Source organism: Lissotriton helveticus, chromosome 1_2, assembly GCF_964261635.1.
Source record: "Lissotriton helveticus chromosome 1_2, aLisHel1.1, whole genome shotgun sequence".
Taxonomy (NCBI): Eukaryota; Metazoa; Chordata; class Amphibia; order Caudata; family Salamandridae; genus Lissotriton; species Lissotriton helveticus.
In genome coordinates, this window is record NC_136058.1 from 454,892,785 (window position 1) to 455,181,142 (window position 288,358).

General features: G+C 50.3%; 1 protein-coding gene across 1 annotated transcript; it reads left to right on the plus strand.

Annotated features, from left to right (window-relative positions):
- Positions 1 to 16,665: 16,665 nt before the first annotated feature.
- CCDC24 (coiled-coil domain containing 24) lies at positions 16,666 to 224,749 on the plus strand. The gene is made up of 8 exons (XM_078673382.1): positions 16,666 to 16,913; positions 128,808 to 128,986; positions 130,122 to 130,301; positions 141,265 to 141,369; positions 189,273 to 189,327; positions 205,846 to 205,915; positions 210,023 to 210,137; positions 218,121 to 224,749. Exons 1-8 carry the CDS (start codon positions 16,746 to 16,748, stop codon positions 218,776 to 218,778), a joined length of 1,530 nt encoding a protein of 509 aa, XP_078529508.1. The 5' UTR covers positions 16,666 to 16,745; the 3' UTR covers positions 218,779 to 224,749.
- Positions 224,750 to 288,358: the final 63,609 nt, after the last annotated feature.

Here is a 288,358-nt window from a genome sequence, read left to right on the forward strand (position 1 = left end):
GGGGTCACCTGAGGGGGGGGCTCTGAGCACTGCTGGGGTCACCTGAGGGGGGGCTCTGAGCACTGCTGGGGTCACCTGAGGGGGGGGGCTCTGAGCACTGCTGGGGTCACCTGAGGGGGGGGCTCTGAGCACTGCTGGGGTCACCTGAGGGGGGGGCTCTGAGCACTGCTGGGGTCACCTGAGGGGGGGGCTCTGAGCACTGCTGGGGTCACCTGAGGGGGGGCTCTGAGCACTGCTGGGGTCACCTGAGGGGGGGCTCTGAGCACTGCTGGGGTCACCTGAGGGGGGGGCTCTGAGCACTGCTGGGGTCACCTGAGGGGGGGGGCTCTGAGCACTGCTGGGGTCACCTGAGGGGGGCTCTGAGCACTGCTGGGGTCACCTGAGGGGGGGCTCTGAGCACTGCTGGGGTCACCTGAGGGGGGGCTCTGAGCACTGCTGGGGTCACCTGAGGGGGAGGGGCTCTGAGCACTGCTGGGGTCACCTGAGGGGGGGGCTCTGAGCACTGCTGGGGTCACCTGAGGGGGGAGGGGCTCTGAGCACTGCTGGGGTCACCTGAGGGGGGGGGCTCTGAGCACTGCTGGGGTCACCTGAGGGGGGGCTCTGAGCACTGCTGGGGTCACCTGAGGGGGGGCTCTGAGCACTGCTGGGGTCACCTGAGGGGGGGCTCTGAGCACTGCTGGGGTCACCTGAGGGGGGGGGCTCTGAGCACTGCTGGGGTCACCTGAGGGGGGGCTCTGAGCACTGCTGGGGTCACCTGAGGGGGGGGGGCTCTGAGCACTGCTGGGGTCACCTGAGGGGGGGGGCTCTGAGCACTGCTGGGGTCACCTGAGGGGGGGCTCTGAGCACTGCTGGGGTCACCTGAGGGGGGGGGGCTCTGAGCACTGCTGGGGTCACCTGAGGGGGGGCTCTGAGCACTGCTGGGGTCACCTGAGAGGGGGGGGCTCTGAGCACTGCTGGGGTCACCTGAGGGGGGGCTCTGAGCACTGCTGGGGTCACCTGAGGGGGGGCTCTGAGCACTGCTGGGGTCACCTGAGGGGGGGGCTCTGAGCTCTGCTGGGGTCACCTGAGGGGGGGCTCTGAGCACTGCTGGGGTCACCTGAGGGGGGGGGCTCTGAGCACTGCTGGGGTCACCTGAGGGGGGGGGCTCTGAGCACTGCTGGGGTCACCTGAGGGGGGGCTCTGAGCACTGCTGGGGTCACCTGAGGGGGGGCTCTGAGCACTGCTGGGGTCACCTGAGGGGGGGCTCTGAGCACTGCTGGGGTCACCTGAGGGGGGGGCTCTGAGCACTGCTGGGGTCACCTGAGGGGGGGGCTCTGAGCACTGCTGGGGTCACCTGAGGGGGGGCTCTGAGCACTGCTGGGGTCACCTGAGGGGGGGGGGCTCTGAGCACTGCTGGGGTCACCTGAGGGGGGGGGCTCTGAGCACTGCTGGGGTCACCTGAGGGGGGGGCTCTGAGCACTGCTGGGGTCACCTGAGGGGGGGGCTCTGAGCACTGCTGGGGTCACCTGAGGGGGGGCTCTGAGCACTGCTGGGGTCACCTGAGGGGGGGGCTCTGAGCACTGCTGGGGTCACCTGAGGGGGGGGCTCTGAGCACTGCTGGGGTCACCTGAGGGGGGGCTCTGAGCACTGCTGGGGTCACCTGAGGGGGGGGGGGCTCTGAGCACTGCTGGGGTCACCTGAGGGGGGGGCTCTGAGCACTGCTGGGGTCACCTGAGGGGGGGCTCTGAGCACTGCTGGGGTCACCTGAGGGGGGGGGCTCTGAGCACTGCTGGGGTCACCTGAGGGGGGGGGGGGCTCTGAGCACTGCTGGGGTCACCTGAGGGGGGGCTCTGAGCACTGCTGGGGTCACCTGAGGGGGGGCTCTGAGCTCTGCTGGGGTCACCTGAGGGGGGGCTCTGAGCACTGCTGGGGTCACCTGAGGGGGGAGGGCTCTGAGCACTGCTGGGGTCACCTGAGGGGGGGGCTCTGAGCACTGCTGGGGTCACCTGAGGGGGGAGGGGCTCTGAGCACTGCTGGGGTCACCTGAGGGGGGGGGGACTCTGAGCACTGCTGGGGTCACCTGAGGGGGGGGGCTCTGAGCACTGCTGGGGTCACCTGAGGGGGGGGACTCTGAGCACTGCTGGGGTCACCTGAGGGGGGGGGCTCTGAGCACTGCTGGGGTCACCTGAGGGGGGGGCTCTGAGCTCTGCTGGGGTCACCTGAGGGGGGGCTCTGAGCACTGCTGGGGTCACCTGAGGGGGGGCTCTGAGCACTGCTGGGGTCACCTGAGGGGGGGGGCTCTGAGCACTGCTGGGGTCACCTGAGGGGGGGCTCTGAGCACTGCTGGGGTCACCTGAGGGGGGGCTCTGAGCACTGCTGGGGTCACCTGAGGGGGGGCTCTGAGCACTGCTGGGGTCACCTGAGGGGGGGCTCTGAGCACTGCTGGGGTCACCTGAGGGGGGGGCTCTGAGCACTGCTGGGGTCACCTGAGGGGGGGCTCTGAGCACTGCTGGGGTCACCTGAGGGGGGGCTCTGAGCTCTGCTGGGGTCACCTGAGGGGGGGCTCTGAGCTCTGCTGGGGTCACCTGAGGGGGGGCTCTGAGCACTGCTGGGGTCACCTGAGGGGGGGCTCTGAGCTCTGCTGGGGTCACCTGAGGGGGGGCTCTGAGCTCTGCTGGGGTCACCTGAGGGGGGGCTCTGAGCTCTGCTGGGGTCACCTGAGGGGGGGCTCTGAGCTCTGCTGGGGTCACCTGAGGGGGGGCTCTGAGCACTGCTGGGGTCACCTGAGGGGGGGCTCTGAGCTCTGCTGGGGTCACCTGAGGGGGGGCTCTGAGCACTGCTGGGGTCACCTGAGGGGGGGCTCTGAGCTCTGCTGGGGTCACCTGAGGGGGGGGGGGGCTCTGAGCACTGCTGGGGTCACCTGAGGGGGGGGGGCTCTGAGCACTGCTGGGGTCACCTGAGGGGGGGGGGGCTCTGAGCACTGCTGGGGTCACCTGAGGGGGGGCTCTGAGCTCTGCTGGGGTCACCTGAGGGGGGGGGCTCTGAGCACTGCTGGGGTCACCTGAGGGGGGGGCTGGCGGGCTGGGGTCACCTGAGGGGGGCTCTGAGCACTGCTGGGGTCACCTGAGGGGGGGCTCTGAGCACTGCTGGGGTCACCTGAGGGGGGGGCTCTGAGCACTGCTGGGGTCACCTGAGGGGGGGGCTCTGAGCTCTGCTGGGGTCACCTGAGGGGGGGGCTCTGAGCACTGCTGGGGTCACCTGAGGGGGGGGCTCTGAGCACTGCTGGGGTCACCTGAGGGGGGGCTCTGAGCTCTGCTGGGCTCACCTGAGGGGGGGCTCTGAGCTCTGCTGGGGTCACCTGAGGGGGGGGGCTCTGAGCACTGCTGGGGTCACCTGAGGGGGGGGGCTCTGAGCACTGCTGGGGTCACCTGAGGGGGGGCTCTGAGCACTGCTGGGGTCACCTGAGGGGGGGCTCTGAGCTCTGCTGGGGTCACCTGAGGGGGGGGGGGCTCTGAGCACTGCTGGGGTCACCTGAGGGGGGGCTCTGAGCACTGCTGGGGTCACCTGAGGGGGGGGCTCTGAGCACTGCTGGGGTCACCTGAGGGGGGGCTCTGAGCACTGCTGGGGTCACCTGAGGGGGGGCTCTGAGCTCTGCTGGGGTCACCTGAGGGGGGGCTCTGAGCTCTGCTGGGGTCACCTGAGGGGGGGGCTCTGAGCACTGCTGGGGTCACCTGAGGGGGAGGGGCTCTGAGCTCTGCTGGGGTCAACTGAGGGGGGCTCTGAGCACTGCTGGGGTCACCTGAGGGGGGGGGCTCTGAGCACTGCTGGGGTCACCTGAGGGGGGGGGGCTCTGAGCTCTGCTGGGGTCACCTGAGGGGGGCTCTGAGCACTGCTGGGGTCACCTGAGGGGGGGGGCTCTGAGCACTGCTGGGGTCACCTGAGGGGGGGGGGGGCTCTGAGCTCTGCTGGGGTCACCTGAGGGGGGCTCTGAGCACTGCTGGGGTCCCCTGAGGGGGGGGGCTCTGAGCACTGCTGGGGTCACCTGAGGGGGGGGGGGCTCTGAGCTCTGCTGGGGTCACCTGAGGGGGGCTCTGAGCACTGCTGGGGTCACCTGAGGGGGGGCTCTGAGCACTGCTGGGGTCACCTGAGGGGGGGCTCTGAGCACTGCTGGGGTCACCTGAGGGGGGGGCTCTGAGCACTGCTGGGGTCACCTGAGGGGGGGGGGGCTCTGAGCACTGCTGGGGTCACCTGAGGGGGGGGCTCTGAGCACTGCTGGGGTCACCTGAGGGGGGGGGGGCTCTGAGCACTGCTGGGGTCACCTGAGGGGGGGGCTCTGAGCACTGCTGGGGTCACCTGAGGGGGGGCTCTGAGCACTGCTGGGGTCACCTGAGGGGGGGCTCTGAGCACTGCTGGGGTCACCTGAGGGGGGGGGCTCTGAGCACTGCTGGGGTCACCTGAGGGGGGGCTCTGAGCACTGCTGGGGTCACCTGAGGGGGGGGCTCTGAGCACTGCTGGGGTCACCTGAGGGGGGGCTCTGAGCACTGCTGGGGTCACCTGAGGGGGGGGGCTCTGAGCACTGCTGGGGTCACCTGAGGGGGGGCTCTGAGCACTGCTGGGGTCACCTGAGGGGGGGGGGCTCTGAGCACTGCTGGGGTCACCTGAGGGGGGGGGCTCTGAGCTCTGCTGGGGTCACCTGAGAGGGGGGGCTCTGGGCACTGCTGGGGTCACCTGAGGGGGGGCTCTGAGCTCTGCTGGTGTCACCTGAGGGGGGGGGGGCTCTGAGCACTGCTGGGGTCACCTGAGGGGGGGGGGGGGCTTTGAGCACTGCTAGGGTCACCTGAGGGGGGCTCTGAGCACTGCTGGGGTCACCTGAGGGGGGGGGGCTCTGAGCACTGCTGGGGTCACCCGAGGGGGGGGCTCTGAGCACTGCTGGGGTCACCTGAGGGGGGCTCTGAGCACTGCTGGGGTCACCTGAGGGGGGCTCTGAGCACTGCTGGGGTCACCTGAGGGGGGGGGGGGCTCTGAGCACTGCTGGGGTCACCTGAGGGGGGGGCTCTGAGCACTGCTGGGGTCACCTGAGGGGGGGGGGCTCTGAGCACTGCTGGGGTCACCTGAGGGGGGGCTCTGAGCACTGCTGGGGTCACCTGAGGTGGGGGGCTCTGAGCACTGCTGGGGTCACCTGAGGGGGCTCTGAGCACTGCTGGGGTCACCTGAGGGGCGCTCTAAGCACTGCTGGGGTCACCTGAGGGGGGGGGGCTCTGAGCACTGCTGGGGTCACCTGAGGGGGGGCTCTGAGCACTGCTGGGGTCACCTGAGGGGGGGCTCTGAGCACTGCTGGGGTCACCTGAGGGGGGGGGGCTCTGAGCACTGCTGGGGTCACCTGAGGGGGGGGGCTCTGAGCACTGCTGGGGTCACCTGAGGGGGCTCTGAGCACTGCTGGGGTCACCTGAGGGGGCTCTGAGCACTGCTGGGGTCACCTGAGGGGGGGGGCTCTGAGCACTGCTGGGGTCACCTGAGGGGGGGCTCTGAGCACTGCTGGGGTCACCTGAGGGGGGGCTCTGAGCTCTGCTGGGGTCACCTGAGGGGAGGGGCTCTGAGCACTGCTGGGGTCACCTGAGGGGCGCTCTAAGCACTGCTGGGGTCACCTGAGGGGGGGGGCTCTGAGCACTGCTGGGGTCACCTGAGGGGGGGCTCTGAGCACTGCTGGGGTCACCTGAGGGGGGGCTCTGAGCACTGCTGGGGTCACCTGAGGGGGGGCTCTGAGCACTGCTGGGGTCACCTGAGGGGGGGGCTCTGAGCTCTGCTGGGGTCACTTGAGGGGGGGCTCTGAGCTCGCTGGGGTCACCTGAGGGGGGCTCTGAGCACTGCTGGGGTCACCTGAGGGGGGGGGCTCTGAGCACTGCTGGGGTCACCTGAGGGGGGGGCTCTGAGCTCTGCTGGGGTCACCTGAGGGGGGCTCTGAGCACTGCTGGGGTCCCCTGAGGGGGGGGGGCTCTGAGCACTGCTGGGGTCACCTGAGGGGGGCTCTGAGCACTGCTGGGGTCACCTGAGGGGGGCTCTGAGCACTGCTGGGGTCACCTGAGGGGGGGCTCTGAGCACTGCTGGGGTCACCTGAGGGGGGGGGCTCTGAGCTCTGCTGGGGTCACCTGAGGGGGGCTCTGAGCACTGCTGGGGTCACCTGAGGGGGGGCTCTGAGCACTGCTGGGGTCACCTGAGGGGGGGGGCTCTGAGCTCTGCTGGGGTCACCTGAGGGGGGGCTCTGAGCACTGCTGGGGTCACCTGAGGGGGGGGGGCTCTGAGCTCTGCTGGGGTCACCTGAGGGGGGGGGGGCTCTGAGCACTGCTGGGGTCACCTGAGGGGGGGGCTCTGAGCACTGCTGGGGTCACCTGAGGGGGGGCTCTGAGCACTGCTGGGGTCACCTGAGGGGGGGGCTCTGAGCTCTGCTGGGGTCACCTGAGGGGGGCTCTGAGCTCTGCTGGGGTCACTTGAGGGGGGGCTCTGAGCACTTCTGGGGTCACCTGAGGGGGGGCTCTGAGCACTGCTGGGGTCACCTGAGGGGGGGGGGCTCTGAGCACTGCTGGGGTCACCTGAGGGGGGGCTCTGAGCACTGCTGGGGTCATCTGAGGGGGGGCTCTGAGCACTGCTGGGGTCACCTGAGGGGGGGGGCTCTGAGCACTGCTGGGGTCACCTGAGGGGGGGCTCTGAGCACTGCTGGGGTCACCTGAGGGGGGGGGGCTCTGAGCACTGCTGGGGTCACCTGAGGGGGGGCTCTGAGCACTGCTGGGGTCACCTGAGGGGGGGCTCTGAGCACTGCTGGGGTCACCTGAGGGGGGGCTCTGAGCACTGCTGGGGTCACCTGAGGGGGGGCTCTGAGCTCTGCTGGGGTCACCTGAGGGGGAGGGGCTCTGAGCACTGTTGGGGTCACCTGAGGGGGGGCTCTGAGCACTGCTGGGGTCACCTGAGGGGGGGGCTCTGAGCTCTGCTGGGGTCACCTGAGGGGGGCTCTGAGCTCTGCTGGGGTCACCTGAGGGGGGGCTCTGAGCACTGCTGGGGTCACCTGAGGGGGGGCTCTGAGCACTGCTGGGGTCACCTGAGGGGGGGCTCTGAGCACTGCTGGGGTCACCTGAGGGGGGGGCTCTGAGCACTGCTGGGGTCACCTGAGGGAGGGGGCTCTGAGCACTGCTGCGGTCACCTGAGGGGGGGGCTCTGAGCACTGCTGGGGTCACCTGAGGGGGGGGGCTCTGAGCACTGCTGGGGTCACCTGAGGGGGGGGGCTCTGAGCACTGCTGGGGTCACCTGAGGGGGGGCTCTGAGCACTGCTGGGGTCACCTGAGGGGGGGGGCTCTGAGCACTGCTGGGGTCACCTGAGGGGGGCTCTGAGCACTGCTGGGGTCACCTGAGGGGGGGGGGGGCTCTGAGCACTGCTGGGGTCACCTGAGGGGGGGCTCTGAGCACTGCTGGGGTCACCTGAGGGGGGGGGGCTCTGAGCACTGCTGGGGTCACCTGAGGGGGGGGCTCTGAGCACTGCTGGGGTCACCTGAGGGGGGGCTCTGAGCACTGCTGGAGTCACCTGAGGGGGGGGGGCTCTGAGCACTGCTGGGGTCACCTGAGGGGGGGGGCTCTGAGCTCTGCTGGGGTCACCTGAGAGGGGGGGCTCTGAGCACTGCTGGGGTCACCTGAGGGGGGGCTCTGAGCTCTGCTGGGGTCACCTGAGGGGGGGGGGCTCTGAGCACTGCTGGGGTCACCTGAGGGGGGGGGGGCTTTGAGCACTGCTAGGGTCACCTGAGGGGGGCTCTGAGCACTGCTGGGGTCACCCGAGGGGGGGGCTCTGAGCACTGCTGGGGTCACCTGAGGGGGGCTCTGAGCACTGCTGGGGTCACCCGAGGGGGGGGCTCTGAGCACTGCTGGGGTCACCTGAGGGGGGAGGGGCTCTGAGCTCTGCTGGGGTCACCTGAGGGGGGCTCTGAGCACTGCTGGGGTCACCTGAGGGGGGGGGGGCTCTGAGCACTGCTGGGGTCACCTGAGGGGGGGGGGGCTCTGAGCACTGCTGGGGTCACCTGAGGGGGGGGGGGGCTCTGAGCACTGCTGGGGTCACCTGAGGGGGGGCTCTGAGCACTGCTGGGGTCACCTGAGGTGGGGGGCTCTGAGCACTGCTGGGGTCACCTGAGGGGGGGCTCTGAGCACTGCTGGGGTCACCTGAGGGGGGGGCTCTGAGCTCTGCTGGGGTCACTTGAGGGGGGGCTCTGAGCTCGCTGGGGTCACCTGAGGGGGGCTCTGAGCACTGCTGGGGTCACCTGAGGGGGGGGGGCTCTGAGCACTGCTGGGGTCACCTGAGGGGGGGGCTCTGAGCACTGCTGGGGTCACCTGAGGGAGGCTCTGAGCACTGCTGGGGTCACCTGAGGGGGGGCTCTGAGCACTGCTGGGGTCACCTGAGGGGGGGCTCTGAGCTCTGCTGGGGTCACCTGAGGGGGGGCTCTGAGCACTGCTGGGGTCACCTGAGGGGGGGGGCTCTGAGCACTGCTGGGGTCACCTGAGGGGGGGGCTCTGAGCACTGCTGGGGTCACCTGAGGGGGGGGGCTCTGAGCACAGCTGGGGTCACCTGAGGGGGGGGGGGGCTCTGAACACTGCTGGGGTCACCTGAGGGGGGGGGCTCTGAGCCCTGCTGGGGTCACCTGAGGGAGGGGCTCTGAGCACTGCTGGGGTCACCTGAGGGGGGGGGGGCTCTGAGCACTGCTGGGGTCACCTGAGGGGGGGCTCTGAGCTCTGCTGGGGTCACCTGAGGGAGGGGCTCTGAGCACTGCTGGGGTCACCTGAGGGGGGGGCTCTGAGCACTGCTGGGGTCACCTGAGGGGGGGGCTCTGAGCTCTGCTGGGGTCACCTGAGGGAGGGGCTCTGAGCACTGCTGGGGTCACCTGAGGGGGGGGGCTCTGAGCACTGCTGGGGTCACCTGAGGGGGGGGCTTTGAGCACTGCTGGGGTCACCTGAGGGGGGGGCTTTGAGCACTGCTGGGGTCACCTGAGGGGGGGGCTCTGAGCACTGCTGGGGTCACCTGAGGGGGGGGGCTCTGAGCACTGCTGGGGTCACCTGAGGGGGGGGGGCTCTGAGCACTGCTGGGGTCACCTGAGGGGGGGGCTCTGAGCACTGCTGGGCTCACCTGAGGGAGGGGCTCTGAGCACTGCTGGGGTCACCTGAGGGGGGGGGGCTCTGAGCACTGCTGGGGTCACCTGAGGGGGGGGGGCTCTGAGCACTGCTGGGGTCACCTGAGGGGGGGCTCTGAGCACTGCTGGGGTCACCTGAGGGGGGGGCTCTGAGCACTGCTGGGGTCACCTGAGGGGGGCTTTGAGCACTGCTGGGGTCACCTGAGGGGGGGCTCTGAGCACTGCTGGGGTCACCTGAGGGGGGGGAGGGGCTCTGAGCACCTTTGGGGTCACCTTGAGTTAATTGATTTGGGGGCCTTTTTTCAGTATCCTAGCACACATAAATCAAATGTCATATTTTTTATCACAATATCTATAACAAAGCAACAGTCAGTGTTCCTTCTTTTTCATGTTCAGTAAACCAATTGTTCATGCACTCTGTATAGTAAGTCACGCATCAGGAAAATATGTGATTGTTGGACCTAGAGTTGTCAGGTCACCTAGGGTAAGACAGTCACTAATAGAGGCACATGTGTAAAGGTTGCACACCACCCAGCGGTAACTCAATGCTCTTCCACACAAAAATTGTATGAAAATACGTGCTGCTGTATAAAAATAATACTTTGTGGGATTGATGACTTTTTATCGGGCTTCAATACATCACATATTTTCACATGTCATTATTACTTTTCTTTCCTTAATCAAAACTTTGCAATCACTTTGGGTTAAGCTTCTAAGGTTTTGAAAGATTTTTTTACACACACAAGCGCTAGTTCGAGTTTCTGTAATTAACAAGCACTTCCCATTGGTCTGTGTTACATACATTCAAAAAGGTTTTAACATTTTATTGTCTTATGTTTTATATTAGAAGAGCTCCCTCCAATGACTAGTTCTCAAGACTCTCATACAGCGCTAATGATACTAAGCAGTCAGCCTGTATACTCTCAATCCTTCTCTACCCTGCTACTGTTCTGTAAACCACGGTTGATGCCTTGACTGACTGGGTCAGTCCCCTCGCAGGCCCTTATCTGTAGCTCGAGTACAAGAGGAGATCTAATCAGTGTGGCTCCAGGAACTGGACAAGGCAAGGTCTTTTAAGCAGGTATTATCCAGTCCTCAGACCTCAGATTACCCGGTTTGTTTCTTACTTGGACTGTCCCCTGTTACTGGGTGGGGTTCTGGAGAATTTCCCCTGACCCCCGTCACCTCTTCCCTCAGGGCTGACAGTTGGTTAGTGAACACCCAGCTGGGCGATTCCCTTCAGACCCCCCCCCCCCCCCACTTTCCCGGCTTACTTGTGAGAGAGTGCGCAAGTGTAAACACCCCCTTTCTGCCGCCGGAAGCCTCCGAACACTTCTCAGCCTCCCGGGGGGGGGGAGGGGCTTTGGGGAAGGGGGAAAGGTGGGGAAATAAGGCAGGCCGTAACCCGCCCTCCGCGGCAGTGTCACCTCCGCTATGGTTCCGCCCAAGCCAGGGGATGGAACAGAACCTCTCTTCGCTCGTCAGCGAGCCCTTGATCTCAGCGTGGTGCGCACCGAGGAAAGACCAGACGCTCCTCACTCTCGATCCGCGGCGCTGAGGAAACACTATCGCTCAGCCTCTCTCTCCATGGAGCATGCGCGGAAGTAAATCCACTTCAGCACTGCGCCGCCCACCACCAGGGAGGAACTCCTCACCAGCTTCCTGGCCTGCGCACTCGGCGGGACACTTCTCCGGCACACTCTCCTCACCAGCAGGTCGCAGTGGTATATCAGGACTCTTTGGATCGGCTGGGGCCACAATTCCTCCAGCGAGGGCAACCGCTTCTGGGCTCAACAACGGGGTGGGTCCCTACCTTCACAGAAGCCCCAAAGACGCTGGTAAGTGAAGGAGGGTCGCCCCTGCACAGCGCTCTTGCCGAACCGGACGTCGTGGGTGAGCAAGGGAGGGGAATACCTCAGCCCCCTTTCCTCCTCCTGCACCACCAGACCAAGTCCACAGAATGCGCTCACTGCTGTCGTTTTCCCTGGTGTTCTAACTTGGCAAATTACCACAAGGAAGATTCCCTCAGCTGGGCCAGATCGACTGTAAGGGAGGCAGATTCTCAGCTCGGGCAGCAGACCAAAATGGGCTATCAACCCTGACAGGATCTCCCTTCTCTTAATTTAATTTAATTTAATTTAATAGCGATTTCTAAAGCGCCTGGTGACCCAAGGGTATCCCCGCGCTGTGAATTTGCAATCCTGTTGAGGGGAAAGGGGGGGGGAGAGGTACTCGTCTGGGGACACTATTTAGGGAAGAGGTGTGTTTTAAGTTTCTTGCGGAAGGCCAGGTAGTCAGGTTCAAGTCTGAGGGTCCGTGGAAGGGCATTCCATCCGGCAGCCGCCTGTACGGAGAATTGCCGTCCTCCTGTGCGGGTCTTTTTAAATCTAGGTATGTTGGCCAGGTTTGAGATCGAAGAGATCTGGTTGTTGTGTAGGGGGTAATAATTTTTCTGAGAATCTCGGGGCCAGTACCGTTGATCAGCTTATGTGTTGTGCACATCGCTTTGAATTGCACCCTTTGGCGCACAGGGAGCCAGTGCAGAGCTTTGAGGGCCGGCTTGGCGGACACTCTGGAGGGGAGGTTGGTGAGCAGGCGTGCCGCTGCGTTCTGTGTCCGCTGAAGTTTTGTTAGGGTGGCCTCAGGGGCTCCTAGGTAGACCATATTACTGTAGTCCAGGCGGGACAATACCAGTCCCTGGATGAGTAGTTTCCTAGAGTTGGGTGGCAGTAGGGGGAGGATCTTGCGGGTTGTGCGTAGGAGCCCGAAGCAGGTGCCTGAAGTTTTCGTTGCCTGTGTCTTCATGGACAACTCTGGTTCGAGCCACACGCCGAGTGTTTTAATTTCGCGTTTTGGTGGTGGAATTTCCCCGAATACGTCAGGCCAGAGTGCTGGGGGGATGGTCTTCCATTGTTTCCCTAGGAGCATGACCTCCGTCTTTGACCCATTGAGTTTTAATGATGAATTATTCATCCAGTTATGAATTCCTGTAAGACAGTTGGCCAGATTTTCTGGGTGGTCTATCAGTTGGGACAGGGAGACGACCAGCTGAGTGTCGTCGGCATAACTTACCATTTTTATATTAAATGGTGTCACCACGTCCTCAAGGGGGGCCATATACGCGTTGAAAAGCGTCGGACTCAGGGAGGAGCCCTGAGGGACACCGCTTGTGAGAGGAAGGATGGCTGAGTGGTGATTGTTGTCCCATACTTGGAATGTGCGCCCTGTCAGGAATGACTCCATCCAACTGTGTGCCGTCCCGGTTAGTCCTGCATCCGCCAGTCTATGAAGAAGGACACGATGGTTGACTGTGTCGAAGGCTGCGCTTAGATCCAGGAGGATCACTGCCACTGATCCTCCTGAATCCAGTATGCGCCTTGCTTCTTCAATGACGGCGAGGAGTGCGGTGTCTGTCCCATGGCCCGGGCGAAATCCAGTTTGGGATTGCCTAAGTATTTTGTTAGTCTCAAAGAACTGAGATAACTGAGCATTTACCAGTTTCTCAGCTACTTTGCTGCTACTTTTATCCGCAGTAGTCTGTGCTCCAACCAGACCTCAGGGTTTCTTTACTACCAAGCATCAACTAAAATGGCTGCCCAACATTCCGCCTTATATAGGCTGACCCTCAAAGGTCCAGAAGGGGCCAGAAGGTTCTGGAATGCCCTGTTCTTTCCTATGGGTCAGGTCTCAGGTGTGACAGTTGTGACAGTTGAAAACCACCATTTTGTAGATCTGGGTGAATTCTAGTCAGAAAAAGGCACCTAGGCCTGAGGTGAAAAACTATGGGGGCAAAAGAGCATCTATCCCCCAGGCCAGCACCATAAAAATCTAGTGGACACAAAAAAAGATAAAAAGAAGGTATGAGGGGCAAAAAGGGGACAAAATAAATAATTAATAGGTGGGGCTACGCAAAAGGCCAGACAGGTCTAACAGTGATCCTAACGGAAGAATATATGAATAGCCGTTCAATCTTAGAATTTCATTGCAGATTTGAAAGCGCCAAAATCCCGGCTCTCCAATCCAATCGTGTTTACCCCGATCTCGCCATTAGGAGATCCATGCTGCAGTTAATGAATTATATTTCGAGACATCGGTACTTATAATGCACCTGCAATCCTTAATTCGAATCCAGCTGCTCTCCGTATGGCCAGGCCTTGCTAGGATCTGACTGATGGGATGAGGATGATAACCGCCTCCCTAAGCACCATAACATACGATATATAGAGTAACAATAAAACCGGCACCACAATCACTAGATATCCCCAATCATCCCTTAAGTATACAATGATCTGGGGGCCTGTTTGCACTCAGCGCTGCTATAGTTCTCACAGTAACAGGGGTCTAAGGCCAGCCCCGTTAGCCTTCCATTACTTGAACAGAGGGCTGAGCCTGCATCTCTCAGAAAGCTAAACTTTGAACATTGTGAGAAGTTGGCCTGATAGGTGATGTTTCCAATTCTGGAACCACCTATTATCAGACCAAACAATCCCTTATGGTGTCTGGTTGTAAGTCAACCTTATTAGACAAGCTATCCTAGGGGTAGCATGGACTAAGCAGCCTAAAGGCTTAACTTAAGAGGTCGTGTTAAGCGAGCTGTTTTACCACATACAATCCTGTAATATCAAATGAAAGGACACCACACAAGTATATATTATAAAAATATATGTGTTTATTACTAAAAACAATCCCCAGTATTCTTTATGAATAAAGGGGCACAAGCGTTAAATCAAAAGCACAGTTTAAACATACAAAGTTGCACAATTATGGATGAGGGCGGGTGGCCACTCAAACCATATACTAAACAAGTGGTATAAGAGATACCAATCGAGCAGTGGTTAGGCCTAGGGCCTAGGGAATCGCTGGGAGCAGTCAGGACAAGCAATGCTGAAGTCGGGAATGGCCCTCGGGATTCGGGTGCAGTGCGGAAAGCGCACGCACGCACCAATGTTAACCAATGGTGCGTAAAAAGTGTAAAGTTAGAGTTTAAGGACACTTCCGCTGAACCTAGAGGAACAAAACTTAACACACAGACCCTAGAGATGTACACCAGTGTGGGAACACCGGCGGAGCAAAGTTACCTCACCCACAGGAAGTGGGTGCACAGGGTCGAAGTGGCGTCGGGTTTCGTCACGCAGGCTCTTGGTGCTTGAAGCTGAAAGGGCTGCAGGCAGGTTGAAGATGAAGTGTCCGGTGGAGTCCAAGGGTGGACTCAAGTCGAAGGGTACCTGAAAGCAGAGGGGACAGAGTCTGGATCACTCAGCAGTGACCAGGGTGGAACCAGGACGGAACCAGGCAATGTCGGGCGCAATCAGGTGGTCGTCGAGGAGCTTCTTTCCGCTGTCACGTGGGCTCTGGGGCATCTGCGACGTCCAGGAGCCGGTCACGATCTGTCCCACGCAGGCTCTCACCGTCGGCGCTGTCGGCTTCAAGTTTGGAGCAAACAACACTTGGCAAGAGCAATCCACGCGGGACCGGGAGATTGCTTCTCACTCGAACCAGGAAGGTCAGAGTGGGGGCTCCTTTTCAGGGGAGCTGGTGTGGATCTGGAGCAACCAGATTCACGAGTTTTCTTTGTAGTTTCGTCGGCACAGGGACCACTAGCCGGCTGGCAAGTGACCGGGCCAACGCGTTGAGCCAAATGGAGCAGAAGGGCCCCACGCAGCACTCGTCGAGTGTGGAGGGCTGAACTTCGGCTCAAGAGTAGCTCAGGGTGGGGGCTTCTCAAACCCCGGTGCACAGCTTCGAGGGTCACTCGTGGGCTGCACGGTCAGCGTCTCGTGGTCAATTCAAGATGGCGTGCCCCACGCTTCCGGTCGCCTCCACGGGTCTCAGCTCTGCAGGGACTGTGGATCGGGCTGTTGGAAGGCAGGCAAGCTTGATCTCGTCGATCTCAGTCGCTCGAGTTCCGGCGGGAACTGCAACTAAGTAGACGTCGAGGGCTGGATGGTGCCTGCTGCTGCAGGGTGGTCACTCCTTGACCACAAGGGAGATTCTTCGGGCTTCCACGTTGAGATGGAGGTCCAAGGGTCCAGAGTTTTGTTTCTAATGTTTCTTCCAGGAAATCTGAAGTGCATTGGCACTGCTCCCACTCTTATTCGAATCTGGGGGGCGTGATTACCTGCTAGGTCCCTCCCTATGGGTGGGACCCAGGAAGGGGGTGGATACACCCCTTTCCTTTGATCCAGGCCGCCCTGGCACGAGGGCTGGAGTGCCCCAGAACCGGTTTGGCCGGATTATGCAAGGGGCAGCCTTGTGCGCCCCAGGCAGTGTCTGGTTTCTTTCAGACCTCCCTGCTACAATCCACTATCTCCTGTCTGGAGGGTGGTGACACCCTCCTGCGACAGGAAACCCTTTGTCCAGGCCCCATCTGCTGAGTTTCGGTCAGCTGCAGGGGTCCAGACTCTTGTCTGTGGCAGAGGCATCCATTTTGTGGATCTAAGGCCCTTTTAGAAATTAACCGCATTAAAGTAAAGTAACATGTCTTACCCCTCTAGAGGGGTGGAATGCTATCCCCGTCGCCAGAACTGGCGAGGGGATAGTATTCCAAATCGTATGACACCTTACACGACATGTTTTGATAAAGCCAAACCAAAGTTGCTATATAACCGCGAGGATTATAAGGCACTTAAGAGTATATGGTATGGCATTATCCTGAAACAGCTTAGGGAGTTGTTCCCGACGGCTGCAGACAGGCTCAGCTCATGCTAGAGCTCCATCTCACATGAAACCACGCACTCTGCCTCCAGGATTGATGAGGCCTTCCATAGGAGTGGCTCACAGGTTTATATGTGTCCAGATATAGGTTTAGATATAGGTATACTATATCTAAGCAAGGGGTGATTACACCACCTTACCCCAGCTGAGTGATCAGCCAGTTGTGTCAATTTAAGAACCAGCCAGGGGTGGCAAAAGATATGCTGCAGCCCCTGGTAGGCCTTGGTGGCCCCTATGCCCTGGGCACCTATAGTGCATTATACAGGGGCTGACAAGGAGTCCATTTCCAATTGTGGTATGTACCTAGGGTACAGGGAATCCATTTTACAGAGAGAGCAGATGGCCTGGGGCCCTGATTAGCAGGGAACCAGGTCAACTAAGTCAAAAAACCAGCTAAACACAGGCAAAAAATCTGGGGTAACCATAGTCAGGTAGCCACCTTCCTACAAACATATTTTTGGCTGCTTTACGCAGGTGGTGGGCTTGTTTAGGGTGGTGTCAGGGTAGGAGGTTTGGTGCAGGTCTCCAGTCCTGTTTCCCACGCTGATTGTGGGCAGCATTATTCATTGATGGGTTGTTTTGGGCTACTATATGTGACACATCTCACTTTCAGGTGTTTAGAGATTAACCTGTGCATCGCTATACTTCTGTAGAATCCATTACAGGGCGGAGCTTTAGCACTCGAATCTGGACACGGTCGCTCTTCTGTGCATGTTTCTTTGCTTATCTTTTAGGTGGCAGATTTTTTTTATTTTTTACTATATTTAAGCTCATCTCTTGTTAACTTTTCCTTCTCCTGTGATTTCCTATTGGCAGACTGCAGTCCAGGGTATTCCTTCAGATGTGAAGGGCTGAGGCCCTGTGTCGTGGCGGAAGCATAGATGGTCCCGCGCCATGAGTCGACATGCCGATGACCGCGACAGTGGGTTTGGGGAGGTTCTGGAGCCACCGCCCTCCCTCTGGCGCCTCGTGGAAGAGTATGTGCCGCAGAGCGAGAGGCCGGAGGTCAAGACGATCCTTGGAGAGGCCGCCGTGGACTTCAGCCTGGAGCTGCACGCAGAGGTGAGCTGCCCGACTTATCGTTAATGCGCGAAGTGCAGCGGTTGTAAACGTAAATTGATACTTGTATAGCACACTACTCACCGCAAGGGTCTCAAGGCGCTTGTACGAATACCGCTGTGGAACCCATCCTGGCTTTCCCTGTGAGGTGTCCACTCCTGGGCACCCCCAAGGTGGAGGCCAGGCATCCTTAGCGTTGTGGGGCCGTTGTGGAGATTAAGCAAGCTATTGCCCAGAGTTGCAGAGTGGGACTCATGATTAGAATAGGCACCGAGGCGAGGATTATTAGGTCCGTGGAATTTTTGAGCCCAAGAACCGCCGAGGTGGGGAATTGAACCCTGGTCCCGGGCTAGACCTCTGCATCAGGGTCTGCCGCTCTAACCACTGAGCCACACTTCTCCAAAATTCTTCTTGTAAAATTAGGAGATTGCGTGTCTGTCCTGCGCAGTCTAAGAAACTCATTTCTTCCACCTGTACTTCATAGTCCCTTCACCACATACCTTAGCGTTACGTTTCCCGGTAGCTATCTATCATAGATACCATTTTTCTGCTTCTTTCCTGGGGTGGTTGATTTGTGTGTCTTATTCTTTGTCTCTCTGCCGAGGGTACAACAGCTGTGCCCACCAGCCCCCCAGAAGCAAGTCTTGGATTAGCACAGAGCAGCAGTGCAGAGAGCCAGGCGACTGCTCATTGTTTTCACTTGTAAACTGAAGCTAACGTTGCTGCTGCTACAGTGATCTGCTTGTGCCTGCCCCGTCTGCATTAAAGCTTCAGAATGACACCAGCTGCCTTTGAAGAGCACGCGCCCTGTTTCCATTAATGCACAGCTTGAAAAAGCTTCTGCAAGGTTTCCACCCAGCAGTCTGTATTTTGTGTTCAAAGGGAGGTTATTTCCAAGGGATTTTGCCACCTCCTTTGCTGAGAAGCAGTTTTCATTTCCATAGCGGGCCTGTCATCTGCATTGGTTCTCAAGGTCTCGAAGACTATTGTTATCAAACCCACTTTTCTTCCTTCTGAGCGTCATTCTGGAAACGAGGGACCCAGCTGACCTGAGAAATATTGACTCTAGGATGGCTGTTCTGTGTGATGTGCTACAAGAAACCACCCTCCAGAAACATTAGGTGTAAACATTCTGTGCCACCTTGTTGAACTTGGCCCTTTTCGCAGGGTCATCCCTGAACTTTTTGCCTTCCTCCTGTATTTTGTCTGACCTGTTTTTTGTTGGCTTTATTGCTCTAGGCACTTTACCACTGCTGATCAGTGCTAAAGTGCATATGCTCCCTATTGTAAATTAGACTGGATTACTGACTCGCTTGACGTCGTTCTCCCTAAAAAGGAAATTACGCTCAAACGTTCACACAAAACAGCCCCATGGTACACAGATGTTCTTAGAGATAAGAAGCGTCTCTGCAGGAAATCAGAAAGGCATTGGCGCTCTGATTATTCCGCAGACAAAAAAACCCTGTATCGCGAAACTATCAGTGAATATAAATCCCTGATAAAAGCAGCCCAGGCCACATATTTCTCTGAGAAAATCCTGCATGCCAAATCTAAACCTAAAGAAATTTTCCAGATCATTAAACAATTATCCAAACAATCGCCATGTCTGCAGGCGGATAAGACATCCACCCATTGTAACAATGTTGCTGAATTCTTCCATCAGAAAATCAGCTCCATTTATTCTGCTTTTTCCTCGGAAAACTCCACTTCCTCAGTCACTCCTCCTCTCTCCACAGTTTCCCCGCCCAACCCACACCTACCTACACTAAGCCATTTCCCCCTTCTGGACCTAGCATCTCTCGAACCCTTAGCACGGAAAGTAAAATCCGGCTCCCCGAATGACCCAGCCCCTCCAGATATAATAATGGACACACACACACACACACACACACACACACACGACTCTCCCCATCATAAGGGAGGTCTTAAATGCTTCCATCTCCTCCGGCATGGTCCCAATAGCATGGAAGCAGGCTATGGTCAGAGCCCTGCTGAAAAAGCCCAACTTGGACTCCACTGACTTGAGCAATTATCGCCCCATATCCCTGCTCCCATGGATAAGTAAGATCCTGGAGAAACATATAAACCAACAACTAATAAACTTCCTAGAAGTTCACCACCTACTGGACCCAACACAGACGGGCTTTAGACCAAAACACGGGACCGAGACCGCTCTCCTCATGGTCACCGAGGAAGCCAGACAAATTCTGGATCAGGGAGGATCAGTGGCAGTGATCCTCCTTGATCTCAGCGCGGCCTTCGATACGGTCAGCCATGACACCCTGCTGAACCGTATGTCCCAGGTCGGCATTAAGGACAAAGCCTGGTCCTGGTTCCAGTCATTCTTAGAGGATAGGTCCTTCCGCGTGTTTGACGGCGAGTCTGTCTCCACTAGCAGACCTCTGAAATGTGGAGTCCCCCAGGGTTCCTCTCTAAGCCCTGCACTTTTTAACCTGTACATGAGACCACTAGCGGATGTCGTCCGTCCTTTTGGGATTAAGATCATCTCCTACGCGGACGACACGCAGCTAGTGGTCTCCCTGACGCAGGTTGCTAATCCATCAGCACAGGGCGGGCTTAGAGAGTGCCTAGAGGAAGTGAAAACCTGGATGTCCCTTTCATCTTTAAAATTGAATGGCGACAAAACCGAGCTGATGCTCCTTGGGCCCCCAGACCTCAGTCTCCCCACCTCCATGTGGCCACCTAGTCTGGGCCCTCCACCTACCGCCAAAAACAGTATCAAGAGCCTCGGAGTCTGGCTCGACAGATCGCTGTCCTTCAGTACGCAAGCCACAAAACTTTCAGCAACATGCTTCGGCATCATGAGGATGCTAAGGAGAATCCTCCCCCTCCTTCCTATGGAGGCCAGACAAGCAGCTGTCCAAGGTCTAATCCAGTCACGCCTCGATTTTAATAATGTACTTTACCTCGGGGCTCCGGAATACACTCTGAGTAGGCTTCAGACGGCCCAGAACTGCGCAGCCCGCATCTTACTCGACATTCCCCGCAGACAGTCAGCCAGGGCCGGACTGATAACCCTCCACTGGCTACCAGTGCGTCAGAGAGTTATGTTCAAGGCCATGTGCATAGCTCATCAGGCCTTCTGGAACACTGGTCCCAGTATCACTCAAGATCTAATAACCCACTACATGCCCAATAGAAGTCTACGCTCGAGTCAGACCTTCCTGGCAACAGTTCCCAGAATAAAGAGATCCAGATCCGGAGGCAGGTCTTTCTCACATAACGCGGCCAGGGCCTGGAACGCCCTGCCGCTGCATCTTAGAGCTAACCCTAACCTCCTAGCCTTCCGCAAACAGCTGAAAACCTTTTTATTTCACCCAATCTAACCTACTCCTCCTTCTCCCCACGGGGCCACAGCTTGGGCTTACGGTATTCTTAGCGCTTGGACGCCTCCGGGCAGCAATTCGCGCTTTACAAATACACATCCAATCCAATCCAATGTATGAATTAGGGAGTCCATGATTGGCTGGTTTGGTTTACTGTCAGACCCTAGTCTAGTGCACTAGGAGTGCCCAGGGCTTGTAAACCAAATGCTGCTGGTGGGCTTGCAGCACTGGTTGTGCCACCCACAGAAGCAGCCTTGTAAAATGTGTCTAAGTTCTGCCATTGCAGAGCCTGTGTGCAGTCTGGAACTGCCATGTTGACTGATCACATGCACCTACTTGCCAGCCCCTAAACCTTCCCTTTTCTTCATATCAGACACCTTTATAGTAGGCCCAAGGGCAGGGTGCATTGTAAGTATAAGGTAGGACATGCCCTCATGTGTGTGGCATGTCCTAATAGTTTTTCCCTATTGCAAGGCTACCTGTTCTCCATAGCCCAGAATGGGCAGTTAGATTATTACATCTTATAATCCGAACGGACTCTGGGAACATGGTAGAAATTCGAGTTTACTATGCCTGAACTCAGAATGATAAAATACATCTTTTAGTGAAGTTGGTTTTAACATTCTGTGTTTGAAAACACCACTTTTAGAAAGTAGGTATTTGCTTGTCTAACTATGCAAGCCTGCCTCTGCTAGGTTGTGTATTCCTTTGCCTGGTTTTGTGAGTGACAGGGCTGGGGGATTCCAGGAGACAGTATGAGTCAGCCCAGTGATGAATTGAGAGATATGCATCTAGATGGGATGGAGGAGTTGCACCTGGGACCTGAATAAGGCTGTGCCGGCCTTCCACAATGCTGGCTCCACCTCCTGTGGTGCATCTGATGTCTCTGCCTTGCACTGTGAAAGAAGAGAAGGAGTCATGTTAACAGAGTGCCCCAGGGCTGTGCCTTCCCTCCACAATGCTGACTCCACCTCCTGTGGGGCGTCTGATGTTTCTGCCTTGCACTGTGAAAGGAAGGAAGGAGTCTGTAGGTTTGCTTCTACCTTTATGGTTATTGCAGAGGCTGACTGCAGCTTTGCTTCTGCCTTCATGGTTATTGCTGGGCTGGGCTGCAGCTTTGCTTCTACCTTCATGGTTATTGCCAGGACTGGCTGCAGCTTTGCTTCTGCCTTCATGGTTATTGCTGGGCTGGCTGCAGCCTTGCTTCTACCTTCATGGTTATTGCCAGGGCTGGGCTGCAGCTTTGCTTCTGCCTTCATGGTTATTGCTGGGCTGGCTGCAGCTTTGCTTCTACCTTTATGGTTATTGCTGGGCTGGCTGCAGCTTTGCTTCTGCCTTCATGGTTATTGCTGGGCTGGCTGCAGCTTTGCTTCTACCTTCATGGTTATTGCTGGGCTGGCTGCAGCTTTGCTTCTGCCTTTATGGTTATTCCCAGGGCTGGCTGCAGCTTTGCTTCTACCTTTATGGTTATTGCTGGGCTGGCTGCAGCTTTGCTTCTGCCTTTATGGTTATTCCCAGGGCTGGCTGCAGCTTTGCTTCTACCTTTATGGTTATTGCTGGGCTGGCTGCAGCCTTGCTTCTACCTTCATGGTTATTGCCAGGGCTGGCTGCAGCTTTGCTTCTACCTTCATGGTTATTGCTGGGCCTGGCTGCAGCTTTGCTTCTACCTTCATGGTTATTGCCAGGACTGGCTGCAGCTTTGCTTCTGCCTTCATGGTTATTGCTGGGCTGGCTGCAGCCTTGCTTCTACCTTCATGGTTATTGCCAGGGCTGGGCTGCAGCTTTGCTTCTGCCTTCATGGTTATTGCTGGGCTGGCTGCAGCTTTGCTTCTACCTTTATGGTTATTGCTGGGCTGGCTGCAGCTTTGCTTCTGCCTTCATGGTTATTGCTGGGCTGGCTGCAGCTTTGCTTCTACCTTCATGGTTATTGCTGGGCTGGCTGCAGCTTTGCTTCTGCCTTTATGGTTATTCCCAGGGCTGGCTGCAGCTTTGCTTCTACCTTTATGGTTATTGCTGGGCTGGCTGCAGCTTTGCTTCTGCCTTTATGGTTATTCCCAGGGCTGGCTGCAGCTTTGCTTCTACCTTTATGGTTATTGCTGGGCTGGCTGCAGCCTTGCTTCTACCTTCATGGTTATTGCCAGGGCTGGCTGCAGCTTTGCTTCTACCTTCATGGTTATTGCTGGGCTGGCTGCAGCTTTGCTTCTACCTTCATGGTTATTGCCGGGGCTGAGCTGCAGCTTTGCTTCTACCTTCATGGGTATTGCTGGGCCTGGCTGCAGCTTTGCTTCTACCTTCATGGTTATTGCCGGGCTGGCTACAGCTTTGCTTCTCCCTTCATGGGTATTGCCGGGTCTGAGCTGCAGCTTTGCTTCTACCTTCATGGTTATTGCTGGGCTGGCTGCAGCTTGGCTTCTACCTTCATGGTTATTGCTGGGCTGGCTGCAGCTTTGCTTCTGCCTTCATGGTTATTGCTGGGCCTGGCTGCAGCTTTGCTTCTACCTTTATGGGTATTGCTGGGCTGGCTGCAGCTTTGCTTCTACCTTTATGGTTATTGCTGGGCTGGCTGCAGCTTTGCTTCTGCCTTCATGGTTATTGCTGGGCTGGCTGCAGCTTGGCTTCTACCTTTATGGTTATTGCTGGGCTGGCTGCAGCTTTGCTTCTGCCTTCATGGTTATTGCTGGGCCTGGCTGCAGCTTTGCTTCTACCTTTATGGGTATTGCTGGGCTGGCTGCAGCTTTGCTTCTACCTTTATGGTTATTGCTGGGCTGGCTGCAGCTTTGCTTCTGCCTTCATGGTTATTGCTGGGCTGGCTGCAGCTTGGCTTCTACCTTTATGGTTATTGCTGGGCTGGCTGCAGCTTTGCTTCTGCCTTCATGGTTATTGCTGGGCCTGGCTGCAGCTTTGCTTCTGCCTTCATGGTTATTGCTGGGCTGGCTGCAGCTTTGCTTCTGCCTTCATGGTTATTGCTGGGCCTGGCTGCAGCTTTGCTTCTGCCTTCATGGTTATTGCTGGGCTGGCTGCAGCTTTGCTTCTGCCTTTATGGCTATTGCTGGGCTGGCTGCAGCTTTGCTTCTGCCTTTATGGCTATTGCCAGGGCTGGCTGCAGCTTTGCTTCTCCCTTCATGGTTATTGCCAGGGCTGGCTGCAGCTTTGCTTCTCCCTTCATGGTTATTGCTGGCCTGGCTGCAGCTTTGCTTCTACCTTCATGGTTATTGCCGGGGTTGGCTGCAGCTTTGCTTCTGCCTTTATGGTTATTGCTGGGCTGACTGCAGCTTTGCTTCTGCCTTTATGGTTATTGCCAGGGTTGGCTGCAGCTTTGCTTCTGCCTTCATGGTTATTGCTGGGCTGGCTGCAGCTTTGCTTCTGCCTTTATGGTTATTACTGGGCTGGCTGCAGCTTTGCTTCTACCTTCATGGTTATTGCTGGGCTGGCTGCAGCTTTGCTTCTGCCTTTATGGTTATTGCCAGGGTTGGCTGCAGCTTTGCTTCTACCTTCATGGTTATTGCTGGCCTGGCTGCAGCTTTGCTTCTACCTTCATGGTTATTGCCGGGGTTGGCTGCAGCTTTGCTTCTGCCTTTATGGTTATTGCTGGGCTGGTTGCAGCTTTGCTTCTGCCTTTATGGTTATTGCCAGGGTTGGCTGCAGCTTTGCTTCTGCCTTCATGGTTATTGCTGGGCTGGCTGCAGCTTTGCTTCTGCCTTTATGGTTATTGCTGGGCTGGCTGCAGCTTTGCTTCTGCCTTCATGGTTATTGCTGGGCTGGCTGCAGCTTTGCTTCTACCTTCATGGTTATTGCTGGCCTGGCTGCAGGTTTGCTTCTACCTTCATGGTTATTGCTGGGCTGGGCTGGCTGCAGCTTTGCTTCTGCCTTCATGGTTATTGCCAGGGCTGGCTGCAGCTTTGCTTCTACCTTCATGGGTATTGCCAGGGCTGGCTGCAGCTTTGCTTCTGCCTTCATGGTTATTGCTGGGCTGGCTGCAGCTTTGCTTCTGCCTTTATGGCTATTGCTGGGCTGGCTGCAGCTTTGCTTCTGCCTTTATGGCTATTGCCAGGGCTGGCTGCAGCTTTGCTTCTCCCTTCATGGTTATTGCTGGCCTGGCTGCAGCTTTGCTTCTACCTTCATGGTTATTGCCGGGGTTGGCTGCAGCTTTGCTTCTGACTTCATGGTTATTGCTGGGCTGGCTGCAGCTTTGCTTCTGCCTTTATGGCTATTGCCGGGGCTGGCTGCAGCCTTGCTTCTACCTTCATGGTTATTGCCAGGGCTGGCTGCAGCTTTGCTTCTACCTTCATGGTTATTGCTGGGCTGGCTGCAGCTTTGCTTCTACCTTCATGGTTATTGCCGGGGCTGAGCTGCAGCTTTGCTTCTACCTTCATGGGTATTGCTGGGCCTGGCTGCAGCTTTGCTTCTACCTTCATGGTTATTGCCGGGCTGGCTACAGCTTTGCTTCTCCCTTCATGGGTATTGCCGGGGCTGAGCTGCAGCTTTGCTTCTACCTTCATGGTTATTGCTGGGCTGGCTGCAGCTTGGCTTCTACCTTCATGGTTATTGCTGGGCTGGCTGCAGCTTTGCTTCTGCCTTCATGGTTATTGCTGGGCCTGGCTGCAGCTTTGCTTCTACCTTTATGGGTATTGCTGGGCTGGCTGCAGCTTTGCTTCTACCTTTATGGTTATTGCTGGGCTGGCTGCAGCTTTGCTTCTGCCTTCATGGGTATTGCTGGGCTGGCTGCAGCTTGGCTTCTACCTTTATGGTTATTGCTGGGCTGGCTGCAGCTTTGCTTCTGCCTTCATGGTTATTGCTGGGCCTGGCTGCAGCTTTGCTTCTACCTTTATGGGTATTGCTGGGCTGGCTGCAGCTTTGCTTCTACCTTTATGGTTATTGCTGGGCTGGCTGCAGCTTGGCTTCTACCTTTATGGTTATTGCTGGGCTGGCTGCAGCTTTGCTTCTGCCTTCATGGTTATTGCTGGGCCTGGCTGCAGCTTTGCTTCTGCCTTCATGGTTATTGCTGGGCTGGCTGCAGCTTTGCTTCTGCCTTCATGGTTATTGCTGGGCCTGGCTGCAGCTTTGCTTCTGCCTTCATGGTTATTGCTGGGCTGGCTGCAGCTTTGCTTCTGCCTTTATGGCTATTGCTGGGCTGGCTGCAGCTTTGCTTCTGCCTTTATGGCTATTGTCAGGGCTGGCTGCAGCTTTGCTTCTCCCTTCATGGTTATTGCTGGCCTGGCTGCAGCTTTGCTTCTACCTTCATGGTTATTGCCGGGGTTGGCTGCAGCTTTGCTTCTGACTTCATGGTTATTGCTGGGCTGGCTGCAGCTTTGCTTCTGCCTTTATGGCTATTGCCGGGGCTGGCTGCAGCTTTGCTTCTGCCTTCATGGTTATTGCCAGGGCTGGCTGCAGCTTTGCTTCTCCCTTCATGGTTATTGCTGGCCTGGCTGCAGCTTTGCTTCTACCTTCATGGTTATTGCCGGGGTTGGCTGCAGCTTTGCTTCTGCCTTTATGGTTATTGCTGGGCTGGCTGCAGCTTTGCTTCTGCCTTTATGGTTATTGCCAGGGTTGGCTGCAGCTTTGCTTCTGCCTTCATGGTTATTGCTGGGCTGGCTGCAGCTTTGCTTCTGCCTTTATGGTTATTGCTGGGCTGGCTGCAGCTTTGCTTCTACCTTCATGGTTATTGCTGGGCTGGCTGCAGCTTTGCTTCTGCCTTTATGGTTATTGCCAGGGTTGGCTGCAGCTTTGCTTCTACCTTCATGGTTATTGCTGGCCTGGCTGCAGCTTTGCTTCTACCTTCATGGTTATTGCCGGGGTTGGCTGCAGCTTTGCTTCTGCCTTTATGGTTATTGCTGGGCTGGCTGCAGCTTTGCTTCTGCCTTTATGGTTATTGCCAGGGTTTGCTGCAGCTTTGCTTCTGCCTTCATGGTTATTGCTGGGCTGGCTGCAGCTTTGCTTCTGCCTTTATGGTTATTGCTGGGCTGGCTGCAGCTTTGCTTCTGCCTTCATGGTTATTGCTGGGCTGGCTGCAGCTTTGCTTCTACCTTCATGGTTATTGCTGGCCTGGCTGCAGCTTTGCTTCTACCTTCATGGTTATTGCTGGGCTGGGCTGGCTGCAGCTTTGCTTCTGCCTTCATGGTTATTGCCAGGGCTGGCTGCGGCTTTGATTCTACCTTCATGGGTATTGCCAGGGCTGGCTGCAGCTTTGCTTCTGCCTTCATGGTTATTGCCAGGGCTGACTGCAGCTTTGCTTCTGCCTTTATGGTTATTGCCGGGGCTGGGCTGCAGCTTTGCTTCTGCCTTTATGGTTATTGCCAGGGTTGGCTGCAGCTTTGCTTCTGCCTTCATGGTTATTGCCAGGGCTGGCTGCAGCTTTGCTTCTACCTTCATGGTTATTGCCGGGGCTGGCTGCAGCTTTGCTTCTACCTTCATGGTTATTGCTGGGCTGGCTGCAGCTTTGCTTCTGCCTTTATGGTTATTGCCGGGGCTGGCTGCAGCTTTGCTTCTACCTTCATGGTTATCGCCAGGGCTGGGCAGCAGCTTTGCTCCTGCCTTTATGGTTATTGCTGGGCTGGCTGCAGCTTTTCTTCTGCCTTTATGGTTATTGCCAGGGCTGGGCAGCAGCTTTGCTTCTGCCTTTATGGTTATTGCTGGGCTGGCTGCAGCTTTGCTTCTGCCTTTATGGGTATTGCCAGGGCTGGGCTGCAGCTTTGCTTCTGCCTTTATGGTTATTGCCAGGGCTGGGCTGCAGCTTTTCTTCTGCCTTTATGGTTATTGCCAGGGCTGGGCTGCAGCTTTTCTTCTGCCTTTATGGGTATTGCCAGGGCTGGGCTGCAGCTTTGCTTCTACCTTCATGATTATTGCCAGGGCTGGCTGCAGCTTTGCTTCTGCCTTCATGGTTATTGCCAGGGCTGGGCTGCAGCTTTGCTTCTACCTTCATGGTTATTGCTGGGGCTGGGCTGCAGCTTTGCTTCTACCTTCATGGTTATTGCCAGGGCTGGCTGCAGCTTTGCTTCTACCTTCATGGTTATTGCCAGGGCTGGCTGCAGCTTTGCTTCTACTGTAGTGTAGTTCCTATCTTCCCAATAGGCTCTGCGCATTGGAATAATACCTACAGCAGTAAAGGCCTAGGCCAGACGTTAACTAGGTCTACTACTGTCGATACTAGACTTAAAGTTTTGGGTTTGCCAGCTTAGCTCAGAGTTCACTAGAAACTTTCTCGAATGTTCAAGGAGGACTTAACTTCCCTGATTAGACAAGAAGGGATTTAGTTTCTGACAACCATAGAACATGACAACTTTGCTCTCCCCTAATCAAGAGTCAATCTCGAGAGTCGTGTGAACAAAAGGCAAATTATTTTACTCAGTCAGTACGTGCATTCTTAGTCTCATCAGAATGTAGAGAAAAGGAAGAGACGGGCGTGTTCAATAAAAAGGTGTTATTTATTGATCAGTCTCTTTTCTCATACAAGAGAAATGGATCGATATTATTGCAATACTTATAGTTAAGTAAAGTGCATACATTATAAGCAATAGTATAAAATAATACTGTAAAAACATTGATATGGTTTCTAAGCCATAAGATGTTTAAAATGAATAAAATATATTACATACACATATACATTTGACTAAACGTACTCAACTGGTGTTTCTAGATACGCCTACCCCGTGTACCTGACCTAAGTCTAATACGAGGGCGGGAATAGATAGTTACAGTTTAAGTTAAGTTTGTTTTTGCCAAGTGAATAACTAAAGAATTCTCTGTGAGGGGTTATTCAGTTCTGTACCTGGAAGTTAGGATGAATGAGGAATGGTATCTCTCTCTCTGGTGTTGATATTCCAGGCTGCCTGCGAGGGCTACCCAGAAGCGCCGGTGCTGGATTCTCGGCAGGAGAAAGCAGCGCGTCTCTCAGCGCGTCAGGAAGGCGGGGCTGCTGCCAGCGGGGTCTGCTCTTGGCTTCGGCAAGTATGGCTGCTCCTTCGCGTCACCACGCGTGTGTTTGCATATGGCAAGATCGGTAATATTTATACCTTTAAGGTGCCGAGATTGACGTAAGGATGGACATAGATACGTCAATAAAGATGTCATACGATTTGCTCGTTAGCACATTCTTTTACTAAAGTTCTCGGTGAAATCAAAACAATGGCCGCAGGGTTTTGCCCAGGTTGTCATAGGTTTGATTTGTTATGAGAACTCCGTATGCCTTATCAGGGGCTGGAGGAATATCGCTTGTCTAATTAGATCGCAAGCGTTATGACCTAATCAGATAACACGTTCCTGTGCCGTAGTGTGACTGCGTCAGATAACGGTATCTGCATCATGGGGGTTTTCTGCCTCATGGGCTGACTGCTAGTTAACTTGTTGGTTTGTTTAACTAGAATAGGGTCAGGAATAGGGGGATCGATTCAGGACCTATAGGAATACATGACACTACCTTTATGGTTATTGCCTGGGCTGGCTGCAGCTTTGCTTCTGCCTTTATGGTTATTGCCAGGGCTGGCTGCAGCTTTGCTTCTACCTTCATGATTATTGCCTGGGCTGGCTGCAGCTTTGCTTCTGCCTTTATGGTTATTGCCAGGGCTGGCTGCCGCTTTGTTTCTGCCTTTATGGTTATTGCCAGGGCTGGCTGCAGCTTTGCTTCTACCTTCATGATTATTGCCTGGGCTGGCTGCAGCTTTGCTTCTGCCTTTATGGTTATTGCCAGGGCTGGCTGCAGCTTTGCTTCTGCCTTTATGGTTATTGCCAGGGCTGGCTGCAGCTTTGCTTCCACCTTCATGATTATTGCCAGGGCTGGCTGCAGCTTTGCTTCTACCTTTATGGTTATTGCTGGGCTGGCTGCAGCTTTGCTTCTGCCTTTATGGTTATTGCCAGGGCTGGCTGCAGCTTTGCTTCTACCTTTATGGTTATTGCCTGGGCTGGCTGTAGCTTTGCTTCTGCCTTTATGGTTATTGCCAGGGCTGGCTGCAGCTTTGCTTCTACCTTCATGATTATTGCCAGGGCTGGCTGCAGCTTTGCTTCTACCTTCATGATTATTGCCAGGGCTGGCTGCAGCTTTGCTTCTACCGTCATGATTATTGCCAGGGCTGGCTGCAGCTTTGCTTCTGCCTTCATGGTTATTGCCAGGACTGGCTGCAGCTTTGCTTCTGACTTCATGGTTATCGCCAGGGCTGGGCTGCAGCTTTGCTTCTGCCTTTATGGTTATTGCCAGGGCTGGGCTGCAGCTTTTCTTCTGCCTTTATGGTTATTGCCAGGGCTGGGCTGCAGCTTTGCTTCTGCCTTTATGGTTATTGCCAGGGCTGGGCAGCCGCTTTGCTTCTGCCTTTATGGTTATTGCCAGGGCTGGCAGCCGCTTTGCTTCTGCCTTTATGGTTATTGCCAGGACTGGCTGCAGCTTTGCTTCTGCCTTTATGGTTATTGCCAGGACTGGCTGCAGCTTTGCTTCTGCCTTTATGGTTATTGCCAGGGCTGGGCTGCAGCTTTGCTTCTGCCTTTATGGTTATTGCCAGGGCTGGGCTGCAGCTTTGCTTCTGCCTTTATGGTTATTGCCAGGGCTGGGCTGCAGCTTTTCTTCTGCCTTTATGGTTATTGCCAGGGCTGGGCTGCAGCTTTTCTTCTGCCTTTATGGTTATTGCTGGGCTGGCTGCCGCTTTGCTTCTGCCTTTATGGCTATTGTCAGGGCTGGCTGCAGCTTTGCTTCTCCCTTCATGGTTATTGCTGGCCTGGCTGCAGCTTTGCTTCTACCTTCATGGTTATTGCCGGGGTTGGCTGCAGCTTTGCTTCTGACTTCATGGTTATTGCTGGGCTGGCTGCAGCTTTGCTTCTGCCTTTATGGCTATTGCCGGGGCTGGCTGCAGCTTTGCTTCTGCCTTCATGGTTATTGCCAGGGCTGGCTGCAGCTTTGCTTCTCCCTTCATGGTTATTGCTGGCCTGGCTGCAGCTTTGCTTCTACCTTCATGGTTATTGCCGGGGTTGGCTGCAGCTTTGCTTCTGCCTTTATGGTTATTGCTGGGCTGGCTGCAGCTTTGCTTCTGCCTTTATGGTTATTGCCAGGGTTGGCTGCAGCTTTGCTTCTGCCTTCATGGTTATTGCTGGGCTGGCTGCAGCTTTGCTTCTGCCTTTATGGTTATTGCTGGGCTGGCTGCAGCTTTGCTTCTACCTTCATGGTTATTGCTGGGCTGGCTGCAGCTTTGCTTCTGCCTTTATGGTTATTGCCAGGGTTGGCTGCAGCTTTGCTTCTGCCTTTATGGTTATTGCCAGGGCTGGGCTGCAGCTTTGCTTCTGCCTTTATGGTTATTGCCGGGGCTGGCTGCAGCTTTGCTTCTACCTTTATGGTTATTGCCTGGGCTGGCTGCAGCTTTGCTTCTACCTTCATGGTTATTGCTGGCCTGGCTGCAGCTTTGCTTCTACCTTCATGGTTATTGCCGGGGTTGGCTGCAGCTTTGCTTCTGCCTTTATGGTTATTGCTGGGCTGGCTGCAGCTTTGCTTCTGCCTTTATGGTTATTGCCAGGGTTTGCTGCAGCTTTGCTTCTGCCTTCATGGTTATTGCTGGGCTGGCTGCAGCTTTGCTTCTGCCTTTATGGTTATTGCTGGGCTGGCTGCAGCTTTGCTTCTGCCTTCATGGTTATTGCTGGGCTGGCTGCAGCTTTGCTTCTACCTTCATGGTTATTGCTGGCCTGGCTGCAGCTTTGCTTCTACCTTCATGGTTATTGCTGGGCTGGGCTGGCTGCAGCTTTGCTTCTGCCTTCATGGTTATTGCCAGGGCTGGCTGCAGCTTTGATTCTACCTTCATGGGTATTGCCAGGGCTGGCTGCAGCTTTGCTTCTGCCTTCATGGTTATTGCCAGGGCTGACTGCAGCTTTGCTTCTGCCTTTATGGTTATTGCCGGGGCTGGGCTGCAGCTTTGCTTCTGCCTTTATGGTTATTGCCAGGGTTGGCTGCAGCTTTGCTTCTGCCTTCATGGTTATTGCCAGGGCTGGCTGCAGCTTTGCTTCTACCTTCATGGTTATTGCCGGGGCTGGCTGCAGCTTTGCTTCTACCTTCATGGTTATTGCTGGGCTGGCTGCAGCTTTGCTTCTGCCTTTATGGTTATTGCCGGGGCTGGCTGCAGCTTTGCTTCTACCTTCATGGTTATCGCCAGGGCTGGGCAGCAGCTTTGCTCCTGCCTTTATGGTTATTGCTGGGCTGGCTGCAGCTTTTCTTCTGCCTTTATGGTTATTGCCAGGGCTGGGCAGCAGCTTTGCTTCTGCCTTTATGGTTATTGCTGGGCTGGCTGCAGCTTTGCTTCTGCCTTTATGGGTATTGCCAGGGCTGGGCTGCAGCTTTGCTTCTGCCTTTATGGTTATTGCCAGGGCTGGGCTGCAGCTTTTCTTCTGCCTTTATGGTTATTGCCAGGGCTGGGCTGCAGCTTTTCTTCTGCCTTTATGGGTATTGCCAGGGCTGGGCTGCAGCTTTGCTTCTACCTTCATGATTATTGCCAGGGCTGGCTGCAGCTTTGCTTCTGCCTTCATGGTTATTGCCAGGGCTGGGCTGCAGCTTTGCTTCTACCTTCATGGTTATTGCTGGGGCTGGGCTGCAGCTTTGCTTCTACCTTCATGGTTATTGCCAGGGCTGGCTGCAGCTTTGCTTCTACCTTCATGGTTATTGCCAGGGCTGGCTGCAGCTTTGCTTCTACTGTAGTGTAGTTCCTATCTTCCCAATAGGCTCTGCGCATTGGAATAATACCTACAGCAGTAAAGGCCTAGGCCAGACGTTAACTAGGTCTACTACTGTCGATACTAGACTTAAAGTTTTGGGTTTGCCAGCTTAGCTCAGAGTTCACTAGAAACTTTCTCGAATGTTCAAGGAGGACTTAACTTCCCTGATTAGACAAGAAGGGATTTAGTTTCTGACAACCATAGAACATGACAACTTTGCTCTCCCCTAATCAAGAGTCAATCTCGAGAGTCGTGTGAACAAAAGGCAAATTATTTTACTCAGTCAGTACGTGCATTCTTAGTCTCATCAGAATGTAGAGAAAAGGAAGAGACGGGCGTGTTCAATAAAAAGGTGTTATTTATTGATCAGTCTCTTTTCTCATACAAGAGAAATGGATCGATATTATTGCAATACTTATAGTTAAGTAAAGTGCATACATTATAAGCAATAGTATAAAATAATACTGTAAAAACATTGATATGGTTTCTAAGCCATAAGATGTTTAAAATGAATAAAATATATTACATACACATATACATTTGACTAAACGTACTCAACTGGTGTTTCTAGATACGCCTACCCCGTGTACCTGACCTAAGTCTAATACGAGGGCGGGAATAGATAGTTACAGTTTAAGTTAAGTTTGTTTTTGCCAAGTGAATAACTAAAGAATTCTCTGTGGGGTTATTCAGTTCTGTACCTGGAAGTTAGGATGAATGAGGAATGGTATCTCTCTCTCTGGTGTTGATATTCCAGGCTGCCTGCGAGGGCTACCCAGAAGCGCCGGTGCTGGATTCTCGGCAGGAGAAAGCAGCGCGTCTCTCAGCGCGTCAGGAAGGCGGGGCTGCTGCCAGCGGGGTCTGCTCTTGGCTTCGGCAAGTATGGCTGCTCCTTCGCGTCACCACGCGTGTGTTTGCATATGGCAAGATCGGTAATATTTATACCTTTAAGGTGCCGAGATTGACGTAAGGATGGACATAGATACGTCAATAAAGATGTCATACGATTTGCTCGTTAGCACATTCTTTTACTAAAGTTCTCGGTGAAATCAAAACAATGGCCGCAGGGTTTTGCCCAGGTTGTCATAGGTTTGATTTGTTATGAGAACTCCGTATGCCTTATCAGGGGCTGGAGGAATATCGCTTGTCTAATTAGATCGCAAGCGTTATGACCTAATCAGATAACACGTTCCTGTGCCGTAGTGTGACTGCGTCAGATAACGGTATCTGCATCATGGGGGTTTTCTGCCTCATGGGCTGACTGCTAGTTAACTTGTTGGTTTGTTTAACTAGAATAGGGTCAGGAATAGGGGGATCGATTCAGGACCTATAGGAATACATGACACTACCTTTATGGTTATTGCCTGGGCTGGCTGCAGCTTTGCTTCTGCCTTTATGGTTATTGCCAGGGCTGGCTGCAGCTTTGCTTCTACCTTCATGATTATTGCCTGGGCTGGCTGCAGCTTTGCTTCTGCCTTTATGGTTATTGCCAGGGCTGGCTGCCGCTTTGTTTCTGCCTTTATGGTTATTGCCAGGGCTGGCTGCAGCTTTGCTTCTACCTTCATGATTATTGCCTGGGCTGGCTGCAGCTTTGCTTCTGCCTTTATGGTTATTGCCAGGGCTGGCTGCAGCTTTGCTTCTGCCTTTATGGTTATTGCCAGGGCTGGCTGCAGCTTTGCTTCCACCTTCATGATTATTGCCAGGGCTGGCTGCAGCTTTGCTTCTACCTTTATGGTTATTGCTGGGCTGGCTGCAGCTTTGCTTCTGCCTTTATGGTTATTGCCAGGGCTGGCTGCAGCTTTGCTTCTACCTTTATGGTTATTGCCTGGGCTGGCTGTAGCTTTGCTTCTGCCTTTATGGTTATTGCCAGGGCTGGCTGCAGCTTTGCTTCTACCTTCATGATTATTGCCAGGGCTGGCTGCAGCTTTGCTTCTACCTTCATGATTATTGCCAGGGCTGGCTGCAGCTTTGCTTCTACCGTCATGATTATTGCCAGGGCTGGCTGCAGCTTTGCTTCTGCCTTCATGGTTATTGCCAGGACTGGGCTGCAGCTTTGCTTCTACCTTCATGATTATTGCCAGGGCTGGCTGCAGCTTTGCTTCTACCTTCATGATTATTGCCAGGGCTGGCTGCAGCTTTGCTTCTACCGTCATGATTATTGCCAGGGCTGGCTGCAGCTTTGCTTATGCCTTCATGGTTATTGCCAGGACTGGCTGCAGCTTTGCTTCTGCCTTTATGGTTATTGCCAGGGCTGGGCTGCAGCTTTGCTTCTGACTTCATGGTTATCGCCAGGGCTGGGCTGCAGCTTTGCTTCTGCCTTTATGGTTATTGCCAGGGCTGGGCTGCAGCTTTTCTTCTGCCTTTATGGTTATTGCCAGGGCTGGGCTGCAGCTTTGCTTCTGCCTTTATGGTTATTGCCAGGGCTGGGCAGCCGCTTTGCTTCTGCCTTTATGGTTATTGCCAGGGCTGGCAGCCGCTTTGCTTCTGCCTTTATGGTTATTGCCAGGACTGGCTGCAGCTTTGCTTCTGCCTTTATGGTTATTGCCAGGACTGGCTGCAGCTTTGCTTCTGCCTTTATGGTTATTGCCAGGGCTGGGCTGCAGCTTTGCTTCTGCCTTTATGGTTATTGCCAGGGCTGGGCTGCAGCTTTGCTTCTGCCTTTATGGTTATTGCCAGGGCTGGGCTGCAGCTTTTCTTCTGCCTTTATGGTTATTGCCAGGGCTGGGCTGCAGCTTTTCTTCTGCCTTTATGGTTATTGCTGGGCTGGCTGCCGCTTTGCTTCTGCCTTTATGGTTATTGCCAGGGCTGGGCTGCAGCTTTGCTTCTGCCTTTATGGTTATTGCCAGGGCTGGGCTGCAGCTTTGCTTCTGCCTTTATGGTTATTGCCAGGGCTGGGCTGCAGCTTTTCTTCTGCCTTTATGGTTATTGCAGAGGCTGGCTGCAGCTTTTCTTCTGCCTTCATGGTTATTGCCAGGGCTGGGCTGCAGCTTTGCTTCTGCCTTTATGGTTATCGCCAGGGCTGGGCTGCAGCTTTTCTTCTGCCTTCATGGTTATTGCCAGGGCTGGCTGCAGCTTTGCTTCTGCCTTTATGGTTATTGCCAGGGCTGGGCAGCCGCTTTGCTTCTGCCTTTATGGTTATTGCCAGGGCTGGGCTGCAGCTTTTCTTCTGCCTTTATGGTTATTGCCAGGGCTGGGCTGCAGCTTTGCTTCTGCCTTTATGGTTATTGCCAGGGCTGGGCAGCCGCTTTGCTTCTGCCTTTATGGTTATTGCCAGGGCTGGCAGCCGCTTTGCTTCTGCCTTTATGGTTATTGCCAGGGCTGGCTGCAGCTTTGCTTCTGCCTTTATGGTTATTGCCAGGTCTGGCTGCAGCTTTGCTTCTGCCTTCATGGTTATTGCTGGGCTGGGCAGCCGCTTTGCTTCTGCCTTTATGGTTATTGCCAGGGCTGGCTGCAGCTTTGCTTCTGCCTTTATGGTTATTGCCAGGGCTGGCTGCAGCTTTGCTTCTACCTTTATGGTTATTGCCAGGACTGGCTGCAGCTTTGCTTCTACCTTGATGGTTATTGCCAGGGCTGGGCTGCCGCTTTGCTTCTGCCTTCATGGTTATTGCCAGGACTGGCTGCAGCTTTGCTTCTGCCTTTATGGTTATTGCCAGGGCTGGGCTGCAGCTTTGCTTCTGCCTTTATGGTTATTGCTGGGCTGGCTGCAGCTTTGCTTCTACCTTTATGGTTATTGCCAGGACTGGCTGCAGCTTTGCTTCTACCTTTATGGTTATTGCCAGGACTGGCTGCAGCTTTGCTTCTACCTTTATGGTTATTGCCGGGGCTGGGCTGCAGCTTTGCTTCTGCCTTTATGGTTATTGCCGGGGCTGGGCTGCAGCTTTGTTTCTGCCTTTATGGTTATTGCCAGGGCTGGCTGCAGCTTTGCTTCTACCTTTATGGTTATTGCCAGGACTGGCTGCAGCTTTGCTTCTACCTTTATGGTTATTGCCAGGGCTGGGCTGCCGCTTTGCTTCTGCCTTCATGGTCATTGCCAGGACTGGCTGCAGCTTTGCTTCTGCCTTTATGGTTATTGCCAGGGCTGGGCTGCAGCTTTGCTTCTGCCTTTATGGTTATTGCTGGGCTGGCTGCAGCTTTGCTTCTACCTTTATGGTTATTGCCAGGACTGGCTGCAGCTTTGCCTTTACCTTTATGGTTATTGCCGGGGCTGACTGCAGCTTTGCTTCTACCTTTATGGTTATTGCAGAGGCTGACTGCAGCTTTGCTTCTACCTTCATGAGTATTGCCAGGGCTGGCTGCAGCTTTGCTTCTACCTTTATGGTTATTGCCAGGGCTGGGCTGCAGCTTTGCTTCTACCTTCATGATTATTGCAGGGTCGGCTGCCGCTTTGCTTCTACCTTCATGGTTATTGCCAGGGCTGGCTGCCGCTTTGCTTCTGCCTTTATGGTTATTGCCAGGGCTGGCTGCAGCTTTGCTTCTACCTTTATGGTTATTGCCTGGGCTGGCTGCAGCTTTGCTTCTGCCTTTATGGTTATTGCCAGGGCTGGCTGCAGCTTTGCTTCTACCTTCATGATTATTGCCAGGGCTGGCTGCAGCTTTGCTTCTACCTTCATGATTATTGCCAGGTCTGGGCAGCAGCTTTGCTCCTGCCTTCATGGTTATTGCCAGGGCTGGCTGCAGCTTTGCTTCTACCTTCATGGGTATTGCCAGGACTGGCTGCAGCTTTGCTTCTACCTTTATGGTTATTGCCAGGGCTGGGCTGCAGCTTTGCTTCTGACTTCGTGGTTATTGCCAGGGCTGGCTGCAGCTTTGCTTCTGCCTTCATGGTTATTGCAGGGGCTGGACTGCAGCTTTGCTTCTGCCTTTATGGTTATTGCCAGGGCTGGGCTGCAGCTTTTCTTCTGCCTTTATGGTTATTGCTGGGCTGGCTGCCGCTTTGCTTCTGCCTTTATGGTTATTGCCAGGGCTGGCAGCCGCTTTGCTTCTGCCTTTATGGTTATTGCCAGGGCTGGGCTGCAGCTTTTCTTCTGCCTTTATGGTTATTGCTGGGCTGGCTGCCGCTTTGCTTCTGCCTTTATGGTTATTGCCAGGGCTGGCAGCCGCTTTGCTTCTGCCTTTATGGTTATTGCCAGGGCTGGCTGCAGCTTTGCTTCTGCCTTTATGGTTATTGCCAGGGCTGGCTGCAGCTTTGCTTCTGCCTTTATGGTTATTGCCAGGGCTGGCTGCAGCTTTGCTTCTGCCTTTATGGTTATTGCCAGGACTGGCTGCAGCTTTGCTTCTACCTTTATGGTTATTGCCAGGGCTGGGCTGCCGCTTTGCTTCTGCCTTCATGGTTATTGCCAGGACTGGCTGCAGCTTTGCTTCTGCCTTTATGGTTATTGCCAGGGCTGGGCTGCAGCTTTGCTTCTGCCTTTATGGTTATTGCTGGGCTGGCTGCAGCTTTGCTTCTACCTTTATGGTTATTGCCAGGACTGGCTGCAGCTTTGCTTCTACCTTTATGGTTATTGCCAGGACTGGCTGCAGCTTTGCTTCTACCTTTATGGTTATTGCCGGGGCTGGGCTGCAGCTTTGCTTCTGCCTTTATGGTTATTGCCGGGGCTGGGCTGCAGCTTTGTTTCTGCCTTTATGGTTATTGCCAGGGCTGGCTGCAGCTTTGCTTCTACCTTTATGGTTATTGCCAGGACTGGCTGCAGCTTTGCTTCTACCTTTATGGTTATTGCCAGGGCTGGGCTGCCGCTTTGCTTCTGCCTTCATGGTTATTGCCAGGACTGGCTGCAGCTTTGCTTCTGCCTTTATGGTTATTGCCAGGGCTGGGCTGCAGCTTTGCTTCTGCCTTTATGGTTATTGCTGGGCTGGCTGCAGCTTTGCTTCTACCTTTATGGTTATTGCCAGGACTGGCTGCAGCTTTGCTTCTACCTTTATGGTTATTGCCGGGGCTGACTGCAGCTTTGCTTCTACCTTTATGGTGATTGCAGAGGCTGACTGCAGCTTTGCTTCTACCTTCATGATTATTGCCAGGGCTGGCTGCAGCTTTGCTTCTACCTTTATGGTTATTGCCAGGGCTGGGCTGCAGCTTTGCTTCTACCTTCATGATTATTGCAGGGTCGGCTGCCGCTTTGCTTCTACCTTCATGGTTATTGCCAGGGCTGGCTGCCACTTTGCTTCTGCCTTTATGGTTATTGCCAGGGCTGGCTGCAGCTTTGCTTCTACCTTTATGGTTATTGCCTGGGCTGGCTGCAGCTTTGCTTCTGCCTTTATGTTTATTGCCAGGGCTGGCTGCAGCTTTGCTTCTACCTTCATGATTATTGCCAGGGCTGGCTGCAGCTTTGCTTCTACCTTTATGGTTATTGCCGGGGCTGGGCTGCAGCTTTGCTTCTACCTTTATGGTTATTGCTGGGCTGGCTGCAGCTTTGCTTCTACCTTCATGATTATTGCCAGGACTGGCTGCAGCTTTGCTTCTACCTTCATGATTATTGCCAGGGCTGGCTGCAGCTTTGCTTCTACCTTTATGGTTATTGCCAGGACTGGCTGCAGCTTTGCTTCTACCTTCATGGTTATTGCCAGGGCTGGCTGCAGCTTTGCTTCTACCTTCATGATTATTGCCAGGTCTGGGCAGCAGCTTTGCTCCTGCCTTCATGGTTATTGCCAGGGCTGGCTGCAGCTTTGCTTCTACCTTCATGGGTATTGCCAGGACTGGCTGCAGCTTTGCTTCTACCTTTATGGTTATTGCCAGGGCTGGGCTGCAGCTTTGCTTCTGACTTCGTGGTTATTGCCAGGGCTGGCTGCAGCTTTGCTTCTGCCTTCATGGTTATTGCAGGGGCTGGACTGCAGCTTTGCTTCTGCCTTTATGGTTATTGCCAGGGCTGGGCTGCAGCTTTGCTCCTGCCTTTATGGTTATTGCTGGGCTGGCTGCAGCTTTGCTCCTGCCTTTATGGTTATTGCTGGGCTGGCTGCAGCTTTGCTTCTTCCTTTATGGTTATTGCCGGGGCTGGCTGCAGCTTTGCTTCTGCCTTTATGGTTATTGCCAGGGCTGGCTGCCGCTTTGTTTCTGCCTTTATGGTTATTGCCAGGGCTGGCTGCCGCTTTGCTTCTGCCTTTATGGTTATTGCCAGGGCTGTTCTGCTGCTTTGCTTCTACATTCATGGTTATTGCCGGGGCTGGGCTGCAGCTTTGCTTCTGCCTTTATGGTTATTGCCGGGGCTGGCTGCAGCTTTGTCTCTGCCTTTATGGTTATTGCCAGGGCTGGCTGCAGCTTTGCTTCTACATTCATGGTTATTGCCAGGGGTGTTCTGCAGCTTTGTCTCTGCCTTTATGGTTATTGCCAGGGCTGGCTGCAGCTTTGCTTCTGACTTCGTGGTTATTGCCAGGGCTGGCTGCAGCTTTGCTTCTGACTTCATGGTTATTGCCAGGGCTGGCTGCAGCTTTGCTTCTGCCTTTATGGTTATTGCCAGGGCTGGCTGCAGCTTTGCTTCTGCCTTTATGGTTATTGCCAGAGGTGTTCTGCAGCTTTGCTTCTACCTTCATGATTATTGCCAGGGCTGGCTGCAGCTTTGCTTCTGCCTTTATGGTTATTGCCAGGGCTGGGCTGCAGCTTTGCTTCTGCCTTTATGGTTATTGCCAGGGCAGGGCTGCAGCTTTGCTTCTGCCTTTATGGTTATTGCCAGGGCTGGCTGCCGCTTTGCTTCTGCCTTTATGGTTATTGCCAGGGCTGTTCTGCTGCTTTGCTTCTACCTTTATGGTTATTGCCGGGGCTGACTGCAGCTTTGCTTCTACCTTTATGGTTATTGCAGAGGCTGACTGCAGCTTTGCTTCTACCTTCATGATTATTGCCAGGGCTGTTGTGCTGCTTTGCTTCTACCTTTATGGTTATTGCCAGGGCTGGCTGCCGCTTTGCTTCTGCCTTTATGGTTATTGCCAGGGCTGTTCTGCTGCTTTGCTTCTACATTCATGGTTATTGCCGGGGCTGGGCTGCAGCTTTGCTTCTGCCTTTATGGTTATTGCCAGGGCTGGCTGCAGCTTTGCTTCTGCCTTTATGGTTATTGCCAGAGGTGTTCTGCAGCTTTGCTTCTACATTCATGGTTATTGCCAGGGGTGTTCTGCAGCTTTGTCTCTGCCTTTATGGTTATTGCCACGGCTGGGCTGCAGCTTTGTTTCTGCCTTTATGGTTATTGCCAGGGCAGGGCTGCAGCTTTGCTTCTGCCTTTATGGTTATTGCCAGGGCTGGCTGCCGCTTTGCTTCTGCCTTTATGGTTATTGCCAGGGCTGTTCTGCTGCTTTGCTTCTACATTCATGGTTATTGCCGGGGCTGGGCTGCAGCTTTGCTTCTGCCTTTATGGTTATTGCCAGGGCTGGCTGCAGCTTTGCTTCTGCCTTTATGGTTATTGCCAGGGCTGGCTGCAGCTTTGCTTCTGCCTTTATGGTTATTGCCAGGGCTGGCTGCAGCTTTGCTCCTGCCTTCATGGTTATGGCCAGGGCTGGCTGCAGCTTTGCTCCTGCCTTCATGGTTATTGCCAGGGCTGGGCAGCAGCTTTGCTTCTGCCTTTATGGTTATTGCCTGGGCTGGCTGCTGCTTTGCTTCTGCCTTTATGGTTATTGCCAGGGCTGGGCTGCAGCTTTGCTTCTGCCTTTATGGTTATTGCCGGGGCTGGGCTGCAGCTTTGTTTCTGCCTTTATGGTTATTGCTGGGCTGGCTGCAGCTTTGCTTCTACCTTCATGATTATTGCCAGGACTGGCTGCAGCTTTGCTTCTATCTTTATGGTTATTGCCAGGGCTGGGCTGCAGCTTTGCTTCTGCCTTTATGGTTATTGCCGGGTCTGGGCTGCAGCTTTGTTTCTACCTTTATGGTTATTGCTGGGCTGGCTGCAGCTTTGCTTCTACCTTTATGGTTATTGCTGGGCTGGCTGCAGCTTTGCTTCTACCTTCATGATTATTGCCAGGACTGGCTGCAGCTTTGCTTCTACCTTCATGATTATTGCCAGGGCTGGCTGCAGCTTTGCTTCTACCTTTATGGTTATTGCCTGGGCTGGCTGCAGCTTTGCTTCTGCCTTTATGGTTATTGCCAGGGCTGGCTGCAGCTTTGCTTCTACCTTCATGATTATTGCCTGGGCTGGCTGCAGCTTTGCTTCTGCCTTTATGGTTATTGCCAGGGCTGGCTGCAGCTTTGCTTCTGCCTTTATGGTTATTGCCAGGGCTGGCTGCAGCTTTGCTTCTACCTTCATGATTATTGCCAGGGCTGGCTGCAGCTTTGATTCTACCTTTATGGTTATTGCTGGGCTGGCTGCAGCTTTGCTTCTGCCTTTATGGTTATTGCCAGGGCTGGCTGCAGCTTTGCTTCTACCTTTATGGTTATTGCCTGGGCTGGCTGCAGCTTTGCTTCTGCCTTTATGGTTATTGCAGAGGCTGACTGCAGCTTTGCTTCTGCCTTTATGGTTATTGCCAGGGCTGGCTGCAGCTTTGCTTCTGCCTTTATGGTTATTGCCAGGGCTGGCTGCAGCTTTGCTTCTGCCTTTATGGTTATTGCCAGGGCTGGCTGCAGCTTTGCTCCTGCCTTCATGGTTATGGCCAGGGCTGGCTGCAGCTTTGCTCCTTCCTTCATGGTTATTGCCAGGGCTGGGCAGCAGCTTTGCTTCTGCCTTTATGGTTATTGCCTGGGCTGGGCTGCAGCTTTGCTTCTGCCTTTATGGTTATTGCTGGGCTGGCTGCAGCTTTGCTTCTACCTTCATGATTATTGCCAGGACTGGCTGCAGCTTTGCTTCTACCTTTATGGTTATTGCTGGGCTGGCTGCCGCTTTGCTTCTGCCTTTATGGTTATTGCCAGGGCTGGCAGCCGCTTTGCTTCTGCCTTTATGGTTATTGCCAGGGCTGGCTGCAGCTTTGCTTCTGCCTTTATGGTTATTGCCAGGGCTGGCTGCAGCTTTGCTTCTGCCTTTATGGTTATTGCCAGGGCTGGCTGCAGCTTTGCTTCTGCCTTTATGGTTATTGCCAGGACTGGCTGCAGCTTTGCTTCTACCTTTATGGTTATTGCCAGGGCTGGGCTGCCGCTTTGCTTCTGCCTTCATGGTTATTGCCAGGACTGGCTGCAGCTTTGCTTCTGCCTTTATGGTTATTGCCAGGGCTGGGCTGCAGCTTTGCTTCTGCCTTTATGGTTATTGCTGGGCTGGCTGCAGCTTTGCTTCTACCTTTATGGTTATTGCCAGGACTGGCTGCAGCTTTGCTTCTACCTTTATGGTTATTGCCAGGACTGGCTGCAGCTTTGCTTCTACCTTTATGGTTATTGCCGGGGCTGGGCTGCAGCTTTGCTTCTGCCTTTATGGTTATTGCCGGGGCTGGGCTGCAGCTTTGTTTCTGCCTTTATGGTTATTGCCAGGGCTGGCTGCAGCTTTGCTTCTACCTTTATGGTTATTGCCAGGACTGGCTGCAGCTTTGCTTCTACCTTTATGGTTATTGCCAGGGCTGGGCTGCCGCTTTGCTTCTGCCTTCATGGTTATTGCCAGGACTGGCTGCAGCTTTGCTTCTGCCTTTATGGTTATTGCCAGGGCTGGGCTGCAGCTTTGCTTCTGCCTTTATGGTTATTGCTGGGCTGGCTGCAGCTTTGCTTCTACCTTTATGGTTATTGCCAGGACTGGCTGCAGCTTTGCTTCTACCTTTATGGTTATTGCCGGGGCTGACTGCAGCTTTGCTTCTACCTTTATGGTGATTGCAGAGGCTGACTGCAGCTTTGCTTCTACCTTCATGATTATTGCCAGGGCTGGCTGCAGCTTTGCTTCTACCTTTATGGTTATTGCCAGGGCTGGGCTGCAGCTTTGCTTCTACCTTCATGATTATTGCAGGGTCGGCTGCCGCTTTGCTTCTACCTTCATGGTTATTGCCAGGGCTGGCTGCCACTTTGCTTCTGCCTTTATGGTTATTGCCAGGGCTGGCTGCAGCTTTGCTTCTACCTTTATGGTTATTGCCTGGGCTGGCTGCAGCTTTGCTTCTGCCTTTATGGTTATTGCCAGGGCTGGCTGCAGCTTTGCTTCTACCTTCATGATTATTGCCAGGGCTGGCTGCAGCTTTGCTTCTACCTTTATGGTTATTGCCGGGGCTGGGCTGCAGCTTTGCTTCTACCTTTATGGTTATTGCTGGGCTGGCTGCAGCTTTGCTTCTACCTTCATGATTATTGCCAGGACTGGCTGCAGCTTTGCTTCTACCTTCATGATTATTGCCAGGGCTGGCTGCAGCTTTGCTTCTACCTTTATGGTTATTGCCAGGACTGGCTGCAGCTTTGCTTCTACCTTCATGGTTATTGCCAGGGCTGGCTGCAGCTTTGCTTCTACCTTCATGATTATTGCCAGGTCTGGGCAGCAGCTTTGCTCCTGCCTTCATGGTTATTGCCAGGGCTGGCTGCAGCTTTGCTTCTACCTTCATGGGTATTGCCAGGACTGGCTGCAGCTTTGCTTCTACCTTTATGGTTATTGCCAGGGCTGGGCTGCAGCTTTGCTTCTGACTTCGTGGTTATTGCCAGGGCTGGCTGCAGCTTTGCTTCTGCCTTCATGGTTATTGCAGGGGCTGGACTGCAGCTTTGCTTCTGCCTTTATGGTTATTGCCAGGGCTGGGCTGCAGCTTTGCTCCTGCCTTTATGGTTATTGCTGGGCTGGCTGCAGCTTTGCTCCTGCCTTTATGGTTATTGCTGGGCTGGCTGCAGCTTTGCTTCTTCCTTTATGGTTATTGCCGGGGCTGGCTGCAGCTTTGCTTCTGCCTTTATGGTTATTGCCAGGGCTGGCTGCCGCTTTGTTTCTGCCTTTATGGTTATTGCCAGGGCTGGCTGCCGCTTTGCTTCTGCCTTTATGGTTATTGCCAGGGCTGTTCTGCTGCTTTGCTTCTACATTCATGGTTATTGCCGGGGCTGGGCTGCAGCTTTGCTTCTGCCTTTATGGTTATTGCCGGGGCTGGCTGCAGCTTTGTCTCTGCCTTTATGGTTATTGCCAGGGCTGGCTGCAGCTTTGCTTCTACATTCATGGTTATTGCCAGGGGTGTTCTGCAGCTTTGTCTCTGCCTTTATGGTTATTGCCAGGGCTGGCTGCAGCTTTGCTTCTGACTTCGTGGTTATTGCCAGGGCTGGCTGCAGCTTTGCTTCTGACTTCATGGTTATTGCCAGGGCTGGCTGCAGCTTTGCTTCTGCCTTTATGGTTATTGCCAGGGCTGGCTGCAGCTTTGCTTCTGTCTTTATGGTTATTGCCAGAGGTGTTCTGCAGCTTTGCTTCTACCTTCATGATTATTGCCAGGGCTGGCTGCAGCTTTGCTTCTGCCTTTATGGTTATTGCCAGGGCTGGGCTGCAGCTTTGCTTCTGCCTTTATGGTTATTGCCAGGGCAGGGCTGCAGCTTTGCTTCTGCCTTTATGGTTATTGCCAGGGCTGGCTGCCGCTTTGCTTCTGCCTTTATGGTTATTGCCAGGGCTGTTCTGCTGCTTTGCTTCTACCTTTATGGTTATTGCCGGGGCTGACTGCAGCTTTGCTTCTACCTTTATGGTTATTGCAGAGGCTGACTGCAGCTTTGCTTCTACCTTCATGATTATTGCCAGGGCTGTTCTGCTGCTTTGCTTCTACCTTTATGGTTATTGCCAGGGCTGGCTGCCGCTTTGCTTCTGCCTTTATGGTTATTGCCAGGGCTGTTCTGCTGCTTTGCTTCTACATTCATGGTTATTGCCGGGGCTGGGCTGCAGCTTTGCTTCTGCCTTTATGGTTATTGCCAGGGCTGGCTGCAGCTTTGCTTCTGCCTTTATGGTTATTGCCAGAGGTGTTCTGCAGCTTTGCTTCTACATTCATGGTTATTGCCAGGGGTGTTCTGCAGCTTTGTCTCTGCCTTTATGGTTATTGCCACGGCTGGGCTGCAGCTTTGTTTCTGCCTTTATGGTTATTGCCAGGGCAGGGCTGCAGCTTTGCTTCTGCCTTTATGGTTATTGCCAGGGCTGGCTGCCGCTTTGCTTCTGCCTTTATGGTTATTGCCAGGGCTGTTCTGCTGCTTTGCTTCTACATTCATGGTTATTGCCGGGGCTGGGCTGCAGCTTTGCTTCTGCCTTTATGGTTATTGCCAGGGCTGGCTGCAGCTTTGCTTCTGCCTTTATGGTTATTGCCAGGGCTGGCTGCAGCTTTGCTTCTGCCTTTATGGTTATTGCCAGGGCTGGCTGCAGCTTTGCTCCTGCCTTCATGGTTATGGCCAGGGCTGGCTGCAGCTTTGCTCCTGCCTTCATGGTTATTGCCAGGGCTGGGCAGCAGCTTTGCTTCTGCCTTTATGGTTATTGCCTGGGCTGGCTGCTGCTTTGCTTCTGCCTTTATGGTTATTGCCAGGGCTGGGCTGCAGCTTTGCTTCTGCCTTTATGGTTATTGCCGGGGCTGGGCTGCAGCTTTGTTTCTGCCTTTATGGTTATTGCTGGGCTGGCTGCAGCTTTGCTTCTACCTTCATGATTATTGCCAGGACTGGCTGCAGCTTTGCTTCTATCTTTATGGTTATTGCCAGGACTGGCTGCAGCTTTGCTTCTACCTTTATGGTTATTGCCGGGGCTGGGCTGCAGCTTTGCTTCTGCCTTTATGGTTATTGCCGGGGCTGGGCTGCAGCTTTGTTTCTGCCTTTATGGTTATTGCCAGGGCTGGCTGCAGCTTTGCTTCTACCTTTATGGTTATTGCCAGGACTGGCTGCAGCTTTGCTTCTACCTTTATGGTTATTGCCAGGGCTGGGCTGCCGCTTTGCTTCTGCCTTCATGGTTATTGCCAGGACTGGCTGCAGCTTTGCTTCTGCCTTTATGGTTATTGCCAGGGCTGGGCTGCAGCTTTGCTTCTGCCTTTATGGTTATTGCTGGGCTGGCTGCAGCTTTGCTTCTACCTTTATGGTTATTGCCAGGACTGGCTGCAGCTTTGCTTCTACCTTTATGGTTATTGCCGGGGCTGACTGCAGCTTTGCTTCTACCTTTATGGTGATTGCAGAGGCTGACTGCAGCTTTGCTTCTACCTTCATGATTATTGCCAGGGCTGGCTGCAGCTTTGCTTCTACCTTTATGGTTATTGCCAGGGCTGGGCTGCAGCTTTGCTTCTACCTTCATGATTATTGCAGGGTCGGCTGCCGCTTTGCTTCTACCTTCATGGTTATTGCCAGGGCTGGCTGCCACTTTGCTTCTGCCTTTATGGTTATTGCCAGGGCTGGCTGCAGCTTTGCTTCTACCTTTATGGTTATTGCCTGGGCTGGCTGCAGCTTTGCTTCTGCCTTTATGGTTATTGCCAGGGCTGGCTGCAGCTTTGCTTCTACCTTCATGATTATTGCCAGGGCTGGCTGCAGCTTTGCTTCTACCTTTATGGTTATTGCCGGGGCTGGGCTGCAGCTTTGCTTCTACCTTTATGGTTATTGCTGGGCTGGCTGCAGCTTTGCTTCTACCTTCATGATTATTGCCAGGACTGGCTGCAGCTTTGCTTCTACCTTCATGATTATTGCCAGGGCTGGCTGCAGCTTTGCTTCTACCTTTATGGTTATTGCCAGGACTGGCTGCAGCTTTGCTTCTACCTTCATGGTTATTGCCAGGGCTGGCTGCAGCTTTGCTTCTACCTTCATGATTATTGCCAGGTCTGGGCAGCAGCTTTGCTCCTGCCTTCATGGTTATTGCCAGGGCTGGCTGCAGCTTTGCTTCTACCTTCATGGGTATTGCCAGGACTGGCTGCAGCTTTGCTTCTACCTTTATGGTTATTGCCAGGGCTGGGCTGCAGCTTTGCTTCTGACTTCGTGGTTATTGCCAGGGCTGGCTGCAGCTTTGCTTCTGCCTTCATGGTTATTGCAGGGGCTGGACTGCAGCTTTGCTTCTGCCTTTATGGTTATTGCCAGGGCTGGGCTGCAGCTTTGCTCCTGCCTTTATGGTTATTGCTGGGCTGGCTGCAGCTTTGCTCCTGCCTTTATGGTTATTGCTGGGCTGGCTGCAGCTTTGCTTCTTCCTTTATGGTTATTGCCGGGGCTGGCTGCAGCTTTGCTTCTGCCTTTATGGTTATTGCCAGGGCTGGCTGCCGCTTTGTTTCTGCCTTTATGGTTATTGCCAGGGCTGGCTGCCGCTTTGCTTCTGCCTTTATGGTTATTGCCAGGGCTGTTCTGCTGCTTTGCTTCTACATTCATGGTTATTGCCGGGGCTGGGCTGCAGCTTTGCTTCTGCCTTTATGGTTATTGCCGGGGCTGGCTGCAGCTTTGTCTCTGCCTTTATGGTTATTGCCAGGGCTGGCTGCAGCTTTGCTTCTACATTCATGGTTATTGCCAGGGGTGTTCTGCAGCTTTGTCTCTGCCTTTATGGTTATTGCCAGGGCTGGCTGCAGCTTTGCTTCTGACTTCGTGGTTATTGCCAGGGCTGGCTGCAGCTTTGCTTCTGACTTCATGGTTATTGCCAGGGCTGGCTGCAGCTTTGCTTCTGCCTTTATGGTTATTGCCAGGGCTGGCTGCAGCTTTGCTTCTGTCTTTATGGTTATTGCCAGAGGTGTTCTGCAGCTTTGCTTCTACCTTCATGATTATTGCCAGGGCTGGCTGCAGCTTTGCTTCTGCCTTTATGGTTATTGCCAGGGCTGGGCTGCAGCTTTGCTTCTGCCTTTATGGTTATTGCCAGGGCAGGGCTGCAGCTTTGCTTCTGCCTTTATGGTTATTGCCAGGGCTGGCTGCCGCTTTGCTTCTGCCTTTATGGTTATTGCCAGGGCTGTTCTGCTGCTTTGCTTCTACCTTTATGGTTATTGCCGGGGCTGACTGCAGCTTTGCTTCTACCTTTATGGTTATTGCAGAGGCTGACTGCAGCTTTGCTTCTACCTTCATGATTATTGCCAGGGCTGTTCTGCTGCTTTGCTTCTACCTTTATGGTTATTGCCAGGGCTGGCTGCCGCTTTGCTTCTGCCTTTATGGTTATTGCCAGGGCTGTTCTGCTGCTTTGCTTCTACATTCATGGTTATTGCCGGGGCTGGGCTGCAGCTTTGCTTCTGCCTTTATGGTTATTGCCAGGGCTGGCTGCAGCTTTGCTTCTGCCTTTATGGTTATTGCCAGAGGTGTTCTGCAGCTTTGCTTCTACATTCATGGTTATTGCCAGGGGTGTTCTGCAGCTTTGTCTCTGCCTTTATGGTTATTGCCACTGCTGGGCTGCAGCTTTGTTTCTGCCTTTATGGTTATTGCCAGGGCAGGGCTGCAGCTTTGCTTCTGCCTTTATGGTTATTGCCAGGGCTGGCTGCCGCTTTGCTTCTGCCTTTATGGTTATTGCCAGGGCTGTTCTGCTGCTTTGCTTCTACATTCATGGTTATTGCCGGGGCTGGGCTGCAGCTTTGCTTCTGCCTTTATGGTTATTGCCAGGGCTGGCTGCAGCTTTGCTTCTGCCTTTATGGTTATTGCCAGGGCTGGCTGCAGCTTTGCTTCTGCCTTTATGGTTATTGCCAGGGCTGGCTGCAGCTTTGCTCCTGCCTTCATGGTTATGGCCAGGGCTGGCTGCAGCTTTGCTCCTGCCTTCATGGTTATTGCCAGGGCTGGGCAGCAGCTTTGCTTCTGCCTTTATGGTTATTGCCTGGGCTGGCTGCTGCTTTGCTTCTGCCTTTATGGTTATTGCCAGGGCTGGGCTGCAGCTTTGCTTCTGCCTTTATGGTTATTGCCGGGGCTGGGCTGCAGCTTTGTTTCTGCCTTTATGGTTATTGCTGGGCTGGCTGCAGCTTTGCTTCTACCTTCATGATTATTGCCAGGACTGGCTGCAGCTTTGCTTCTATCTTTATGGTTATTGCCAGGGCTGGCTGCAGCTTTGCTTCTACCTTCATGATTATTGCCAGGACTGGCTGCAGCTTTGCTTCTATCTTTATGGTTATTGCCAGGGCTGGCTGCAGCTTTGCTTCTACCTTCATGATTATTGCCAGGGCTGGCTGCAGCTTTGCTTCTACCTTTATGGTTATTGCCGGGGCTGGGCTGCAGCTTTGCTTCTACCTTTATGGTTATTGCTGGGCTGGCTGCAGCTTTGCTTCTACCTTCATGATTATTGCCAGGACTGGCTGCAGCTTTGCTTCTACCTTCATGATTATTGCCAGGGCTGGCTGCAGCTTTGCTTCTACCTTTATGGTTATTGCCAGGACTGGCTGCAGCTTTGCTTCTACCTTCATGGTTATTGCCAGGGCTGGCTGCAGCTTTGCTTCTACCTTCATGATTATTGCCAGGTCTGGGCAGCAGCTTTGCTCCTGCCTTCATGGTTATTGCCAGGGCTGGCTGCAGCTTTGCTTCTACCTTCATGGGTATTGCCAGGACTGGCTGCAGCTTTGCTTCTACCTTTATGGTTATTGCCAGGGCTGGGCTGCAGCTTTGCTTCTGACTTCGTGGTTATTGCCAGGGCTGGCTGCAGCTTTGCTTCTGCCTTCATGGTTATTGCAGGGGCTGGACTGCAGCTTTGCTTCTGCCTTTATGGTTATTGCCAGGGCTGGGCTGCAGCTTTGCTCCTGCCTTTATGGTTATTGCTGGGCTGGCTGCAGCTTTGCTCCTGCCTTTATGGTTATTGCTGGGCTGGCTGCAGCTTTGCTTCTTCCTTTATGGTTATTGCCGGGGCTGGCTGCAGCTTTGCTTCTGCCTTTATGGTTATTGCCAGGGCTGGCTGCCGCTTTGTTTCTGCCTTTATGGTTATTGCCAGGGCTGGCTGCCGCTTTGCTTCTGCCTTTATGGTTATTGCCAGGGCTGTTCTGCTGCTTTGCTTCTACATTCATGGTTATTGCCGGGGCTGGGCTGCAGCTTTGCTTCTGCCTTTATGGTTATTGCCGGGGCTGGCTGCAGCTTTGTCTCTGCCTTTATGGTTATTGCCAGGGCTGGCTGCAGCTTTGCTTCTACATTCATGGTTATTGCCAGGGGTGTTCTGCAGCTTTGTCTCTGCCTTTATGGTTATTGCCAGGGCTGGCTGCAGCTTTGCTTCTGACTTCGTGGTTATTGCCAGGGCTGGCTGCAGCTTTGCTTCTGACTTCATGGTTATTGCCAGGGCTGGCTGCAGCTTTGCTTCTGCCTTTATGGTTATTGCCAGGGCTGGCTGCAGCTTTGCTTCTGTCTTTATGGTTATTGCCAGAGGTGTTCTGCAGCTTTGCTTCTACCTTCATGATTATTGCCAGGGCTGGCTGCAGCTTTGCTTCTGCCTTTATGGTTATTGCCAGGGCTGGGCTGCAGCTTTGCTTCTGCCTTTATGGTTATTGCCAGGGCAGGGCTGCAGCTTTGCTTCTGCCTTTATGGTTATTGCCAGGGCTGGCTGCCGCTTTGCTTCTGCCTTTATGGTTATTGCCAGGGCTGTTCTGCTGCTTTGCTTCTACCTTTATGGTTATTGCCGGGGCTGACTGCAGCTTTGCTTCTACCTTTATGGTTATTGCAGAGGCTGACTGCAGCTTTGCTTCTACCTTCATGATTATTGCCAGGGCTGTTCTGCTGCTTTGCTTCTACCTTTATGGTTATTGCCAGGGCTGGCTGCCGCTTTGCTTCTGCCTTTATGGTTATTGCCAGGGCTGTTCTGCTGCTTTGCTTCTACATTCATGGTTATTGCCGGGGCTGGGCTGCAGCTTTGCTTCTGCCTTTATGGTTATTGCCAGGGCTGGCTGCAGCTTTGCTTCTGCCTTTATGGTTATTGCCAGAGGTGTTCTGCAGCTTTGCTTCTACATTCATGGTTATTGCCAGGGGTGTTCTGCAGCTTTGTCTCTGCCTTTATGGTTATTGCCACGGCTGGGCTGCAGCTTTGTTTCTGCCTTTATGGTTATTGCCAGGGCAGGGCTGCAGCTTTGCTTCTGCCTTTATGGTTATTGCCAGGGCTGGCTGCCGCTTTGCTTCTGCCTTTATGGTTATTGCCAGGGCTGTTCTGCTGCTTTGCTTCTACATTCATGGTTATTGCCGGGGCTGGGCTGCAGCTTTGCTTCTGCCTTTATGGTTATTGCCAGGGCTGGCTGCAGCTTTGCTTCTGCCTTTATGGTTATTGCCAGGGCTGGCTGCAGCTTTGCTTCTGCCTTTATGGTTATTGCCAGGGCTGGCTGCAGCTTTGCTCCTGCCTTCATGGTTATGGCCAGGGCTGGCTGCAGCTTTGCTCCTGCCTTCATGGTTATTGCCAGGGCTGGGCAGCAGCTTTGCTTCTGCCTTTATGGTTATTGCCTGGGCTGGCTGCTGCTTTGCTTCTGCCTTTATGGTTATTGCCAGGGCTGGGCTGCAGCTTTGCTTCTGCCTTTATGGTTATTGCCGGGGCTGGGCTGCAGCTTTGTTTCTGCCTTTATGGTTATTGCTGGGCTGGCTGCAGCTTTGCTTCTACCTTCATGATTATTGCCAGGACTGGCTGCAGCTTTGCTTCTATCTTTATGGTTATTGCCAGGGCTGGGCTGCAGCTTTGCTTCTGCCTTTATGGTTATTGCCGGGTCTGGGCTGCAGCTTTGTTTCTACCTTTATGGTTATTGCTGGGCTGGCTGCAGCTTTGCTTCTACCTTTATGGTTATTGCTGGGCTGGCTGCAGCTTTGCTTCTACCTTCATGATTATTGCCAGGACTGGCTGCAGCTTTGCTTCTACCTTCATGATTATTGCCAGGGCTGGCTGCAGCTTTGCTTCTACCTTTATGGTTATTGCCTGGGCTGGCTGCAGCTTTGCTTCTGCCTTTATGGTTATTGCCAGGGCTGGCTGCAGCTTTGCTTCTACCTTCATGATTATTGCCTGGGCTGGCTGCAGCTTTGCTTCTGCCTTTATGGTTATTGCCAGGGCTGGCTGCAGCTTTGCTTCTGCCTTTATGGTTATTGCCAGGGCTGGCTGCAGCTTTGCTTCTACCTTCATGATTATTGCCAGGGCTGGCTGCAGCTTTGCTTCTACCTTTATGGTTATTGCTGGGCTGGCTGCAGCTTTGCTTCTGCCTTTATGGTTATTGCCAGGGCTGGCTGCAGCTTTGCTTCTACCTTTATGGTTATTGCCTGGGCTGGCTGCAGCTTTGCTTCTGCCTTTATGGTTATTGCAGAGGCTGACTGCAGCTTTGCTTCTGCCTTTATGGTTATTGCCAGGGCTGGCTGCAGCTTTGCTTCTGCCTTTATGGTTATTGCCAGGGCTGGCTGCAGCTTTGCTTCTGCCTTTATGGTTATTGCCAGGGCTGGCTGCAGCTTTGCTCCTGCCTTCATGGTTATGGCCAGGGCTGGCTGCAGCTTTGCTCCTGCCTTCATGGTTATTGCCAGGGCTGGGCAGCAGCTTTGCTTCTGCCTTTATGGTTATTGCCTGGGCTGGCTGCAGCTTTGCTTCTGCCTTTATGGTTATTGCCACGGCTGGGCTGCAGCTTTGCTTCTGCCTTTATGGTTATTGCCGGGGCTGGGCTGCAGCTTTGTTTCTGCCTTTATGGTTATTGCTGGGCTGGCTGCAGCTTTGCTTCTACCTTCATGATTATTGCCAGGACTGGCTGCAGCTTTGCTTCTACCTTTATGGTTATTGCCAGGGCTGGGCTGCAGCTTTGCTTCTGCCTTTATGGTTATTGCCGGGGCTGGGCTGCAGCTTTGTTTCTGCCTTTATGGTTATTGCTGGGCTGGCTGCAGCTTTGCTTCTACCTTTATGGTTATTGCTGGGCTGGCTGCAGCTTTGCTTCTACCTTCATGATTATTGCCAGGACTGGCTGCAGCTTTGCTTCTACCTTCATGATTATTGCCAGGGCTGGCTGCAGCTTTGCTTCTACCTTTATGGTTATTGCCTGGGCTGGCTGCAGCTTTGCTTCTGCCTTTATGGTTATTGCCAGCGCTGGCTGCAGCTTTGCTTCTACCTTCATGATTATTGCCTGGGCTGGCTGCAGCTTTGCTTCTGCCTTTATGGTTATTGCCAGGGCTGGCTGCAGCTTGCTTCTGCCTTTATGGTTATTGCCAGGGCTGGCTGCAGCTTTGCTTCTACCTTCATGATTATTGCCAGGGCTGGCTGCAGCTTTGCTTCTACCTTTATGGTTATTGCTGGGCTGGCTGCAGCTTTGCTTCTGCCTTTATGGTTATTGCCAGGGCTGGCTGCAGCTTTGCTTCTACCTTTATGGTTATTGCCTGGGCTGGCTGCAGCTTTGCTTCTGCCTTTATGGTTATTGCAGAGGCGGACTGCAGCTTTGCTTCTGCCTTCATGGTTATTGCTGGGCTGGCTGCAGCTTTGCTTCTACCTTCATGGTTATTGCTGGGACTGGCTGCAGCTTTGCTTCTGCCTTCATGGTTATTGCAGGGGCTGGCTGCAGCTTTGCTTCTACCTTCATGGGTATTGCCAGGGCTGGCTGCAGCTTTGCTTCTACCTTTATGGTTATTGCCGGGGCTGGGCTGCAGCTTTGCTTCTGCCTTTATGGTTATTGCTGGGCTGAGCTGCAGCTTTGCTCCTGCCTTTATGGTTATTGCCGGGGCTGGCTGCAGCTTTGCTTCTGCCTTTATGGTTATTGCCAGGGCTGGCTGCCGCTTTGTTTCTGCCTTTATGGTTATTGCCAGGGCTGGGCTGCAGCTTTGCTTCTGCCTTTATGGTTATTGCCAAGGCTGGCTGCCGCTTTGCTTCTGCCTTTATGGTTATTGCCAGGGCTGTTCTGCTGCTTAGCTTCTACATTCATGGTTATTGCCGTGGCTGGGCTGCAGCTTTGCTTCTGCCTTTATGGTTATTGCCGGGGCTGGGCTGCAGCTTTGTTTCTGCCTTTATGGTTATTGCCAGGGCTGGGCTGCAGCTTTGCTTCTGCCTTTATGGTTATTGCCAGGGCTGGCTGCCGCTTTGCTTCTGCCTTTATGGTTATTGCCAGGGCTGTTCTGCTGCTTTGCTTCTACATTCATGGTTATTGCCGGGGCTGGGCTGCAGCTTTGCTTCTGCCTTTATGGTTATTGCCAGGGCTGGGCTGCAGCTTTGCTTCTGCCTTTATGGTTATTGCCAGGGCTGGCTGCAGCTTTGCTTCTGCCTTTATGGTTATTGCCGGGGCTGGGCTGCAGCTTTGCTTCTACCTTTATGGTTATTGCCGGGCTTGGCTGCAGCTTTGCTTCTGCCTTTATGGTTATTGCCAGGGCTGGCTGCAGCTTTGCTCCTGCCTTCATGGTTATGGCCAGGGCTGGCTGCAGCTTTGCTCCTGCCTTCATGGTTATTGCCAGGGCTGGCTGCAGCTTTGCTTCTACCTTCATGGGTATTGCCAGGACTGGCTGCAGCTTTGCTTCTACCTTTATGGTTATTGCCGGGGCTGGCTGCAGCTTTGCTTCTGCCTTTATGGTTATTGCCAGGGCTGGGCTGCAGCTTTGTTTCTGCCTTTATGGTTATTGCCGGGGCTGGGCTGCAGATTTGCTTCTGCCTTTATGGTTATTGCCAGGGCTGGGCTGCCGCTTTGCTTCTGCCTTTATGGTTATTGCCAGGGCTGGGCTGCAGCTTTGCTTCTGCCTTTATGGTTATTGCCAGGGCTGGGCAGCCGCTTTGCTTCTGCCTTTATAGTTATTGCCAGGGCTGGGCTGCAGCTTTTCTTCTGCCTTTATGGTTATTGCCAGGGCTGGGCTGCAGCTTTGTTTCTGCCTTTATGGTTATTGCCGGGGCTGGGCTGCAGCTTTGCTTCTGCCTTTATGGTTATTGCCGGGGCTGGCTGCAGCTTTGCTTCTGCCTTTATGGTTATTGCCAGGGCTGGGCTGCAGCTTTGTTTCTGCCTTTATGGTTATTGCCGGGGCTGGGCTGCAGCTTTGCTTCTGCCTTTATGGTTATTGCCAGGGCTGGGCTGCCGCTTTGCTTCTGCCTTTATGGTTATTGCCAGGGCTGGGCTGCAGCTTTGCTTCTGCCTTTATGGTTATTGCCAGGGCTGGGCAGCCGCTTTGCTTCTGCCTTTATGGTTATTGCCAGGGCTGGGCTGCAGCTTTTCTTCTGCCTTTATGGTTATTGCCAGGGCTGGGCTGCAGCTTTGCTTCTTCCTTTATGGTTATTGCCAGGGCTGGGCTGCAGCTTTGCTTCTGCCTTCATGGTTATTGCCGGGGTTGGCTGCAGCTTTGCTCATGCCTTTATGGTTATTGCCAGGGCTGGGCTGCCGCTTTGCTTCTGCCTTTATGGTTATTGCCAGGGCTGGGCTGCAGCTTTGCTTCTGCCTTTATGGTTATTGCCAGGGCTGGGCAGCAGCTTTGCTTCTGCCTTCATGGTTATTGCCAGGGCTGGGCTGCTGCTTTGCTTCTGCCTTCATGGTTATTGCCAGGGCTGTGCTGCAGTTTTGATTCTCTCTTTATGGTTGGCTCCTCCTGAGTAATTTTGATATCAGCTGGACACTGATATCCTGTGCAAAAGTAGGTCTTGTGCTCCCACAGTTGTTCTGCAGCAGCGGTTTGCTGCTGTATGTAGATCATGAGTAAGTGCCACAGATCTTTGAATCCCGTACGCTTTGTACACCGCACCCCTCTGTTCATTGTCCTGAGCACTGAGTCGTCCAGGAGAAGGATATGTGTTATAAGCAGTGCTTGACTGGCAGTTGTCACCTGGGTTATCCGTTTCATTTTGTTCAGTCTGCTGCTGATCTGAATGAATTCATCTATAAAGCGCATTCAGCCACTTCAAACGAAGTGCCCCGATGCTCATGCGGACACTAACAATAGGAAACCCTCCAATAGCTCCAAGAATATAGAATGACCCTACAGTAGATGCATTCTATGAAATTAGTCCGATACTAAAAGTTATCAATAAACAGAAAAGTTGTAATCTGTTTCTTGAGCATGGGATCAGCCAAAGGTGACTACAACCTGGTGAAAGAAATCTAGGTAACCCAGGGCCCTCGATGGATTACCCCCATCAGAAATTCTGGCTCCTAGATGTTCAGCATTTAATACTAAGTATTACACTGGGTTCCTGTTGGACTTGGCCCTTCTGGCAGGTTCACCCCTGAAGTTTTTGCTTTTAATTGCGACATGGTGTTAGTCATTTTTGGTTTCTGCGCACTTTACCACTGTGTCCCAGGGTAAAGTGCGTGCGTGTAGTGAGGTTGGCTTGCCCTCCCATAGGAATGCATGGGGAATGTATGTGTCCCTGGTCGTTCCTGATGTGTGGGGAGGGCAGGCTCGAGTTTAGTATGTGCGGACTCGTGTGATTAAATGCTGCGCGATGATGTGTGCGGCGTTATTGTGTTTAGTGTGGAAGTACCACTTCTGGTGTGCCTGTGCAGTGAATGTGCTGGCTTGTGATTGGCTGGAGCTGGCTGGTGAGCCTGGCTCCATGGGTCATGATGGGTCTGCCCCGGTGGTAAGTGGGGAGATCTGCATGAGTGATGTGAGGGAGGAGTGCACCTGGGACCTGAATAGGGCTGGGCTTTCCCCACACAATGCTGGCTCCGCCCCCTGTGGTGAGTTCCTGCCGCCGCCGACTGACCACGCCCCCTGCCGCCGAGCAGAGTGGTCTCCTGCGGTCGGGGCATCTATTGCTGTGTTCGCTGCTCTGTTGCCTTTTTAGGCTTTTCTGCCCCGTGTTTCTCCTGCTGTGTGCCCCTTTGCTGTAACTGTTATTGTATTTGTTGTTATTGTACTTCTCATCGCCTGTCCCCCTGTACTTGCTCCCCTCCGCTGCCCCGGTTTCCTCCCGCCCCGCTCCCCGCTTCCCGCCTCCGTTGATTTGCCACACCCCCTTTTTCTTTCTGTGCCCTCCCCGCTCCCGCCTCCCAGCTGCTCCGCCCTCCCTCGCACTTCGCGATATATGGCGACCGTGCGAACGCGCAGCGGTCACGCGCAGCGGGAGCGCCGATTGTGCGCCGAAGGCGCGCCAAAGGTAAGCCCGTCTGCGCCCGTCCGCGCCTGGACCGCGCCCAGTGCCAGAACCCCTGGCCCCCGCAGACCCCAGCCCACCCGCCAGACGTACGACGCCACCACCCTCAAGGCACTCAACACCGGCCGACTCCCGGAATGTCACCGAGCCACCCCGAGAGGCACCCACGGACCCTTCAGCTGCCGCTCATGCGAGTTCACCTGCATCCTGACCTGCCCTACACCCACACCCACCAAGACCAAGACGAGCAACAACAGCAGCCACCTGAAGTGCATCCTGCTCAACAACCGCTCCGTCCACAGACATGCCGTCGAGCTCTGGAACCTGCTCGACACCACTTCACCAGACGTCGCCTTCCTCACGGAAACCTGGATGAACGCCTCTTCAGCGCCCGACATCGCCATCGCCATCCCAGACGGTTACAAGATCATCCGGAGGGACCGCATCAACCAGACCGGAGGAGGCATCGCCATCATCCACAGGAACACCATCCGCATCACGACCAACGCCGACGACACCCTGACAACCGCCGAACACCTGCACTTCCAGGTCCACATCAACCCCAAGACCACCCTCAGAGGCACCCTCATCTACAGACCCCCGGGACCACGCACACAATTCAGCGAAGACTTCGCCGACTTCATCACCCCGCACGCCCTCCCCTCCACTGACTACATCCTCCTCGGGGACCTCAACTTCCATCTGGAGAACAACGACCGCAACACCACCACCCTGCTGGACAACCTCGCTAACCTCGGATTCAAGCAGCTGGTGACCACCCCCACCCACTACGCCGGACACACACTCGACCCCGTCTTCTCATCCAGCAAGGACATCACCTTCAGCCACGCCACCGGACTCCACTGGACTGACCACAGCTGCGTCCACTTCAGCTTCAGAAGGACCACGATCCACCACCACCAACAGGCTGCACGCAGAAGCTGGAACAAGATCACAGCCGACCAGCTTGCGACTTCCCTGAGCAAGAACCCTCCCGCCAGCACAACGAACCCCAGCCAAGCGGCCACCAACCTCACGAAGTGAATCAGCGTCTGCGCTGACGACCTCGCCCCCCTGAGGACCCCGCCCAGCAGACCCGGCAGCAAGAAAGCCCCATGGTTCACCGAAGAACTCAAGAGCTCCAAGAAGAACTGCCGAGCCCTCGAGAGAACCTGGCGCAGAGACCCTACACCGGACAACATGACTGCCCTCAAGCTTGCCACCCGAAAACACCACCAACTCATCCGCGCAACCAAGAAAACCGCATTCAAGGAACGACTCGACATCAACGCACACAACAGCAAGGAACTCTTCAACATTGTTAAAGAGCTCTCCAACCCCAACGCCGGAAACAACGACATCACCCCTTCGCAAGACCTCTGCAACTCCCTCGCCTCCTACTTCCACAACAAGATCGCGGACATACACAACAGCTTAAGCACCCAACCGACGCACGCCACGACCAAACCAGCGCCCCCCACCACCACCCTCCGCGCCTGGACCCAGATCAGCACCGAAGACACCATCCGCACAATGAACTCCATCCACTCCGGATCTCCGACCGACCCATGCCCTCACCACGTCTTCAACAAGGCCGATGCTGTCATCGCACCCCACCTGCGGAACATCATCAACACCTCCTTCAACACCGCTACCTTCCCGGAGAGCTGGAAGCACGCCGAACTCAGCGCTCTACTAAAGAAGCCATCAGCCGACCCCACCGACCTCAAGAACTACCGCCCCATCTCGCTACTCCCGTTCCCTGCAAAAGTCATCGAGAAGACCGTCAACAAGCAGCTGGCCGCCTTCCTCGAGACGAACCGATCCCTAGACCTCTCGCAGTCTGGCTTCCGGGCCAACCACAGTACCGAAACTGCCCTGATCGCAGCCACCGATGACATCCGAGCCCTGCTCGACAACGGAGAAACAGCGGCCCTCATCCTCCTGGACCTCTCTGCGGCCTTCGACACTGTCTGCCACCGTACCCTAGTACAGCGCCTCAGCAACGTCGGAATCAAGGAAAAGGCACTGGAGTGGATCATCTCCTTCCTCGCCGGAAGGACACAGAGAGTCCGCCTCCCCCCGTTCAGATCGAAGGCCACCGAAGTCATCTGCGGCGTTCCTCAAGGCTCCTCGCTCAGCCCAACACTCTTCAACGTCGACATGAGCCCCCTCGCAGCCATCGCACGCCAGCACAACCTCAACATCATCTCCTACGCCGACGACACCCAGCTGATCTTCTCCCTCACCAACGACCCCGCCACCGCCAGAGCCAACCTCCAAGAAGGGATGAAAGAGGTAGCCGAATGGATGAAGAACAGTCGCTTGAAACTGAACTCGGACAAGACGGAAGTCCTCATCCTGGGATCCTCACCCTCCGCCTGGGACAACTCCTGGTGGCCCCCCGCCCTAGGCAGCGCACCCAAACAAACAGACCACGCACGCAACCTAGGCTTCATTCTGGACTCCTCCCTCTCCATGACCAGACAAGTCAACGCCGTCTCCTCGTCGTGCTTCAACATCCTGCGCATGCTACGCAAGATCTTCCGGTGGATCCCCACCGAGACCAGGAAGACGGTCACCCAGGCCCTCGTCACCAGCCGTCTGGACTACGGCAACTCCCTCTACGCAGGAACCACTGCCAAACTCCAGAAGAGACTTCAGCGGATCCAGAACGCCTCAGCACGACTCATCCTGAACATCCCCCGTCGCAGCCACATCTCCGAACACCTGAGAGACCTGCACTGGCTCCCGGTCAACAAGAGAATCACCTTCCGTCTCCTCACCCACGCTCACAAAGCCCTACACAACCAAGGACCAGGATACCTCAACAGCCGCCTCAACTTCTACGCTCCCAAACGCCAGCTTCGATCGACCACCCACGCCCTCGCCGCCGTCCCCCGAATCCGAAGAGCCACCACAGGGGGACGGTCCTTCTCCTACCTCGCCGCCAAGACATGGAACTCCCTCCCGACCCACCTCCGCCGGACCCAGGACCACCTCGCCTTCAGGAAGCAGCTCAAGACCTGGCTGTTCGAGCAGTAGCGGACCCCCCTCCCCTAGCGCCTTGAGACCCTCTGGGTGAGTAGTGCGCTATATAAATGCTCTGATTGATTGATGTCCCTGACCCATCCTGTGAATAGGCAGAGTGGCTGAGCAAAACAAAGTGCTCAGGAACCAGTTGTATCTGGTTCGCCCCTTGCCTCCACCTTTGTAGACAAAGGATTCTCTGTATAAAAGAGGGGCTGTGACCCCATGAAAATGTTCTTGTTTCCGGACTCGAATCTACCAGGGGCGTGCTGCTGCTGGGGCCCAAGGGAAGGCTTGTGTGAGAAGTTGGCCTGGTAGGGGATGTTTCCAATTCTGGAACCACCTCCTACCTGACCAAACAATCCCCTTATGGTGTCTGGTTGTAAGTCAACCTTATTAGACAAGCTATCCTAGTGGTAGCATGGACTAAGCAGCCTAAAGGCTTAACTTAAGAGGTCGTGTTAAGCGAGCTGTTTTACCACATACAATCCTGTAATACCAAATGAAAGGACACCACACAAGTATATATTATAAAAATATATGTGTTTATTACTAAAAACAATCCCCAGTATTCTTTATGAATAAAGGGGCACAAGCGTTAAATCAAAAGCACTGTTTAAACATACAAAGTTGCACAATTATGGATGAGGGCAGGGGGCCACTCAAACCATATACTAAACAAGTGGTATAAGAGAGGCCACTCGAACAGTGGTTAGGCCTAGGGCCTAGGGAATCGCTGGGAGCAGTCAGGACAAGCAATGCTGAAGTCGGGAATGGCCCTCGGGATTCGGGAGATGTGCGGAAAGCGCACGCATGCACCAATGTTAACCAATGGTGCGTAAAAGTCAAATAGTTAAAGTTTAAGGACACTTCCGCTGAACCTAGAGGAACAAAACTTAACACACAGACCCTAGAGGTGTGCACCAGTGTGGGAACACCGGCGGAGCAAAGTTACCTCACCCACAGGAAGTGGGTGCACAGGGTCGAAGTGGCGTCGGGTTTTGACACGCAGGCTCTTGGTGCTTGAAGCTGAAAGGGCTGCAGGCAGGGTGAAGACGAAGTGTCCGGTGGAGTCCAAGGGTGGACTCAAGTTGTAGAGTACCTGAAAGCAGAGGGGACAGAGTCTGGGTCACTCAGCAGTGACCAGGGTGGAACCAGGACGGAACCAGGCAATGTCGGGCGCAATCAGGTGGTCGTCGAGGCGCTTCTCTTCGCTGTCACGTGGGCTCTGGGGCATCTGCGACGTCCAGGAGCAGGTCACGATCTGTCCCACGCAGGCTCTCACCGTCGGTGCAGTCGGCTTCCGGTTTGGAGCAAACAAGCCTTGGTAAGAGCAATCCACGCGGGATTGGAAGATGGCGTCTTACTCGGACCAGGAAGGTCAGAGTCGGGGCTCCCTTTCAGGGGAGCTGGTGTGGATCTGGAGCAACCAGAATCACGAGTCTTCTTTTGTAGTTCGTCGGCACAGGGACCACAAGCCAGCTGGCAAGTGACCGGGCCAACGCGTTGAGCCAAATCGTGCCAAAGGGCCCCACGCAGCACTCGTCGAGTGTGGAGGGCTGAACTTCGGCTCAGGAGTAGCTCAGGGTGGGGGCTTCTCAAACCCCGGTGTACAGTTTCGAGGGTCACTCGTGGGCTGCACGGTCAGCGTCTCGTGGTCACTTCAAGATGGCGTGCCCCACGCTTCCGGTCGCCTCCACGGGTCTCAGCTTTGCATGGACTGTGGATCGGGCTGTTAGAAGCTGGGCAGGCTTGATCTCGTCGATCTCAGTCGCTCGAGTTCCGGCGGGAACTGCAACTAAGTAGACGTCGAGGGCTGGATGGTGCCTGCTGCTGCAGGGTGGTCACTCCTTGACCACAAGGGAGATTCTTCGGGCTTCCACGTTGAGATGGAGGGCGAAGGGTCCAGAATATCGTTTCAAATGTTTCTTCCAGGAAATCTGATGTGCATTGGCACTGCTCCCACTCTTATTCGAATCTGGTGGGCGTGATTACCTGCTAGGTCCCCTCCTATGGGTGGGACCCAGGAAGTGGGTGGATACACCCCCTTCCTTTGATCCAGGCCGCCCTGGCACGAGGGCTGGAGTGCCCCAGAACCGGTTTGGCCGGATTATGCAAGGGGCAGCCTTGTGCGCCCCAGGCAGTGTCTGGTTTCTTTCAAACCTCCCTGCTACAATACACTATCTCCTGTCTGGAGGGCGGTGACACCCTCCTGTGACAGGAGACCCTTTGTCCAGGACCCCCTTGACTGGGTTTCGGTCAGCTCCAGGGGTCCAGACATTTGTCTGTGGCAGAGGCATCCATTTTGTGGATCTTAAGGCCTTTGGAGAAATCAACCGCATTAAAGTGAAGTAACATGTCTTACCCCTCTAGAGGGGTGGAATGCCATCCCCGTCGCCAGAACTGGCGAGGGGATGGTATTCCAAAGCGTATGACACCTTACACGACATGTTTTGATAAAGCCAAACCAGAGTTGCTAAATAACCGCGAGGATTATAAGGCACTTAATAGTATATGGTATGGCATTATCCTGAAACAGCTTAGGGATTTGTTCCCGACGGCTGCAGACAGGCTCAGCTCATGCTAGAGCTCCATCTCACATAAAAACCAAGCACCCAGCCTCCAGGATTGGTGAGGCCTGTCTATAGGAGTGGCTCACAGGTTTACATGTGTCCAGATATAGGTTTAGACATAGGTATACTATATCTAAGCAAGGGGTGTGTACACCACCTTACCCCAGCTGAGTGATCAGCCAGTTGTGTCAATTTAAGAACCAGCCAGGGGTGGCAAAAGATATGCTGCAGCCCCTGGTAGGCCTTAGTGGCTCCTGTGCCCTGTGCACCTATAGTGCATTCTACAGGGGCTGACAAGGAGTCCATTTCCAATTGGTATGTGCCTATAGCACATGTGTCATTAATTTAGTGAGAGAACAGCAGGCTGGGGGTCTGATCAGCAGGCCCACAGCCTCAGTAGTCGAAAACCAGTGAAGCAAAAAGCAAAAATTTGGGGTGACCATAGGATAGCAGACCCTACTCTCCTACACAACCCCCCCCCAAACGCAGGGACATTAAACTAACCTTGACCAGATAAGTCTTCATGTTCTAAGTGGAAGTACCTGGAGAGACCATCTGCATTACCATGGTCAGTCCCTGGGCGGTGCTCCACTGTAAAGTCCATCCCCTGTAGGGAAATGGACCACCTGAGCAGTTTGGGATTTTCACCCTTCATCTGATTAAGCCATAAGAGGGGCTTATGGTCTGTTTGCACCAGGAAGTGAGTTCCAAACAAGTAGGACCTCAACTTCTTTAATGCCCAAACCACAGCAAAGGCCTCCCTCTCAATGGCTGACCAACGTTTTTCTCTTGGGGTTAGCCTCCTGCTAATGAAAGCAATTGGCTGGTCTTGACCATCTTGATTAAGTTGTGAGAGTACAGCTCCCACCCCCAACTCAGAAGCATCTGTCTGAACAATGAACTGTTTGGAGTAGTCAGGACTCTTTAGGATAGGTGCAGAGCACATGGCCTTCTTCAGGTCTTCAAATGCCTTCTGACAGCTAACTGTCCACTGAACCTTTTTTGGCATCTTCTTGGATGTCAAGTCATTTAATGGTGTCACTATAGACCCATAGTTTTTCACAAACTTTCTGTAATACCCAGTCAGGCCCAAGAAGGCTCTGACTTGTGTCTGGGTAACTGGAGGAGCCCAGTCCTGTATGGCCTGGATTTTGCTTTCCAGTGGCTGAACCTGGCCTCCACCTACTAGGTGGCCCAGGTATACAACCTTACTCTGCCCTATCTGGCACTTTGTGGCCTTGATAGTTAGGCCTGCCTTTTGCAGGGCCTCCAAAACTTTCTTCAGGTGGATCAGGTGATCCTCCCAGGTGGAGCTAAAGACAGCAATATCATCCAGATAAGCTGCACAAAAGTCATCCAACCCAGTAAGGACTTGGTTCACCAACCTTTGGAAAGTGGCAGGTGCATTCTTCAAACCAAAGGGCATTACCACAAACTGATAATGTCCACTAGGGGTAGAGAATGCTGTTTTGGCTTTTGACTCCTCAGCTAGTCTGATTTGCCAGTAGCCAGCTGTCAGATCAAATGTGCTCAGAAACTTGGCAGAAGCCAATCTGTCAATGAGCTCATCTGCTCTTGGAATGGGGTGAGCATCTGTCCTAGTGACAGCATTGAGACCCCTGTAATCCACGCAAAACCTCATTTCTCTCTTACCATCTTGGGTATGAGGTTTTGGCACCAGGACTACTGGGCTGGCCCATGGGCTCTCTGATGGCTCAATCACTCCAAGCTCCAACATCTTTTGCACCTCAGCCTTGATGCAATCCCTGACATGATCAGGTTGCCTGTAGATCTTATTCTTGACAGGCAGACTGTCACCAGTGTCCACAACATGGGTACACCAGTCAGTTTGGCTGGGTGTGAGTGAAAACATTTGCCGGTGAGCCTGCAAAACTTGTCTGCAGTCCCTCTGTTGCTGGTCAGTGAGGCTGCCTGCCAAGGCTACTCCATCAACTGAACCATCATCAGGGTTCTGGGAAAGCAGGTCTGGGAGAGGGTCACTCTCTTCCTCCTGTTCCCCATCTGTGGCCATGAGCAAGCTCATGTCCTCCCTGTCTACAAATGCTTTCAAGCGATTCACATGGATTACCCTGTGAGGGCTCCTGGGTGTTCCAAAGTCTACCAAGTAGGTGACTTCCCCTTTCTTCTCAATAATAGGATAGGGTCCACTCCATTTGTCTTGGAGTGCTGCTGGAGCCACTGGCTCCAGTACCCATACCCTCTGTCCTGGTTGGAACTCTACCAGTACAGCCTTTTGGTCATGCCAAGCTTTCTGCAATTCTTGGCTGGCCTCCAGGTTTTTGGATGCTCTTTCCATGTACTCAGCCATCCTGGAGCGGAGACCAAGTACATAGTCCACTATGTCTAGTTTGGGCTTTTTGAGAGGTAACTCCCATCCTTCCTTCACCAAACACAATGGACCTCTCACAGGGTGGCCAAACAAAAGTTCAAAAGGGCTGTAGCCAACCCCCTTCTGTGGGACCTCTCTGTAAGCAAAGAGCAGGCAGGGTAAAAGAATGTCCCATTTCCGCCTGAGCTTCTCTGGTAATCCTTTTATCATGCCTTTAAGGGTCTTGTTAAATCTCTCCACAAGCCCATTGCATTGTGGATGATATGGGGTGGTAAACTTGTAGTTTACTCCACATTCCTTCCACATTGCTTTTAGATAGCTGGACATAAAATTTGTCCCTCTATCTGATAGTACCTCCTTAGGAAAGCCCACTCTTGAGAAAACTGCAATGAGGGCTTTTGCCACCACAGGTGCTGTGGTGGTCCTTAGGGGAATAGCCTCTGGGTACCTGGTGGCATGATCCACTACCACCAGTATGAATCTGTTCCCAGATGCTGTTTGGGGGTCCATTGGACCCACAATATCAATTCCAACTCTCTCAAAGGGGACCCCCACCACAGGTAGTGGTATTAGGGGGGCCTTTGTTGTGCCACCTGACTTACCACTGGCTTGGCAAGTGACACAGGAGCGACAAAACTCCTTGACATCCTCTGACATGTGAGGCCAGTGAAAGTGTGGAACAAGCCTGTCCCACGTCTTGTTCTGGCCTAAGTGTCCTGCAAGGGGAATATCATGGGCCAAGGTAAGGAGGAATCCCCTAAACTGCAGAGGTATCACCAACCTCCTGGTCATGCCAGGCTTGGGGGTTCTAGCCTCTGAGTAAAGGAGTCCCTCATCCCAATACACAGTATGGGTACCTTGGGCATCCCCAGCAGCCTCAGCAGCAGCCTGCTGTCTGAGGGGTTCAAGGGAAGGGCAATCTAATTGAGCCTGCCTCAGGTCTGCCCTTGAGGGTCCCCCTGTCCCCAGAAACTCAACCTGGTCAGGTTCAAGCTCCTCAGAGACAGTCTCCTCTTGGACTGCAGAATCAGTTTCCTCTGAAACCTGATCCTCAACCTGGGGCAAGGTGGAAGGCGAGGCCTTTCCTCTCTTGCTCCTTCTCTTGGGTTGTGGCTGGTCTATTGTCTCAAGATCCACCACTGGTTCAGGAAGGCACTTCTTAGCCTGAGCCCTTGTCATGGCAAGGACATGCTCTGAAATCCCTAGCATTTCTGCATGAGTCCTGTACTCCACTTCTGACCATGCTGAGCTTTCAAGGTCATTGCCTAACAGACAGTCTACTGGTAGGTCTGCACTCACCACAACTTTCTTTAGGCCATCAACCCCTCCCCAGGAGAAGTTCACAACTGCCACACTATGGGAGGTAGTGGAGTTGCTTGCATTGGTTACTAGGTAGCTCTCTCCTAGTACAATCTGTCCAGGGTCCACAAAGCCAGGGGTCACCATGGTGACACTAGCACATGTGTCCCTGTAAGCTTGAGCCAGTTTCTCATTTATTAAGGGAGTCTGCCTGTATTTGCCCAGGTTAGTGGGGCTTACTGCAGTGGGCAACTCAATGTCCACATCATACAGGAGAACTGCCTGTGTAGGGACTCTGACTAGGCCAGATCCTACTTCAATACCCAGGGTCAACCCAGCTACACCCTTGGACTGTGTTCCACCACTGCTTACTGTACTTGGGGTTGCAGTTGCTTTAGGAGCTGTAGTGGTGGGAACTGGATTTGCCTTGGTGCACTCACTGCCCCAGTGTGAAACTGATTTGCAGGTATTACACCAAGGTGTCTTTGGACCTTTGTTCTTCTTCTTCTTGTTACCATTTTGGGAACCACCCTCCTTACTATTAGTTTGGGGGCCTGAAGACTTCTGGTCTTTTTCTTTATCTTTCTGATTCTGATTACCACCCTTCTGGTCTGTTTTCTTCTGGTCACCACCTTGGTTCTGGGGTTTCTGCTTAATCCTTGTTCTGACCCATTTGTCTGCCTTCTTTCCCAATTCTTGGGGAGAGGTCAGATCAGAGTCAATAAGGTATTGATGCAACAGCTGGTTTGTACAGTTATTAAGGATCTGTTCTCTCATCATAAGATTGTACAATCCTGTATAGTCTGAAACTTTACTTCCCTGTAACCAACCCTCCAAAGCCTTAGTGGCACACTCCACAAAATCAGTCCAGTCTTGAGTCTGTGCTTTCTGGGTGTCTCTGAACAACAACCTGTATTGCTCAGTGGTTAGGCCATACCCTTCAATGAGAGCACTCTTCAAAACAGAGTAGTTTTTGGCATCCTCAGGTCTAACTGTGAGGAGCCTGTCTCTCCCTTTCTCAGAAAAGGAGTACCACAAAATTGCAGCCCACTGGTTCTCAGGAACCTGCTGTACCATGCAGGCTCTCTCAAGAGCAGTCATCCATTTGTGGATGTCATCCCCTTCTTTAAAGGGGGGCACAATTTTGGTCAGGTTTCTATTATCATAGGCCCTGTCTTTTTCTCTTGGAAAATTGCTGCCACCAGTGACATCTAAGCCACTTAATTTCTGCTCTCTTGCCAAGGCAAGTTTAGCTTGAGCTAAGGTAAGCTTAGCTTGACTCAGGGCTACCTCCTCTCTCTCTATCTGGAGTCTGACAGCCCTCATTCTAGCCCTATGCTCAGCTTTCTGAGAAGCACTCATGCCTCTCTCTGATTCTCTGGAGGCACTAGAAAGATGAGAGTCCCCTGAGGGAGATCTCACTCTTCTGTTGCCTGGGAGAATCACATGTTGGGTTCTGGGGAGGTGCTGGCCCTCTCCATTCCCCAGTAGGTCCAAGTTGGCCTGGCTAAGCCTACCAACTGGAACCTGGCTACCCTGATCCTGTACTTCTAAGTCCTCAACCTCTGAGTCCTCATCCAAGTCATCATCATCCTCCTCTTCAGGGGGATCAACTGCAGGGGGGTTCCCTTCAGTTCCTGTATCTAGGGAAGCTGCTTTTGCCCTCTCTAAGTCATCCTGTTCTAGGAGTTCTATCAGGGTTAGGCAGGTGGGGCTTCTGCCCCTTTTTAACCCTCTTGCTTTGCACAAGACAATCAAGTCTCTGCGGGTTAGTTTGTCATATCCAGAAGTTGCCTGGGTAGGGTCAACTGTCACAGGACTAGACCCTGAGGCCTTTCCTGTGTCGGACATGGTTACTAGTGAGGTGTAAGTGGTGCACTTACCTACACTAAGTGTTTTCCTACTGGACCTTGCTAGTGAGTTGTAGTCAGGGGTGTGCTACCCCCTTCAACCTACAACTACTAAGTTCAGTAGAACTTAATATGCTAAGCTTTTGATTTTATATGTACCTAGAGGTACTTGATGTGATCTTTCAATTTGATATAAAGATTGCAATGGTAAAACAACAGCAAGCTCAAATCCGCACCGCTGCTCACCAATGTGAGAAGTTGGCCTGGTAGGGGATGTTTCCAATTCTGGAACCACCTCCTACCTGACCAAACAATCCCCTTATGGTGTCTGGTTGTAAGTCAACCTTATTAGACAAGCTATCCTAGTGGTAGCATGGACTAAGCAGCCTAAAGGCTTAACTTAAGAGGTCGTGTTAAGCGAGCTGTTTTACCACATACAATCCTGTAATACCAAATGAAAGGACACCACACAAGTATATATTATAAAAATATATGTGTTTATTACTAAAAACAATCCCCAGTATTCTTTATGAATAAAGGGGCACAAGCGTTAAATCAAAAGCACTGTTTAAACATACAAAGTTGCACAATTATGGATGAGGGCAGGGGGCCACTCAAACCATATACTAAACAAGTGGTATAAGAGAGGCCACTCGAACAGTGGTTAGGCCTAGGGCCTAGGGAATCGCTGGGAGCAGTCAGGACAAGCAATGCTGAAGTCGGGAATGGCCCTCGGGATTCGGGAGATGTGCGGAAAGCGCACGCATGCACCAATGTTAACCAATGGTGCGTAAAAGTCAAATAGTTAAAGTTTAAGGACACTTCCGCTGAACCTAGAGGAACAAAACTTAACACACAGACCCTAGAGGTGTGCACCAGTGTGGGAACACCGGCGGAGCAAAGTTACCTCACCCACAGGAAGTGGGTGCACAGGGTCGAAGTGGCGTCGGGTTTTGACACGCAGGCTCTTGGTGCTTGAAGCTGAAAGGGCTGCAGGCAGGGTGAAGACGAAGTGTCCGGTGGAGTCCAAGGGTGGACTCAAGTTGTAGAGTACCTGAAAGCAGAGGGGACAGAGTCTGGGTCACTCAGCAGTGACCAGGGTGGAACCAGGACGGAACCAGGCAATGTCGGGCGCAATCAGGTGGTCGTCGAGGCGCTTCTCTTCGCTGTCACGTGGGCTCTGGGGCATCTGCGACGTCCAGGAGCAGGTCACGATCTGTCCCACGCAGGCTCTCACCGTCGGTGCAGTCGGCTTCCGGTTTGGAGCAAACAAGCCTTGGTAAGAGCAATCCACGCGGGATTGGAAGATGGCGTCTTACTCGGACCAGGAAGGTCAGAGTCGGGGCTCCCTTTCAGGGGAGCTGGTGTGGATCTGGAGCAACCAGAATCACGAGTCTTCTTTTGTAGTTCGTCGGCACAGGGACCACAAGCCAGCTGGCAAGTGACCGGGCCAACGCGTTGAGCCAAATCGTGCCAAAGGGCCCCACGCAGCACTCGTCGAGTGTGGAGGGCTGAACTTCGGCTCAGGAGTAGCTCAGGGTGGGGGCTTCTCAAACCCCGGTGTACAGCTTCGAGGGTCACTCGTGGGCTGCACGGTCAGCGTCTCGTGGTCACTTCAAGATGGCGTGCCCCACGCTTCCGGTCGCCTCCACGGGTCTCAGCTTTGCATGGACTGTGGATCGGGCTGTTAGAAGCTGGGCAGGCTTGATCTCGTCGATCTCAGTCGCTCGAGTTCCGGCGGGAACTGCAACTAAGTAGACGTCGAGGGCTGGATGGTGCCTGCTGCTGCAGGGTGGTCACTCCTTGACCACAAGGGAGATTCTTCGGGCTTCCACGTTGAGATGGAGGGCGAAGGGTCCAGAATATCGTTTCAAATGTTTCTTCCAGGAAATCTGATGTGCATTGGCACTGCTCCCACTCTTATTCGAATCTGGTGGGCGTGATTACCTGCTAGGTCCCCTCCTATGGGTGGGACCCAGGAAGTGGGTGGATACACCCCCTTCCTTTGATCCAGGCCGCCCTGGCACGAGGGCTGGAGTGCCCCAGAACCGGTTTGGCCGGATTATGCAAGGGGCAGCCTTGTGCGCCCCAGGCAGTGTCTGGTTTCTTTCAAACCTCCCTGCTACAATACACTATCTCCTGTCTGGAGGGCGGTGACACCCTCCTGTGACAGGAGACCCTTTGTCCAGGACCCCCTTGACTGGGTTTCGGTCAGCTCCAGGGGTCCAGACATTTGTCTGTGGCAGAGGCATCCATTTTGTGGATCTTAAGGCCTTTGGAGAAATCAACCGCATTAAAGTGAAGTAACATGTCTTACCCCTCTAGAGGGGTGGAATGCCATCCCCGTCGCCAGAACTGGCGAGGGGATGGTATTCCAAAGCGTATGACACCTTACACGACATGTTTTGATAAAGCCAAACCAGAGTTGCTAAATAACCGCGAGGATTATAAGGCACTTAATAGTATATGGTATGGCATTATCCTGAAACAGCTTAGGGATTTGTTCCCGACGGCTGCAGACAGGCTCAGCTCATGCTAGAGCTCCATCTCACATAAAAACCAAGCACCCAGCCTCCAGGATTGGTGAGGCCTGTCTATAGGAGTGGCTCACAGGTTTACATGTGTCCAGATATAGGTTTAGACATAGGTATACTATATCTAAGCAAGGGGTGTGTACACCACCTTACCCCAGCTGAGTGATCAGCCAGTTGTGTCAATTTAAGAACCAGCCAGGGGTGGCAAAAGATATGCTGCAGCCCCTGGTAGGCCTTAGTGGCTCCTGTGCCCTGTGCACCTATAGTGCATTCTACAGGGGCTGACAAGGAGTCCATTTCCAATTGGTATGTGCCTATAGCACATGTGTCATTAATTTAGTGAGAGAACAGCAGGCTGGGGGTCTGATCAGCAGGCCCACAGCCTCAGTAGTCGAAAACCAGTGAAGCAAAAAGCAAAAATTTGGGGTGACCATAGGATAGCAGACCCTACTCTCCTACAGCTTGCCTCCCTGGGCCCTGCCCAGCCCCTGGATACCTGGATACCTACTTGGGGCCTAATAGGCTGCTGCTGGTGGGGCCCAGGAGGGACCGCCATGGAGACTGTCTCCTGCCCTGTGCGCTGGCCCCTGGGCCCTGCATGCCCCTCCTGAAGCTCAGGACCTCTGGGACCCCTTTTTGTTCTTTAGGGGGATCGATCCTGGGAGGGGGTGGCTTTGTGGTTGCTGTGCCCCCAGTGCCTCGTGAGCGCTCTATCTTTCCTATGTGGTCAGAGCGCTGTCATTTTCCCTCTGGGGGAAGCGCTCCTGCCCTTTTGTTGCCCGCGTTTATGACTGCGCTGCGGGTGCCCAGCCCGCTTATTTAATTATTTTCGAGGGTGCCCACCCCTCGTTATCTGCCCCCAAAGTATGCCGGCGCCAAATCCGGAAGCCAGGCCCGCCTGACTGTGGGCTGGGCCTGGCGTGCGTCGCTTCCTCTTCCCCCTGCCTGGGGGAAGCCATTGTCAGCCCTTCTGGTCTCCCGTGTGGAGAGGGAGACCTGAGATGATGCCCGCCCGCCGCAGGAAGCAGCGCGACTGGTGCGGGGCTCCAATGCGATGGAGGGGGCCCGGGAGAAGAGTGAAGCAGGCGCACTATAGAGGCGGGGCTCTCGGGTGGAGAGAGCCCCGCATAGCGCCGCCACCGCCCGACAAAGAGAGCCTACCCCGCGCTGTGCCGGTAAGTGAAGCCGGCAGGGGGAAGGGCAGTAGGGAAGCACCACACCGGTGCCTCCCTTGATGATATACCTGTTTCTGCTCCCACCGGGACCACAGAGCTAGGGCGGCCCCGGATGGCAGTGGGCCGCCCCACCGTTTTTACCGAGTCCCGGCGGGGCTCCACCAATGGCTCTTCTGTTGTTTCCAGGGACCCGGGGCCCATGTCCCCCAGAGCCATGGCGCCCCACCGATGGGGGCAGTAATTATCTTTAAAGCCCGAGCGTGGCTCCAGTATTGCCATTGGCTGTTGCTAGAGCCTAGAAGGCTCCTGGGGGCATTTTTGTATCTGGAGCCCAGGAGGCTCTACCACCATGGGGGCGTTTTTTTCTTTAAGGAGCCAGAGTGCTCCCATGCCTACAGTTGTTTTTAGAGCATGGAGGGCTCCCAAAAATGCACATGTGTGTTCAGAGCCTAGAGGGCTCCACCGTTTGCGTCCTATGCATTATCAGAGCCCCGTGTGGCTCCCAGTTGGCGCAGTTTTGGTTCCTGAGGGGCTATTGAGAGCCCCTGTCACAATTTGCTTCCCAGCTGCCCAGCAAGTAGTGGGCAGCTGCACCGTTTAGGCTTTTATTCCTAGGGGACATGTTCTCTGGACTCAGGAGTGAGGCGCACTCCTTCGCCCTACCTTGGCCTTCCCCAGCTGCGCAGCACTTAGTGCCAGCTGCAGCGTTTAGTCCCTGTTCTATCCCTGTCCTCAGCTGCCCAGCAAGTAGTGGGCAGCTGCTACGTTTAGGTATTGGCGCAGTGGCACATCCTGGACGTTGATGTGAGTTATGTGCTAAAGGTGATTTCTGCGCTAAATGTGATTTATGTGCTTCTTAGGGTGCTAGAAAATGTACTTTGTGTAGTATGTTTTGCGCACCCTGTGTTCTGATACCTCTAGACATATGTTTATGCTTAGGAGGTTGTTTTATCTAGTATGGGTTATACTAGTGAGTTCATGGTTCCCTGCGTGATATTTGCCTAAAGTGTTTAGGATTGCGTAGGTGGTACTCACCTGTTGCCAGTGGTTACTGGTTGTGGTCTACAGTTGCTATTTGGCGCTATAGTTATTATATGTGCTATGTGCTAATTCTACCAAGTGCTAGTTCTAAAAGTCCATATTCCTGACAGTGGCCCACGTGGCCCTGTCCCATGTATATAATCCCCTGTAAATTCTGCCCGTGCCGATGGCACATTGTAAAGTGTATGTTCATTATCTAATGTGTTTTGACAATACAAAAGGCTATTTTTATATAACCTTGTGTGGAGTTTTCTTTGTGGTGGGCCTTGGGTGTTGTTGCTGGGTGCACGTGCAAATACTTAACTTCCATTGCCTCCGGGGTAAGCCTGACTGCTCGTGTCACATTACCAAAGGGGGTGAGCAGGAGTTATCTTGGCATGTAACTCCCTTGCCCTGACTAGAGTGGTGGTTTCTGCCTGGCTTTGGCGCAAGCCTCAGCCAACCGGAAATCGCCATTTCTAACAGTCCCTAATTGTAAATGAAATCACCAGTACATTCTCCTTTGGTGGCACGCCAGCAGAAGGTAGAGCCCTTGTTTCTCCTTCTATAGGTGATCCCCTGATCATCTATGAAATATGTGGTTCGGTTACTAAACCCGCAATAGAGTGGAACGTGCCTCGGAGGAAACAAATACAATTGATATATTAGACCATGCTGTGGTCAAGTACTCCGATAGTGTCCCCGTATTGGTGGTAGGTGATTTTAACTGTACTTTCGAACCCCTTGCCTCTGCCCCTCCAGACTTAACTGAGGACTGGGATCGTGAGTGGCCAATCCCAATGAAGAGAGGGGGCCAGGTGTTTGCCCTTACTCTACAGCACGACCTAAGAGCAGCAATTGGTAGAACTAGGTCGGACCCAAATGGGGAACAAACTTTTATTAGACCTGGTCACACCAGTAGAATAGATTATTGTTTACTTACCCCCCCAATCTTCGGTCCTTAGTGGAAGATATGGTAGTGGTGAAAAGATCAGAGAGTGACCACAATGCCCTTGCTCTTATCCTTACAAAACTTGGCCCCCCACAGACAGTCGTAACTGGGTGCCCTGACGTGGGTGTGCTCTCGGTTACAAATAACCAAAGAGATGTTAAGTGGGGCTGGGTGAAGGATCATCCGGCAGCATTATTGTAGGAAGGCAAAGAGGGTGCTTATTGGTGCAGTAAAACGTACGGCACGGACGGAGATTGCATCCTGTAGAGCAGAGTATAAAATGGCCATCGGCAGAGCTAAAAAGGGGTATGAGGGTTCTCTCTGGGCTTCCTTACATACTGCACTGATGGATAAAGACCCCAGGGCCTTCTGGAGACAGGCAGTATACTGACTATAGGGGACAAGGCAAACCCTGCAATACACCATCCAGCCTGAAGAGTGGGTTACCCATTTTGGCTTTCTTTATGGTAATGGCACGAACGAAGGTAGTGACATTAGTGAGATGAGAAGTGTTAGAATTGGGGGTCTCTGGTTGGCGCAAGTATTCACTTGTGACAAGCAGAGACCCTCTCCTCTAAGTCAGGACGAAGGATGACCCCTTAGAATTACCCTTGCTCACCCTCTAGGTGCGTGGCGTGAGCAGCCAAGGCTATTCTTCAGGCGTTTCTAAGTTAAGCATTTGTAATAACACACACAGTAAAATGTACCAATCCCCCCACAAATGGACACCAGGCTGTGAATATATAAAAATACGTTCTTTTTATGTAAAAATATATATGTATATGCAGATCAGACTTATCACAAGACCAAATATAACGTTTTTGGGTTTAGGCCACAGGTTGTAAATAGGCAAGCTTTTCTTCTTAGTTCTAGTTCAAAACAATGGTTCTTTTTGGTCCAATTTACTTTAAAATAGTTCTTTTAAGGTTTCTCGGTACTCTAGGCCAGTCTTAGGCCCGCTGGGCGCTTCGTAGCGCTTCTGTGCGCTCTGCACCGGAGAAAGCCACTAGCCCTATCAATGCTCACGCAAGGGGCGTGAGCCGGGTACCCGGCGTACAGCTCTGACTAAGAAAATGAAGCATCCAAGTTAGAGCAGGCAGTGCGAGGCGCACCGATCCCAGCGTACGGCCTAGAAAGGAGAGACGAGGTGCACAGTTCAAAGTGCGCCCAGTCTCTAGAGGTGCGAGCACAAAGGGGAGACGCTGTCCTGGATACGCGCCGCACTCCGTCAGTGATCCCGGTAGCAGATCGGCATACCGGCCACAGTGAAGGCGCACACTGGATCAAGGGGAAAACAACCGTTGCGGGCCCCTAGCCCGGTGTACGGCCCTCAAGAATGCTTCTTTTTTTTTTAGGTTGGGCCGAGTCGTGCCCGAGCATCGTGACTCGGTCCGGTCAGTGCCTTGGGGTCTCTTCACGAGGCAGAGGATCTCCAGGAGGCGGGGCGCAGCACGGGAGCCCTCAGAACAGACGGTACCGAGAGGGGGTCCCTTCACAATGCGGCGCGGCCTCTCCGGGGGTACTAGAGCAAAGCGGGGCGGCCGAGTGCAATGGAATGCACGGGCGGCCATCCGGGCTGCAGGCTGCTTGCGTCCCCGGGATTCCGGCGGAAGGGGCTGAAATCAAGCTCAGGCACTCCAGTAAGCAGGCGCCGGTAGAGGAGCGGCCGGCCTTAGCCCTGGGGCAGAGAGCGACTCCGAACGGAGCGAGGCTCTCAAGGGCAAGAGGGCAGGCTGGCTCCCGGGTACCACGGCCCTAGGAGGGGGCGAGAAGGGGCAGACTTCACCTCCGGCGGGAGGAAATACTCGGCCTCAGAGAGTAGACGAGCCAAAGCACAAGAGAACCCACTGGTCCTGGGGTTCAGTTCAGGGGGCAAGCTCCATCAAGCCCTTGGAGAATGTTTCAAAGCACAAGTCAGCAAAGTCTTTTCATCAAGTCTTTTCCTCTCCTTCCTCAGCAAGGCAAGCAGCAGGCCAGTCCTTCCAGCGTCTTCTTCTCCTTCTAGTTGGGCAGAGGTTCGTTGTGGGAAACAGGATTCTGATTTACAAGGAGCAGGGCTCCTACTTTTATACAGAATTTTCTTTGTTCTCACAGGGCATAACTTCTTTCAGTCTCTGAGCACTTGTTGGGTGTACTCTGGTTTCTGCTTTCAGTGTGAGGGGCAGGCACATCCGACGCTCCACAGGAGGTGGAGCCAGCATTGTGTGGACAGGGGCAGCTAGGAGTACCTTCGCCCTTCCTGGGCCAGGTGCCGGCTGAGTCATCAGTCGCTCCCCAGGGGGCGGAGCCAGCATTGTGGTGGCAGAGCACAGCCTATTTCAGAGTCCAGGGGCACTCCTACCTCCCACTAAGGTGTAATCCTTGCTTTCACCACCTGTCATCCCCCAGCCCTGTCACTCACACAACCCAGACAGTCAGATACACATCCAAGCAGAGGCGGGCTGAAATGGTTAGGCAAACAAATGCTAGCTTTCTAAAAGTAGCATTTGCAAACACAGGATATTAAAATAAACTTTACTAAAAGAAGTATTTTATTATTCTGAGTTCAGGCATACTAAACTTTATTTTCTACCATGTTCCCTGAGCCTGCTGGGATTATAGGGTGTAATAATTCCAGCAGCCCATCTTGGCCTAAAGAGAACAGGTAGCCTTACAATAGTGAAAAACGAATTTGGCTGTAATTCACTATTAGGACATGCCACACACATCAGAGCATGTCCTACCTTACACTTACAATGCACCCTGCCCTTGGGCCTACCATAGGGGTGACTAATATGAAGCTAAGGGAAGGTTTAGGGGCTGGCAAGTGTGTGCACTTGCCCAGCCAGCATGACAGTACCAGACTGCATGCAGGTTCTGCAATGGCAGACCCTAGACACATTTTAAGGCCGCTTCTGTGTGTGGCGCAACCAGCGCTGCAGGCCCACTGGCAGTATTGCATTTACAAGCCCTGGCACTCCTGGTGCACTTTATTGGGGACTGACAGTAAATCCAATAAACCAATGAGGAACATCAATCACAGTGAAACTTTACATTGGGAGCACTTGCATTGCGGCACTGGTTGGCCATGGCGCAGTGCCCTGAGCAGCGGACACCAGCAAAAACATCTAAGGCACATCAGCAAAAAGTGGAAGGGAAACTCACGCCAAGGTGCCAGGTCTAACAAGAAGAGACCCTGGGAGGGTAAGGTGAAACTTTGGTAGTTGAGTTTCCTCCATGGAAGTGACCAATCTCATCTTGTGTGCCAGCACGAGCCCATGGCCCAGACAGAATACCTAATGACCTGTACAGAGAGGATAAAATGCTCTGGGGCTCATATAGAAAACTGGTAGTGAATTTGATCCTGTCTGGCGCCCCTATTCAATCATCATGGGAGATTGCTGAATAGTGCCTTTTTCAAAAAACGGGATAGATCCAAGCCGATGAGTTAATGGCCGTTGAGCCTTCTAAACTCCCTCCCTAAAAATTTCTGTACGCAGGTCTTAGAAAGGTTACAGGACTGGATGATGGAGACCCAAATCCTGAGTAATTTCCAGGAAGTGTTTCGTTCGAAGGTCAGCACCCTGGACCAGGCATTCCGTCTTATCTTTATTTACTGGAAGGAAGTAATCGTTAAGGGGGGCAAACTATATGTGGCCTTTGTCGATTTGCATACTGCATTCAATCTAGTCCCCCGTGCTAGGCTTTGGAGGGTTTTAAAAGAGATGGGCCTCCCTGGCAATCTTTTAAACCTTTTATTTGGACTCCATTCATCCAACACAGCACAGGTCAGGTGGGGTGCGAACAACCCAGTAACAGAAACTTTCCCTGTCCAACGCAGTGTGAGGCAGGGTTATGTGTTGGCGACCACCTTTTTTAGGTCTCCTGGCGTTTAACAGCGCGTCAGCGCTGTGTCCGCCAGGAGATCTTTTGTCAGTGACTATGCTTCCCAGGAGACAGGGCTGGCCGCGCGCATTGCCTCTTCAAGGAGGCTATTTGAGCGGGGCACGCGCTCGCGAACGCGCTCAGCTGCTGTCTCCCGGGAAGCTCTTTCACCAAACACGCATGCGCATACACAGACGCATACACAGACACACACACACACACACACACACACACAAGCGCCCATGCACGCACGCACCCACACATACAGAGAACCTACCCCCGCTGTCGCATACACACACGCGTGCACACACACACCCACAAGTGCACCGAGCGCCCCCCCGCCCCCACTTACCGCCACTCCGGACTTCAGCCGCCACCGCTCCTCTCCTGGGCAGGCACTCCGTGGGCGCGGCTTCCAGCAGGAAACGGAAGTCCCGCCCCACGGTAGTTTTCCTCACGCGCACACGACCAGCTGGGGAGTACAGGAGCAGGTTCGCTGAGATGAAGTGCTGGCTGGGCGGCCAATATCTGCTGGTGGTAGGTCATATGTTGGGAATGGATCAGAACAGGGGCGTAACACAAGCCCCCGCAGCCCACGCGTTGCGGGGGGCCCCTCACTAATACATTGATGTATCATGAATCATTCATGATTTTAAAATTATGGACGGTTCCGCCCCGAACGGGGCACTGTGAGGCTGGCAGCAGGAATGGTGCGGGGCCCCGGCCGGGGCCCATGAGGATGGCCTGGCAGCAGGAATGGTGCGGGGCCGTGAGGCTGGCAGCAGCGGAATCAGAGGTGCGGCCGGGGCCCGGCGTGAGGCTGGCATAGGCTGAGCAGCTCTGAGTCTGACTGCTGCTCTGCCTCTTGAGCCTGCCTGACTGACTGGAATGCAGTGGGGGGGGGGGCAGCACTGCAGCAGCAGGAATGGTGCGGCCGTGCGGGGCCCCGGCCGGGTCCTGTCAGGACTGGGGGAGGGGGGCCGTGTGAGTTAGGGGCTGGCTGGTAACCAGCCAGCAGTGCAGCAGGGGCCCCGGCCGGAGCCCGTGATTGAGGCTGGTCATGAATATGCACTTTGCAAGGCCTCTCTATTTCTGCAACAGACTCATAGCAAATTGAGTTTCAATTAAAAGGCATTGTCGGTGTGCAAACCGTGACTGCAGCATGTCAGGAATGGTGCCGGGCCCCGCCCGGCCGGGGCTCGTGAGTGAGGCAGCGGCTGGCATTGGCACTGCAGCAGCGGCACTGCAGGAATGGTGCCGTGAGTGAGGCTGGCACTGCAGCGGCAGCAGGAATGGTGCTGGGCCCGTGAGTGACAGTGACTACTACTAGTAGTCTTAATGGTGGGTGGATGATGGATCAATGGCGGCGGGAGCCGCTGGACAGGGTTGTTTATTCCTCACTCCGAGTTCTGCTCCTGACTTTCACTTTCTTATTCCTTTCGCCCTGGGACGCGTATGCGCGCCTTGTGGGCACTGGGCAGGGGGGCTGGCTGGTGACCAATGCCCTCATTACATTTGTCAGGGGGGCAGGGACAACACATGCGCGTGTGACATCAGGGGCGTGCGCCGCGCAGCAGAGAAGAGAAGACAAAGCCAAGCTCTCAGGTCACTCAGGACTCATCACCGGCGGGGCCTTTATTTGCAAATTGCATGCAATCATTTAAATTGTCCGCCCCCTACCTGGCTAGCCTTGAGGCTTGCGCTGCCCCCCCCCTCTCAGCTGCCTCCCCTCCCCCCCTCAGCTGCCCTCATCCGCTCCAGCTCGCCTTGCGACGCCAGGCCCAGCAGGCCCCCAGCCCTCTCAGGTCAGGTGAGTCCGTTCTCCTCTGTTAAAGTTAAAAAACGTAAAACTTCAAAAACGTAATTAAGATGTAACGCTCGGCTCATCATCATGTATCGGTTTTGTTCCTATTGTGAAGCGCTCGCCTTCGGGTAAAGTCCGCGCTCAAAAACACATGAATAAATAAAGTGGCGAGTCAGCCATCATGATGCAGTGTGAGACGGTGTGTGCGGGCCACTGTGGGATACTCACAACAATATAAGAACGACCAAATACAATGTCAGATGCATGCTTTCGCACATCACACGGCATTTAATGCAAACTACAAATTTGGCTCAGTCTCAGGCAGCGGGTGCTGTTCTGTGTATGATGGGGTCATGGGGAGGGTCACCCTGCAGGCAGATGTGAGCAGAAACCTAAAAGGCTGAGAGGATTTTTGCAGGCAGAATACTGGGCACAGGGAGGGGAAATATCTACAAAAATTCCAGCCAGGGAATCCCACATCTTCATACACATGGTCACTATCCACCTTAAAAAGGAGCCTTTTGCGGCATGAGGCAGACTCGCAGTATCTCACTGTGACAGTGACAGTGACACACTGAAAACGAAAAAAAAATTAAAATAGCTACATAGGTCACTGAAAAACCCAAACTGACTAATACTCCCACAGACAAGTCAGGCTCAATGTTTAGATCCTAGGATGACACTGAAACCAAGTAATGTCCCCTTAGAATCACTGCCAGACTGAAGTGACTAATACCCCCACAGACAAGTCAGGTACAGTCTTTAGGTTCTAAGGGTGACACTCAAACCAACGAATGCCCCCTGAGACTTACAGGGACACCGCAAAATTACAACTACCCCCCAGACTAATGCCCCATAGGCTCACTGAGTCACTGAAACTGACAGCCACACCCATAGACAAACCACGCTCATCTGTAGGCGCTTATGAAGATATTAACACCTGCACAGGCAAGTGAGATACTTGGGGTGAGACTGAAAGTGACTAAGTGACTAATACCGCCACTGAAAAGCTGTGGCTCAATCTTCAGATGCAAAGGCGACACTCAAGCCAGCTAATGCCCCCCAGACTCAATGAGACCCTGAAATGTACACATACACCCACAGACAAATGAGATACCACTGAGACGTGCAGTCACAAAGATGTCCCTCAAGCATCCAGGAAGGCACAAGGACCAGTGTGAGCATCCCAACTCTTTTAAAGGCCTCTCCACCAACATCGGAAATCACTAGTTTTTTTTTGTGGTTTTTTTTTGCAGAACTAGATCCGAACCGAACTGAGCGCTTTACATATTTTACAGTTACGTTACATGAGGACACACTTTCATTTTAGGCACGGGGAGATTAACAGCCACATGCATCAAGCGATTTTGGAGTCGCAAACGGTGCGAATCGCAAAATTCGGCCGTTTGCGATTCCAAAATCACTTTTTTGGATGCATTAAACAATTTTTTAGAAATTGCAATTTTTTGCGATTTCTAAAAATGCGATTGCATTTAAGGAATCGCATTTTTGCGATTCCTTAAATGCAATGCATGAATGTTTAAAAAAATGCGAATTCGCAAATAGGGGGTACAAATTAACACGAGGTTGAACCTCGTGTTAATTTGCGAAATCTTTCAAAAATGCTCAAAAAAGCATTTTTGGAAGTGTCATGTTACACACACACATGTCCTTTGGACATGTGTGTGTGTGAAACTTGCACTTAAAAAATGAAAATCGCAAAATGTTAATGCCTTCCAATTGATTCCTATGGGCCTTAAGGTTTTCCTTAATTCGCAAAATGTGAATCGCAATTAAGGAAAATTAAGAAATTGCAAAAATATTTGCAAATTATTCATGCATTGCCGTTTGCGATTTCTAAATTGCAATTCCTTAATTTTCGCATTTTAGGAATCGCAAACGGGTGCAATGATGCATGTGGCCACATGTGATTTACCCAGAATCGCAGGAGGTTTTGGCGTCGTTACCCAGACTCGAACTCAGATCCCCAGGTCTGAGGTCGAGCGCCCTAGCCGTTAGGCCAACTCCTCTCCCCGTTAGTTGAACAATTACTAGAGATACGGGGGACAGAATACACATTTATTATGAGCAAATTATTATTATAGATTCTGAGGATTAGTTCTCATTGGTAATATGCAGGATTGTTGCTGATGGATGAATGGGCCTTTCCAGCCAATACGTTCCGATTTCTGCTTGTGCTGTTAACAAATCACTTCCACAGAGCAACCTCCACCCTTACTGCATGACATTTAACAGGTGCTGATTAATTGGCCGTGCCACAGGGGGGGGCCCCTCCATGTGCTTTGCAGGGGGGCCCCCTCAAGTTTCGTTACGCCACTGGATCAGAACCAGTGTTCTTCACCTCCACGTTAGGTAATGTAATCCATGCAGCCTTTCTCGAACTGCGCTAAAACAGAAGTCAGATAATGTGCCCATCCATTTTCCGTATTATCATCGTTTTACTCCGTGAAGAGGCCCTCATTCCTAGTCCGGCACAATTGCTGATTCAGTGCAACAAGTCATGTGTACCCAGATCAAGAAACCAACTCTGCGTGCCTGCAGGCTTTGCCGCCATGATTCTCACTGGTAAACCTGGCGCAAATTACGTGGGCAGACGGTGTAAAAACCGAGTTTGCTCGAGTTGGAATGTGGGGAAAACAAGTGCAACTAATGTGCTATGCCCCAATTCTTGCATTCAAAAGTTGGAACGGTCTGCTCTCCAGCGTATTGCAAATGTGCACACTTGTGCCGACTAGGAATGAAAGGGCTATGATTGATTTAAAGTACCCTCTAGCATGTTTTGCTTTTCACCAGGGCTGCACTGCATGACACCGCTCTGTTGTTAATAAATGTGGTACGTTTCATAATTTTATGCACTGCAAAGAAAACGCAGCTTGTGTTTCCGCTCACCCAGACTCATTCAAACCATGCCAGCACAAATTACCCAGGAAAATCTACCACACAGGAGAGGCAGCGCCCAAAAACGGGGGAGGACTGAGGGCTCGGACGGAGACACATAGAATATGTCCCATTGCAGGGGGGACAGGAAACACACGGTTTCGTTTATTTTGGAAGGTTTGATTTACCTGGGCAGTGGCAAGGACAGGGTGAGGCACGCAAGCTGACAGGGACATATAAAACATAACGTCATACAGCTGTGACCATAGAGACAGCAAGGGTGTAGTGGAGAGAACGGGAGGCAGGAAAGGCTAGAGGAAGATGGGCAGACATACAAAGAGACACAAAGAGAGAAGAGAGGCAGCTAGACAACGGGGGGGATGGACAGAGAAGGAGAATGCTTAGCGAGGCTAAAATGGACAGAGACAGTGAGCGAGGCAATGCTTATGGAGACAGCCTGAAAAAATGTATGACAGTATACTGAGAGACGGGGCCGACACTACTGTATGTGTGACACCGACACTACTGTATGTGTGACTGGTACAGAGAGAGACGCAAGGGGTGAACACAATTGAAAGAAAAGTGGTATTCAAGATAGGCAGGTAGCATGAACGGCAGCGATGGAGCAGAGCACGGCGAGGGCTGCTGTTCCGTTCTCCAAGGTACATGCATTTAACTATGAGTTTCTCACAGTACACAAGCTGCAGGCAGCAACGCTGGGAAGCAGAGAAGCAATAACGCTCACTGTTTCCGAACTGTGGGCAATGCAGCTTATCCACAATCTTTGAGAAATTCCGAGTTAAAGGTACACATGACAGTGAAAGGGCTTAAATGAGGCGCCCAGCTGCGTCCGTCCCTAGCGCACACCTTCAAGACTCGGCCCCAGATGAGATGACATTTAACAGCGCCCATGCATGTATTTTTCACTTTTTCTGCCGCTGGCAGAGTACACATTTTGCATGAGCTGCATAAAACAATTCCCAAGGGAACTGTTTAGAAGGGATTACGTTGAAAACATTTGGAACATCTGTAGAGGAACTCTCTTGGTGTAAGCAGCTGCTCAGATGTTCCGCTTCCTGTTTTCTTTAATACCATTACTCCTCGGCACTCTGTGTAATTTGTGCAAAAAGGAAATAAGACGTCTCGTGAGAAATAACAAAGTCTGGGTCACTTGTCAGCCAGTTTCATAGAGAAGGCGTGAGTGACTGAGAGCCGGCTGCGTGTCTCTGCAGGTGGGGGTGCTTGCTACAGCCCTGGCGTTACTGTTAACTTTATTGTGAAGCTATGAGTCGGAGTTTTTCATTCACACCTGTTGATCCAGTGAATAGGCAAAGTCACATTTGCTGAAGTAGATTGTAAAGTTCTTTCAGGAACATCCTCTTGCATTACGACATTGCAGGCAGCAGGCCATGCAGGAGATGGTAGGGAAGTCACGTGACACAAATCATCTTTATACAACAATTCAGAGTTTGATAACAAATTAATGTAACACATTGTAATATACAATGCCAATAGCTCAAACTTTAATACTGGGAGACCTATTGCATTGTAAATGCTTGTTACTCTTTTTATCAATGGAGTTGTTGATTACGTAGACAGGGATGGCTTTGATGCCACTAAAATTGTTGTAAGAAGAGTGCCTGCACTGTTTGCAGATAACACACTTCTAATATCTAAATCGCTGCAGGGCCTCCAACAACTCCTGAATGATTTTTTAAGGTTTTGTGATGACTGGGGCCAGATTTTAAATGAGACAAAAACTAAGTACAATATTTTTAATTAAGGAACAAATAAACCAACAACTAGATCTGTGTGGGCTGGTACCGCCAGGTTGGAGCTAGTCGAAATCTTTGATTACTTGGGCATCCGCCTGACTCCATCAATTGACTGGGGGCACACATGGAAGAAGCTAAGGATTGACAGATTGATCGGAAAGGATTGACAGATTGATAGCTCTTTCTCGATTCTGTGGGTGGTGGTGCATGGCCGTTCTTAGTTGGTGGAGCGATTTGTCTGGTTAATTCTGATAACGAACGAGACTCCTCCATGCTAAGTTACAGTGAATTTACCAATGTGCCATATCAGTAAAATACACAGGAAGACAGTACCCCGTCAAATTGCCCCAGCCCTCGAAATCTACAACACCAAGGTTCTGGGATGTGTACTTTATGGTGCTGAGCTTTGGGGCACGTTAATCGATTTCCCCCCCCCCCCCCCCCTCACAATTGTTGAAAACCACTTCCTAAGATCACTGGTCGATCTTTCTGCGAGCTCCCTTCTGAAACCTCTGTACCTGGACCTTGACTAGGCAGCTGCAACATAAGTTGATTTGTTAACTGCTAATGTTCTGCTTTAGGCTATGGACCGTGGAAGAGCTGTAAACTTACCGAGGATCTCCTGAAATTCCCAAGGTAACATCAATTAAGTGGTTCATCTTCTTACGTGAATTATTGGGGAGGTTGGGGATGGAGACCTTCTGGACTAATCCGGAAAGTATGGTGCAAATTTCCAGGGTGAAGCCGACAGAATTGTATTGGGAAAAGACACTGGCAATGGCTTTGGCAGAACCAGCGAACAGTTTTTCTAAATATTTTTTGCTTTTTAAATCCGTCCCACTGTTTGAGTCAACTTTAGACGAAATCATTCCAACAACGGCACGTAAACTTTTTCTGCAGTTCCGCTATAAGACTCTGCCCACCAGACTATTTTGCTTTAAGTGGCGGTCTAGGGCTTCTTCTGATGTCTTGTGTCCTGCATGTAAATCCTGTCCAATATCAATTGTCCATTTACTTTTACTCTGCCTCCACTATTTACCCCTGATTTAAAAATCGATTTTTCCATTGTGTAGACTTGTTGATCCGGGACACTATCTTGAGGTATTGAGACCATTGTGCGTTGATATCCGTAGATCAAAGGTCTTTGGCCTCTCAAGATTCTGGTACGCACTGTGGGTCAGGCGTGGGAAGCTACTTGCATGAAGCACTTTATTCTTCTAGGATCTGCTGCATTTTGCTCTTTGCACATCTACTTAATGAAACTGTTTTTAATATATTTATTCTTAAAGGTTTACATCCCTGCTTTTATACTTGTGCTGTGTACCTTTTAGGATCCTGGGGATCGTAATAAAGTTTTTGATGATGATGAGAATGACCCTACATTAGATGCATTCTGTGAAATTAGTCCGATACTAAAAGTTATCAATAAACAGAAAAGCTTTGATCTGTTTCTTGAACATAAATAGACTGGGTTGGGAACGGATTGCTAAGAGTAGAGAGTTCCAAACCCTCGATGTCACCACTGACAGTGAGTTCTCACTGTGTCTGGATTACCTGAATCTAGGAGTTTTAACCAAAAATTGATGTTTCATTCTTAAATCCCTCGGTGGTATATACCAGGAAAAAGGGAATCCTTCTAGATGACCTGTCTTGCTTTATGGCACAGACGCTTTCCTTGAAGTAGCATCTTTTATGTACGGCTAGCCAGTGATGGGTATGTCAATGCTGTGAGATGTTTGAACCTCTCCTAAAACCCAGCATCACCCTTGCATCTTTGTTCTGAAGTAACTGCATGGGACGTTTAGTCGACCCTCCAGTAGCGAGTTACGGAGTCCATTCTAGTTAGGGGTGCTGTACCAAATCTTTTCTGGCTGTCGCAGGAATCAAAGGGGACACTTTTCTTGATGATCTATAGAAGACGGAAGCCAGCGGTGCAGATGGTTTTGACATGTTCTGAGGTCAATTCATTAGAAGTAATTACACTCAGCTTTAGTGAGTGGGGTGAGGGAGAGGCCGCAATGTCCACATATTCTGGCTACCAATCAGTGGCCCCTGCTGTATCTATCCCAAAAACTATGATTTCCATCTCCTGCCTGGATAGGGAGTGAGTTAATAGAGCTGGCAGATCTTTCCTGGGCTAGCCGCCACCTCCGTTGTTCCACTGTCAATGCAGATGGTCATCTGGGTGTTGTGGGCACAGTTGTAAAATGAGATGTGGAATGATTCAGTCAACGAGGCGCGGGGGCACACACCGAATGAAAAGACCCGGGCTCAAACCAGAGCCTGTGAGAACTCGGGCAGTATTGGGCTTGGCAGTGGGCCTATGCTCGGCCAGTGTCTTCATCGGGGTCCCATCCGGCAAAAATGATGAAAACCATTCATGAACTTTGCCAGAAATCTGCTCTTCAGTTATCTGATTGAGAAGGATGGTTTGGGAGATGGTATCCAAGGCAGCAGATAGGTTTAATAGGATCACTGTCATCACTCCACCATCACCCCTCAACTGTCTGATGTCATTTGGTACTTTGTAATCAAAAACAGTACAATATGGGAACTCATTACATCGTAGTAGAGATTTCAGTGATGACATGAATTAGTCAATGAAGATATATTCATAATGTATACACATGTATTTTAGCCTTTTAATCTGAGCCTAAAATCGTTCACTCCTGGAGTAGGTACCTGGGGTGTAAAACATGCATGCATAAATAAAACAAATAAGAAAACATATAGAAAGGACAATAATTGCACCGAGTTGCACATACATAAAACATACATCAAATGCCAATCAATAAACGTGCCAAGCAGAACATGTCTTTCTTCAGTCTTCTAGTTGTTTTAAACAGATGTGGCTGTGTTGTTTGCTTCTTACAGAGTCCATATAGGAGATAGTATGTGGACTGTACACATGTGAGGGGCACATTTGCCCTCTGCGTACTTGGTGCGTATCAGAAAATGTCTTTCAAACAAGATCAAGGTTTGGATAGAGACTCCTATTGAAAATGTCGACGCGTTTTGGCCCTGAAACTGGTGCCTCTTCAGGACGAATGAGAAACGAAGGACTGTTAGTCCCTTATCAAAGGTGGAGGGAACCTCCAGGTGCCCACGGGTCATGTGGATCCCGGGATTCCAGACCGTGAATGGAAGGATCCGGGATGTAGGAGAAGACGATTCCCACGATCAGCTGTGGTTAGGTACCTGAACAAGAGTTGCCTGACGTCCGTGTCTCGCGTATCAGGAGGCTCTGGGTCAGTCAAGTCAGACTCAGCATGGAGGTTCCCTATAAATCCTATACATTTTGTTGTCATGTGGTACTTGTCCAGTAGAGGTTTTACGAATAGACCCAGTGCTTAATTTGAGCCAGTGGTTTCCGGTTGGCGGCATTTAATTATCAACACTGGCACTTATTGCTGCCTGCCACATGGTGGTGATGTTTGTTTAATTTAGAGATAACACAACAACAGTCATTTAATAGTTCAATGTACATTAGAAATGACTAATACATGCAACACAAGTCACACTCCTCGCTTTGGGGGCCTGAGATGATCTGAACGGTCACTCTCCACGGAGTGTGATGGTTAGTAGCTGTCAATGGCAGTGCTGGCAAGAGCAGTGTTTGGTGCAAGCTGCAATAGTCTCCTGACAAGGGCCTTGGCATCTATGTTTTAATTTTTAGGTCTCGCGTCAGCGAAAGACCTATTGCTGCCCAGTTAGCTCTGAAGGGACCACAGACCGGGGCACGAGCGCCGATTGCACCTCGTGGACGCGCATGCCCAGCCCCGCCTCCCGAGCCGTGCTCATCTCGGTCAGAGTCAGCCATGCCTCTCAGTCGCGCGCGCACACACACACATGCACACACACACATGCACACACACACATGCACACACATGCACACACACACACACACACGTGCCAAGCCCCCAAGCCCCACTTACCGCATCAGTGGCCTCAGCCGCTACTCCTTCTGCTGCCACCGGTCCTCTGGGCCATCCACTCCGTGGGCGCGGGCTTCTCCGAAAGACATAAGTCCCGCCCCACGACAGCCGTGAGCGTGCACATCCCGAAACCGGAAGTTCGGGAGTGTTCCCGAAACCGGATGTTCGGGAGCGTGCACGCGCACGGCTTGTTTAACAAGTTGTCGCTTCTCATCTTAGTCTGAGACGCTTTGGCTGAGTGTTCAATTGAACAATTCATTTACTTTCCCCCCAAGAATGCAAAATATTGAATGGAGCTGTAGGTATTCGTCTTATTTACACCCGCGAGGGGAGGCCTAGTGGAGATGCTTTTGTTGAACTGGAAGACGAAGAAGACGTGAAAATGGACGTGAAATAATGGGCCACCGATACGTTGAAGGTTGGTTTGGAGTGTCACATCAAAGTTCATAATCCTGTATTCCTCGACAACCATATTCTCATAACCCGTTTTCCCCTCATTGTTTCAGTGTTTAGGTCGAATAACGTGGATTGGGTTTTAAAACACATAGGCCCTAACAGCCCAGACACGGCGAACGATGGTTTTGCTCGTCTTCGCGGTCTCCCGTTCGGGTGTAATAAAGAAGAGATAGTGCAATTCTTCTCGGGTATGTTGTGTTCCTGTGTAAAAGTGCCATTGATTAACTGTCATTTGTCCGATAGTATTGCACATACGCTCCCGTGCCGCACATTGACCTATTGTTTACGAGTTCGAATCTGTATAGTTTTAAAAATGGTTCTTATTTAGGTATCGCATGCGCCCAAATTCCGAATGTTTACGTTTGTCCTCATTACTGCCTTTAACTTGAGTGCTATACCTTAAAATCCATAACATGCAGGGGAGGAGCCAAGATTGCGATCGGGATGGAAGCGTAGGCTCCCGGCTCTCCAAACCTCCGAGCCCCGCACGGACATTCTGTATATACTCCTGAAACTGCGCTACAGTTTTGTGCTGATGAATGTGACCCGATATCGATCGTGCGATCCCGAGGTCTCTACCAGCCTCACAGCCGGAGATACATGCCCCGGAAAGTTGCGGCCCTAGTGACCCTGGAACCGGGACCTCCAGTGAGCTACAGGACCGGACGCTACACCAACAACAGCGGCCTTCTTTGCCTGGGTGGAGTCGGCCGGCCGAAGTGCATTGGCTGACGGTCTGAATCTCGCAGCAATACGCTCCCCGTGATAACGTATGTGATCGGAGTGCGTCCCGGATGTGCTGGCCTGAGGGAAAGATTGAAATAGTCGGCTTATCGAGGGTGTGCTGCTCCGACGCGGATTGCAACTCTGCCCGGATTTCGCGGATCGCTCCCGATTTTCCCATTAACGCTCAGCCGGAGCGAGGCTGGCCGTAACTAGAGATCACCTCCTGGGTGACGGCCCCCACTGTCACAGTGCATCTGACGGTGGCTTGATTGGATTGCTATCGTTCATGGCCGACTCCCAATCTCCCCTCACGATGGCAATGCCCGATGGCCGCCTTGAGGGGGCGGAATGTGCCGTCCCGACTATCACGACACAGCGAGGTGGGGAGTGTGCGATACCAGGCGGAATGGTGGCACAGAAGAAGGGGTCTACACTATCGTATGGCGATATTCTGGCCGCTCTTGGTGACCTTTGGTCTGTCTGGAAGAATGGCTCCCTAGTTCTGGGGAGTAAGCTTGAAGAGGTGGTGCGTACGCTGGAGACATCACGATCGGACGGGTCCGGGGTGCACGCAGACTTGCCCCGCACTATCTTCGCGGATGGTGTTGTGGCCGCTAATGTGTACGGAGGGGAACTGATTATCCCGGATCCTGCCGTGGCCTATGGACAGATTTCCGTGTGTTTGGACTACTCTGACGGGTCCCTTTCTCAGCAACTGCCGGCGGCCGGGTCTATCGCACCGTCACTGATACCCCAGGCAGTGTCTAACCAACGGCTGGCTATGGTACCCGCCGTTCCCTTTCTCGTCTTGGCCTCCCTGATGTGGAGTACGAATACCGGGACTGTCTTTGGAAAGATGGCCGCAAGTGGTGAGGACTCTGTTGGTGGCCGGCGACGTCCATTTTGTCTTTGTTTGCTGAACTCCAGTATTGCTTGGACACGTTGCGTTACTACTTTGGCTGCTGAGGGAATAAATCGACGGGCATGCCCGGGTAGACTTGCGAGGTCGGGCCAGGGATAATATGCTTTCCCAAATGTTGACGCTAATATGGCTGGCGGAGGCGAGGGTTGCGTGATCTTTTGTGATAGCTATTTAAGTGGTACGTGGAAGATTATCCCCAATTCTTACGGTATTTACTGACCTTAATTCTGTTTTGTATTCTGGGGAGGGATCTGGGTATGTTGCGGGAGGGGGTGGCCGGGAGCCAGTATGGATGGCCCTCCTTCAGTTTTATTAATGGTTTTATTTTTTATTTTATTTTCTCTAACTATATTTCGGGTACTCTTTTGTGGGCGACAGGCACGCTGCTAGGGGGGGGTAAGCCATAGCCTCTGCAGGGGTGCAGGGTGGGGGGTAGGGGGAGGGGTCCTCTCTTTTTTTGTTTTCTTGTCCTTCCTTAGTTTCTATGGGTCCTTTTTTTTTCCCTCACTTCTCTTTTCTCTGTTTCGTTTCATTTCTCTTTTTCTTTTATTGGGTCAGTATGGAAGGTTAGGTATTGCGCCCCTTGGCATATCTGTACTTTGGGATATTGCTAACTTTCCTAAGGTGGTCTTGCGTTCATGGGGTGGGCGATGATTGGTGCGAACTGTGATTAGAAATTCCTTCGTCCTGATATGTGTACTGTAGCACCAGCAACCTGATACTGATTATTAGCTCTGTGGATGTCCCGATGTGTGCATTGCCCACCCTATGCCCTTTGATTGATTGTATGCTATCTGATCCTTATGATCACTTCACCTTGGGTGCATCAGGCAGTGATGTCAGCAGTAATGTGAAAATGGCTTTGCTAATTTGAATGCCTCTCCCACCTGCAGCACCTCAGCACGAAAATTTAGTAATTGGTCTTCCAACACGATTTCACTCTAAAATCTGCTTTAAATATATTTGGACGTTCAGCCATTTGTCTTAAGCGTATAAATTCTGAAAACACACTTGAATTCACAACTTTAGCCTGTTATTAATTCAACAAATCAGAAAGTTCCAATTTAGTAGGTAGAGATGTACATAGTGCTATTTCTAGCTAGCCATTCTTAAACAATAATTTTAGTAGAATAGACGTGATCCGCGTAATGCATCTTACCAAGAACGTTCAGTGCTTCGTTTTAGCATAAAGATCTCAATGAGTTGCATTTTATTTCTTTATGTGGGTGTCTGCTGTTAATTTGCTTATTGTCTGTTTGCGTTTTCACATGTTTTTATTAAAACACCCTGTTGTTTAGTTACTTGAACTTGAAGCGTGCGGGGTGTGTTATTTACCTTACAGTACCTTGATTTGTGAATGTTAAAAGTACAAGCGCTGAACTACACGAAAACACCACAAGACCTGAAGAGAGCACTGGGACCACTGCACCTGCTGCAACATTGGTAGCCACACCCCTGCTCGATACTAGAGACAACTACTGCTGACCTTTGGACATTACAGGAGGAGGGGCACAGCAGGCGTGGTCCCCTTGAGACAGCAAAGAACAGGCACAGGCAGCCCTCACAGGGTCACACCTGGAAACAAGAAAGACTGTCACCCATGCACTGGTCACAAGTCGACTGGACTATGGCAACACACTCTACGCCGGAATTACAACAAAATTGCAGAAAAAGCTCCAGCGCATTCAAAACGCATCAGCGAGACTCATATTGGACATCCCTCGCCAAGAACACATCACCGGTCACTTAAAAAACCTCCACTGGCTTCCCGTCAACAAAAGAATTACTTTCCGCCTTCTTACTCACGCACACAAGGCCCTCTATAATCTAGGACCAGAATGCCTCAACACCCGACTGTCCTTCTACTATCCCACCCGCCAACTAAGATCATCCAACCAAGCCCTCGCCGCAGTCCCGCGCATCCGAAAAACCACCATGGGTGGCAGATCCTTCTCCTTCCTGGCTGCCAAGACCTGGAACTCACTCCCCACCCACCTCCGCCTTACTCAGAATCACATCTCCTTCAGAAAAGAACTGAAAACTTGGCTATTCGATAAACAGTGAACCCCTCCCTCTAGCGCCTTGAGACCCTCTGGGTGAGTAGTGCGCTTTATAAATGCCTGAACTTGAACTTGGTGCTCTTTAGATGTCCCCGCCATGCTCTGTAATGATGCTTGCTCTGTCATTTCCCAGGTTCTGCATCTACCTTCCTTCATAATCTCCGTTCCGGGTTTATTTTGAATGTTGCAGATAGGGGAGGCTGCATAAGGAAACCAGTACTGAAGTATACCACCCAGAAAGGAGTCCGGTGCACCATCATCTTAAAACGTGGCGAAGTTTTATCACCATCGAGATGGGGCACAAATGTTAAAATGTTCAAAAACCTGACTGCCTGTGGCGTGTCGGTGGACAGGATTCAAGTGTCACCTATGCAATATTTGTGAAATCCTATGATGGTGCGAAAAGAGTGTGATCAGATTGCCCAGGAAACCTACATCTCTAGGCCAGTGTGCGCCAGCAGAATGACACGGGTACCATGGTGTACTGATCTAGGATGGCAGAAGAATCATATTTTTTAGACCAAAACCAAAACAAACAAAAAAAGTCGATAATAGCGCGCAAGAAGAAAAAGCGGATAGGATGAGAGAAAGCAACACGAGTGGGGTGGTAAGCACTTGTGGGAGACAGCTAAAAAAGTATTGAAACTGCAATAGGTCTCGCCTTTGATAAAGTTAAAGCCATTTGCTTTGCTAATGGTATTGTATAGCAAAGCAAATGGCTTTAAATTAATCAAAGGCGAGACCTATTGCATTTTTAATGCTTTTTTTTTACTGCCTCATTAGTTAACCGCCCCACCTCCACGTTTTTCTCTAGTTGGCAGACTCCGCTAAGAGGCCAGCATCTGAATGGGTGCGTGCGAAGAGTCAGGTAGCCTGCACTTCTGCCACACACTTTTGTTTCTAATGCTGACGGAGCAGGCAGCGCTAGTCTCTCATTCGCCTCTCTGCATGCATGCTTAGCTTCCTTTGTTAGTTTTCCTTGGCCGGACTCTACCGCCCTCACCCTACAGCCCTCACCCTACCACTCTACCGCCCTCACTCTACCGCCCTCACCCTACCACTCTACCACCCTCACTCTACCGCCCTCACCCTACAGCCCTCACCCTACCACTCTACCGCCCTCACTCTACCGCCCTCACCCTACCACTCTACCGCCCTCACCCTACAGCCCTCACCCTACCACTCTACCGCCCTCACCCTACAGCCCTCACCCTACCACTCTACCGCCCTCACTCTACCGCCCTCACCCTACAGCCCTCACCCTACCACTCTACCGCCCTCACTCTACCGCCCTCACCCTACAGCCCTCACCCTACCACTCTACCGCCCTCACTCTACCGCCCTCACCCTACAGCCCTCACCCTACCACTCTACCGCCCTCACTCTACAGCCCTCACCCTACCACTCTACCGCCCTCACCCTACAGCCCTCACCCTACCACTCTACCGCCCTCACTCTACCGCCCTCACCCTACCGCCCTCACCCTACAGCCCTCACCCTACCACTCTACCGCCCTCACTCTACCGCCCTCACTCTACAGCCCTCACCCTACCACTCTACAGCCCTCACCCTACCGCCCTCACCCTACAGCCCTCACCCTACCACTCTACTGCCCTCACTCTACAGCCCTCACTCTACAACTCTACCGCCCTCACCCTACCACTCTACCGCCCTCACTCTACCGCCCTCACTCTACTACTCTACCACCCTCACTCTACCGCCCTCACCCTACAGCCCTCACCCTACCACTCTACCGCCCTCACTCTACCGCCCTCACCCTACCACTCTACCGCCCTCACCCTACAGCCCTCACCCTACCACTCTACCGCCCTCACCCTACAGCCCTCACCCTACCACTCTACCGCCCTCACTCTACCGCCCTCACCCTACAGCCCTCACCCTACCACTCTACCGCCCTCACTCTACCGCCCTCACCCTACAGCCCTCACCCTACCACTCTACCGCCCTCACCCTACAGCCCTCACCCTACAGCCCTCACCCTACCACTCTACCGCCCTCACTCTACCGCCCTCACCCTACAGCCCTCACCCTACCACTCTACCGCCCTCACTCTACCGCCCTCACCCTACAGCCCTCACCCTACCACTCTACCGCCCTCACCCTACAGCCCTCACACTACAGCCCTCACCCTACCACTCTACCGCCCTCACCCTACAGCCCTCACCCTACAGCCCTCACCCTACCACTCTACCGCCCTCACCCTACAGCCCTCACCCTACCACTCTACCGCCCTCACCCTACAGCCCTCACCCTACCACTCTACCGCCCTCACTCTACCGCCCTCACCCTACAGCCCTCACCCTACCACTCTACCGCCCTCACCCTACAGCCCTCACCCTACCACTCTACCGCCCTCACTCTACCGCCCTCACCCTACCGCCCTCACCCTACAGCCCTCACCCTACCACTCTACCGCCCTCACTCTACCGCCCTCACTCTACAGCCCTCACCCTACCACTCTACAGCCCTCACCCTACCGCCCTCACCCTACAGCCCTCACCCTACCACTCTACCGCCCTCACTCTACCGCCCTCACCCTACAGCCCTCACCCTACCACTCTACCGCCCTCCCCCTACAGCCCTCACCCTACCACTCTACCGCCCTCACCCTACAGCCCTCACTCTACCGCCCTCACCCTACCACTCTACAGCCCTCACCCTACCGCCCTCACCCTACAGCCCTCACCCTACCACTCTACAGCCCTCACCCTACCGCCCTCACCCTACAGCCCTCACCCTACCACTCTACCGCCCTCACTCTACCGCCCTCACCCTACAGCCCTCACCCTACCACTCTACCGCCCTCACTCTACCGCCCTCACTCTACAGCCCTCACCCTACCACTCTACCGCCCTCACCCTACAGCCCTCACCCTACCACTCTACCACCCTCACCCTACAGCCCTCACCCTACCACTCTACCGCCCTCACCCTACAGCCCTCACCCTACCACTCTACCGCCCTCACTCTACCGCCCTCACCCTACCACTCTACCGCCCTCACCCTACAGCCCTCACCCTACCACTCTACCGCCCTCACTCTACCGCCCTCACCCTACAGCCCTCACCCTACCACTCTACCGCCCTCACTCTACCGCCCTCACCCTACAGCCCTCACCCTACCACTCTACCGCCCTCACCCTACAGCCCTCACCCTACCACTCTACCGCCCTCACCCTACAGCCCTCACCCTACAGCCCTCACCCTACCACTCTACCGCCCTCACCCTACAGCCCTCACCCTACCACTCTACCGCCCTCACCCTACAGCCCTCACCCTACCACTCTACCGCCCTCACTCTACCGCCCTCACCCTACAGCCCTCACCCTACCACTCTACCGCCCTCACTCTACCGCCCTCACCCTACAGCCCTCACCCTACCACTCTACCGCCCTCACCCTACAGCCCTCACCCTACCACTCTACCGCCCTCACTCTACCGCCCTCACCCTACCGCCCTCACCCTACAGCCCTCACCCTACCACTCTACCGCCCTCACTCTACCGCCCTCACCCTACAGCCCTCACCCTACCACTCTACCGCCCTCACCCTACAGCCCTCACCCTACAGCCCTCACCCTACCACTCTACCGCCCTCACTCTACCGCCCTCACCCTACAGCCCTCACCCTACCACTCTACCGCCCTCACTCTACCGCCCTCACCCTACAGCCCTCACCCTACCACTCTACCGCCCTCACCCTACAGCCCTCACCCTACAGCCCTCACCCTACCACTCTACCGCCCTCACCCTACAGCCCTCACCCTACAGCCCTCACCCTACCACTCTACCGCCCTCACCCTACAGCCCTCACCCTACCACTCTACCGCCCTCACCCTACAGCCCTCACCCTACCACTCTACCGCCCTCACTCTACCGCCCTCACCCTACAGCCCTCACCCTACCACTCTACCGCCCTCACTCTACCGCCCTCACCCTACAGCCCTCACCCTACCACTCTACCGCCCTCACCCTACAGCCCTCACCCTACCACTCTACCGCCCTCACTCTACCGCCCTCACCCTACCGTTCTCACCCTACAGCCCTCACCCTACCACTCTACCGCCCTCACTCTACCGCCCTCACTCTACAGCCCTCACCCTACCACTCTACCGCCCTCACCCTACAGCCCTCACCCTACCGCCCTCAACCTACAGCCCTCACCCTACCACTCTACCACCCTCACTCTACCGCCCTCACCCTACAGCCCTCACCCTACCACTCTACCGCCCTCACTCTACCGCCCTCACCCTACAGCCCTCACCCTACCACTCTACCGCCCTCACCCTACAGCCCTCACCCTACCACTCTACCGCCCTCACCCTACAGCCCTCACTCTACCGCCCTCACCCTACAGCCCTCACCCTACCACTCTACCGCCCTCACTCTACCGCCCTCACCCTACAGCCCTCACCCTACCACTCTACCGCCCTCACTCTACCGCCCTCACCCTACAGCCCTCACCCTACCACTCTACCGCCCTCACCCTACAGCCCTCACCCTACAGCCCTCACCCTACCACTCTACCGCCCTCACTCTACCGCCGTCACCCTACAGCCCTCACCCTACCACTCTACCGCCCTCACCCTACAGCCCTCTCCCTACCGCCCTCACCCTACAGCCCTCACCCTACCACTCTACCGCCCTCACTCTACCGCCCTCACCCTACAGCCCTCACCCTACCACTCTACCGCCCTCACTCTACCGCCCTCACCCTACAGCCCTCACCCTACCACTCTACCGCCCTCACCCTACAGCCCTCACTCTACCGCCCTCACCCTACCACTCTACCGCCCTCACTCTACCGCCCTCACTCTACCGCCCTCACTCTACCGCCCTCACTCTACCGCCCTCACTCTACCGCCCTCACTCTACCGCCCTCACCCTACCACCCTCACTCTACCGACCTCACTCTACTGCCCTCACGCCCTCACTCTACAACTCTACCGCCCTTCCTCTACCACTCTACCGCTCTCACTCTACCGCCCTCACCCTACAGCCCTCACTCTACCGCCCTCACTCTACCGCCCTCACTCTACCGCCCTCACTCTACCGCCCTCACTCTACCGCCCTCACCCTACCACTCTACCGCCCTCACTCTACTACTCTACCACCCTCACTCTACCGACCTCACTCTACTGCCCTCACTCTACCGCCCTCACCCTACCACTCTACCGCCCTCACTCTACCGCCCTCACTCTACCGCCCTCACCCTACCACTCTACCGCCCTCACTCTACTACTCTACCACCCTCACTCTACCACTCTACCGCCCTCACCCTACAGCCCTCACTCTACCGCCTTCACCCTACCACTCTACCGCCCTCACTCTACCACCCTCACTCTACCACTCTACCGCCCTCACCCTACAGCCCTCACTCTACCGCCTTCACCCTACTACTCTACCACCCTCACTCTACCACTCTACCGCCCTCACCCTACAGCCCTCACTCTACCGCCTTCACTCTACCGCCCTCACCCTACAGCCCTCACTCTACCGCCCTCACCCTACCACTCTACCGCCCTCACTCTACCGCCCTCACTCTACCGCCCTCACCCTACCACTCTACCGCCCTCACTCTACTACTCTACCACCCTCACTCTACCGACCTCACTCTACTTCCCTCACGCCCTCACTCTACAACTCTACCGCCCTCACTCTACCACTCTACCGCCCTCACCCTACAGCCCTCACTCTGCCGCCCTCACCCTACCACTCTACCGCCCTCACTCTACCGCCCTCACTCTACCACTCTACCACCCTCACCCTACAGCCCTCACTCTGCCGCCCTCACCCTACCACTCTACCGCCCTCACTCTACCGCCCTCACCCTACCACTCTACCACCCTCACTCTACCGCCCTTCCTCTACTGCCCTCACGCCCTCACTCTACAACTCTACCGCCCTTCCTCTACCACTCTACCGCCCTAACTCTACCGCTCTCTCTCTACCGCCCTCACTCTACCACTCTACCGCTCTCACTCTACCGCCCTCACTCTACCGCCTTCACTCTACCGCCTTCACTCTACCGCCCTCACTCTACCGCCCTCACTCTACCACTCTACCGCCCTCACCCTACAGCCCTCACCCTACCACTCTACCGCCCTCACTATACCGCCCTCACTCTACCGCCCTCTCCCTACCACTCTACCGCCCTCACTCTACCGCCCTCACCCTACCACTCTACCGCTCTCACTCTACCGCCCTCACTCTACCGCCCTTCCTCTACCACTCTACCGCCCTCACTCTACCGCCCTCACCCTACCACTCTACCGCTCTCACTCTACCGCCTTCACTCTACCGCCTTCACTCTACTGCCCTCAATCTACCGCCCTCACTCTACCACCCTCACCCTACGGCCCTCACCCTACCACTCTACCGCCCTCACTCTACCGCCCTCACTCTACCGCCCTCACCCTACCACTCTACCGCCCTCACTCTACCGCCCTCACTCTACCGCCCTCACCCTACCACCCTACCGCCCTTCCTCTACCACTCTACCGCCCTCACTCTACCGCCCTCACCCTACCACTCTACCGCTCTCACTCTACCGCCCTCACTCTACCACTCTACCGCTCTCACTCTACCGCCTTCACTCTACCGCCTTCACTCTACTGCCCTCAATCTACTGCCCTCACTCTACCGCTCTCACTCTACCGCCCTCACCCTACCACTCTACTGCCCTCACTCTACCGCCCTCACTCTACCGCCCTCACCCTACCACTCTACCGCCCTCACTCTACGGCCCTCACTCTACCGCCCTCACCCTACCACTCTACCACCCTCACTCTACCGCCCTTACTCTACCACTCTACCGCCCTCACTCTACTACTCTACCACCCTCACTCTACCGACCTCACTCTACTTCCCTCACGCCCTCACTCTACAACTCTACCGCCCTCACTCTACCACTCTACCGCCCTCACCCTACAGCCCTCACTCTGCCGCCCTCACCCTACCACTCTACCGCCCTCACTCTACCGCCCTCACTCTACCGCCCTCACCCTACCACTCTACCACCCTCACTCTACCGCCCTTCCTCTACTGCCCTCACGCCCTCACTCTACAACTCTACCGCCCTTCCTCTACCACTCTACCGCCCTAACTCTACCGCTCTCACTCTACCGCCCTCACTCTACCGCTCTCACTCTACCGCCCTCACTCTACCGCCTTCACTCTACCGCCTTCACTCTACCGCCCTCACTATACCGCCCTCACTCTACCGCCCTCACCCTACCACTCTACCGCCCTCACTCTACCGCCCTTCCTCTACCACTCTACCGCCCTCACTCTACCGCCCTCACCCTACCACTCTACCGCTCTCACTCTACTGCCCTCACTCTACCACTCTACCGCTCTCACTCTACCGCCTTCACTCTACCGCCTTCACTCTACTGCCCTCAATCTACCGCCCTCACTCTACCACCCTCACCCTACGGCCCTCACCCTACCACTCTACCGCCCTCACTCTACCGCCCTCACTCTACCGCCCTCACCCTACCACTCTACCGCCCTCACTCTACCGCCCTCACTCTACCGCCCTCACCCTACCACTCTACCGCCCTCACTCTACTACTCTACCACCCTCACTTTACCGACCTCACTCTACTGCCCTCACGCCCTCTCTCTACAACTCTACCGCCCTTCCTCTACCACTCTACCGCCCTAACTCTACCGCTCTCACTCTACCGCTCTCACTCTACCGCCCTCACTCTACCACTCTACCGCTCTCACTCTACTGCCCTCACTCTACCACTCTACCGCCCTCACCCTACAGCCCTCACTCTGCCGCCCTCACCCTACCACTCTACCGCCCTCACTCTACCACCCACACTCTACCACCCTCACTCTACCACTCTACCGCCCTCACTCTACCGCCCTAACTCTACCGCCTTCACTCTACCGCCCTCACTCTACCGCCCTCACTCTACCACTCTACCGCCCTCACCCTACAGCCCTCACCCTACCACTCTACCGCCCTCACCCTACAGGCCTCACCCTACCACTCTACCGCCCTCACCCTACAGCCCTCACTCTACCGCCCTCACCCTACCACTCTACCGCCCTCACCCTACAGCCCTCACTGTACCGCCCTCACCCTACCACTCTACCGCCCTCACTCTACTACTCTACCACCCTCACTCTACAGACCTCACTCTACTGCCCTCACGCCCTCACTCTACAACTCTACCGCCCTTCCTCTACCACTCTACCGCCCTAACTCTACCGCTCTCACTCTACCGCCCTCACTCTACCACTCTACCGCCCTCACCCTACAGCCCTCACTCTGCCGCCCTCACCCTATCACTCTACCGCCCTCACTCTACTGCCCTCACTCTACCGCCCTCACCCTACCACTCTACCACCCTCACTCTACTACTCTACCACCCTCACTCTACCGACCTCACTCTACTACTCTACCACCCTCACTTTACCGCCCTCACTCTACCGCCTTCACTTTACCGCCTTCACTCTACCGCCCTCTACCGCCCTCACTCTACCACTCTACCGCCCTCACCCTACAGCCCTCACCCTACCACTCTACCGCCCTCACTCTACCACCCTCACCCTACCACTCTACCGCCCTCACTCTACCGCCCTTCCTCTACCACTCTACCGCCCTAACTCTACCGCTCTCACTCTACCACCCTCACTCTACCACTCTACCGCCCTCACCCTACAGCCCTCACCCTACCACTCTACCGCCCTCACTCTACTGCCCTCACTCTACCGCCCTCACCCTACCACTCTACCGCCCTCACTCTACTGCCCTCACTCTACCGCCCTCACCCTACCACTCTACCGCCCTCACTCTACTACTCTACCACCCTCACTCTACCGACCTCACTCTACTGCCCTCACGCCCTCTCTCTACAACTCTACCGCCCTTCCTCTACCACTCTACCGCCCTAACTCTACCGCTCTCACTCTACCGCCCTCACTCTACCACTCTACCGCCCTCACCCTACAGCCCTCACTCTGCCGCCCTCACCCTACCACTATACCACCCTCACTCTACCGACCTCACTCTACTGCCCTCACGCCCTCTCTCTACAACTCTACCGCCCTTCCTCTACCACTCTACCGCCCTAACTCTACCGCCCTCACTCTACCGCCCTCACTCTACCACTCTACCGCCCTCACTCTACCGCCCTCACTCTACCGCCCTTCCTCTACCACTCTACCGCCCTAACTCTACCGCTCTCACTCTACCGCCCTCACTCTACCACTCTACCGCTCTCACTCTACCGCCCTCACTCTACCGCCTTCACTCTACCGCCCTCACTCTACCGCCCTCACTCTACCACTCTACCGCCCTCACCCTACAGCCCTCACCCTACCACTCTACCGCCCTCACTCTACCGCCCTCACTCTACCGCCCTCACCCTACCACTCTACCGCCCTCACTCTACCGCCCTTCCTCTACCACTCTACCGCCCTAACTCTACCGCTCTCACTCTACCGCCCTCACTCTACCACTCTACCGGCCTCACTCTACCGGCCTCACTCTACCGCCCTCACTCTACCGCCCTCACCCTACCACTCTACCGCCCTCACTCTACCGCCCTCACCCTACCACTCTACCGCCCTCACTCTACCGCCCTCACTCTACCGCCCTCACCCTACCACTCTACCGCCCTCACTCTACCGCCCTTCCTCTACCACTCTACCGCCCTCACTCTACCGCCCTCACCCTACCACTCTACCGCCCTCACTCTACCGCCCTCACTCTACCGCCCTCACCCTACCACTCTACCGCCCTCACTCTACTACTCTACCACCCTCACTCTACCGACCTCACTCTACTGCCCTCACGCCCTCTCTCTACAACTCTACCGCCCTTCCTCTACCACTCTACCGCCCTAACTCTACCGCTCTCACTCTACCGCTCTCACTCTACCGCCCTCACTCTACCACTCTACCGCTCTCACTCTACCGCCCTCACTCTACCGCCCTCACTCTACCGCCCTCACCCTACCACTCTACCGCCCTCACTCTACCGCCCTCACTCTACCACTCTACCGGCCTCACTCTACCGGCCTCACTCTACCGCCCTCACTCTACCGCCCTCACCCTACCACTCTACCGGCCTCACTCTACCGCCCTCACTCTACCACCCTCACTCTACCACTCTACCGCCCTCACCCTACAGCCCTCACCCTACCACTCTACTGCCCTCACTCTACCGCCCTCACCCTACCACTCTACCGCCCTCACTCTACCGCCCTCTCTACCGCCCTCACCCTACCACTCTACCGCCCTCACTCTACTACTCTACCACCCTCACTCTACCGACCTCACTCTACTGCCCTCACGCCCTCTCTCTACAACTCTACCGCCCTTCCTCTACCACTCTACCGCCCTAACTCTACCGCTCTCACTCTACCGCCCTCACTCTACCACTCTACCGCCCTCACCCTACAGCCCTCACTCTGCCGCCCTCACCCTACCACTCTACCGCCCTCACTCTACCGCCCTCACTCTACCGCCCTCACTCTACCACTCTACCGCCCTCACTCTACCGCCTTCACTCTACCGCCTTCACTCTACCGCCCTCACTCTACCGCCCTTCCTCTACCACTCTACCGCCCTAACTCTACCGCCCTCACTCTACCGCCCTCACTCTACCACTCTACCACCCTCACTCTACCACCCTCACTCTACCACTCTACCGACCTCACCCTACAGCCCTCACCCTACCACTCTACCGCCCTCACTCTACCGCCCTCACTCTACCGCCCTCACTCTACCACTCTACCGCCCTCACCCTACAGCCCTCACCCTACCACTCTACCGCCCTCACTCTACCGCCCTCACTCTACCGCCCTCACCCTACCACTCTACCGCCCTCACTCTACCGCCCTTCCTCTACCACTCTACCGCCCTAACTCTACCTCTCTCACTCTACCGCCCTCACTCTACCACTCTACCGACCTCACTCTACTACTCTACCACCCTCACTTTACCGCCCTCACTCTACCGCCTTCACTTTACCGCCTTCACTCTACCGCCCTCTACCGCCCTCACTCTACCACTCTACCGCCCTAACCCTACAGCCCTCACCCTACCACTCTACCGCCCTCACTCTACCGCCCTCACCCTACCACTCTACCGCCCTTCCTCTACCACTCTACCGCCCTAACTCTACCGCTCTCACTCTACCACCCTCACTCTACCACTCTACCGCCCTCACCCTACAGCCCTCACCCTACCACTCTACCGCCCTCACTCTACTGCCCTCACTCTACCACTCTACCGCCTTCACTCTACCGCCCTCACTCTACCACCCTCACTCTACCACTCTACCGCCCTCACCCTACCACTCTACCGCCCTCACTCTACTGCCCTCACTCTACCGCCCTCACCCTACCACTCTACCGCCCTCACTCTACTGCCCTCACTCTACCGCCCTCACCCTACCACTCTACCGCCCTCACTCTACTACTCTACCACCCTCACTCTACCGACCTCACTCTACTGCCCTCACGCCCTCTCTCTACAACTCTACCGCCCTTCCTCTACCACTCTACCGCCCTAACTCTACCGCTCTCACTCTACCGCCCTCACTCTACCACTCTACCGCCCTCACCCTACAGCCCTCACTCTGCCGCCCTCACCCTACCACTCTACCGCCCTCACTCTACCGCCCTCACTCTACCACTCTACCGCCCTCACTCTACCGCCCTCACTCTACCGCCCTTCCTCTACCACTCTACTGCCCTAACTCTACCGCTCTCACTCTACTGCCCTCACTCTACCACTCTACCGCTCTCACTCTACCGCCCTCACTCTACCGCCTTCACTCTACCGCCCTCACTCTACCGCCCTCACTCTACCACTCTACCGCCCTCACCCTACAGCCCTCACCCTACCACTCTACCGCCCTCACTCTACCGCCCTCACTCTACCGCCCTCACCCTACCACTCTACCGCCCTCACTCTACCGCCCTTCCTCTACCACTCTACCGCCCTAACTCTACCGCTCTCACTCTACCGCCCTCACTCTACCACTCTACCGGCCTCACTCTACCGGCCTCACTCTACCGCCCTCACTCTACCGCCCTCACCCTACCACTCTACCGCCCTCACTCTACCGCCCTCACCCTACCACTCTACCGCCCTCACTCTACCGCCCTCACTCTACCGCCCTCACCCTACCACTCTACCGCCCTCACTCTACCGCCCTTCCTCTACCACTCTACCGCCCTCACGCTACCGCCCTCACTCTACCGCCCTCACTCTACCACTCTACCGGCCTCACTCTACCGGCCTCACTCTACCGCCCTCACTCTACCGCCCTCACCCTACCACTCTACCGCCCTCACTCTACCGCCCTCACCCTACCACTCTACCGCCCTCACTCTACCGCCCTCACTCTACCGCCCTCACCCTACCACTCTACCGCCCTCACTCAACCGCCCTCACCCTACCACTCTACCGCCCTCACTCTACCGCCCTCACTCTACCGCCCTCACCCTACCACTCTACCGCCCTCACTCTACTACTCTACCACCCTCACTCTACCGACCTCACTCTACTGCCCTCACGCCCTCTCTCTACAACTCTACCGCCCTTCCTCTACCACTCTACCGCCCTAACTCTACCGCTCTCACTCTACCGCTCTCACTCTACCGCCCTCACTCTACCACTCTACCGCTCTCACTCTACCGCCCTCACTCTACCGCCCTCACTCTACCGCCCTCACCCTACCACTCTACCGGCCTCACTCTACCGCCCTCACTCTACCGCCCTCACTCTACCACTCTACCGGCCTCACTCTACCGGCCTCACTCTACCGCCCTCACTCTACCGCCCTCACTCTACCGCCCTCACCCTACCACTCTACCGGCCTCACTCTACCGCCCTTACTCTACCACTCTACCGCCCTCACCCTACAGCCCTCACCCTACCACTCTACCGCCCTCACTCTACTGCCCTCACTCTACCGCCCTCACCCTACCACTCTACCGCCCTCACTCTACCGCCCTCTCTACCGCCCTCACCCTACCACTCTACCGCCCTCACTCTACTACTCTACCACCCTCACTCTACCGACCTCACTCTACTGCCCTCACACCCTCTCTCTACAACTCTACCGCCCTAACTCTACCGCTCTCACTCTACCGCCCTCACTCTACCACTCTACCGCCCTCACCCTACAGCCCTCACTCTGCCGCCCTCACCCTACCACTCTACGGCCCTCACTCTACCGCCCTCACTCTACCACTCTACCGCCCTCACTCTACCGCCTTCACTCTACCGCCTTCACTCTACCGCCCTCACTCTACCGCCCTTCCTCTACCACTCTACCGCCCTAACTCTACCGCCCTCACTCTACCGCCCTCACTCTACCGCCCTCACCCTACAGCCCTCACCCTACCACTCTACCGCCCTCACTCTACCGCCCTCACTCTACCGCCCTCACCCTACCACTCTACCGCCCTCACTCTACCGCCCTTCCTCTACCACTCTACCGCCCTAACTCTACCTCTCTCACTCTACCGCCCTCACTCTACCACTCTACCGGCCTCACTCTACCGGCCTCACTCTACCGCCCTCACTCTACCGCCCTTACTCTACCACTCTACCGCCCTCACTCTACCGTCCTCACTCTACCACTCTACCGCTCTCACTCTACCGCCCTCACTCTACCGCCTTCACTCTACCGCCCTCACTCTACCGCCCTCACTCTACCACTCTACCGCCCTCACCCTACAGCCCTCACCCTACCACTCTACCGCCCTCACTCTACCGCCCTCACTCTACCGCCCTCACCCTACCACTCTACCGCCCTCACTCTACCGCCCTTCCTCTACCACTCTACCGCCCTCACTCTACCGCCCTCACTCTACCACTCTACCGCTCTCACTCTACCGCCTTCACTCTACCGCCTTCACTCTACCGCCCTCACTCTACCACCCTCACCCTACAGCCCTCACCCTACCACTCTACCGCCCTCACTCTACCGCCCTCACTCTACCGCCCTCACCCTACCACTCTACCGCCCTCACTCTACCGCCCTCACCCTACCACTCTACCGCCCTCACTCTACTACTCTACCACCCTCACTTTACCGACCTCACTCTACTGCCCTCACGCCCTCTCTCTACAACTCTACCGCCCTTCCTCTACCACTCTACCGCCCTAACTCTACCGCTCTCACTCTACCGCCCTCACTCTACCACTCTACCGCTCTCACTCTACCGCCTTCACTCTACCGCCCTCACTCTACCGCCCTCACTCTACCACTCTACCGCCCTCACCCTACAGCCCTCACCCTACCACTCTACCGCCCTCACCCTACAGCCCTCACTCTACCGCCCTCACCCTACCACTCTACCGCCCTCACTCTACCGCCCTCACGCCCTCACTCTACCGCCCTCACCCTACCACTCTACCGCCCTCACTCTACTACTCTACCACCCTCACTCTACCGACCTCACTCTACTGCCCTCACGCCCTCACTCTACAACTCTACCGCCCTTCCTCTACCACTCTACCGCCCTAACTCTACCGCTCTCACTCTACCGCCCTCACTCTACCACTCTACCGCCCTCACCCTACAGCCCTCACTCTGCCGCCCTCACCCTATCACTCTACCGCCCTCACTCTACCGCCCTCACTCTACCGCCCTCACCCTACCACTCTACCACCCTCACTCTACTACTCTACCACCCTCTCTACCGACCTCACTCACCCTACCACTCTACCGCCCTCACTCTACCGCCCTCACTCTACTACTCTACCACCCTCACTTTACCGACCTCACTCTACTGCCCTTCCTCTACCACTCTACCGCCCTAACTCTACCGCTCTCACTCTACCGCCCTCACTCTACCACTCTACCGCTCTCACTCTACCGCCCTCACTCTACCACTCTACCGCTCTCACTCTACCGCCTTCACTCTACCGCCCTCACTCTACCACCCTCACTCTACCACTCTACCGCCCTCACCCTACAGCCCTCACCCTACCACTCTACCGCCCTCACTCTACTGCCCTCACTCTACCGCCATCACTCTACCGCCCTCACCCTACCACTCTACCGCCCTCACTCTACCGCCCTCACCCTACCGCCCTCACCCTACCACTCTACCGCCCTCACTCTACTACTCTACCACCCTCACTCTACTGCCCTCATGCCCACTCTCTACAACTCTACCGCCCTTCCTCTACCACTCTACCGCCCTAACTCTACCGCTCTCACTCTACCGCCCTCACTCTACCACTCTACCGCCCTCATCCTACAGCCCTCACTCTGCCGCCCTCACCCTACCACTCTATCGCCCTCACTCTACCGCCCTCACTCTACCACTCTACCGCCCTCACTCTACCGCCCTCACTCTACCGCCTTCACTCTACCGCCCTCACTCTACCGCCCTTCCTCTACCACTCTACCGCCCTAACTCTACCGCTCTCACTCTACCGCCCTCACTCTACCGCCCTCACTCTACCGCCTTCACTCTACCGCCCTCACTCTACCACTCTACCGCCCTCACCCTACAGCCCTCACCCTACCACTCTACCGCCCTCACTCTACCGCCCTCACTCTACCGCCCTCACCCTACCACTCTACCGCCCTCACTCTACCGCCCTTCCTCTACCACTCTACCGCCCTAACTCTACCACTCTACCGCCCTCACTCTACCACTCTACCGCCCTCACTCTACCACTCTACCGCCCTCACCCTACCACTCTACCGCCCTCACTCTACCGCCCTTCCTCTACCACTCTACCGCCCTTCCTCTACCACTCTACCGCCCTCACTCTACCACTCTACCGGCCTCACTCTACCGGCCTCACTCTACCGCCCTCACTCTACCGCCCTCACTCTACCGCCCTCACTCTACCACTCTACCGCCCTCACTCTACCACTCTACCGGCCTCACTCTACCACCCTCACTCTACCGCCCTCACTCTACCGCCCTCACCCTACCACTCTACCGCCCTCACTCTACCGCCCTTACTCTACTACTCTACCACCCTCACTATACTGCCTTCACTCTACTGCCTTCACTCTACCGCCCTCACTCTACCGCCCTCGCTCTACCACTCTACCGCCCTCACCCTATAGCCCTCGCCCTACCACTCTACCGCCCTCACTCTACCGCCCTCACTCTACCGCCCTCACCCTACCACTCTACCACCCTCACTCTACCGCCCTCACTCTACCGCCCTCACCCTACCACTCTACCACCCTCACTCTACCACCCTCACTCTACCGACCTCACTCTACTGCCCTCACGCCCTCTCTCTACAACTCTACCGCCCTTCCTCTACCACTCTACCGCCCTCACTCTACCGCCATCACTCTACCGCCCTCACCCTACCACTCTACCGCCCTCACTCTACCGCCCTCACTCTACTACTCTACCACCCTCATTCTACCGACCTCACTCTACTGCCCTCACGCCCTCACTCTACAACTCTACCGCCCTTCCTCTACCACTCTACCGCCCTAACTCTACCGCTCTCACTCTACCGCCCTCACTCTACCACTCTACCGCTCTCACTCTACCGCCTTCACTCTACCGCCTTCACTCTACCGCCCTCACTCTACCGCCCTCACTCTACCACTCTACCGCCCTCACCCTACAGCCCTCACCCTACCACTCTACCGCCCTCACTCTACCGCCCTCACTCTACCGCCCTCACCCTACCACTCTACCGCCCTCACTCTACCGCCCTTCCTCTACCACTCTACCGCCCTCACTCTACCGCCCTCACTCTACCACTCTACCGCTCTCACTCTACCGCCTTCACTCTACCGCCTTCACTCTACCGCCCTCACTCTACCACCCTCACCCTACAGCCCTCACCCTACCACTCTACCGCCCTCACCCTACAGCCCTCACCCTACCACTCTACCGCCCTCACTCTACCGCCCTCACTCTACTACTCTACCACCCTCATTCTACCGACCTCACTCTACTGCCCTCACTCTACAACTCTACCGCCCTTCCTCTACCACTCTACCGCCCTAACTCTACCGCTCTCACTCTACCGCCCTCACTCTACCACTCTACCGCTCTCACTCTACCGCCCTCACTCTACCGCCTTCACTCTACCGCCCTCACTCTACTGCCCTCACTCAACCACTCTACCGCCCTCACTCTACCGCCCTCACCCTACCACTCTATTGCCCTCACTCTACCGCCCTCACTCTACCGACCTCACTCTACTGCCCTCACACCCTTCCTCTACCACTCTACCGCCCTTCCTCTACCACTCTACCGCCCTAACTCTACCGCTCTCACTCTACCGCCCTCACTCTACCACTCTACCGCTCTCACTCTACCGCCCTCACTCTACCGCCTTTACTCTACTGCCCTCACGCCTTCACTCTACCGCCCTCACTCTACCACTCTACCGCTCTCACTCTACCGCCCTCACGCCTTCACTCTACCGCCCTCACTCTACCACTCTACCGCTCTCACTCTACCGCCCTCACTCTACCACTCTACCGCCCTCACTCTACCGCCCTCACTCTACCGCCTTCACGCCTTCACTCTACCGCCCTCACTCTACCACTCTACCGCTCTCACTCTACCGCCCTCACTCTACCACTCTACCGCCCTCACTCTACCGCTCTCACTCTACCGCCCTCACGCCTTCACTCTACCGCCCTCACTCTACCACTCTACCGCTCTCACTCTACCGCCCTCACTCTACCACCCTCACTCTACCGCCCTCACTCTACCGCCCTCACTCTACCGCCCTCACTATACCGCCCTCACTATACCGCCCTCACTATACCGCCCTCACCCTACCACTCAACCTTCCTCACTCTACCACCCTCACTCTACCACCCTCACTCTACCACCCTCACTCTACCGCTCTCACTCTACCACCCTCACTCTACCGCCCTCACTCACTCTACCGCCCTCACTCACTCTACCGCCCTCACTCACTCTACCGCTCTCACACCCTCACTCTACCTCCCTCACTCTACAACTCTACCGCCCTTCCTCTACCACTCTACCGCTCTCACTCTACCACTCTACCGCCCTCACTCTACCACTCTACCACCCTCACTCTACCGCTCTCACTCTACCACTCTACCGCCCTCACTCTACCACTCTACCACCCTCACTCTACCGCTCTCACTCTACCACTCTACCGCCCTCACTCTACCGCCCTCACTCACTCTACCGCCCTCACTCACTCTACCGCCCTCACTCACTCTACTGCCCTCCCTCACTCTACTGCCCTCCCTCACTCTACCGCCCTCACTCACTCTACCGCCCTCCCTCACTCTACCGCCCTCCCTCACTCTATCGCCCTCCCTCACTCTATCGCCCTCCCTCACTCTACCGCCCTCCCTCACTCTACCGCCCTCCCTCACTCTACCGCCCTCCATCACTCTACCGCCCTCCATCACTCTACTGCCCTCACTCTATCGCCCTCCCTCACTCTACCGCCCTCCCTCACTCTACCGCCCTCCCTCACTCTACCGCCCTCCCTCACTCTACCGCCCTCCCTCACTCTATCGCCCTCCCTCACTCTATCGCCCTCCCTCACTCTATCGCCCTCCCTCACTCTACCGCCCTCCATCACTCTACCGCCCTCCATCACTCTACTGCCCTCACTCTATCGCCCTCCCTCACTCTATCGCCCTCCCTCACTCTATCGCCCTCCCTCACTCTATCGCCCTCCCTCACTCTATCGCCCTCCCTCACTCTATCGCCCTCCCTCACTCTATCGCCCTCCCTCACTCTACCGCCCTCCATCACTCTACCGCCCTCCATCACTCTACTGCCCTCACTCTATCGCCCTCCCTCACTCTATCGCCCTCCCTCACTCTATCGCCCTCCCTCACTCTATCGCCCTCCCTCACTCTATCGCCCTCCCTCACTCTATCGCCCTCCCTCACTCTATCGCCCTCCCTCACTCTATCGCCCTCCCTCACTCTATCGCCCTCCCTCACTCTATCGCCCTCCCTCACTCTACCGCCCTCACTCTACCGCCTTCACTCTACCGCCCTCACTCTACCGCCCTCACTCTACCACTCTACCGCCCTCACCCTACAGCCCTCACCCTACCACTCTACCGCCCTCACTCTACCGCCCTCACTCTACCGCCCTCACCCTACCACTCTACCGCCCTCACTCTACCGCCCTTCCTCTACCACTCTACCGCCCTCACTCTACCGCCCTCACTCTACCACTCTACCGCTCTCACTCTACCGCCTTCACTCTACCGCCTTCACTCTACCGCCCTCACTCTACCACCCTCACCCTACAGCCCTCACCCTACCACTCTACCGCCCTCACCCTACAGCCCTCACCCTACCACTCTACCGCCCTCACTCTACCGCCCTCACTCTACTACTCTACCACCCTCATTCTACCGACCTCACTCTACTGCCCTCACGCCCTCACTCTACAACTCTACCGCCCTTCCTCTACCACTCTACCGCCCTAACTCTACCGCTCTCACTCTACCGCCCTCACTCTACCACTCTACCGCTCTCACTCTACCGCCCTCACTCTACCGCCTTCACTCTACCGCCCTCACTCTACTGCCCTCACTCAACCACCCTACAGCCCTCACCCTACCACTCTACCGCCCTCACTCTACCGCCCTCACCCTACCACTCTACTGCCCTCACTCTACCGCCCTCACTCTACCGACCTCACTCTACTGCCCTCACACCCTTCCTCTACCACTCTACCGCCCTTCCTCTACCACTCTACCGCCCTAACTCTACCGCTCTCACTCTACCGCCCTCACTCTACCACTCTACCGCTCTCACTCTACCGCCCTCACTCTACCGCCTTTACTCTACTGCCCTCACGCCTTCACTCTACCGCCCTCACTCTACCACTCTACCGCTCTCACTCTACCGCCCTCACGCCTTCACTCTACCGCCCTCACTCTACCACTCTACCGCTCTCACTCTACCGCCCTCACTCTACCACTCTACCGCCCTCACTCTACCGCCCTCACTCTACCGCCTTCACGCCTTCACTCTACCGCCCTCACTCTACCACTCTACCGCTCTCACTCTACCGCCCTCACTCTACCACTCTACCGCCCTCACTCTACCGCTCTCACTCTACCGCCCTCACGCCTTCACTCTACCGCCCTCACTCTACCACTCTACCGCTCTCACTCTACCGCCCTCACTCTACCACCCTCACTCTACCGCCCTCACTCTACCGCCCTCACTCTACCGCCCTCACTATACCGCCCTCACTATACCGCCCTCACTATACCGCCCTCACCCTACCACTCAACCTTCCTCACTCTACCACCCTCACTCTACCACCCTCACTCTACCACCCTCACTCTACCACCCTCACTCTACCGCTCTCACTCTACCACCCTCACTCTACCGCCCTCACTCACTCTACCGCCCTCACTCACTCTACCGCCCTCACTCACTCTACCGCTCTCACACCCTCACTCTACCTCCCTCACTCTACAACTCTACCGCCCTTCCTCTACCACTCTACCGCTCTCACTCTACCACTCTACCGCCCTCACTCTACCACTCTACCACCCTCACTCTACCGCTCTCACTCTACCACTCTACCGCCCTCACTCTACCACTCTACCACCCTCACTCTACCGCTCTCACTCTACCACTCTACCGCCCTCACTCTACCGCCCTCACTCACTCTACCGCCCTCACTCACTCTACCGCCCTCACTCACTCTACTGCCCTCCCTCACTCTACTGCCCTCCCTCACTCTACCGCCCTCACTCACTCTACCGCCCTCCCTCACTCTACCGCCCTCCCTCACTCTATCGCCCTCCCTCACTCTATCGCCCTCCCTCACTCTATCGCCCTCCCTCACTCTACCGCCCTCCCTCACTCTACCGCCCTCCATCACTCTACCGCCCTCCATCACTCTACTGCCCTCACTCTATCGCCCTCCCTCACTCTACCGCCCTCCCTCACTCTACCGCCCTCCCTCACTCTACCGCCCTCCCTCACTCTACCGCCCTCCCTCACTCTATCGCCCTCCCTCACTCTATCGCCCTCCCTCACTCTACCGCCCTCCCTCACTCTACCGCCCTCCATCACTCTACCGCCCTCCATCACTCTACTGCCCTCACTCTATCGCCCTCCCTCCCTCACTCTATCGCCCTCCCTCACTCTATCGCCCTCCCTCACTCTATCGCCCTCCCTCACTCTATCGCCCTCCCTCACTCTATCGCCCTCCCTCACTCTATCGCCCTCCCTCACTCTACCGCCCTCCATCACTCTACCGCCCTCCATCACTCTACTGCCCTCACTCTATCGCCCTCCCTCACTCTATCGCCCTCCCTCACTCTATCGCCCTCCCTCACTCTATCGCCCTCCCTCACTCTATCGCCCTCCCTCACTCTATCGCCCTCCCTCACTCTATCGCCCTCCCTCACTCTACCGCCCTCCCTCACTCCATCGCCCTCCCTCACTCTACCGCCCTCCCTCACTCCATCACCCTCCCTCTATCGCCCTCCCTCACTCTATCGCCCTCCCTCACTCTACTGCCCTCACTCTACCACTCTACCGCCCTCACTCTACCACTCTGCCGCCCTCACTCTACTGCCCTCACTCTACCACTCTGCCGCCCTCACTCTACCGCCCTCACTCTACCGCCCTCACCCTACCACTCAACCGTCCTCACTCTACCGCCCTCACTCTACCGCCCTCACTCTACCGCCCTCACTCTACCGCCCTCACTCTACCGCCCTCACTCTACCGCCCTCACTCTACCGCCCTCACTCTACCGCCCTCACTCTACCGCCCTCACTCTACTGCCCTCACTCTACCGCCCTCACTATACCGCCCTCACTCTACCGCCCTCACTCTACCGCCCTCACTCTACCGCCCTCACTCTACCGCCCTCACTCTACTGCCCTCACTCTACCGCCCTCACTCTACCGCCCTCACTCTACTGCCCTCACTCTACCGCCGTCACTATACCGCCCTCACTCAACCTTCCTCACTCTACCACCCTCACTCTACCACCCTCACTCTACCACCCTCACTCTACCACCCTCACTCTACCACCCTCACTCTACCGCTCTCACTCTACCACCCTCACTCTACCGCCCTCACTCACTCTACCGCCCTCACTCACTCTACCGCCCTCACTCACTCTACCGCCCTCACTCACTCTACCGCTCTCACACCCTCACTCTACCTCCCTCACTTTACAACTCTACCGCCCTCACAATACCACTCTACTGCCCTAACTCTACCACTCTACAGCTCTCACTCTACCACTCTACCGCCCTCACTCTACCACTCTACCGCCCTCACTCACTCTACCGCCCTCACTCACTCTACCGCCCTCACTCACTCTACCGCCCTCACTCACTCTACCGCCCTCACTCACTCTACCGCCCTCACTCACTCTACCGCCCTCACTCACTCTACCGCCCTCCCTCACTCTATCACCCTCCCTCACTCTACCGCCCTCCCTCACTCTACCGCCCTCCATCACTCTACCGCCCTCCATCACTCTACTGCCCTCACTCTACCACTCTGCCGCCCTCACTCTACCGCCCTCACTCTACCGCCCTCACCCTACCACTCAACCGTCCTCACTCTACCGCCCTCACTCTACCGCCCTCACTCTACCGCCCTCACTCTACCGCCCTCACTCTACCGCCCTCACTCTACCGCCCTCACTCTACCGCCCTCACTCTACCGCCCTCACTCTACCGCCCTCACTCTACTGCCCTCACTCTACCGCCCTCACTATACCGCCCTCACTATACCGCCCTCACTCTACCGCCCTCACTCTACCGCCCTCACTCTACCGCCCTCACTCTACTGCCCTCACTCTACCGCCCTCACGCTACCGCCCTCACTCTACTGCCCTCACTCTACCGCCGTCACTATACTGCCCTCACTCAACCTTCCTCACTCTACCACCCTCACTCTACCACCCTCACTCTACCACCCTCACTCTACCACCCTCACTCTACCACCCTCACTCTACCGCTCTCACTCTACCACCCTCACTCTACCGCCCTCACTCACTCTACCGCCCTCACTCACTCTACCGCCCTCACTCACTCTACCGCCCTCACTCACTCTACCGCTCTCACACCCTCACTCTACCTCCCTCACTTTACAACTCTACCGCCCTCACAATACCACTCTACTGCCCTAACTCTACCACTCTACAGCTCTCACTCTACCACTCTACCGCCCTCACTCTACCACTCTACCGCCCTCACTCACTCTACCGCCCTCACTCACTCTACCGCCCTCACTCACTCTACCGCCCTCACTCACTCTACCGCCCTCACTCACTCTACCGCCCTCACTCACTCTACCGCCCTCACTCACTCTATCACCCTCCCTCACTCTATCACCCTCCCTCACTCTACCGCCCTCCCTCACTCTACCGCCCTCCATCACTCTACCGCCCTCCATCACTCTACTGCCCTCACTCTATCACCCTCCCTCACTCTATCGCCCTCCCTCACTCTATCGCCCTCCCTCACTCTACCGCCCTCCCTCACTCTACCGCCCTCCCTCACTCTACCGCCCTCCCTCACTCTACCGCCCTCCCTCACTCTACCGCCCTCCCTCACTCTACCGCCCTCCCTCACTCTACCGCCCTCCCTCACTCTACCGCCCTCCCTCACTCTACCGCCCTCCCTCACTCTACCGCCCTCCCTCACTCTACCGCCCTCCCTCACTCTACCGCCCTCCCTCACTCTATCGCCCTCCCTCACTCTATCGCCCTCCCTCACTCTATCGCCCTCCCTCACTCTATCGCCCTCCCTCACTCTATCGCCCTCCCTCACTCTATCGCCCTCCCTCACTCTACCGCCCTCCCTCACTCTACCGCCCTCCCTCACTCTACCGCCCTCCCTCACTCTACCGCCCTCCATCACTCTACTGCCCTCACTCTATCGCCCTCCCTCACTCTACCGCCCTCCATCACTCTACTGCCCTCCCTCACTCTACCGCCCTCCCTCACTCTACCGCCCTCCCTCACTCTACCGCCCTCCCTCACTCTACCGCCCTCCACCACTCTACCGCCCTCCACCACTCTACCGCCCTCCACCACTTTACCGCCCTCCCTCACTCTATCGCGCTCCCTCACTCTATCGCGCTCCATCACTCTATCGCGCGCCCTCCCTCTATCGCCCTCCCTCTATCGTCCTCCCTCTATCGCCCTCCCTCCCTCTATCTATCTATCGTACTCACTCTATCTATTGCATCACCATAGCATCACTCAGCACCACCACAGCATCACTATGCGCCTCAACAGCATCACTGAACGCCACAGCATCACTTGTCGCCAAAACATCACTCATCGCCACCACAGCATCAATCTGCGCAACCATTCAATAATAACTGGTTCAAATATGTTCTCTCAATGTTTCAAGCTTTATTACAAATGTCACAAAAAGATGTTAAATGTTTTCACTTCTGTTCTTGGATTTTCGTCACAATAAAATACACTGAACATAATCTTCACAAAAGTTATTTACAAAAGTTAAAGCTATTGCCATTATAAATTACAATACCTTTTATTTAAGCATTAAATATTAAAAAAATTAAAAGCCATTGTTATTTGTAACATTAATACATCTAAGTCACGTAAATACAACACACATTGCATTACAAATGCTATAGGTGTCACATTTGCGAAAGTTAAAACGATTGGCATTGTAAATGACAAAGCTATTAATTTAGCTATTTTGAAAACCAATACATAAATACAAAATTTGTCATTTACAATACCAATAGCTCAAACTTTACTAATGCAAGACCTATTGCATTGCAAATGCTTGTTAGAAATTAAGCACTGTACAGACCTTTCTGAAAATCTGTCTGCGTCTTACGACGAGCTAAGCCGAGTCTTCAAACTGAGCTGGCTGCTTGTTCACTAAGGTCTCTGTCAATCTGGCAGAGAGAGGGAGAAACAAGACTGGGCAGTAACTTGAGAGGTTTAGGGTCTAGAAATGGTTTCGTTAGCAGTGGCGTGACCATAGCTGAGTTCCACTGTCTGGGATCCACTCCAGAGTACTGTGGGATGGGAGAACTATCTCGGAGACCTTCTCCAGTTGTTGGGTGTGACAAATGTTGGACCCGGCCTCATGGCGTGGTCCTACCCCTCCCGCATGGCGGGCCCAGGACGACATCGGCCCTCCACCCAGCATCGGGCAGCCCTTTTGCCCGACACTGCACGCCCCAACATTGCTGGTCCGGCCACCATCCCGGACCCCCACTACCGACCTGGCTCCATCGTGGGCCCCTCACGACCTAAGCACGAGGCCGCGCCAGACTCCATCTTGGGCCCACCACGTCACGACCATGTGGCCTCGGCCCCGGCCCAGGCCCCAGCGAAGCCCAGACATCGAGGCACCAAGATCCACCCAGGTTGTCGAGTGGCCACTCGACAGATCCCGGAGAAAAGGGAGTTTCGATGGCCCTCGAGCCGTCCCCGGACGCTTAGTATCGATCGCCCTCCGGCCTCCCTGGGCGCTGGCTCCACCCCCCTGCTGGGTGTCTGGACACCATCATCCCGGCCCCTCTGACCCCCCGGCGCGAGGGTCCGGACATCAAAGGACTCCATTCCTATATCTGGGCCAGCCCCGGAGTAGGACGCCAGTTGTATCCTGGACTGGAAGCCCTGCTGACGCTGTCACGGCCGACACCAGAAGAACTCATTGCCTGTAACCTGAAGAGACCCTGAGAGCCTGCTGGCGCTGCCGCGGCCCACCTTAGCTGTACCGTCTTAAGAGCCTGCTGGCGCTGCCGCGGCTGAACCATCTTAAGAGCCTGCTGGCGCTGCCGCGGCTGAACCATCTTGAGAGCCTGCTGGCGCTGCCGCGGCTGAACCATCTTGAGAGCCTGCTGGCGCTGGCGCGGCTGAACCATCTTGAGAGCCTGCTGGCGCTGCCGCGTCTGAACCATCTAGAGAGCCTGCTGGCGCTGCCGCGGCTGAACTATCTTGAGAGCCTGCTGGCGCTGCCGCGGCTGAACCATCTTGAGAGCCTGCTGGCGCTGCCGCGGCTGAACCATCTTGAGAGCCTGCTGGCGCTGCCGCGGCTGAACCATCTAGAGAGCCTGCTGGCGCTGCCGCGGCTGAACTATCTTGAGAGCCTGCTGGCGCTGCCGCGGCTGAACCATCTTGAGAGCCTGCTGGCGCTGGCGCGGCTGAACCATCTTGAGAGCCTGCTGGCGCTACGGCCGCGGCTGAACCATCTAGAGAGCCTGCTGGCGCTGCCGCGGCTGAACCATCTTGAGAGCCTGCTGGCGCTGCCGCGGCCTCCTCTCCGTTAAGACCACCTGTCGAGTCCTGCTGGCGCTGCCGCGGCTTGACCTCTCGGAACCCCCGGCTCGAGGATTGAGAGCTGTGCGCAGGGTATCCCTTCCTGCATCCATACCGAGACTGTCCCGCTACCCTGTCCCTGTTACGAGACTCTACAGATCCCTCGATCTGCCTGTATATACCGCTGAGACCCAGCAACCTTTATTCTTGATAAAGCCTAAAAACTTAACCTCTTGTGTGGTGTCCGTTTGTAGTGTTGTGGTTACCCTGCTGTACGATCCTAGGAGAGGACCCTCACCCAGGAGGCCTCTCGATAATGCTCGGCTACTTCTCGACGGAGGGGTGGACCTAGGGGTGGTCAGTCAGACCTCTTCTGCCTCCCCCAGGATCGCCTTTCTAACAACAAACATTCACTGGGAAGGTCATTTCTAGGAAAGTGTTAAATATCTCTTCACTGGTCAAAAGAGTAAACCAAGCCCAGAAAGCGATGGGAGATATCTTTACATCACAGGTTTGAGAGAATGTCTTCACAAGTTTAGGGATTTTGTTTTGGAAATATCCTATATTCTGTCACAACTCTTGAGCAGGACCGATTGTGTAATCCTCCTCTATCGGGCATGCTTAAACACCTCCCTTGTCTAGTTTTTGAGCCCAGAATCCTTTCCTGCTCATATTCTGCTTTAGTAGTTTTGATTACTCTGATAGATTTGAAGTTTGATTCTTTATAGTCATTTATCCATTGCTAGATATTTTTTCCTCCATTTTCTTTTCTGCACTTTACAATAATGTGCCATGGCTTTCAACTTTGAATTAAACCGTGGTGCGAAAGGATGTTTTTTTTTTGGGGGGGGGGGGTTTATGTTTTGAGGGGAATCATTGCATTGAGGGAATTTCATGCATTGAGGGAATTTGAGACCCATAAGTCCATTCCCTTTGAGTTTGAAACCATCACTCCTGTTTAAGTTAGAACGCGCTCTCTCCGCAGTGGAAGCCCAGACTTTAAAAGTGTGTTCTGTGACCTATACGGGAATGCCTCTGCGGGACGGACGACATATGTATTCATACATTTGGGTCTGAGGGTGCAGCCACCATGTTTTCTGTAATAGTCTGCCACTTTCATTGACATTATTTTTAACTCTGGGTCATGAAGAACATCTTTGTAAGACCTGACATATACCGAGATACTATTTTTAAAATTTAGAGCTAATTAAGATTCAACTAACACATAATAGCCCGGCACACTTTATACACAATTTGTAGTGGATCCAATAATTCAAAAAGGATTTAGTTCCATGGACAAGTCGATGATCGTTTTCAAATTATTCTTTATTTTTCATTCTTTAAAAGACTTTTGAGAGCACCACTTTTGAAACCGCCAACGCGTTTCGTCCCATCCTGGGACTTCTTCAGGGCTCAAGAAGGTAAATAGCGAATATTCAAATAGGTAATCTTTCGTGTATTCAAAACTGGTAATTTTTAAATTCTAATTTGGTGCACCTCCTCATATATTCAAGGTGATATTTCACAAATAACAAGTCTTTAAAGAAGGGTAGTGTCCCGGATGCAGTAATTCGGATCCCGCAAGAGAGGTCCTCGATCGTGTCCGCCTCACAAGGTGCAACTAAGACTGGACTACTGGTGTTGATCTGTTTTTATTTTGTCTACAGGCATGCTGGCCGTAGTGAATTGTATGGATATTATGGCAGGCCTTCCTAGCTTCTTGTAGTAAGAACTGGCATTTGTTGCCTCCATTCTCCAGATGAGCCATATTTGTCTCTGACTAGTGTTAACTGGAATTCAATCTTTACAAGTTGTCGGTTGTTTTCTACACGCTGCTGGGGCTCTAGACGTCCACAAGATTTGTATTTTACCTGATCTCTTTTGCCGGTCACTCATTCTATTGTATGCATAGGATTTCCTAAATGGTATTCTTGACTCCAGGTCAGATCGGCGTTCCATGTGAGGAGAACTATTTCATTTGTTTCTTCTGTCACGCGTGTGATTTTATGACCCCACTTTTGATGGAGAGTGGTACCTCCTTTATTACCAACAGCATGGCTGGTTATGCTAGTCACAAGACAAATCTCAGTTCCTCTGAAGGAAAAACCACCATGCTTCTTATCTGAATCACATTTGTGTAATAGTATCTCGGTGTGACGGGGCGGGTTCCCGGGGGACCATGGGCGGGGGCCCGGCCACCGACTGGTGGTCCGGCCCCGCATTTTCACATACCTCCGTTTCTTCTCCTCAGCCCATGGACCCGGAAGCAGAAGCCGACTGGCGCGGAGGCGACCCGGACTATTGGTGGCCAACCGCGGACACGGAGGTCATCTACCCCTTTAAGGAGGCGGACCAGAGTAGCGAGACCACGCCCCCAGGGTGTGACGCGGCGAGGTCAAAAGAACCCCGGATCCAGGAAGCGACGTACGGCGTTTCCCTAGCTGCAATACCAGGAGAGGAGAGGAGATATCGGAGCAGTACGGAAGAAGAGGACGAGCAGCCCTGGAGAACAGAGGTGCCGAAGAAGCCAGGAGGCCAACGGTTAGGCGACCCGCCCCGCCACGGTCCCACGGGAGGAACGTGGCTACGGCAGGTACGGGGGCGTATGGCAGGGTGGATGGGCGGTCACGTCCCTGCATGCACTGAGTGAAGTGCCACGAACGTAGAAGCCACCCCGACCCCCTCCCTCTCACGAGCACTACCCCTCCACCTAGTAAAGAGTGTGTGGTGTTCACCTGTCAGTGGTTTCCCTCACTCCCGGTCCCTTTGTTATCGACGGGGAATCCAGCCCTGATACTTTTTCCTGTCTTCTTTCCTCCTATGCGGAGCACGAGGGGTCGACTGGGAGTACAGAAGCAAGAGCCATCCTGGACCCGCTTCGACAGCCCACATTCGACCCAGCAGCGTTCGCCAGAGAACGCATCACCAGCAGGAGCCGAAAGACATATACTAAAATAAAGCCTTCTCTAAGAACCTTATTTCGGGTCTCCGCCTCTCCTTCCGCCACAGAACAGGTTCCCCCTTTGGAGGTCAGCCAACCCCTCGGATCCCCAGCCACCCCGGGACACCCGGCCATATGCCTTTCTTTCAGGTTTGTTTCCTGGGTCTTTTTGCTTAAATGTTCAACAACCGGTTGTTTCTGAACCTGCTCCTGTAAACAGTTGAACACCTTATGTTTTTTTGTGGGTGACAAGTGGCTCTGGTTAAGATGTTACTGCATAATTTGTAATTAGGAAGTTTCTGCTGTTGTAGAATGTCTTTAGTTTCATTTGTTCAGCTAAGGATGCTTCCACTACATACTCTTTTGGATCTGTGAGTCTTCATCTCCCTGACCCCCCGTCAGCCTCCCTAAGGGACTCCAAGATTAGAAAGTTGTCTCCTTCCATAAGTTTGCCTCTGATGGATGCTGTTACTCGAGGCTTTGGGTGGGTGGCCCCTACTCTCTTACTAGTTTGGTTAATGGCTTCTAGACTGCTGAGGGGGTTGAGGCCTCCTTTCCCCACTCCTAGGTAGGAAGATCCCTTCCTTGACATCTGCAGTCCACAGTATTGGAGGAGTCTGGGTTCCGTATTGGTACAGTTTGTTGAGGGAAACGGCCATTACAACGAAGCCGTTTCCACGAAATCGTTAACCACGCATGCAGTACAACGCATGCGTGGTTACCACGAAAGCCTTTACCACGCATACCTTTACTACGAGGTTTGTAGTAAAGGTATATGTGGTAAAGGTAAAAAGTTAAAAAAAGGGGGGCTTGGGGGGGTCTCCCTGAAGTCACGTCGGGTTATGTATTTAATCAGCGTCGTTTAAGAGAAATCGGAAAATAAACTTCCGCTTTCTCTTAACGACGTATGACGTCACCACGCAAGCAATCGAGGTAAATGTTATACGTGTTAAACGAATTCCGTTGTAACGCATGCGTGTTAAAGGCATTTGTTGCAACGGAATTCGTTGTAACGTCATACATTCGTTTGTTGACGGTATCGTCTCTTCCAGGCTATATCTGAATCTTCAAATTTCCGAATCCTGCTTGTCATTTCACAAACTTGTTCGATGACATATATTGGTTCATGGATGAATAAGAGGGTGTAAATAACCAACGCCACCGATACTTTTCAGTGTTTAGGGGGTCGAAGAGGAACAACAAATTGGAGTATATCCTCCCTGAAACTTTATATTACTAGAAATACTCCAAACTGACATACCAGTAGCGTAATGCGGTGGTATGAGACCCTGTATTACTGAAGCGAATGCAGGGTCCTGCTCAGGAGGAACCTACGGGTATAGTGGACCTCTCGAGGGTAGATGTATACTATTCAGAACTGTGGGTGGTTATGCTAACCATAACCATGTGTAGGGGAGAAGACCTTTTGTTGTTAAATTACCCTCACACACCATAGTGCTGTCATGCTTCATCATCGGGTCACCCCGACCCCTAAAAGTCGGGGTGGCCTCAACCACAGTGTTGGGTAGCTCTTTAGATAGATGAAGGGGGGCCTTAAAGATAAAAAACCTCAGTCAGACCCCTGGTTTCCCTTTATTCTTGGATCTGACTGGGTTAATAACATTCTAAAAGCGGGTCTTGTTGGGTTTTAATGGTCCTAAGACCCTAGTGCCGACATGTTTCAGTCCATAGGTGGCGGTAAAGGTCCAGGACTTTCTTCAGGGCAAGATCAGAACCCCCTCTATGTGTGGGGAATAACACGATGGGCAATCCCTATCCTCACCGTGAAGCGAGGGAAGAGTAGCTTCTCCTCATGTAATGCACAAGTGTTAATGTGTCTGCATGTTGCCAGGCTCCATCTGTGGGTGAAAAACAGCAGAACACATTTGCACAGACCACAGATTCAGTATTTATTCCTTTAGGTGAGCTGTGTGTAGCGTGCCAAACATTGTGTACATGCTGCTTATTCGGGGATAGTCCCCCATACTGTGCCACTCATAATGGACTTCTGTGACAAACTGTTCGACTGTGACAGGTCTATGGCGTGGCGATATAACCCGCATTCTAACACTAGATATGTGTTAATACGTGTTTCAGAGGTAGTTACCACATATAAAAACAATCTCAATTGCAACTAGTGGAGCACCGTTTAAAAAAAAAAAAAATGTTGGCGTCCCCATACATACCATGTGCACTCATACATCCATACCGATCATCTGTTAGTATTCATTATGGCACTTACCCAAATTGTGGGGGCTTCGCGCTTTAAAACAGGACCGGAAAGATGCTAAGGGTGGTCCTAAAGAGGGTGCCAAAATGAGGTAGGTCGTGAGGTCCTAAAGAAATAGATTGGCCACCCCTATTGCAGCCAGACTCCGCCTTCTCAACATGGAGATTAATCCGTACTAACGGAAAAAGATCTTGTGTTACCCAAATAAAACGTTTGCGCACTTACTCCAAATTATGGTCTCAACCCGCCATCACACCTATGGCCTCAGGCTGCCCAAACAGGCAGTATGTACAACAGTGCGCAAGCCACTCCCCCTGCCCTCGAGCAGGACCGCCCACCCCCAACCACGCACTTCTTCCTTCTCGCAGTGCGAGAAGGAAGAAACATAAGTGGTAGTTATTACCATTTATGTTTCTGCCTTCTTGCACTGCTAGAAAGCAGGGAGGCAGGGCCCCCACGCCCAAATGGGGAGCCGCCACTACTCAATTTACCTACCTACTCGCCATTATTGCCAATACTGTTCTCACACTTTTTAGACATCGCTCTTACAGCAGTAGCTTACTCAAGATCCTTAAGAAAGCCACAGCACTCTGTAGGCCACACGCTGAAACAAGTCGATCTAAGCTGAGTACAATTCGGTCTAATGGTTCCCGTCGTACATCTTGTTTTTTTTGCTGCTTTTAATCCTAGCACAAGGAAGCCAGAATAAAAGGATGTAGTTAGTTTTAATTCACTTCACTGTTTTTTATTTTTTTTATTTAGGAGGTTTTATATAGTGCTAGCCAGACCTGAAGGTATTGGAGCGCTTTGCAGCATATGGGGGAAAAAAAACACATAAAGGCAAAAGTAAGCATAAGTGTTCAAAAGTTCTAGTGTGCTGTGCATCCGAGGAGCACATTGAGGTAGAGCAGTTCTGAGGTAGTCTTGATGCGTGGACAACGTCTTGTGCTAAGTCTTCCTCCGGGAGTTGAGGGAAGAGAAGGGGGTTAGGGGACGGGGATGAGGTAGGGAGTGTTGGAGCAATTGCCGGGTGGCTGGAGAGTGCCAGCTTGTGCGTTTTGGATTTCAGTTCGGGAAGGCACGGTAGAGGTATAAGTCTTTTAAGAGTCTTTTGAATTTTATGAAGGAGGGAGTAGTCCTGATATCAACCAGGATGGAGTTCCAGATTTTGGGTGCGTTTCCTGCGAAGGAACGTGCCGCAGTTTTTTGCTTGCGTGTTTTCAAAGGGATTAGTAAGAGGGTGTTGGAACTCCTAAGGTTTCTTGATTGGCCGGCTTTCTTGAGCTTGGAGGCCAGGTATTCTGTTTTCCCTGTGTGTAAGGCTTTGTGAGTAAGGCATATTTACAACACGGGGTGGTGATGGACAGAGTCTCTGAATTAAGCAGAATACTCTCACCCAGTCAAGAGATCAGGGCTAGATCCAACACCGTTTTTTAGCTCATTGCACCATCCCAGTTTCAGAACCTGGCTGTATGCAAATTAGTCTGTCCCTGGCCCAGTGCATCATGGGAACAGGGCAGACCAGACTACAAAAGCCAATTCTTACACTGGGAAGGAAACAAGCTTCCGGGGACCGGTTTCTGGCATTTCAGCCGTCTTCGGCCCGGCTTGCTTGAATCCTGATGGTGCAATGAGCAAGGGACTCACATCTGAGTATACCCTTCCACGCTTAGGGTGGACAAAAATATTTACAACACGGGGTGGTGATGGACAGAGTCTCTGAATTAAGCAGAATACTCTCACCCAGTCAAGAGATCAGGGCTAGATCCAACACCGGTCCCCGGTCCCCGGTAGCTTGTCTCCTTTCTGGTGAAGAATTGGCTTGGTAGTTTGGTCTGCCCTGTTCCCATGATGCACTGGGCCAGGGACAGACTAATTTGCATATAGCCAGGTTCTGAGCTGGGATGGTGCAGTGAGCTAAATAACGGTGATGGATCAAGCCCTGATCTTTGGACTGGGTAAGAGTGGTCTGCCTAATTCAGACACTCTGCTCATCACCACCCCCTTTTCTGAATCGTTTTTGGCCACTATAGGTGTGGCAGGGTATACTCAGACATGAGTCCCTTTCTCACTGCTCCATCAGGATTCAAGCAAGCCGGGCCGAAGAGGCTGAAATGCCAGAAACCGGTCCCCGGTAGCTTGTCTCCTTTCTGGTGAAGAATTGGCTTGGTAGTTTGGTCTGCCCTGTTCCCATGATGCACTGGGCCAGGGACAGACTAATTTGCATATAGCCAGGTTCTGAGCTGGGATGGGGCAGTGAGATAAATAACGGTGATGGATCAAGCCCTGATCTTTGGACTGGGTAAGAGTGGTCTGCTTAATTCAGACACTCTGTTCATCACCACCCCCTTTTCTGAATCGTTTTTGGCCACTATAGGTGTGGCAGGGTATACTCAGACATGAGTCCCTTTCTCACTGCTCCATCAGGATTCAAGCAAGCCGGGCCGAAGAGGCTGAAATGCCAGAAACCGGTCCCCGGTAGCTTGTCTCCTTTCTGGTGAAGAATTGGCTTGGTAGTTTGGTCTGCCCTGTTCCCATGATGCACTGGGCCAGGGACAGACTAATTTGCATATAGCCAGGTTCTGAGCTGGGATGGGGCAGTGAGATAAATAACGGTGATGGATCAAGCCCTGATCTTTGGACTGGGTAAGAGTGGTCTGCTTAATTCAGACACTCTGTTCATCACCACCCCCTTTTCTGAATCGTTGTGAGTAAGGCAGGCAGTTCTAAAGCTGGCACGCCTTTCCACTGGGAGCCATTTTAGTTCCTTGAGTGCGAGAGATAGATGGTTGTATTTTTTGACTCCGGTGACAATTCTGGCAGCAGCATTGAGAGTTGTTTTGAGTGGGGCTAAGTGGGAGAGAGCTGTACCAAAGAGAACTGCGTTCCCATAGTCCAGTCTAGATAACACCAGTGATTGGGTGGCTTGTTTGAGGTCCATAGGCGGGATGAAGGGTTTAATTTTGTTGAAGAGCTTCAGATTAAGAAAGGCACTCTTGGCGGAGATCTTAATGTCTTTGGTCATGGTTAGATTCAGGTCGAGGGTGAATCCTAGTGATTTTACCGAGTTAGCCAGGGTGAGATTGCCGTTGAGAGCATCAATAGCTTTCAGCCACTCTACGATGTGCGGGTATTCGTCTTTGTTGGAGATGAGGAGGATTTTGTTTTCTTCTTGTTTGAGTTTAAGGTGGCTTGTTGCAAGCCATTGTTGAACTTCTTTAACCCCCTGGCTGCGGCTGGAATTCTGTGCCTGTGCGGCACATTCCGATCTCGGGCGACTCCCGGCCGTCATCAGCACACGCCCACCGTAACTGATGACGACCGGGAGCCGTCATCCGCACCCAAGGGGTTAAGAGTGTTGTTGAGTCTTAGAATGTCGTTAATGGAGTAGATCTGGGTGTCCTCTGCATGTAGGTGCAAGGGTATGTTGGCTTTTTTTAGAATGGTTGTGAGGTGTTTCTTGTATATGTTGAACAGCTGAGGGGAGAGTACTGAACCTTGGAGGGCACATCTGTTGACGGGGAGAAGGTCGGACGTAAAGGATTTGATTTTTATCCTTTGGGAGCGACAGTGAAAGAAAGAGGAGAACCATTGCAGGACCACCTCGTCTGCACCTACTCGGTCTTTGAGAACCTTGATGAGAAGATTGTGATCCACCGTGTCAAAGGCTGCCGAGCTTTCTAGGTGAATGAGTAGGCAGCATTGGTCAGTGTCAAGGGATTTGAGGACGTCATCGACAATGTTGAGGATCGCGGTTTCAGTGCTACAGCCTTTTCTGAAGCCTGATTGGTGTTGGTCTAGCAGGTTGATATTGTCAATGTGCTGATTCAGTTGACTGAGAACGCATTTGTCGAGGATTTTGGCTAGGAAGGGGAGATTGGAAACCGGTCTGAAGTTGTTCAGGTCGTTGGAGTCTAGGCCTGGCTTTTTGAGTAGTGGTGTGACTTGGCCGGCTTTGAGACAGTCTGGTATGATGCCGGTTTTTAAGGAGCTGTTTATGATTTCGCACCATAGTGGTGCGAGGGAAAGTTTCAGCTTTTTGGTCATTTGAGAGGGTACAGGGTCGATGATGTGTGATGAGGAGATTAGTTTGAAAATCTCAGCTTCAGGTACGGGGTCGAAGGTTCTCCAGGCTTTCGTGGGGCGCGAGCTAGAGGTGATTTCGATTGCTGGAGCTGAGTTTTTGGAGGTGGGATTGAGGATGACGTCGAGTGATAGTTCGATCTTGTTGATTTTTTTCGTTGAAGAAGGTTGCGAAGTTGTCGCATAGGACTTTGGAGGCCTGGACTGGGGTTGTAGAGGATTTGGAAGTTTGTTGCTTGACGATGTTAAAGAGTTCTTTTGGCCTGTTTTTCGCATTGGCAAGGGCGGTGCAGAAAAAGTAGTTTTTTTCATTATTGATATGTTTTTTGTACTTCACTATTAGCACTGCACTCCTCACAACACCTTGCTTGGTCCCATCAGGTCTTAGTGTTAACCCCTCTGACAAGTGGAGTGGTGTGGCTCACTGGTTAGAGGCGGCAGACCCGGAAGCAGAAGTCGGCCCGGGACCAGGGTTCTATTCCCGACGCGGCAGGGTCGAGGACCAGGGTCAACGGACTCGATAATTCTCGCCTCGGTGCCTACTCTAACTAGGGATCACACTCGGCAACTCTGGGCATTAGCTTGCCTCATCTCCACAACGGACCCCACAGACTTCGGGGATGCCTGGTTTCACCTTGGAGATACCCAGTAGGGACCATCTCACAGGGAAAGCCAGGACGGGTTCCCCAGCAGTCTACAGTGCAGAGATACTCCTCCGGGAGTCGATTCTAGCGCTTTAGAAACCCACAATTAATTAATTAATCCCTGAGCTCCTCGCTCGCAGCGAGGGGTTGTAGGCTGGGCTTCATGGTGCGAGGAGGATTCCCAGTGATGAAGCAAGCCCCCTCTGGTGGGTGAGGGACGCCTTCTTCTTAGTCAGACTCTTTTGCCTTATTCTTTCTTTTGACAGCACCAATGGCTTTTGTGTGTTTTGTGTTTTGTTTCCATTCATTCTCAAAGAGATAATTACTTGCTCCTTGTTATTGTTTTCAAAAATATTTTCATGTTGAACGGCATTTCCATTGTGTGAAGGGTTTATACAAATGGCGCGGTTCTGTTTCTTTGGTGATTTCTGCGCATTGCAGCGGGGACACTGATGATTGCATCTCATTCCATCCTCTGCCTCCAATAAAATCTTCATTTTTCAAAAACTGTAATGCTGCAAAATCTCTAATTTGTTGCAATTATGAAAGTTTATTTCCCTTTTTCCATCCATAGCCCCCTGTTTTGGCGCACAGAGATGGAAACATAAGATGCATTTGGGGCTGCATTCATGGCGGTGGCCTGTACAGAGAAGCAGTAAACTGCTTGACCTAACTCTGGTGCACCCCATCATATGAGTTTAATTCATAGTTTCCTAATGTATCAACATTTGGTAGCTCTTGGAAGCCGTGTGACCCTAGTATTAAGGATTGTGTAAAACTGGACTCTCACATTAACATTTTTACTTTCAGGTGGAGACCCTCCTGGAGCTGTGGAGGGAAGTGCGCTCCACTGGATTCTCTCCCATCCAGCGCCTTCCAGTCAGCAGCTGTCCTGTCCTGGCCGACCCGCCGGCCATCAAAGACATGGTGAGGCAGGAGATCCGCATGCTTTTGTTCAGCATACGGCAGAAGGCACGCAAAGAAGGCAGGTATGGGTGGCCCTTCTGTGAAGCCGTCTCATGTATGTCTCCTTCAATACTAGCTTCTTGCCGTATCAATGGTCCCTTCCCTGCGTAGCCCTGCTCTGCATCGGGGGTCCCTGCTCTGCATCGAGGGTCCCTGCCCAGCGCCGGATTTGTGGGTCCCTGCTCTGCGCTGCGTCGAGGGCCCCTGCCCAGCGCTGGATTTGTGGGTCCCTGCTCTGCGCCACGTCGAGGGTCCCTGCTCTGTGCCGCATCGAGGGTTCCTGCTCTGCGCTGCGTCAAGGGTTCCTGCGCCGCACGGGGAGTCCCTGCGTGCGCCTGCTCTGCATCGGGGGCCCTGCGTGGGCCTGTTCTGCATCGGGGGCCCTGCGTGGGCCTGTTCGACTTTGGGGGGGGGGGCCTTCCAGCATCACATTTGTACCGCATCAGGGGTCCCTGCACGGCTCTGTGCCGAGTCGGAGATCCAAGCGTTGCCCTGTGCCACTGCCCTGTGTCGCGGTGTGTTCCCTGGGCTCCTTGTTCCGCTTAAGGGTCCCTGTGGTTCCCTGTGCCGCATCATGGCCCCTGCGCTGCCCTGTTCCAACTTGGCGCCCCTGCACTATCTTGTGCTGCTTCGAAGTCCCTGGCGTGCTCTCTGCTGCCTCGAGGTCCTGAGCTTTGCGTCATTATGACGCCTTCTGCGGAATAGTCTTCCTGCCGAACATATGGTTTTCTCCTCCCTCAAGATCTTCCAATGTGCTCTCAAAACACCGCGAATAGAACAAGAAAATAAGGTGTAGCTGTACACTACCTCACATGAGCACACTGTCCAGGGCCTCTTTAGTTGTGTTGTGTCAGTTACCTTGTCAAGCACCAGGACGCTCCTTCGCTGGAGCAGCTGTGCGTGATATAAGTTCCCATAACATAACATTCAGTATGACCAGAGCATTGTTGTATAAAGTGTAAATGTTGAAGATGTGGACACAGACTGTAATGTCCTAGCCCCACACCTGCATGATTGACTTATGTCTTGTGTTCTAAACAAAGTACATCACTTCCGATCCCTGTGCTAAACATAAAGAGTTACAAACAGATCAACCAAGTGATATAAGAAAAAAAATGTATCTCTCTTTTTACAAAACATCTTGGGTTTCTCTTTCAGGGATGAAAACCAGGCTCTTTCCAAATACAACCCCCATGTTGTAAGCTTTGTGATGGGTACCGGCCGCACGGGCAGTGGAGTTAGCCGGCCCCCCAGTACCCGGGGACGAAACGGTGGACAAGAAATGCCCAACAGGCCTTGGACTGCGGGTCGCAGTAGTGTCGCTGGTGATGAGGAGAGGTTAGTAAGAAGAAAAACTGCTGTCACTTTTTGGCTAATCCTTGGTGTTCTACAAGTCCACTGGCAGGGGAACAGATCTCTGCATAACCTCAAATGAATTGAGATTGAGCTGCCGTTTCTGTGCTATTTATTACTGTAGAGCAGCACTATGTAAGTCATTGTCTTGGGATTTAGCGTGGGGCAGTGTTTGCTATGGACCCTCTCTGTGGGACAGAACGTGTCACGTTCATCCATGTAGAGCAGTTAAATTGTTCAATGGTGAACTGAGCTCAGTCTGTTATTCCATCTCTGGTGGTTTTATCTCTGAACAGGGCTTACTGTAGCTCACATCACATAAAACACAAACAAGAAGACCCCCTATGACCATGGATTGTGGAAAAATAATAGATCTGTTTTCGGTGGACCACCATATCCTATGAGATAGACTAAAGGCCATCGGTGTCCAAGGTAACACTCTTACGTGGCTGGCTTCGTTTCTGGAAGGAAGAACCTTCCAAGTTATGGAAAGCGATCTCCTCTCCAGAACAATGCCTTTGGCTTGTGGGGTGCCTCGGGGCTCCTCACAGAGTCCTGCACTGTTTGACGTCTATATGAAGCCACTGTCCCATATTGTCCAAGAGTTCGATGTCTTCATGACAGCCTACGCTGATGACACCCAGTTGGTGATTTCCCTAGATCCCAGAACCAACAGGGACACCGAAAGCAGAGCTCCCTGTATGGAAAGAGCGTTGGTTGGATGACAAAGAGCTATTTAAAATTCAATGGGGATAAAATGGAACTAGTGGTTCTCAGTAACAAGGCAGTCCCCAGGCCGTCTATCAGCTGGCCCAAATGCCTGGGTAACCGACCCACGCCAAAGGAATTGATCACAAATTTGGAATTCTTGCTCGACAAGGACCTAACAATGGCAACCCAAGCCAAGAAACTGACAGGCATATGCTTTGGACTACTTAGAATCCTCTGCAAAATACTGGAGTGTATTCCCTTAGAACTCAGAAAGACAGTGGTCCACTCCCTGGTCACATCACTCCTGGACTACGGCAATTCACTTTTCCTGGGGGCGCCCAAGTTTGTGATCAACCGACTCCCGGTGGTCTAGAATGCCGCAGCAAGGCTACTGGGCAAGGCCCCTACTCGGGAGTCAGCTAGGAAGCATTTAAAAGCTCTACACTGCCTTCCGGTTGAGGCCAGAATCAAATTCAAGGCACTCGTCATGACCCACAGAGCTCTACGCAATAAGGGGCCAAATAAAATTAGAAACCTGTTGACCCTTTATGTTCCAAGTAGAAGCCTGAGCTCCGTCTCAGAACGACTAATAAAACCCATACGAATTAGAAGAGCCAGATGGGGAGGTAGAGCATTCTCCCTCCTGGCACCCAAGCTATGGAACTCACTCCCACCCGAATCTCGTGTACTGACATCGCAAACAGCTCTCCGGAAGACGATCAAAACATGGCTGTTCAAGCAGCATCACTAATCCATCTCTAGCCTTCGTAGAGTGGGAATCTCGCAGCGCTCGGAAGCCCTCAGGTAGCTACACGCTCTATAAATCCATAAAATCTAAATCTCTAAGCTACATGGATGCGTTGTGACCTTTTCAGGACAACTCATATACGTCTATAAAATTTAGACCTAAGTTTGTGTTTAATCACATAATCCAAGCCTAACGTAATTAAAAGTAGTTCACATCTCTCTATGTAAAACAAGTGTGTCTTTAAAACATTTTAACCCCTTCTACGCTCATGACGAGCTCAGCTCGTCATGAGCGTAACCTGCGCTACGTGGATGACAAGCTGAGCTCGTCACGTAACACGGGTTTTTTTAAATCGCAGCGCGCAGCGGGAAAACCGCTAGCATGCATGCGGTTAAATATTAATAGCAAGTGCTCGTGAAATGTATTCCTGCGCCGTGCTTAGAGTAAACTCATGATACACACTTGTGGTCAAGAAATGTAGTGCTCAGAGACAACACGTGGAACTCTGCTCTGCCGTGGTAGTTGGTAGGTATCCTGCGGGGTGTAAAGGGGGGACGAGACCCAGCGTTGAACTCTTGTATTTCCAGGGCCATGAGGATAACTCCATGAAGAGTGCTGTTTGAAAGAGAAGACAGGTGCACTTTTCTGACAGTTAACCTCTTCAGCGCGGCGCGAATTTTCGCGCTGTGCTGAAGGTTCTATTGAGCGGGCGGGGCCATGACGGAGCGGTTCCGTCATTAGCACAGCTCAACCGGCACGCATGACGGAACCACTCCGCCATGAGCACCGAAGGGGTTAAGTACATTTTGTTTCTCTCTCTGGATCCAATGAACACAAAGAGGATATGACCCTCTTTAACCCCTTCGATGCTGATGACGAGCTCAGCTCGTCATGAGCTACGGCGCTCGTACGCTGATGACGAGCTGAGCTCGTCATGTAACGCGGGTTTTTTAAAAACCCAGCGCACAGCACGAAAACCGCTAGGGCGGATGCGGTTAAGTAAATCCATACATTTCAGCCCTGATTCTGGATATACCATCCTACATACAGATTACCACAGAAGACAAGCTTTTTGGTATTGATTACATATGCTGATAGATTTGTAGTGTATTAATCTTTATTTGGCCCTCATAGAAGAGCTGTATTGTATATACTTGTAATTTTATAACTGTATGCCTGAGGGTCGACTCAGTGCTTAATCAGGTGCTCGGCACTGGTACTTAATTCTCCATGCAAGCGCTACGAACAGTCCACCACATGGTACAAATGTCTGTCTAATTTTGAGAAGAGCACAAAATAGTGGTTACTATGTCAATATACATTCCAAATTAATAATACCTGGCACCCATGGTATGATTGTAGTTTTGTGTGGCAAGGAATAGTCTGAATTGTCACTTGTAGGAACGCGATGGTTAGTAGTTGTGTTGGTGCTGTCACTGGCAGCGCTGACCGGGCAAAGGGCAGTGCGTGCTGCAGTGGCCGTTCAAGAAGGACCCTGGCACTTACTTTTTACAAATTAAGCACTGGGTCGATTAGTGGAAAACCATGAGGAGTCACACCGCCCCCAGGTACCTCCACGTTGGGATCTCAGTTTCTCACTTCAGAACAAACCCCACCTTTGATCTGGACTCCCCCTAAGTTCCTGTGGCCACCGCTCGAGCTGCAGCGGATCCAGAGGCCACGCTGAGGATCGTTGGTACCCCACATAATCCCTTTGGAGCGCCTTCGGTCCTATAAATGTGAGCAGGCCTCCAGCTGGTTGATCCGTCCCCGGTGCCCACTGTGCCTCTCTACCCCAATCCAGTGTCCGCCCCAATGGGAGGAGTCATCACAGAGGGGTGATGACGCCTACCACAGCGGCCCATACCTCACCATGAATGATGCCGGACTCCTCTCTACCCCATTCCAGTGTCCGCCCCAACGGTGGGGGTGATGACGCCTACCACAGCGGCCCATACCTCACCATGAATGATGCCAGACTCCTCTCTACCCCATTCCAGTGTCCGCCCCAACTGTGGGGGTGATGACGCCTACCACAGCGGCCCATACCTCACCATGAATTATGCCAGACTCCTCTCTACCCCATTCCAGTGTCCGCCCCAACGGTGGGGGTGATGACGCCTACCACAGCGGCCCATACCTCACCATGAATGATGCCGGACTCCTCTCTACCCCATTCCAGTGTTCGCCCCAACTGTGGGGGTGATGACGCTTACCACAGCGGCCCATACCTCACCATGAATGATGCCGGACTCCTCTCTACCCCATTCCAGTGTCCGCCCCAACGGTGGGGGTGATGACGCCTATCACAGCGGCCCATACCTCACCATGAGTGATGCCAGACTCCTCTCTACCCCATTCCAGTGTCCGCCCCAATGGGGGGGGGTGATGACGCCTCCCACAGCGGCCCATACCTCACCATGAATGATGCCGGACTCCTCTCTACCCCATTCCAGTGTCCGCCCCAACTGTGGGGGTGATGACGCTTACCACAGCGGCCCATACCTCACCATGAATGATGCCGGACTCCTCTCTGCCCTATTCCAGTGTTCGCCCCAACTGTGGGGGTGATGACGCTTACCACAGCGGCCCATACCTCACCATGAATGATGCCGGACTCCTCTCTACCCCATTCCAGTGTCCGCCCCAACGGTGGGGGTGATGACGCCTATCGCAGCGGCCCATACCTCACCATGAGTGATGCCAGACTCCTCTCTACCCCATTCAAGTGTCCGCCCCAACGGGGGGGGGGGGGGGGGGGGGTGATGACGCTTACCACAGCGGCCCATACCTCACCATGAATGATGCCGGACTCCTCTCTACCCCATTCCAGTGTCCACCCCAACGGGGGGGGGGGGTGATGACGCCTACCACAGCGGCCCATACCTCACCATGAATGATGCCGGACTCCTCTCTACCCCATTCCAGTGTCCGCCCCAACGGTGGGGGTGATGACGCTTACCACAACGGCCCATACCTCACCATGAATGATGCCGGACTCCTCTCTACCCCATTCCAGTGTCCGCCCCAACGGGGGGGGGGGTGATGACGCCTACCACAGCGGCCCATACCTCACCATGAATGATGCCGGACTCCTCTCTTGCCCCATTCCAGTGTCCGCCCCAACTGTGGGGGTGATGACGCCTACCACAGCGGCCCATACCTCACCATGAATGATGCCGGACTCCTCTCTTGCCCCATTTCAGTGTCCGCCCCAACTGTGGGGGTGATGACGCTTACCACAGAGCGGCCCATACCTCACCATGAATGATGCCGGACTCCTCTCTACCCCATTCCAGTGTCCGCCCCAACTGTGGGGGTGATGACGCTTACCACAGCGGCCCATACCTCACCATGAATGATGCCGGACTCCTCTCTACCCCATTCCAGTGTCCGCCCCAACTGTGGGGTGATGACGCTTACCACAGCGGCCCATACCTCACCATGAATGATGCCGGACTCCTCTCTACCCCATTCCAGTGTCCGCCCCAACGGGGGGGGGGGGGTGATGACGCTTACCACAGCGGCCCATACCTCACCATGAATGATGCCGGACTCCTCTCTACCCCATTCCAGTGTCCGCCCCAACGGTGGGGGTGATGACTCTTACCACAGCGGCCCATACCTCACCATGAATGATGCCGGACTCCTCTCTACCCCATTCCAGTGTCCGCCCCGACGGTGGGGGTGATGACGCTTACCACAGCGGCCCATACCTCACCATGAATGATGCCGGACTCCTCTCTACCCCATTCCAGTGTCCGCCCCAACGGGGGGGGGGGTGATGACGCTTACCACAGCGGCCCATACCTCACCATGAATGATGCCGGACTCCTCTCTACCCCATTCCAGTGTCCGCCCCAACGGGGGGGGTGATGACGCTTACCACAGCGGCCCATACCTCACCATGAATGATGCCAGACTCCTCTCTACCCCATTCCAGTGTCCGCCCCAACGGGGGGGGGGGTGATGACGCTTACCACAGCGGCCCATACCTCACCATGAGTGATGCCAGACTCCTCTCTACCCCATTCAAGTGTCCGCCCCAACGGGGGGGGGGGTGATGACGCTTACCACAGCGGCCCATACCTCACCATGAATGATGCCGGACTCCTCTCTACCCCATTCCAGTGTCCGCCCCAACTGTGGGGTGATGACGCTTACCACAGCGGCCCATACCTCACCATGAATGATGCCGGACTCCTCTCTACCCCATTCCAGTGTCCGCCCCAACGGTGGGGGTGATGACGCCTACCACAACGGCCCATACCTCACCAAGAATGATGCCGGACTCCTCTACACCCCATTCCAATGTCCGCCCCAACAGTGGGGGAGATGACGCTCACCACAGCGGCCCATACCTCACCATGAATGATGCCGGACTCCTCTACACCCCATTCCAGTGTCCGCCCCAACGGTGGGGGTGATGACGCCTACCACAGCGGCCCATACCTCACCATGAATGATGCCGGACTCCTCTCTACCCCATTCCAGTGTCCGCCCCAACGGGGGGGGTGATGACGCCTACCACAGCGGCCCATACCTCACCATGAATGATGCCGGACTCCTCTCTACCCCATTCCAGTGTCCGCCCCAACGGTGGGGGTGATGACGCTTACCACAGCGGCCCATACCTCACCATGAATGATGCCGGACTCCTCTCTACCCCATTCCAGTGTCCACCCCAACGGGGGGGGGGTGATGACGCCTACCACAGCGGCCCATACCTCACCATGAATGATGCCGGACTCCTCTCTACCCCATTCCAGTGTCCGCCCCAACGGTGGGGGTGATGACGCTTACCACAACGGCCCATACCTCACCATGAATGATGCCGGACTCCTCCCTACCCCATTCCAGTGTCCGCCCCAACTGTGGGGGTGATGACACTTACCACAACGGCCCATACCTCACCATGAATGATGCCGGACTCCTCTCTACCCCATTCCAGTGTCCGCCCCAACGGTGGGGGTGATGACGCTTACCACAGCGGCCCATACCTCACCATGAATGATGCCGGACTCCTCTCTACCCCATTCCAGTGTCCGCCCCAACGGGGGGGGGGTGATGACGCCTACCACAGCGGCCCATACCTCACCATGAATGATGCCGGACTCCTCTCTACCCCATTCCAGTGTCCGCCCCAACGGTGGGGGTGATGACGCTTACCACAGCGGCCCATACCTCACCATGAATGATGCCGGACTCCTCTCTACCCCATTCCAGTGTCCACCCCAACGGGGGGGGTGATGATGCCTACCACAGCGGCCCATACCTCACCATGAATGATGCCGGACTCCTCTCTACCCCATTCCAGTGTCCGCCCCAACGGTGGGGGTGATGACGCTTACCACAGCGGCCCATACCTCACCATGAATGATGCCGGACTCCTCTCTACCCCATTCCAGTGTCCGCCCCAACGGTGGGGGTGATGACGCTTACCACAACGGCCCATACCTCACCATGAATGATGCCGGACTCCTCTCTACCCCATTCCAGTGTCCGCCCCAACGGGGGGGGGTGATGACGCCTACCACAGCGGCCCATACCTCACCATGAATGATGCCGGACTCCTCTCTACCCCATTCCAGTGTCCGCCCCAACGGTGGGGGTGATGACGCTTACCACAGCGGCCCATACCTCACCATGAATGATGCCGGACTCCTCTCTACCCCATTCCAGTGTCCGCCCCAACTGTGGGGGGGATGACGCCTACCACAGCGGCCCATACCTCCCCATGAATGATGCCGGACTCCTCTCTACCCCATTCCAGTGTCCGCCCCAACTGTGGGGGTGATGACGCTTACCACAGCGGCCCATACCTCACCATGAATGATGCTAGACTCCTCTCTACCCCATTCCAGTGTCCGCCCCAACGGTGGGGGTGATGACGCTTACCACAGCGGCCCATACCTCACCATGAATGATGCCAGACTCCTCTCTACCCCATTCCAGTGTCCGCCCCAACTGTGGGGGCGATGACGCTTACCACAGCGGCCCATACCTCACCATGAATGATGCCGGACTCCTCTCTACCCCATTCCAGTGTCCGCCCCAACTGTGGGGGTGATGACGCTTACCACAGCGGCCCATACCTCACCATGAATGATGCCGGACTCCTCTCTACCCCATTCCAGTGTCCGCCCCAACTGTGGGGTGATGACGCCGACCACAGCGGCCCATACCTCACCATGAATGATGCCGGACTCCTCTCTACCCCATTCCAGTGTCCGCCCCAACGGTGGGGGTGATGACGCTTACCACAGCGGCCCATACCTCACCATGAATGATGCCGGACTCCTCTCTACCCCATTCCAGTGTCCGCCCCGACGGTGGGGGTGATGACGCTTACCACAGCGGCCCATACCTCACCATGAATGATGCCAGACTCCTCTCTACCCCATTCCAGTGTCCGCCCCAACGGTGGGAGTGATGACGCTTACCACAGCGGCCCATACCTCACCATGAATGATGCTAGACTCCTCTCTACCCCATTCCAGTGTCCGCCCCAACGGTGGGGGTGATGACGCTTACCACAGCGGCCCATACCTCACCATGAATGATGCCAGACTCCTCTCTACCCCATTCCAGTGTCCGCCCCAACTGTGGGGGCGATGACGCTTACCACAGCGGCCCATACCTCACCATGAATGATGCCGGACTCCTCTCTACCCCATTCCAGTGTCCGCCCCAACGGTGGGGGTGATGACGCTTACCACAGCGGCCCATACCTCACCATGAATGATGCCGGACTCCTCTCTACCCCATTCCAGTGTTCGCCCCAACTGTGGGGTGATGACGCCGACCACAGCGGCCCATACCTCACCATGAATGATGCCGGACTCCTCTCTACCCCATTCCAGTGTCCGCCCCAACTGTGGGGTGATGACGCCGACCACAGCGGCCCATACCTCACCATGAATGATGCCGGACTCCTCTCTACCCCATTCCAGTGTCTGCCCCAACGGTGGGGGTGATGACGCTTACCACAGCGGCCCATACCTCACCATGAATGATGCCAGACTCCTCTCTACCCCATTCCAGTGTCCGCCCCAACGGTGGGGGTGATTACGCCTACCACAACGGCCCATACCTCACCAAGAATGATGCCGGACTCCTCTACACCCCATTCCAATGTCCGCCCCAACAGTGGGGGAGATGACGCTCACCACAGCAGCCCATACCTCACCAAGAATGATGCCGGACTCCTCTACACCCCATTCCAGTGTCCGCCCCAACGGTGGGGGTGATGACGCCTACCACAACGGCCCATACCTCACCATGAATGATGCCAGACTCCTCTCTACCCCATTCCAGTGTCCGCCCCAAAGAGAAGGGGTCGCAGGAAGGGGTCCAGTGATCCCCTGTACGTCTTATCATTCTAAAGAGAAGGGGTCGCCAGAAGGTGTCCAGTGATCCCCTGTACGTCTTATCATTCTAAAGAGAAGGGGTCGCAGGAAGGAGTCGAGTGATCCCCTGTACATCTTATCATTCTAAAGAGAAGGGGTCGCAGGAAGGTGTCCAGTGATCCCCTGTACATCTTATCATTCTAAAGAGAAGGGGTCGCAGGAAGGTGTCCAGTGATCCTCTGTACATCTTATCATTCTAAAGAGAAGGGGTCGCAGGAAGGTGTCCAGTGATCCCCCGTACATCTTATCATTCTAAAGTGAAGGGGTCGCAGGAAGGTGTCCAGTGATCCCCTGTACGTCTTATCATTCTAGAGGGAAGGGGTCGCAGGAAGGTGTCCAGTGATCCCCTGTACGTCTTATCATTCTAAAGAGAAGGGGTCGCAGGAAGGGGTCCAGTGATCCCCTGTACGTCTTATCATTCTAAAGAGAAGGGGTCGCCGAAAGGGGTCCAGTGATCCCGTGTACATCTTATCATTCTAAAGAGAAGGGATCGCAGGAAGGTTTCCAATGATCCCCTTTACATCTTATCATTGTAAAGGGAAGGGATCGCTTGAAGGGGTCTGGTGATCAACCCCCCGCCCCACCCCACAAATCATATTATTCTAAAGGGAAGGGGTCGCAGAAAGGTGTCCAGTGATCCCCTGTATGTCTTATCATTCTTAAGAGAAGGGGTCGCCGGAAGGTGTCCAGTGATTCCCTGCACATCTTATCATTCTAAAGAGAAGGGGTCGCAGGAAGGTGTCCAGTGATCCCCTGTACATCTTATCATTCTAAAGAGAAGGGGTCGCCGGAAGGTGTCCAGTGATCCCCTGTACGTCTTATCATTCTAAAGAGAAGGGGTCGCAGGAAGGTGTCCAGTGATCCCCTGTATGTCTTATCATTCTAAAGAGAAGGGGTCGCCAGAAGGTGTCCAGTGATCCCCTGTACGTCTTATCATTCTAAAGAGAAGGGATCGCCGGAAGGTGTCCAGTGATTCCCTGCACATCTTATCATTCTAAAGGGATGGGGTCGCCGGAAGGTGTCCAGTGATCCCCTGTACGTCTTATCATTCTAAAGAGAAGGGGTCGCAGGAAGGTGTCCAGTGATCCCCTGTACGTCTTATCATTCTAAAGAGAAGGGGTCGCCGAAAGGGGTCCAGTGATCCCCTGTACATCTTATCATTCTAAAGAGAAGGGGTCGCAGGAAGGTGTCCAGTGATCCCCTGTACATCTTATCATTCTAAAGAGAAGGGGTCGCAGGAAGGTGTCCAGTGATCCCCTGTACATCTTATCATTCTAAAGTGAAGGGGTCGCAGGAAGGTGTCCAGTGATCCCCTGTACGTCTTATCATTCTAGAGGGAAGGGGTCGCAGGAAGGTGTCCAGTGATCCCCTGTACGTCTTATCATTCTAAAGAGAAGGGGTCGCCGAAAGGGGTCCAGTGATCCCCTGTACATCTTATCATTCTAAAGAGAAGGGGTCGCAGGAAGGTGTCCAGTGATCCCCTGTACATCTTATCATTCTAAAGAGAAGGGGCGCAGGAAGGTGTCCAGTGATCCCCTGTACATCTTATCATTCTAAAGTGAAGGGGTCGCAGGAAGGTGTCCAGTGATCCCCTGTACGTCTTATCATTCTAGAGGGAAGGGGTCGCAGGAAGGTGTCCAGTGATCCCCTGTACGTCTTATCATTCTAAAGAGAAGGGGTCGCCGAAAGGGGTCCAGTGATCCCCTGTACATCTTATCATTGTAAAGGGAAGGGATCGCTTGAAGGGGTCTGGTGATCAACCCCCCGCCCCACCCCACAAATCATATTATTCTAAAGGGAAGGGGTCGCAGGAAGGTGTCCTTTGGAGTTATTTTGCTGCTGTTGTATTTGCTTTATATCGACGTAGTTGCATGAACCCGTGGGATGCCTGGTGTCTGACGTCCATTACGGACTTGTTTTCACAAATACAAACGTCATACCATAAAGAAGTATATAAATAGACCATGCTTTGCTCATTAGAACATAAGGGCTCACCAATGTGACCATCACAGTCCAGTCCACGTCTGTGCTCTCCTCGGTGGCAGCAATGAAAGCTCTTCTGCTCTTTCTGCTCTTCCAGGTCTGCGTCCTCCCTCTCTACCGACTCCAGTCTGGCAGGTGACCTGGAAGATCTGAAGGAAAAGTTCAACATGTCCGGCATTGACGAGGTTGTGGCGCATCTACGGTAAGGGGCTGATTTGTTACGTTGTAATTGTTTTTTAAGCAGTGTGCACCTTGTTCTTTCTACCCAGATTCTATCAGGAATGATTGATTGATTGTGTGCATGTGTATGCTCTGGTATACCCCCATTTTAGTATCTGTTTTTGTGATTCGGGTTAGGTCTTTTGTCGTGTATTTCTATAGGTTCTGAATCAGTCCCCCTATTCCTGACCCTATTCTGGTTAAACTAACTATCAAGTTAACTAACAGTCAGCCCATGAGGCAAGAAAACCCCCATGATGCAGATACCGTTATCTGACGCAGTCACACTACGGCACAGGAACGTGTTATCTGATTAGGTCATAACGCTTGAGATCTAATTAGACAAGCGACATTCCTCCAGCCCCTGATAAGGCATACGACGTTCTCATAACAAATCAAACCTATGACAACCTGGATAATCCGTGCGGCCATTGTTTTGATTTCACAGAGAACTTTAGTAAAGAATGTGCTAACGAGCAAGTCGTATGACATCTTTATTGACGTATCTATGTCCATCCTTACGTCAATCTCGGCACCTTTAAGGTATAAATATTGCCGACCTTGCCCTATGCAAACACACGCGTGGTGACAAGACGGAGCAGCCATACTTGCCGAAGCCGAGAGCAGAAGCAGACCCCGCTGGCAGCAGCCCCGCCTTCCTGACGCGCTGAGAGACGCGCTGCTATCTCAAGCCGAGAGACCCAGCACCGGCGTTTCTGGGCAGCCCTCGCAGGCAGCCTGGAATATCGAGAGCAGAGAAAGAGATACTATTCCTCATCCATCCTAAATTCCAGGTACAGAACTGAATAACCCCTCACAGAGAATTCTTTGGTTATTCACTTGGCAAAAACAAACTTAACTTAAACTGTAACTTTCTATTCCCGCCCACGCATTAGACTTAGGTCAGGTACACGGGGTAGGCGTATTTAGAAACACCAGTTGAGTACGTTTAGTCAAATGTATATGTGTATGTAAATATATTTTAATCATTTTAAACATCATATGGCTCAGAAACCATATCAATGTTTTTACAGTATTATTTTATACTATTGCTTTTAATGTATGCACTTTACTTAACTATAAGTATTGCAATAATATCGATCCATTTCTCATGTATGAGAAAAGAGACTGATCAATAAATAACACCTTTTTATTGAACACGCCCGTCTCTTCCTTTTCTCTACAATCTGATGAGACTAAGAATGCACGTACTGACTGAGTAAAATAATTGCCTTGTGCTCACACGACTCTCGAGATTGACTCTTGATTAGGGGAGAGCAAAGTTGTCATGTTCTATGGTTGTCAGAAACTAAATCCCTTCTTGTCTAATCAGGGGAGTTAATTCCTTCCTTGAACATTCGAGAAAGTTTCTAGCGAACTCTGAGCTTAGCTGGCAAACCCAAAAATTAAGTCTAGTATCGACAGTAGTAGACCTAGTTAACGTCTGGTCTAGGCCTTTACTGCTGTAGGTACTATTCCAATGCGCAGAGCCTATTGGGAAAATAGGAGCTACACTACATGGCGCCCAACGCGTTTGGATGTAGTGTAGCTCCTATTTTCCCAATAGGCTCTGCGCATTGGAATAGTACCTACAGCAGTAAAGGCCTAGACCAGACGTTAACTAGGTCTTTACTGCTGTAGGTACTATTCCAATGTGCAGAGCCTATTGGGAAAATAGGAGCTACACTACATGGCGCCCAACGCGTTTGGAAAGGGCGATAAAACTAACGTAAGACATTTAGAGTAACTCAGTCGTGCTTTCTCACTCAGACCCCTTTTCCCAAATACTCCAAAGACGTCTGGAGTGGGTGAAAGGTTATATCCTCCAAAACCTCGCAGGAGGGAACTCCTATGTATGGTTCTTGGTCAAGTCAACGTTGAAGGATAAACAGTTCCAAAATATTGTGCATCTAATCTTTGTTCCACAAAGAAACCTGATCTGCAAATAGACATAATACCATCCTGTCTGTAAAATGGGAGACAGTGATGAAGAAAGAGAAACAGTTAGATTAGCTACTGAACTCGCAGATGCTGATGCTACCATGCAAGCAGCAGACCCGAATATAACACTCATTCCGGTCATTAAAAGGAGATCTATAACCTTAAAACTTATAGAAAATGGACTGACACCTAGAGGTGGCACAGTCATATTCGTAATTGAGGCACACGAATATCGGCAGACAGAGGTATACTATACATGGATACATTTTCCAGCAGCAAATGCTGTAACAAAGTACTTCCACTATTACAAAATAGAGGTTCCACCCGACATTTACACTCCTTTCAAGGAGGTGGAAGTACCACTCAAATTCCAAGAGCATTTGCTCTTATTTGATGGCGCCCTAATACATAATAATCACATCACCAGGCTCGGTCCTTTAGGTAGACCAGGAGCAACGTGGCCGGTCTTAGCCGGATACACACCACATCCAGACATCGAAAGAATGCCTGCAGCAGAGCTGTTAATACAGCTAAAACAACTACTAAAAATTCATAGACAATTAGTTCAGTATGTAATGCGGACTTCAACAATTCAGCCAGCGATTAAACTTCCACAGCTGACCCCTCACCAGGGGAACACAAATAAAATTACACCACAGAACATCCAATCCTGCCTAGGTAAAGTTCCAGCTAAACGGGAACAGATACCATTCTGGTTGGCACAGAAAATCACCCAAATAGAGGCGGTGTTTCCTGACACCACCCCATTAGAAAAACACAGGATTCTGACTATATGTCTCCCAATGGGAATCGCACCACACATTGAGGACTGTGACACTTGGGGTACAGTCTTTGCTTCCATCTACACAAAAACGCACGGTGTTCCATCCATTTCGGTAATACCAGATATGCTAAAACAAATTCAAGATGAATACGGTCCAGAACCTGCTTTAACTCTTGGTATGAAATTACTAAAAGACTTCAAGCAGGTCTCGGCTATATTATTAGCCAACATAAAAGGTGAGGCAGCTAACGTGGCGATCCGCCAGAGGTTAAAAGAGACAGATATAGCAGACCAACCAGCTGAAATTGCCAGAATCATAGAAAAATCCTATGAAGAACTAGGCAGAGATAGTCTAGGTGGAATACCAGTAAAACCGCAACTGACTACAAGTCCAGAAAAAATGTTTTTTAATAATAATAATTCACCAAAAAAGAACTGGGATGGAAACAAACAATCCAATCCTAAAGAAAAGAAATTCCAGTCCCGAGGAAGGTCTCCTAGGCGAAGAGAGAAATCTCCAAACCAAAGACAGAGGTCACCGCAGAGTGACCCCTCGGGGAATAGATATAACCTTAGAAATAGGGATAATATTAAAAAACCTGATAGATATCAAGACATTGATACACGTCCCTCTCAATCTTTTCAGAATTCCTCGCAGAAATCGGAAAGAAGAGGACGATCAGAAGAGAACGCCAAGTCCAAAGACAAGGAACCTGCTCAACAAAAAAAGAAATTACAATTTCCAAAAAAGAAGGTAGCCAGTATCAAGGTAGTTAAAAATGCCGAGAATACTGAGGACACAACTGAAAAACGGAGAGTGGGCTCAGACAATGCTAGACAGCGCAGCAGAGGTGAGCATAGCTCGCAAAGTCCTTATGAATCATCTGGAGACAGTGGACACGAATGAATACCTTCAAGTGGAAACTGCAGACACCAGAGTTAGCAAGCCCCACAAGATATACGAGATAACATTACGTATAGAGGGAGATAAGACTAGGAAAATAAGGAGACTATTTTGGGATAACCTCTCCAAAGGCTATGACATCCTTCTAGCTGAAAAAGACTGGCCACCAGAGTTTGTCAGGGAGTGCCCTCATGGCGAAGAAGTAATTATGCCTGCCTTCTCGAATCAAATACCGATTCATAAAAAATACACACTTGCTAGAAAGTGGGCAGTGGCCTTAGCACCTGCTTTATATAAAAATCATGTAGGATGGGATGAGGATTCTCCTCCTCACAAAATCCAGTTAAAATCACAACCTACTGCACAAAGGCAGTACCCAATTAAGCAAGAAGCTAAAAAACAGGTAAATGAAATACTAGATCAGCTAGAATACCAGGGGGTGATTGAAACTTGCACCTCACAAATGAACAATCCTTTGTTTCCGGTCTCCAAACCAGACAATTCATATCGTCTAGTTTTGGATTACCGACACCTTAACACATGTTGCAAAACCTTTGCAGTGCAAAACTCACACAGTGCTGCACTAATGAATAACATAGTGCGCAAAAAATACAAAACAACCTTGGACATCTCCAATGGATTCTTTTGTCAAAACATAGCACCAGAGAGCAGATATTTAACTGCATTCTCAGTAAATGGCACTCAAAAACAATTCTGTCGGTTAGCCCAGGGGTACAAGAACAGTCCGGGGGTATTCTCAGCGAGAGTAACAGAATTACTACAACTATATGATGATGAAGCATTATCTTATGTCGATGACATTTACTTAACAGATGATGACTTGGAGACTCACTTGAAAAGGGTGAACACCATAATACTTGGGTTCGCTGCGGAGGGTTACAAATTCAACTTTAAAAAATCCAGAATAGCCCATCTGACGGTCCTATTCTTAGGATATGAGTTATCAAGTGAAGGCAAAAGCCTGGCAGACAATTTCCTAGAGAAATGTGCCGTAATCCAAGCTCCTAAAACACTAAAAAACCTACAGTCAATTCTAGGCTTCCTAAATTTCAGAAGAACATACATTGCAAATTACGCAGAAAGGGTCAAACCTCTTTATGATCTAATTAAACCAGACTTTAAAAGATCCAATTGGACTCAAACACACACAGAAATTTTGAGATCCTTACAAACAGACATGTTAATTAAGACAAAATTAGAAACACGTGATAACACACGCAATCTTGTGATTCGAGTCATCCCAGGGAGATGCGGATTCACATACCTGACCTCTAATGAGGGGGAAAAGGTACCAATTGCATTTAAATCACACTTGTACACTAAGGCTGAAATGAAATTTAGCCCAACGGAAAAAATTCTTACAGCAACACAGACAGCTATAGCAAAAGAACGAGCCCTGGCACAAGGTAAACGAATAGTAATCGTGACACCAATACCAGCCTTAGAGGCGGTAACAAAGGCAAGCATTCCAAATGCTAAAGCACTCCATCCGAGATGGATACAATGGGCTAATTCTCTTGCTGCAACAGACGTGGTGTACGAATTTGATCCTTACTTAAAAACACAAGAATTTCTCCAATATGAATTTGAATGTCCTCCGCCAACCGAAATTCTGCCTCTAGATCACTACGGCTGTATAATATATACAGACGGATCAGCACAACCCGCAGTAGGGGGTAAACAAGCTTACAGTGCTGCGTGCGCGATTGTTAAAGGTCGTTGGCACGAAGGGAAATTTAAACCAACCCTCACTAAAACACAATCCCTAGGAGATTGTACAGCTCAGCGAGCTGAACTACTAGCATTCAAGATGGCGCTTGAAAATACCGATCGAGAATTCCCCACACTCATAGTGTGCGATTCGTATTATTGCGTTCAATCTTATAATGAATACTTGCAGATCTGGCTTCAGAACGGATTCAGGGATGCGAAAGGTGGCACAATCAAGCATAAAATGCTCTGGGAACAAGTAGCTCTTTTACAAAAAGAACTACCAAAGACTCACGTGATACATACACTGAGTCATCAACGTGATGGCGTTCACGTTGCAGGGAATTCATTGGCTGATGAGGCCGCGAAGGCAGCTGTGCAAACGGCTTCCGTAGCTGCCATCACCCGGTCAAAAACAAAAATAGACAGCGAAATTTTACAAGCTGTCAGCGCTTCAGAAAAGGATTCGATAGAACCACTCCCTAAAGGCTTTCCAGTAAAATACTCATACATAACTGATGCAAACAATGTTCCTTTTGCTCGAAACCCTGGAGTGGGGGATAGGGCAATTCCAAACATGGAACATAGGTTAGGACTAATAATAGCGGCACACGAAGGGCTTGCTTCTATTCATGCTGGCGTCTCAGCCACAGTATCGTTATTAAAACAGAGATACTGGTGGCCACAAATGAGAAGACAAACAAGGAACTATGTTCTAGCATGTGAAATATGTCAAAAAATGAAAGTATCAACGGTGAGACGTCCAGCACAGACGCCCCTTCTAATCTCGGATAAACCATTAGCCTGTGTTTATCTAGACCACTACGGTCCCATACAAAGGGATGGTAACTATAAATATATCTTGGTCGCAGTGGATTCATGCACGAGATTCATATGGATGTGGCCCCAGCGAACGGCGGACGCCAGAACTTTTATAAAAGATTTGCGAGTCTTTATCGGCACATACGCAATTGGCATGCTGCATTCGGACAATGGTCCTGCTTTTAGCTCTCGGGCTTATAAGGAGGCCATGGTCAGCATGGGCGTGCAATTGCGGTACTCTTGTCCATTTCACCCTGAGGGGAACGGAATTGTTGAAAGAAAAAACCGTGACATAAAGCAATCTATAACGGCAAAGGTATTAGGTTCGGGACCTCGGTGGGTCAAACATCTAATAAGTGTCCAACGTAGTCTAAATAACTTGCCAAGAAATTCTCTGAAGGGATTCAGTCCGTACGAATTATTATTCGGAACTAGGATGTTGATCTCTGACCTTGATAGTCAGACTTCAGTGGTAATAGAAAAAACCTTTGATGTCAAAGACCGTTTGGCTATTTTGCAGGACTTAAACAAAACAAGAAAAGACCTGAGCAACATACAGTTGAAACAACAGCCAACGACCACTGAAGAATCACCACCTGTCCCAGCAAGACCTGTCTGGATTCCAAAAGTCGGGGATCTAGTCAGGGAGAAGATCGCGGTAAAGAAGGAATTTGGGCCTTCTTACAGAAAAGCAGTTCCTGTCTTGTCTGTCAACGGGACAAGATCAGTTGTACTACCGCCACTTGCTAGTAAAAAGGAGAACCGAGTTGTATCCATCGACCTGGTAAAACCACAACATGTGGCCAATAACAAACAGTAGGCCAAGTGGACTCCCAATAAGTAGCAGAACACCAAGGTTTGCTACCAGCACAGAGGTCCTAACAAAAAGGCTCATCACATTCGAAACGCCTAAAGAAGAACAAGAAGGACTATGCAACAATGCAATAGAACTCAGACCTCTGAAAACCCAAATAAAGACATTTAGCAGAGACACACCAATCTATACTGAAGTACCAAGTGAAAATGCAAAAAACAGAAATCCTGAACCAATTGGAACAATTGACAGAACTGCATCCGGTTACTTCATCAACTTCGATGATTCCTCTGACGGCTTCAGTGAATCAAAGACACAGCCATCATCAAAATCCTTTAAAGACAAAGCTAAGGAACTTTTGAAAAATCTGAAAGAAACATATCTGGTTTCTCCATGGATTGAAGTTTGGGTGGGTTTTGGTGCATTTATCCTCATACTCTGGCTCATCATGGTATTTACTTTGGGACGCTTCATTGAGGGAAAATATGCTAAAATGGACACAGCAAGTCAGAACATCAACTTGATCCTCAAACCACACACATCTTCACACGTCGAGAAAAGAGAACTTTCTTCAGAACTTTCTTCAGCCAACTTCACAGCCAATCCGATACCTGGTGGGGTAGCCTGGGACAGCACTGACTATGAAATTTATGGTCCGGTCGAGATCCTGAAATATCCACACCAAATCAAGATCTCCTTGAGTGACTTTGCAAAACCAAACTCATTTGCTGATGATTGGGACTTCGAAAGTATTAACAACATGATGTCTGACTTAGTAATGTCTGCTAAATTTACAAAACATGATTATTTGCAAGGTTCTACAAATTATGATAGTATGTATTGCTATAACCACTATGGTAACCATTTTTTGCATAAATCCGCACAACCTAGAAATGTTTTAAATTATAATCAATGGGAACATTGTGCTACACCTCCAAAAGGGAGCTCAAGAACCATTTATGACAAATATTCATATTTTTCAGGTTTTAACACAAGTAATGCTGAAACTTTTTATTTTAAATTGTCAAACAAGACAGGGATGAAAACCATGATAACCAACACAAAATTGATATATTCAGATTCATTCTTTGAAAAAATGAATACCTTTGGATTTGATTATTGGGACAAAAATGTTGATTTGAAAAGTGTTTGGGGTACAAAAGATTGGCAAGTACAGGGTTTAGAAGCTTTGTTTAGAGCCTGCATAATCCCAGAACAAATGATATTTTTAAATGACACTGTTCAACAAACCACCTGTCTTGGCTTAGCCAAAATCAAAGATTTAAATAAACCGTCTATTCCAAAGCCAACAATGTTTAGCAATAGCTCTGATACAGATGAAGAGATAGACGCAAACCATATATTATACCAAAACAGAACACATCCTGATTGGAAACAATGGTTGATCTGGCCCACAGATACAAATCACTGTCAAGATAGATTCCTGAATAAAACACAGGGTTTCAAAATGACCAGGCCAGACCCTAGATATTCCCAAAGACATCACCCAGGGATAATAACAACCTACAGTGTGGGCAAATTATGCCTTCAATGGCTACAGACTTCCACACTGCCTGAAATTAAGCAACACCTAACTTTACTTACTGATGGTGCTGACTTGCGTGATTTCATACTGGGACCACGCAAACAGCGTCAAAAGCGTTTCATAGCAGCCTCTGTATATGCAGCATACAATGAGGCCTGGAAGGTTACTCAAATTGAGACAGCAGAAAGAATACGGGAAATTGACCGTATTAATTTGGAAAAATCACTATCTGTAGTGGACAATGGGTTAATGACTCTGTCCTCCAGAATTTTTTCTTTGGACAGCATTGTGTCTTCAGCAATCGACATATTATCGCAAGACTTACTGTTATTACAACATGGTCAGTCACAATTGCGTTCTATTGTACAGCTTGGCTGGACGTTACAAAATCTGCGTTCAGGCTATGTGCCTTGGCGTTTAATCGCAAACACAACAATGATGGACAGAATGTGGATCAATGTCACACATTCACCCCAGTCAAAAGATCTGGGCCCAAATCCATCGTTTTTCCACTCCACACCACCCTGGGTTAGACAATGGCGATATGCAAATCAGCGCTGACCCTGTGCCCCATGGGAACAGTCCAGTCCGAACTACAAAAGCCATGTCCTTCCCAGAACGGAAACAAGCATCCGAGGACCGGCCCGGTTTCGAGGTAACACCTCTCATCAGCCCGGCTAGCTTGATTCCAGTGGTGTGGAGTGCCTGGGACTCACGTCTGAGCATCCCCAGTACACTTAGAGCGGTAACTGCAAACACAACAATGATGGACAGAATGTGGATCAATGTCACACATTCACCCCAGTCAAAAGATCTGGGCCCAAATCCATCGTTTTTCCACTCCACACCACCCTGGGTTAGACAATGGCGATATGCAAATCAGCGCTGACCCTGTGCCCCATGGGAACAGTCCAGTCCGAACTACAAAAGCCATGTCCTTCCCAGAACGGAAACAAGCATCCGAGGACCGGCCCGGTTTCGAGGTAACACCTCTCATCAGCCCGGCTAGCTTGATTCCAGTGGTGTGGAGTGCCTGGGACTCACGTCTGAGCATCCCCAGTACACTTAGAGCGGTAACTGCAAACACAACAATGATGGACAGAATGTGGATCAATGTCACACATTCACCCCAGTCAAAAGATCTGGGCCCAAATCCATCGTTTTTCCACTCCACACCACCCTGGGTTAGACAATGGCGATATGCAAATCAGCGCTGACCCTGTGCCCCATGGGAACAGTCCAGTCCGAACTACAAAAGCCATGTCCTTCCCAGAACGGAAACAAGCATCCGAGGACCGGCCCGGTTTCGAGGTAACACCTCTCATCAGCCCGGCTAGCTTGATTCCAGTGGTGTGGAGTGCCTGGGACTCACGTCTGAGCATCCCCAGTACACTTAGAGCGGTAACTGCAAACACAACAATGATGGACAGAATGTGGATCAATGTCACACATTCACCCCAGTCAAAAGATCTGGGCCCAAATCCATCGTTTTTCCACTCCACACCACCCTGGGTTAGACAATGGCGATATGCAAATCAGCGCTGACCCTGTGCCCCATGGGAACAGTCCAGTCCGAACTACAAAAGCCATGTCCTTCCCAGAACGGAAACAAGCATCCGAGGACCGGCCCGGTTTCGAGGTAACACCTCTCATCAGCCCGGCTAGCTTGATTCCAGTGGTGTGGAGTGCCTGGGACTCACGTCTGAGCATCCCCAGTACACTTAGAGCGGTAACTGCAAACACAACAATGATGGACAGAATGTGGATCAATGTCACACATTCACCCCAGTCAAAAGATCTGGGCCCAAATCCATCGTTTTTCCACTCCACACCACCCTGGGTTAGACAATGGCGATATGCAAATCAGCGCTGACCCTGTGCCCCATGGGAACAGTCCAGTCCGAACTACAAAAGCCATGTCCTTCCCAGAACGGAAACAAGCATCCGAGGACCGGCCCGGTTTCGAGGTAACACCTCTCATCAGCCCGGCTAGCTTGATTCCAGTGGTGTGGAGTGCCTGGGACTCACGTCTGAGCATCCCCAGTACACTTAGAGCGGTAACTGCAAACACAACAATGATGGACAGAATGTGGATCAATGTCACACATTCACCCCAGTCAAAAGATCTGGGCCCAAATCCATCGTTTTTCCACTCCACACCACCCTGGGTTAGACAATGGCGATATGCAAATCAGCGCTGACCCTGTGCCCCATGGGAACAGTCCAGTCCGAACTACAAAAGCCATGTCCTTCCCAGAACGGAAACAAGCATCCGAGGACCGGCCCGGTTTCGAGGTAACACCTCTCATCAGCCCGGCTAGCTTGATTCCAGTGGTGTGGAGTGCCTGGGACTCACGTCTGAGCATCCCCAGTACACTTAGAGCGGTAACTGCAAACACAACAATGATGGACAGAATGTGGATCAATGTCACACATTCACCCCAGTCAAAAGATCTGGGCCCAAATCCATCGTTTTTCCACTCCACACCACCCTGGGTTAGACAATGGCGATATGCAAATCAGCGCTGACCCTGTGCCCCATGGGAACAGTCCAGTCCGAACTACAAAAGCCATGTCCTTCCCAGAACGGAAACAAGCATCCGAGGACCGGCCCGGTTTCGAGGTAACACCTCTCATCAGCCCGGCTAGCTTGATTCCAGTGGTGTGGAGTGCCTGGGACTCACGTCTGAGCATCCCCAGTACACTTAGAGCGGTAACTGCAAACACAACAATGATGGACAGAATGTGGATCAATGTCACACATTCACCCCAGTCAAAGGATCTGGGCCCAAATCCATCGTTTTTCCACTCCACACCACCCTGGGTTAGACAATGGCGATATGCAAATCAGCGCTGACCCTGTGCCCCATGGGAACAGTCCAGTCCGAACTACAAAAGCCATGTCCTTCCCAGAACGGAAACAAGCATCCGAGGACCGGCCCGGTTTCGAGGTAACACCTCTCATCAGCCCGGCTAGCTTGATTCCAGTGGTGTGGAGTGCCTGGGACTCACGTCTGAGCATCCCCAGTACACTTAGAGCGGTAACTGCAAACACAACAATGATGGACAGAATGTGGATCAATGTCACACATTCACCCCAGTCAAAAGATCTGGGCCCAAATCCATCGTTTTTCCACTCCACACCACCCTGGGTTAGACAATGGCGATATGCAAATCAGCGCTGACCCTGTGCCCCATGGGAACAGTCCAGTCCGAACTACAAAAGCCATGTCCTTCCCAGAACGGAAACAAGCATCCGACAACGTCACTATTCCAAATCTTTAACCTTACTGATAGACAAATCGGTATGGCGCAAAAGGGTGCTGATTATACAATCTTGAGCATTGAAAAACTAGAAAGATTACCGTTGACAATGTCAGAACGACCTGACAGTGAATGGATAATCCACGGAATCATAAATATTCCAATCTCAACCTTCAGGTTTCAATACTGCCAAAAATATATACAGGCTGGCATGTACGAGAAATTGGGAAAAGGGTACCTTAAAACAACTTGGAACCTACCCTATTCACATGCATGTGTCAGTAATAAAGGACAGAAAGTGTTTCTTAGTGGCAACAATTGTGCTATGTCACTAAGCGGCACGCTTCTGTGTAACGGAATTAGTTTGCATGGAGCCTGTGAAGGGAATTCATACAACCTTTCATGTCACCAGCAAGGCGCACCTGCAACTGAAATAGAACCATTCTTTCAAAGACTCTATAATGGGAGTTACATTCTTATTGTAGACCGCAGATGTTGTAGTCTTATGCCCGGGACTCCTTATCTCGTCACTACGACGGCGAAGGTCAAGTGCTGTGGACGTTCTTTGTTCCCCAGCTCCTTCCCAGACAGGGAGGCAAGGGCATGGCCCAATTTGAAAATTACTTCTATTCGAATAGATACTTTAAGCAGAATGAAAACAGTGCTTCTACAGACGCCTACAAGGCTCACGTCATCAAAAGAAACGTATGATCTACAAGTCGCAAGGACGACTGCAGAGATACATACATTATTATCGACTAATTCCCCCGTACATTTCGCGGAAATCCTGAGCGAAATCTTAAATATTTCTGATACCACTGGGGTCTCAAAGGTATTTAAGACAGTATTTTCGATGGCATTAACACCATTCAAAGCCATACTGGGTATTTTTCCAGATTTCGTCCATTCGATTTTTGGCGGACTTCCCCTGATCCTGGGACTAATTGCAGGAATCCTATTCTTAGTCCTTATTTTTCGTTATGGCAACCCATGTCACAGATCAAACTCTCGCGACAATGGAAGATACAATCCTAGCCATTGGATACCGGGACCGGATATCAAAAATCCTGGGACTATCTCGGCTTAGAGACCTGAACATGACTTGGTTTCTATCATTTCGACCAATGTGGCAAAGATGTGTTTTACCTGTACTAAGGTGTCTGCTATGCGGAGAAGAATGCGTGTTAGACACCTGTCTGACGCTACAATCGGATGCGCCAGTGGATGCAGATACACTGTTGGTTCCTACCAAGGTTCACGCTTTGTGCTGCCCTCAAAGGCTGCCAATCCTGATGACGGCATTCCTGGAATCTTCACCACTACGATTGAAGAGTAGTGAAGTTCAAGATAAAAGCAGCATCGAACAGGTACGACCTTCTGTCAGCAATGCAAATCAGAATGTCAATGGAGACAATCATGCGCAAGAATGCATGATTACCCCTATTTCCGACTTAGTGGAACTTTCCCATGAAGCTGTTGACAGTTTTTTCGAAAGCCTGAATGATATGATGTTCTCTCCAGAACAGAAATAGAGACTTTTGAGTAAACTCGCACACGGCGTTCCCTGAATTCGGCCTTCAACTTTAAAAATAAAGTTACATGAACAATTTCACTCCAGCTCACGGACAGCAATATTTTTCAGCAAGCCCCTTAAAATATTTTTCTACATATTTTTTTCCCGGGACACTGATCTTCTGCTTAAAGTAAGAAACTATTCCTAGAGAACTAAAAAATTTCTATTTTTAGATACTTTATAGACTTTAGCTGCTCGCTGGTATGTTCACAAATATTTTATTATGTGATGAAATGGTCTCGAACTTCCTTTCTGTATAGCCATATTGAGAGCCATTTCATGTGTATTTCTCATATACCAATTAGCAATAATGCATAAAAATGCGTGTTTACTTTTGCATTTAATTCATAGCTTAAGTGCATACAATATATATGACTGCAATTTTTCAGTATATTTGAAAATTTCGAAATGCATTTATGTATTTTGGGGTGGTAAGGTATACACTATACTCTATAGTATGTTGTACTATGTTATACTATGCATAGATTAGTAGATATGACCATAGTTAGCGTGGAGTGGGTGTCGTGTATTTCTATAGGTTCTGAATCAGTCCCCCTATTCCTGACCCTATTCTGGTTAAACTAACTATCAAGTTAACTAACAGTCAGCCCATGAGGCAAGAAAACCCCCATGATGCAGATACCGTTATCTGACGCAGTCACACTACGGCACAGGAACGTGTTATCTGATTAGGTCATAACGCTTGAGATCTAATTAGACAAGCGACATTCCTCCAGCCCCTGATAAGGCATACGACGTTCTCATAATGCCCGTGACTCCTTTTCGGTAAGAACCAAAATCATCCCCCTCACTTCCTGTGAGGCCCTAGAATTTGTGATTACACTATCCCCATCCTATACCTTTAAAGGGATTCTTCTATATCGTCCCCCTGGCTCCAGGAACGAATTTATTATGGATTTTAGGACTACGCTGGAAGCATCCGCCCTTGACAACTCCATCACCATTCTGGGTGATTTTAATTTTCATTTTGATATCCCAGACAACCCCGACTCCACCTTGCTCCTAGCCGATATGTCCACCTTTGGCCTTATCCCCCTGGTACATGCTCCCACACATGATGGCGGTCATACACTAGATGGCATTTTTACTAATGCCCTAGGTCTTCAAGTTACCCAAATCCTCCCCCTTACCTGGTCGGACCATCACTGTATCCTAGCCACCTTGACAGTACAGGACACACTGCTCAACAAAACCAGCACGATATCTCCTCAACCCTATCTGGCATGGGATGATATTGATGCAACTAGGTTACATACTCTGCTGGATGCCACCTCTCCCGTCCTGTCTGCCGACCCAAACACTGCTACCCTTCAATTTTACCAATGGGTTAGCTCTGCAGCCACAGCACTGGTTCAAACTAAAAAACGTTCTCGCAATCGGCAAACTCCCTCGGCCCCATGGTACTCTGAGGCACTTCGCACCCAGAAGCAACTATGCAGGCATAGAGAGAGACTATGGAGGAAAAACTATACTGATGAAACCAAATTTAGTTACAAGGAGTCAGTTGCCATTTATAAAACCATGATCTCTGAGGCAAAGAAAAAATACTATTGCGATAGGATAGAATCAGCTAAAAATTCTAATAAAACCCTTTATGAGACAACTAAACAATTAGCTGGTCTGTCCGTTGATCTTGCCCCTCCTCCCTCCCAGATGCTTTGTGACGCACTGTCCAACTTTTTCTTTAGCAAAGTTAACGACATCTACGGGGTTTTCTCCAACAGTTCCCCCACCCCCCCGGTAGCCACTACCTCCCACCAGAGTCATACCTTCTCCCAGTTTCACGAGATTACCTGTTTACAGGCACAGAACATAGTGTCATCTATTAAATCAGGATCAGCTCTAGACCCTTGTCCCCTGAAGGTGCTACGACCAATTATGGAAACAGTCATCCCTGCAATAACTGATATCTGTAATTCCATGTTTCGTTCCGGCATCTTCCCAGAGATACTGAAAAAGACCTTAATAAAACCTCTTCTTAAGAAGCCCACCCTCGATAAGGACGAGTTGAAAAACTACCGTCCTATCGCTAATCTCCCATTGATGGCCAAAATAGCTGAGAAAATAATGAACCTCCAACTTTCTTCCTTTATCGAGGAACATAAACTCCTGGACGAATCCCAGTTTGGGTTCCGCCAATTCCACGGCACGGAGACCGCTCTGATCAAAGCGGCGGATGATATAAGAACCATTCGGGATGCCGGAGGCACAGCTGTCCTCATTCTATTGGACCTATCGGCTGCCTTTGACACGGTCGACCACACCACCTTGGTCGACCGTGTCGAGAGCATTGGGATCCAAGGCAAGGCTAGGAGTCTCCTTGCCTCCTTCCTGGCAAATAGATCCCAGGTCGTCACCATCGGACCTTTTGAATCCTCCCCCTTGTCTCTGCCATGTGGAGTTCCCCAAGGCTCATCCCTCAGTCCGACACTCTTTAACATTTATGTGTCGGACCTTGCCAAAATCATCAGGGCACATGGGATGAGCCTGACCTCCTATGCAGATGACACTCAATTGGTCCTTGCAGTTAAGAACGACGGCCTCAAAATAGCGAACACCTTTAACCAAGGTATGTTGGCTATCGGAAGCTGGATGGCTCAAAATTGCCTGAAATTGAACTCTGATAAGTCAGAGGTGGTAATTTTTGGTAACCTTTCCCCCCAATGGTCCCCCCTTTGGTGGCCATCATCTATGGGCCAACCCCCGGAGCCAGCAAAAAAAGTGAGGAATCTGGGAGTCCTTTTCGACGACCAGTTAAATTGTATGCCTCACGCCAACCAAATTTCCTCCTCAGCTTTCCACAAACTGCGACTTATAAAAAAAATCCTGCCTTTCCTGCCGGAAAGTGCCGGCAAAACACTGGTTAGTTCCCTTGTATTGTCGACCTTAGATTATTGCAATGCACTGTTTCTAGGTGCCCAGGAGAGAGTGCTTTGGAAAATGCAGGCCATTCAGAATTCTGCTGCCAGGCTTTTAGGGCGCATCCCCAAACATCACTCGGCCGCATCCACTATAAGACAGTTGCACTGGCTGCCAGTAAGAAGGAGAGTCATGTTTAAATCCCTTTGCCTGGTTTACAAGGCTTTGAATAATGTGGGACCGGCGTTTTTCGTCCAAAACCTCATTCCTTACCGTCCCTCAAGAATGCTACGTTCATCTTTCCAGCATGACTTAGTGGTACCCCGAACCAAACTCGTGTCCTGGGGGGACAGAAGATTTATGGTAGCTGCACCCAAATTGTGGAATACTTTACCAGAGTCGATCAGAACCAGCCCCTCCCTCTGGATCTTCCGCAAACAATTAAAAACATGGCTTTTTAACCAATAATCTCCAGTCTGATGAGGCTTAACACATTGCAGTATCACTAGCGCCGAGATGCCCAAGGGCCTTCGTTCGCGCTCTACAAATGTTTTTATAAATAAATATAAATAACAAATCAAACCTATGACAACCTGGATAATCCGTGCGGCCATTGTTTTGATTTCACAGAGAACTTTAGTAAAGAATGTGCTAACGAGCAAGTCGTATGACATCTTTATTGACGTATCTATGTCCATCCTTACGTCAATCTCGGCACCTTTAAGGTATAAATATTGCCGACCTTGCCCTATGCAAACACACACGTGGTGACAAGACGGAGCAACACCAACCTAAAATTAACAGAGAGTCAGAAAACATGCAAACAATGTACCCAAATACAGTTGTACAGGAAGTAGTTATTAAACTATGCGAGTTCCCATCAGTCCACCATCGAGACCGCCCTTCATCATCTGGGATCTCTGGTGCATAATTTCTGTCACATTAGCGGGTGAAAAAACCTGTGCTGGTGGATGACTAAACCAGGCACAGGAAAAACCACAGCGATATTTACAGATGTGAATCAGAAAAAGCGTATCTAGATGTGAACTAAAAATAGCAGTGCGTGAGAAAAAATGTGTGTTTGTGAAAATGAAAGAAAAATGCTCTAAAATTAGGTAGTGGTCGGGAAAACAATTTAATAAACACCCTCACACTCCTAAATCAATAAAAACAGTGCAATAGTGGTTTAACAAATAGCCACTAAAGATGAAAGGTCGACATGTTTCTGCAGACACCCGGAGTCTAGTGATCTCCTGCTGCTTCCTCGGGACCATTAATGCTACTGCTAGAGAAAATAATAATAAATAACAAGAACCATATCACCTGAAAGTGTATGTATCAACATCCTCTCATCCTAAAAATAGGGGAGAAAATTATAGTATAAGGGTACAAAGTCATGCATGCATCCAAATATAACGTGCACTTTGCGTGCCATTATTATTATATGCTAGACATAGGCTCATATTGCCCAGCACTCAGACTAACAAACTTAGTCGCAAATCACCAGTTCAGCAAATTTGTAGATTACGGTTCACTCACCCACTTGATGAGAAGGAACCACTCCACCTCACCTGGCACGAGCTCAGGTAAATGGATGCACCGCACTAAAAACAAACAACAAATCAAAAGATGTATCCACATCTAAATGCATTCCTAAACTGATCGATCTTAGCATGCTCCACACCAAGCATCACGTTCCTACCAGCGCCGTGGAACAGCACCTGGTCAGTAAGCCATAGTTTATAAAAGGGTAGTTATGAGTTGATGACAGCGCTATATAAAGTCATCACTGTTTCCAACAAGTGTACGCATGCATACGCACTTATCTACAATGCCAGAGTATTACGCGGGCAATCCTGCATGTGAAAACGGGACACAGCCTTTCTCACTCATACGCATGCATGCCAGCTGTCTTACCTCTCCGTCGGTGCACCGGTCGTCCCTCTAAGCTCTATCGTAGGGAGGAACCGACTCGGTGCACCGGCGAGGTAAATAAACCTTTCTCGCTTCCGCATTCACTGCGCACCAATGTCCGACGCCCCCTGCGCGTGATGACATCATGCGCCTACTCGCTACTTGGTGCGCTCCTGCTGCTGGGAAATGTAGTTCCCGAATTCTCTCTGTCCCGTGACAGAGTATGCCGAAAGACCCCGCCTTGTTATAGGGTGGTTTTGTTCGCTGATTATCTTATATCTACAGCCAATAGCAAGGAACGCGTTTTATTATTGAATGCGCTGCGTAAACAACAATTTTGACGATTGTAAAATCGTATTAATGATAGTTTTGTGACAATGCAGAAATATTTTTTGACAATGCAAAACTATTTGCATTATGGAGAAGATGTTTCCTTCTCTCACATTCAGAGGAATCCATAAACAAATAGTAAGAAAGCAGGATGATCATCCCACTAATAAGACAAATGGGCAAAAATATCAGTTATTGATACGGCGAAATTTCTGTTTAAATGTGAACAAAAGTGGGTCTATCGCCTTCGCAGTGATGAACGTGGGCTGAATGATGCCATCCCGTGGATGTCCCTTTAGGCAGAAGGGGTGTCTTCCCAATGGACCCTAATTCCTTTGATAGTACACAGTCTTTGGGAATGATAAACTGGCACTTTTGTGAACACAGCAGATTACATCTTTGTTGGGGTAACAACGTAACCCGCCCTAGCACGTATGAGTGGCTTTCATATAAAGCGATGGCACTATGAAATTGTATTAGGCTCTGGTGCAGAGGACCAGTTTGGCTCGCTGTTGGTCTGTTTTTGCCCATTTGTCTTATTAGTGGGATGATCATCCTGCTTTCTTACTATTTGTTTATGGATTCCTCTGAATGTGAGAGAAGGAAACATCTTCTCCATAATGCAAATAGTTTTGCATTGTCAAAAAATATTTCTGCATTGTCACAAAACTATCATTAATACAATTTTACAATCGTCAAAATTGTTGTTTACGCAGCGCATTCAATAATAAAACGCGTTCCTTGCTATTGGCTGTAGATATAAGATAATCAGCGAACAAAACCACCCTATAACAAGGCGGGGTCTTTCGGCATACTCTGTGACGGGACAGAGAGAATTCGGGAACTACATTTCCCAGCAGCAGGAGCGCATCAAGTAGCGAGTAGGCGCATGATGTCATCACGCGCAGGGGGCGTCGGACATTGGTGCGCAGTGAATGCGGAAGCGAGAAAGGTTTATTTACCTCGCCGGTGCACCGAGTCGGTTCCTCCCTACGATAGAGCTTAGAGGGACGACCGGTGCACCGACGGAGAGGTAAGACGGCTGGCATGCATGCGTATGAGTGAGAAAGGCTGTGTCCCGTTTTCACATGCAGGATTGCCCGCGTAATACTCTGGCATTGTAGATAAGTGCGTATGCATGCGTACACTTGTTGGAAACAGTGATGACTTTATATAGCGCTGTCATCAACTCATAACTACCCTTTTATAAACTATGGCTTACTGACCAGGTGCTGTTCCACGGCGCTGGTAGGAACGTGATGCTTGGTGTGGAGCATGCTAAGATCGATCAGTTTAGGAATGCATTTAGATGTGGATACATCTTTTGATTTGTTGTTTGTTTTTAGTGCGGTGCATCCATTTACCTGAGCGCGTGCCAGGTGAGGTGGAGTGGTTCCTTCTCATCAAGTGGGTGAGTGAACCGTAATCTACAAATTTTCTGAACTGGTGATTTGCGACTAAGTTTGTTAGTCTGAGTGCTGGGCAATATGAGCCTATGTCTAGCATATAATAATAATGGCACGCAAAGTGCACGTTATATTTGGATGCATGCATGACTTTGTACCCTTATACTATAATTTTCTCCCCTATTTTTAGGATGAGAGGATGTTGATACATACACTTTCAGGTGATATGGTTCCTGTTATTTATTATTATTTTCTCTAGCAGTAGCATTAATGGTCCCGAGGAAGCAGCAGGAGATCACTAGACTCCGGGTGTCTGCAGAAACATGTCGACCTTTCATCTTTAGTGGCTATTTGTTAAACCACTATTGCACTGTTTTTATTGATTTAGGAGTGTGAGGGTGTTTATTAAATTGTTTTCCCGACCACTACCTAATTTTAGAGCATTTTTCTTTCATTTTCACAAACACACATTTTTTCTCACGCACTGCTATTTTTAGTTCCCATCTAGATACGCTTTTTCTGATTCACATCTGTAAATATCGCTGGGGTTTTTCCTGTGCCTGGTTTAGTCATCCACCAGCACAGGTTTTTTCACCCGCTAATGTGACAGAAATTATGCACCAGAGATCCCAGATGATGAAGGGCGGTCTCGATGGTGGACTGATGGGAACTCGCATAGTTTAATAACTACTTCCTGTACAACTGTATTTGGGTACATTGTTTGCATGTTTTCTGACTCTCTGTTAATTTTAGGTTGGTGTCACTTCTATACAGGGGGCTTAACAGTAGGGTCTATAAACTTTCCCCTGGGACCTTCCTTGTGTGTAATTGACAAGACGGAGCAGCCATACTTGCCGAAGCCGAGAGCAGAAGCAGACCCCGCTGGCAGCAGCCCCGCCTTCCTGACGCGCTGAGAGACGCGCTGCTATCTCAAGCCGAGAGACCCAGCACCGGCGTTTCTGGGCAGCCCTCGCAGGCAGCCTGGAATATCGAGAGCAGAGAAAGAGATACTATTCCTCATCCATCCTAAATTCCAGGTATAGAACTGAATAACCCCTCACAGAGAATTCTTTGGTTATTCACTTGGCAAAAACAAACTTAACTTAAACTGTAACTTTCTATTCCCGCCCACGCATTAGACTTAGGTCAGGTACACGGGGTAGGCGTATTTAGAAACACCAGTTGAGTACGTTTAGTCAAATGTATATGTGTATGTAAATATATTTTAATCATTTTAAACATCATATGGCTCAGAAACCATATCAATGTTTTTACAGTATTATTTTATACTATTGCTTTTAATGTATGCACTTTACTTAACTATAAGTATTGCAATCATATCGATCCATTTCTCATGTATGAGAAAAGAGACTGATCAATAAATAACACCTTTTTATTGAACACGCCCGTCTCTTCCTTTTCTCTACAATCTGATGAGACTAAGAATGCACGTACTGACTGAGTAAAATAATTGCCTTGTGCTCACACGACTCTCGAGATTGACTCTTGATTAGGGGAGAGCAAAGTTGTCATGTTCTATGGTTGTCAGAAACTAAATCCCTTCTTGTCTAATCAGGGGAGTTAATTCCTTCCTTGAACATTCGAGAAAGTTTCTAGCGAACTCTGAGCTTAGCTGGCAAACCCAAAAATTAAGTCTAGTATCGACAGTAGTAGACCTAGTTAACGTCTGGTCTAGGCCTTTACTGCTGTAGGTACTATTCCAATGCGCAGAGCCTATTGGGAAAATAGGAGCTACACTACACTTTATTCTGTTTTAAACTTTAGCCAGGCGTTATGTTATTTTCAATGCCTCAAAGCGTTCTGTAATTGCGCTCAATAAATACAGATAACCTAACAAGAAGGTTTTGTGCAAAATAACACTTGTTACATAGCTGTGATTTCAATGTTTCTCCAGTATGAGTGAGGACTTTCCCTTCTCCCTCAAATTAAAAAACATTCTCTGCATCCTAGTCTATTTCTGGCAACTCTTGCTAATACCGTTTGGAGCCACACAGGATCTGACACTTCCTCATCACTGGTGTTGAGGCTCTGAGGTATTACACACCTGCGTTTAATGATGTCCTGGCACAATCTGAACGTGTTTCTTGGGTTCACCTTGATGAAAGGTGCTGGAATTTCTACTGTGTCAAAGTTAAAACACGTCCAGGCTTGTCATTGTATCTCCTTGTAAGCCTTCAAAAGGCCTCCTTAAGGAACATTCAAAGCCAGTCCAGTCTCATTCTTGGGTTTCCCTCTGCTTGTTGGCACTTTAATACTACATTAAGTTAGTTAATTGGAGGGCTGCACTCAAGCCTGCCTGGTTTTGGGTCCACCCTCACAACATACATTCTTGAGAGCTGGTTTCTTGAGAGTGGAGTATCGCAGTTTGTTTTGAGTGTATGGAGTTGTAGTTGAGTGGTCTGAATTGTGCCCCAGCTGCAAAGTGACTCTTGGAATGTAAGGGTAAGAGGCAGAACATTGAGCATCTCCAGCTGTACCAATCCAGACACACGGGTCCAGCCACCTTCACTGCTCGCATGCGTCCTTTGTTCTGCCTCCAAACATCTTGGCCGCAACTTATACTCCCGTTGTCTTCCAGGCCCTCAAGTTCTGAGGTACTGGTGCCAGGAGGAGAGCACACCCTGACCTGTGAGATGTTGTAAGGGCAGAACTCTTACCGCTTCAAGAGCTATTCCACCCTGCCCTGTTGGCTTTTGCAGGCTCATTTGTTTTGGCGTGCCTCACGCTTGATCCCTGTGGACTATCCGCTCTGCAAGTCCACTCTGTGATTGTGCCTCACGTTTGATCCCTGTGGACTATCCGCTCTGTGGTTGTACCTCATGCTGGACCGTAGAGCCTGGCTGTGTTTACTGTCTCCACTCAGAGTGTACACTCCTTCATTGCGGCGCGTGTCTCCTCATGCCAGTCTATGGGAGTTTCTTCACTGCACCTGGTGCCACCTGCTTCGTCTTTCTTTTCTGTGCCGGCTGTTACCTAGCAACTGGAGAACTTGACCACGGCTATCGAGACCCAAAACACCTTGACTTGTTGAGACCAGCTTGTCCTCTGTCTACGTAGGAAAAAACCCAGAAAAGAAGGGGACAAATCAATAAGATGCATTTCGTTCAGCCTGGATACTGGGACCTGCTTAGGTTGGCCCCTCATGCCAGTACAACACACAGGCAGGCTCCCCTCGAAGTCTGGACAAAGTATCCGCGGAGAAATAGACTTTACTAGAGGCAGGACCCTAATCACTGCTGTCTCTACACATGACCAGCTAACCATAAAATGACATCATCAGAAGATCATGAACTGAATATGGTGTGAAATAGTGTAGTGCAAAGCAAACACAAGCTGATGATGGACGGAGCGCTGTGTGGTGCAAACCAGAAATCCGAATCACTGCGTATTACATTGTCCTGCATTCGCTCCTTCCCAGCTGGCTGGGACATGCCATTGTTGCCTGCAAGAGTGACAAAAAGCTTCACAGAAAAATTCTATAACTTGCTTCGGTACCCCAACATACCTCGGTTGTCTAGAGATCGAGGCTTCTCATCCAAATCCCCCCTCCTATGGAGACTGAACCTGCTCCAGGACCCCCCCTTCCAGCCTCTTTAAGGACGGAAGAAGAAAGAGAATTGGCACTGCTCCCAGTCTTATACTAATTTTGGGGGCTGGATTACCTGCTAGGTCCCCTCCTATGGGTGGGACCCAGGAAGTGGGTGGATACACCCCCTTCCTTTGATCCAGGCCGCCCTGGCACCTATAGTGCATTCTACAGGGGCTGACAAGGAGTCCATTTCCAATTGGTATGTGCCTATAGCACATGTGTCATTAATTTAGTGAGAGAACAGCAGGCTGGGGGTCTGATCAGCAGGCCCACAGCCTCAGTAGTCGAAAACCAGTGAAGCAAAAAGCAAAAATTTGGGGTGACCATAGGATAGCAGACCCTACTCTCCTACACAACCCCCCCCCCAAACGCAGGGACATTAAACTAACCTTGACCAGATAAGTCTTCATGTTCTAAGTGGAAGTACCTGGAGAGACCATCTGCATTACCATGGTCAGTCCCTGGGCGGTGCTCCACTGTAAAGTCCATCCCCTGTAGGAAAATGGACCACCTGAGTAGTTTGGGGTTTTCACCCTTCATCTGATTTAGCCACAAGAGGGGCTTATGGTCTGTCTGAACAAGGAAGTGAGTTCCAAACAAGTAGGACCTCAGCTTCTTCAGGGCCCAAACCACAGCAAAGGCCTCCCTCTCAATAGCTGACCAACGTTTCTCTCTGGGGGTCAGCCTTCTGCTAATAAAAGCAATGGGCTGGTCTTGACCATCTTGATTAAGTTGTGAGAGCACAGCTCCCACCCCCAACTCAGAAGCATCTGTATGTACAATGAACTGTTTGGAGTAGTCAGGACTCTTCAGGATAGGTGCAGAGCACATGGCCTTCTTCAGGTCTTCAAATGCCTTTTGACAGCTAACTGTCCACTGAACCTTTTTTGGCATCTTCTTGGATGTCAAGTCATTTAATGGTGTCACTATAGACCCATAGTTTTTCACAAACTTTCTGTAATACCCAGTCAGGCCCAAGAAGGCTCTGACTTGTGTCTGGGTAACTGGAGGAGCCCAGTCCTGTATGGTCTGGATTTTGCTCTCCAGTGGCTGAACCTGACCTCCACCTACTAGGTGGCCCAGGTATACAACCTTACTCTGCCCTATCTGGCACTTGGTGGCCTTGATAGTCAGGCCTGCCTTCTGCAGGGCCTCCAAAACTTTCTTCAGGTGGATCAGGTGATCCTCCCAGGTGGAGCTAAAGACAGCAATATCATCTAGATATGCTGCACAAAAGTCATCCAACCCAGTATGGACTTGGTTCACCAACCTTTGGAAAGTGGCAGGTGCATTCTTCAAACCAAAGGGCATTACCACAAACTGATAATGTCCACTAGGGGTAGAGAATGCTGTTTTGGCTTTTGACTCCTCAGCTAGTCTGATTTGCCAGTAGCCAGCTGTCAGATCAAATGTGCTCAGAAACTTGGCAGAAGCCAATCTGTCAATGAGCTCATCTGCTCTTGGAATGGGGTGAGCATCTGTCCTAGTGACAGCATTGAGACCCCTGTAGTCCACGCAAAATCTCATTTCTCTCTTTCCATCTTGGGTATGAGGTTTTGGCACAAGGACTACTGGGCTGGCCCATGGGCTCTCTGATGGCTCAATCACTCCAAGCTCCAACATCTTTTGCACCTCAGCCTTGATGCAATCCCTGACATGGTCAGGTTGCCTGTAGATCTTATTCTTTACAGGCAGACTGTCACCAGTGTCCACCACATGGGTGCACCAGTCAGTCTGGCTGGGTGTGAGTGAAAACAAATGCCTGTGGGCCTGCAAAACTTGTCTGCAGCCCCTCTGTTGCTGGTCAGTGAGGCTGCCTGCCAAGGCTACTCCTTCAACTGAACCATCATCAGGGTTCTGAGAAAGCAGGTCTGGGAGAGGGTCACTCTCTTCCTCCTGATCCCCATCTGTGGCGATGAGCAAGCTCATGTCCTCCCTGTCCACAAATGCTTTCAAACGATTCACATGGATTACCCTGTGAGGGCTCCTAGGGGTTCCAAAGTCAACCAAGTAGGTGACTTCTCCCTTTTTCTCAATGATAGGATAGGGTCCACTCCATTTGTCCTGGAGTGCTGCTGGGGCCACTGGCTCCAGTACCCACACCTTCTGTCCTGGTTGGAACTCTACCAGTACAGCCTTTTGGTCATGCCAAGCTTTTTGTAATTCTTGGCTGGCCTCCAGGTTTTTGGATGCTCTCTCCATGTATTCAGCCATCCTGGAGCGGAGACCAAGTACATAGTCCACTATGTCTAGTTTGGGCTTTTTGAGAGGTAACTTCCATCCTTCCTTCACCAAACACAATGGACCCCTCACAGGGTGGCCAAACAAAAGTTCAAAAGGGCTGTAGCCAACCCCCTTCTGTGGGACCTCTCTGTAAGCAAAGAGCAAGCAGGGTAAAAGAATGTCCCATTTCCGCCTAAGCTTCTCTGGTAATCCTTTTATCATTCCCTTTAGGGTCTTGTTGAATCTCTCCACAAGCCCATTGCACTGTGGGTGATAGGGTGTGGTAAACTTGTAGTTTACTCCACACTCCTTCCACATTGCCTTCAGATAGCTGGACATAAAATTTGTGCCCCTATCTGATAGTACCTCCTTTGGAAAGCCCACTCTTGAGAAAACTGCAATGAGGGCTTTTGCCACCACAGGTGCTGTGGTGGTCCTCAGGGGAATAGCCTCTGGATACCTGGTGGCATGATCCACTACCACCAGTATAAATCTGTTTCCAGATGCTGTTTGAGGATCCATGGGACCCACAATATCTATTCCAACTCTTTCAAAGGGTACCCCCACCACAGGTAGTGGTATGAGGGGGGCCTTTGTTGTGCCACCTGACTTACCACTGGCTTGGCAAGTGACACAGGAGCGACAAAATTCCTTGACATTTTCTGACATATGAGGCCAGTGAAAGTGTGAAACAAGCCTGTCCCACGTCTTGTTCTGGCCTAAGTGTCCTGCAAGGGGAATATCATGGGCCAAGGTAAGAAGGAACCCCCTAAACTTCAGAGGTATAACCAACCTCCTGGTCATGCCAGGCTTGGGGTCTCTAGCCTCTGCGTAAAGGAGTCCATCATCCCAATACACAGTATGGGTACCTTGGGCATCCCCAGCAGCCTCAGCAGCAGCCTGCTGTCTGAGGGGTTCAAGGGAAGGGCAATCTAATTGAGCCTGCCTCAGGTCTGCCCTTGAGGGTCCCCCTGTCCCCAGAAACTCAACCTGGTCAGGTTCAAGTTCCTCAGAGACAGTCTCCTCTTGGACTGCAGAATCAGTTTCCTCTGAAACTTGATCCTCAACCTGGGGCAAGGTGGAAGGCTCAGCCTTTCCTCTCTTGCTCCTTCTCTTGGGTTGTGGTTGGTCTATTGTTCCAAGATCCACCACTGGTTCAGGAAGGCACTTCTTAGCCTGAGACCTTGTCACTGCAAGGACATGAGCTGAAATCCCTAGCATTTCTGCATGAGTCCTGTACTCCACTTCTGACCAAACTGAGCTTCCAAGATCATTGCCTAACAGACAGTCTACTGGGAGGTCTGCACTCACAACAACTTTCTTTAGGCCATCTACCCCTCCCCAGGAGAAGTTCACAATAGCCACACTAAGTGTAGAAGTGGTGTTGCTGGCATTGGTCACTAGGTAACTTTCACCTAGTACAATCTGTCCAGGGTCCACAAAGTCAGGTGTCACCATTGTGACACTGGCACATGTGTCCCTGTAGGCCTGAGCCAGTTTCTCATTGATTAGAGGCGTCTGCCTATATTTGCCCAGGTTACTGGGACTAACTGTAGTGGACAAAGGTAAGTCCACATCATATAGGAGAACTGCCTGAGTAGGGATTCTGACTAGGCCAGATCCTACTTCAGTACCCAGGGTCAACCCAGCCTACACCCTTGGACTGTGTTCCACCACTGTTGACTGTACTAGGGGGTGCAGGTGCTTTAGGAGCTGCAGTGGTGGGGACTGGATGTGTCTTGGTGCATTCACTGCCCCAGTGTGAAACTGATTTGCAGGTATTACACCAAGGCTTCTTTGGGCCATTATTCTTCTTTTTCTTGTTTCCATTTTGGGAACCACCCTCCTTACTATTAGTTTGGGGGCCTGAAGACATCTGGTCTTTTTCTTTATCTTTCTGATTCTGATTACCACCCTTCTGGTCTGTTTTCTTCTGGTCACCACCTTGGTTCTGGGGTTTCTGCTTAATCCTTGTTCTGACCCATTTGTCTGCCTTCTTTCCCAATTCTTGGGGAGAGGTCAGATCAGAGTCAATAAGGTATTGATGCAACAGCTGGTTTGTGCAGTTATTAAGGATCTGTTCTCTCATCATAAGATTGTACAATCCTGTATAGTCTGAAACTTTACTTCCCTGCAACCAACCCTCCAGAGCCTTAGTGGCACATTCAACAAAATCAGTCCAGTCTTGAGTCTGTGCTTTTTGGGTGTCTCTGAACAACAACCTGTATTGCTCAGTGGTTAGGCCAAACCCTTCAATAAGAGCACTCTTCAAGACAGAGTAGTTTTTGGCATCCTCAGGTCTAACTGTGAGGAGCCTATCTCTCCCTTTCTCAGAAAAGGAGTACCATAAAATTGCAGCCCACGGATCCTGAGGAACCTGCTGTACCATGCAGGCTCTCTCCAGAGCAGTCATCCATTTGTGGATGTCATCCCCTTCCTTGTAGGGGGGCACAATTTTTGTCAGGTTTCTATTATCATAGCTCCTGTCTTTTTCTCTAGGAATATTGCTGCCACCAGTGGCATCTAAGCCACTTAATTTCTGCTCTCTTGCCAAGGCAAGTCTAGCTTGAGCCAAGGCTACCTCCCCCCTCTCTATTTGGAATTTGACAGCCCTCATTCTGGCCCTATGCTCTGAGAGGCAGTCATACCTCTCTGAGATTCTCTTGAGGCACTAGAAATATGAGAGTCCCCTGAGGGAGATATCACTCTTCTGTTGCCTGGGAGAATGATATGGTGGGATCTGGGGAGGGGCTGGCCCTCTCCATTTCCCAGTAGGTCTAAGTTGGCCTGGTTAAGCCTGGCAACTAGGACCTGGCTACCCCTCTGATCCTGATCTTCTGGACCCTCTACATCTGAATCCTCTTCCTCCTCTTCCTCCTCTTCTTCTTCCTCTGGAGGGCTATCAGTCACAGGGGGGTTCCCTCCATCTCCTGATTCTAAGGGAGCTTCATTTCCCTTCTCACTTGTGGGACACCCCCGCGCCGCACGGCCACCAGCTGCTGCGTGTGCTCCCAGTGCCTGCCTCTGCCTCAGCGCCGACCTCGCTGCCGCCTTGAGTGCTGCCCTTTGGTTTCAGCCCGTTTTTGTCTAAAATTTGTGCTTGTTTTCTTTCTGTGGCTAACATCGTTTTCCGTGTTTTGACCTGTATTTAGCCTGTTTCTGTTCCAATTTCTCTTCGTGTTTTTGACCCCCATTGTGCCTGCCTCCTTCCTGCTTGCCCGCCTACCTCGCCGCCCTCCGCTCTCCCTCCCCGCTCCCGCTTCCCGCCACTGCCATTAGCCCCGCCCCTTTTTCTTCTGTACCCTCCCCGCTCCCGCCTCCCAGCTGCTCCGCCCACCCGCGCACTTGGCCTTAAATGGCGACCGTGCGACGCAGGTGAGTGTGACCCACTTGTGGGACACCCCCGCGCCGCACGGCCACCAGCTGCTGCGTGTGCTCCCAGTGCCTGCCTCTGCCTCAGCGCCGACCTCGCTGCCGCCTTGAGCGCTGCCCTTTGGTTTCAGCCCGTTTTTGTCTAAAATTTGTGCTTGTTTTCTTTCTGTGGCTAACATCGTTTTCCTACTGTTTTTTCCCCCGTTTTGACCTGAATTGCTGCTTGTTTTCTCTGTGCCGTTTTCTCTCCGTGTTTTGACCTGTATTTAGCCTGTTTCTGTTCCAATTTCTCTTCGTGTTTTTGACCCCCATTGTGCCTGCCTCCTTCCTGCTTGCCCGCCTACCTCGCCGCCCTCCGCTCTCCCTCCCCGCTCCCGCTTCCCGCCACCGCCATTAGCCCCGCCCCTTTTTCTTCTGTACCCTCCCCGCTCCCGCCTCCCAGCTGCTCCGCCCACCCGCGCACTTCGCCTTAAATGGCGACCGTGCGAACGCGCAGCGGTCACGCGCAGCGGGCGCGCCGATTGTGCGCCGAAGGCGCGCCAAAGGTAAGCCCGTCTGCGCCCGTCCGCGACCGGATCGCGACCAGCGCCAGGACCCCTGGCCCCCGAAGAGCCCGACCGACCCGCCTGACGTACTCCGCCGCCACCCTCACCGCACTCAACACCGGCCGACTCCCAGATTGCCACCTTGCCGCTCCACGAGGTACCCACGGACCTTTCAGCTGCCACGCCTGCAAGTTCTCCTGCATCCGGACCAGCCTCGCACCAGCACCCGCCAAGACGAACACCAGCAGCACCCACCTCAAGTGCATCCTGCTCAACACCCGCTCCGTCCACAGACACGCCATCGAACTCTGGATCCTCCTAGACGCCACGGCCCCTGACGTCGCCTTCCTCACGGAGACCTGGATGAACGCCTCTTCAGCTCCCGACATCGCCATCGCTATCCCAGAGGGCTACAAGATCGTCCGGAGGGACCGAAACGCCAACCAGATGGGAGGAGGCATCGCCATCATCCACAGGAGCACCATCCGTCTCACGACCAGCACCGACAACACCCTGACCAGCGCCGAACACCTGCACTTCCAGATCCACACCAACCCGAACACCACCCTCAGAGGCACCCTGATCTACCGACCCCCTGGACCACGCACGCAATTCAGCGAGGACATCGCCGACTTCGTCAGCCCGCATGCCCTCCCCTCCGCCGACTACATCCTCCTGGGAGACCTCAACTTCCATCTGGAGAACAACAACGACCGCAACACCATCACCCTGCTCGACAACCTCGCCAACCTGGGACTCAAGCAACTGGTGTCCACCCCCACCCACCTCGCCGGACACACACTCGACGCAGTCTTCTCCTCCAGCACAGACATCAACTTCAGCCACGCCACAGAGCTTCAATGGACGGACCACAGCTGCGTCCACTTCACCTTCAAGAGAACGACGTCCCACCACCACCAGAAACAGGCCGCCCGCAGATGCTGGAACAAGATCACAGCAGACCAGCTCACCACCTCCCTGAGCCAGCACCCACCTGCCAGCTCAGCGAACCCCAGCCAGGCCGCAGACAACCTCACGAAGTGGATCAACAACTGCGCGGATGAACTCGCCCCACTGAGGACCCCGCCCAGCAGACCCGGCAGCAAGAAGGCCCCATGGTTCACCGACGAACTCAAGAGCTCCAAGAAGAACTGCCGAGCCCTCGAGAAAGTCTGGAAAAGGGAACCGACACCGGACAACAGGACCTCCTTCAAACTTGCCACCCGGAAACACCACCAGCTGATCCGCGCCGCCAAGAAAACAGCTTTCAAGGACCGGTTGGACAACAACGCACACAACTGCAAGGAACTCTTCAACATCGTGAAAGAGCTTTCCAACCCCAGCGCAGGAAACAACGACATCACCCCATCGCAAGACCTCTGCAACTCCCTCGCTTCATACTTCCACAACAAGATCGCCGACATACACAACAGCTTCAACAACCAACCAACGCACACTATGACCGAACAACCACCCCCCACCACCACCCTCCACGCCTGGACCCCGATCAGCACCGAAGACACCATCCGCACGATGAACTCCATCCACTCCGGATCACCGACCGACCCCTGCCCTCACCACGTCTTCAACAAGGCCGACGCTGTCATCGCACCCCACCTGCGAGACATCATCAACACATCCTTCGACACCGCCACCTTCCCCGAGAGCTGGAAGCACGCCGAACTCAGCGCTCTTCTCAAGAAACCCACAGCGGACCCCACCGAACTCAAGAATTACCGCCCCATCTCGCTCCTCCCGTTTCCAGCCAAAGTCATTGAGAAGAACGTCAACAAGCAGATGGCCGCCTTCCTCGAGACGAACGGATCCCTCGACCCCTCACAGTCCGGCTTCAGAGCCAACCACAGCACCGAGACCGCCCTCATCGCCGCCACCGATGACATCCGAGCCCTGATGGACAATGGAGAAACAGCGGCCCTCATCCTCCTAGACCTCTCCGCGGCATTCGACACGGTCTGCCACCGCACCCTAGTACGGCGCCTCAGCAACATCGGCATCCAGGACAAGGCGCTGGAATGGATCATCTCCTTCCTCGACGGAAGAACACAGAGAGTCCGCCTACCACCGTACAAGTCAGAGGCCTCCGAAGTCATCTGCGGCGTCCCCCAAGGATCATCTCTGAGCCCCACCCTCTTCAACGTCTACATGAGCCCCCTTGCGGCCATCGTACGCAAACACAACCTCAGCATAATCTCCTACGCCGACGACACCCAGCTGATCCTCTCCCTGACCAACGACCCCGCCGCCGCCAGAGCCAACCTGCACGAAGGGATGAAAGAGGTAGCCGAGTGGATGACGACCAGCCGCCTGAAACTGAACTCGGACAAGACAGAGGTCCTCATCCTGGGCTCCTCACCCTCCGCCTGGGACGACTCCTGGTGGCCCCCCGCCCTGGGCACCGCACCCAAACCGACTGACCATGCACGAAACCTGGGCGTCATCCTGGACTCCTCCCTCTCCATGACCAGGCAAGTCAACAACGTCTCCTCGGCGTGCTTCAACATCCTACGCATGCTACGGAAGATCTTCTGGTGGATCCCCACCGAGACCAGGAAGACAGTCACCCAGGCCCTCGTCACCAGCCGACTGGACTACGGCAACGCCCTCTACGCCGGTACCACCGCCAAGCTCCAGAAGAGACTCCAGCGGATCCAGAACGCCTCAGCCAGACTCATCCTCGACATCCCACGAACCAGTCACATCTCCGGACATCTGAAAGACCTTCACTGGCTCCCCGTCAACAAAAGAATCACCTTCCGCCTCCTCACCCACGCACACAAAGCCCTACACGACCAAGGCCCGAGCTACCTCAACAGCCGAGTCAACTTCTACGCTCCCAAACGCCACCTCCGATCAGCCAACCACGCCCTCGCCGCCGTCCCCCGCATCCGAAGAGCAACCACAGGAGGAAGGTCCTTCTCCTACCTGGCCGCCAAGACCTGGAACTCCCTCCCGACCGACCTGCGCCTGACCCAAGACCACCTCTCCTTCAGGAAGAAGCTGAAGACCTGGCTGTTCGAGCAGTAGCGGCACCCCCCCCCCCCCCCAGCGCCTTGAGACCCTACGGGTATGTAGCGCGCTTTATAAGTGTCATTGATTGATTGATTGATTGATTCTCTAAGTCATCCTGCTCTAGAATGGCTATCAGGATAGGACAGGTGGGACTTCTGCCCCTTTTTAACCCTCTTGATATGCACAAGGCAATCAAGTCCTTTCGGGTTAATTTGTCATAGCTGGAAGTTGCCTTGGTAAGGTCAACTGTCACAGGAGCAGACCCTGAGGCTTTTCCTGTGTCAGACATGACTCTAGTGTGGTGTAAGTGATGCACCTACCTACACTAAGTGTTTCCCTACTGTACCTTGCTAGTGAGTTGTAGTCAGGGTGTGCTAATCCCTTTAATCTACAACTGCTAAGTTCAGTAGAACTTAAATATGCTACGCTTTTGATTTATATGTACCTAGAGGTACTTGATGTGATCTTTCAGTTTGATAAAAGATTGCAATGGTAAAACAACAGCAAGCTCAAATCCGCACCGCTGCTCACCAATGTGAGAACTTGGCCTGATAGGTGATGTTTCCAATTCTGGAACCACCTGTTATCAGACCAAACAATCCCTTATGGTGTCTGGTTGTAAGTCAACCTTATTAGACAAGCTATCCTAGGGGTAGCATGGACTAAGCAGCCTAAAGGCTTAACTTAAGAGGTCGTGTTAAGCGAGCTGTTTTACCACATACAATCCTGTAATATCAAATGAAAGGACACCACACAAGTATATATTATAAAAATATATGTGTTTATTACTAAAAACAATCCCCAGTATTCTTTATGAATAAAGGGGCACAAGCGTTAAATCAAAAGCACAGTTTAAACATACAAAGTTGCACAATTATGGATGAGGGCGGGGGGGCCCCTCAAACCATATACTAAACAAGTGGTATAAGAGATACCAATCGAACAGTGGTTAGGCCTAGGGCCTAGGAAATCGCTGGGAGCAGTCGGGACAAGCAATGCTGAAGTCGGGAGAGGCCCACGGGATTCGGGTGCAGTGCGGAAAGCGCACGCATGCACCAATGTTAACCAATGGTGCGTAAAAGTTGTAAAGTTAAAGTTTAAGGACACTTCCGCTGAACCTAGAGGAACAAAACTTAAGACACAGACCCTAGAGATGTGTACCAGTGTGGGAACACCGGCGGAGCAAAGTTACCTCACCCACAGGAAGCGGGTGCACAGGGTCGAAGTTGAGTCGGGTTTCGTCACGCAGGCTCTTGGTGCTTGAAGCTGAAAGGGCTGCAGGCGGGGTGAAGGAGAAGTGTCCGGTGGAGTCCAAGGGTGGACTCAAGTCGAAAATTACCTGAAAGCAGAGGGGACAGAGTCTGGGTCACTCAGCAGTGACCAGGGTGGAACCAGGACGGAACCAGGCAATGTCGGGCGCAATCAGGTGGTCGTCGAGGAGCTTCTCTCCGCTGTCACGTGGGCTCTGGGGCATCTGCGACGTCCAGGAGCAGGTCACGATCTGTCCCACGAGGGCTCTCACCGTCGGCGCAGTCGGCTTCAAGTTTGGAGCAAACAACACTTGGCAAGAGCAATCCACGCGGAACCGGGAGATTGCTTCTCACTCGAACCAGGGGGGGTCAGAGTGGGGGCTCCTTTTCAGGGGAGCTGGTGCAGATCTGGAGCAACCATATTTGCAGGTCGAATTTCAAAGTTCGTCGGTACAGGGGCCACTAGCCGGCTGGCAAGTGACCGGGCCAACGCGTTGAGCCAAAAGAAGCAGAAGGGCCCCACCCAGCACTCGTCGAGTGTGAAGGGCTGAACTTCGGTGCAAGTGTGGCTCAGGGTTGGGGCTTCTCAAACCCCGGTGTACAGCTTCGAGGGTCACTCGTGGGCTGCATGGTCAGCGTCTCGTGGTCAATTCAAGATGGCGTGCCCCACGCTTCCGGTCGCCTCCACGGGTCTCAGCTCTGCAGGGACTGTGGATCGGGCTGTTGGAAGGCAGGCAAGCTTGATCTCGTCGATCTCTGTCGCTCGAGTTCCGGCGGGAACTGCGACAAAGCAGACGTTGATGGCTGGATGGTGCCTGTTTGCACAGGGTGGTCACTCCTTGACCACAAGGGAGATTCTTCGGGCTTCTACGTCGAGTAGGTTGTCGAAGGGTCCAGAGTTTCGTTTCTTATGTTTCATCAGGATAATCTGAAGTGCATTGGCACTGCTCCCAGTCTTATACTAATTTTGGGGGCTGGATTACCTGCTAGGTCCCCTCCTATGGGTGGGACCCAGGAAGTGGGTGGATACACCCCCTTCCTTTGATCCAGGCCGCCCTGGCACGAGGGCTGGAGTGCCCCAGAACCGGTTTGGCCGGATTATGCAAGGGGCAGCCGTGTGCGCCCCAAGCAGTGTCTGGTTTCTTTCAAACCTCCCTGCTACAATCCACTATCTCCTGTCTGGAGGGTGGTAACACCCCCCTGCGACAGGAAACCCTTTGTCCAGGCCCCATTTGGCTGAGTTTCGGTCAGCTTCAGGGGGTAAGACTCTTGTCTGTGGCAGAGGCATCCATTTTGTGGATCTAAGGTCCTTTTAGAAATTAACCGCATTTAAGTAAAGTAACATGTCTTACCCCTCTAGAGGGGTGGAATGCTATCCCCGTCGCCAGAACTGGCGAGGGGATAGTATTCCAAACCGTATGACACCTTACACGACATGTTTTGATAAAGCCAAACCAGAGTTGCTATATAACCGCGAGGATTATAAGGCACTTAAGAGTGTATGGTATGGCCTTATCCTGAAACAGCTTAGGGAGTTGTTCCCGACAGCTGCAGACAGGCTCAGCTCATGCTAGAGCTCCATCTCACATTTAAACCACGCACTCTGCCTCCAGGATTGATGAGGCCTTCCATAGGAGTGGCTCACAGGTTAATATGTGTCCAGATATAGGTTTAGATATAGGTATACTATATCTAAGTAAGGGGTGATTACACCACCTTACCCCAGCCTAGTGATCAGCCAGTTGTGTCAATTTAAGAACCAGCCAGGGGTGGCAAAAGATATGCTGCAGCCCCTGGTAGGCCTTGGTGGCCCCTATGCCCTGGGCACCTATAGTGCATTAGACAGGGGCTGACAAGGAGTCCATTTCCAATTGGGGTATGTGCCTATAGCACATTTATTATTAATTTAGAGAGAGAACAGCAGGCTGTGGGTCTGATTAGCAGGCCCACAGCCACATTAAGTCGAAAACCAGTGAAGCAAAAAGCAAAAATTTGGGGTGACCATAGGATAGCAGACCCTACTCTCCTACACAAAGCCTCCATATTGGTACCACCGCCATATGGAAATGGGGCATCGGTTGGTAAAGCCACCCTACTGGAATGGAAATTACAACAGGTAGGTATCTCAAATCTCGCCTGTAACCCATGTGTGCGAGGGTATAAGCCCACCCCCAGTGTGCAAAAATCAGAAAGGGAAGCTATGTTGTCTAATACTTCCCTGCTTCTCATGCCCTCAAGGATTTAGCCCAGGGAATGAGATGCGTTACACAAACTTAGTGGCGGTATTTGGTTTATAAAACTGAGTGGTATCAGCACAGATGTAACTAGTGTCTGCCTAGAGACTGCCAAGGGATGTCATCATTTAACCCCACCAGATGACTCTTGAGGCGGTACACCCATCTCTGTTCTCTTTGTAGTAACGCTCTCTGGTCATTACCAACCTCTTTCTCAAATTGTGTGGAGGTATAAGTTTACTTCCTCTCATCGACAAACCATTTACAATATTTAAATAATCTTTTCTCTGCCAAAACCCTCAAATGTTTTCCTCACATGTATTCTGGTCACCCCAACCATCAGGAATCATATGAATTATTTTCTGCAGTCGGGCATCATCCACTAATTCCTTCCACCACTCTTCTTTCTTGCAGAATACCATCAGTGATCAGATAAACATTCACCTCTTCTTCAAATTCTTCCCCTCCAAAAAAATCATTTTGTTCTGAAATCTCATCAGTGTCACCTAACCTTGAGCTATAATCTGCCAGTAAATGATTGGCCCCGGCACATATGAGATGTTAAATTCGAACTCTGGAAGGGCCGCTAGCCATTTGTGAATCCTATGAGATACACAATCCACACCTTTTTTGGGGAAATATCCCTAAGGGGTTTATGATCTGTCTTAATCACAAATTTGCACCCCCAAAAAACTTTTTCAACTTTCTTATTGCCCTAAAGACTCCTCAAGTCTCTTTCTCAATTACAGAGAAATTCAGTTTTGCTTCTCTCCGAGACCTTTTCAGCTTGCATCAGTCATCACAGAAGTCTCATCTCTGCATCAAAACAGCTCCGAGACCTTTCCAGCTTGCATCAGTCATTACAGAAGTCTCATCTCTGCATTCAAAACAGCTCCAAGACCTTTCCAGCTTGCATCAGTCATCACAGAAGTCTCACCTCTGCATCAAAACAGCTCCGAGACCTTTTCAGCTTGCATCAGTCATCACAGAAGTCTCATCTCTGCATCAAAACAGCTCCGAGACCTTTCCAGCTTGCATCAGTCATCACAGAAGTCTCATCTCTGCATCAAAACAGCTCCGAGACCTTTTCAGCTTGCATCAGTCATCACAGAAGTCTCATCTCTGAATTCAAAACAGCTCCGAGACCTTTCCAGCTTGCATCAGTCATCACAGAAGTCTCATCTCTGCATCAAAACAGCTCCGAGACCTTTCCAGCTTGCATCAGTCATCACAGAAGTCTCATCTCTGCATTCAAAACAGCTCCGAGACCTTTTCAGCTTGCATCAGTCATCACAGAAGTCTCATCTCTGCATCAAAACAGCTCCGAGACCTTTCCACCTTGCATCAGTCATCACAGAAGTCTCATCTCTGCATTCAAAACAGCTCCGAGACCTTTTCAGCTTGCATCAGTCATCACAGAAGTCTCATCTCTGAATTCAAAACAGCTCCGAGACCTTTTCCGCTTGCATCAGTCATCACAGAAGTCTCATCTCTGCATCAAAACAGCTCCGAGACCTTTTCAGCTTGCATCAGTCATCACAGAAGTCTCATCTCTGCATCAAAACAGCTCCGAGACCTTTTCAGCTTGCATCAGTCATCACAGAAGTCTCACCTCTGCATCAAAACAGCTCAGAGACCTTTCCAGCTTGCATCAGTCATCACAGAAGTCTCATCTCTGCATCAAAACAGCTCCGAGACCTTTCCAGCTTGCATCAGTCATCACAGAAGTCTCATCTCTGCATCAAAACAGCTCCGAGACCTTTTCAGCTTGCATCAGTCATCACAGAAGTCTCATCTCTGCATCAAAACAGCTCCGAGACCTTTCTAGCTTGCATCAGTCATCACAGAAGTCTCATCTCTGCATCAAAACAGCTCCGAGACCTTTCCAGCTTGCATCAGTCATCACAGAAGTCTCATCTCTGCATCAAAACAGCTCCGAGACCTTTCCAGCTTGCATCAGTCATCACAGAAGTCTCATCTCTGCATCAAAACAGCTCCGAGACCTTTTCAGCTTGCATCAGTCATCACAGAAGTCTCATCTCTGCATCAAAACAGCTCCGAGACCTTTCCAGCTTGCATCAGTCATTACAGAAGTCTCATCTCTGCATCAAAACAGCTCCGAGACCTTTTCAGCTTGCATCAGTCATCACAGAAGTCTCATCTCTGAATTCAAAACAGCTCCGAGACCTTTTCCGCTTGCATCAGTCATCACAGAAGTCTCATCTCTGCATCAAAACAGCTCCGAGACCTTTTCAGCTTGCATCAGTCATCACAGAAGTCTCATCTCTGCATCAAAACAGCTCCGAGACCTTTTCAGCTTGCATCAGTCATCACAGAAGTCTCATCTCTGCATCAAAACAGCTCCGAGACCTTTTCAGCTTGCATCAGTCATCACAGAAGTCTCACCTCTGCATCAAAACAGCTCAGAGACCTTTCCAGCTTGCATCAGTCATCACAGAAGTCTCATCTCTGCATCAAAACAGCTCCGAGACCTTTCCAGCTTGCATCAGTCATCACAGAAGTCTCATCTCTGCATCAAAACAGCTCCGAGACCTTTTCAGCTTGCATCAGTCATCACAGAAGTCTCATCTCTGCATCAAAACCGCTCCGAGACCTTTCCACCTTGCATCAGTCATCACAGAAGTCTCATCTCTGCATCAAAACAGCTCCGAGACCTTTTCAGCTTGCATCAGTCATCACAGAAGTCTCATCTCTGCATCAAAACAGCTCCGAGACCTTTCTAGCTTGCATCAGTCATCACAGAAGTCTCATCTCTGCATCAAAACAGCTCCGAGACCTTTCCAGCTTGCATCAGTCATCACAGAAGTCTCATCTCTGCATCAAAACAGCTCCGAGACCTTTCCAGCTTGCATCAGTCATCACAGAAGTCTCATCTCTGCATCAAAACAGCTCTGAGACCTTTCCAGCTTGCATCAGTCATCACAGAAGTCTCATCTCTGCATTCAAAACAGCTCCGAGACCTTTTCAGCTTGCATCAGTCATCACAGAAGTCTCAGCTCTGCATTCAAAACAGCTCCGAGACCTTTTCAGCTTGCATCAGTCATCACAGAAGTCTCATCTCTGCATCAAAACAGCTCCGAGACCTTTCCAGCTTGCATCAGTCATCACAGAAGTCTCATCTCTGCATCAAAACAGCTCCGAGACCTTTCCAGCTTGCATCAGTCATCACAGAAGTCTCATCTCTGCATTCAAAACAGCTCAGAGACCTTTCCACCTTGCATCAGTCATCACAGAAGTCTCATCTCTGCATCAAAACAGCTCCGAGACCTTTTCAGCTTGCATCAGTCATCACAGAAGTCTCATCTCTGCATCAAAACAGCTCTGAGACCTTTTCAGCTTGCATCAGTCATCACAGAAGTCTCATCTCTGCATCAAAACAGCTCTGAGACCTTTCCAGCTTGCATCAGTCATCACAGAAGTCTCATCTCTGCATCAAAACAGCTCTGAGACCTTTCCAGCTTGCATCAGTCATCACAGAAGTCTCATCTCTGCATTCAAAACAGCTCCGAGACCTTTCCAGCTTGCATCAGTCATCACAGAAGTCTCATCTCTGCATCAAAACAGCTCCGAGACCTTTTCAGCTTGCATCAGTCATCACAGAAGTCTCATCTCTGCATCAAAACAGCTCTGAGACCTTTTCAGCTTGCATCAGTCATCACAGAAGTCTCATCTCTGCATCAAAACAGCTCTGAGACCTTTCCAGCTTGCATCAGTCATCACAGAAGTCTCATCTCTGCATCAAAACAGCTCTGAGACCTTTCCAGCTTGCATCAGTCATCACAGAAGTCTCATCTCTGCATCAAAACAGCTCCGAGACCTTTCCAGCTTGCATCAGTCATCACAGAAGTCTCATCTCTGCATCAAAACAGCTCTGAGACCTTTTCAACTTGCATCAGTCATCACAGAAGTCTCATCTCTGCATCAAAACAGCTCCGAGACCTTTCCAGCTTGCATCAGTCATCACAGAAGTCTCATCTCTGCATCAAAACAGCTCCGAGACCTTTTCAGCTTGCATCAGTCATTACAGAAGTCTCATCTCTGAATTCAAAACAGCTCCGAGACCTTTTCCGCTTGCATCAGTCATCACAGAAGTCTCATCTCTGCATCAAAACAGCTCCGAGACCTTTTCAGCTTGCATCAGTCATCACAGAAGTCTCATCTCTGCATCAAAACAGCTCCGAGACCTTTCCAGCTTGCATCAGTCATCACAGAAGTCTCATCTCTGCATCAAAACAGCTCTGAGACCTTTCCAGCTTGCATCAGTCATCACAGAAGTCTCATCTCTGCATCAAAACAGCTCCGAGACCTTTCCAGCTTGCATCAGTCATCACAGAAGTCTCATCTCTGCATTCAAAACAGCTCCGAGACCTTTCCAGCTTGCATCAGTCATCACAGAAGTCTCATCTCTGCATTCAAAACAGCTCCGAGACCTTTTCAGCTTGCATCAGTCATCACAGAAGTCTCATCTCTGCATCAAAACAGCTCCGAGACCTTTCCACCTTGCATCAGTCATCACAGAAGTCTCAGCTCTGCATTCAAAACAGCTCCGAGACCTTTTCAGCTTGCATCAGTCATCACAGAAGTCTCATCTCTGCATTCAAAACAGCTCCGAGACCTTTTCCGCTTGCATCAGTCATCACAGAAGTCTCATCTCTGCATCAAAACAGCTCCGAGACCTTTTCAGCTTGCATCAGTCATCACAGAAGTCTCATCTCTGCATCAAAACAGCTCCGAGACCATTTCAGCTTGCATCAGTCATCACAGAAGTCTCACCTCTGCATCAAAACAGCTCCGAGACCTTTCTAGCTTGCATCAGTCATCACAGAAGTCTCATCTCTGCATCAAAACAGCTCCGAGACCTTTTCAGCTTGCATCAGTCATCACAGAAGTCTCATCTCTGCATCAAAACAGCTCTGAGACCTTTTCAACTTGCATCAGTCATCACAGAAGTCTCATCTCTGCATCAAAACAGCTCCGAGACCTTTCCAGCTTGCATCAGTCATCACAGAAGTCTCATCTCTGCATCAAAACAGCTCCAAGACCTTTTCAGCTTGCATCAGTCATCACAGAAGTCTCATCTCTGCATTCAAAACAGCTCCGAGACCTTTTCAGCTTGCATCAGTCATCACAGAAGTCTCATCTCTGCATCAAAACAGCTCCGAGACCTTTCCACCTTGCATCAGTCATCACAGAAGTCTCATCTCTGCATTCAAAACAGCTCCGAGACCTTTCCAGCTTGCATCAGTCATCACAGAAGTCTCATCTCTGCATCAAAACAGCTCCGAGACCTTTTCAGCTTGCATCAGTCATCACAGAAGTCTCATCTCTGCATCAAAACAGCTCCGAGACCTTTTCAGCTTGCATCAGTCATCACAGAAGTCTCATCTCTGCATCAAAACAGCTCCGAGACCTTTTCAGCTTGCATCAGTCATCACAGAAGTCTCATCTCTGTATCAAAACAGCTCCGAGACCTTTCCAGCTTGCATCAGTCATCACAGAAGTCTCATCTCTGCATCAAAACAGCTCCGAGACCTTTCCAGCTTGCATCAGTCATTACAGAAGTCTCATCTCTGCATTCAAAACAGCTCCGAGACCTTTCCAGCTTGCATCAGTCATCACAGAAGTCTCATCTCTGCATCAAAACAGCTCCGAGACCTTTTCAGCTTGCATCAGTCATCACAGAAGTCTCATCTCTGCATCAAAACAGCTCCGAGACCTTTTCAGCTTGCATCAGTCATCACAGAAGTCTCATCTCTGCATTCAAAACAGCTCCGAGACCTTTCCAGCTTGCATCAGTCATCACAGAAGTCTCATCTCTGCATTCAAAACAGCTCAGAGACCTTTCCAGCTTGCATCAGTCATCACAGAAGTCTCATCTCTGCATCAAAACAGCTCCGAGACCTTTTCAGCTTGCATCAGTCATCACAGAAGTCTCATCTCTGCATCAAAACAGCTCCGAGACCTTTTCAGCTTGCATCAGTCATCACAGAAGTCTCATCTCTGCATCAAAACAGCTCCGAGACCTTTTCAGCTTGCATCAGTCATCACAGAAGTCTCATCTCTGCATCAAAACAGCTCCGAGACCTTTTCAGCTTGCATCAGTCATCACAGAAGTCTCACCTCTGCATCAAAACAGCTCAGAGACCTTTCCAGCTTGCATCAGTCATCACAGAAGTCTCATCTCTGCATCAAAACAGCTCCGAGACCTTTCCAGCTTGCATCAGTCATCACAGAAGTCTCATCTCTGCATCAAAACAGCTCCGAGACCTTTTCAGCTTGCATCAGTCATCACAGAAGTCTCATCTCTGCATCAAAACCGCTCCGAGACCTTTCCACCTTGCATCAGTCATCACAGAAGTCTCATCTCTGCATCAAAACAGCTCCGAGACCTTTTCAGCTTGCATCAGTCATCACAGAAGTCTCATCTCTGCATCAAAACAGCTCCGAGACCTTTCTAGCTTGCATCAGTCATCACAGAAGTCTCATCTCTGCATCAAAACAGCTCCGAGACCTTTCCAGCTTGCATCAGTCATCACAGAAGTCTCATCTCTGCATCAAAACAGCTCCGAGACCTTTCCAGCTTGCATCAGTCATCACAGAAGTCTCATCTCTGCATCAAAACAGCTCTGAGACCTTTCCAGCTTGCATCAGTCATCACAGAAGTCTCATCTCTGCATTCAAAACAGCTCCGAGACCTTTTCAGCTTGCATCAGTCATCACAGAAGTCTCATCTCTGCATCAAAACAGCTCCGAGACCTTTCCAGCTTGCATCAGTCATCACAGAAGTCTCATCTCTGCATTCAAAACAGCTCAGAGACCTTTCCACCTTGCATCAGTCATCACAGAAGTCTCATCTCTGCATCAAAACAGCTCCGAGACCTTTTCAGCTTGCATCAGTCATCACAGAAGTCTCATCTCTGCATCAAAACAGCTCTGAGACCTTTTCAGCTTGCATCAGTCATCACAGAAGTCTCATCTCTGCATCAAAACAGCTCTGAGACCTTTCCAGCTTGCATCAGTCATCACAGAAGTCTCATCTCTGCATCAAAACAGCTCTGAGACCTTTCCAGCTTGCATCAGTCATCACAGAAGTCTCATCTCTGCATTCAAAACAGCTCCGAGACCTTTCCAGCTTGCATCAGTCATCACAGAAGTCTCATCTCTGCATCAAAACAGCTCCGAGACCTTTTCAGCTTGCATCAGTCATCACAGAAGTCTCATCTCTGCATCAAAACAGCTCTGAGACCTTTTCAGCTTGCATCAGTCATCACAGAAGTCTCATCTCTGCATCAAAACAGCTCTGAGACCTTTCCAGCTTGCATCAGTCATCACAGAAGTCTCATCTCTGCATCAAAACAGCTCTGAGACCTTTCCAGCTTGCATCAGTCATCACAGAAGTCTCATCTCTGCATCAAAACAGCTCCGAGACCTTTCCAGCTTGCATCAGTCATCACAGAAGTCTCATCTCTGCATCAAAACAGCTCTGAGACCTTTCCAGCTTGCATCAGTCATCACAGAAGTCTCATCTCTGCATCAAAACAACTCTGAGACCTTTTCCGCTTGCATCAGTCATCACAGAAGTCTCATCTCTGCATCAAAACAGCTCCGAGACCTTTTCAGCTTGCATCAGTCATTACAGAAGTCTCATCTCTGCATCAAAACAGCTCTGAGACCTTTTCAACTTGCATCAGTCATCACAGAAGTCTCATCTCTGCATCAAAACAGCTCCGAGACCTTTCCAGCTTGCATCAGTCATCACAGAAGTCTCATCTCTGCATCAAAACAGCTCCGAGACCTTTTCAGCTTGCATCAGTCATTACAGAAGTCTCATCTCTGAATTCAAAACAGCTCCGAGACCTTTTCCGCTTGCATCAGTCATCACAGAAGTCTCATCTCTGCATCAAAACAGCTCCGAGACCTTTTCAGCTTGCATCAGTCATCACAGAAGTCTCATCTCTGCATCAAAACAGCTCCGAGACCTTTCCAGCTTGCATCAGTCATCACAGAAGTCTCATCTCTGCATCAAAACAGCTCTGAGACCTTTCCAGCTTGCATCAGTCATCACAGAAGTCTCATCTCTGCATCAAAACAGCTCCGAGACCTTTCCAGCTTGCATCAGTCATCACAGAAGTCTCATCTCTGCATCAAAACAGCTCCGAGACCTTTCCAGCTTGCATCAGTCATCACAGAAGTCTCATCTCTGCATCAAAACAGCTCCGAGACCTTTTCAGCTTGCATCAGTCATTACAGAAGTCTCATCTCTGAATTCAAAACAGCTCCGAGACCTTTTCCGCTTGCATCAGTCATCACAGAAGTCTCATCTCTGCATCAAAACAGCTCCGAGACCTTTTCAGCTTGCATCAGTCATCACAGAAGTCTCATCTCTGCATCAAAACAGCTCCGAGACCTTTCCAGCTTGCATCAGTCATCACAGAAGTCTCATCTCTGCATCAAAACAGCTCTGAGACCTTTCCAGCTTGCATCAGTCATCACAGAAGTCTCATCTCTGCATCAAAACAGCTCCGAGACCTTTCCAGCTTGCATCAGTCATCACAGAAGTCTCATCTCTGCATCAAAACAGCTCCGAGACCTTTCCAGCTTGCATCAGTCATCACAGAAGTCTCATCTCTGCATTCAAAACAGCTCCGAGACCTTTCCAGCTTGCATCAGTCATCACAGAAGTCTCATCTCTGCATTCAAAACAGCTCCGAGACCTTTTCAGCTTGCATCAGTCATCACAGAAGTCTCATCTCTGCATCAAAACAGCTCCGAGACCTTTCCACCTTGCATCAGTCATCACAGAAGTCTCAGCTCTGCATTCAAAACAGCTCCGAGACCTTTTCAGCTTGCATCAGTCATCACAGAAGTCTCATCTCTGCATTCAAAACAGCTCCGAGACCTTTTCCGCTTGCATCAGTCATCACAGAAGTCTCATCTCTGCATCAAAACAGCTCCGAGACCTTTTCAGCTTGCATCAGTCATCACAGAAGTCTCATCTCTGCATCAAAACAGCTCCGAGACCATTTCAGCTTGCATCAGTCATCACAGAAGTCTCACCTCTGCATCAAAACAGCTCCGAGACCTTTCTAGCTTGCATCAGTCATCACAGAAGTCTCATCTCTGCATCAAAACAGCTCCGAGACCTTTTCAGCTTGCATCAGTCATCACAGAAGTCTCATCTCTGCATCAAAACAGCTCTGAGACCTTTTCAACTTGCATCAGTCATCACAGAAGTCTCATCTCTGCATCAAAACAGCTCCGAGACCTTTCCAGCTTGCATCAGTCATCACAGAAGTCTCATCTCTGCATCAAAACAGCTCCAAGACCTTTTCAGCTTGCATCAGTCATCACAGAAGTCTCATCTCTGCATTCAAAACAGCTCCGAGACCTTTTCAGCTTGCATCAGTCATCACAGAAGTCTCATCTCTGCATCAAAACAGCTCCGAGACCTTTCCACCTTGCATCAGTCATCACAGAAGTCTCATCTCTGCATTCAAAACAGCTCCGAGACCTTTTCAGCTTGCATCAGTCATCACAGAAGTCTCATCTCTGCATCAAAACAGCTCCGAGACCTTTCCAGCTTGCATCAGTCATCACAGAAGTCTCATCTCTGCATCAAAACAGCTCAGAGACCTTTCCAGCTTGCATCAGTCATCACAGAAGTCTCATCTCTGCATCAAAACAGCTCTGAGACCTTTTCAGCTCGCATCAGTCATCACAGAAGTCTCATCTCTGCATCAAAACAGCTCTGAGACCTTTCCAGCTTGCATCAGTCATCACAGAAGTCTCATCTCTGCATTCAAAACAGCTCAGAGACCTTTCCAGCTTGCATCAGTCATCACAGAAGTCTCATCTCTGCATCAAAACAGCTCTGAGACCTTTTCAACTTGCATCAGTCATCACAGAAGTCTCATCTCTGCATCAAAACAGCTCCGAGACCTTTCCAGCTTGCATCAGTCATCACAGAAGTCTCACCTCTGCATTCAAAACTTCTGAAACCTAGTGCTTTATGTAGACGAGCTTCAACATGTTCAAACTCTTTCTCATACAACTGGCACCAGGGAGACTCCTCCCCTTGTTTCAGCAAACTCCTCGTAAACACAGACTTCTCAGCGAATCGTGGCGCAAACTTATAAAACTCAGCCACACCAAGAAGTGTTACCAGTTCCTCCTTATTCTTAGGTGAATACATGGTCTTGATTGCCTCTACCATCAGTTTTTGGCTTAATGCCAGATGATGAAAAACACACTTTTATCTCACTGCTGCAATTGAAGGCAAGGTAAGTACCATATCGCTGGATGTTTTCATATATTTTTTGCCTGAGGGAATCTGTGCAGGGACTTACCCACCTTGTCCTTAGAGTCCTTGACGAGTGTCACCCTCACTTAGGTAAAAGGAACTCCCAAGGCTGTAAGCCAGCTGTGGCAGATCTACAGCCCGACCATATTTAAAAGGAATGCAAGGGCCGTACGCCAGCTATCGCAGATCTATAGCCTGAACGTACGCCAGCTATCGCAGATCTATAGTCTGACCATATGTAAATGGAACTGCAAAGAATGTATGCCAGCTATCGCATATCTATAGCCCGAACGTATCCCAGCTATCACAGATCTATAGCCCGGCCATATGTAAAATGAACTGCAAAGGCTGTACACCAGCTATCACCGATCTATAGGCTGGACGTATGTGAAAACAACTGCAAAGGCCTTACGCCAGCTATCGCAGAACTATAGCCCAGCTGTATGTAAAAGGAAAGGCAAAGGTCGTACACCAGCTATCGCAGCTCTATAGATCGGCCATATGTAAAAGGAACTGCAAGGGCTGTACGTCAGCTATCGCAGATCTATAGCTCAGCCATATCTAAAAGGAACTGCAAACGCTGTACGCCAGCTATCATTGATCAATAGCCTGACAGCATGTAAAAGTAACTGCAAAGGATGTATGTTAGCTAACACACATCTATAACACGACGACGAAGGCTCAAGCGGTGGAGAAACTGCCAGCCAGAAGGTTCTCCGCTGTCTGAACAACTGGAGAAAGGCTGTGTGCTGACCACAGCCGTCACCTTCAAAGGCAGACATAGACTGCTTCATTTTAAATTATTGTACACAATCTACTATAACCCGCCTGTCTACACTCCTCAGGCCAGCAAACTTATACAACCAAGAACAGGGTGTTCAGGCTGGTGAATCCGTACAAGAGTGATGCTCACACACAGATGAACGGAAGCACGTGAAGCACTCCACATTATTTTTATGTGACTGCATTCTTTTTAGAAGCTTGTTTCATGTTTTCCTGGCTGTTCTGAGACGGCCTTGAAGGAGGGCGAAACAATGACTGCTACTAATGGAATCTCCATAAAGGTACCGTTCCTCAGGTTTTGAGGTATTATTTGTTCAATGTTGATGGTTTCTCGGGTTTTGAGGCTCTTGTCTGTACAGTGTCGCTGGAAAGAGATGTGTCCCAGTTGGCTGTTGCCTCCTTGGCGGGAGTTGGGTTATTCCATCATTTAAACAAACCTCTCTCCTTCCGCCTCCATTTTTCCAGGACAGCCCTGTTGTAAAGTGTGCTTCCTTCCATTGAGTACGACTGTGGACACAGCACATTATGCTACTCTCGTCCTTTCTATATATTGGTGTTTAGATGATGGGTCAATACCAGCCCAGTTACACGCTCTCCTTCTCTCCCCAGATCCATCTTGGAGGAGGAGTGCCGGACGCTCGAGAAGGATATCGCCATCATGCAGGTAAACTGTTGACTTCTGAGTCTTCTAAGCTGTGTGTCTTTGAGGCTCGTGCTGTACTATTTATTTGGATACTTTTTTTTATTTTTCTTTAACGGGCCCTTTTCACTTGCTGGTGACTGCAAGGACCTAAAATAGACCCTGCTGTCATATGCCTTCCTCAGAAAGCCAGTTATAATTGTTCTGTTTTGATGCATTTCCTGAAGCTGAGAAGGTTAGGTTCTGCTCTCGAGGGTGGGTAGAGAGCGTTTCAGAGTCTAGGCCACTAAACGCCAGTGATATGTCTTCAAGAATTTTTTGGAAGGCTTGGCAATGAATCTGACACAAGTTCTCAGACTGAGGGTTGACTGATGAGCTAATGTTTGCTAGTAGCCAAGGCCTTGGTACAGCAACCTTTTGGATGATGCAAAGAGGTTTAAATCTGCTTCAGTGGCAGCCAGTAGAGAGCCTTCCGGGGTGGTCTTGCAAAGCAGGGGCAGTGCGTGGAGAAAAAGGCAGCTACTCCTTGAACTAACAGAGTCCACCTGAGTTTTTCTATCTGATAGACGCATCTAACCACAGATTCCTTACCTTTGAATTTCCCAGGCGTCAGACCGTCTCTGGAAGATTTTTCTTCAAGAAATACCCATTCACGCCAGCAGGTGGCGTCTGTCAGCTCCGCGAGACATCGTCAGCGTCGGAAGTGACATCTGCGTTACCTATATATTTTTATTTTTTATTTTGAAAGTCTTATATAGCGCGGACAAGATCTTTGCAGATATCAGAGCGCTTTACACAGAAAGGGTACATGAGGGAGCATAGTCAAAACAATTAAGTCAGGGGAGCATACAATACAAATAAATGAGGGCACAGCCAACATGTAAATCAGTGAATCACTAATACAAATAATGCAAATGTGCAACGGGGGTCAGACAAATAATACAGATCGGTGCCTTTTCTTACGGTGACCTACTTAACAGTTCAGGTGTATTTAGCCATGAGGATAGCTTATACTTCTTTCTTAAACCGTGTAGTGGACGAGATGAGCCTAGTTTCGGGGGGTAGTGAGTTCCAGATTCTGGGTGCCATTCCTGAGAAGGAACGTTTATATGTTTTTTCCTTCCGGAATCTACGAGGTTTCAGCAGAAGATTCTTTGTGCCTCTAGTGTTTCTAGCGCCGCCAGAGATTGTCAACTTCTGCGTGAGGTAGCCAGGAGAGTTCAGGTGTACCGCCTGGTGTGTCATGCAGGAGATTTTCAGATGTATTCTGGCTTCAAAAGGCAGCCAGTTCAGGGATTTCAAGTCAGGGGAGATATGAGAGTGCTTTTTTGACCCAGTTATGAGCCTCGCTGCAGCGTTTAGAGAAGCTCTTAGAGGTGCGGTAGTAGTTAGCGGGAGTCCGCAGAGGGCGACGCTGCCATATTCTATTCGAGGGATGACTAGTGCTTGTACTGCGGTTTGGAAGTCATTGGCTGGGAGGAATGCTTTAAGTTTCCTCAGGATATTGATTTGGAAATTCGCTCCCTTAGTAGCCTTGTTGATGTGTTGCTGCATGTTGAGATTGGTGTCGAGGGTTATGCCTAGAGATTTTGCTGAGTCCACGATGGTGGGTTGGACATTGAGTGCAGTTAGGTGTTTGAGCCAACTTTGAGTGGTGGAGATCTTCGCTGGAGGTGATATCAGAAGGAACTCTGTTTTCAGAGCATTGAGTTTGAGGTGATTATCGGCCAACCAGGATTGGGTGCTTCTGATCGTTGAGTTCAGGAGCAGAATGTCTTTGGGGGATTGTAATTTGAGATATAGTTGGGTGTCATCGGCGTACATGTGAAAGTGTAAGTTGGATGCTTGTAGCACGGTGGTTAGAGGTTCCATCACTAAGTTGAACAAAGTTGGGGATAGTGAGGATCCTTGGGGGACGCCCAGCGTTACCGGTATTGGCGATGACATCAGATTGTTGCTCTTGAACTTCTGCGATCTGTTGTGAAGAAAGGAAGTGAACCATTTGAGAACAGTTCCAGATAATCCCATTCTAGTGCTTAATAGTTCGAGTAGGTTCTCATGTTTCACAGTGTCGAATGCTGAAGAGAGATCAAGAAGGATGAGGAGGCAGGTGTTGTTTTGGTCTAGCATTTGAAGTGCGTCGTCAATTATGTGAGTCATAGCAGTTTCTGTACTGTGCCCTGCTCGGAAACCTGATTGATGAGGATTGAGGAGATCAAATTGTTCAATGTGTTTAGTCAATTGTAGTTGTACGCATTTTTTCAGCAGTTTGGCGAGAGTGGGGATATTAGTGATGGGACGATAATTGTTCAGATCAGAGGGGTCGGCTGTAGGTTTCTTTAGTAAGGGTGTGACTTGTCCAACTTTGAGGGAGTCGGGTATGGTTCCTTGTTGAAGTGAGCCGTTGATAATTCTGGTCCAGAGTGGGAGAAGCAAAGGGGCAAAGTCTTTTACAGCGTTAGCAGGAAGGGGATCTGTTAGGTGATTGGATGGTTTCAAGGTGCTGAGCAGTTTGCCAATTTCCTCTTCGGAGTATGTGCCAAAGGATGACCATGTAGCATTGTTTTTTGGTTCAATGGGTGCTATGCAGTGAGGTTTGGAGTAGAGGCTTGCGTCCGCGAGGAGATCGCTCTTTATGTTGTCAGTTTTTTGGATAAAGAAAGCGGAGAAGTCTTCACAGGAGGGAGCTTCGCGTACAGTGCAGAGTGGTAGGGGTTGTTCCTTGGATTGTGTTCGGATTAGCTCAAACAGTTTTCTCGGATGGTTTTTTGCTTGGTCAAGCTGGAGGCTGAAGAAGTCTAGTTTTGAGCGTTTTATTTTCCTGAAGTAGGCGTTTCTCTTTTTCTTCAGAGTTTTTAGGTGCAGTGCAGAGGGAGCTGATCTCCAGGTGCGTTCTGCCATTCGCATGTCTCGTCTATCCTCATTGAGACTTCCGTCATACCATGGGTTGGACATTTTAGTTGAGACTCTTTTTAACTGCATAGGTGCCGCCTCATTTATTATTGTGGACATAGCATTGAGATAGTGGTCAGTCAGTGATTGAACGTCCTCAACGCCGGGCGGTGGTAGTAGGAGATTGCAGCTGTTAGGAGACAGAGAGCTTGGGTTGAGTTTTTTCAGGTCTCTTTTCCAGACTTTGGGCTTGGCGGATTGAGCCGGGTTGGATTTAACTTTTACATTGATGAAGAATGTGACAGTATGGTGATCTGACCAGTCACAAGGTTGGATAGACTCTAGTTGGATAGAGTCCTCTTTGGAGATGATAAGGTCGAGGGTGGAGCCTTTCTCGTGGGTCGGGCTGTTGCATATTTGGGTGAGGTCAAGGGCATTGAGGAAACTTTTAAGACTATTTACCATCGCATCATTGTGATCGTTCCAGTGGAGGTTGAAGTCGCCAAGGTATATTTGGGTGAGCTGCCGTCCGGAGTTGGTTGAGATCATATCCATGATTTGTTGAGAAAAGGTAAGGTTGTCTCTGGGTGGGTGGTAAATGCAGTGTAGAGAGCATATCGGTTTGTCCCCACTGATAATGTCGAGGCAAATGTATTCAAAGGATGTTGGGGATGTTACAGGGGTAGACTTGCCTTTCAGAACGGAGAGGTTGTTCCTGTGGATGCATGCGATTCCACCACCTATTTTGCCTGGCCTGTCAAGTCTAATTATGTGGTAATTAGGTGGAACCAGAATGTCCATTATAGGTGATGAGGCTTCAGTTAGCCATGTTTCAGTTAGAATGATTAGGTCAAGGTCCAGTGTTAAGAGGAGATCAGCGATGGCGGCGGAATGTTTCGAGGCCGATCTGCAGTTAAGGAGAGTGCATTTGAGACGGGGTGTGTTGGGGGCGGTAGAGGGTTCAAGAGAGGGTTCAAGAGAGAGAGGGACTTTTCTAAGGTTATTGGGGTTGGAGGTTCTACTGTTTAGTGAGGGGGGTCTAAGGGCATTTGAGTGTATCGTAGGAATGGTGAGATGTGTGGTGGATGTGTTATTTTGGGGGGTTGGGTCATACTCACGTAGGAGAGTGAGTGTGTCGAGGTCCGAAAGAGCGTTGCTGGGGCGACGAGGGCGGTTGTTGCGATTGCTGGCAGGGATTGAAGTCCAGTGTGGGGAGTGTCGAGTGAGAGAGTTACCCGAAGGGGTGCGGGACTCGTTGGGAGGGGAGGTGGAGGTGGGTGAAGGCTTGCAAGGGCGACGGGGGCGGTTGTAGCGATTACGAACAGGCATTGAGGTCCGGTGTGTGGGGTGCTGAGTGAGAGTGTCAGCCGGTAGGGTAGGGGACATCTTTGTGGTGGAGGTGGAGGTGAGTGAGGGGTGTATGGGGTGTGTGGAGAGTAGATCTTTGATGCTGTGTATGTCTCCTTTAATCTGGATGAGGGTGGCCATAATCAAGTCCAATGTGGGGTGGGTGATGGAGGTAGGGGTGGAGGTCGAGGGTGGCTGACTGACCAAGGAGTTGTCGTGCAGGCGGTGTAGTGGGCTGATGTTGGTGTAGGACTCCGTTATGTTAGTGTACGAGATGGTATTAGGAGGGGGAGAGTGTATGGGCGTGTTGGGTGTGGATGAGGTGGGTAGGAGGTTGGTGGTATGAGTGTGGTCGTGAGTGTGGGCGTTGTTGGTAGGCGGAGAGATCAAAGTGGTGGATGGGTGTATGTTAGAGATCAAAGTGGAGGATGGGTGTATGTTAGTGGAGCTGGGGATGCCGGAAGGATAATGGGGGCTGAGAGTGGGTGGGGAAATGGTATTGGGGGTGGTCCTGTTGTGGGGGGGGAGTTAGAATAGGAGAAGAGGTGTGTTCTGCGTAGTTAGTTAGAGGGGGGTGGGGGCTGTGTATGGGGGGGATAGAGGGTGGGATTTGTCTTTGTGCGTGTCGTTTTGGTGCGAAACTAGGTTAGCTGTGTTAATGTTGGCTGTGATGTTCTGGGAGAGAGGCGTGTTAATGGTATGTGTGGAGGTCCTAGGTCCGGAAGGGGCGGTGGGGGTGCGAGTGTTGTGAGAGTTGGAAGGAGCTGTGTCTGTGTTTGAGGCGTGAGTGATTGTTACCTGGTGCTGAACTGGTAAAGCGGTGTTATGGGTGGGAGCTGAGACGTCTGGGGTGGTAGGTGTGTCACTGAATGCAGAGTGTGTAGCAGCTGCCTGGAGCTGTGCTAGGTTGGAAGTGTTGTGTGTGATGGGCGCTATGGGGTCAGGGGTGAGGTCAGGGGTGGTGGAACTGAGGGCAATGTGAGTGTCTGACTGCGGGTTGGAGAGGTGATCTTTGAAAGTGGGGAACAGGTTGTCTAGTAGTTCCAAGTTCCTGTCTGTGGCTTGAGATAGGACCATCCCGTTGTTGTAAATAGTAATGGTGGCTCTACCTGGGAATAGTAGTGAAGGTGTGATGGAGAGAGTTAGGCCATGAGCGGATTTTCTGGTGGTGGAGACGGTGAGTAAGGTGTGGAACGTTTTTCTCCATTGAGCTCTGCGTGTGGTGTGGAAGATGATATCGATGTTCAGGGATCCATTGACCGGTGAGAAGTAGGTGTCGGCAAAGGGTGTTTCAGGGTGAGATCTCAGGAAGTTGTGTTTATATCGTTTAGCGGCTTTTTTGGTGAGTGTGGGTGGGTAGTTTATTCTATAAGTGTGCTCGCCGATGGGATCCGTGTTAGGATGGCGAGGATGAACTAAAGTGGTACACGGGTGCAAAAGAAAACAGCAAACAAATGCAAACAGTACGTTACATGGAGCCACACGTGAAACTATTGAGCAGCCGATATAAACATAGTCAAAATCAAAATCTAAATACAATAATCACAATCAGACTCAAGGTACAACAATATCAGAATATAGGAGGTGGTAATTGGTGCAGTCCAAGGAGAAGAGTGGAATGGGTTCGCCTTACAACAAAGAAAAGAGACAGAAAGATATATAGGGAAATAAAAATAAAAATAAAAATAGTAATAGTAATAATAAAAGTATGAGGTAGCAGTCGGTGCAATACAGAAATAGAGGAAAAAGGGTACAGCTTATAACAGTGAACAGTCTAGAGGTGTAATACTAGTGATACACTAGAACAAGATACAGGTGTACAGAGTGAAGAGATATGGAGTTTTAGAAATATGAGGTAGTTAACGGTGCAATACTAGATTGAAAGTGCGAAGGGTGTAATATACACAAAGAAGTATAATATTAATGAAATACCGGGCCAAAGTATATATACAGAATACATGTGCAAACAAAAGCAGCATAAGTCAAATATGACCCTAGTGAGCAGCCAGAAATAAATGAAGTATCAGTCAGTGCATTAAGTACACGTGGTGGTATAATACTGCAATGAACGGTAGACACTCGGTACTTGAGATTAGCCTAAGGAGGCCAGTTCTTAGGGTATGGTCATAAATTGTGAGAGACCAGTCCATGATGGCCACCAAGGAGAGAGAGGGTCAGACCACTCCAAAATGGCCGACAAAGTAGGGGAGAAAGCTACGGCAGTCCTCTGTTAGTTGCTGTTGCTTTAGGCACAGGGACGGGCAGAGTCAGCTTTTAGTTTCTGTTTGAGCAAGCCCAGATCCTCTCTTACTGGGAGGGAGTCTTATCTGTAATTTGGACTTGTGTGGGGGAGTCAGACCTGGGAGCCTCGTGGGCCTCTTGGATGCAGGAGGCGATTTATTACTACCGTTTTATAGCCCCAGCCATTTTGAATAAAGGAACAAAGGAAAAGGGAAATGTGTGCAGGGTCGATAAATACCTTCTTGTAGTCCTGCCCATCCAGACCCACGGTGTTGCCAGCGGAGTGGTGCAAAGTGAAGCCTTTTTTATGTTCTAAACACAAGGAAAGGACGCACACCGCTATTGCACCGCCTTCTGGCAGGTTGATGTGTGTGCGCGGCGTGTGTTTTCCCGTCTGCCTCAGGGCTCAAGAGACAGCCATCTCCTCCGTTGGTAGCCCAAACACTGCCGTCATCTGAGTTCCCTGTGCAGACGGGGCAGGCTCTGGTCGGACCGTCCCCCGTTGTCTCCCAATATCCCGAGCGCCTCATGGCTCCATTCCTGCTGCTCTCTGGGCGGCGGCGCCCCACCTCCGGTCACCTTCGGCTCCCGTCGCAGGGCAGTGCAGACTCCTGTTATGCGTCGCTGCTCCTCGGGATCCCGTGCGTCCCAGGGCTCCACTCAGCTGCTTATGCGTCCCAGAGCTCCACTCAGCTGCTCCTGCGGCAGCGCCAACACGCCTCCGCTCGCCTTCTGGACCCTGTGTTTTCCCTCCAGCTCACCTCCGGGATCGTAGGTGCCACCTCGGGACACCTGCATCCGTTCTTTTCTTTCCACTTCAGTCAAGCGCTTATCGGTGAAGAGAGCTACCCTCTGTCACTTTTTGACAGGCTTTTTGTTAAACCCCATTTCTGGTGTATAGGTACCATGTCTAGAAAGACTTCAGGGTTTAAGCCATTCGGCCCATGTCACCGCGCCATGTTGGTGACCGACCTGCATCTGGTGTCTGGAGCGTGATCACGACTCAGTCGTGCTCTGTCTGCCAGGCCATGGCTCCGAAGGCTTTGAGGGAGTGGTCCCTAAAGCTGCTTGTGGCCCGGCAGACCCAGAGGTCCCAGTTCTGGTCGCGAGGAAGGTCCCAGCACCGCTCCAGGAGTTTCAAGTCCTCTTCGTCCCACTCGAAATCGACATTCAGGTAAGAGGCACAAAAAGCACAAGAAGGTGAAGCGTGCTTCAACTTCTCCCTGTCCGTCGGCTGATGGGATTAAGGAGCCTTGGCATTCTAGGCCTGTTTTCTATGGAACCTGCGCCTTGGTCGGCTCCAGGGCCTCTCTGTGCCTGTGAATAGGACAATTGCCCACCACCATCGTCCTTCTCCAGGCAACCCAAATTTCCTCACCCCCCACCCGACCCCAGAGAGCTTGGTGGTCCAGGCCTTTGCATCCCACGGTGCATTCCCTTTGCCCCCGACCCTTCGGATAGGGAACCCAAGAGGCTGGATAGCTGGGGCAAGAAATGTCTTTCTTCTGACAGCCTTGCATTGCAGTCCGTGAACACTGCATGCTTCTTGGGCCTTTACTCCCACAACCAGTGGTAAATGGTTGCGCGAGTGCTGCCGCAGATCCCGGAGGAGGCCCGGACCACCCTTTCCCAAGCAGTGTCAGATGGGAGAGCCGCAGCAAAGTTTGCCATTTGCTGTGGGCTAGACATGACTGACGTGCTGGGCAGAGTGATTTAATGGATGGTGGCTGTCGGATGGCACACCTGGCTGAGAACATCTGGCTTTTCAGGGGATGTCCAGGCTTTGCTCATGGACATGCCCTTTGATGGCACCCATCTCTTCGGAGACAAGGCAGGCACGGCGCAGAAGTGCTTTAAGGACTCTTAGGCTATGGCCAAGTACTTGGGCCTCGCAGTGGCCACACGTCCCCAGTCTGCCTTTCAGTTCTTTAGTGACTACAGAAGGGCCTTTCGGCCGCACCAGCCGTACCACAGCCACCAACAACCCCTGCATGGCTCATTCCGACCACATGGGCCAGAGGACGGGTCAGTTCACCCTCCTCCCCTCTCCTCCCCCCAGCAGCTACAGCCTCCAAACCCTCCTAGACTCGCCCTACCAGACCATGGGTGGCTACTTGGGAATATCTGCCATCACCTCCATCGCTTGCAAACCGTCACCTCGGACAGGTGGGTCCTCCAGATAGTCAAAGGGCTACTCCCTCCCCTTCGAGACCACCTCTCCCTCCATGCCTCCAACCTACGGCAGGCTGACTGAGGATCATTTCATTTCACTGTTGAAGGGAGCCATAGAGAGGGTTACGGTGCCAGGAGTAGGCTGAGGTTGATATTCCAGCCACTTACCGGCGCCCCTTGGGTGTTCACCAAGGTGATGACATTGATCGTAGCTCATCTGCGCAGATCAGGGGTGTCCGTTTTCCCCTATCTCAACGATTAGCTATTGAAGGCTTAGCTTGCCCCGGGCAGTCGTCTCCTACCTCCGGACCTCGGTGAACCTCCTGCATCCGCTGGGGTTCACTATCAACGTGCCTAAGTCACACTTGACACCTTCTCAGATTCTCCTATCCTCCCAAGCGGTGAGTCCAGGATATTCAGGCTATGGTACAGATGTTTCAGCCTCTATCCAGGATTTTACAGAGAATGACTCTGGCGCTGTCGTGCCTCATGGCCTCCTGCTTCCTGCTAGTGACCTGACTCACCGTGATTGGGTAAAAGGCAGACCCCTCTGCCTTCCCCAACCAGATCTCACAGTAGTGACAGATGCGTCACTCCTGGGTTAGTGCGACCACCTTGGAATGGTGAAGATCAGAGGACTCTGGTCTCCAGCGGAATCCAGACTCCACATCAACATGCAGGTATTCATGGACAACACTACCCCCATGTGGTACTGCAACAAACAGGGCGGGATGGGGTCATGGACCATTTAGCAAGAGGGTCTGTCTCTGGACATGGCTGGAACAGCAGGGCATATCACTGGTGGTTCAACACCTGGCAGCATCTCTAAATGCTAGGGCGGACGAACTCAGTCATCCATGCCTAGCAGATCACGAATGGCGTTTCCATCCGGAGGTGACGCAAGGTCTCTTTTAGCAGTGGGGAGAGCCTTGGTTAGATCTCTTCGCCTCTGGCAAGAATGTGCAATGTCAGCAGTTTTGCACGCTGGAGTTTCCAAGGCGGCTCTCGCTCAAAGACACTTTTCAATCGCAAGTGGACCTCCGGCCTCCTATGCGCCTTTCCACCAATACCACTCCTGCCCAGGGTTCTCATGAAGATTAGAAATGACCAGCCCCAAGTCATTCCTGTGGGTCCGGACTTGGCACAGAGAGTCCGGTACCTCGAGCTTCTCCAAATGAGCATCAATCCTCCGATCAGGCTGCCTCTTAGGGAGGATCTTCTGTCGTAGCAGCAGGGGAGGGTCCTCCACCCGAACCTGTCCACTCTGTGCCTTCTTGCGGCAGCAGTTGATAGTATTCAACCTTCCTCCCAAAGTTTGTAATATTATCGTGGCAGCCAGGCATCCCTCCACTAAGACGGTCTATGCCTGCTGATGGAACAACTTGTAATATATTGTACAGAAAAGTCTGTTGACCCTCTTCCTGCTTCCTTTTCTCAGGTTTTGCTTTTTATTTTGACCCTTGCCCAGCAGGGCTCTGCTTTGGGTACCCTGAGAAGGTATCTGTCTTCTCTGTCTGCTTTCCTGAGACTGCCAGACCAACCCTCTTTATTTCAGACACCCATTGTACATAGATTCCTGAACGGCCGTGTGCACATGTTCCCACCTCCTCCCTTCATTATGCCTCAGTGGGACCTTAATTTGGTTCTCCCCTTCCTCATGTGTGCTCCTTTTGAGCCCCTGCACAATTGGCCCCTCTGTCTGGCTAACCAGCAAAACAGGCTTTTTGATGATAGTCCCCCTTCTTTATAATATTTCCTGACAAATTGGGGCTTCCCACGAGAGCCTCTTTCCTTCCAAAAGTGGTGGCACCTTTTCATGCGGGACAGTTTTCTACCTTACCCACTTTCTACGCCCCCCCCACATCCCTCTAAATAAGAGGAGTATCTCCACCATCTGGACCCAAAAAGATCGTTGTCGTTCTACCTTGACCACACTAAAGAGGTCCAGGTGGACGACCAACTCTTCGTGGACTGTGTTGGTGCGAAGAAAGGTCAGGCGGTGCAGAAACAGACCATCCCTTGATGAATCGGCCTCTGCATCAAGATCTGCTATGCTTTGAGGAAGAAGCCGCGTCCTGAAGACTTACGAGCTCATCCCTCCAGAGCTAAAACTGCGACCATTGCACTAGCACGTGGAGTCCCAGAACTGGATATCTGCCAGGCAGCCCTGTGGGCGTCTCTGCATACGTTCACCAAACACTACTCTCTGGACAGTCAGGTCCGCAGCGACGTGCACTTCGCTCTATCGGTCCTACAGGGTTCCTTGTTTAGAATTTGTCTGCAGCCCTCCACCGGGGATGAAATTGCTTGGGTATCTATTCAAAGGTAAGGAATCTGCGGCTTGAGTTCTCTATCAGATGGACAAGTTACTTGCCTTCGATAACTCCTTATCTTTTAGAAACATGATCTAGCTGCAGATTCCTTACCGATCCACCCAACCTCCCCGCACTGCAGAAAGGTTTCTAAGGTCAAGGCTGACCCCTTATCAGGACCTGTTTTTTCAAACACACTAATGTCAGTACTCTTCATGGCTCTACATTTCTGGAGTGGAAAGTCATGAAAAGTAACTTACGTCAACGTGTCGAGGTGGCGATAGGTGATGCGGCTGTCACTTCTGATGTGGATGATGTGACGTGGAGCAGACCGACGCCATATACCGGAGTGCAAGGGAATTGCCGGAAGAAAAATCTTCCAAATCCAGTCTTGAAACCTGGGAAATTCAAAGGTAAGGAATCTGCAGCTAAATCATGTCTCTACCAGATAATGCGTTTCCGAAGTTAATTTGCCCTTTTTGACTCGATCAACAAAAAAAATTAAATGTTAATTTAAGGTTGTCTTAACTTTATCATGGACTCCCAATTAATCTTCTTAATAATGAATCCAAACCCTGGGGCTGGACCTCCAGTGTAGGCTGCGCATGGTGGAGGTCTTATTGGTCCCGCTGTTATTAATTCAGTGATGGGCATACGTCCTCAGAATCGTGAGGAATTTATGTTTTGGATTGCTCAGAAAATTGATCAGCTTGATGCAGTTTTCCCTCTCATGGGTCCTGTTGAAAAACATAGGATCCTTAATATGTGCTTGCCTAGTGGTCTGATCCCCCCCCCCCCCCTTGGCTGACTGCAACTCCTGGGGGATGGGGTTTGCCTCAGTGTATACACTTTATTATTGCACCACCTTGATAAATGCTCTAACGAACATTCTCAAACCGGTACTGAACAAACATGGGGCAGGTCCTGCCCTAGATTTGAGGATTAAACTACTCCGTGTTTTTCCTGTGGTCTCTGAAATGATTCTGTAGGATCTGGGTTCACCAGGTCCCCGGGGGTAGCCTGGCACGAGCAGGTAGGCATCCGAAAGCTTAGGTGTTAAGTGACTACACAGCACACGCATCCACTGAGACAATAAGTACACGCAAAGACTGAGACCACACCAATATTGTTGATTCAAATTATTACGTTTGATCTAAATCAAGGCAATTAGAATCTGCAGTAGAAATAACTTATTACTTTTCCTTAGAAGCACAAATCCTAGTCAGCACCTGTGAGGAATTCTTTAGGAAGACATTTAAATAACATTGCATTAAGTTTCAATACCCATTTCATTGAGTGAAGATCAGTTAAACAACAGAGATAAAACCTTTCCGTGGGTCAGGGCAACTATTAACACATTCCCTTGTAAACCATCGGAAACGCCCTTCTTGTAAAAGTTACTCAGCATTTCATCCGAAAGGCATCAGTGCATTAGGCCATATTGACCAGTGTACGAGGAGAATTCCACACTCCAGCGGAACAGGACCCAATAGCCATTACCATTCTTTCCCTCCAACCAGCCAGGGATCATTCGTTTAATTAGCCAGTCATAAAATTCTCCCTGGGGGCTCTACTGTTAGTATCAGGCTCCAGCCCAGTTCAATAAGAAGGCCTGCTGCACAACGGAAGTCAATGACAGTCTCCGCGGGGAGGGGGCATTCTCCGGGCCTCCCCGGGAGTTTACCTCTTTATCTTCGGCCCGCTCGGGGCCCTTGCGTAGACCTCAGTCGCGGGGGCGCGATGATCAGCCAGAGGAGGCCCACGCTACTCCAGCGTTCTTCACGGGCCTCCCTCCGGCCCCAAGGCCGTTCAGTTCCTCTTCTGGCAGGGAGGGAGGGCTCTCGAACTTCCCGAGCCCTCTGGCGTGAGGATTCCCCAGTTCCCGGGCTCGCGGTGACGTGAGCGGCCCGGGGACCAATCAGCGAATGAGAAAGGCGGGCACAGGCAGCGTCAGCCAATCGCTGCGTGGCGCCAAGCGGGGGCGTGTCCAGTGACGTGTCAGCTTTTCCCCCACCACGTGACAAGGGTGAGGCAGGCTTCAGGCCTAATCGGGCCTAGCGCGGCCCGTCAGGAATTCCGGCGGCCCTCTCCTGGCACCGAGGGCCGCCACGGGGCAAAGTCGCTGGCGCTGGCCCTGAGGAGGGATCGCCGGGCTGCGGCGTTGACAGGGGAAGCCCTGAGGACTCACGGGACCGCAGCGCTGGCAGGTACAGCGCCTGAGAGACAGAAAGCGCTTGCGGTGAATCAGAGCCTGAGAGGGCTTTGCAGTCTCTGGGTGGCCAGCGCTTCTCTAAGGGCTTAAAAGAGAGCGCGTGAAGGGCAATCAGACAGGACAGGCCATTTGAAAGCGACAGTTCAATACAGGGACCCAGCGCTATGAAGAGGGTAGTGCTCCTGCAGGCGATTACAGCGCTGAGCCTCAGGCAGTACAGACAGCTCAGGGAGCTAGGTGGGGTAGCCAGGTTAGATCAGACAGGACAGCAGTTCAGTCAGAGGGGGGCTCAGTAGGACAGCACAGGCCCAGGCAAAGGCAGGGGACGCAGGGGCAGCACGGTCCAGTACCTGGTTGGTTCCCCAGTAGTCCTGGTTAGCACCAGTAAGCTTCGTCTTGGCACTTGTTGGTTCTGGCACCCTTTGGTTGCAGTTTCTTGGTTTCTTCAGGAAGGGGGGGGGGGTGTGAGTTGAAGGCTTTCCTCAGCAGGTCACTTCAGGTGGTCCCTGGGTTCCCCTTCCGCCGGGCCAGATCAGTGGTCTAGTTAAGTGTTCCTCACTCAGCTTGGTGGGCAGCGCCTAAACCCTGTCACCCCCAGTGGTATAGGTCCCTGTCTAGGCCCTACCGCCTAAGTCTCCTGCGTAGGTTCCCCAGGTCAGTGATGCCCCAACTGACTATAAAGTTTCCCTCCCTTTCCTTTTATAGCATCAGTTGGCAGTTGGCAGTGGCAGTTGGCGTCACCTCCCCTGTTCTGGAAGGTTCCAGGAGCTTCCCTCATTCTAGCTATGGGCAGGCTGGCAGGCTGGTATCGCAACATTGTTTAAGGGTTCCAGTCAGCTCCTGGCTACTAGAGTGCGTCTCCCAAGACCGCGCTGCAGTAGCAGGGGTCAGTGGCAGCCATCTTAGGGGAAGAGAGCACCTGCACCTTAACATTGATTTTAACATTACACAGGGCATCTCTACTACATAGGGCCTATACAACTTCATTACGATGGGGGGACATCCTGACTTAGGGGGGCAAAAAGTGAAAAATTTCAGGGAAAACGGCCAAGTCCAACAGATTCTTTCTAATATTAAAGGTGAAGCAGCATCCTTAATGCTTCGTCAACACCTTTCGGCTGTGGTGGACGTTGACTGTGAAAGTGAGCTGCCAATTATTATTGCCGATGTTATTACATCCTTAGGTCGTAATAACTTGGGGGTCAGGCCATCGACTCACTCTCAGGGTATGCCCCCTCCCAAAAAGGAAAGTCGTCTTGTCTTTCCTAAAAAGACGTGGGACAAGTCTAAGCAGTAGCAGAAGTCTAGGTCTCGGGGTGGGTCACCACCCCCGGACGCTTCTGAACGTAGATGTGATTTACGTGATCGCGCTAAAATCAAAAATTCTGAGAGGTTTCAGGTTCCTGATCCTTATTCTCCTCGTTCATTTCAGTAATCGTCTGATCAACAGTATGACCGCAGAGGATGGCAAGATCGCAGAGTTCGCACAACCCAAGTAGGACCGCAGCGCTCTTTTGACGTGAAAGTTAAGACCAAGGAATCACCTCCATCTAGAGCCCCATTGCAGAAGAAGAAAGTTCCCGCTTTAACAGGGAAATATGCCGCAGACCGTGAGAACCCTCCTCCTGGACAGGAGTTGTGCAGTGACTCTCCTTGACAGCTTGGCGGACGTTAACGTAGTGCACAGACACTCTGCCAGTTTCTGGAGTCGAAAGCAACTGACATCTTTGTAACTGTTGAAACCACGACCACCCACTTAGCTCTATTTTGATAGGCTTTACCAAGTAGACATTCAGATTGAAGGTGACATTAGACGCACCATAAATGCTATTTGTGATGTCTTCTTGTGATATTTTGCTTGCAGAGGTCGTTTGGCCTCCTCCGTTTGTTCTAGCTTGTCCTCGGGGCGAGGATGTGATTATACCTTCCTTTTTGCAATTCCTCCCTGATGAGACTAGCATACTTATGCCTCTGAGTGGGCTCTTTCTTTTTGCCCCTGGCTTATACCGAAACCAAGCTGGTTGGGATAAGGATTCTCCTTCACATGTTGGTCTCACACCTTCTACTTTTCAGATGCAGCCTAAATATCCAATTAAACGTGACACTAAGGCGTCCATAAAAGAGATTCTTACCCATTTGGAATACCATGCAGTAATTGAACCTTGTGTCTCTGCCATGAATAATCCTCTCTTTACAATTTTGGAACCTGATAGTTCTTACCACATAGTTTTGGATTATAGAGATTTGAATAGTCATACTCTTACTTGTGCAGTACAAAACACACATAGTACAGCTTTGATCAACAGTATTGTGCGTAAAAAGTTCAAAACTACACTAGGTATTTTAAATTGATTTTTCAGTGTCCAGCGCCCACGGCTCCCAGAGGCGATACACGAGACTACCCATGGGGTATAAGAATAGCCCTGGGGTTTTTGCAGCACGTATAGTGTTGCTTTTGAATGATATTGATCCTGACGAATGAGGGTTGGGGATTCCCCCTCCCCCCCGTTTTTGTAGAAGTCTGCTCAATTGCAACCTCAGTCTACCCTTAAATTGCAGTCTCTGCTTGGTTTTTAAAATTTTGGCAGGACTTACCTTCCCAGCTTCACTTATGTGACATATGATGAGGGTCACACTGTTCCAATTGCTTATAAATCACATCTGTATACTCCTGCAGAATTATGTTTTTCTTCAACTGAATTTTTTTTAACTGCCGTGCAAATGGCTATTCTAAAATCACTCCCTCAGAGGCGGTCACGAAAGCTAGTGTTCCTAATTCTAACGCTCTGCATCCTCGTTGGGTTCAATAGGCTTTGTCTTTGACGTCGGCTGATGTCAGCTTTGTTTTTGACACTTCTTTGCAAATGCAAGTTTTTCTTCAGTATGAACAGGTTCACCCTCTCCCTTTTCTGTTCTTCCTCTTGATCAGTACAAATATATCATTTAGACTGATGGTTCGGCTCAACCGGCCATTGATTCTAGCAGACTTATTCTGCAGCTTTCACTATTGTCCTTGGTACTATGAAGGATGGAGTTTTTCACTCTATCTTGATTCATACGCAGTCCCTTGTGCACTGCACGGCCAGGGACCTTACTTTAGCTCTCGAATATATCTTCTGAAATATAAATCTGGTGGAATGTGGCCTGTATAGGCTATGTAGGTGGTGTCATTCTACACTGGGCACGGATTAAATTGTGGAAAAACATGTTACGTCCCCCTCGTGCAGCGGGCATTATTCTAACATTTAAGATTCCAATGAAGACCACTACGATGCAGAACTAGGACTACAAGTAAGTAACCGTTTCTTTCTTATTTACGGTCGAGAGCAGCAGTTTTCCGAGTGAACTCTTTCTTTGTCTCCGCAGAGCTGCCTCGAGGACGAGCACTGTTTTGCTGCTGAAGTCATAGCCCCAACACCAGAGCCCACACTCGCAGGTGAGTGGCGAGCTTGAGGAAGTGCTGTGCCTTGGTGCAAGTAAATCAGGGGATACTGTGGGATTTGGAAATGTCTTCAGTTCGTCCGAAGAATGTTCTTCTCGCTAATCTTTAGACTCGGATCGATATAGAACACTTCTCTCTAATATGACCAGAACCCCTCCTTTGCTCACTTCACTGATAAGCCCCTCTGAGGCCTGCTTTGTTCTAAATACAATGTAGGATAAAATAAATCAATAAATGACCTCCTTCCCGTTGAATGGAATGTCTCCTGGTGATCTAAATCCCTCCCTTGAGCCAGGCCTGAAAACATCTCCATCATTATGCATTTACTGTACGCTGTCAGAAGAAACGCGGTTCTCTGTAACCTGCATCCTTTCTGTCTTATGTCTGCTTCAATCACCCCAACTCGCTCTACAAGTAGATAAAACCGACCGCGTATTGCATACATGTTTAAACTGGAGTAGGTGATTAGAAAACCCTCATGGGAACTCGGTGCCCTCTAGAATCCTTGATGTTTTCCAATTTATTTTACGCCATTGGGATGTTGAGGCTGCCGCTGAATGTTGTGTATATTTAAGCAACTATATATTAAAAACACCTGTCCGGCTGGACAGCTGTAACATATAGTACTGGTTGGGTCTATATTTATTGTTTTCTCTTGTTAATCCTTGTCTAGGGACCACTGTCTTTAGAAATAACTGGAGACATTGGAGTCGTACCATTCATTGGCTGGTGTAGATCTTCCAATGTTTGTCTTTCTGTGCCTTCCTTTTTACTTTAGAACATCCTACCATTGGGGGCTCGAAAGTTCTAAAAGCAGACAGAACCAACATGACTACTAACCATTTTATTTCTAAAGGTGTGACAATTTAGACTATTTTAGGCTCCGAAGCTATAAAAATGCCTGATTAATTTTTAAAGTACATTGAATTATTAAACACTGTTGTTGTGCTTATCATAAAATTTTACAAACTGTGCCACTATGTTGTAGACTGTCTTTAGTGTTGGTGTTGAGAATTAAGTGCCGGTGCTGAGCACTGGAACCCCTCGGCTCACATTAAGCACTGCCAATCTTACTCATGAGGCTTCCACACCCTACTCTGCACTTTCTTACATTGTACTCTAATCATACTCGCGAGGTTTCCACATCCTACATTTTGCATCCACACTCCTCTTACTCATGAGGCTTCCACACCCTACTCTGCACTTTCTTACATTGTACTCTAATCATACTCGCGAGGTTTCCACATCCTACGTTTTGCATCCACACTCCTCTTACTCATGAGGCTTCCACACCCTACTCTGCACTTTCTTACATTGTACTCTAATCGTACTCGCGAGGTTTCCACATCCTACGTTTTGCATCCACACTCCTCTTACTCATGAGGCTTCCACACCCTACTCTGCACTTTCTTACATTGTACTCTAATCGTACTCGCGAGGTTTCCACATCCTACGTTTTGCATCCACACTCCTCTTACTCAAGGTACTCCCACACCCTACTTTGCACTTTCTTACATTGTACTCTAATCGTACTCGTGAGGTTTCCACATCCTACGTTTTGCATCCACACTCCTCTTACTCATGAGGCTTCCACACTCTACTTTGCACTTTCTTACATTGTACTCTAATCGTACTCGCGAGGTTTCCACATCCTACGTTTTGCATCCACACTCCTCTTACTCATGAGGCTCCCACACTCTACTTTGCACTTTCTTACATTGTACTCTAATCGTACTCGCGAGGTTTCCACATCCTACGTTTTGCATCCACACTCCTCTTACTCATGAGGCTCCCACGCTCTACTTTGCACTTTCTTACATTGTACTCTAATCGTACTCGTGAGGTTTCCACATCCTACGTTTTGCATCCACACTCCTCTTACTCAAGGTACTCCCACACGCTACTGTGCACTTTCTTACATTGTACTCTAATTATACTCGCGAGGTTTCCACATCCTACGTTTTGCATCCACACTCCTCTTACTCATGAGGCTCCCACACTCTACTTTGCACTTTCTTACATTGTACTCTAATCGTACTCGCGAGGTTTCCACATCCTACGTTTTGCATCCACACTCCTCTTACTCATGAGGCTCCCACACTCTACTTTGCACTTTCTTACATTGTACTCTAATCGTACTCGCGAGGTTTCCACATCCTACGTTTTGTATCCACACTCCTCTTACTCATGAGGCTCCCACGCTCTACTTTGCACTTTCTTACATTGTACTCTAATCGTACTCGTGAGGTTTCCACATCCTACGTTTTGCATCCACACTCCTCTTACTCATGAGGCTCCCACACTCTACTTTGCACTTTCTTACATTGTACTCTAATCGTACTCGTGAGGTTTCCACATCCTACGTTTTGCATCCACACTCCTCTTACTCAAGGTACTCCCACACGCTACTGTGCACTTTCTTACATTGTACTCTATACTCGCGAGGTTTCCACATCCTACGTTTTGCATCCACACTCCTCTTACTCAAGGTACTCCCACACGCTACTGTGCACTTTCTTACATTGTACTCTAATTATACTCGCGAGGTTTCCACATCCTACGTTTTGCATCCACACTCCTCTTACTCATGAGGCTCCCACACTCTACTTTGCACTTTCTTACATTGTACTCTAATCGTACTCGTGAGGTTTCCACATCCTACGTTTTGCATCCACACTCCTCTTACTCAAGGTACTCCCACACGCTACTGTGCACTTTCTTACATTGTACTCTATACTCGCGAGGTTTCCACATCCTACGTTTTGCATCCACACTCCTCTTACTCAAGGTACTCCCACACGCTACTGTGCACTTTCTTACATTGTACTCTAATTATACTCGCGAGGTTTCCACATCCTACGTTTTGCATCCACACTCCTCTTACTCATGAGGCTCCCACACTCTACTTTGCACTTTCTTACATTGTACTCTAATCGTACTCGCGAGGTTTCCACATCCTACGTTTTGCATCCACACTCCTCTTACTCATGAGGCTCCCACACTCTACTTTGCACTTTCTTACATTGTACTCTAATCGTACTCGCGAGGTTTCCACATCCTACGTTTTGTATCCACACTCCTCTTACTCATGAGGCTCCCACGCTCTACTTTGCACTTTCTTACATTGTACTCTAATCGTACTCGTGAGGTTTCCACATCCTACGTTTTGCATCCACACTCCTCTTACTCAAGGTACTCCCACACGCTACTGTGCACTTTCTTACATTGTACTCTATACTCGCGAGGTTTCCACATCCTACGTTTTGCATCCACACTCCTCTTACTCATGAGGCTTCCACACCCTTCTCTGCACTTTCTTACATTGTACTCTAATCATACCCGCGAGGTTTCCACATCCTACGTTTTGCATCCACACTCCTCTTACTCATGAGGCTTCCACACCCTACTCTGCACTTTCTTACATTGTACTCTAATCGTACTCGCGAGGTTTCCACATCTAACGTTTTGCATCCACACTCCTCTTACTCAAGGTACTCCCACACGCTACTGTGCACTTTCTTACATTGTACTCTAATTATACTCGCGAGGTTTCCACATCCTACGTTTTGCATCCACACTCCTCTTACTCATGAGGCTTCCACACCCTACTCTGCACTTTCTTACATTGTACTCTAATCGTACTCGCGAGGTTTCCACATCCTACGTTTTGCATCCACACTCCTCTTACTCATGAGGCTTCCACACCCTTCTCTGCACTTTCTTACATTGTACTCTAATCGTACTCGCGAGGTTTCCACATCCAACGTTTTGCATCCACACTCCTCTTACTCAAGGTATTCCCACACGCTACTCTGCACTTTCTTACATTGTACTCTAATTATTCTCGCGAGGTTTCCACATCCTACGTTTTGCATCCACACTCTTCTTACTCAAGGTATTCCCACACGCTACTCTGCACTTCCTTGCATCTCACCCATGGATATCCAGCCTCATCCCCTGCACATACCTACATTCTACTCTTCCTGCTCTTGGAGTTCCCATGTGTTCTTCTTTACTTTCCTACGGTCGCCTCACACTTTCTGAATCCCTTACCCACCCCCTCTCATGCCCTAACCTCACTCTTGGCCTCTTCCTTTGCAGAGCTGAAAGAGGAGCGAAGAGCTCTTGAACGGGACCTACAGCTTGGCCAATCCAAGCCCAGCGATTTCCAGACTAGTAAGACGTTATCCCAGAAGCCCTTGGAGCAGAGTTCAAGGTAAATCATTTTGATCCGTAAACCTTGGCGATCCATCGAAGTGAACAGCATTGAAGGTCGTCCTGTATTAATTGCAGATCAACCATGAGGTGTTGATGTGGATCAAGTGTGTTGGGGGTGGATTTCTGTTTGAAGCTTAAGTCAGCATGAAATCCAGCATCCACCTGAGCGAGAGTCAGGTCCTACGTTTGATTTCTGTCCTTTGCAGCTCACTCACTCTTCAGTCGTTGCAGAGATCCTCCATCCTTGGCCATGGTCACTCCTCAGGTTGAACTTGCAGCCCTGAATGTGCTCGATTATCCCTTTAAACGAGGTGGCGGCCCATAGTGGTTTTCACAGAATGGGCTTTTTGAAGATGTATCAATGTGTTTCCTGTTTTTCCCTATTGCACAGCCTCGACTTTCAAGATACCTAGACAGTGTCGATGCCTCACGGTTGGACGTGCCTGAAACTTAGCCTTCGCCACTCAATCATGGGATCTTTATTTATGGTCATTAACCTTGGGGGTGGTTGAAGTTTCTCTGTCTTCCCTTCCCTAGCTGCAATCTCTTTCCTAGCTTTCTTTCTCTTTAATTAATTCTATTCTCACTTCAGTTTCTCAAATTAGTCTCTCACCTTTCGTCCTCTTTTAAATATTTAAAGTTTACTCTGTTATTAGAATTTGCTTTGATATTTTAACCTGTTTCTTGTAAAATACTCTTCTTTAGATATTTAAATGTCCTGCACGCTGATACCACTGGCCTAGTGAGCAATATAACAATAACCTTAGGGTGGTCTAGGCTTCCCCTCCTTCACAAGCCTCACTTGTAGCTTAAATCTTGGGGTGGTTTGAACCCCTGGCCCGGCTGGTGCGATGCCCCGTACCAAAGACCAAACCTCCTTTAATGCAGAAGCCATACTCCTTTTCCTCTAGCACCCGCGGTACTCTGATCCACAATGTACTGAAATCCTAGACTTGTATAAGGAGGCTTTGGGCCTCTGGGTCAATAGGAGCAAATAGTTTCTGGGACCCCTGGAAGGAGAGATCTTGACCGTGACATGGTAAACTCCTATACCCATTCAACTTACAAGTTTTAAATACCTAGGAATCCATATATCCAGAGACCCCAAACTTACCTGGAACCTTAATCTAACTCCACTTATGAGGACCGCGAAAGTGGACCTACAATGCCGGCTTCAGTGCCGCTACAGGAGTTGGGGAAAATGGCCCCATTTAAATGGATGATTCTGCCCGGTTACCTATACGCTCTTCAAAACTTCCCTCTCCTTAATGTGAGAAGTTGGTTTCGTGAGCTGTTATCAATGATCTTCTCCTTCTTATGGTTCAAACAGGCCGTGCTGGAGAAATATAGAAAGTTGGTCTTCGATAGGGGTCTGGGCCTGGCACACCTTCAGCTCTGTTCTAGAGTGGCACACCTTCAGCTCTGTTCTAGAGTGGCACACCTTCAGCTCTATTATAGAGTGGCACACCTTCAGCTCTATTATAGAGTGGCACACCTTCAGCTCTATTCTAGAGTGGCACACCTTCAGCTCTATTCTAGAGTGGCACACCTTCAGCTCTATTCTAGAGTGGCACACCTTCAGCTCTATTCAAGAGTGGCACACCTTCAGATCTATTCTAGAGGGGCACACCTTCAGCTCTATTCTAGAGTGGCACACCTTCAGCTCTATTCTAGAGTGGCACACCTTCAGCTCTATTCTAGAGGGGGCACACCTTCAGCTCTATTCTAGAGGGGCACGCCTTCAGCTCTATTCTAGAGTGGCACGCCTTCAGCTCTATTCTAGAGGGGCACACCTTCAGCTCTATTATAGAGTGGCACACCTTCAGCTCTATTCTAGAGTGGCACACCTTCAGCTCTATTCTAGAGTGGCACACCTTCAGCTCTATTCTAGAGTGGCACACCTTCAGCTCTATTCAAGAGTGGCACACCTTCAGATCTATTCTAGAGGGGCACACCTTCAGCTCTATTCTAGAGTGGCACACCTTCAGCTCTATTCTAGAGTGGCACACCTTCAGCTCTATTCTAGAGTGGCACACCTACAGCTCTATTCTAGAGTGGCACACCTTCAGCTCTGTTCTAGAGGGACACACCTTCAGCTCTGTTCTAGAGGGACACCTTCAGCTCTATTCTAGAGTGGCATATCTTCAGCTCTATTCTAGAGTGGCACACCTTCAGCTCTATTCAAGAGTGGCACACCTTCAGCTCTATTCAAGAGTGGCACACCTTCAGCTCTATTCTAGAGTGGCACACCTTCAGCTCTGTTCTAGAGGGACACACCTTCAGCTCTGTTCTAGAGGGACACCTTCAGCTCTATTCTAGAGTGGCATATCTTCAGCTCTATTCTAGAGTGGCACACCTTCAGCTCTATTCTAGAGTGGCACACCTTCAGCTCTATTCTAGAGTGCTACACCTTCAGCTCTATTCTAGAGGGGCACACCTTCAGCTCTATTCTAGAGTGGCACACCTTCAGCTCTATTCTAGAGTGGCACACCTTCAGCTCTATTCTAGAGTGCTACACCTTCAGCTCTATTCTAGAGGGGCACACCTTCAGCTCTATTCTAGAGTGGCATACCTTCAGCTCTATTCTAGAGGGGCACACCTTCAGCTCTATTCTAGAGTGGCACACCTTCAGCTCTATTCTAGAGTGGCACACCTTCAGCTCTATTCTAGAGGGGCACACCTTCAGCTCTATTCTAGAGGGGCACACCTTCAGCTCTATTCTAGAGGAGCACACCTTCAGCTCTATTCTAAAGTGGCATACCTTCAGCTCTATTCTAGAGTGGCACACCTTCAGCTCTATTCTAGAGTGGCACACCTTCAGCTCTATTCTAGAGTGGCATACCTTCAGCTCTATTTTAGAGGGGCACACCTTCAGCTCTATTCTAGAGGGGCACACCTTCAGCTCTATTCTAGAGTGCTACACCTTCAGCTCTATTCTAGAGGGGCACACCTTCAGCTCTATTCTAGAGTGGCACACCTTCAGCTCTATTCTCGAGGGGCACACCTTCAGCTCTATTCTAGAGTGGCATACCTTCAGCTCTATTCTAGAGTGGCACACCTTCAGCTCTATTCTAGAGTGGCACACCTTCAGCTCTATTCTAGAGTGGCATACCTTCAGCTCTATTCTAGAGTGCTACACCTTCAGCTCTATTCTAGAGTGGCACACCTTCAGCTCTATTCTAGAGGGGCATACCTTCAGCTCTATTCTAGAGTGGCATACCTTCAGCTCTATTCTAGAGGGGCACACCTTCAGCTCTATTCTAGAGTGGCACACCTTCAGCTCTATTCTCGAGGGGCACACCTTCAGCTCTATTCTAGAGTGGCATACCTTCAGCTCTATTCTAGAGTGGCACACCTTCAGCTCTATTCTAGAGTGGCACACCTTCAGCTCTATTCTAGAGTGGCATACCTTCAGCTCTATTCTAGAGTGCTACACCTTCAGCTCTATTCTAGAGTGGCACACCTTCAGCTCTATTCTAGAGGGGCATACCTTCAGCTCTATTCTAGAGTGGCATACCTTCAGCTCTATTCTAGAGTGGCACACCTTCAGCTCTATTCTAGAGGGGCATACCTTCAGCTCTATTCTAGAGTGGCATACCTTCAGCTCTATTCTAGAGTGGCACACCTTCAGCTCTATTCTAGAGTGGCATACCTTCAGCTCTATTCTAGAGTGGCATACCTTCAGCTCTATTTTAGAGGGGCACACCTTCAGCTCTATTCTAGAGGGGCACACCTTCAGCTCTATTCTAGAGGGGCACACCTTCAGCTCTATTCTAGAGTGCTACACCTTCAGCTCTATTCTAGAGGGACACCTTCAGCTCTATTCTAGAGGGACACCTTCAGCTCTATTCTAGAGTGGCATACCTTCAGCTCTATTCTAGAGTGGCATACCTTCAGCTCTATTCTAAAGTGGCACACCTTCAGCTCTATTCTAGAGTGGCACACCTTCAGCTCTATTCTAGAGTGGCACACCTTCAGCTCTATTCTAGAGTGGCACACCTTCAGCTCTATTCTAGAGTGGCACACCTTCAGCTCTATTCTAGAGGGGCACACCTTCAGCTCTATTCTAGAGTGGCACGCCTTCAGCTCTATTCTAGAGTGGCGTGCCTTCAGCTCTATTCTAAAGGGGAACACCTTCAGCTCTATTCTAGAGGGGCACGCCTTCAGCTCTATTCTAGAGGAGCACGCCTTCAGCTCTATTCTAGAGGGGCACACCTTCAGCTCTATTCTAGAGTGGCGCGCCTTCAGCTCTATTCTAGAGGGACACACCTTCAGCTCTATTCTAGAGGGGGCACACCTTCAGCTCTATTCTAGAGGGGGCACACCTTCAGCTCTATTCTAGAGTGGCACACCTTCAGCTCTATTCAAGAGTGGCACACCTTCAGCTCTATTCTAGAGGGGCACCCCTTCAGCTCTATTCTAGAGGGGGCACCCCTTCAGCTCTATTCTAGAGTGGCACACCTTCAGCTCTATTCAAGAGTGGCACACCTTCAGCTCTATTCTAGAGGGGCACCCCTTCAGCTCTATTCAAGAGTGGCACCCCTTCAGCTCTATTCTAGAGGGGCACGCCTTCAGCTCTATTCTAGAGGGGCACACCGTCGGCTCTATTCTAGAGGGGCACACCGTCAGCTCTATTCTAGAGGGGCACACCGTCAGCTCTATTCTAGAGTGGCACACCTTCAGCTCTATTCTAGAGTGGCACACCTTCAGCTCTCTTCTAGAGGGACACCTTCAGCTCTATTCTAGAGTGGCACACCTTCAGCTCTATTCTAGAGGGACACCTTCAGCTCTATTCTAGAGGGGCACACCTTCAGCTCTATTCTAGAGTGGCACACCTTCAGCTCTATTCTAGAGGGACACCTTCAGCTCTATTCTAGAGGGACACCTTCAGCTCTATTCTAGAGTGGCACGCCTTCAGCTCTATTCTAGAGGGGCACACCTTCAGCTCTATTCTAGAGGGGCACACCTTCAGCTCTATTCTAGAGTGGCACACCTTCAGCTCTATTCTAGAGTGTTGCACCTTCAGCTCTATTCTAGAGTGTTGCACCTTCAGCTCTATTCTAGAGGGGCACCCCTTCAGCTCTATTCTAGAGGGACACCTTCAGCTCTATTCTAGAGTGGCATGCCTTCAGCTCTATTCTAGAGGGGCACACCTTCAGCTCTATTCTAGAGTGGCACGCCTTCTAGTTATTAATGACTGAGGAGGGATTGGAGGACAAGGCCTATCAAGCTTAACTCTCGTACCGCAGCCTGGACCAGCTGGTGGGACTCCCTCCCTGATTTCACCCAGACTCAGGCTCATGCAGCTAAACTACGTAATTATCACCTACCACACCTCACTATGACCATGGTATGCAGGGCAGCCCTGAATGTCCCCGCTGTCCACGGCTCGACATGGACTTTTACCATGTGGTCTGGTAATGCCACCCATTGCCTCCTAACCCTGCATATTGATCGCCCTCACCCTGGTGCAGGGAGCCCCCATCAATCTCTCACCGGAAGAGGCGTTGCTTGGAGTTCTTGATGAGGTGAGAGACAGCCGAGGAGATCATTGCGTGATGAGGAAGTCCACCATCATGGCCAATAGGGGCACTGCCCGCAGCTGGAGACCCACCACCCTGCCCACGTGGCGTGCCGGAATGGTCTGCTGTGCCAAACTTGAGGAGCCCCTCTATACATCTAGGGGCTGTCCCCAGAAACATGCCATGGTCTGGGGTAAATGCCGCTAACACTACGGACACATTTTGAGAGAACCACTAAGCTATATGGAACAGCGTATATGCATGCCTGCACTGATGGCTGACGTGATTGGTGCTTATCTTGTTTGATTCATATCGCCTTGTTTCATTAATTGTCTACATACCCAATAAAATTGTTTATCAAAAACATTCATGGGGTGGTCTACACCACGCTTCTTTGCTTGGCCTCAGTTTCTGTTTAATCTGTGGGGTGTTGCAGGCTTGCCTTCTTTTCTCTAGTCTTACAACTTTTCCTTTGGTTTGGTCTAGACTTCTCTTCTTTCTCTTGCCTCACTTCTCGCTCACCCTGTGGTGGTCCAGGTTTTCCTTCTGTCTCTGACTCACTTCTGATGTAACCCGTTGTACATTGGATAATGGCTGTAGTGCTGGAGTACTTTTCTCGAAGTCTTTCGCCCATTGACCGACCATTTTTTCTCTCTTTTGGGTTAAGAAAATATTTTTGATCCAAATGACCGATGTACCTGATTGGTTATTCATTACCATCAAGTGTACCTGCGCAGAAGGAGTTCCTCCTTGTTCGACCGCCTCTATGCCTTCCAGTAATGTGTGGAAAGAATAAAGTTCACTGAAAGAATTCAAATACCTTAGAGTTTAAGTGTAGAAAGCAGCAGCATAGACCTCTCTTAATGGCATTCCTAGGCTGCAGAAGGCTTAAGTCCGGAACTGTCCATGACCGAGCTGCACTCTCGGTTGGTCATTTACACCCTGGCAGACTGTGCTCTTTTCTGTCAGGGTACAGAAGGAATGTAATGCACTTCCCTGGCAGACTACAGCCTACGACGTTTAGAGATCCCTGGCAGAGATCTCTGTGCCTTCAGAGGGGCGTGAACACATTGAATGTTTGCTGAGTCAGCACCATTTTTCATGCAGCTGCTCAGGAAACTTTTTAGTTGAACTAAAACAAACTTTCAAAGAGGGAAATTGTTTTTTTAAAACCCAAAAATAGTGAGTTCTCTCCCAGGGTGTGAGAACCGGTTTCTTTTTATTCTCCAAGACCACCAGGCTTTTTCTGGAGGTCCCGCACAGAAAAAAGTACATCAGACCCGCCTCCCAAAAAAGGGCAGGTACTCTGATGTACATACAACGACTGTCCCAGGTCCATCGAGCCGTCTGCCCACCAGCAGCGCAAACATGACATTATGTGTCCGACCGCATAACACATACTGTGATCTTACTTAGCAAGGTATTTAACGTGGGCACCCTGATGCCCTTGGTAATGTTTCTATCTCCAACAAATCTGAGCTGGAGCCTTTGTGTCGCATGAATTCGGAAATATCTTTGATCGTATCAAGACATTTAAGACCTGATGAAGTTCCAAGTGTGCTGTGGATCGAAACACATAGAAATTAATTTTGAAAAATAAAGAACTTTTGACAAAGACATCTGATTGGAATTCTTTTACCTGGTGCACCTCAATTAGCTTCATGAACTGTAAATCAGCCTCTTTTATATTTTTAAGCCTTTTTTTAAGTTTTCATTTTGCTGAAAAAAATGTCTTTCCGTAAACATTGCTTGATTATTATTGGAGAGATTTACAAAAAGATGTGTTCTCGTATGTGTCCATAGATATTGTGATGTTTATGGATTTATTTAATGTCCATTAATGGAGAATTGTTTATATTGGGAAGTATTTTGTTCCTTCAAAAGTACAGGATACCTGTGTGGAGGGACAACAGCCTCACAGAGCTCCCAATCACCAGCATGAGTCAGTATGAAATAGAGGTGTTTCAGAAGAGATAATGTTTATTCGAGATAAAAAGACCCACCAAATAAGTCGGCTGTTACCTTGTCAATCCCTGGTCTTCTCAAATCTCTTCCATCTCCTCCTACACATATTTTTCTTCCCCTTCTAACTCCCCTTGTACTCACATATAATCCTACAGCAAGTCTTCGAATTGTGAAAACATTCCTTCTACCAAGGTGTCTCCAAAAACAAAGAACTGATGCGGTCATTCTGTGGTGCCCTTCCCTATTATCATGTTACTGTGTAAAAGTGTCCAGGTTTATGACGTTTGCTGCCCGCAGAAATTGAGGGCTTTGCCATAAGAGACTTGTTGTTTTATTTTGTGCTGAATAAAAGCATGAATGAATGGATGATTCCTGCACATCCTACAAAAAATCATAAACCTGAGAAAGGGCCTTTGTTGGAATTTGACTGTGGGGCACTTCCATACAATGTTACTACACGGCAATTCACCACCTCTTTATTTATTTATTTATAGGCCACTGGACTCATCAGGAAGAATACCGGCAAAGACGGCCACGTGTCCAAGGCCCTCAACAACATCATCTGCTGTTTCTTCATTCGACAGCAGAACTCCTCCATGCCCACGGGGTGCAAGGACAAACAGTGAGACATTTCGCAGATTGAGCATCTCTGCAAGGACTCCGATAACCACACGAGAATCTGGAGACGTGTCACGAGTGACGAATCCCAAGATAACGGCTCCGGGAACTGCGAAGATGAGAAGACCAGAGGTGGCCACATCTGACCGAGCTCACCAACAGACTGGAAACAAAGTCCATCGCTCTTCCAGCATCTCAAAGGTGGACTCCGTGGTCCCTCCGAGTGTAGAGCACTGCATGGCGCAAGTCCCTGCTGGCCAGTTGGGAGTTCTTACCGTGTCCTCAACTCCTTTCCTGAAAGCCAGGCTCTCCCATGTCATGCCAGCTAGCTCAAGTCTGTTAGCACCTGTTGGTGGTGTCCAGGGACTGCAAAGTGCCACACGTGCATCCGAAAACCTGGGGCTGGTTTTCATACCCACACCTCCACCCAATCCCCCTAACCATCGTCCAGCGGGTAAATCAGCCTTGTCCTCAGCCTCGGCTCCCTCTCCGAACCGCAGAGTGAAGCTGCTGCAGTCAACCCAGCCTGCATAGAAACATGGGGTGTCAATTTACAAACTGAAATATATTGCAGATCTATTGAAGAGTGAATTACAAAAGGATATATCAATTAGAGCAAAAGTAGGGGCCACGTAGTGTGCTGTGGCAGTTGGTCAAATCGGGGCTTTTCTGAAGGGCTGGACACTGGACTGTTGCTGCAGGACTGGCCAATGTGCTGAAGGTTTTTCCTAAACCTCTCTCAGTTAACCACCAATGTTTTCCATTCATTAAAATCCTGTTGTAGGATATTGATACCTTACGTCATGTCCAATCCACGCAATGCTGGTTCACCTGAATCTCTTCCCATAGTGGATGGTCGCTGATTGAGGTTTGGCCCTTGTAACTCTCATCCTACTCTCCTGTCTCATCTTACACTCCTATTACACTCAGATCTTATTTTACACTCCTATTACACTCAGATCGTATCTTACACTCCTATTACACTCCCATCTCATCTTACACTGGCATTATCACACCTTCAAGGAGCAGGAGTATCTTGGATGCCATAAGAGGCAGTCCTGAATTAATGATAGAATGTGTTAGGGCCATAACTGATATTAATTCCCAAAGTCTTCACTTTCATTATTCAGTCAACCTCCATCCACATTCAATGCAGAGTATTTTTCGTGTCTCTTGTGTGTCCCAGAGATGATGGCGTCAGAGAGTGTTAAAAAGGTAGATTCATCAGCAGAGGCCAGCCTCTTCCTGAACGTGGGGAGTACTCGCCTCATTTCAAGTGTACCAAGCCCGCCACTGCTTTAGAGCGTGTTTGACACAATACAAATATGTTTTCATAGACTGTTCCAGTTGTGCCTATTTTTGTGTGCTAAGTCTTTCCAGAGTCTAAAGCCACTGATGCGGCACAGAAAGCACTCGCATAATGTAACAGAAAGCTCAAACCGTGTTGGAAATAAGGAATATGTGCGACGAACACTGCCCGTCGTTCGCGCTACCGTCAATGTCTGATTTGTGGCGAGCATGCGATAAAGGCAGTATTTATACGTTTTCATGAAACTACTAGAGGATTGTCCTGTCCATGCTACAAATGATCTAGCTCATGAATTGGGCTATTTCAGTCAGTCAGGACAACTTTATTTCGCCAACACAATGAAGGCATAAAAAATATACTACAGTTAAAAAACAGACATTTCACAGCATTTCACATTACAATAAAGTATAAAAAAATATAAAAATGATTACATTTCAAAAATGGTGTATTGCCCTATTGACTGCAATAATAATGGTGTCACACCTAGTAGATTCCCCTTTAGGAAATGTGCCTTTTCAGAAAAATGGAGAAGTGTCCGGCGTCTCCCTCCATTTCTAGGGAGTTATGCTGTGTTAGACGAGGGGTTTCAGGGATCGGACAAACCTGTCGACGAATCTCCGATCTGAAGGTGATCATAAATGGAGCCCCGTCCTTGTACCTCAAATCACTCTGCACATAAGATAGTTGGTATTTAACAGTTATATGATTATTAATGTACAATATTTGTCTAAAACTCCTCTATTAGACTGATCATAATTATTGTAAACACCTGAGCAGGCAATGTGCAAACTAGGGCAAATTTTTAGAAAGGTCCTAATCATATTTTATCACACATACCTAACCTAGTAGTGTAGTGTAGTTCCTATATTCCCAATAGGCTCTGCGCATTGGAATAATATAAACAGCAGTGTAGACGTAGGACTGAGGTCGACTAGGTCTCTACTGACTATATTAGACTTAATTAGTTTTGCCAGCTAGCTCAGAGGTCACTAGAAACTTTCTCGAATGTTCAGTAAGGAGTTAACTTTCCTGATTAGACAAGAAGGGAATAGTTTCTGACAACCATAAAACATGACAACTTTGCTCCCTCATATTAAGAGTGTATCTCTAGAGTCGTGTGAAAACAATAGACAGCTATTTTACTCAATCAAATGTACGTACTTAGTTTCACCAGAGTGCAGAGAAAAGAGAGACGGGCGTTTTCAATAAAAGGTGTTATTTATTGAGCAGTCTTCTTTCTCATGCAAGAGAAATGAATTGCCACAATTGCAATATTTATAGTAAAGTAAAGTGCGTACAGTAAAAAAGGAGTATTATGAAATAATACTGTAAAAGCATTGATATGGTTTCTTAGCCATATGATACTTTAAAATAGATAAAATATATACATACATATATACATTGACTAACAAACTCAACTGGTGCTTCTAAATACGCCTACCCCGGTGTACCTGACCTAAGCCTAATACGTGGGAAGGAGTAAGTAAGTAGCAGTTTAAGTTAAGTTGGTTTTGCCAAGAATCTGAATCAATAATTCTCCTTAAGGGTTTAGTCAGCTTCGTACCTGGGTAATAGAAAGCAGGAGGTCTGGTATCTCTCTCTCAGGACTCGATATCCCAGCAACCCGCGAGGGCGGCTGAGAACACCGGAGCTGGATTTCTCGGCAGGAGAAAAGACAGCGTCTCTCTCAGTGCGTCAAAAGGGAGGGGCGGCGTCCGTGGGCTCTCGCATCAGCTGGGCTCTCGGGCAAGTAGATAACCGCTCTGCTCCAAACCACCGTGTGTTTGCTTAAGGCAACTTTGGTATATTTATACCTGAAAGGTGCCGGGTTTGACGTAAGGTTGGACATAAGACGTCAATAAAGATGTCACTAAGAACTGGCCGTTCTTACAGTGCTCACAGGAGTTCTAGGACAAATCAAAACAAAAGCATGGGGAATTCCCAGGTTGCTGGAGGTTTGGTTTGTTTAGAGAACTCGTTGTACTCTCTAGGAGCCTGGGGAAGTAGCCTTGCTTAATTTGGACTGCATGGGCTACGACTAAATATGGATATGATTCTTATGCCTTTATAAGGATATTATTTATTATAACCACATAAGGGCATAAATCAGGAATATCGAATTAGGGTCCTAGATAGAATTACAACACCCACTCCACGATCTAATGTCCCTCATTACTTAAAACTAAGCAATAGTAAACATATAATGGTGCATGTTTTTTCCAACCCACCCCAAAATACATAATTCGCATTTGAAATGGTATATGGTAAATACACGAAAATGAGTATTGGTACTGTACGCTTTTCAAGCAGTGGTATCATTCAGTTAAAAAAAACATATATATATCAGCTGAATGAATTGCGAAAAATGTACACATGAAATGGCTCTTAATACAGAAGAGAAGGTCGAGACCATTCCATCACATAATAATACAAATGTGGTACATGTGCTAGAGGCTGAGGTAAAATATTGTCTCTAGAGTCCCTAAAATAGAAGCTCTGTTCTCTAAGAATAGTTCTACTTTAAGCAGAGCACTCTGTGCCGGAGAAAGGTAAATATTTTGGAAGTGAAAAAAAAAAAAATTCGTTTTCAGGGGAAAAATAATTCCAAATGTTTTCAGTAGCTTTTGTTTATCAAAGCTGAAGGCCGAATTTAAAGTTCAGGGAACGCTGTGTGCTTATTGCTTAAAAATTATTCTTTCTGTTCAGGGGAGAACATCATTTCAGACAGACTCGCAAAAAAATGGTCTACAGCATCAGGTGAAAGTTCGACCAAGTTCGAAAATGCCGCAACAGTGCAGTTGTGAGAATGATTGCTATCGTCAATGTCAGGATCAGCAATGCTCACTGAAGGTTGTACCTGGGTGATGCTGCTCTCATCTCGTACTCCACTGCCACATACTCGTAGTGGTGAAGTCTCAACGAATGCCGTCATCAGAATAGGTAGCCGCTGGGGACAACACGATGCATGAGCCGTTACAGGACCTAGCAAAGTATCTGTATCCATTGGTACTGCTGATGGTAGTGTAAGACAGATGTCCAACACGCATTCTTCTCCACATAGCATACATCGAAGCACAGGTAAGATGCAATTCTGCCAGATAGGTCTGAATGAAAGAAACCAGTTCATATTCAGATCTCTTAGCCAGGCTAATCCGAGGACTTTAGTTATGCGGTCCCGGTAGCGTAGTGCTAGGATCGTTTCTTCCATCATTGCTGGAGTCTTGTCTGCTGTGTGGCTTGCCATATCGGAGCAGAAGAATCAAAAATAAAATCCCTGCTACGAGTCCCAAAAGTAGAGGTAGGCCGCCAAATACAGAATAGACAAAATTGGGAAAAATGCCCAGAACTGTTTCGAAGGGTGTTAACAGTCCCGAAAAAATTGTCTTAAATACATGTGCGATGCCACTGGTATCTGACATATTTAGGATTTGGCGTAGCATTTCTGCGAAATGCACGGGGCAATTTGTTGATAAAAGGGTATGTATCTCTGCCGTTGTCCTTGCAACTTGCAGATCATACGTTTCTTTGGACGAGGTCAAAGGCACAGTCGTCTGTAAAAGAATAGACTTCATTCTGCTTAAAGTATCAATTCTAATAGAAGAGATATTCAAACGAGGCCATATTGCTGCCTCCATATCTAGTGTGCTGTTTGGATACAATACTTGCATACAGCAAGTGACCATGGAACTAACGCTGACAAGATAGGCTTTCCCTGGCACCATGCCACAACAGCTGTGGTCTTTTATCAGAATGTAGCTCCCATTAGAGAGTTGTCTAAAGAATGGCTATATCTGTGTTGCAGGAGTGCCGTACAGGGGACATGAAAGGTTATTTGAAGACCCCTCACAGGCCCCATGCAAGTTAATGCCTTGACACAGGAGTGTACCGCTTAGTGATCGTTTACAATTTTTACCACTAAGAAATACATTCTTTTTCTTCTCACTGTAACATATGTGTGTATAAGGTAGTTTCCATGTTGACTTGATGTACCCTTTACCCAACCTTTCATACTGGCCTGCTGGTATATATTCTTGGCAGTATTTAAATTGGAAAGTTGTTATCGGAATTGTGATTATTCCGTGTATTATCCATTCAATGACAGGTCTCTCTGACATTGTCAATGGTAATCTCTCAAGTTTTTCAATGCTCAGAATTGTATAGTCTGCTCCTTTTTGTGCCAAACTGATTTGTTTATCAGTAAGGTTAAAGTTAGAAAATAATGACGTTACGTTGATTAAACGCCATGGCACGTAGCCTGAACGCAGATTTTGCAACGTCCAGCCAAGCTGTACAATAGAACATAATTGGGGCTGACCATGTTGTAACATTAGTAAGTCCTGCTCTATTATATCAATAGCAGATGATACAATACTGTCCAGTGAATATATTCTGGAGGACAGAGTCGTTAACCCATTGTCCACAACAGAAAGTGATTTTTCAAAATTAATACGATCAATTTCTCATATTTTTTCTGCTGTTTCAATTTGCATTACTTTCCAAGCTTCGTTGTACGCAGCGTATATACCGGCCGCTATTAAACGTTTTTGACGCTGTTTGCGTGGTCCCAGAATGAAATCACGCAAGTCAGCACCGTCTTTAAGTAAAGTCAAGTGTTGCTTAATTTCAGCCAGTGTGGATTTCTGTAGCCTTTCGAGGCATAATTTCCCTACACTGTATGTTGTAACTATCCCTGGATGTTGTCTCTGGGAGTATCTTGGGTCTGGCCTGGTCATTTTGAACCCCTGTATTTTGTTCAGGAATCTATCTTGACAGTTATTTGTGTCTGTGGGCCAGATCAACCATTTTTTCCAATCAGGAAGTGTTCTGTTTTGGTATAAAATATGGGATACGTCTATCTCCATATCCGTAGTGCTATTACTATCAGGTATGGGCTTTGGAATAGACGGTTTGTTTAAGTCCTTAATTTTGGCTAGGCCAAGACAGGTAGTCTGTTGAATGGTGTCATTCAAGAATATTAATTGTTCTGGGATCATGCAGGCTCTAAATAATGCTTCTAGACCTTGGACCTGCCATTCTTTTGTACCCCAGATCGTTTTTCCAGAATTCAAAACCAAATGTAATCATTTTTTCATAAAATGTTTAAGAATAGATCAATTTAGTATTTGTCAGCATTGTTTTCATTCCTGTCTTATTTAACATTTTAAAATAAAACGTTTCTGCATCACTTGTGTTAAACCCTGAGAAGTATGGGAATTTCTCATAGAATGGTTTTGAGCTGCTTTTAGGCGGAGTTGCACAATGTTCCCATTAGTTGTAATTAAAAACATTTCTAGGCTGTGCAGTTTTATGCAAATAGTGATGGCCGAAGTGATTGTAACAGTACATTTCTTCATAATTTGATGAACCCTGTAAGTAATCATGTTCTGTAAATTTTGCTGACATTACTAAATCTGACATCATATTATTTATATTTTCAAAGTCCCAATCATCAGAGAAAGTACTTGGTTTTACAAAGTCACTTAATGAAACCTTAAACTCGTGTGGATATTTCAAGAGCTCAATCGGGCCAAAAATGTCAAAATCCGTTCTGTCCCATGCTACCCCGCCGGGTATTGGATTGGCTGTGACGTTCACTGATGATAGTTCTCTTTTCTCGATGTGAGATGACTTGTGAGGCTTTAGGACCAAGTTGATGTTCTGACTTGCTGTGTCCATTGTACTGTATTTCCCTTCAATGAATTTTCCCAAACAAAGAACCATGATGAGCCAAAGCAGGAGGAAAAGTACACCTAACACAATCCAAAATTCAATCCATGGAGAAATCAGATAGGTTTCTTTGAGTTGATGAAAGAGTTCAGTTACTTTATCTTTAAAAGTTTTTGTTGCTGGCATTTCTTCAGGCTCGCTTGGATCTTAAGAAAAGTCATCGAAATTGATGAAGTAGCCAGATGCAGTTCTGTCAATTGTTGGAATTGCTTCTGGATTTTCAGTTGCTTTTTGATTTTTCTTTGTTTCAGTAGCTTAGTCTGAGGCTACATCGTTGTAGACTGGTGTTTCTTGACGAACTGTTGCAATTTGGGTTTCAAGAGGCACAATTTCCATGGCATTGTTGCATAGTCCTTTTTTATTCACTGCAGGTTTATCAAATGTGATTAGTCTCTCAGTTTGAACCTCTTGGATTGTAGCAAATGTTGGTGTTCTGCTATTTCTTGTGAGTCCACTGGGCCTACTACTTATTATTGGCCACATGATTGTGGTTTTACCAGGTCGATGGATACAACTCGGTTCTCCTTTTTACCAGCAAGGGGCGGTAGTACAACTGATCTTGTTCCGCTGACAGCTAAGACAGGTACTGCTTTTCTGTAAGAAGGCCCAAATTCCTTCTTCACCGCGATCTTCTCTCTGACCAGATCCCCAATCTTTGGAATCCAGACAGGTCTTGCTGGGACAGGTGGTTTTTCTTCAGTGGCTGTTGGCTGTTGTTTTAACTTTGTGTTGCTCAGGTTTCGTCTTGTTTCATTTAATTCCTGTCAAACAGCCAAACGGTCTTTGATATCCAAGCATTTTTCTTCTACCACTGAAGTGTGACTATACAGGTCCTTAATATGCATTCTAGTACCAAACAATAGTTCGTACGGACTGAGACCTTTTAGAGAATTTCTTGGCAGATTATTAAGACTACGTTGGACACTTGTTAAATGTTGGACCCACCCAGCACCCGAACCTAATACCCTCGCCGTTATAGATTGCTTTATGTCCCGGTTTTTTCTTTCCACTACCGCATTTCCCTCTGGATGGAAGGGACAAGAGTACCGCAATGCAATGCCCATGCTGGCCATGGCCTCCTTTTAAGCCCTAGAGCTAAACGCAGGACCCTGGTCAGAATGTAGCATGCCAATTGCGTATGTGCCGATAAAGACTCGCAAATCTTTTATAACAGTTCTGGCGTCAGCCGAGCGCAGGTGTCTACATTTTAAGTGAATCTAGTCTTAAACATTAATGGGATGCATTTTGTGTATAGATAGCCTTATGCTGTCTAAAAGAAAGATCCTTGCATTACTCCGGTCGGTTCGCTACTGCGATCTCTGTTGCAGTTTGGACAGCCCATTGCAAATTTGTAATGTTGCAGGCTCATCCCCGGCCACCAGTATTCTGATTGTAATTCTTCCAAAGATTCCTTGATCTCTCGGTGCCTTAGACCCAATCCCATGTGTGCGTCTGCTATTAAAAAGACTCTCCTGTTCGTGTTTGGAATTACTCTATCCCCCACTCCAGGGATTCGAGCAAAAGGAACGGGGTTTGCATCAATTATGTATGTATAATTGAGTGGATAGTTCACAGGTAATGCTGCACAGTCGCCTTGCAAAGATGTTTTTACTGCCAGCATTGTTTCCCCGTCTATGTATTTTTCTGAACGCTTTTTTGTGGCTACGGAAGCCGTTTGAGCTGCTTCCGCTGTGGCTCTGTGAGCCAATGAATTCCCTGCAACGTGAACGCCATCACTTTGATGACTCAGTGTATGTATCACGTGAGTCTTCTGTAGTTCTTTCTGCAAAAGAACTACTTGTTCCCAAAGCTTTTTATGCTTTATTGTGGCACCTGTGTCATCTTTGTAATCGTTTTGAATCCAGGTCTGCATGTCATTATTGTAAGACTTGACGCAGTAATGCGAATCGCACACTATTAGTGTGGGGAATTCGCGATCGGCAATATCAAGCGCCATCTTAAATGCTAGTAGTTCAGTTCGTTGAGCCGAACTATCTTTTACAGATTGAGTGATAGTGACCAGTGGTCTCAATTTTCCTTCGTGCCATCGGCATTTAACAACCGCGCACGCAGCACTGTAAGCTTGCTTACCCCCAACTGCGGGTTGTGCTGATCCATCTGTATATATTATACAGGTGTAATGTTCCAGAGGCAGAATTTCGATTGGCAGAGGATATTCTTCTTCATATTTTAGATTTTTTAGTTTTTTCATTTTCGGGTCAAAATAGTATTTCACTTCTTCTGCAGCAAGAGAATTTTCCCATTGTATCCATTTTTGATCTAATGCCACGGTAGTCAAATTGCGTGGGCTTGTTAATGCCTCAAGGGATGATTCTGCTGTTAAAACAGTGATCCTTCTGCCTAGGGCTTGGGCTCTTTCTTTTGCTACAGTAGTTTGAACCGCTATTAGAGTTTTTTCAGTAGAACGGAATTTCATTTCAACTTGTGTGTACAAGTGTGATTTGTAAGCTATTGATACCGTTTCTCCCTCATTAGAGGTTAGGTACGTGAATCCGCATCTTCCTGGGATGACTCGGATTATAATGTTGCGTATGTTTTCGCGAGTTTGCAATTTTGTTTTAGCTAACATGTCTGTTTGCAATGATCTTAAAATTTCTGTATGTGTCTGAGTCCAATTTATTGGTTTAAAATCAGGTTTTATTAATTCATAGAGAGGTTTAACCCTCTCTGCATAATTTAGAATGTATGTTCTTCCGAAATTCAGGAAACCTAGTGTTGATTGTAAGTTCTTCAGCGTTTTAGGTGCTTGGAGAACAGCACACTTCTCTAAGAAGTTGTCTGCTAGGCTTTTGCCTTCACTTGATAATTCATATCCTAAAAACAGGACAGTTAGATGGGCAATTCTAGACTTTTTAAAGTTGAATTTGTAACCCTCAGCTGCAAACCCAAGTATTATGGTGTTCACTCTTTTCAAGTGAGTCTCCAGGTCATCGTCTGTAAGATAGATGTCATCGACATAAGATAATGCTTCATCATCATATATTTGTAGTAACTCTGTTACCCTTGCTGAGAATAATCCTGGGCTATTCTTGAATCCCTGTGGGAGTCGACAGAATTGTTTTTGCGACCCCATTATTGAGAACGCGGTCAAATACCTGCTCTCAGGTGCAATGTTTTGACAAAAGAATCCATTAGAGATGTCTAATGTAGTTTTGTATTTTTTGCGCACGATGTTATTCATTAGTGCTGCACTGTGTGAGTTTTGTACTGCAAATGTTTTGCAAAATGAGTTCAAGTGTCTGTAGTCCAAAACTAGACGATATGAATCGTCTATCTTGGAGACAGGAAACAAAGGATTGTTCATTTGTGAGGTGCATGTTTCAATCACCCCCTGGTATTCAAGTTGATCTAAGATCTCCCTGACTTGCTTTTTAACTTCTTGTTTAACTGGGTACTGCCTTTGTGCCATGGGTTGACATTTTAACTGGATTTTGTGAGGAGGAGAGTCCTCATCCCATCCTACATGATTTTTGTATAATGCAGGAGCTTGGGCCACTGCCCATTTTCTTGCATATAAGGATTTTTTATGAATTGAAATATTATCTGAGAAGGCAGGCATAATCATTTCTTCGCCATGAGGGCACTCCCTGACAAACTCTGGTGTCCAGTCTTTCTCATCTAAGAGGATGTCATAGCCTTTTGAAAGGTTATCCCAAAAGAGACCCCTTACTTTCCTAGTCTTATCTCCCTCTATACGCAATGTTATTTTGTATATTTTACGAGGTTTGCTAACTCTGGTATCTGCAGTTTCCACCTGAATGTATTCATTCGTGTCCACTGTCTCCAGAAGATTCTTCAAGATCTTGCGAGCTATGGTCACTTCTGCTGCGCTGTCTAGCATTGTCTGGGCCCACTCTCCGTTTTTCAGTTGTGTCCTCAGTATCCTCGGCATGTTTAATTATTTTAATACAGGCTACCTTCTTTCTTGGAAACTGTAATTTTTTACTTTGATGAGCAGGTTCCTTGTCTTTGGACTTGACGTGCTCTTCCTTGTGTTCTGACCGTCCTCTTCTTTCCGATTTCTGTGAGGAAGTCTGTAAAGATCGAGAGGGACGTGTATCAGTATCTTGATATCTGTCAGGTTTTTTCAGATTATCCCTATTTCTAAGGTTGTATCTTTTTTCAGAGGGCTCCCTCTGGGGAGACTTGTTTCCTTGGTCCGGAGATCTTTCTCTCCGTTGAGGAGACTTTCCTCTGGACTGGAATCGTTTTTCTTTGGGAGTGGATTGTTTATTACCACCCCAACTCTTTTTTGGAGTATTTAGATTATTTTCAATAAATGTTTATTTAGGATTTACAGTTAGTTGGCTTTTTACTGGTTTCCCACCCAAACTATCTCTTCCTAGTTCTTCATAGGACTTTTCTATGATTCTGGCAAGTTCAAATGGGTGTTCTGCTATATCTGTTTCTTTCAGTTTCTGGCGGATCGCCACAGATGCTGCTTCTCCTTTTATGTTGGCTAATAATATAGCCGAGACCTGCTTGAAGTCTTTCAGTAATTTCATACCCAGAGTTAAAGCAGGTTCTGGACCGTATTCATTTTGAATCTGTCTTAGCACATCTGGTATTACTGCCATAGATGGAACACCATGTGTTTTTGTATAAATGGAATCAAAGACTGTGCCCCAAATGTCACAGTCCTCCACATGTGGTGCGATCCCCATTGGAAGACAGATAGTCAGAATTCTGTGTTTCTCAGTAGGTGTAGTATCAGGAAATACTGCCTCTATTTGAGTGATTTTTTGTGCTAACCGGAATGGAATTTGTTCCCGTTTTGCGGGTGTTTTACCCAGACATGATTGTATGTTCTGTGGTGTAATTTTGTTTGTGTTCCCCTGATGAGGGGTCAGCTGTGGAATGTTAATTGCTGGTTGGACTGTTGAAGTCCGCATTACATATTGGACCAATTGCCTATGTATTTTAATTAGTAGTTTTAGATGTGCTAAAAGTTCCTGGCCTGACATTTTGTCAATGTCTGGATGTGGTGTGTAGCTGGCTAGAACCGGACACGTTGCTCCTGGTCTACCTAGTGGACCGAGCCTGGTGATGTGATTTTTATGTTTTAGGGCGCCTTTAAACCAGAGCAGGTGCTCTTGGTAATTTAATGGGATTTCAACCTCCTCGAAAGGAGTGTATTCATCCGGAGGTTCCTCTATTTTGTAATAGTGGAATTCTTTTGTTACAGCGTTTGCTGCTGGAAAGTGTATCCATGAATAGAAGACCTCTGTCTGCCGATATTCATGGGCCTCTACCACGAATATGACTGTACCACCTCGTGATGTCAGTCCATTTTCTATAAGTTTAATAGTTATAGTTCTTCTTATATTTGCCGGAATGAGTATAACATTCGGGTCATTTTCTTGGGGACTTGTGTCATCCGCTAGGAGTTGAGCTGCTATTCTAGCTGCCTCCCTTTCGTCTTCACTTTCCCCCATTTTACTGAAGGAAGTTTTGTTGCAGATCAAGTTTCAAGGGAAACAAAGATTAGGTGCACAATATTTTGGAACACTGTATCCTTCAACGTTGACTAAACCAAAAACTATACATAGGAATCTCTTCCTACTAAGTTCCGGCGGATTTTAACCTTTTACCCACTCCAGACGTCTTTTGGAGTATTTACGGGAAAAAGGGGTTCTGTGTGAAAAAGCACGACTGAGTTACTCTAGTGTCTTGCGTTAGATTATCGCCTTACCAAACGTTGGGCGCCATGTAGTGTAGTTCCTATATTCCCATTAGGCTCTGCGCATTGGAATAATATAAACAGCAGTGTAGACGTAGGACTGAGGTCGACTAGGTCTCTACTGACTGTATTAGACTTAATTAGTTTTGCCAGCTAGCTCAGAGGTCACTAGAAACTATCTCGAATGTTCAAGAAGGAGTTAACTTTCCTGATTAGACAAGAAGGGATTAGTTTCTGACAACCATAAAACATGACAACTTTGTTCCCTCAGAATAAGAGTGTATCTCTAGAGTCGTGTGAAAACAATAGACAGCTATTTTACTCAGTCAATCGTGCATACTTAGTTTCACCAGAGTGCAGAGAAAAGAGAGACGGGCGTTTTCAATAAAAGGTGTTATTTATTGAGCAGTCTTCTTTCTCATGCAAGAGAAATGAATTGCCACAATTGCAATATTTATAGTAAAGTAAAGTGCGTACAGTAAAAGGCGTATTATGAAATAATACTGTAAAAGCATTGATATGGTTTTTAGCCATATGATACTTTAAAATATATACATACATATATACATTGACTAACGAACTCAACTGGTGCTTCTAAATATGCTTACCCCGGTGTACCTGACCTAAGCCTAATACGTGGGAAGGAGTAAGTAAGTAGCAGTTTAGGTTAAGTTGGTTTTTGCCAAGAATCTGAGTCAAGAATTCTCTTTAGGGGTTTAGTCAGCTCCGTACCTGGGTAATAGAAAGCAGGAGGTCTGGTATCTCTCTCTCAGGACTTGATATCCCAGCAACCCGCGAGGGCGGCTGAGAACACCGGAGCTGGATTTCTCGGCAGGAGAAAAGACAGCGTCTCTCTCAGTGTGTCAATAGGGAGGGGCGGCGTCCGTGGGCTCTTGCATCCGCTGGGCTCTCGGGCAAGTAGATAGCCGCTCTGCTCCAAACCACCGTGTGTTTGCTTAAGGCAACGTTGGTATATTTATACCAGAAAGATGCCGGGTTTGACGTAAGGTTGGACATAAGACTTCAATAAAGATGTCACTAAGAACTGGCCGTTCTTACAGTGCTTCACAGGAGTTCTAGGACAAATCAAAAGAAAAGCATGGGGAATTCCCAGCCAGGTTGCTGGAGGTTTGGTGTGTTTAGAGAACTCGTTGTACTCTCTAGGAGCCTGGGGAAGTAGCCTTGCTTAATTTGGACTGCATGGGCTACGACTAAATATGGATATGATTCTTATGCCTTTATAAGGATATTATTTATTATAACCACATAAGGGCATAAATCAGGAATATTGAATTAGGGTCCTAGATAGAATTACAACAGTAGTGTATTCCTTATCCAAATTGTTTAAGTGTTGCCCACAGTGTAGCTTACATGGCTGTATTATTTTACTAAACTTACTTTAGGCCAAACCATGCATATCTTATGTTGACTTTGGGTCAGCAGCTGGAACTCTTGGTTGGAGCATCTTCCCTCATTAAAAGGTCCTCGTCTCCAAGCTCGCCCCTGCACCATTAACTTCTATCCCTCTATCCCCAGTAATGCCATCTGGAGCAAGGAAGGGGTCACTCCTGCTCAGCTCTGTGAAAACATGCCCCTTCGTACCCATACTTTCCCCTTCTTCCTTCCCACACTGATCTCTACAAGGTCATCTACAGTTTCAGGTACGATTGCAGCACATGCTCCTGAAAAGCTGAGAGTTTTGCGATTTGACTTGTTTTATGAGTGACTGAATACCTGGGGACCAAGCCCACATCTGTTAGCATTACGAATCAAACCACCAGTTTTCTATGTCTTACACTGGGTGAACTGCACTCTAGTCGTGTTTTCATACATCTGGTGTGCCTCTTCTGTAACAGGCAGTTTATTATACAAAAGCCCTGCCACACACAACAATAGTAGATGTGGAAGACTGAACAAGCTTTTATTTAACCCCTTGGCTGCGCGGCCGATTCCCCCGCTGTGCTGGGGGGAGGGAGGGCACGCACAGCGCCCCGGTGCTCATGACGAGCTGAGCTCGTCATGAGCCACGTTTCTCGTGTGCTCATGACGAGCTGAGCTCGTCATGACACGCCCGTTCCTTAGAACGCCCAGCACAGCAGGGGAATTAGCCCCGCGTCTGAGCGTTCTAACAGTCATGACGAGCTCAGCTCGTCATGAGCACACGAGAACCGTGGCGTCATGAGCGTGGGAGGGGTAATAAGCGCTGACTGGTTCAATTACTGTGGCATTGGAGGAAACTGAGCGCTGATCCTACGTGGCACGTGGCTGCCCCAGGTAGTATACAACACCAGCTTTGATGGCCAAGATGTTCCTTTCCCCTAGGTGTAGCGTGGCCTGATTTTGGCAGATGAATCCCTTGCTGTGCTTGGGGTCGGAGATGATGTCTTTTACTCCAGCATCTGTTTTGCCGGCCTCAGCCCAGCACGTGTGAAGCCACTGACCACAAGAGCACGATGTCTTACTCTTTCAACTACTTATCTAGCCTTCTAGTTGTATAGCTGTACTCTTGTGGTGGGCTCTTTGATTTGGACTGAATTTCAATTTTAAACATTGGACAAAGATAATGTGTTTTTTTGTGAGAGCAATGACTTTTGTATCGAGATTCTGTACTTTTTTGACCGGATGAAATGGCTCTGCTGCATCTACCGAAGGTCCTTTTATTATTTCATGCGAGTCTAATTCTGCCAGAGGACCAACCTACCGCAGTAGGTGTCGCTCTTTGTAGGTGATCGGGGTCAGCTGGGGACCTTCTCATCTGTGGCACCACCCTTTTCCTACTAGTGTGTCTGGCTGTGGGCTGCTGGGCTGTCGTACTGCTAGTTTCAAATGGACCAGTCAGGAGATCACAGACTTCTTAAGCTCGGGGTGTTGGGGGTGTATCACCTAAATTTCCTTATGTTGAACCTGTGAGACTGAGCTCTGGGGACCCCACGGTGATCCATGTTCACCGGGCTCCACCTGTGGCAACTGGAGTCCTTTATCCTGGGAGTCCTCTGTGCTCCTTACTAGACCTCAAACTGACCACCATGTAGACCCCTTGAGCTGGTGGCTGTCAGAACAGTGAGTCAGAGCAGTCCAAGGCCTACTCGGAGAAGCCACAAAGGTTAACAACTTACAATCCCTAGAGTCGAGGAAAACCTGCTCAAGAGGACTCTGTAACTTCTCGCCCTCTGAGATCATCTGTGTTGCTCTCTGCTGTCCCCAAACACAAAAGATAGTGTCCAGGTTCCGCCTCCATTCATTGGCTCCCCAAGGAGACAGGTGTAAAATCATTGGCTTGTCAAGGCGTCCATCTGCAAGACACTTCATGTGGGCGGAGACACTAGTGTGTACCAGAAGGGGTCAGATTTTCTGTTGAAACTCTTTTATTAAATATTGGAAGCAAAAGACACTGCCAGTCTTCAAAACTGCAGACGCCTTCCCGGCTCCATGTCTGTTTATTTATATCACAATCTGTGTTTATTTTCCTGGAGTTTTCTCTGTGTGTTATTGACATTGTGCTTAAAATGTATGTTTTTTTATTATGTATTGTAATGTTCAAGGCATGTGAGCTGTACATCACATGCTTTGCATACTCCTGACATCTAGTGTTTGGTCTGGATGTTTGCAAGTTGTTTTTCTTCTAAGAAGTCTTGCCAGTCACAAGGTAGGTGGTGACTCCTTTTGGTGATAGTGCGCATGGGCATCGACTCCATTGATAGATTGTTTTTTTTCCGCCATCTGGTTCGGACATGAATTGCTGCGCTCCTGTTCGAAACCATTTCTCGGGTTCCCCTCGGTGCGCAATCCACTTACCCTCGACGGTATTGTTTTCGATTGCGTATTTCCCTTGTCCGCATATCGTATCCGCGTCTGTCTGCCTCGCAGTCGTTGGAACGGACTCCATTCATATTCTGCCCTAGGTGCCACGTGAAGTTACTGCTCACCGACTTGCATGAAGTATACAATCTGTGCTTCTCTCCGGAGCGCAACAAACAAGACTGCGATGTGTGTAAATCTTTCCGCTCAAGCACAACGTTGCGACATGCAGAGCCAAAACACCGGCTCCATTGCGGACCTCTTTGGCGAAGATTCTCGACAGGAAATCGTTGATGCCATAGGAGCCAAGGAAGAACAAGAAGAGCATATCTCCTTCTACGAATTTGGCTCCTATGTGGAAGAACACATCCCGCAATGTCAGTGTATCGTGAGTACCGATCCTCCCTTGCCCCAAAGTCCAACTCAGCTGAAGGAAAAGGCTCCAGTTCCACCTCTGCCTTTGGGCCATGGTCGGCACCGAAAACATGTTTGCATCGCTCGCCTTCGGGCTCGGCACCAAAAAATATGTAAAAGCGTTCCGGCTCAGGATTGAGTCTTCCACACTCTATCACTGAGCCGAAACCCGTCTCAGGCCCACCTCCTTTTACACCGAAATCGTCTTCGGGAACCTAAATCCTCGGCACCCAAGACACCGGCACCGAAAATTTCGCCGCCGAAACATAAATATGCTCCAATACCATCGAAAGAGCCCTTTTTCCATGTACCGCCTCTAAAACTGGACCCAAAACAACAGGAACTGTACCTCAATCTAAAAAGTGGACATATTGCGACTAAATTGCCACTCAAACGTAAATCTGACTCAGAAGAAGCATATCACATTCCTTTAAAGAGGAAACATGTCGGTACTAACCCTTCTCCTCCTCCATCAACTCCTTCCCCAGAAACACTTGTTAATTACCCCTACTAATACACACCTGATGATCAGGATGACGGGATGGGGATGAGGACAATGATCCTGCACCTGCAGACTCCTGGAGGATTACAATACAGATTCTCCCACAGATAGCGATCCTGATCTCTACCCTACCAAACCTTCTCCACCAGATGACAACATAGGCTATACAGTACGGCTTATTATCACGGAGTTCAATTACACAAAGCATCTCTAGAGGAGGATATACTTAGCAATTCCCAAAAATCCACTCACACACTCCCCATGCTCAAAGGTATGCTAACAGAGAGACCAGATAGTAGTCTGGAAATCCTGATGCACTGCACAAATCACTCGTAATGAGTGTAAACAGAAAGTCAATAATTGATATTATTACAAATTTATAACATGGGTATCAATATATAACATTATGCTGAAAAACGCTGAGAAACGCTGAAACGACAACGCAGAGTTTTCTGTTTTTTTTCTTGAGTCTCTTATTTGTAAATCAAAAGTTCAAGGATATTGTTGCAAATTCACAAAATCCATACATTGAATGTTCATATGTATTCCAAAGGTATCTTGAGTTAAAAATCCCAATGCATTTCGGGCTTCAAAATGGCCCTTCTTTAGGGGAATCTACAGAAACAATATGAGGCTGAGTAAGAACATTAATATAGTAGCAGCTTGACACATAAGGTCTTATAGCGGGGAGAGGAATCATAGAAATGAGCAAGGATATGACGTTGGGAAAAAATAAGCGAAAGAGTGGTATATAGAACCAAAGATACTAAGGAAAGAATAATTACTATGTGACACGGAGCGAAGGAAAAAGGACCTGAGGACCCCAGAAAAGAAACCATGTGAGGCTCGTGTAGAGTCGAGCGAACAGACTAAGGAAAGCATGAAGTGTGTGACCCGATACATTAGGGAAGAGAAACGAAAAAGTGCCGAAAAAGGAACCATATGGGACTCGTGTGCGGAGGGGAAAGTGCATGCATTAAAAGATGAAAAATGAAGAGGCTTACCGATACGAGCAGAACGCTCGAGAGAACATAGTGTATATCTTCGGTCAGTCGCCGTGAGGCGGGCCGTTGGGAGGAACTAAGTGAAAAGGCAGTAAAATCGTGTTGAATGAAGACGGAGAGGGCGTGGGTAACCATTACACCAAATGTGGAAATTGGAACTTACCGAGACTGAAACAAATGGCGGAACCCGAATGGGAATGGAGCAGGAATGAGAAAGAATAGGGTGACCTGGTATGCTAAGACATGTGGATGACATATTTAAGGATCCTGTTCAGGCACGGATTCTTACCCCCAGGATAGACAAAAAGTATAAATTTGCACCATCAGACCCAGTTTACATCAAGGGCCAGTTACCCATAGATTTGTTAGTAGTTTCTAATGCCTGTAAACGGGCCAATTCTGAAACATCAGGAGATGCTCCTCCTCCGGACAAAGAGTCCAAGTTGATAGACGCCTCTGGGAAAAGAGTAGCCTTCCAAGCTGCAAATTTCGGGCACATTTCTAACGCCCAAGTCCTTTTATCTAGGTACGATAGGGCGCATTCAGACGAAATGGAGCAATTGCTCCAATTCCTGTCTGATGAGTAAGTATCCAATGCTCAAGACCTAGTGCAAGAGGGAAAGCTCATCTCTAATAATTCCATAAGGTGCGCGTTAGATGCATCTGACACTGCTTCTAGAGCAGTCAACACCTGCGTGCTACTAAGAAGGCATGCATGGTTAAGTATATCTAGGTTTAAACCAGACGTTCCAGCTTCTATTCTTAAAACGCCGTTTGACAAACAACACCGCTTTGGTCCTGTTGTAGACACATCCTTAGAAAAGAAAAGGAGCCCTACAGTCCCCTTCTGGCCGTGGTTCCTTTCGGCGCTCCTTCTATCGTCGGGGGTCCAAGAATACCTCCTCAGACACTGCCTTTATACCGTACAAAAGCAACAATCAGTACTCTGCTTCCAAGGGTTTCTCCAGAGGGGGCTACAGAGGCAACAATGGCAAAGCTAGAGGTAGAGGTTCCAACACACGCACCTCCCCCTCTGTAGTGTAGCTCCTATTTTCCCAATAGGCTCTGCGCATTGGAATAGTACCTACAGCAGTAAAGGCCTAGGCCAGACGTTAACTAGGTCTACTACTGTCGATACTAGACTTAATTTTTGGGTTTGCCAGCTAAGCTCAGAGTTCGCTAGAAACTTTCTCGAATGTTCAAGGAAGGATTAACTTCCCTGATTAGACAAGAAGGGATTTAGTTTCTGACAACCATAGAACATGACAACTTTGCTCTCCCCTAATCAAGAGTCAATCTCAAGAGTCGTGTGAGCACAAGGCAATTATTTTACTCAGTCAGTACGTGCATTCTTAGTCTCATCAGAATGTAGAGAAAAGGAAGAGACGGGCGTGTTCAATAAAAGATGTTATTTATTGATCAGTCTCTTTTCTCGTACAAGAGAAATGGATCGATATTATTGCAATACTTATAGTTAAGTAAAGTGCATACGTTAAAAGCAATAGTACAAAATAATACTGTAAAAACATTGATATGGTTTCTGAGCCATATGATGTTTAAAATGATTAAAATATATTTACATACACATATACATTTGACTAAACGCACTCAACTGGTGTTTCTAAATACGCCTACCCCGTGTACCTGACCTAAGTCTAATGCGTGGGCGGGAATAGAAAGTTACAGTTTAAGTTAAGTTTGTTTTTGCCAAGTGAATAACTAAAGAATTCTCTAGGAGGGGTTATTCAGTTCTGTACCTGGAATTTAGGATGAATGAGGAATGGTATCTCTTTCTCTGCTCTCGATATTCCAGGCTGCCTGCGAGGGCTACCCGGAAGCGCCGGTGCTGGGTCTCTCGGCTTGAGATAGCAGCGCGTCTCTCAGCGCGTCAGGAAGGCGGGGCTGCTGCCTGCGGGGTCTGCTTCTGCTCTCGGCTTCGGCAAGTATGGCTGCTCCGTCTTGTCACCACGCGTGTGTTTGCATAGGGCAAGGTCGGCAATATTTATACCTTAAAGGTGCCGGGATTGACGTAAGGATGGACATAGGTACGTCAATAAAGATGTCATACGACTTGCTCGTTAGCACATTCTTTACTAAAGTTCTCTGTGAAATCAAAACAATGGCCGCACGGATTATCCAGGTTGTCATAGGTTTGATTTGTTATGAGAACGTCGTATGCCTTATCAGGGGCTGGAGGAATGTCGCTTGTCTAATTAGATCTCAAGCGTTATGACCTAATCAGATAACACGTTCCTGTGCCGTAGTGTGACTGCGTCAGATAACGGTATCTGCATCATGGGGGATTTCTTGCCTCATGGGCTGACTGTTAGTTAACTAGCTAGGTAGTTTAACCAGAATAGGGTCAGGAATAGGGGGATCGATTCAGAACCTATAGAAATACACGACACCCACTCCACGCTAACTATGGTCATATCTACTAATCTATGCATAGTATAACATAGTACAACATACTATAGAGTATAGTGTATACCTTACCACCCCAAAATACATAAATGCATTTTGAAATTTTCAAATATACTGAAAAATTGCAGTCATATATATAGTATGCACTTAAGCTATGAATTAAATGCAAAAGTAAACATGCATTGTTATGCATTATTGCTTTTTGGTATATGAGAAATACACATGAAATGGCTCTTAATATGGCTATACAGAAAAAAAGTCGAAACCATTTCATCACATAAAATATATTGTGAACATACCAGCGGGCAGCTAAAGTCTATATAAAGTCTATAAAGTATCTAAAAAAATAGAAATCTTAGTTCTCTAGGAATAGTTTCTTACTTTAAGCAGAAGGTCAGTGTCCCGGGGAAAAATATATAGAAAAATATTTTAGGGGCTTGCTTAAAAAGTTGCTGTCCGTGAACTGGATTGTAATTGTTCATGTGACTTTATTTTTAAAGTTGAAGGCCGAATTCAGGGAACGCCGTGTGCGAGTTTACTCAAAAGTCTCTATTTCTGTTCCGGAGAGAACATCATATCATTCAGGCTTTCGAAAAAACTGTCAACAGCTTCATGGGAAAGTTCCTCTAAGTCGGAAATAGGGGTAACCATGCATTCGTGCGCATGATTGTCTCCATTGACATTCTGATTTGCATTGCTGACAGAAGGTCGTACCTGTTCGATGCTGCTTTCATCTTGAACTTCACTACTCTTCAATCGCAGTGGTGAAGATTCCAGGAATGCCGTCATCAGAATTGGCAGCCTTTGAGGGCAGCACAGTGCGTGAACCTTGGTAGGAACCAGCAGTGTATCTGCATCCACCGGCGCATCCGATTGTAGCGTCAGACAGGTGTCTAACACGCATTCTTCTCCGCATAGCAGACACCTTAGTACAGGTAAAACACACCTTTGCCACATTGGTCGAAATGATAGAAACCAAGTCATGTTCAGGTCTCTAAGCCGGGAGAGTCCCAGGATTTTTGATATCCGGTCCCGGTATCCAATGGCTAGGATCGTTTCTTCCATTGTCGTCAGAGTTTGGTCTGTGACATGGGTTGCCATAACGAAAAATAAGGACTAGGAATAGGATTCCTGCAATTAGTCCCAGGATCAGGGGAAGTCCGCCAAAAATCGAATGGACGAAATCTGGAAAAATACCCAGTATGGCTTTGAATGGTGTTAATGCCATCGAAAATACTGTCTTAAATACCTTTGAGACCCCAGTGGTATCAGAAATATTTAAGATTTCGCTCAGGATTTCCGCGAAATGTACGGGGGAATTGGTTGATAATAATGTATGTATCTCTGCAGTCGTCCTTGCGACTTGTAGATCATACGTTTCTTTTGATGACGTGAGCCTTGTAGGCGTCTGAAGAAGCACTGTTTTCATTCTGCTTAAAGTGTCTATTCGAATAGAAGTAATTTTCAAACTGGGCCATGCCCTCGCCTCCCTGTCTGGAAAGGAGCTGGGGAACAAAGAACGTCCACAGCACTTGACCTTCGCTGTTGTAGTTACTAGATAAGGAGTCCCGGGCATAAGACTGCAACATCTGCGGTCTACAATAAGAATGTAACTCCCATTATAGAGTCTTTGAAAGAATGGTTCTATTTCAGTTGCAGGTGCGCCTTGCTGGTGACATGAAAGGTTGTATGAATTCCCTTCACAGGCTCCGTGCAAACTAATACCGTTACATAGAAGCGTGCCGCTTAGTGACATAGCACAATTGTTGCCACTAAGAAACACTTTCTGTCCTTTATTACTGACACATGCATGTGAATAGGGCAGGTTCCATGTTGTTTTAAGGTACCCCTTTCCCAATTTCTCGTACATGCCAGCCTGTATATATTTTTGGCAGTATTGAAACCTGAAGGTTGAGATTGGAATATTTATGATTCCGTGGATTATCCATTCACTGACAGGTCGTTCTGACATTGTCATTGGTAATCTTTCTAGTTTTTCAATGCTCAAGATTGTATAATCAGCACCCTTCTGCGCCATACCGATTTGTCTATCAGTAAGGTTAAAGATTTGGAATAGTGACGTTGTGTTGATTAAACGCCAAGGCACGTAGCCTGAACGCAGATTTTGTAACGTCCAGCCAAGCTGTACAATAGAACGCAATTGTGACTGACCATGTTGTAATAACATTAAGTCTTGCGATAATATATCGATTGCTGAAGACACAATGCTGTCCAATGAAAAAATTCTGGAGGACAGAGTCATTACCCCATTGTCCACTACAGAAAGTGATTTTTCCAAATTAATACGGTCAATTTCCCGTATTCTTTCTGCTGTCTCAATTTGAGTAACCTTCCAGGCCTCATTGTATGCTGCATATACAGAGGCTGCTATGAAACGCTTTTGACGCTGTTTGCGTGGTCCCAGTATGAAATCACGCAAGTCAGCACCATCAGTAAGTAAAGTTAGGTGTTGCTTAATTTCAGGCAGTGTGGAAGTCTGTAGCCATTGAAGGCATAATTTGCCCACACTGTAGGTTGTTATTATCCCTGGGTGATGTCTTTGGGGATATCTAGGGTCTGGCCTTGTCATTATGAAACCCTGTGTTTTATTCAGGAATCTATCTTGACAGTGATTTGTATCTGTGGGCCAGATCAACCATTGTTTCCAATCAGGATGTGTTCTGTTTTGGTTAAGTATATGGTTTATGTCTATTTCTTCATCTGTATCAGAGCTATTGCTAAACATTGTTGGCTTTGGAATAGACGGGTTATTTAAATCTTTGATTTTGGCTAAGCCAAGACAGGTGGTTTGTTGAACAGTGTCATTTAAAAATATCATTTGTTCTGGGATCATGCAGGCTCTGAACAAAGCTTCTAAACCCTGTACTTGCCATTCTTTTGTACCCCAAACACTTTTCAAATCAACATTTTTGTCCCAATAATCAAATCCAAAAGTATTCATTTTTTCAAAGAATGAATCTGAATAAATCAATTTTGTGTTGGTTATCATGGTTTTGGTCCCTGTCTTGTTTGACAATTTAAAATAAAATGTTTCCGCATTACTTGTGTTAAAACCTGAAAAATATGAATATTTGCCATACACGGTTCTTGAGCTCCCTTTTGGAGGTGTAGCACAATGTTCCCATTGATTAAAATTTAAAACATTTCTAGGTTGTGCAGATTTATGCAAGAAATGGTTACCATAATGGTTATAGCAGTACATGCTGTCATAATTTGTAGAACCCTGCAAATAATCATGTTTTGTAAATTTAGCAGACATTACTAAGTCAGACATCATATTGTTAATACTTTCAAAGTCCCAATCATCAGCAAATGAGTTTGGTTTTGCAAAGTCACTCAAGGAGATCTTGATTTGGTGTGGATATTTCAGGATCTCGACCGGACCATAAATTTCATAGTCAGTGTTGTCCCAGGCTACCCCACCAGGTATTGGAATTGCTGTGAAGTTGGCTGAAGAAAGTTCTGAAGAAAGTTCTCGTTTCTCGACGTGTGAAGATGTGTGTGGTTTGAGGACCAAGTTGATGTTCTGACTTGCTGTGTCCATTTTAGCATATTTTCCCTCAATGAAGCGTCCCAAGGTAAATACCATGATGAGCCAAAGTATGAGGATAAATGCACCAAAACCCACCCAAAATTCAATCCATGGAGAAATCAGATATGTTTCTTTTAGTTGTTTCAAAAGTTCCTTTGCTTTGTCTTTAAAGGATTTTGGTGATGGCTGTGTCTTTTGTTCACTGAAGCCGTCAGAGGAATCATCGAAGTTGATGAAGTAACCAGATGCAGTTCTATCAATTGTTCCAATTGGTTCAGGATTTTTGTTTCTTGCATTTTCACTTGGTACTTCTGTATAGATTGGTGTGTCTCTGCTAAATGTCTTTATTTGGGTTTTCAGAGGTCTTAGTTCTATTGCATTGTTGCATAGTCCTTGTTGTTCTTCTGTAGGCGTTTCGAATGTGATGAGCCTCTTTGATAGGACCTCTCTACTGGTAGCAAACCTTGGTGTTCTGCTACTTATTGGGAGTCCACTTGGCCTACCGTTGGTTATCGGCCACATGTTGTGGTTTTACCAGGTCGATGGATACAACTCGGTTCTCCTTTTTTCCAGCAAGTGGCGGTAGTACAACTGATCTTGTCCCGTTGACAGACAAGACAGGAACTGCTTTTCTGTAAGAAGGCCCAAATTCCTTCTTTACCGCGATCTTCTCCCTGACTAGATCCCCGACTTTTGGAATCCAGACAGGTCTTGCTGGGACAGGTGGTGAATCTTCAGTGGTCGTTGGCTGTTGTTTCAACTGTATGTTGCTCAGGTCTTTTCTTGTTTTGTTTAAGTCCTGCAAAATAGCCAAACGGTCTTTGACATCAAAGCTTTTTTCTGTTACCACTGAAGTCTGACTATCAAGGTCAGAGATCAACATCCTAGTTCCGAATAATAATTCGTACAGACTGAATCCCTTCAGAGAATTTCTTGGCAAGTTATTTAGACTACGTTGGACACTTATTAGATGTTTGACCCACCCAGCTCCCGAACCTAATACCTTTGCCGTTATAGATTGCTTTATGTCACGGTTTTTTCTTTCAACAATTCCGTTCCCCTCAGGGTGAAATGGACAAGAGTACCGCAATTGCACGCCCATGCTGACCATGGCCTCCTTATAAGCCCGAGAGCTAAAAGCAGGACCATTGTCCGAATGCAGAATGCCAATTGCGTATGTGCCGATAAAGACCCGCAAATCTTTTATAACAGTTCTGGCGTCAGCCGTTCGCTGGGGCCACATCCATATGAATCTCGTGCATGAGTCCACTGCGACCAAGATATATTTATAGTTACCATCCCTTTGTAAGGGACCGCAGTGGTCTAGATAAACACAGGCTAATGGTTTATCCGAGATTAGAAGGGGCGTCTGTGCTGGACGTCTCACAGTTGATACTTTCATTTTTTGACATATTTCACATGCTAGAACATAGTTCCTTGTTTGTCTTCTCATTTGCGGCCACCAGTATCTCTGTTTTAATAATGATACTGTGGCTGAGACGCCAGCATGGGTAGAAGCAAGCCCTTCGTGTGCCGCTATTATTAGTCCTAATCTGTGTTCCATGTTTGGAATTGCCCTATCCCCCACTCCAGGGATTTGAGCAAAAGGAACATTGTTTTCATCTGTTATGTATGAGTACTTTAATGGAAAGCCTTTAGGGAGTGGTTCTATCGAATCCTTTTCAGAAGCGCTGACAGCTTGTAATATTTCGCTGTCTATTTTTGTTTTTGACCGGGTGATGGCAGCTACGGAAGCCGTTTGCACAGCTGCCTTCGCGGCCCCATCAGCCAATGAATTCCCTGCAACGTGAACGCCATCACGTTGATGACTCAGTGTATGTATCACGTGAGTCTTTGGTAGTTCTTTTTGTAAAAGAGCTACTTGTTCCCATAGCATTTTATGCTTGATTGTGCCTCCTTTCGCATCCTTGAAACCATTTTGAAGCCAGATCTGCAAGTATTCATTATAAGATTGAACGCAATAATACGAATCGCACACTATGAGTGTGGGGAATTCTCGATCGGTATTTTCAAGCGCCATCTTGAATGCTAGTAATTCAGCTCGCTGAGCTGTGCAATCTCCTAGAGATTGGGTCTTAGTTAGGGTTGGTTTAAATTTCCCTTCGTGCCAACGACCTTTAACAATCGCGCACGCAGCACTGTAAGCTTGTTTACCCCCTACTGCGGGTTGTGCTGATCCGTCTGTATATATTATACAGCCGTATTGGTCTAGAGGCAGAATTTCGGTTGGCAGAGGACATTCGAATTCATATTGTAGAAATTCTTGTGTTTTTAAGTAAGGATCAAATTCGTACACCACGTCTGTTGCAGCAAGAGAGTTAGCCCATTGTATCCATCTCGGATGGAGTGCTTTCGCATTTGGAATGCTTGCCTTTGTTACCGCCTCTAAGGCTGGTATTGGTGTCACGATTATTATTCGTTTACCTTGTGCCAGGGCTCGTTCTTTTGCTATAGCTGTCTGTGTTGCTGTAAGAATTTTTTCCGTTGGGCTAAATTTCATTTCAGCCTTAGTGTACAAGTGCGATTTAAATGCAATTGGTACCTTATCTCCCTCATTAGAGGTTAGGTATGTGAATCCGCATCTCCCTGGTATGACTCGGATCACAAGGTTGCGTGTATTATCACGGGTTTCTAATTTTGTTTTAATTAGCATGTCTGTTTGTAAGGATCTCAAAATTTCTGTGTGTGCTTGAGTCCAACTGGATCTTTTAAAGTCTGGTTTAATTAGATCATAAAGGGGTTTGACCCTTTCTGCGTAATTTGCAATATATGTTCTTCCGAAATTTAAGAAGCCTAGAATTGACTGTAGGTTTTTTAGTGTTTTAGGAGCTTGGATTACGGCACATTTCTCTAGGAAATTGTCTGCCAGGCTTTTGCCTTCACTTGATAACTCATATCCTAAGAATAGGACCGTCAGATGGGCAATTCTGGACTTTTTGAAGTTGAATTTGTAACCCTCTGCAGCGAAACCAAGTATTATGGTGTTCACTCTTTTCAAGTGAGTCTCCAAGTCATCATCTGTTAAGTAAATGTCATCGACATAAGATAATGCTTCATCATCATATAGTTGTAGTAATTCTGTTACTCTCGCTGAGAATACCCCCGGGCTGTTCTTGTACCCCTGGGCTAACCGACAGAATTGTTTTTGAGTGCCATTTACTGAGAATGCAGTTAAATATCTGCTCTCTGGTGCTATGTTTTGACAAAAGAATCCGTTGGAGATGTCCAAGGTTGTTTTGTATTTTTTGCGCACTATGTTATTCATTAGTGCAGCACTGTGTGAGTTTTGTACTGCAAAAGTTTTGCAACATGTGTTAAGGTGTCGGTAATCCAAAACTAGACGGTACGAATTGTCTGGTTTGGAGACCGGAAACAAAGGATTGTTCATTTGTGAGGTGCAAGTTTCAATCACCCCCTGGTATTCTAGCTGATCTAGTATTTCATTTACTTGTTTTTTAGCTTCTTGCTTAATTGGGTACTGCCTTTGTGCAGTAGGTTGTGATTTTAACTGGATTTTGTGAGGAGGAGAATCATCATCCCATCCTACATGATTTTTATATAAAGCAGGTGCTAAGGCCACTGCCCACTTTCTAGCAAGTGTATATTTTTTATGAATCGGTATTTGATTCGAGAAGGCAGGCATAATTACTTCTTCGCCATGAGGGCACTCCCTGACAAACTCTGGTGGCCAGTCTTTTTCAGCTAGAAGGATGTCATAGCCTTTGGATAGGTTATCCCAAAATAGTCCCCTTATTTTCCTAGTCTTATCTCCCTCTATACGTAATGTTATCTCGTATATTTTGTGGGGCTTGCTAACTCTGGTATCTGCAGTTTCCACTTGAAGATATTCATTCGTGTCCACTGTCTCCAGATGATTCATCAGGACTTTGCGAGCTATGCTCACCTCTGCTGCGCTGTCTAGCATTGTCTGAGCCCATTCTTCGTTTTTCAGTTGTGTCCTCAGTATTCTCGGCATTGTTAACTACCTTGATACTGGCTACCTTCTTTTTGGGAAATTGTAATTTCTTTTTCAGTTGAGCAGGTTCCTTGTCTTTGGACTTGGCGTGCTCTTCTGATCGTCCTCTTCTTTCCGATTTCTGCGAGGAAGTCTGAAAAGATTGAGAGGGACGTGTATCAATGTCTTGATATCTATCAGGTTTTTTAATATTATCCCTATTTCTAAGGTTATATCTATTCCCAGAGGGGTCACTCTGGGGTGACCTTTGTCTCGGGTTTGGAGATTTCTCTCTTCGCCTAGGAGACCTTCCTCTGGACTGGAATTTCTTTTCTTTAGGATTGGATTGTTTGTTTCCATCCCAGTTCTTTTTTGGTGAATTATTATTATTAAAAAATATTTTTTCTGGACTTGTAGTCAGTTGCGGTTTTACTGGTATTCCACCTAGACTATCTCTGCCTAGTTCTTCATAGGATTTTTCTATGATTCTGGCAATTTCAGCTGGTTGGTCTGCTATATCTGTCTCTTTTAACCTCTGGCGGATCGCCACGTTTGCTGCTTCACCCTTTATGTTGGCTAGTAATATAGCCGAGACCTGCTTGAAGTCTTTTAGTAATTTCATACCAAGAGTTAAAGCAGGTTCTGGACCGTATTCATCTTGAATTTGTTTTAGCACATCTGGTATTACCGAAATGGATGGAACACCGTGCGTTTTTGTGTAGATGGAAGCAAAGACTGTACCCCAAGTGTCACAGTCCTCAATGTGTGGTGCGATTCCCATTGGGAGACATATAGTCAGAATTCTGTGTTTTTCCAATGGGGTGGTGTCAGGAAACACCGCCTCTATTTGGGTAATTTTCTGTGCCAACCAGAATGGTATCTGTTCCCGTTTAGCTGGAACTTTACCTAGGCAGGATTGGATGTTCTGTGGTGTAATTTTATTTGTGTTCCCCTGGTGAGGGGTCAGCTGTGGAAGTTTAATCGCTGGCTGAATTGTCGAAGTCCGCATTACATACTGAACTAATTGTCTGTGAATTTTTAGTAGTTGTTTTAGCTGTATTAACAGCTCTGCTGCAGGCATTCTTTCGATGTCTGGATATGGTGTGTATCCGGCTAGGACCGGCCACGTTGCTCCTGGTCTTCCTAAAGGACCGAGCCTTGTAATGTGATTATTATGTTTTAGGGCGCCATCAAATAAGAGCAAATGCTCTTGGAATTTGAGTGGTACTTCCACCTCCTCGAAAGGAGTGTACTCATTAGGAGGTTCCTCTACTTTGTAATAGTGGAAGTACTTTGTTATAGTATTAGCTGCTGGAAAATGTATCCATGTATAGTATACCTCTGTCTGCCGATATTCGTGTGCCTCGATTACGAATATGACTGTGCCACCTCTAGGTGTCAGTCCATTTTCTATAAGTTTTAAGGTTATAGATCTCCTTTTGGCGACCGGAATGAGTATTATATCCGCGTCTGCTGCTTGCATGGTAGCATCAGCATCTGCTATTTCAGTAGCTAATCTAGTAACCTCTCGTTCTTCATCGCTGTCCATTTTGCTGACAGGATGGTATTATGTTTATTTGCAGATCAGGTTTCTTTATGGAAACAGAGATTAGATGCACAATATTTTGGAACTGTTTTATCCTTCAACGTTGACTAGACCAAGAACCATACATAGGAGTTCCCTCCTGCGAGGTTTTGGAGGATATTATAACCTTTCACCCACTCCAGGCGTCTTTGGAGTATTTGGGAAAAGGGGTCTGAGTGAGAAAGCACGACTGAGTTACTCTAAATGTCTTACGTTAGTTTTATCGCCCTTTCCAAACACGTTGGGCGCCATGTAGTGTAGCTCCTATTTTCCCAATAGGCTCTGCGCATTGGAATAGTACCTACAGCAGTAAAGGCCTAGGCCAGACGTTAACTAGGTCTACTACTGTCGATACTAGACTTAATTTTTGGGTTTGCCAGCTAAGCTCAGAGTTCGCTAGAAACTTTCTCGAATGTTCAAGGAAGGATTAACTTCCCTGATTAGACAAGAAGGGATTTAGTTTCTGACAACCATAGAACATGACAACTTTGCTCTCCCCTAATCAAGAGTCAATCTCAAGAGTCGTGTGAGCACAAGGCAATTATTTTACTCAGTCAGTACGTGCATTCTTAGTCTCATCAGAATGTAGAGAAAAGGAAGAGACGGGCGTGTTCAATAAAAGATGTTATTTATTGATCAGTCTCTTTTCTCGTACAAGAGAAATGGATCGATATTATTGCAATACTTATAGTTAAGTAAAGTGCATACGTTAAAAGCAATAGTACAAAATAATACTGTAAAAACATTGATATGGTTTCTGAGCCATATGATGTTTAAAATGATTAAAATATATTTACATACACATATACATTTGACTAAACGCACTCAACTGGTGTTTCTAAATACGCCTACCCCGTGTACCTGACCTAAGTCTAATGCGTGGGCGGGAATAGAAAGTTACAGTTTAAGTTAAGTTTGTTTTTGCCAAGTGAATAACTAAAGAATTCTCTAGGAGGGGTTATTCAGTTCTGTACCTGGAATTTAGGATGAATGAGGAATGGTATCTCTTTCTCTGCTCTCGATATTCCAGGCTGCCTGCGAGGGCTACCCGGAAGCGCCGGTGCTGGGTCTCTCGGCTTGAGATAGCAGCGCGTCTCTCAGCGCGTCAGGAAGGCGGGGCTGCTGCCTGCGGGGTCTGCTTCTGCTCTCGGCTTCGGCAAGTATGGCTGCTCCGTCTTGTCACCACGCGTGTGTTTGCATAGGGCAAGGTCGGCAATATTTATACCTTAAAGGTGCCGGGATTGACGTAAGGATGGACATAGGTACGTCAATAAAGATGTCATACGACTTGCTCGTTAGCACATTCTTTACTAAAGTTCTCTGTGAAATCAAAACAATGGCCGCACGGATTATCCAGGTTGTCATAGGTTTGATTTGTTATGAGAACGTCGTATGCCTTATCAGGGGCTGGAGGAATGTCGCTTGTCTAATTAGATCTCAAGCGTTATGACCTAATCAGATAACACGTTCCTGTGCCGTAGTGTGACTGCGTCAGATAACGGTATCTGCATCATGGGGGATTTCTTGCCTCATGGGCTGACTGTTAGTTAACTAGCTAGGTAGTTTAACCAGAATAGGGTCAGGAATAGGGGGATCGATTCAGAACCTATAGAAATACACGACACCTCCAATACCAAACAGTGACTTGCTTACACTCCCCCATATCATTTAGCACCTGTCGGGGGCGTCTTTCACAATTCCTACCCGTCTGGCAATCAATAACTACAGACAAATGGGTACTAGGAATGACCCGTTCTGGTTATTGCCTGGAGTTTACCAACAATCCTCTAAACATTCCTCCACGTTCACACAAAATGTCACCAGACCATTTACACCTCCTCAAACAAGAGGTTCAATCGCTCGTTTTGAAGGGAGTCTTAGAGCCCGTACCACTCCAATATCAGGGTTCGGGCGTATATTCCCTGTACCTTCTCATACCCAAAATGGATGGTTCTCTGAGACCTGTTTTGGACTTCAGAGAATTAAACCTTTACGTACTATCAAATCACTTTCACATTGTGACGCTTCAACAAGTCCTCCCACTGTTACAACAGGGTGACTTTATGTCTACTCTAGACTTAAAGGATGCGTATTTCCACTTTCCAATACATCCCACTCATCGCAAATTTCTCAGATGTGTACTAGCGGGCAGCATTACGAGTTCAAGGTACTCCCATTCGTAGTCACCACTGCTCTAAGAGTCTTTACCAAATGTCTGGCAGTAGTTGCTGCTCACCTACGAAAACAACACATTCATGTCTTCCCGTACTTGGACGACTGGCTTATCAAAGCCATGACATACCCAAAGTGTTTCCAGCACAATCACATAAAACTGCAGTTACTGCACCAACTAGGGTTCACAGTCAATGTTTTGAAATCGCATCTTCAACCTTCCAACACTCAAAACTATCTAGGAGCCACTTTAGATACTCAAAGAGGTCTACCCTTCCCCAATGCGGCCAGAATTTGCAATGTTCAGACGCTGACTCTTCAGTTTCAGCCCTCTCACTCACTATGAGCTCAAGTGTTTATGCAGCTCGTCGGAAAGATGGCCTCTTGCATCACGATTGTTCCCGTGCCAGGCTTCACATGCGTCCCCTTCGGGAATGCTTAGAAAATCAGTGGAACAAGTCACAGGGTCTCTTAACTGATCTAGTGTTGGTAAACGGCCGTACTCTTCGCTCTCTGCAGTGGTGGAACACACACACTGTATCAAAAGGACGGCCCTTCACAGACCCAGTTCCAAAGACAATACTAACAGAAGCTGCGTCGCTCGCTGGTTGGGGGGACTCCTCTCCAAAATCACACAATTCAATGCTTCTGGAGTTAAAAGCAAAGGGCTAGCAGTGTTTCTAGCGCTCAAAGCCTTTCAAGTTCACATTGTAGGCAAAGCTGTCCTAGTTCACACTGACAACATGGCAGCTATGTTATATATACCAAAACAGGGGAGGTTCCACTCGCCCTAACTGTCGCACCTGACTCAAGACATTTGGAAGTGGGCCATTCACCACAACGTCTATCTACTAGCAGAACAACTCCCAGGAGTAAACAATCAGTTTGCCGACCTTCTCAGCAGACAGAGGCAGCAAATCCACTTCCACTTCACCCTCAAGTTTTCTCCTCCCATACTTTCAAAGTTGGGGTTTCCTCAATAGATCTTTTTGCCACACATCAAAACGCAAAATGCCCGAACTTCGCCTCCAGGTATCAACACCCGCTCTCCCAAGGCAATGCACTATGGATGAACTGGTCCAGGATATTTGCCTATGCTTTTCCGCCTCTCCCTCTCATTCCAACTCAGGCAAATATCCCTCACACTGATTCTAGTAGCTCCCACATGGGCCCCTCAGCCTTGGTTCACGACCCTGTTGGCGCTATCAGTAGTCCTGTATCAAAAACTGCATCTCGTATCCAGTCTCCTCACACAGAGCCATGGAGGAATCAGACACCCAAATTCCAAAGAACTCAACCTGGCGATCTGGCTCCTGAAGTCATAGAGTTTGGTTATCTTAATCTTCCACCACACTGTATGAACGTTATGGGAGAGGCCAGGAAGCCTACTACAAGAGCTTGTTATGCATAAATGGAAGCGTTTTGGTATCTATTGTAATAATTACAACATCAATCCTCTTGATGATCCGATATCATTTGTTATTTGTTACACCTGCATCGGTCAGAATTAGCTTATATTTCTATCCGCTCACATCTTGCTGCAATAGCTGTATATTTACAAAATAGGCAACCCGTATCTCTCTTTAGAGTACCCGTTATCAAAGCTTTCACGAGGGACTAAAAAGAGTTATACCACCAAGACTTCCACCTGCCCCAGTGTGGAATCTTATCATAGTCCTCACACCATTTATGGGCCCACCTTTTGAACCCATGCATAGATGTGAACTGCAATTTCCCTCCTGGAAAGTTGTGTTTCTCATTGCAGTTACTTCACTGTGGAGAGTTGGTGAGCTACAGGCACTAACCATACAAGAACCTTTTCTCCAGCTTCACAAAGTCAAAGCGGTCCTTCGTACCAACCCTACATTTCTACCTAACAGTTTCTGCCTTTCATATTAACCAATCTGTTGAGTTACCCGTGTTCTTTCCTCAACTGGATTCAGTAGCAGAACGAGCTCTAATTACATTACTTTAGATGTCAGAAGAGCCCTCTTATACTACATAGAAGGAATAAAGTCATTCCGTAAGACTAAACCACTTTTTGTTGCTTTTGCTCCACCTCCCAAGGGCAATCCTATTTCCAAATCAGGTATTGCCAGGTGGATTGTTAAATGTATTCAGACTTGTTATGCAAATGCAAAGAGAACTTTAACAATACTCCCTAAAGCGCATTCCACTCGTAAAATACGGGCTACTATGAATTTCCTAAGAAACCTTCCCATAGTTGACATTTGTAAGGCTGCAACATGGTCTACACCACACACATTCACCAAGCACTATTGTGTAGATGTGTTAATAAGACGACAAACTAATGTAGGCCAGGCAGTACTTAGAACACTCATGCAACTGCGATAGCTACAGGTTAACCACCGCTTTGGCAGAATACTGCTGTACAGTCTATGCAAAGCATGTGATCTACATCTCACATGCCTCGAATGGATAATGTTACTTACCCAGTATGCATCTGTTCTTGGCATGTAGAGCTGTAGATTCACATGCGCCCACCTGCCTTCCCGGGTACTTATACGTGTTGCAGTTTCTCTCTTTATATACATGCGCATGGACGTCTCTATTCCACTCTAACTACATTCTCGCCCTCTGCGGGAAAACAATCTAACAATGGAGTCGATGCCCATGCGCACTATCACCGAAAGGAGGAGTCACCTATCTGGTGCCTGGAAAGACTTCTTTGAAGAAAAACAACTTGCAAACAGCCGCACCCAACACTAGATGGCAAGAGGATGTAAAGCATGTGAATCTACAGCTCTGCATGTCAAGAACAGATGCCTACAGGGTAAGTAACATTATCCTTTCTGTATTTCTAGTGTGCAGCCATCATTAGCATCTGTAGTGTCGTGAGAATGTTTGCGCTAGGACTTTTGCGCTTATGGGTAGACTCAACTGAGGAGTTGCATAACTGGCTGGTAGGTGTTAAGACGTGGCTATTAACAGTTATGACATAATCAGAGAGTAGTGTGTGAAAGTATGCTGAGGAATAAAGACGTACAATTCAGAGCTCCGTGTGTGACATGTTCAGTTTGCACGCTACTTGGCTGGGGAGGACGCCACACCTGGTGATGAGTGCGGGATCTGTGCCTCGAAGGAACAAGACTGCTCTCCTTGAGAGTTAGCAACATTAGAGCAAACTGCTTGTGTGTGCCATGTGTGCCCAAATCAGTAAGCACCTTGAAGTTGGTGTGTGTGGAATCAAAGCGCCACTCCTACCCATATACGGCCCTCAAAGAGGTTAAAGTCCCTACTGAGGAGTATACTCTAAAAGCCCACCAGAACTCGGTAAGGCTGAAAGAAGAATCGGGCCTTAACGCAGAGCCGGTTTACTGGCAAAGCAAACGCAAAAGGCATTGACAACCAGGTACAAAAGTACTTACCAGCAAGAGTGAGGGAAGGGCCACACAACCTCAACTCGGGTGTGATGACCTTACCCAGTTGAGCCACCGATGCATGCACAGCAGAGAGTAGCATCCAGTGCACCGAAAGGCCATCGGAATAGTGACATTTTTCAATGACAACAGAAAACAGCACGGTGCAGTCGCATTCCTGAAATCACCACCGCTGTTCAAGACCACCAAGAAGCAGAATATTGGTGCCAAGTGGACTGCATGGATCGAGACGTCTGATGATTTCGTAGCTGCACTTGAAGACGTAGATGATAAGAAAATCATTAAGTATGTGTAGAACCTTGCAGGTGATGGAGTGAAAGAAGTGCTGAAGAAAATATCATAAGCTGATGCAGGCTAATACCGTCACATCAAGTAAGCCTATTTCAATCGGATGCCGAATGCCCACTATGAAAGGTACATTTTCAATAAAGCATGATAGCAAGCTGGTGAAACGATGGATGAGTTTGTTGCAAGTTTCATAAGTTTAATTATGAATAGGGCATATGTCTCTGAGTTATCAATCGCCGTCTCTCAGACTCTTTCAGAAGACGCAAGTTGAGAGAGATGCTCAGCTTAGAGACAGTACTAAGACTGCAAAGGCCGAAGAAAGAGCAAATCGATATGTCACTTATATGGAAGATGGAACAGCGAAACATAAATCTGCATTGATCATGAAAAGCAAGCACTAGGCAGAGCCAGGCAAGTCGATGTCCTCAAGAAGACACATTTGAGTTTCTGTTGTGGGTTTTCATTTCCACATGAAGGCAAATGTTCAGCCATAAGACAAACGTGCAAAAGGTTGTGGTTAAGAGAAAAACTTCATAATGGTTTGCAAAGCGAAAGAGTAACTACGTCACAGTGAGAAGCGAAAATGGATGCCAGGAGGACTCGGAAGCATTCTCGCCACACCAGCAAAGTCAAGAGACAACATCAGTTAAGACAAGTAGAAACCAGATAAAGTTGATCGTTGTCAAGTTCATCCTACAGAGGCTCATCAAAGTAATTATCGAGCGCCAGTGAAGAAGATGGATGCGCAATGATGGCATTGACCAAGGAATGACCGTCTCATGTAGGTTTTGCTGTTTGCACAGAGAAAACAAACAACAAAAACGAAACAAGAGAATTCTTTTGGCCAGTGTACCAAAACTACAGTAAGGTCAACAGTTGCCCCATAGCCTTTATCATAGACAATGGTGCGTTAGTTAACATTATGCCTCTCAAAGTTCATCAGCCAAACTCCTGTGCCATGCCTCAGCCCGTCAACCACAAAGGTATAACTTATAAATTCACTAAAAAAAAAAAAAAAGACACAGGGACGTTATAGTGAGGCTCAGATTGTACATGCACAAAATCACAAAAATTCAGCAGTTATAATTACCTGAGCTAACTATAACTTACGCAATGCACTGCTCATGACCTCACATATTACATCACTCATGACTTGCTCAGTGACATCACTGAGGACATCTCAAATGACATCACTGATAAAATCATACACAGAGCAACTTACACACCCATACAGCCTCTCATACACCCACTCACACAACCACTCGCACATCAACACAGGCACTCACAGCCATACAACCACTCACAAACCCACTCACCCATTCACTCACCCATACAGCCACTGACATACCCTCTCACACACCGACAAAACCACTCACACATCCATCCACCCACTCACAGACCCATACAACCACTCACACACCCATACAACCACTCACAGACCCATACAACCACTCACACACCCATACAACCACTCACACACCCATACAACCACTCACAAACCCACTTACACACCCATACATCCACTCACACACCCACTCACCTTTACAGCCACTGACATAACCCCTCGCACACCCACTCACAGACCCAATCAATCAATCAATCAATCAGAGTACTTGTAAAGCGCACCACTTACCCGTGAGGGTCTCAAGGCGCTGAGGGGAGGGGGTGGGGGGGTGCTCCTGCTCAAAGAGCCAGGTCTTGAGGAGTCTCCTGAAGGCCAGTAGGTCTTGGGTCTGCCATATGTGGGTAGGGAGGGTGTCCCAGGTCTTGGCGGTGAGGCAGGAGAAGGATCTACCACAAAAGTCGTTAGTTGGATGTGGGGGACAGCGGCGAGGGCGAGGCTGGCGGAGCGGAGCTGGCGGGTGGGGGTGTGGAAGCTGAGTCTGCTGTTCAGGTAGGCTGGTCCGGTGTTGTGGAGTGCTTTGTGTGCGTGGGTGAGGAGCTTGAAGGTGATCCTTTTGTCGACAGGGAGCCAGTGTAGGTCTCTCGGGTGGGAGGTGATGTGGATGCGGTGGGGAACGTTGACGATCCGTCGGGCGGATGCTTTTTGGATGCGTTGTAGTCGTTGTCGGTGTTTGGCTGGGATTCCTGCGTAGAGTGGGTTGCCATAGTCCAGTCTGCTGCTGACCAGGGCCTGTGTCACCGTTCTTCTTGTTTCAGTCGGGATCCACTTGTAGATCCTGCAGAGCATGCGGAGGGTGTTGTAGCAGGAGGAGGTGACGGCGTTGACCTGCTTAGATATGGAGAGGGAGGAGTCGAGGATGAATCCTAGATTGCGTGCATGCTCGGTTGGTGTTGGTGCTGTTCCCAGTGTGGTCGGCCACCAGGAGTAATCCCAGGTTGAGGGGGTGGGTCCAAGGATAAGGACCTCCGTCTTGTCCGAGTTCAGCTTCAGACGGCTGCTCCTCATCCAGTCGGCGACGGCCTTCATTCCATCGTGGAGGTTGGTTTTGGCGGTGTGTGGATCCATGAGGATGAGTTGGGTGTCGTTGGCATAGGATATGATGTTGAGGTCATGATGGCCGGCCGCTTGTGCGAGGGGGGAGCCATGTAGACTTTGAACTTTCGTATGCATTATTGTACCAATTCTTATGCATGTGGCCCACATAGAAAGTGCACGAAATGGAAGTTGAATCCATACGAGGCGATTTTCGATTTCCGGCCATCTGGTCACCCAAATCTCAAAGATTATTGTTAATAATTCAGTGTGTTTTTATGCTATTTAGCTAATAATGCATGAACCTGTTTATTAACATGTGCATAATGAGATACCAAAGAGAAAATAATGAAAATGTATTGGTAAACCGTATTTTGGTAGACTTTAAAAAACCCCATTGAAAAACACATGCATCACCAATGCTGCTTTTTGCTTGTGCCTAAAACGAAAATGTGTTATTAAAAAGTGAATATAACACATAGAGATGTTTTTTCTTTTGTTTATGAAGCCTAATGTGAAGGCAGGTCACACCTATGTTTTACTTTGAAAAAATCTCTTTTCGAAAATTTACAGCGCTACCTTGTTTTTTAATATAGCTAAAAAAACAATTGTTAAAGTCGCTTATAAAAAAGTGATCGTAAATGCTATTTTGTTTTTTTTTTCAGCTTGAGGTTCAGTTTAATATGAGTCTTAATTTGATGTATCACTTGCCCTAGTAAACAATCCCCAAAGTCTATTTTTTTTCATTTTTCCCAAGCTCAATGTTAAACACATGCATCACCAATGATGCAAAAAGTCAAGTCAGAAATTTCAAACAGCAATAAAAAAGTGAGAAAAACAGATATTTGAAAAATTCCTTTTGTTTATGCGGCCTTATGTCCAAAGCCATCCAACAAGAGCATTTTTTTAAAAAATTCAGTCGATTTAAAAAAAATCTGCGAACTATTTTATTTCTCTCAAAAAAGTGCCAAAAAGTGACTTTTTGTGCAAAAAAGTGCCCGTACAATATTTTTTCATCTAATAAACTTTTTATGACTGAGAATACACTTAGGCTTCAGGTCAATGTGTTTTCGTTTGGGGGAGGGGCCCAGGGGAAAAAACACCTTTGGGGTGAATGCATCACTGGTGCTGCTCTCTAGAAAAAAGGGTACCCCAATATTTTTTTCTGAAAAAAGGGGGGTGCATATGAAAGAGGGCGTCAAAATATTATGATTGAGCACCTTTTTTTTTCGGCTTGGTCAAAGGTCAGGCTACCAGCTTGACTCTTGTCTCACCAGTGATGCATGTGCATCACTAGTGATGCACATGCATCACCAGTGCTGCATATCAGGTTTAGTGTGCATCACTAGTGATGCATGAAAAGGTTAAATTGATTTAAAAATGTATGGAGATATACATTATGTTTAGCATGTTATTAGGCACGTGTTCCTTGCTGTTTTTTTCATTTTCCACCATTTTTGACCGTTTTATGTCACTTTGAAGCGCTGGTGATGATTGGGAAATTGATGAAAATTGTGATGAGGGATGATTCAAAAGTGCTGAAAATACATTTGGGAACTATTCAGGACATTGCAATCACACCTATATAGTTTTTAAATGATTTTGAAGTATTAACAATTTTAAACATCATAAGGGAGGCAAGCTGAAATTTCACCCCACTTCGAGTTCCATGACCTCGGACACAAAAGTGACCTTGTACCCCTGAAATTTAAAATGCTAATTTTCATGTTTATTTGTAAAGCTATTCATTCTGTTTCATTCATTGTGTGTTTATAATGCTCTAAGGCCACTTTAACACTCATTTGTTTTCATTTCAATCCATTTTTGAACACTTTGATGCACCATTGATGTTTTTGGACTTAGTCATTTTTTGCTTCAGGGGACTTCAAAAGTGTTTGAAATTCATTTTGGAGGTACACAGAACAGTGCAAATGCAGTTATATAGCATTCATGACACTGCAAGTACACCTATATAGTTTATTAATGATTTTGATGCACTAAAATATTTGACCTCCATAAGGGGAAAAGCTGAAATTTTACCCCGCTCGGAGTTCCATGACTTCCGTGACCTTGTCCCCCTGAAATTTAAAATAACAATTTTTAATGTTTTTGTAAAACTAGTCATTCTATATCATTCAATATATGTTCAGCATGCTATTGGGCCACTGTAGCACTTTGGTTTTTTTTCATTTTAACCCAATTTTGACCGTTTTTTAACACTTTATGATGTTTTTGGACTTAGTCATTTTTTGCTTCAGCAGACTTCAAAAGTGTTATAAATTCATTTTGGAGGGGCACAGAACACTGCAAATACAGTTATACAGTATTCAGGACACTGCAATTACACCTATATAGTTTTTAAATGATTTTGATGTATTAACATTGTTGACCTCCATGGGGAGGGCACTCAAGCTAAACTTTTACACAGCTCAGAGTTCCACGACCTCGGACACAGAAGTGACCATGTCCCCTTGAAACTGAAAATGCAAATTTTCAACTTTATTTTTATTTTTTGACTCTGTTTCATTCATTGTGTGTTTATAATGCAAGTAAGCCACAATTATTTTTATTTTAATCAATTTTTTTGCATTTTTTCACACTTTGATGCATCTTGAGACAAAGCCATTTTTTGCTTCAGGTACACTTCAAAGGTGATAGAAATTCATTTTGGAGGTGCACAGGACACTACAATTGCACATTTATAGCATTCCAAACACTGCAGTTGCACCTGTACACTTTTTAAATGATTTTGTGTTATATATTTTTTTGACCTCTTGGAGCACATGAAGCACCATAGCCTTCTGTAGAAGAAGTGACTCTGTACCCTGAACAGCTAAAATGTGACAAATATCACTACAACAGGTGGATGGATGCTTGAATTGGGTCTCATACATTGCTGATATATCACCTGAAGTATAATTTGGGTTCCTGATGTCCACAAGGACCCACAAACTGTCATGAGAGTCGATACCGAAAATTAGCAAAAATCGTCAAAAAAACTTTTTTTGACAAGATTTGCTAATTTGTCAAATAGCTCAGACTGGATATCAGAGACACCGTTTGAGTGTTCGGGATATAAATGCACTTTTTAGAAAGGTCAGATCTGATGCTTTCATTTGATCTGTCTAACGCTGGTATTATTTGAAGTTTTTTTTCCAGCTTCCAGCCAAGGGAAAAACCTAATATCGTACCCGATTTTGAGCACCTTGGGTTGGGTGGAAGAAGTGACTTTGCCCCCTTAAACCCAAAAACTTCAAAAGGTTACCCCTGGAGTCTAGCAATGGGTCATAGACACTCCTGCAATGTCATCTGAGGTACACTATGGGGTCCTTGGCTCCAGAACTAGAAATGTGATGTGACTCTGGGCTCTATGGCCTATAATGGAAAAAATGAGTTTGACACCAAACACCTCGAAATGTCAGAAATAGGAGTCAAACATGTACCTGGAGGCTGGAAATGAGCCCTAGACACTCTTGCTATATTACCTGAGCTATATAAGGGGGTCCTGGTGGCTACAGGGACCTGAAAACAGTCATTAGGGTTGATACTGAAAATTAGCAAAAATCGTCAAAAAATATTTTTTTGACAAGATTTGCTAATTTTCCAAATAGCTCAGAATGGATATCACAGTAACTTTGTGAGGGCCCAGGACCTAAATATACTTGTTAGAAAGCTCAGATCTGATGTTTTCATGTGATCTATGTACCTTTGGTATTATCTGAAGTTTTTTTCAAGCTTCCAGCCAAGGGAAAAACCTGATATCGTACCCGATTCTGAGCATATAATACATAGCAGAATGTGCCCTTTAATTCTTGAAGCATATAAGTTAAAGACTTAATTTCAATTGCAGATTCTAGCTAAGATTCGTATGCATTATTGTACCAATTCTTATGCATGTGGCCCACATAGAAAGTGCACGAAATGGAAGTTGAATCCATACGAGGCGATTTTCGATTTCCGGCCATCTGGTCACCCAAATCTCAAAGATTATTGTTAATAATTCAGTGTGTTTTTATGCTATTTAGCTAATAATGCATGAACCTGTTTATTAACATGTGCATAATGAGATACCAAAGAGAAAATAATGAAAATGTATTGGTAAACCGTATTTTGGTAGACTTTAAAAAACCCCATTGAAAAACACATGCATCACCAATGCTGCTTTTTGCTTGTGCCTAAAACGAAAATGTGTTATTAAAAAGTGAATATAACACATAGAGATGTTTTTTCTTTTGTTTATGAAGCCTAATGTGAAGGCAGGTCACACCTATGTTTTACTTTGAAAAAATCTCTTTTCTAAAATATACGGCGTTACCTTGTTTTTTAATATAGCTAAAAAAACAATTGTTAAAGTCGCTTATAAAAAAGTGATCGTAAATGCTATTTTGTTTTTTTTTTCAGCTTGAGGCTCAGTTTAATATGAGTCTTAATTTGATGTATCACTTGCCCTAGTAAACAATCCCCAAAGTCTATTTTTTTTCATTTTTCCCAACCTCAATGTTAAACACATGCATCACCAATGATGCAAAAAGTCAAGTCAGAAATTTCAAACAGCAATAAAAAAGTGAGAAAAACAGATATTTGAAAAATTCCTTTTGTTTATGCGGCCTTATGTCCAAAGCCATCCAACAAGAGCATTTTTTTTTAATTAGGTCGATTTAAAAAAAATCTGCGAACTATTTTATTTCTCTCAAAAAAGTGCCAAAAAGTGACTTTTTGTGCAAAAAAGTGCCCGTACAATATTTTTTCATCTAATAAACTTTTTATGACTCAGAATACACTTAGGCTTCAGGTCAATGTGTTTTCGTTTGGGGGAGGGGCCCAGGGGAAAAAACACCTTTGGGGTGAATGCATCACTGGTGCTGAAAATACATTTGGGAACTATTCAGGACATTGCAATCACACCTATATAGTTTTTAAATGATTTTGAAGTATTAAAAATTTTAAACATCATAAGGGAGGCAAGCTGAAATTTCACCCCACTCGGAGTTCCATGACCTCGGACACAAAAGTGACCTTGTACCCCTGAAATTTAAAATGCTAATTTTCATGTTTATTTGTAAAGCTATTCATTCTGTTTCATTCATTGTGTGTTTATAATGCTCTAAGGCCACTTTAACACTCATTTGTTTTCATTTCAATCCATTTTTGAACACTTTGATGCACCATTGATGTTTTTGGACTTAGTCATTTTTTGCTTCAGGGGACTTCAAAAGTGTTTGAAATTCATTTTGGAGGTACACAGAACAGTGCAAATGCAGTTATATAGCATTCATGACACTGCAAGTACACCTATATAGTTTATTAATGATTTTGATGCACTAAAATATTTGACCTCCATAAGGGGAAAAGCTGAAATTTTACCCCGCTCGGAGTTCCATGACTTTCGTGACCTTGTCCCCCTGAAATTTAAAATAACAATTTTTAATGTTTTTGTAAAACTAGTCATTCTATATCATTCAATATATGTTCAGCATGCTATTGGGCCACTGTAGCACTTTGGTTTTTTTTCATTTTAACCCAATTTTGACCGTTTTTTAACACTTTATGATGTTTTTGGACTTAGTCATTTTTTGCTTCAGCAGACTTCAAAAGTGTTATAAATTCATTTTGGAGGGGCACAGAACACTGCAAATACAGTTATACAGTATTCAGGACACTGCAATTACACCTATATAGTTTTTAAATGATTTTGATGTATTAACATTGTTGACCTCCATGGGGAGGGCACTCAAGCTAAACTTTTACCCAGCTCAGAGTTCCACGACCTCGGACACACAAGTGACCATGTCCCCCTGAAACTGAAAATGCAAATTTTCAACTTTATTTTTATTTTTTGACTCTGTTTCATTCATTGTGTGTTTATAATGCAAGTAAGCCACAATTATTTTTATTTTAATCAATTTTTTTGCATTTTTTCACACTTTGATGCATCTTGAGACAAAGCCATTTTTTGCTTCAGGTACACTTCAAAGGTGATAGAAATTCATTTTGGAGGTGCACAGGACACTACAATTGCACATTTATAGCATTCCAAACACTGCAGTTGCACCTGTACACTTTTTAAATGATTTTGTGTTATATATTTTTTTGACCTCTTGGAGCACATGAAGCACCATAGCCTTCTGTAGAAGAAGTGACTCTGTACCCTGAACAGCTAAAATGTGACAAATATCACTACAACAGGTGGATGGATGCTTGAATTGGGTCTCATACATTGCTGATATATCACCTGAAGTATAATTTGGGTTCCTGATGTCCACAAGGACCCACAAACTGTCATGAGAGTCGATACCGAAAATTAGCAAAAATCGTCAAAAAAACTTTTTTTGACAAGATTTGCTAATTTGTCAAATAGCTCAGACTGGATATCAGAGACACCGTTTGAGTGTTCGAGATATAAATGCACTTTTTAGAAAGGTCAGATCTGATGCTTTCATTTGATCTGTCTAACGCTGGTATTATTTGAAGTTTTTTTTCCAGCTTCCAGCCAAGGGAAAAACCTAATATCGTACCCGATTTTGAGCACCTTGGGCTGGGTGGAAGAAGTGACTTTGCCCCCTTAAACCCAAAAACTTCAAAAAGTTACCCCTGGAGTCTAGAAATGGGTCATAGACACTCCTGCAATGTCATCTGAGGTACACTATGGGGTCCTTGGCTCCAGAACTAGAAATGTGATGTGACTCTGGGCTCTATGGCCTATAATGGAAAAAATGAGTTTGACACCAAACACCTCGAAATGTCAGAAATAGGAGTCAAACATGTACCTGGAGGCTGGAAATGAGCCCTAGACACTCTTGCTATATCACCTGAGCTATATAAGGGGGTCCTGGTGGCTACAGGGACCCGAAAACAGTCATTAGGGTTGATACTGAAAATTAGCAAAAATCGTCAAAAAATATTTTTTTGACAAGATTTGCTAATTTTCCAAATAGCTCAGAATGGATATCACAGTAACTTTGTGAGTGCCCAGGACCTAAATATACTTGTTAGAAAGCTCAGATCTGATGTTTTCATTTGATCTATCTACCTTTGCTATTATCTGAAGTTTTTTTCAGGCTTCCAGCCAAGGGAAAAACCTGATATCGTACCCGATTCTGAGCAGGGCTGGGTGGAAGAAGTGACTTTGCCCCCTTAAACCCAAAAACTTCAAAAAGTCACCCCTGGAGTCTAGAAATGGGTCATAGACACTCCTGCAATGTCATCTGAGGTACACTATGGGGTCCTTGGCTCCAGAACTAGAAAGTTTTTTTGACAAGATTTGCTAATTTTCCAAATAGCTCAGAATGGATATCAGATACACTGTTTGAGTGCACAAGATATAAATACACTTATACGAAAGGTCAGATCTGATGGTTTGATGTGATCTATATACCTTTGGTATTATATTACGGTTTTTTTTCAGCTTCCAGCCAAGGGAAAAACCTTGCTATGCACTATAATTCTGGAAGCATATGAGGTACTAACTTAATTTAAATTGCAGAATGTAGCTAGTACATGTACACTATATAGTGGCAACTCTGATGTTTGTGGCCTCTAGGGACAAGGTACAAATCAAATGTAACCTTCAGGTAGGTTTTTCTTTTTCCCTTTCAATTATGTTGTAAGAACACTTTACGCTTTCTGCTATAAATCACAATCTTTATATGATAGAGACATAATGTAAAATGCAGATTGTTTGCAGTCCTGTTCTACATACCCATGTGAAGTATCGTGTATGTGGCATATAGGGAACTAGTCAAAATGTGAAGTTGAATGTATGATGTTTTTCAATTACGTCACATGTTTGAAAAAGTATGCCTTACGCTTTGGCCCATAATTCTAAAACCATACAATCTGGATCCATAATTCCACATGCAGCATACAGCTAACATCAAGCCACTGCCTTGTGGTCATTTTCATGCCTCTGCCATGCTTAGAAGTGGTAAGGATCGTTCATTGATTAAACGCATGTTTTATAAAATTTGCCTCCATTTTTTGCAAAATGAGTCACGTATATTGTGTCATCAGTCATGATCCATACTAGATAGAGCTTGATTTCCAACTGCAACACATTCTATAGCATACCCTACTACATTGTGTCATTTTAAATGCATGTGGCTTACACACAAGGTACGTACAACGCAATCTGAATCCATACGACCCGATTTTCAATTTGCGTCCAACTGGTCGCCCAATTGAAATGGATAGGATATACTACAGACTATGTTGTGCACTATAATTCTTGAAGCATATGAGGTACTGACTTAATTTAAATTGCAGCATGTAACTAGGACATGTACACTATATAGTGGCAACTCTGATGTTTGTGGCTCTTAGGGACAAGGTACAAATCAAGTGTAACCTTCAGGTAGGTTTTTCTTTTTCACTTTCAAATATGTTGTAAGAACACTTTATGCTTTTGCTATAATTCACAACCTATATATGATAGAGACATAATGTGAACTGCACATTGTTCCTAGTCTTGTTCTACATACCCACGTGAAGTATCATGTATGTGGCATATTGGAAATGTGAAGTTGAATGTATGATGTTTTTCAATAACGTCACATGTGTGAAAAAGTATGCCTTACGTTGTGGCCCATAATTCTAAAACCATACAATCTGGATCCATAATTCTGAGTGCAGCATACAGTTACCATCATGCCACTGCCCTGTGGTCATTGTCATGCCTGTGCCATGCTTAGAAGTGGTGAGAATCATTCAGTGATTAAACGCATGTTTTATAAAATTTGCCTCCATTTTTTGCAAAATGAGTCACGTATATTGTGTCATCAGTCATGATCCATACTAGATAGAGCTTGATTTCCAACTGCAACACATTCTATAGCATACCCTACTACATTGTGTCATTTTAAATGCATGTGGCTTACACTTAAGGTACATACAACGCAATATGAATCCATACGACGCGATTTTCAATTTGCGGCCATCTGGTCGTCCCATTGAAATGGATAGGATATTATACATAGCAGAATGTGCCCTATAATTCTTGAAGCATATAAGTTAAAGACTTCATTTCAATTGCAGATTCTAGCTAAGATTCGTATGCATTATTGTACCAATTCTTATGCATGCGGCCCACATAGAAAGTGCACGAAATGGAAGCTGAATCCATACGAGGCGATTTTCGATTTCCGGCCATCTGGTCACCCAAATCTCAAAGATTATTGTTAATAATTCAGTGTGTTTTTATGCTATTTAGCTAATAATGCATGAACCTGTTTATTAACATGTGCATAATGAGATACCAAAGAGAAAATAATGAAAATGTATTGGTAAACCGTATTTTGGTAGACTTTAAAAAACCCCATTGAAAAACACATGCATCACCAATGCTGCTTTTTGCTTGTGCCTAAAACGAAAATGTGTTATTAAAAAGTGAATATAACACATAGAGATGTTTTTTCTTTTGTTTATGAAGCCTAATGTGAAGGCAGGTCACACCTATGTTTTACTTTGAAAAAATCTCTTTTCTAAAATTTACGGCGTTACCTTGTTTTTTAATATAGCTAAAAAAACAATTGTTAAAGTCGCTTATAAAAAAGTGATCGTAAATGCTATTTTGTTTTTTTTTTCAGCTTGAGGTTCAGTTTAATATGAGTCTTAATTTGATGTATCACTTGCCCTAGTAAACAATCCCCAAAGTCTATTTTTTTTCATTTTTCCCAAGCTCAATGTTAAACACATGCATCACCAATGATGCAAAAAGTCAAGTCAGAAATTTCAAACAGCAATAAAAAAGTGAGAAAAACAGATATTTGAAAAATTCCTTTTGTTTATGCGGCCTTATGTCCAAAGCCATCCAACAAGAGCATTTTTTTTTAAATTAGGTCGATTTAAAAAAAATCTGCGAACTATTTTATTTCTCTCAAAAAAGTGCCAAAAAGTGACTTTTTGTGCAAAAAAGTGCCCGTACAATATTTTTTCATCTAATAAACTTTTTATGACTCAGAATACACTTAGGCTTCAGGTCAATGTGTTTTCGTTTGGGGGAGGGGCCCAGGGGAAAAAACACCTTTGGGGTGAATGCATCACTGGTGCTGCTCTCTAGAAAAAAGGGTACCCCAATATTTTTTTCTGAAAAAAGGGGGGTGCATATGAAAGAGGGCGTCAAAATATTATGATTGAGCACCTTTTTTTTTCCGGCTTGGTCAAAGGTCAGGCTACCAGCTTGACTTGTCTCACCAGTGATGCATATCAGGTTTAGTGTGCATCACTAGTGATGCATGAAAAGGTTAAATTGATTTAAAAATGTATGGAGATATACATTATGTTTAGCATGTTATTAGGCACGTGTTCCTTGCTGTTTTTTTCATTTTCCACCATTTTTGACCGTTTTATGTCACTTTGAAGCGCTGGTGATGATTGGGAAATTGATGAAAATTGTGATGAGGGATGATTCAAAAGTGCTGAAAATACATTTGGGAACTATTCAGGACATTGCAATCACACCTATATAGTTTTTAAATGATTTTGAAGTATTACAAATTTTAAACATCATAAGGGAGGCAAGCTGAAATTTTACCCCACTCGGAGTTCCATGACCTCGGACACAAAAGTGACCTTGTCCCCCTGAAATTTAAAATGCAAATTTTCATGTTTATTTGTAAAGCTATTCATTCTGTTTCATTCATTGTGTGTTTATAATGCTCTAAGGCCACTTTAACACTCGTTTGTTTTCATTTCAATCCATTTTTGAACACTTTGATGCACCATTGATGTTTTTGGACTTAGTCATTTTTTGCTTCAGGGGACTTCAAAAGCGTTTGAAATTCATTTTGGAGGTACACAGAACAGTGCAAATGCAGTTATATAGCATTCATGACACTGCAATTACACCTATATAGTTTATTAATGATTTTGATGCACTAAAATATTTGACCTCCATAAGGGGGAAAGCTGAAATTTTACCCCGCTCGGAGTTCCATGACTTCCGTGACCTTGTCCCCCTGAAAATTAAAATAACAATTTTTAATGTTTTTGTAAAACTAGTCATTCTATATCATTCAATATATGTTCAGCATGCTATTGGGCCACTGTAGCACTTTGTTTTTTTTCATTTTGACCCAATTTTGACCGTTTTTTAACACTTTATGATGTTTTTGGACTTAGTCATTTTTTGCTTCAGCAGACTTCAAAAGTGTTATAAATTCATTTTGGAGGGGCACAGAACACTGCAAATACAGTTATACAGTATTCAGGACACTGCAATTACACCTATATAGTTTTTAAATGATTTTGATGCACTAAAATTTTTGACCTCCATAAGGGGGAAAGCTGAAGTTTTACCACGCTCGTAGTTCCATGACTTCGGTGACCTTGTCCCCCTGAAATTTAAAATACATTTTTTTTAATGTTTTTGTAAAAATATTCATTCTATATCATTCATTATATGTTCACCAGGACCCCATTATATAGCTCAGGTGATATAGCAAGAGTGTCTAGGGCTCATTTCCAGGCAACGGTTCCATGCTATGCACAGAAGGTAGAACCGCTGGCCGTTACACTAATGTGCTGGGACAGGGGTGTCCAGTGCATGTCTAAGAGGGCCGGCTCCAGGCAACGGTTCCAGGCTATGCACAGAAGGTAGAACCGCTGGCCGTTACACTAATGTGCTAGGACTAGGGTGTCCAGTGCATGTCTAAGAGGGCCGGCCCCAGGCAACGGTTCCAGGCTATCCACAGAAGGTAGAACCGCTGGCCGTTACACTAATGTGCTGGGACAGGGGTGTCCAGTGCATGTCTAAGAGGGACGGCTCCAGGCATCGGTTCCAGGCTATGCACAGGAGGTAGAACCGCTGGCCGTTACACTAATGTGCTAGGACAGGGGTGTCCAGTGCATGTCTAAGAGGGCCCGGCCCCAAGCCACGGTTCCAGGCTATGCACAGAAGGTAGAACCGCTGGCCGTTACATTAATGTGCTGGGACAGGGGTGTCCAGTGCATGTCTAAGAGGGCCGGCTCCAGGCCACGGTTCCAGGTTATGCACAGAAGGTAGAACCGCTTGCCGTTACACTAATGTGCTGGGACAGGGGTGTCCAGTTCATGTCTAAGAGGGCCGGCTCCAGGCCACGGTTCCAGGCTATGCACAGAAGGTAGAACCGCTGGCCGTTACACTAATGTGCTCGGACAGGGGTGTCCAGTGCATGTCTAAGAGGGCCGGCTCCAGGCAACGGTTCCAGGCTATCCACAGAAAGTAGAACCGCTGGCCGTTACACTAATGAGCGGGGACAGGGGTGTCCAGTGCATGTCTAAGAGGGCCGGCTCCAGGCAACGGTTCCAGGCTATGCACAGAAGGTAGAACCGCTGGCCGTTACACTAATGTGCTGGGACAGGGGTGTCCAGTGCATGTCTAAGAGGGCCGGCTCCAAGCCACGGTTCCAGGCTATGCACAGAAGGTAGAACCGCTGGCCGTTACACTAATGTGCGGGGACAGGGGTGTCCAGTGCATGTCTAAGAGGGCCGGCTCCAAGCCACGGTTCCAGGCTATGCACAGAAGGTAGAACCGCTTGCCGTTACACTAATGTGCTGGGACAGGGGTGTCCAGTGCATGTCTAAGAGGGCCGGCTCCAGGCAACGGTTCCAGGCTATGCACAGAAGGTAGAACCGCTGGCCGTTACACTAATGTGCTAGGACAGGGGTGTCCAGTGCATGTCTAAGAGGGCCGGCTCCAGGCAACGGTTCCAGGCTATGCACAGAAGGTAGAACCGCTTGCCGTTACACTAATGTGCTGGGACAGGGGTGTCCAGTGCATGTCTAAGAGGGCCGGCTCCAGGCAACGGTTCCAGGCTATGCACAGAAGGTAGAACCGCTGGCCGTTACACTAATGTGCTAGGACAGGGGTGTCCAGTGCATGTCTAAGAGGGCCGGCTCCAGGCAACGGTTCCAGGCTATGCACAGAAGGTAGAACCGCTGGCCGTTACACTAATGTGCTGGTACAGGGGTGTCCAGTGCATGTCTAAGAGGGCCGGCTCGAAGCCACGGTGCCAGGATATGCACAGAAGGTAGAACCGCTGGCCGTTACACTAATGTGCTAGGACAGGGGTGTCCAGTGCATGTCTAAGAGGGCCGGCTCCAAGCCACGGTTCTAGGCTATGCACAGAAGGTAGAACCGCTGGCCGTTACACTAATGTGCTCGGACAGGGGTGTCCAGTGCATGTCTAAGAGGGCCGGCTCCAAGCCACGGTTCCAGGCTATCCACAGAAGGTAGAAACGCTGGCCGTTACACTAATGTGCTAGGACAGGGGTGTCCAGTGCATGTCTAAGAGGGCCGGCTCCTGGCAACTGTTCCAGGCTATGCACAGAAGGTAGAATCGCTGGCCGTTACACTAATGTGCTGGTACAGGGGTGTCCAGTGCATGTCTAAGAGGGCCGGCTCCAGGCCACGGTTCCAGGCTATGCACAGAAGGTAGAACCGCTGGCCGTTACACTAATGAGCGGGGACAGGGGTGTCCAGTGCATGTCTAAGAGGGCCGGCTCCAGGCCACGGTTCCAGGCTATGCACAGAAGGTAGAACCGCTGGCCGTTACATTAATGTGCTGGGACAGGGGTGTCCAGTGCATGTCTAAGAGGGACGGCTCCAGGCCACGGTTCCAGGCAATGCACAGAAGGTAGAACCGCTGGCCGTTACACTAACGTGCTGGTACAGGGGTGTCCAGTGCATGTCTAAGAGGGCCGGCTCCAGGCCACGGTTCCAGGCTATGCACAGAAGGTTGAACCGCTTGCCGTTACACTAATGTGTTAGGACAGGGGTGTCCAGTGCATGTCTAAGAGGGCCCGGTACCAGGCCACGGTTCCAGGCTATGCACAGAAGGTAGAACCGCTGGCCGTTACACTAATGTGCTAGGACAGGGGTGTCCAGTGCATGTCTAAGAGGGCCGGCTCCAGGCCACGGTTCCAGGCTATGCACAGAAGGTAGAACCGCTGGCCGTTACACTAATGTGCTAGGACAGTGGTGTCCAGTGCATGTCTAAGAGGGCCCGGCTCCAGGCCACGGTTCCAGGCTATGCACAGAAGGTAGAACCGCTGGCCGTTACACTAATGTGCTAGGACAGGGGTGTCCAGTGCATGTCTAAGAGGGCCGGGTCCAGGCCAAGGTTCCAGGCTATGCACAGAAGGTAGAACCGCTGGCCGTTACATTAATGTGCTGGGACAGGGGTGTCCAGTGCATGTCTAAGAGGGCCGGGTCCAGGCCAAGGTTCCAGGCAATGCACAGAAGGTAGAACCGCTGGCCGTTACACTAATGTGCGGGGACAGGGGTGTCCAGTGCATGTCTAAGAGGGCCGGCTCCAGGCCACGGTTCCAGGCTATGCACAGAAGGTAGAACCGCTGGCCGTTACACTAATGTGCTGGGACAGGGGTGTCCAGTGCATGTCTAAGAGGGCCGGCTCCAGGCCACGGTTCCAGGCTATCCACAGAAGGTAGAACCGCTGGCCGTTACACTAATGTGCGGGGACAGGGGTGTCCAGTGCATGTCTAAGAGGGCCGGCTCGAAGCCACGGTTCCAGGCTGTGCACAGAAGGTAGAACCGCTGGCCGTTACACTAATGTGCTAGGACAGGGGTGTCCAGGGCATGTCTAAGAGGGCCGGCTCCAGGCCACGGTTCCAGGCTATCCACAGAAGGTAGAACCGCTGGCCGTTACACTAATGTGCTGGGACAGGGGTGTCCAGTGCATGTCTAAGAGGGCCGGCTCCAGGCAACGGTTCCAGGCTATGCACAGAAGGTAGAACCGCTGGCCGTTACACTAATGTGCTGGGACAGGGGTGTCCAGTGCATGTCTGAGAGGGCCGGCTCCAAGACACGGTTCCAGGCTATGCACAGAAAGTAGAACCGCTGGCCGTTACACTAATGTGCTGTGACAGGGGTGTCCAGTGCATGTCTAAGAGGGCCCGGCTCCAGGCCACGGTTCCAGGCTATGCACAGAAGGTAGAACCGCTGGCCGTTACACTAATGTGCTAGGACAGGGGTGTCCAGTGCATGTCTAAGAGGGCCGGCTCCAGGCCACGGTTCCAGGCTATGCACAGAAGGTAGAACCGCTGGCCGTTACACTAATGTGCTAGGACAGGGGTGTCCAGTGCATGTCTAAGAGGGCCGGCTCCAGGCTACGGTTCCAGGCTATGCACAGAAGGTAGAACCGCTGGCCGTTACACTAATGTGCTGGTACAGGGGTGTCCAGTACATGTCTAAGAGGGCCGGCTCCAAGCCACAGTTCCAGGCTATGCACAGAAGGTAGAACCGCTGGCCATTACACTAATGTGCTGGGAGAGGGGTGTCCAGTGCATGTCTAAGAGGGCTGGCTCCAGGCCACGGTTCCAGGCTATGCACAGAAGGTAGAACCGCTGGCCGTTACACTAATGTGCGGGGACAGGGGTGTCCAGTGCATGTCTAAGAGGGCCGGCTCCAGGCCACGGTTCCAGGCTGTCCACAGAAGGTAGAACCGCTGGCTGTTACACTAATGTGCTAGGACAGGGGTGTCCAGTGCATGTCTAAGAGGGCCCGGCTCCAGGCCACGGTTCCAGGCTATGCACAGAAGGTAGAACCGCTGGCCGTTACATTAATGTGCTGGGACAGGGGTGTCCAGTGCATGTCTAAGAGGGCCGGCTCCAGGCAACGGTTCCAGGCTATGCACAGAAGGTAGAACCGCTGGCCGTTACACTAATGTGCTGGGACAGGGGTGTCCAGTGCATGTCTAAGAGGGCCGGCTCCAGGCAACGGTTCCAGGCTATGCACAGAAGGTAGAACCGCTGGCCGTTACACTAATGTGCTAGGACAGGGGTGTCCAGTGCTTGTCTAAGAGGGCCGGCTCAAGGCAACGGTTCCAGGCTATGCACAGAAGGTAGAACCGCTGGCCGTTACACTAATGTGCTGGGACAGGGGTGTCCAGTGCATGTCTAAGAGGGCCGGCCCCAGGCAACGGTTCCAGGCTATGCACAGAAGGTAGAACCGCTGGCCGTTACACTAATGTGCTGGGACAGGGGTGTCCAGTGCATGTCTAAGAGGGCCGGCTCCAGGCAACGGTTCCAGGCTATGCACAGAAGGTAGAACCGCTGGCCGTTACACTGATGTGCTAGGACAGGGGTGTCCAGTGCATGTCTAAGAGGGACGGCTCCAGGCATCGGTTCCAGGCTATGCACATAAGGCAGAAACGCTGGCCGTTACACTAATGTGCTGGGACAGGGGTGTCCAGTGCATGTCTAAGAGGGCCGGCTCCAGGCCACGGTTCCAGGCTATGCACAGAAGGTTGAACCGCTTGCCGTTACACTAATGTGCGGGGACAGGGGTGTCCAGTGCATGTCTAAGAGGGCCGGCTCAAGGCAACGGTTCCAGGCTATGCACAGAAGGTAGAACCGCTGGCCGTTACACTAATGTGCTGGGACAGGGGTGTCCAGTGCATGTCTAAGAGGGCCGGCCCCAGGCAACGGTTCCAGGCTATGCACAGAAGGTAGAACCGCTGGCCGTTACACTAATGTGCTAGGACAGGGGTGTCCAGTGCATGTCTAAGAGGGCCGGCTCCAGGCCACGGTTCCAGGCTATGCACAGAAGGTAGAACCGCTGGCCGTTACACTAATGTGCTAGGACAGGGGTGTCCAGTGCATGTCTAAGAGGGCCGGCTCAAGGCATCGGTTCCAGGCTATGGACAGAAGGTAGAACCGCTGGCCGTTACACTAATGTGCGGGGACAGGGGTGTCCAGTGCATGTCTAAGAGGGCCGGCTCCAGGCCACGGTTCCAGGCTATGCACAGAAGGTAGAACCGCTGGCCGTTACACTAATGTGCTGGGACAGGGGTGTCCAGTGCATGTCTAAGAGGGCCGGCTCCAGGCCACGGTTCCAGGCTATCCACAGAAGGTAGAACCGCTGGCCGTTACACTAATGTGCGGGGACAGGGGTGTCCAGTGCATGTCTAAGAGGGCCGGCTCGAAGCCACGGTTCCAGGCTGTGCACAGAAGGTAGAACCGCTGGCCGTTACACTAATGTGCTAGGACAGGGGTGTCCAGGGCATGTCTAAGAGGGCCGGCTTCAGGCCACGGTTCCAGGCTATCCACAGAAGGTAGAACCGCTGGCCGTTACACTAATGTGCTGGGACAGGGGTGTCCAGTGCATGTCTAAGAGGGCCGGCTCCAGGCAACGGTTCCAGGCTATGCACAGAAGGTAGAACCGCTGGCCGTTACACTAATGTGCTGGGACAGGGGTGTCCAGTGCATGTCTGAGAGGGCCGGCTCCAAGACACGGTTCCAGGCTATGCACAGAAAGTAGAACCGCTGGCCGTTACACTAATGTGCTGTGACAGGGGTGTCCAGTGCATGTCTAAGAGGGCCCGGCTCCAGGCCACGGTTCCAGGCTATGCACAGAAGGTAGAACCGCTGGCCGTTACACTAATGTGCTAGGACAGGGGTGTCCAGTGCATGTCTAAGAGGGCCGGCTCCAGGCCACGGTTCCAGGCTATGCACAGAAGGTAGAACCGCTGGCCGTTACACTAATGTGCTAGGACAGGGGTGTCCAGTGCATGTCTAAGAGGGCCGGCTCCAGGCTACGGTTCCAGGCTATGCACAGAAGGTAGAACCGCTGGCCGTTACACTAATGTGCTGGTACAGGGGTGTCCAGTACATGTCTAAGAGGGCCGGCTCCAAGCCACAGTTCCAGGCTATGCACAGAAGGTAGAACCGCTGGCCGTTACACTAATGTGCTGGGAGAGGGGTATCCAGTGCATGTCTAAGAGGGCTGGCTCCAGGCATCGGTTCCAGGCTATGGACAGAAGGTAGAACCGCTGGCCGTTACACTAATGTGCGGGGACAGGGGTGTCCAGTGCATGTCTAAGAGGGCCGGCTCCAGGCCACGGTTCCAGGCTATGCACAGAAGGTAGAACCGCTGGCCGTTACACTAATGTGCGGGGACAGGGGTGTCCAGTGCATGTCTAAGAGGGCCGGCTCCAGGCCACGGTTCCAGGCTGTCCACAGAAGGTAGAACCGCTGGCTGTTACACTAATGTGCTAGGACAGGGGTGTCCAGTGCATGTCTAAGAGGGCCCGGCTCCAGGCCACGGTTCCAGGCTATGCACAGAAGGTAGAACCGCTGGCCGTTACATTAATGTGCTGGGACAGGGGTGTCCAGTGCATGTCTAAGAGGGCCGGCTCCAGGCAACGGTTCCAGGCTATGCACAGAAGGTAGAACCGCTGGCCGTTACACTAATGTGCTGGGACAGGGGTGTCCAGTGCATGTCTAAGAGGGCCGGCTCCAGGCAACGGTTCCAGGCTATGCACAGAAGGTAGAACCGCTGGCCGTTACACTGATGTGCTAGGACAGGGGTGTCCAGTGCATGTCTAAGAGGGACGGCTCCAGGCATCGGTTCCAGGCTATGCACATAAGGCAGAAACGCTGGCCGTTACACTAATGTGCTGGGACAGGGGTGTCCAGTGCATGTCTAAGAGGGCCGGCTCCAGGCCACGGTTCCAGGCTATGCACAGAAGGTTGAACCGCTTGCCGTTACACTAATGTGCGGGGACAGGGGTGTCCAGTGCATGTCTAAGAGGGCCGGCTCAAGGCAACGGTTCCAGGCTATGCACAGAAGGTAGAACCGCTGGCCGTTACACTAATGTGCTGGGACAGGGGTGTCCAGTGCATGTCTAAGAGGGCCGGCCCCAGGCAACGGTTCCAGGCTATGCACAGAAGGTAGAACCGCTGGCCGTTACACTAATGTGCTAGGACAGGGGTGTCCAGTGCATGTCTAAGAGGGCCGGCTCCAGGCCACGGTTCCAGGCTATGCACAGAAGGTAGAACCGCTGGCCGTTACACTAATGTGCTAGGACAGGGGTGTCCAGTGCATGTCTAAGAGGGCCGGCTCAAGGCATCGGTTCCAGGCTATGGACAGAAGGTAGAACCGCTGGCCGTTACACTAATGTGCGGGGACAGGGGTGTCCAGTGCATGTCTAAGAGGGCCGGCTCCAGGCCACGGTTCCAGGCTATGCACAGAAGGTAGAACCGCTGGCCGTTACACTAATGTGCTGGGACAGGGGTGTCCAGTGCATGTCTAAGAGGGCCGGCTCCAGGCAACGGTTCCAGGCTATGCACAGAAGGTAGAACCGCTGGCCGTTACACTAATGTGCTAGGACAGGTGTGTCCAGTGCATGTCTAAGAGGGCCGGCTCCAGGCCACGGTTCCAGGCTATGCACAGAAGGTAGAACCGCTGGCCGTTACACTAATGTGCTGGGACAGGGGTGTCCAGTGCATGTCTAAGAGGGCCGGCTCCAGGCAACGGTTCCAGGCTATGCACATAAGGCAGAAACGCTGGCCGTTACACTAATGTGCTAGGACAGGGGTGTCCAGGGCATGTCTGGGAGGGACGGCTCCAGGCATCGGTTCCAGGCTATGCACATAAGGTAGAACCGCTGGCCGTTACACTAATGTGCTAGGACAGGTGTGTCCAGTGCATGTCTAAGAGGGCCGGCTCCAAGACACGGTTCCAGGCTATGCACAGAAGGTAGAACCGCTGGCCGTTACACTAATGTGCGGGGACAGGGGTGTCCAGTGCATGTCTAAGAGGGCCGGCTCCAGGCCACGGTTCCAGGCTATGCACAGAAGGTAGAACCGCTGGCCGTGACACTAATGTGCTGGTACAGGGGTGTCCAGTGCATGTCTAAGAGGGCCGGCTCCAGGCCACGGTTCCAGGCTATGCACAGAAGGTAGAACCGCTGGCCGTGACACTAATGTGCTAGGACAGGGGTGTCCAGTGCATGTCTAAGAGGGCCGGCTCCAAGCCACGGTTCCAGGCTATGCACAGGAGGTAGAACCGCTGGCCGTGACACTAATGTGCTGGTACAGGGGTGTCCAGTGCATGTCTAAGAGGGCCGACTCCAGGCCACGGTTCCAGGCTATCCACAGAAGGTAGAACCGCTGGCCGTTACACTAATGTGCTAGGACAGGGGTGTCCAGTGCATGTCTAAGAGGGCCGGCTTCAACCCACGGTTCCAGGCTATGCACAGAAGGTAGAACCGCTGGCCGTTACACTAATGTGCTGTGACAGGGGTGTCCAGTGCATGTCTAAGAGGGCCGGCCCCAGGCAACGGTTCCAGGCTATGCACAGAAGGTAGAACCGCTGGCCGTTACACTAATGTGCTGTGACAGGGGTGTCCAGTGCATGTCTAAGAGGGACGGCTCCAGGCCACGGTTCCAGGCAATGCACAGAAGGTAGAACCGCTGGCCGTTACACTAATGTGCTGGGAGAGGGGTGTCCAGTGCATGTCTAAGAGGGCCGGCTCCAGGCCACGGTTCCAGGCTATGCACAGAAGGTAGAACCGCTGGCCGTTACACTAATGTGCTAGGACAGGGGTGTCCAGTGCATGTCTAAGAGGGCCGGCTCAAGGCATCGGTTCCAGGCTATGGACAGAAGGTAGAACCGCTGGCCGTTACACTAATGTGCGGGGACAGGGGTGTCCAGTGCATGTCTAAGAGGGCCGGCTCCAGGCCACGGTTCCAGGCTATGCACAGAAGGTAGAACCGCTGGCCGTTACACTAATGTGCTGGGACAGGGGTGTCCAGTGCATGTCTAAGAGGGCCGGCTCCAGGCAACGGTTCCAGGCTATGCACAGAAGGTAGAACCGCTGGCCGTTACACTAATGTGCTAGGACAGGTGTGTCCAGTGCATGTCTAAGAGGGCCGGCTCCAGGCCACGGTTCCAGGCTATGCACAGAAGGTAGAACCGCTGGCCGTTACACTAATGTGCTGGGACAGGGGTGTCCAGTGCATGTCTAAGAGGACCGGCTCCAGGCAACGGTTCCAGGCTATGCACAGAAGGTAGAACCGCTGGCCGTTACACTAATGTGCTGGGACAGGGGTGTCCAGTGCATGTCTAAGAGGGCCGGCTCCAGGCAACGGTTCCAGGCTATGCACAGAAGGTAGAACCGCTGGCCGTTACACTAATGTGCTAGGACAGGTGTGTCCAGTGCATGTCTAAGAGGGCCGGCTCCAGGCCACGGTTCCAGGCTATGCACAGAAGGTAGAACCGCTGGCCGTTACACTAATGTGCGGGGACAGGGGTGTCCAGTGCATGTCTAAGAGGGCCGGCTCCAGGCATCGGTTCCAGGCTATGCACATAAGGCAGAAACGCTGGCCGTTACACTAATGTGCTAGGACAGGTGTGTCCAGTGCATGTCTAAGAGGGCCCGGCTCCAGGCCACGGTTCCAGGCTATGCACAGAAGGTAGAACCGCTGGCCGTTACACTAATGTGCTGGGACAGGGGTGTCCAGTTTATGTCTAAGAGGGCCGGCTCCAAGCCACGGTTCCAGGCTATGCACAGAAGGTAGAACCGCTGGCCGTTACACTAATGTGCTGGTACAGGGGTGTCCAGTACATGTCTAAGAGGGCCGGCTCCAGGCCACGGTTCCAGGCTATGCACAGAAGGTAGAACCGCTGGCCGTTACACTAATGTGCTAGGACAGGGGTGTCCAGTGCATGTCTAAGAGGGCCGGCTCAAGGCAACGGTTCCAGGCTATGCACAGAAGGTAGAACCGCTGGCCGTTACACTAATGTGCTGGGACAGGGGTGTCCAGTGCATGTCTAAGAGGGCCGGCTCCAGGCAACGGTTCCAGGCTATGCACAGAAGGTAGAACCGCTGGCCGTTACACTAATGTGCTGTGACAGGGGTGTCCAGTGCATGTCTAAGAGGGCCCGACTCCAGGCCACGGTTCCAGGCTATGCACAGAAGGTAGAACCGCTGGCCGTTACACTAATGTGCTGGGACAGGGGTGTCCAGTGCATGTCTAAGAGGGCCGGCTCCAAGCCACGGTTCCAGGCTATCCACAGAAGGTAGAACCGCTGGCCGTTACACTAATGTGCTAGGACAGGGGTGTCCAGTGCATGTCTAAGAGGGCCGGCTCCAGGCAACGGTTCCAGGCTATCCACAGAAGGTAGAACCGCTGGCCGTTACACTAATGTGCTCGGACAGGGGTGTCCAGTGCATGTTTAAGAGGGCCGGCTCCAGGCAACGGTTCCAGGCTATCCACAGAAGGTAGAACCGCTGGCCGTTACACTAATGAGCGGGGACAGGGGTGTCCAGTGCATGTCTAAGAGGGCCCGGCTCCAGGCAATGGTTCCAGGCTATGCACAGAAGGTAGAACCGCTGGCCGTTACACTAATGTGCTTTGACAGGGGTGTCCAGTGCATGTCTGGGAGGGACGGCTCCAGGCATCGGTTCCAGGCTATGCACATAAGGTAGAACCGCTGGCCGTTACACTAATGTGCTAGGACAGGGGTGTCCAGGGCATGTCTGGGAGGGACGGCTCCAGGCATCGGTTCCAGGCTATGCACATAAGGTAGAACCGCTGGCCGTTACACTAATGTGCTAGGACAGGTGTGTCCAGTGCATGTCTAAGAGGGCCGGCTCCAAGACACGGTTCCAGGCTATGCACAGAAGGTAGAACCGCTGGCCGTTACACTAATGTGCGGGGACAGGGGTGTCCAGTGCATGTCTAAGAGGGCCGGCTCCAGGCCACGGTTCCAGGCTATGCACAGAAGGTAGAACCGCTGGCCGTGACACTAATGTGCTGGTACAGGGGTGTCCAGTGCATGTCTAAGAGGGCCGGCTCCAAGCCACGGTTCCAGGCTATGCACAGAAGGTAGAACCGCTGGCCGTGACACTAATGTGCTAGGACAGGGGTGTCCAGTGCATGTCTAAGAGGGCCGGCTCCAAGCCACGGTTCCAGGCTATGCACAGAAGGTAGAACCGCTGGCCGTGACACTAATGTGCTGGTACAGGGGTGTCCAGTGCATGTCTAAGAGGGCCGACTCCAGGCCACGGTTCCAGGCTATCCACAGAAGGTAGAACCGCTGGCCGTTACACTAATGTGCTAGGACAGGGGTGTCCAGTGCATGTCTAAGAGGGCCGGCTCCAAGCCACGGTTCCAGGCTATGCACAGAAGGTAGAACCGCTGGCCGTTACACTAATGTGCTGTGACAGGGGTGTCCAGTGCATGTCTAAGAGGGCCGGCCCCAGGCAACGGTTCCAGGCTATGCACAGAAGGTAGAACCGCTGGCCGTTACACTAATGTGCTGTGACAGGGGTGTCCAGTGCATGTCTAAGAGGGACGGCTCCAGGCCACGGTTCCAGGCAATGCACAGAAGGTAGAACCGCTGGCCGTTACACTAATGTGCTGGGAGAGGGGTGTCCAGTGCATGTCTAAGAGGGCCGGCTCCAGGCCACGGTTCCAGGCTATGCACAGAAGGTAGAACCGCTGGCCGTTACACTAATGTGCTAGGACAGGGGTGTCCAGTGCATGTCTAAGAGGGCCGGCTCAAGGCATCGGTTTCAGGCTATGGACAGAAGGTAGAACCGCTGGCCGTTACACTAATGTGCGGGGACAGGGGTGTCCAGTGCATGTCTAAGAGGGCCGGCTCCAGGCCACGGTTCCAGGCTATGCACAGAAGGTAGAACCGCTGGCCGTTACACTAATGTGCTGGGACAGGGGTGTCCAGTGCATGTCTAAGAGGGCCGGCTCCAGGCAACGGTTCCAGGCTATGCACAGAAGGTAGAACCGCTGGCCGTTACACTAATGTGCTAGGACAGGTGTATCCAGTGCATGTCTAAGAGGGCCGGCTCCAGGCCACGGTTCCAGGCTATGCACAGAAGGTAGAACCGCTGGCCGTTACACTAATGTGCTGGGACAGGGGTGTCCAGTGCATGTCTAAGAGGACCGGCTCCAGGCAACGGTTCCAGGCTATGCACAGAAGGTAGAACCGCTGGCCGTTACACTAATGTGCTGGGACAGGGGTGTCCAGTGCATGTCTAAGAGGGCCGGCTCCAGGCAACGGTTCCAGGCTATCCACAGAAGGTAGAACCGCTGGCCGTTACACTAATGTGCTAGGACAGGGGTGTCCAGTGCATGTCTAAGAGGGCCGGCTCAAGGCATCGGTTTCAGGCTATGGACAGAAGGTAGAACCGCTGGCCGTTACACTAATGTGCTGGGACAGGGGTGTCCAGTGCATGTCTAAGAGGGCCGGCTCCAGGCAACGGTTCCAGGCTATCCACAGAAGGTAGAACCGCTGGCCGTTACACTAATGTGCTAGGACAGGGGTGTCCAGTGCATGTCTAAGAGGGCCGGCTCAAGGCATCGGTTTCAGGCTATGGACAGAAGGTAGAACCGCTGGCCGTTACACTAATGTGCTGGGACAGGGGTGTCCAGTGCATGTCTAAGAGGGCCGGCTCCAGGCAACGGTTCCAGGCTATCCACAGAAGGTAGAACCGCTTGCCGTTACACTAATGTGCTAGGACAGGGGTGTCCAGTGCATGTCTAAGAGGGCCGGCTCCAGGCAACGGTTCCAGGCTATGCACAGAAGGTAGAACCGCTGGCCGTTACACTAATGTGCTGGGACAGGGGTGTCCAGTGCATGTCTAAGAGGGCCGGCTCCAGGCAACGGTTCCAGGCTATGCACAGAAGGTAGAACCGCTGGCCGTTACACTAATGTGCTAGGACAGGTGTGTCCAGTGCATGTCTAAGAGGGCCCGGCTCCAGGCCACGGTTCCAGGCTATGCACAGAAGGTAGAACCGCTGGCCGTTACACTAATGTGCTGGGACAGGGGTGTCCAGTTTATGTCTAAGAGGGCCGGCTCCAAGCCACGGTTCCAGGCTATGCACAGAAGGTAGAACCGCTGGCCGTTACACTAATGTGCTGGGACAGGGGTGTCCAGTGCATGTCTAAGAGGGCTGGCTCCAAGCCACGGTTCCATGCTATGCACAGAAGGTAGAACCGCTGGCCGTTACACTAATGTGCTGTGACAGGGGTGTCCAGTGCATGTCTAAGAGGGCCGGCTCCAGGCAACGGTTCCAGGCTATGGACAGAAGGTAGAACCGCTGGCCGTTACACTAATGTGCTAGGACAGGGGTGTCCAGTGCATGTCTAAGAGGGCCCGGCCCCAAGCCACGGTTCCAGGCTAGGCACAGAAGGTAGAACCGCTGGCCGTTACATTAATGTGCTGGGACAGGGGTGTCCAGTGCATGTCTAAGAGGGCCGGCTCCAGGCAACGGTTCCAGGCTATGCACAGAAGGTAGAACCGCTGGCCGTTACACTAATGTGCTGGGACAGGGGTGTCCAGTGCATGTCTAAGAGGGCCGGCTCCAGGCCACGGTTCCAGGCTATGCACAGAAGGTAGAACCGCTGGCCGTTACACTAATGTGCTGGTACAGGGGTGTCCAGTACATGTCTAAGAGGGCCGGCTCCAGGCCACGGTTCCAGGCTATGCACAGAAGGTAGAACCGCTGGCCGTTACACTAATGTGCTAGGACAGGGGTGTCCAGTGCATGTCTAAGAGGGCCCGGCTCCAGGCAACGGTTCCAGGCTATGCACAGAAGGTAGAACCGCTGGCCGTTACACTAATGTGCTGGGACAGGGGTGTCCAGTGCATGTCTAAGAGGGCCGGCTCAAGGCAACGGTTCCAGGCTATGCACAGAAGGTAGAACCGCTGGCCGTTACACTAATGTGCTAGGACAGGGGTGTCCAGTGCATGTCTAAGAGGGCCGGCTCAAGGCAACGGTTCCAGGCTATGCACAGAAGGTAGAACCGCTGGCCGTTACACTAATGTGCTGGGACAGGGGTGTCCAGTGCATGTCTAAGAGGGCCGGCTCCAGGCAACGGTTCCAGGCTATGCACAGAAGGTAGAACCGCTGGCCGTTACACTAATGTGCTGTGACAGGGGTGTCCAGTGCATGTCTAAGAGGGCCCGACTCCAGGCCACGGTTCCAGGCTATGCACAGAAGGTAGAACCGCTGGCCGTTACACTAATGTGCTGGGACAGGGGTGTCCAGTGCATGTCTAAGAGGGCCGGCTCCAAGCCACGGTTCCAGGCTATCCACAGAAGGTAGAACCGCTGGCCGTTACACTAATGTGCTAGGACAGGGGTGTCCAGTGCATGTCTAAGAGGGCCGGCTCCAGGCAACGGTTCCAGGCTATCCACAGAAGGTAGAACCGCTGGCCGTTACACTAATGTGCTCGGACAGGGGTGTCCAGTGCATGTTTAAGAGGGCCGGCTCCAGGCAACGGTTCCAGGCTATCCACAGAAGGTAGAACCGCTGGCCGTTACACTAATGAGCGGGGACAGGGGTGTCCAGTGCATGTCTAAGAGGGCCCGGCTCCAGGCAACGGTTCCAGGCTATGCACAGAAGGTAGAACCGCTGGCCGTTACACTAATGAGCGGGGACAGGGGTGTCCAGTGCATGTCTAAGAGGGCCGGCTCCAGGCAACGGTTCCAGGCTATGCACAGAACGTAGAACCGCTGGCCGTTACACTAATGTGCTGGGACAGGGGTGTCCAGTGCATGTCTAAGAGGGCCGGCTCCAAGCCACGGTTCCAGGCTAGGCACAGAAGGTAGAACCGCTGGCCGTTACACTAATGTGCTAGGACTGGGGTGTCCAGTGCATGTCTAAGAGGGCCGACTCCAGGCCACGGTTCCAGGCTATGCACATAAGGTAGAACCGCTGGCCGTTACACTAATGTGCTGGGACAGGGGTGTCCAGTGCATGTCTAAGAGGGCCCGGCTCCAGGCCACGGTTCCAGGCTATGCACAGAAGGTAGAACCGCTGGCCGTTACACTAATGTGCTAGGACAGGGGTGTCCAGTGCATGTCTAAGAGGGCCGGCTCCAGGCCACGGTTCCAGGCTATGCACAGAAGGTAGAACCGCTAGCCGTTACACTAATGTGCTAGGACAGGGGTGTCCAGTGCATGTCTAAGAGGGCCGGCTCCAGGCATCGTTTCCAGGCTATGCACAGAAGGTAGAACCGCTGGCCGTTACACTAATGTGCTAGGACAGGGGTGTCCAGTGCATGTCTAAGAGGGCCGGCTCCAAGCCACGGTTCCAGGCTATGCACAGAAGGTAGAACCGCTGGCCGTTACACTAATGAGCGGGGACAGGGGTGTCCAGTGCATGTCTAAGAGGGCCGGCTCCAGGCCACGGTTCCAGGCTATGCACAGAAGGTAGAACCGCTGGCCGTTACACTAATGTGCTGGGACAGGGGTGTCCACTGCATGTCTAAGAGGGCCGGCTCCAGGCCACGGTTCCAGGCTGTGCACATAAGGTAGAACCGCTGGCCGTTACACTAATGTGCTTTGACAGGGGTGTCCAGTGCATGTCTAATAGGCCCGGCTCCAAGCCACGGTTCCAGGCTATGCACAGAAGGTAGAACCGCTTGCCGTTAAACTAATGTGCTAGGACAGGGGTGTCCAGTGCATATCTAAGAGGGCCGGCTCCAGGCCACGGTTCCAGGCTATCCACAGAAGGTAGAACCGGTGGCCGTTACACTAATGTGCTGGGACAGGGGTGTCCAGTGCATGTCTAAGAGGGCCGGCTCCAGGCCACGGTTCCAGGCTATGCACAGAAGGTAGAACCGCTGGCCGTTACACTAATGTGCTGGTACAGGGGTGTCCAGTACATGTCTAAGAGGGCCGGCTCCAAGCCACAGTTCCAGGCTATGCACAGAAGATAGAACCGCTGGCTGTTACACTAATGTGCTGGGAGAGGGGTGTCCAGTGCATGTCTAAGAGGGCCGGCTCCAGGCAACGGTTCCAGGCTATGCACAGAAGGTAGAACCGCTGGCCGTTACACTAATGTGCTAGGACAGGGGTGTCCAGGGCATGTCTAAGAGGGCCGGATCCAAGCCACGGTTCCAGGCTAGGCACAGAAGGTAGAACCGCTTGCCGTTAAACTAATGTGCTGTGACAGGGGTGTCCAGTGCATGTCTAAGAGGGCCTGCTCCAGGCAACGGTTCCAGGCTATGCACATAAGGTAGAACCGCTGGCCGTTACACTAATGTGCTGGGACAGGGGTGTCCAGTGCATGTCTAAGAGGGCCGGCTCCAGGTCACGGTTCCAGGCTATGCACAGAAGGTAGAACCGCTGGCCGTTACACTAATGTGCTAGGACAGGGGTGTCCAGTGCATGTCTAAGAGGGCTGGCTCCAGGCATCGGTTCCAGGCTATGCACAGAAGGTAGAACCGCTGGCCGTTACACTAATGTGCGGGGACAGGGGTGTCCAGTGCATGTCTAAGAGGGCCGGCTCCAGGCCACGGTTCCAGGCTATGCACAGAAGGTAGAACCGCTGGCCGTTACACTAATGTGCGGGGACAGGGGTGTCCAGTGCATGTCTAAGAGGGCCGGCTCCAGGCCACGGTTCCAGGCTGTCCACAGAAGGTAGAACCGCTGGCCGTTACACTAATGTGCTAGGACAGGGGTGTCCAGTGCATGTCTAAGAGGGCCCGGCTCCAGGCCACGGTTCCAGGCTATGCACAGAAGGTAGAACCGCTGGCCGTTACATTAATGTGCTGGGACAGGGGTGTCCAGTGCATGTCTAAGAGGGACGGCTCCAGGCCACGGTTCCAGGCAATGCACAGAAGGTAGAACCGCTGGCCGTTACACTAATGTGCGGGGACAGGGGTGTCCAGTGCATGTCTAAGAGGGCCGGCTCCAGGCCACGGTTCCAGGCTATGCACAGAAGGTAGAACCGCTGGCCGTTACACTAATGTGTTAGGACAGGGGTGTCCAGTGCATGTCTAAGAGGGCCCGGCTCCAGGCCACGGTTCCAGGCTATGCACAGAAGGTAGAACCGCTGGCCGTTACACTAATGTGCTAGGACAGGGGTGTCCAGTGCATGTCTAAGAGGGACGGCTCCAGGCCACGGTTCCAGGCTATGCACAGAAGGTAGAACCGCTGGCCGTTACACTAATGTGCGGGGACAGGGGTGTCCAGTGCATGTCTAAGAGGGCCCGGCTCCAGGCCACGGTTCCAGGCTATCCACAGAAGGTAGAACCGCTGGCCGTTAAACTAATGTGCTGGGACAGGGGTGTCCAGTGCATGTCTAAGAGGGCCGGCTCCAGGCAACGGTTCCAGGCTATGCACAGAAGGTAGAACCGCTGGCCGTTACACTAATGTGCTGGGACAGGGGTGTCCAGTGCATGTCTAAGAGGGCCGGCTCCAGGCCAAGGTTCCAGGCTATGCACAGAAGGTAGAACCGCTGGCCGTTACACTAATGTGCTAGGACAGGGGTGTCCAGTGCATGTCTAAGAGGGCCGGCTCCAGGCCAACGTTCCAGGCTATGCACAGAAGGTAGAACCGCTGGCCGTTACATTAATGTGCTGGGACGGGGTGTCCAGTGCATGTCTAAGAGGGCCGGGTCCAGGCCAAGGTTCCAGGCAATGCACAGAAGGTAGAACCGCTGGCCGTTACACTAATGTGCGGGGACAGGGGTGTCCAGTGCATGTCTAAGAGGGCCGGCTCCAGGCCACGGTTCCAGGCTATGCACAGAAGGTAGAACCGCTGGCCGTTACACTAATGTGCTGGGACAGGGGTGTCCAGTGCATGTCTAAGAGGGCCGGCTCGAAGCCACGGTTCCAGGCTGTGCACAGAAGGTAGAACCGCTGGCCGTTACACTAATGTGCTAGGACAGGGGTGTCCAGGGCATGTCTAAGAGGGCCGGCTCCAGGCCACGGTTCCAGGCTATGAACAGAAGGTAGAACCGCTGGCCGTTACACTAATGTGCTGGGACAGGGGTGTCCAGTGCATGTCTGAGAGGGCCGGCTCCTGGCAACGGTTCCAGGCTGTGCACATAAGGTAGAACCGCTGGCCGTTACACTAATGTGCTGGGACAGGGGTGTCCAGTGCATGTCTAAGAGGGCCGGCTCCAAGCCACGGTTCCAGGCTATGCACAGAAGGTAGAACCGCTGGCCGTTACACTAATGTGCTGGGACAGGGGTGTCCAGTGCATGTCTAAGAGGGCCGGCTCCAGGCAACGGTTCCAGGCTATGCACAGAAGGTAGAACCGCTGGCCGTTACACTAATGTGCTAGGACAGGGGTGTCCAGTGCATGTCTAAGAGGGCCGACTCAAGGCAACGGTTCCAGGCTATGCACAGAAGGTAGAACCGCTGGCCGTTACACTAATGTGCGGGGACAGGGGTGTCCAGTGCATGTCTAAGAGTGCCGGCTCCAGGCAACGGTTCCAGGCTATGCACAGAAGGTAGAACCGCTGGCCGTTACACTAATGTGCTAGGACAGGGGTGTCCAGTGCATGTCTAAGAGGGCCGGCTCCAGGCAACGGTTCCAGGCTATGCACAGAAGGTAGAACCGCTGGCCGTTAAACTAATGTGCTAGGACAGGGGTGTCCAGTGCATGTCTAAGAGGGCCCGGCTCCAGGCCACGGTTCCAGGCTATGCACAGAAGGTAGAAACGCTGGCCGTTACACTAATGTGCTGGGACAGGGGTGTCCAGTGCATGTCTAAGAGGGCCGGCTCCAGGCCACGGTTTCAGGCTATGCACAGAAGGTAGAACCGCTGGCCGTTACACTAATGTGCGGGGACAGGGGTGTCCAGTGCATGTCTAAGAGGGCCCGGCTCCAGGCCACGGTTCCAGGCTATGCACAGAAGGTAGAACCGCTGGCCGTTACACTAATGTGCTAGGACAGGGGTGTCCAGTGCATGTCTAAGAGGGCCGGCTCCAAGCACGGTTCCAGGCTGTGCACAGAAGGTAGAACCGCTGGCCGTTACACTAATGTGCTAGGACAGGGGTGTCCAGTGCATGTCTAAGAGGGCCGGCTCCAAGCACGGTTCCAGGCTATGCACAGGAGGTAGAACCGCTTGCCGTTAAACTAATGTGCTGTGACAGGGGTGTCCAGTGCATGTCTAAGAGGGCCGGCTCCAAGCACGGTTCCAGGCTATGCACAGAAGGTAGAACCGCTGGCCGTTACACTAATGTGCTGGGACAGGGGTGTCCAGTGCATGTCTAAGAGGGCCGGCTCCAGGCAACGGTTCCAGGCTATGCACAGAAGGTAGAACCGCTGGCCGTTACACTAATGTGCTAGGACAGGGGTGTCCAGTGCATGTCTAAGAGGGCCGGCTCCAGGCCACGGTTCCAGGCTATGCACAGAAGGTAGAACCGCTGGCCGTTACACTAATGTGCTGGGACAGGGGTGTCCAGTGCATGTCTAAGAGGGCCGGCTCCTGGCAACGGTTCCAGGCTATGCACAGAAGGTAGAACCGCTGGCCGTTACACTAATGTGCTAGGACAGGGGTGTCCAGGGCATGTCTAAGAGGGCCGGCTCCAGGCCACGGTTCCAGGCTATGCACAGAAGGTAGAACCGCTGGCCGTTACACTAATGTGCGGGGACAGGGGTGTCCAGTGCATGTCTAAGAGGGCCGGCTCCAAGCCACGGTTCCAGGCTATCCACAGAAGGTTGAACCGCTCGCCGTTACACTAATGTGCGGGGACAGGGGTGTCCAGTACATGTCTAAGAGGCCCGGCTCCAAGCCACGGTTCCAGGCTATGCACAGAAGGTAGAACCGCTGGCCGCTGCACTAATGTGCTGGGACAGGGGTGTCCAGTGCATGTCTAAGAGGGCCGGCTCCAGGCCACGGTTCCAGGCTATGCACAGAAGGTAGAACCGCTGGCCGCTGCACTAATGTGCTGGGACAGGGGTGTCCAGTGCATGTCTAAGAGGGCCGGCTCCAGGCCACGGTTCCAGGCTATGCACAGAAGGTAGAACCGCTGGCCGTTAAACTAATGTGCTAGGACAGGGGTGTCCAGTGCATGTCTAAGAGGGCCCGGCTCCAGGCCACGGTTCCAGGCTATGCACAGAAGGTAGAACCGCTGGCCGTTACACTAATGTGCTGGGACAGGGGTGTCCAGTGCATGTCTAAGAGGGCCGGCTGCAGGCCACGGTTCCAGGCTATGCACAGAAGGTAGAACCGCTGGCCGTTACACTAATGTGCTGTGACAGGGGTGTCCAGTGCATGTCTAAGAGGGCCCGGCTCCAGGCCACGGTTCCAGGCTGTGCACAGAAGGTAGAACCGCTGGCC

What these genes read in the sequence shown, in the direction of transcription:
- CCDC24 (XM_078673382.1), top strand. Translation starts at nt 16,746, where the DNA reads ATGAGTCGACATGCCGATGACCGCGACAGTGGGTTTGGGGAGGTTCTG. An exon ending in ACCAGAGCCCACACTCGCAG is followed by an intron (nt 205,916 to 210,022) that starts GTGAGTGGCGAG and finishes CTTCCTTTGCAG; the next exon opens with AGCTGAAAGAGGAGCGAAGA. An exon ending in CCCTTGGAGCAGAGTTCAAG is followed by an intron (nt 210,138 to 218,120) that starts GTAAATCATTTT and finishes ATTTATTTATAG; the next exon opens with GCCACTGGACTCATCAGGAA.